Source organism: Megalops cyprinoides, chromosome 23 (genome assembly GCF_013368585.1).
Source record: "Megalops cyprinoides isolate fMegCyp1 chromosome 23, fMegCyp1.pri, whole genome shotgun sequence".
Lineage (NCBI taxonomy): Eukaryota > Metazoa > Chordata > Actinopteri > Elopiformes > Megalopidae > Megalops > Megalops cyprinoides.
In genome coordinates, this window is record NC_050605.1 from 10,975,152 (window position 1) to 11,216,529 (window position 241,378).

A 241,378-nucleotide genomic window follows, 5' to 3' on the forward strand; every position below is an offset into this window, starting at 1 on the left:
TTTTTCTTTCTCATGGGTAAACTCCACGGTTTCAAAACAGGCCTGTTCAAGGAAAAGGACACATTTCATTTTTTTCTAAATGAGAAAGAAAGACAAGAAACGTTCGTTAGTGGTTCCCTCAGGGTCCTTCCTGAAATGTCAAGGTTATGGCACTAAAGGACGAGGGTCTCCCTCCACTTGGGCCAGTAGTGAATTGCAGCTAGAAAGGGCTAAGACCGAGGACCTAACACAGTAGCTAAAGGACTTGCCTGCCTGTCAGTTTCATGAAATGTTCTTGGGGTACAATAAAAAAGGATTTAACTTAATTATCTCACAGCAATCGTGGTGCCTGCTTTGTGACTCCAGCAGTAATTATATTTCTTCTCTTCTTCGGTAGCTTAACTCACCTTCCACCTCTGAATATAACTATAGCTGAATATAACAGTTCTGCGATGATGTTGATTGAGCTTGAACAGACTACATGCCACCAGAGGTCTCTCTATAGAGTTAATGAATAATCTTCCCTACACTTTGACCACACTGCTTACCCCAGTGCACTCCTTGCTGACGGTTTGAGACGGTTAAAGAAAAAGAACCAATATCCCGTTCAGCGATGAAATTTCAGCTTCATGCAGAGACTCTGCACCATCTCCACTGCTTTCGGGAGGTTAATTGCATTTGTGCACCCGGTATTGTTCCACGGAATTGAATTGCTGAATTTCAACTGGAGCGGAAAAAAAAAAAAAAGAAAGACCAAGCTGCCCTCTGGGAGATGATCGGCTATCTGTTTCAATAAGCAGTGTGTTTGACAGGTCATCTAATCAAAGCATCTAAGTGGCGCAAAGTGGAGTTTATTTCTGCTCCGCATCCTTTTGCCGTGATCAGACCGAGACAGAGAGGCTCTTTGCATACTCGCCGGTTGGAATCATTAAGACCCCATTGATTTCCACTGGATTGCTTTGCAGTGTTGACTTCAAAGCCTGAGCAGGAGCATTTGAATGCCTTCTCGTTAAATGGATTCAGACTGTTTGTATTAATCACCAATTAGAGGAAGAATCATTAATGCCATGGATCGTTTTTTTTTTTTAATCTTGGCAAGCGGATATATTCTATGATGTCATTTAGGATGCTATGTTTTAAGTTTTTCTCAAAATGACATGGGGAATCATGCAGATGTCTTTTGTGCAGTACATGGATATTTAATGGCCAGATTGTACTTGTAATGGTACTTCTCACACTTAGTTTAAGTTTAAAGGCCTTCTGTTGTCCATTATTAAAGTTTACAGGTGTAATTGAGATATATCCACCTGAGAGCTGTGAGAATGATGTCATTGTTAATCGGGGTGCTAATCAAATTGAAATGATGATATACAACAATCAAAATTCATCCATATGAAATCTGTACACATGGTACCAACATCTTAGACAACATTGCATTACAGACCCAAGCCAGTTACCAAGGGTCACTCACTGAAAGTAAGTAATCATCGATCAACAGGCATCAGTGAACAAATGTAAGTGTGCATTAGGCTTTTGTTCACTCTTCAAAGATTGCCTTGGTGATACAGGCTCTGACAGTGAGAAAAAGCCTTTGTGCCATTTTCCTTTTCTACCGCTCTTTTCCCTTCTTTATCTCTTCCTCTCTCTCCGTCTCTCTCTCTGATTGCCATTCCCACCGACACCCCTCACCAGCTTTGACCTTGAATTTACAGCGCTATGATTGCACAATTGAGTTAATCTGCTGTAAATCAGGATTTCTGCAATGAGGTAGAAAGGGAAATCTCCTGTCGGAAACGTCTGTTCTCAGTTAAATCTCTGGTCAAAGCTAGCCTGGGTCTTGTGGACCTCTCCTAATGAAGAGTCTGATTGAGTGAAATGTGCGGATTAATCAATATGATGTTTCATTTATTTGAACCTCACTGGCAATGTCAGTGGAGACACTGTCATTTCTATGACACTCATGTGGAAAGTGAGAAGGCCTAAGAGTTTTTTTTTTCATCTCACTGTTGTGTTCTGTGATTGTTTTACCTCTTCACTGACAGCTAGCCATGCCTGATTTGATGCCTGCTGCCATAATGCTATAAAAACAAGGTATTTGGCCACGTTACCTCTCAGTGCTGATGACAACCCTGGAATCCTGATATGACCTTTTCACAGTCCTACAATACCAGGCTGCACTCACTGTGATACTAACGCTCTGTATGAATACATTGTACACTGTATAGGGCTGTAGCGAAGGGTGAGAGCAGTCATCCCACCCGGCCTCGAACCCGGGTCTACAGGGTACCAAACATGCGACTTTGACCGCAACACCAAAGAGCCAGGCTTGATGGTATGGCAGTCAGAGCTCATACTCAACCGTAGTGACGGCACTCCGTCACAAGGGCATCGTGTATTACTTCAGGAATGCCACATAACCACCCCCCCCCACCATGCTAAAAGGATGAGCCTACACAAGATTCGGACTTTGGATCAAAGGGATAATGCTAACCAGGTTCAAGCGTCTAGGAGTCGGGCTGTTTCTGTTTAGAGAGGTGTTTGCATGATTGGGATGACAAGGCTCTGAGGGAGATACTTGAGGGAAGGTCATATCTTTCCGCACAGAAACTTTCTGTCCACTTCTCAGGACCTGAAGTGACAGTACACAAACACTGTCTCTACCGTGTATAATGAGTATGTGCTTTCCTGTGTCCTTCCCCCTGGTGCATCCACTTCAGCTACCAACTTCTGCGGCTGACACTGCAGACATTTCCCTTTTTCCCTGAGCAGACACTCATCCCAGATTAGTTGGCAGGGGTATTGGCAGCTAGAAATAGAGGAGGTTTCTCTTTTTTGGAACTGCTGTGGATAAGTTTATAATAAATACATATTTTCTTAGCACTGTTATTTATATGTGTCAGCAGTAGGTGTAAATACAATCATACTCCCAAGGTATGATATCTCAAAGTCTTCTGACTGTCCTTAAATCAGCACTATAGTACTGAGCTTGATTGTGAATGATTATAGTGGCACTCCAAGCACAATCTTCCTGTCTTCCCTCCTTCCCATAAACTTCTTACCAGTCTCTACAATATTTAATCAGCAATACCTATTGTGATGGTGTTTTGCCTCCTGTTCACTCGAAGTGCTGAACTTACAGTCATGTTCCTTTGATATCAACAAATGAAAATCCCTGTCATTGGTTTTTCTGAGCCTCGAACACTCAAATGTAGCATCCCCCCTGGTGGTCCGCACATGGAACGGCACAGGGCAAGGGGGTCCAAGAACCGACTCTGGGTACAGAAATGTGCTCATGCTGTTACTGTGGCAGCCTGTGGAGGGGTCAACGGCGCATCAAGGTGGCAGCTACAGAGAAAAAGGTTAGGCTGAGATGTGGCGTGCGTCCCTGCTGCAGGGGGGACTCTCTCAGGGCCGTGGCTGTAGACAGGTAATTGGAATGGACAGGATCATTACGCGGCGGTCTGGGACTGCGCTCCCGTCTCTTAACTCGACGCGCCGTTAAGGGCGGCCGGGCGAAACGTTTTGTAATTTTTTCGGGGCCCGCGGATCGATTGTTGTCAAGCTCGCAGTCATGTCTGGAATAATGTGTTCTCTGTCAGCGGTAATGGGAGGCAGCAGCCGCTTAGAATCCCCTGGTGAGGCCGCGTGGAGCTCCCTCGGCCTCCTCGGGGATCGAAGGAAAAGGATGAGAGCCGACAGGTGGAAACAGGGGATTTCACTGGTGTCGGCGGCAGAGCCATTCCTGTGCTGGCTGGCGCCGGGCAGGCGTGTCATTCGGAACCTGAGTCTGAGAATGCCAGCTGATTCAAAGAGCCAGGGGACATAATAACTTGTCGTATTACCTGTAGTAAAATATGGCCGTGGATGGGAAGATGGGGAGCTATGTGTCATATAGGGGAGAACTGATGATCTGTGCATGGGCGACTGCCATGTTTCATTTCTGATGGGCAGCTTCTGTGTGTTCAGTGAGCTTGACTGATGTGTGCATGATGGTGAGCTATTTTAAAGATCTTGATGTCTTGAATTAGTGCCATCACTCACGGAGAAGCTGGAAAACATATTTCATTTCTGCCTTGAAGTGAACGTATCAGTTAATCAGTTAATTTGAAACCAATTAACATCAATGCTCTGCATCAGAAATCAAACACATGCTGTCCGCACTCCTGGTTTACGTGCTTGCCTGTCCAAGTAATTAAACCACAGAGAAACATGAAGGGAGTAGCTGATTGATTTTTTTTACCCTGTGTGGAAAATACTGAAATTCAAACAGAATATGGAGAAGCGTCAATTATGTCCATGCACGCACTTCAGATATGGTATGAATGTTAAAGGCCTCAGCGTTCACATGCAAATGTCCATTAATAGTTCTTCAACAAATGGATTTTTGCAGTGTTCAAAAAGACTTGATTTGAAATCAAATTAAGGAGAGAAACAAGACTGTAAATGATGGATCTTCAAGGATTTTTTTTTTGGTGATATATACTCTGGTGTTGAACTGCAGCTGCAGTGACCACAGAGTATCATGTATTTTTTATGACATGACATATGATATAACATTTTTGTCACATGTTTTCGAGCAGTTCTGGGGCTAGCTCTATAGATATGATAGCACACCTTAAAATTTGTTAACTTTGTTATTTTTCTCTTCTTCAGCAGGCTAATAGATCTTTAAATGCTTTGCTGTACATTAATGTAACATGCCATTTGCTTGGCTGCACCCAAACAAAAAAGTGTGAACGTATAGAAAAAAACAAACAGGAATACCTGGAATTTGTAAAGTACTGACAAATCGCTATTCATTTCATCTACTTCTTTAGGTAAATGTTGCCGCTTGGGAGGGACAAATTCTTCAAGCAATCGCATGGGATCCAATTAGCACCGCATAGATTCTGTGGTTTCATACATATTTTATGGCAAAGGATGAATGGGAGTAATTCTCCTTCAAAAGTCCATTTAGATTCAGTCCTGCAAGTGTTGTAAGGCACCTTTAGTATGTAATGTAACCCATTACAAGGTTAGATGGTGCTGGGTTGTAGTTTTCTAGCCATTATGCTGTCAGGAGCCATTCTTTGCGTAATGTCTGAATTACACGGGTGCTGTACTGGTATTTATTTCCCCATTACCAGCAAAGGGAAAATGGGCAAAACTCATGTCAGCAAAATGTTTATACCGTCTCATTATTCCCATAGTGGAAATGGGACGTGAAATAAACGCCATAAACATCCTTTTAGCATAGCTTTAATGTCACACGGGTCTACTCATGGTCAAAATGTGAAGATGCAATTTACCGTCAGTAATAAAGATGCATTAATATACTGGCCTAAATATGTTTGCATAACTGTTTTGTTGAGATCAAATTCTCAGCATTTATAATACTGTGTGTCTCTGGCTTACGTGCTGGGGCTTTAGTGAGAGATTTCATGCATGGCTTACTGAGCTGTTGAATTATTGGGAAGGATCTGTAACAGCATACATTAATTTTTAAAGTAAAGGTCAGTGTTTTAATTTTGATCATGTCAGTAAAAATGAGGGGACATAAGACATGAACTGTGAAGATAAGAGGAAAATGACAGGCAAAAAGGGTACCAACACCTACAATACCACACCGCGCTGCTTTGGTCATTGAATATATTTATCAAATTAATAAACCTGTCTCGGAGTGAACAGGACCTTGATGTATCATTGTGGCATTATGGACCATCATTCCCGTGAATCACATTAATGTGCTGCAGAGAATTTTGAATAAGGAGTGGAGCTATGGTGATACTTAAATTTAGTTGCCTTATTTGTATATCTGAAGTTATCCATTTTAAGACTATATTTTCTTTCTGTGCTCACCCAACACAAGATTGAAAATCTCTTAATTAACGAAAAATATAAAATAAAAAAATGTGTAAAAGTGTAAATACATAAATAGTGTAAATAAAAAATTAAACAGTTGCTTAAATTAGTCAATAACGTATTCCATTGTGGTTAGACTGAATCTGAGCCAAAGAAAGAAAGGAATGTCTAGAAAGGAACAAAGAGTTTTACAGACTTCTTGTAATGTCTCACTTGGTCATGGTCAGATATTTTACCTACTTTTTGGTTTTAATGATTAAGAATAGTTAAATGTATTTAATGGCTGAGGTCTAATTATTAGGGTCCTTTTTTGTTTTTTTCATGTTTTCTCTTAACCAGAAGTTCCAAGTCAGCAGCCAGTCAGCTTTAAAGGTTTTGACTTGTGGTGGACAGCACAACATTTCATGCCAAGCAGACCCCCATGCCGAAAAAATGACTGGCGCTCTACTAATTGGGCGGATCCACAGTTATCCTTTGCTGTCTAATTTGGAATGGGCAGATCACAAGGAATAAACCCAAAAGAAAATGCTGGGCGGCAAGAGAGCAGCTGTCATAGACAAGTTGCAGTGATCTTAGCTGATGTTTGTTGGACTCACTGTCTCACCCCCTCTGAAAAGAAAAAGAAAAAGCAGGCACTTTTAAATCATAGAAGTGTCATGTATAGGTTACAATTTTAGAGACAAGTTAATGAGTGAGACCTGTCTGTGGCAATTCCAACCCCTGCCTGAAGAAAATATGTATTGATATATGTACTTATCAATGCAATAAGGACAGACACACTACCCTACCTGGTCAATTTGAACAAATCCTTTGAGTTCTGCTCAAAGAGGCTGTAGCTTCTCTATTGCAGTAGTGTAAATCGGTTCCTCTCATCTTACAGACAGCTGTTTGTGGTGGGATGAAATCTGGATCTTCACTTAGTACCCTCAATGTTTTTGGAACATTGCAGCAAGCTACCACAATGTCCTGACATGGCTGTGAAAATGTTATGAATAAAATAGGAAGGGTTACAGAGACTCATTCGCAGGGATCTGAGCTCATACATGTAGTCATTGGAGACCACAGAAGAGGTTAACAGCCACTGTTGAGCTTATAGTGCCAGCCAATGGGCAGGTCTCAGTTCTGAACAGTTGCCAGGGTCAAAGTTCTTTGTTGCTTCGTCTAGTTTGATTAGCTTGCTTTGGGAAGGGATAAAAACTGAGTACAGATTGTATCAATGACCTGGAGTGTAACAATCTAATACAGATAATCAGGAAGTGTAACTCATATACTGTACCTCTGACTGAAAATGATCAGCTTTTAGCTTTTGTCTTGAATACAACACAGTGCTTCCTATAAAGCTCCACAGAGTGTGCAGAATTCGTGCTTTTTACGGTTATTTTTATTATAGTTATTTAAGGGCTCTGTGACTTGACCTGTTTGACCCATAAAGAATGGAGCATTTTAATGCAAGAAAAGCAAGGATAATTTATTGTCTCTGCTACATGACCTCAAGATGCTTTAGAAGAGAGTTATGCAGTCAGATATACAGTATATGTCTATTGAGTGCAGGGAAACAATATTAACATTGAGGGTAATGAAACCAAAGATGCAGGTGGGATAGTTTGGTGAAATTAAACTATAGAGATGAAAAAAGCACTCATACAAATTGGGACTGACAGGGAGAGGAATTTTGAAGTTCCTTGAAATACCCATCTGGTTCTTACACCCATGAATCTGGCTGCCATGAATTATCATCTCTATGGAAAATGCATTTAGTTTTATGGCAGTTGCGTCTGGACCTGGTGCTCTTTTCACAGTTCTGTGCACTTACAAAGTATTGTGTCTGGCCTTGAACGTGTTTAAGTGTGGAATTATTGCAGTGGACTCGTTTTCAATAAGTAACAACTGGTCTCACCTCTCTTGCTGTCTGGCAACACGACAAGGTACTGGCTTAGGCTTTTACCTTGGGGCTATTAAAATGGCATAGTAAGTACAAACATTTTGAACACAGATGGATCAATATAAATGTCTGGACTACCATTAGAAATAGACTGTATATCTGGACACATATCCTGGTTAACTGGCCTCAGGGACTTGTTTTGTTATATTTAAGTCTTTGTGGTTATTGTGGCTTTTGATGCCTTCAATTTTACTTGTAACATTTATTGTAGTCTTTGGCTACAGATATAGTGCTGTTAACACCTCTTCACTTTTAGTGAAATACAGGCATTAACCTTTACGATCTGACTTTGGTAAAGGAATATTACTCTTGGATTGCAGTGTTTGCACAATTTTTTTCACAGGTCATGAGATAATTTGGCAAAAATGTCAGTATTAGCTTTTCTAAGGTGGACCACAGTTCTGTAGTGTATGTTTCAAGGTTTTTTAAAGACTTTTCACCTTTGGAGGTCTCTGACCTGTTAAAGTCACATTTGACTTTTCCCATGTATAAAGGTTTCTTATATAGTATGATCTTATGGAGCGTTGTATTTTACCTTGAAAACACTACAACTTAGATTAATTAATTATGTAGATTAATTATTATGTATGTAATGTATCATGCCATATTAGCCTTGCATGTTACCATGGGTAAGAGCCAAAAAAAAAAAAATAATAATAACGATGTTCTGTAAGATGGAGGAGCTTCCAACAATAATAAGAATAAACATATTTTATTTTCAAATCAAATTAATTTAATCTGTGATGTAAAAATTGAATGTACTGGCAGGCTGCCAAAAGCTGCTTCGTGCTATCACCAAAAAAAGATAAAAATGTTACACATGAAACTGTATTAGGTGAGTCGAAATGAATGGAAGCAGTACAGAAAAGGATGCTTCACTACGTGCAATAATAGCATCCTTGACTCTGGCCTGCTTTTTGAACACAACTGCTTGTCTCTTTTGTTCTTGAAAAATCGTTGCGCCTCTTTCGTTCTCGGGCCTTGTTCAGATTCGAAAGAGTCCGAGGCCCATCTGATGTGTGGGCTCAGGCTGAAGATGCTCTCTACTCTTTGAGTCCCGGAGATAATCTTTTGCCTCAGCAGATCTCCCCTGTGTGTATGTGGCCTTGTTCCTATTATTCAATTTTGGTAAAAGCCCACTGTGGCTGCAGTGTATAGTGCGGGCATTAATATCAAGGATTCCAATCCTTGAAAAGATTTTCAGGGTTAAAGTAAATGCAGTCTCTCCCTTTCTGTCCAACAGAAAGTCTGATTGTGAAAATGTGCTGAAGGGTTTGGCCATAGATCGATTGGTAGGCAGGCCTGCACAAAAACCTGTCACCCTTTAGTTACATGTGGGTCTTGTGTGTCGGCATTGAACATCCAATAGGACTCAAAAGCTGAGAACTAAATAGATTTGTAATTTTCTTGTACGCCAGCTAGGAGCAGCACAAATGTCAAGGTGTCAAGTTCGTCCTGCAACCCTGGATTTGAAAGGTACTATTGACCAAGCAGTGGTCAATGAAATGAAATACCAGTGAGAATAAAACAAAACTAGCTACAAAAATGTATGTATCTTGGCGGTGTACATTCATGCATTTCACTTGTCTTGCTTTTTCATTTTAGTTCGTCCGCCCTTTCTGCTGCCTATGACTGACAGCATAGCCGGGACGTGTCATAGTTTATGCTGGAATTTGTCCTTTCCGTGACTTCGACATGTAATTTAAGATAGGTGATCATGCATGACAATTTAATTAGCTCGCTTATTAATCCAATTCACCCCTCATAGGAATTCTCTCGGAAGGACCCGCAGTCGTTATTGGTACATTATTGTGTCTGACTTTGAGGTGCATCCTGGTAATTGACTGATAGCTCTCCTGCCAGGATTGTCTATGGTACAGAATGCTTACCCAGACATAGCCCTGCCCAGAATCACTGAAGGCGTTCCATATAACGTGCCAGCAGGCATGGTTTGGTTATTAATTTTTCGCATCTCATTTAAACATGAGCTGTTGTCACACAAGCTGTTTTTGCTGTTTGTTCTCCACGTAACGTTTTATGTGTGACACAACCCACGTAACTGTAGTTCTTGGTCTTATATCGTAGTGAAATGGTATAATCTTTTTCCTTTGTTGAATGGATCTTGCATTTTATCCCAGAAACAAAGGAAAATGCTTTGGCTTGTCAAAGACATCTAGTTAATGCTCAGTAACAGGAGGGTTGGTGGTAGATGTTTCAAAAGGATGATTCCTTTTGGGTTTGCTGTCATTCAAATTGGCACACAGTATGGGGGAGGGGCAGAATGAGCCACAAAAAAAAGAAAAAAAAAAATCTGTAACCTAAGATAAGAGAGGTGCATTCCCATCTCACATTCCCAACCAGCAGGTAATTATTTTACCCAAACCCACTGGCTGCTCCAAGCCTGCCTCTGAGAATTCCTTTCAATTTCCCATTCCTAAGTCTGTTGGTGGAAGGGTGGAAAGCCTGCTGGCTAACTCTCGTAAATTGATGAAATTCATTATTGATTTGCAAAGCTTTCTGAATGACAGCTGGAGATGGGGTTATAGAGAAAGTCTTAAGGATAAAGTGTTTTTCTTGCTCATAATGTAAAGAACAGTTTTTGAAGACTTTCGGCACAAAATTGGATTTGATCCCAGCGCAGATTAAGGGTAATATGTAACTTGTAACTGACTGCCTGTTTTTTATTTACATTAATGAAGAGATGAATCTTTGGTGGTCACATTAGATATTTAGAATCCTATATTGAACATTGCAATATTCTTTCAGTTCTGTGTGAGGTCTTTCTATTGTTTTTTTCATTTTACAGATGGAAGTGGATATTTTCTCCTATTCGTGTGTTATGGTGGTATTGTACAGCGTAAATGGGATAAATGGAGCATGGGCATTTGATACTAAACCAAATAACACCTGAGGGCTGAGGTATTTCTTAATTGTTCCTTCTGTTAGCTGTGATTAAAATGCCATTATAAATGTCTAATGTTGTTATGTGTTTCACATAACTGCAACAAAGCTGGCTTTGCTTTAAGGTATGTAAGGGAACACTTTTCATGTAAAAGATATCTACTTGTGTGGTAGAATATTTATCAGTGAATCCTTTTGTGGTAGTATCTGCTAGTTTGTGTTTACTGGGGAGGGGCAGCGAGAAGAAGGGCTGTTTTCTTGTCATACGCCCATGAAAAATAACATGGAAAAGCCACGGAAAAATCTAAATACTTGGACTGTCAATAACATTGCACTGTTTAGTGTAGACAATTCATTCTGTGGTTCACCTTATGAAGTAAGTTCTGTTTGGTTCAATAAATGTAATTCTTAAACATTTAATTTAACATATTTATTGGAAACAGAGTGAACAGTTAATTTCCTTATACTGTGCTGCATTCAGTTGAAGTAAATGCAACCTGAACAGTTTTCAAAACCAAATGTAATTGCTCTACCAATTAAGCTGTTGAATGAAAAGGCTGCACATTATAAAAACATAGGAATAAAAATGGTAAATTGTGTATAGGAAACTATGGATCTAAATAGGATGCCTGCTAATCCTGATTTAAAAGCAACTTTGGTCAATATGCTGAGAATTATGGTAATATGTTTTGTAATATTGTTAAATAATTAGCATAAAATTACATGTATGAAAATGATAATAATAATAAAAATACATATTGTAGTATAGTGACAGCATTTGGATTAGGTGTTTGACATGGGCTTCTGGAACATATTTAATTCTGCATCTCACTTTTTGTCTGTTTGAACTTTAACTGCTCCTCCATAAACAATCAACGATTTACCTAGTGACACATTCATTCTTCCTGCTGAGCTTTCCCACACACATAATGCTGAACTCCTCCAGAATATGGCTTTGCTCATGGACTAGCCAAGCATTTAAATTCACTGCTCACCTCATGAATATTTTATTCTCTGTATAATATTACAGCTTTAATTACCTCCTATTCTGCGTACAGGCTGCACTGTCTGCCCTGTGCGAGGGTATTAAACTCCCCGTGTACTCATAATCCCAGGGACAGTGGGCTTTCACACAGAAAATGCAGAAGCACGTACTGCCCACCACAGCATACAGACACACTTTAAGAGACAGTGGGTTGTGCTTTGCTGTTATCTGTGGCAAACAATTTGAGCAAACCAACATTTTATCTTTTAAGTGGGTTACACATTTGAGCTGGCTAATGAGAAATGGTCTATTGGCATAAACATGTAGAAAAGTTTTTCATCCAGAAACAACTTTTTAGTTGTCTTTTTTATTTTTACCAGCATGTTATCTGCCATGCTTTTACAGCGGTTGAGGTGGAAATGACAAAATGAGGGGAAGAGAGGACGGGGATTGCAGGGACCAGCACATTAAAATCCCCCAGGCAGACACAACAAGAAAGACCCACCACTACCTGTTTTTAGCTGCCCTGTCTGGCAACACCTGTTCCAGGGCAGCAAGAGAGACATAACCATCGCATGCTGAATTCAATGTGATCCAAGCACAAGTCCCCATAATTTCCAATTTTTGTAGGACTCCTGCCCTGTTCTGAATCTTTTCTAATAAAGACACCTTCACCCATAAGTTGTAAAGCATGGAAATGTAGTGACTGGTACATTAACCTTCATTCACTTTGCACTTTGGCATTCTCAGCACGCGGTACATAATCCAGTCTGTCTTGGACTCTGATTCAATAACGTGACTCCAACCTCAGATATGTGACATTAAATGGTGTCGAAAGAGTTCTCACATGGATGTATGTACATAAAATGAGATCTGCGGTGCAATAGGGGTATTGTAATTGAACTTAATCATGATCTCAGTATTCCCATAATCCCTTTGGGGAGTAGGGGGAGTCTGCGTAGCCCAAGGATTGCTTAGTCGTACCTCTGTTGCCATCATTCATCACAAAGAAAGAGTGCTCATAACTGGGGATTTTTGACTGCTGTGTTGGGATTCACCAACTGGAAATGAGTTGCTACCTTAGTTTTTAGACAGTTGAGGCAACAAAATGGTGGTCATGCGTGTATATATGAATATCTGCGTGTGTGGGTGTGCCATGCCCATGACAACTCTTTGGACGTAAAAGAAAAGGGTAGTAATTTCTACACAGCCAACAATTTAAGATGGACATCAGTGTGGCATATTGGTGAGAGAGTACTGACCTTATTTGAATGTTTCAACTTTATATATTGACATGAATTGCTTCAGTGAATCCTGTACCAAGCTGTATAAATTGATATGTAAAAATGCAAGTTGTGCAAGTCACCTTGCATCAGGGCATCTGTTATGCAAATTAATAAATAAATAAATGGAACACATGTAAGCTCTCCCCCCCCCCCCCCCCCGAAATAGTGTTTTTGCAGCCTCAGCGCATGGGAATACGGGGGAAAATGGTATTTGATATGCAGGTGCTAAAAACAATATCTCAGGGCTGCACCGTGCAGAGAATGCTGATACAAGTGTGGCTGAGTTATGAGAGCAATTGAGCCGCAGCCAAAACAGGGCCTGCAAATCTGTCCTGATGGGCGTAATCATTGCTTCGGTACATTTTTGCATTCATATGAGCTTCACCTGTCTCTTAGCTTTGGAAAGTGGTTACACTCACCTACTCCTCCCATGGTGTCTTTTGTGTAACATGGCAACAAACAAAATACCAGGGAAAACTGCTATTTTAAAAGAGTGAAGAGGATTCCCAATCAATTTTAATCACTCCAAGCATTGATTAGTACTAATTTAGTGACAAGGGGATAACAAAATGAGTCCAGACTTGCTAATTCCCTTAATCTCTTAGATCACAATAGTTTAATAATTTGCTTAACAGATGCCCCTATCTAGGGCTACTTGCATAGCGTACCTTTTTTGCATGTTATCCATTTACACAGCTGCGAGTGCTATTCAGATTGAGTACAAAGATACAGCAATATGGTTTCACCCTGGGTTTGAATGTGGTGATCCAGCATGCAAGTGGAACACAATATTCTTGACAGGAGTGTTATATTCCAACACAATATCATATGCAGGGCCACCCCTGGTGTGCTCCCTCTGGATGAACAGCCATAGATAGACTCCCTTGATTTTCATTCTTCGTTTTCCATTGATCTAGGCCAATGTTGTAAATTTCCTGGCAGGCCACCCTCCAGTGAATGGCTTTCCACCTTTGTGATTCTCAGGCAAAGTGCTTGCATGACTTGAGTCCTCTTACCATCTGAAATCCCCTCATGCCCCCAGCCCCAGCTGCAATGAACACAAGGCATAATTGTGGTATTTTTAGATTATATATTCAGTATGTATTTGTTCTGAGTGGCTCCCAGAGAATGCATGCTCCTTAGAATGTACTCCTGCTTCCTCATAAATATCAATCATTGCATGTAGCAAAAATGGCTGCCAGAGCGTTAATAACTTTCTTCTCATTGAACCTTGTTAAAATGACATTTCTTGAGTGGTGTAATGAATGATAGTCATGAATACTGAAGCTGGAGATGAGTTTAGGCTTAGGCTCTGAAGACTGACTCAAAGAAGCATGTCCATAATCAAGCTCTGATTGAATTAGCGTCTGGTCAGCCAATCAAAATCTTGCATCATCGATGTATAATTGACATGGGGCTTGTGCTGTTAGCCTCTTCCACAAGCTTCCATAACCTAAACAGGCAAATAGTTCCTGAATCCCGCTTTTATAACACATGTAGTTTTCCTGTTTTCCTTGCTGTTGGGGAATATACCTAAAATAATACTATGCCATTTTGCTTCCTCTCAGTATGTGATTTTAAAAGGCATCTGGGAGTCTGAAGAACATAAACTCAAGCAGTCATGAACTTGATTGCAAATTTACTATGCTCAATTTTAATGTTTTCCAAATTTTCAAATACTTAACTCAGATGAACGGGTCGATGGACAGATGAATTAGTGCTTACAAAAGCGAAAGTCCCCTTTAATTGATGCTAGTAGGGTACAGAATGGATGCATTTTGAAAGAACATCCTCATGTGATTGTTAAGTGTGTGTGTTTTTTTTTTTTGTCTGGCACACTGACAACGCAAAACATTCACTTTAAGTGACAATAAATTGGCATGGCTGTTCCGATATCATTTTGCAAAGGGTGCGATTTTAAGTGCTCTTGTTGTTACAAGGTATTTTCCCCAAGATTTTTTAAATACAGTCATCCAGCGCTCTTGTGTGGCTCAACTTGTGGAGGAAAGTAAAATTGGTATGGAAATGGAAAAGTTGTTCGCCTAAGCGCTGAGATTTGAATTAAGATGCTCCTGCTGTTAGTTGAGAGGTAGGAACCTGCAGTGTAACAGATAATTGATTCCGGAAGGGAATAGAATATCTGCTGCAAAAACGGTTGTGTACCTTATATTTGGGGGAATTTGAAGGGTGAAAGCAATTTCAAACCAACCATCACTGACCCGTAGGATATTACCTTGGTTCACAAAATTTCAAGGTGTGAATTTCTGCTCTCGAAAACCAAAGTTATAGGCAAAATATCTTTAGAGTATTAATGTATGCTCCTCAAGTTTTACAATCAACTTCAAATCCAGCATATGTTGTTCTTTGCTTTTGGTCTGTCAATTTAAAGACAGGCCCAAGGACTGAGCTGTCACATGTGATTAATTGCTAATTATCCGTGAAGACACGCATAGTTTACTTTGGTTAATTATGTTAAAGCTCATGATGAAGGGGGTAACAATAATAATGACAATGTAAGCAAATGTATCTATACATATATAGCAACTTTATATCAAAACAAACTTGTATATATGCATATGACCATTAGCTCATGAGAGGGACTGATGCATATGCAGTTGTGGTTAGTTGTGTTCAGTATGTACTGTTGTATATGATACAATTTTTTTGAAATAGTATCCTGCAGTCTCTAGTCTCCACACCAATGCAATTGTAGAAGATGGATACTCGATATCTCTCACAAAAGAAAAAGGTTTGGCATTATTGGTGTCACTTTTGGTAATGAATTTCAGCAGGTGTTACACTGAATGTTTAATCCAATAAATGTGTAATGACTCTTTGTGCACAAGCCAGAAGTGATAATGCCTGCTTAATTTATGTGCATAATAAATTACCTACACTGTATTATTGTGAATCAGGAGACAATCGATATAACTTACAGCAACCGCGCCTGCAGATAAAAGATCGCAGGAGACGAAAAACCTCCCAGACATGGAGATTGTACCATTTTATAGCTAATAAATAAGACTGACGTCTAATGTTAGAGATCTTAACAAAAAAGCAATTTGCCTGTTTTAAAGCGTAACAGAAAAATTATTTTCTGGAACTGCAAAAAAAGCCCATTTAACTGGGGAGTGAAGCGAGATGGAAGGCTGGTTGCCTGTTCACAGCGTGCTCAATCAATCAATCAGATATGTTTTAACTAGCGCCCTTCACAACAGGAAATTTCGCCTGTCAAGCACAACACCGCGATGCGATTTCAAGACCTTAAATTCATTTTGGGTAAAGTGCTAAACGGAACAGAAAGATGCAATTTGTGTACAGTACAAAAGGTATTGGTGTTGCTGGTGATTCCACGAGAAGCCTTTGCTCTTTGTTCTGTGCTGCATGCATCTTCCGAGGAAGCTTTCGAGGAAGGGCTGAGATCTGCCCTCCCACTGTCTCCACAATGGGAGAGAGGAGGGAGGTGTTGGTCTGTGTGATGTTGGCGTGTGTGTGTGTGTGTAGACTCCCTCTGGGGATAGGCCTGTTCATTATTCTTCCTAAGAGGACCATTAAAATTTCATCAGTGCACTGAATATTCGGGCGGTGGTGGGGGTTGCCTTTACAGTACCTACCACTCTAGCTTGGGGTGGATTCTGTGGCGGAGGGTACCGGCAGGGATTGTGGGGCTGTGCTTGAATAATGTAAGTCACCCCCTCCGGGCGTGTCTTCCTAGATCTTGTCTCAGGGCTGTTTTCACCGGTGTGTGTGAAAGACAGTATCTGATATGATGGGTTAACAAGATGCAAGTGGATTTCTGCAGGAAACCTCTTATGTGGCACACAGCTGAAGACACCTGCTTTAGCACTGCTGTGTTTTACATGCAGAGCTGTGTGTGTGTGTGTGTGTGTGTGTGTGTGTGTGTGTGTGTGTGTGATCATTATAAACCAGTGCTGGATTAATTGACTGCGCCTGCAAGGTTGATGGCTCTCGATGAATAAAAAGCAAAGAGTGTTTTGAGGATTACGTTTGTTTTCTGTGAGCTCTTAATGGAATTGATTTGTCAAAAAAGTTCATTCATTATGTTTTCTCGGGGCAATTGTTAGGCAGATTTTATGCAAATTGGAGGAAAATGGAGAACTGTTTCCACTGATGCGAAACAGGGTCTGCACATAAAGTAGTCCGTGTGCAGGATGTGCTTGTTTGATATTTTCCCCCCAATTTTGCAGTAAGGGATCTGCAATTTTGAATATGTCTTTGCATGGTTTGGAGGGCAAACAGTTGGACGTGCTTTGTGCCTTATCTGCAGCACTGCAGAGCACATGGTGCTAACTGAAAAGAAAAGAAAGCGTTATTACTGTAGGTCCCGTAGCTTCAGTGTCTAATTGAGTGTGGGTCTAGTTTAGTGAGGGAACGTAATCAGACAAGTTCTCTGCCGGGCTGCCCTGAAACATGGGTAACTCTGATTGTGTACTGACACATGCAGATTCTCTGAATCTGTATTTGCTCATTGATACAGGGACTTTCTTCATCTTCGTTTATGATGCGAAGATGACTGATCATCTGTGTTCAGACATAAAGCTTCATGCACTGCTGCCAGTAAAAGTAAGGTTTTTTGTTGCTGTCCATGTTCATATTTTCACAGTATTTGGACATTATATCCATGCATTAGAAGCAGCTGTAATCTCAAATTATTTTTTTAAATAAATAAAAAAGGAAGAAAGGTACAGTACAATTTAGTGCTCACCAAATCACATGTACTGTACATGTATCTTTGCAATGAGCTGTGCCTGCAGACCCCATATGTAGAAATCGATGGGACAGAGATGGTGGGGGGGGGGGGGGGGGGGTACTGAGTGCAATATATCACATGCAATGCAGTAGAACTTCCTGGCCCTGACCCACCACCCTCTGAGCTGGGTCAGACCTGAGCAAACGAGCACAGATTCCCCAGGGATCACAGTCCAGGACAGGATTAGTTTAAACAGACAGAGGAGGCTTGCTCTGGGAGTTCCCAAGCACATACAGAGTAGCATCTCCATGCAGGCAAATAATCATCCCTTGATACCAGGGCATTGAGTCCTCTTAATAAGCCAGGCAGGCTCTATAGGTCTTTGTTGGTTGATCCTCAAGGTGGTTATCAATTAGAGGACTTCGGCGTTGTGTTACAAAGTGTTATGATAAACAGAGTACTTAATTAGGAAAAAGCTGTACGAATGCTAATGACCTTCTAATGGATTTAATTGCTCTGGTGGTGTTGTTCCTTTTGTTGTTCATGATAACACGTGCAATTGCTATAATGACCTGTAATCTGTGTAATAATCAAACAACCGGCCAGGAAATTCTCGGTTGACTGAATGTATGTGAGAGAGCACAGCATTAAGGACCCCAGCAAGAGCTTGACAGACATGCTTGGGTATGTACTTTATTAAATGGAGCCGGTAAGTAGACAGGTGTTGTACTCCAATCCATTTTAGCCCTACCCCTAAGCCCAGTAAACCTTTAACAAACCTTGACACGCACTGAGTTGTTGTAACATGGCATGGTCAGTTATTCATGTATCTTTTAACTGCTGTGTTGCATACATGTATAGACACATCCAGTTTGAACTGGGGATTCATTTCGCATTTCTCTCCAGCTGATTGCTGATGGGAATTAAACCAACTACGTAAGCAGCAGTTGAGACAACTGTGGAATAATTAAAAAAAGGACAGTAAATGCCACAGCGGTCATAAGATACTGTGGCTAATTTGAAGTAGTTGCCTTGCATTAGTATAATTGTGCTTCTCAGTATTGCGTGCACACCGTAGCTCAATAGCCAGCAGACATCACGGTGGCGGCAGGTTATGGTTGCGAGCTGTCGAGGGAGAACGTCTCTGATATTCACCTTGGAGCATGTGTTGAAATTGGTTTTTCACAGTTATTGAGCTTAGGAATATGTTTTATCTAACGGGACGGCGCCTTTTTGCTACCACCGTAGGCCACGGCATTTAAATTGGATGTAAATTGAAGTGGAATTCCTAGCCATACAAAAGACTGCTGCAGTTACGTCCGCGCGCATCTTCACAATGAACCGCGTGGATTCAAGATTCAAGAACTTTATTGTCATTGTGCAAGCACAACGAAATTGCAAGTGTGTCAGCCTCCAACAGTGCATTTATATTCAGGACGAGGCCTGCTCAAAGTGATGGGGGAGCATGGATTGCAACTGCGATGCGGTGGTCCTCTTTTGACCTTTGACCCCGCTGTCAGAGAGTCAGTCGTGTGGTGAGAATGGATTCCAAGGAATTAGGATCTGGTGGATCAATGCCATTACCCCCCTCCCCTTCCCCACCCATAAAATTTAGATTTCACAGGCTGATTCATTGTTTATCTCTCAGTCCTGACTTTAAACAGGCTTTTAAACTACCCAATTCATTCCTCATGTTAGCTGGTAATGAGATTCTCCTCTAATCCTGACACGATATTACAAGATTACAAGACACAAATACAATAGTGGTGAAGAATAGAGTGGCTTGTGTACGGCTATGATGTATGAAAGCATGGGAGTGTAATCTAAGTGTAATTGTGCCATTACGCTGTTACAGTGAGGATGAATGAAAGCGGATTTTAAACCTGTTGTCTCCACTCGGGCTGGAAGCTCGTGGAGAGCCGAGCGGATTGTGGGGCAGCGTGTCCGTATGCGCCGCCAGGGACAGCGTAGCTGTTTATCATGGTGACAGTGCAAACAAAAGGGGGATTCTGGCCTGATCTGCAGAAACCAACTGAGGTTGGGGGGGGGGGGGGGGGGGGGGGGGTTGAAACTAGGCTGCATTCCAAACCTCTGTCTGCACTCTTTTTAGAATGTACTGATCTTGAGATCGGTGTCAACAAGAAGAGAAGGGAGCTAAGTGATGCTGCCCTAGATATTGACAACTTTCTTAAATATTTATCTCAGATAAGCCAGTGCTCAACAGCCTGTTACTCAGCAAGGCTTTGAGTATTTGTTTATCATCTATAGTGTGGAAAGTTTTAAGATTTTTGAATTAGAGTGTGACCCACTGTACATGCTGTGGTGTAACAGTACACTTCCACAGTGTTACATTTTTTTATACTTTGCGCAGCTATATATAGCTTGCCTTAGCTTGCCATGGCTTTTGCAGTGGGAAAACTATATATAGCTACAAATTCAGCTAGCATCAGTTCTGATGCAATGTACTACCATAGTGTTACAAAAACAGTTAGCTTTGTTGCTACACTTGTCCTAGGTGCCTGTACAACCAGTCAGATGTAGAGTCCTTGTAAGACTGTGATTATGCGTCAACAGTGCATCAACCCTCCACAATTACGGCATGGCTGTGGATCTGCAGCAAAAAGAGATTTCCTGCGTTTTGTAAAGGTCACACTAAACAGGCGACTGCGCCCCACTTTCTCATTATGAGGGAGATGGAAAAACAACAGCTCTCGGTTCGGTTTGTTTAATTTAATGAGCCTCTACTTTAAGTCCTTCTCCTCCGGCTTGGTGATTACTGCGTTACAGTGCCACAGTGCTTACCTGCAGCCCTCAATATTTTCCCATCAGTTACCGTGACAACAGGGAACCGGGGGTCATTTTTGGCACAGAGCTTTTCTTCAGGCAAGACCAATCACTCCCTCATTAAGCAAAGACTCAAGGTTTTTTGGGCGCTTTACAAGGAGGCACAAGCCACATAATGGATGAAAATGAAGCTCAAAGTGTTACCATGTTATCACTGTGACCTTTTCTATTGACTAAGATAAATAATTTTCCCTCATTGCCACTACATTATATACAATATTGTGATCATTATTTTGTGGTGGTCTGTGTACTGAGAGAACTGGCTCTCCCCTGCTCTCCCTGGCTCTCTGCCTCTCCCTTCCACTTTTATCTCAAATTTTTAACCTCCATTTGTAAACTATTGTAAACCCTATTTTCTTTACCCTCTACAACTAAGAACCTCCCTGCAGCTTTAAACAGCAGTCCCAGCTCCTTCACACTCAACGGTGCAACACAAGCTATTTCTCACCTGAAGAACATAAGATCAAAAAGACACAACTTTACCCCAAAGCTAAAGTTTTTTTGAGAGAGTTGTTAAATTAGTTCTGCTGGGACTCAGATTGAACCTCTGCACAGTCCAGCCAGTACTGCGAGTACAGTCCAATTAAAATGAAGGCTTGATCCACACCAGATAGCAGGTGGAGTGACCTAAATAGGGTTGTGTTTTTATCTTCAAGCATAACCTACACCACACAGTCTGTCATATGGTTGTGTCAGGGCCTGTATTCCACTCTACTGCCTGTGCCTTATTATGCTCAGCATTGACTTATAATTTTTTTCAATATACTTGGTCCCACATGCTGTTGTCAGAGTCTGCCTTTTCGGAATATTGGGCAGTTAACTACATGTGGACCAACGGACGAACCGGCCATGTTTGTTTGTGCCGTAGTTTCTCTTGCCTCACTTCTGTCAGTCTGGCTCTGTGCGGTGAATCTGTTTCTGTTGTCTCTGCTCGAATTGCTCGCCATGGTTACCGTCTCTCACAGCTACTCAGTCTGATCTGGTCAGCAGGCATGTTTTCAGACACTAGGGGTGCAGAAGCAGAGTATAGGCGGTCCCTGCTTTGACACAGTTACCTCCTGGAAAGTAGAGGTCTACTAATATCACAGGGCCAATGCTGACTTTTTGTAGAACAGGCAGGCAGATGGCGGATATATCGTCTGATATTACATCCTGATGAAATCCTTCAAAATCTGTCTTCTGCTGGTCACTAAGAAATTAATAATGTAACTGCCATCAGCACCCCTTATATATTGTATATTGTTTTGCGTGGGAAACTCACCCCAGCCCCCAATCAAGTGACATCACTACTGGTGTCACAGTTCTAGTCCATGCTTTTCTCCTCTCTCCATAATTGGCGGTCTCGATATTAACCCATAAGCTATCTGTTAGAATGAATTACTTTACAGGCTACTGCACCAGTTTATTGTTCATGAAATTAAAGTTTTTTTTTGCATCTGTGAGACACTCCCTGCTCTTAGCATTGGTAACATGTTGATTTTTCATTGGCACAATGTTTTGTACCCGTTTAATCCCCACTGGGCACCTCCATGCTCCTGTGGCACTAAAATAAGAAACCAATCTCCTCCCTTCGTTGAATTTCAATCATTTCCACCTCACCTCCCTGCATCTGAGACAAATTTCCAACATGAACATGGTTTAGCCAGGTTTTAATCATGAAAAAATTTCTATTTCCAGTCTGAGGCAGTGGCAGAAACAGTTTTTAATAAGCTTTTTAGGGCTGTTAAAATGTGAAACTTGAGTGTAGCAACTTTTTTTTTCGATTCAGTCTTGCCGGATATGACATGATACTGCAGGATGACGGTTTCAAGAATATGACCTTGGAACTTGAATTAGGTTTATTTTTCTGATGTAATTGCTTGCATAGAAGAAACCCATGTAGGCCTATTGTAACTTCACATTTTTCTAATTAAACTTGTAATATGAATTTGCAGCAGACTTGGTTCAGCAAATTAGTTTCTTGTTCCAATTACACATTGAATAGTAGGTGACACTAGGTGACACTCGCTAAATGCTAGGCTAAAGGGTTAGTAAGTGGTTGGGACTTTGCATATGAGACATGGAACTTTGCCTTCTGTCAAATGCACCTGCATTGAAAGGAAACCTTTTCCCTTTTGTGATTGCAGATGTACATTATTTGCTTTTCATAAATTCTTGTATAGGGTGCCTTGCATAACCAGTACTCACACACAGTCTTCATTGGTACATCTGAGTCTTTACTGACGCAATGCAGATTAGTACCTTGCAAAATTATAATCCCTACCCTCCCATCCTTAATGATGATTTTGAGAAGATGCACATTAATGCTACTGACTGTCAAGCCAACCTGCCTTCAAAGTTACTTGATTTGTTTAGGCATCCTTATTCTCATCACATGAGGAGAACAGCATCAGTGCACAATAGGTGGGCCGGAGATGTCAGTTGTTGGACTTGTGATGAATCGAGCACCTCTCAACTGCACCTCCTTCAATGTGTCTTCTGAAAGAGGCAGGACAAACATTGTCTGCATCCCCTACTTTCTGCCAGAATCCCATTGCCATTTGCAGAAGGTTGCATGTTTTCCGTGCCGATGTGGAGTGTCTCATAGCTGACATATGCTGAAAACCCCTCAGAGAACAATGTTTGCCGTCCCCCCCCCGACTGTGCTGTCTGACAGTGGCTTCATTTGTTCATTCACACTGTCACAAAACAAAATCTGCATGTTTCGTCATCCTTCCTCTCCGTGTGCCCTTGTAAAAAATTCCTTTACTTGTTCCTATGAGGAAAAAAAACGTCCAGGGAACATGTATGGTAGGATGTTTTTGACATTCATACATCAGTCAGACCCAGGCACATGGTTTCTGCTTGGTAAGACAAGTTTAGATTGCCCAGGCTACATTATCTTTTTGACTTTTTCCAGAAAATCTGTTTATGTTCATGCTCAGATTAACTGTATATGCTAAACAATGTTTATTGTCATATGACAGGGGTGGCCACCCCTCTCCTGGAGAGCCACATGTCCTGCATGTTTTAGATCTCTCCCTGCTCCAACACAGCTGATTCAAATGATCAACTGGCTATGAACTCCTGAAGCTGCTGAATAACAAACTGATCGTTTGAATCAGCTGTGCTGGAGCAGGCTCTCCAGGAGAGGGTTGGCCACCCCTGTCATATGAGATCATTAATACACTATTTTCTGGTGGAGTTCCTAGGTACCTTTTGAATACAGGCTGTGCTTTGTAAAGAGAACTTTGTGGTTATCTGTTGTGAAACTTTGTGGAAATGCATTGCCATGCATAGCAGGTGTGATGCATGAGGCTTGTCTAGCCTGTCCTAGTCCATATATGGGGATGAATGAGATATTTTCTCTATGGCCTAGATAAGAATGTTTACCTGGCACAGGGGAAATGATCCACAATCGGAGGCTGGAACCATATAATATCAGTTGCCTTTATTATTAGAAAACATATCTATATAGCATCTGTGCCACGATTCCCCATGTGCCAGAGCATTTCCTTTTGTAATGTTCAAAGGAAGAATATTTAAATTGGCATCTATGTAATATTCATGAGATGTCAAATTTGTAAGTCTACGCTTTGGGAACCTCTCAAATGATATGCATTTTCATGCGAGAAGAGTGTTTCGTCGAGCGAGTCCCTTGAGGTCTGTAAGTTCTATATGTTGTTCCGAAAGAAACCTAAACAAACTGCCTAAAACCTAGAGGGAGTAGCCTGTAACATTTTGGTATTGTTACATTACATTGTTAAACCTCTTTAGTAAACTGCCTTACCCAGTGACTTATGTAACTTATATTTTATATGCATTCCATTACTATAGAAGGGTACTAACTGAAGCAGGTCAGCTGAAGTACCTTGCTTGAGAACACACCTGCAGGTTCCTGTCTTAATTTGAGTTTACCATTACAAGTCCATTACGATAGTCAGATGCAATGTGAGTTGGGGTTAGATGTCTGATAGCTGATGTCTTCACTTAGATCTGTTCAGCTGTTATCTTAACCCCATATCTTTAGTTGTCCTTACCTGACGCTTTTAAGGTAGATATCTGTAGCTGATATCTCTCATTCAGTACCTTAGCTGATGGCTTTCATTCAGTGTCTTTAGCGGATGTCCTCAGTTAGACAGTCTTGACAGCTTGACTCTTGTTCCTGCACCACATAATACCCCATAGTCGTGATTTGACTGTGTAATTGGACGCAGCGCTCATGATATGCAAAGCACTTGTCATTGGAGGGAAATAAAATTTTTCAATCCTTACTTGGGTAGGGAGACATGTGGCAGGTTGGCATTAGTGATTGAGGCACTTTTTCAATAGCTTGGTAGCCAGCCACTCTTGTGAGGCACTGAATAATTATATAGACAATAAAATAGACAATCCTGGTGAGTAGTGTAGTAGTGTTTTCATCACCTGGAGTGCAAATTGCTCTTATCCTGCTCACAGATGCAAATTCAGTTTTGTGCCCGGCTGCTGTAGGAATGGTGTTTGGTTTCTGATCAAATTTCTGAGAAAAAAACAAGCAAACATGTGCCTATTCCTAAACTGGCTGAAAGGCCACAGAGGGCCTCAGAGCAGCCAGTAGCCCTATGGTTATAAGTCCAAGCTGGTGAACCTGGGGCTCTTTCCCAGACTGTGGCTCTGAGTTTCAGTGTGACTCAGTCCTTCCCCCTACAATGTGCAGAAACACAGAAAACATGGGAGGGAAACAACCTCACACAGAGCAAATAAACTGCATGTTTATTCATCACTGAAAGAATGCAGAGTTGACGTGTTTGCTTTGATATGCAGATGCATGACACCACGGGGAATATGTATTTTCTAGAAAGTTAGATTTTCAATGTTTCTTTGTATATGTGTTGATAAAATTGTGTATCTAATTGCAGTTCTGCCTCGGGTATTGCCTATTGGTTCTGAAGTTTGCTCTTTTTTTTTTTTATTACAGACGTGAAGACCAAACTGGTGGATTGGATACAAATTTGGCCATCGGGTAAGTGGTGAAGAGGATTTCCTGGGTGGAAGTTTCTGGATGGTTTCCATATGGGGATGTTGTTTTGTTCATCCTGCTGATGATGATAGGATTTTGGTAGCCCCTGATGACCCCCCCTTTCGCCACTAGCTGTTCCATGGAGTCCTCGCGGTCCAACGAAGGTGCGTCTTGGGGACTTGGTTCGATGGGCTGTTTGTAGCCTCCCCTACCTTTCCCACCGAAATCTGGCGTTTATTTTCTGGAGTGTTTCTTCTCTGGTCGAGAGATGGATTTACCGGTGGAAGCAAGCAAGCATGCAAAGAAATCAACAAGCCACAAACTGGAAGACCAGAAGAAGGTAAGGCTGCCAGGATTCTGTTACATTTTACATTTTGTTTGGCTTGATAACATGTTCAAGGAGCTATCAACAGTAGAAAATTAATCGATAGAGCCCTTGAAGACTTGGTGCAATTAATGCATCCATCTCAAATTGAAGGCTATCATTGGTGTATGGCCTACTGCTTTACTGATAACAGCTTGCTTTAAAGATATTTTCAAATAATTATTGAATTGTATCAAATAAAAGGACCCAGGTACAGTGCTTATTTATGGTAAGTTTTCTTCTTTTATCCCAGCTTGTTCAGTATCTCCCCAGGACACAGAGACACATGAGAATACATATTTACTCAGTGGTGGAGCTATAAGCCTTTCATGTTAAACACTTTTAGAGGCACATCAAAAATTAATAGCCTCATAAATAAGATAAAACCGCAACAGAGAGTAATAAGATTACACCTTGGTCATCAACCTTTGTTTCTGACTTGTTGCCCTGGAACTACATGCTTGTGTCCTTGTGGAAAGTCCTGATCTGAAAATAACTTGGTCCTCATAATGCAGTGGCATTCAGTGGTACTGGATAAGACACCTGCAAAGTGACTTAATACAATGCAGTAATTCGCTCTGCTTTGCCTGGATCTCCTATGCTTGTGTCTTACACCTGTTCATTGGAACGCGCGTGTGTACAAGAGAGTGGGACAAGAGAGGTATTTAGGTGAAGACAGAAAGAGAGAAACGTGTTTGTGTGAGGGATGTATGTGAAAGAGACATGTTTGTGTATGTATGAGAGAGGTGTGCATAAGTGGGAGGGAGACTGAGTGAATGAGCTTTGTGGAAGGGGTGTGGTTGAGAGATGGAGAGAGAGAGAGGGAGAGAGAGAAGCAAGAGCAGCTGGTTGAGAGGATAGCGTCAGAGAATACCTGCTACCCTGCAGAGATTCCTGCTGTGTCGGAGGTCCTGGCTCATGTCCAGAAATTACTCCAAAAAGACATGCAGTCGATTCAAGCGGAATTATGCTAAGGTACGGTTGGGGAACCAGCCAGATTTGTCATTGATTCATTTCACTCATTAAAAAGTAATGCAGAGAGGATAGCAGAAATGGAAATTAAGCACATCTGAAGGCAAAAGGTTCAGAGTTCTTGTATTATCCATTTTAATGGGCTGTGTTGAGAAACATAACACGAGGAAGTCAATAAATGATTATTTGCCTCCAGATCCTATTTCTTACCATTTTGCATTCTCAATAAAGGTCATAGAAAAATCTTATAAATTAGTCCAATGAGAATGCTTTTTGAAAGGATCTGATTTCAATGAAAGGTGATGCTTTTGGTCTGACTGACTGAGGTACACAAAATAATGGCATAAAACTGTGATGTTTCGATGTGAAACATGACTGTTGATCCCCAGACATCAGAGTCAATGCTGATGTTTAAGAAACATAAAAGTAGCCTTCAGAGGAGTCTAACAACGCAACAGCAAAATGATGTTTCCTGCTTCAGGACAGCGCCAGACAAGTGAATAAAGAACCTTCTACACAAGGAACCAGGCCTCCCCCATGCATTGTATAACACAGCATGCACAGTACACCATAGTATAGGAATTTACAGTACCAGCCAAAAGTTTGGACACGCCTACTCATAGAAGGGTTTTTCTTTATTTTTGCTGTTTTCCACATTTCATAGTTTCAATGTAAAGACATCAAAACTATGAAATAACACAAATGGAATTATGCAGTGACCAAAAAAAGTGTTAAACAAATCAATACTATCTTATATTTTAGATGATTCAAAGTAGCCAAACAATATTTTTCAAAATTAAACATTTGGCATCACCTTCACTATTTATATTTGTCTAAGAAACAAATTTCAAACATTTAAGCATAAGTCTTTAGATAAAAAATGTCTTTGAATGCATGTTTCCCATTATCTTAATCAGGTGTGTCCAAACTTTTGACTGGTACTCTACATCATAACTCAACCTCCACATGACACAAGTACTGAATGAAAGACAAACCAAACACTAGGATGTGGTCTCAATGAGACAAGGGCAGTATTGATCGGATTGTTCTCTGCGGGACATTTGATACCGGCAGTTGGAGAGGTAATAAGCCAGGCTATGGTCACTTTGCTCTGAACTCAGGGTATAAGAGAAGCTAATGGGAGAAAAGTGATGTGAAATATTAATGGGAAAGAGGCTGAACCTTTGGCACTGTGCTTGTTGTTTGCAAGTTTGAAGTACTGTGCTGAGTCATTTCTAAAAATCTGTATTGCTGGTACTGTCTGCCTGAGACAGCAGCGATTTACAGGTATGATTTTGAAATATCTACAGATGGTTCCCGACTTACAATGATTCGACTTATGATTCTTCGACTTTACGATGGTGTGAAAGCAATACGCATTCAGTAGAAGCCATACTTTGAATTTTGAATTTTGATCTTTTCTGGGGCTAGCAATATGCAGTACAATACTCTCTCGCGATGCTGGGCAGTGGCAGCGAGCCGCAACTTCCAGTCAGCCACGCGATCACGAGGGTAAACAATACTCTGCAGTGTACTGTGTTACCAGCGTTTTTTTGATATTGTGTTCACTTTCAGTACAGTATTCAATACATTACATGAGATATTCAACACTTTATTATAAAATAAGCTTTGTGTTAGATGATTTTGTGCAACTGTAGGCTAATGTAAGTGTTCTGAGCACGTTTAAGGTAGGCTAGGCTAAGCTATGATGTTCAGTAGGTTAGATCTATTAAATGCATTTTCGACTTAAGATATTTTCAACTTACAGTGGGTTTATCGGGACGTAACCTCATCGTAAGTCGAGGAGGTGCTGTATAGATGTTTTGGGACGACTTGGAGTTCAAAACTAAGTTCAATAGTAGAGCTTGCCTGTGGGTTGCACCCTCTTGAGACCAGCAAGAACCACTTTGCAGTCAGTTACTGAAATCTGTTCTGACCTTGAATTTGGCTTTATTATGTTTCAGTGAGTCACAGATCATTCTGTAAAGGGTTCCAATAGCTGGATGTTTAATTTCACTACAGGTGAAAATGCAGTTGCAATTTTGGGCATAACTTTGGCAAAAAAGTAAACATCTTAACTCTTAGACTGGGCCACAGGGTGTCGGGGGGGGGTGGAATACCAGTCACAGCCTGCTGTTACTGCATGTCTCTTGTGCAGCACAGAGGGTGCATATTGGAAGTGGCACTGCCATTGTCAAAAGGAACATAAAGACGGGCCCTATAACTCTGCTGGGAGTCGGCAGCTATGAATATTTAATGGCTTGCTCTGTGCCAAGAGGAAGTGCAGCGCGTTCCAGGAGGGTCAGAGGTGGGTCACGGTGTCAGTAGGGCTTGTGATCACAGGGCACAGTCACACCGGCATTCTTTGTAGGCCCTGTAGGCTCTGTACGCTTTAGCATGAGGTAGGCAGTGCCGTCCCTTGAGGGCTGCAAACCGGCTCGGTTTCAAGGTCATTCTAACCCATTAAGAGCTGATTACCTGGAACATATTGCGCCTTGGAGTAATTAACCTGAATGATTGGTCCAATTAAGAGATTAAAGGGTTTGGATTAAAAACAAAGGACAGGGAACTCTGAGACCATACCAGCTCTAAATGATTGAATTGCAACACAGAGGGTTTTTTTTTTTTTTTTGAAGTCGTCATGCTCTTTTGCTTTTGATTGTTGTCTGCCAACATGGTCCTCTTGTGGTGGTGCTGTTGTCATAATGGGCAACCCAGCCTGACCCATACTGTATAGGCCTCACTTAGAACTTCTGCTTCTCAACAACATTATGTTCATATGTCCAAATGAACTGACAGACTTGTACACTTATAAACGGCAAATAAAATGTAATTTTGCTAGAGGTGGGAAAGTGTCCTTTCTGTCCACCTCAAGCCATTGTTAAGTTGGTATACAGCAAGGACCCCTTAAGGAAAGTTTATACAGGGAAAGGGTATATGGATGCATTAAAGAAGAGCTGGGGTTCAGTTTACAGGTATCTGATTCATTTTACATTCTAATATGTGAATTAGGAGAGAATAATCAAGCAAAATATATCCATTCCTTAAAACACTGAGTATGAATGTCTATGCTGAAGAGAACAGGTATTGTTCAGTGTGGGTATCTATGAATAATTCATTTATGACATAATGATCATACTGCAGCAATTATGCACCATGTAGCTCTTCTAAGTTGTCAAAGAGGCTACTCAGAAATCCTCAGGTTTGAGCCCAGTTTGAATCCAACTCATGCTCAAGCAGCGGACCTTAAAGCATTCAGCCCAGTCCCTCAGGTTTGACTGTGTCCAGTATATTTGACCAGTTGAATTGAGTATTTTTTTTTTCACACTGGTTTTAACACTGGTTAAGATGGGACATTACCTTTTAGCTTTATGTTAATTCTAGTTCCAGTCATGAGGCATCAGAGAGTTGCAAAGCACCTTCACAATCAGAAGAAAAGCTGCGCTACTGACTCAGTGTCAATGGATGTAATGGATAAAATTATCGGCTTAAAATATCACCAGTTTCTTCTGCAACAGTTATGTACAAAGAGCACCTCTACTCATAATTCACTGCTCTCTCTCAACGGGTGCATTGGAGTTTTATAAAGTTGTGGTCTAGTAGCTCTCTGCAAAATTAGATTAAAATAGTGTGATGTAATATTTTTTCATATGTTCGCTGCTTTTGTAAGCTGAATTTTCCAATGTACACAATTAACCTTCATCTTTTGATTTCAGGATCAGCAGAAACTCTTTAAAACTATAATTTTATAATGTACTTCATCTGCCTCATTTGCAGGTTCCCATTCAGCCAACAGCCCCTTCATAAAAGTTCATTAGGTAAACCAATTAATGCTGAGAGACACCAGACTTCCCCTCTCATTGTACACACCTGCTCCCGATTAGTTCACCCTCCGCAGGAAGTGATTTTCAACTAACGCACCCGTCCTGTTCCCCAGTCTATCAGGACAGCTTTGGATGAGGACCTGTTAGCCCAGCACCTGCTGGCAGTTCAGACCAAGCCGAGCAGGTGAAATATGCCACAAAAGAGCCAGGGAAAGAGAATTTGTCAGGCATTTACTTTGTGCATGGTCCTGATTGAGGAAATGTGTGAGAGCCATGCTAATCCAAAATTGTAAACATGCCACTTGCTGTTAGGACAAGCTTAGATAAATTCTTCCTTTGAATACTGGCCTTAGTTCAGTTTTAGCTCTCCTCATGAAATGCCTTTGATCAGGAGCAGGGCTAGTTAAGCTAAACCAAGACCAGTTGATTAGGGCAGAAATACCTGTAGCATTAAGCAAACTGTGTCAATCTTTCTTAGGTATAGTCTTGCTGTTGTTCTGCAGCTGTCCTGCAAAACCTCTATAGAGGAACTGTTAAATTTTAAGTGAAAGGAGCTAATTATTTCTGATTAGCTCTCTCTAATTAGTACAGCTTCTTTGCCTGTTTCAGCCCATAGACATTCTGCTTGATCCAGGTAACAACCTTTTGACTATTGACTACTAACCTTTTTGACCTTTTGACAACCTTTTGACTATCATTGAACACACAATGTGTGTGTTCAATGAGTTTTCCTTTCAGCCCCATACTGTCTTTATAATCTTTTTTTAAAGGGAGGGACACAATCTGGGAAATTTGCTGATGGAGACTCAGAATCCTGATGTAAGATATCTCAGAATTAGCTGGTAAATTCTGGAACGATGAGGGAAAGTAAGCATGGTTATTTAGGGAAGGGATTTGTGTTAGTTGGTCTGGCTGAAAATCCATGTATATTATGATGAATCACTAATGTAGTCAATGCTTCAGCAGAAAAATCTCTTGCTCCCCTACATAGACTATGCACCTTCATAGACTTCACCTTCATATATATATATATATATATATATATATATATATATATATATACATATATATATATATATATATATATATATATAATATCCATTCATTAATTCATTCACTCATTCATTTCTGGGATCTTAAACTGGATCATCAGTCATATCTCACCCCAGCTCCCTGTGCTACTTGTGAACACATGTCCGCCTTAAGAGATGAAATTCGTTCTGCTGCTGGGTTGAATTTTTCCTTTTTGTTCTGCTAATGCTGAGCTATACATTTATTCATTTTGCAGCTGTAGTCACGTCATGCCTATAAGGAATATGTCTTAAATCTCAGAATGGTCACGGTTCCAGAGACAGTTTCTGATGAATTGCCCTGTCAATAGGAAGTATTTAGGAACCTTCGGTGAAACATTTCTTCTCAACAGAGTATGCTCCACTGACGTAGGTGTCACTGTGTCATGGAGACAGCGGTGCCCTGAACCAGTACTATGGCACGAAAATGAATTCCCATTATTTGACTGAACAGCAAATAAATGAATTGTAAAAAGGCATTCATATCCAGTGTAGCACATGATTGCAATATAAATGGTAATCGTCTGGTGTCCTAGAGACACATTTTTCTGCAGTGCTAAAAGTGCAGAGGAGCATGAGGCCAAATCATCTTATTTGAGAACATGGATCAATAAACAATGGGATGAGCATTCGTGTGATGAAGCAAGCATTGTGCAAATATGCTTAAACGTATGCACAATGTAGCAGCAATGGTGTAGCAAAGGATTGTCAGAACATTCAAACTAAACGACTCGGTTGACATTCAATTGGTGAAAGGGAGGGCTAGTAAAAGTCCCTCAGACCTTTTTAGCGGAACATTTGTTTTGTTGGTGTTCCTGGACGACACTTACGAGTGTGTGAGGATCTGAAATTGAATATCACAGTAAATTCACTTTGTCTTTCCACTACATATGACCCAACGTTGATGGAATTTTTCATTCTAAACTGTGGTGACCAAAAAGAATTATCACTGCCAAAGTTGTTTTTGTTTGAATTCGGACACATCAAGAGCAGCACTCTGCCCGATTTTCCGCAAGCACTACGTGTAATGAATTCAACAGCATCTGAATGATAATTGTCAGCTGGATTTGTAAATATAAATAGCAATACATCAGCAGAGATTAGTTTTTTTTTTAGGCTCCTGCTCTTCTTTAACTTAGCGCAGTGACAGTGGAGGGAGCTGGATTACCCCGGCTGCGCTGCTCCTGAGTCAGCACTCCGCCAGCACGTCGGCATCCTTTTAATATCAAGCAGGGGGATTATGGGACTGGCGGCACACTTGGAGTCAGCAGCATCACAGACGGTCAGAGGAGGACACTGTAATGCACCTGCGTGTGAAGAAAACACAGTGTGTTTAGGCATCCTGGGCTGTGAAGGAATGCTTTTGAGGTGAAGGTGCAATCGGGTAGGGTGTGCCTTTGAGGTGCTCAGGTCGGTATGCTGGGATTACCTGCGACACCTGTACAGCAGTTAGCAGTGAAGCTGCGACAGTAATGCGGTGCGAAGCGGTTTTGAGGTAACGTTGCTGCTTCCGTCGGACCATTTGAATGTTACTTTTTTGATGCTGTCTAACATGAAAAGGGAAGGAAGGGAGAGAACACAGGAGATGATGTTGGGTTTCCACTTGGGGGGAGGGGCGCACACACTGAGTCAGAGGCTATCTTATCTCCAGCGTAGTTTACATGAAGGAATCTCAATTCATTTCTTTACCTTTAGGATCCTTTAGAATTTAGAGATTTTGCTATTCGTGCATTTTGTCGGGTCAACATTACTGAACTACAGTTTTGAATCACCTTACATTTTCAATCTCAGTTGTTCACTGCAAATGCACATGATGAGAGATTTCAGAGGGACATTCACAAAGTCACCACAGTTTATAATCCAGGCCCTTCGAGATTCCTTCGCTATGGGTGTAGTGTTGTTGTGCACTGTCTGATGGGGGGGAATTCATGCCTCAGGTGAGAGTAAGACACAGTTGAAGCCTCCGGCTTCGAGCTCGTCCGTTTGTTTTCAGTCGATTGGGATAATATAGACCCTGTGGCATCTATGGTATGTTGTCCCCATTTTTTACACATTAAGTCTGTGTTTACCCACAACCCCTTTAGAGTCTGAAAGTGTTTTGTTTGCTTTTCCACTTACAACTGGCTGGATAGACAAGCACACTACCCTCTAACTGACAATGGCATTTTCTCTGTTAGTCTGAACTGAGGCTCTCCTCCTTTGTTAGATACATCCAGTACTCATTTTAAGAATATATATGTGATGTTTGTAGTATTTCTGGACCCTGGTAATGCCCTCATTTCTCTTTTATTGCACATAAGGGAGTTGTGTAAATAATTTCTCCAGTAACAAATTAATTGGGTCTTAAATGCCCTTAAACTCTGCCCTCACTGAGAATTCCTCAAAGCAGTGCGGAGAGTCTTTTTTCAGGTTATTTAGCTTGTTTTGAATCCAGTGTGCTTCATGTTCATAGGAGAGGCCTGCACTTAGGTCTCTGAGGGCTCCGTAAATTGTCAGGAACTTTTTTTCAGCAGAAAGCTGAAGGAGTTGTTGGGCTGGGAGTCAGGGTGGAAGGCTTGAAATCAGCGCTGTCCTTAGGGGGTAGGCTGATGAAGCGTAACTGACATAAACATGAATGTGAAGCCAGAGCATATTGCGCCGGCGGTTTCTTGCTTCTCCCGGCCTGCCACGTTGTAGATCTAGAGGCTTATCCTTTGCTCTCGTTTCAGTGATCCATCTTGCAGCTGAGTTTTTAAAGCGTTACCGAGAAGAACGGTCGCCTTTGTTTGGGTGCTTGTTAGTCTTAGACAGTGTGGGTTACTGACTGTGTGCTTTTGAACTTTCTGTTGCTACAGTGACAGTATTGTTGATGATCATACAGTAGATGCTGATGATTGATGGTAGATTATATCATAATGTTGTGGATACCGCTGTCTTTTGTTTCGGTTTGTTTTGTATCTAAGTGCCAGATTAGTATTGCAGTGTGTTTTGTCATTAACTCTGAGCTAGGAAAGAAAGAAAACAAAGACAAAACTTCGCTGTAACGCTCATATGTTACAAGGCCTACCGTAAGGTCTAACCTTTTTTCTTTTGATTAGCGCAATAAATGAGCCCTGCAAAAACAAACAAATAACAGTGATCCTTTGCACTTCTGTTGAGAGCCTGTAGATTAGGCAACCTGATGGAAAGCCGAAAGGAAACCTCTTTTGGTACAAGTGATGATCCAGTCATCACAGCTGAGTGATGCATGACAATGATTTTGTGGTGTGCAGTGTACGCCTTGTGGCTTGCTTTCAGCAGCTGTGTGCAGTTACCTTGATATGTTTGTGCATATGCCTGACATGCATTGTTATCGGTCTGTCATGTGGGTCTTCCCATCCTGCTAGTGGTGTATGTCATTCACAGCCATTAGCAAACCCATTCGCTTTTTTGTAGCAGGCTTGACCCGCTCATCAGAGGGAAAACGTGGAAAGAAGTGGGCCAACAGCGAACCAAATGTGTTTTTAATTTACTTTTTCATAATCATTGATTCTATACGTGATCATGCAATACCAAGGCATGAGAAATTACCCGTAAGCTTTGTGCCTGCCGAGAAACCATTCAGTGAAAGGCAGAGCTCATCTGCATCTCACCTCTCCTTCACAGCGGAATTTAACACCTCCGTTTGAAAAGGGCAGAGGAGCACTCTGAAGCAGGCTGTCTCTGTGCAAGACGGCAATTTGATGAGGAAGATTAGTTCTCGTGTAAACAGGGTCAGGTCTCACCGTGGAGAAAAATGGACTTTAAATGCCATCGTCTTTCAGGAGACGGCTTGTTTAGATGTATTGTGTAAAGATAAGGAATCCTTGGTTTGCAGACCGCATACCGGAATGCAAGCGAAAGAGAGTGTGAGTGTTGTGTGATCTGTGTACATTCTGTGGCGGTGTATCCCACTGCCATGGGAGGGCATGTTAGATAAGTGGTCATTTTCAACAGTGAGACTTGTCCGTTATCGAGCTGGCAGCATTGGCAGGACAGACCGCAGCGTGAGAAGATGCCAGCCGAAAATTGGTTCTATTAAATAAAGTGAGATCTTGGATTAAGTGGACTCAATATGATGCAGTTGTTTTTCGGAAGTATTTTACACACTGTGCTATACAGTGACCTTGGCCTGTAGATAACTTTTTATGGTGGGGTCAAAACATGTTTGGATTGATTACATACTCAAGGACTCATGATAACAGCAGCAGCAGTGTCTCTTGCTCCTTGTAATCCAGTCTTGGGAGTTTTAGCACCCTGTCAATGAGCACCCTGACAGCAGCCTGACACCCAAAGCAACAGTGATTAAATTTACCTTTCAGTGGGACTAAGAGCTGAGCCGAAATTAAGACCAGAAACTGTACTAAAGGGAAGGCTGTCAATTTTATATTAATATAATACTAATATCTTAGTTGAATAAATACATGCTTCAGTTCTTTTTTGCATATCACTTCAGCATCTCAATTTGCAGCCCTTACTGTGAAGGGCACACTATTTGAAGAGCTTTGCTGGCATTGAATCAAAGGTAATTCCATTTAAGATTTGCCCCTGCATCAACCTTCGAGATGGATTTAGTGGCAGTAAGTCAACTGTGTTTAGGCGACATAACGCTGGCACCATGTGGCTATTAGCTTTGGCAGCTCTGTGACAGGCCCCTGAATCTCGTTTGCATTCCGGGGAGAAACTTCAAATCTAGAAGAGGTATTTGTGTCAGTGGTACAGGTTGAGAATGCAATCATGTGGCGATTTTTTCAGCCGTTTTCATTCACGCTTTCAACGTCAGCATTTTTATTACAAAAGACCTTGTGATTACACTGTTCTCCAGTGTGGTAGGTGTAGCATCAGAAACCTGCCTGTGCGTGTTGGATGAACAGGTTTTGCGCTTGATGAAAACGTTGATGTTTTTCGCTTCCATATGTGCCGTGTTTGACAGCCTCTCAGATGAATGATACAGCAGGTGACAGTTATATTAACCTGTTCAGTCAATGGTAAGTGAAGCAAACAGACTGATTTGAAAGCACTGTGTCCACTGAATTCTTAGCTGTCCTACTGGATTATCACGCTCTTTATTTCATGCAGAAAGCTTGTTTATAACTGGTAGTAATTAGTGCCTACATTATTGATTTAATCAGGGTAGCCTCTGATAACGTCTAAGAAACTTAGTCTCCTAATACATCAGTAATGTCAACTTAGGTTGTATGTGTATGTGATTGATCTGATCTTACATTTTCTGGACAACTGCAATATGTATTTGTAAATTAACTGAAGACCCTGCTTGCAGAGATTGCTATGAAGAATTCATTAGTACATGCGGGAATCTGTGAATCAAAGTGGGTAAAGATTTAGTGCAAATGTGTAGTGCAGAATGGGGCTGAGTACTAAGTCTTGGTGGAGAGAGAGCTTGAGAAGATGGAGCTGTTGAAGATGATCAGCCATGACTGGCTGGAGAGGTAGGAAGCAAATCAACCCAGGACACTGCCTCAGATTCCCATTACTGCCAGGGTGCACAGGAGGACCTTTGATCCTAAATGGAACAAACAAATGCAGCTTGGAACAGACAGACCATAGCAGAGGAATGGAAGAGAGTTGTGGACTATGGGAGCTGAGAGGAGAACAATCTCTGTGCAGTGTCCAGCCCTTAAACTAGGCTGTTTAGATCTGTGGAAGAATAACATTTGGACTGTTGTTACAAAAAGACGACTTTACATACAGCATGTGTGAATAGAGTGAAAAGAGAAGAAGGAGGCGGGACTCATACTAAGGGCCGAGTGTGTTATTTCCCAGAGAAGTTTTTATGTGAGTCTGCTTGAAAACAGCAGGGAAACTGCTAGAAGTACAGCAGGTATTACAGAGGGAGGATGAGGAAGTAAAGCTGATCGCTTGTGTGTGTGTGTGTGTGTGTCGGGGGGGGGGAGCGGTGTGGAGGAGGTTGTGGTGAGAGAACATATGGACTGATTGTGAGGAAGCAGAAGCTGAGAGACATTAGAGTGTGTAGTGAGGCTGGTAGGCTGTTCTGCTGGGTACCCGAAAAACCTACGCATGTCAGCAACTTTGTCCTTGAAACGCACTGCAAAGTCACCTGCATTGAGAGGAAGGGGGTGGAGGAGGGAGGAGAAGATATAGAAGTGTTTGCGAGGGTCAGTAGCTGTGGCTTGGCATTTTTCTCGGGAAGAAAGATGTTTTAGGCTTATCTCCGATGTGGAAAGATGGAAAGGAGTCATGGTAATTGGGGGACTCTCAGCACCCTGTTCGCATACTGCTAAGGGAAGCATGTTTCAGTGGCACTTAATCAAGAACATGACAGGTAAGGGTTCAGCGCTTAGCTTTGTTTTGGGTCTAGTGCTGCAATAATTTATCTGAGTTGCTCTGATGGTCTCTAAAGTGAGTGTGTGTGTCAGAGAGAGCGAGAGTGTGTGCAGACATATCTGTGTGTGCATAAGGCTGAGAGACAAGGCTTTATAAGTATCAAAGCTGAGAACCTGCCACTGTGCTCAGGCACTGAGGAGACTTGTGCTGTGACTCCCTACAGCAGTTCTGATTCTCTACACCTTGTGTACTCTGCCTGTGAATTATAAGATATTTTTGGCAGATATTTTGCTGAATCTCTAGCCAAACTGCAAATGCGTATGTATTCTGTGCGAGAGAGTGGGAGTTGTACTCTATCACTTGTATAACCTTGTATGGATTATTTACGCCCTGAATTAGAACTGAGAAGAGCGAGTGTCAGAGAGTGATGATGTGAGATAAAATGTGTGAACAAGGGTAAGGGTGATGTGACAGGGACCTGCTGTGTGGAAAATATTCCAATTGCAGAATCTGAAATCAGCAACCAGTGGAACCTCTGGCAAGTTTCTTTTTGTCCTTCTTGGTGGTTTTTGGCCACATTTACAGTTCATTTTTAGGCCTTGCACTTGTTGGCCTGTTATATCAACACTTACTAGATGTGGCCGATCCATAAAATGGCTCTTTTCTGCCAGGGGTTTTATAGCTAAGGGTCAGGCACAGCAAGGAGAAATCTGTTCTGGGCCCAACTGGCCAAAAAACAGTGACTGACACGCCAGATAGGAGAGGAATCCTTCTCCCTCATTTATCCCCTCCAATCCAAGGAGTGGTGCTGAATACTCCCGTCCCAGAATCCCCTGCCACCACCCCCATCCCACACGCGCTATCCGCTCCCTCCCCATTTATCAGCCTGACAGACGTCCGCACCGTGAGTATGATCATTAATTCAGCGTATGTGATGAATAATTTCAAATGGGGGAAGCCAACGCTCCATGGCATTACCGTCCTGCCCGTGTGCGTGTTTGTGTGCATCTGTGCGTGTGTGTGTGTGTGTGTGTGTGTGTGTGTGTGTGTGTGTGTGTCATATGGCTTCATTGTAAGTGCAAAACAATGCTACAGTGCTAAACTTTAACATGGATGTCACTTGTCTGCGCAGCCCTGCATATTTCACACGCTGCGATTTATTTGTTAGATTCATCTGGATCAACCTCTCTCTGGGGTTTCCAACGACATGGCTAAGCTTGCCTGTTTTTGTTTGTTCATACTAAAAAGTCGCATAGACCCTGAGCAATGGAAATGACACAGGTTTGTTTGCCAGATACTGTGGGTACTATGTAGTACTGAATCTGCCACAAAGTAAAACTGCGTCTGCCAGAACATAGGTTAGCCTCCTTGTCCCTGTGATGGCTGTGGTTCACTTTTACAGTGCTGTGACTTGGAGACCCCCATACCTGATCACTCTCAAGCTTCCATGTGCTTCCTGGTCACTGCTCCTGTGCTCTCTCGTATACAGAGGCGTTAGCATAGACTGTATTCTCAGATATTTATACCATTTCTGTGGGACTCCAGCTTGCAACTCATTACGGCACAGTGCAGCATTTAAATATGAATAACTTCAAATAAATGTGTTTCATTTAACCTGATAAATGTAAAGAATTTAAATTGCCTGTGATTAAACTCTTCCTTAAGTATGTTGATAATAATTGCTAGCATGGAATTTTGAATCTGCATGCTAAAGAAGTGAACATTTAATATTGTTGCAATTATGATGTCGCAGCCTTTTAATATGATATGTAGCCACAGTAATAGAATATTTAGTATGGCTCAGCTGCATCCATTTAATTTTTTTTTTTTTTTTTTGTGAAATGAACCCTGCTTGCTAACTTAGCTTGCAGAGCTGTTTCAGATTGGTGTATTGTGCCACATGAAATGTTAATCCCTCAGTTGGTGCAGGAGCCGGAAACACGCTGAGAGTTCACAGCGTCACGTTCACTTGTAGCACGACTGCAGGTGGAGCCCTCCCAGAGTGCCCTGATCATTAATTCAGCAGCCCTCTGCCACCAGTTGCCTTTCTCTTGGCAGACAGATCAGACAGCAGGGTGATAGAGGAGATACGGAGGAGGGTGATTGTCAGAGCTTGCTGAAAACAAGCTGAAATTTGAAGCTATTACTATGTAACATTTAATGTGCTCAAGAATTCTGTAATGATTTGTGTTGCAGCAGTGTGCTTGCTGTTTAATTCCAAATAACAATGATAAAAAGCACCAAAACAGGAGGCCATGTCCTGTGGGCAGATGCTAATTGAATATAATCTCGCAATTCTGTGTAGTTCAGATTATGGCTTTTCTCATAATGGTTGTTGTCATATCAGCCTGTGATGTTTGCAATTATGATATGATGACTTGTGAATTGAAAAAAAAAAAAAGCGCTTTCTCATTTGAGAGGCCAAAAATAATCAATCAGAACAGCTCTACTTTAATATGAATGTATTGTGAAGAAAAAACAAGCAAATAAAAGAAATAAATCCTTCAGTTTATGCTTCCATTTTCAGTACACAATTTATTTATCTGACAAACCTTGTGTTTGATAGTGAAGCGAGAGACTCATCATATGACTAATGCAATGCTGTAAGTACTAATACATTAATTTCGCTAATTTGATCAAGCTAGCCAATTAACTGCCTTAGATAGGTACAGGATGTCTTTGGTGTATAGTAAGACTTTTAAATGTAGAATTTGGGAAAAAAATGTAATCAATTGCATCAAGTGATTTAATGGCCACATTTTACTCAGCCATCCCTGCTTAAAAGAACATAATTTAAGAAATTAATGTAATTGTGCAAAGCTACTCTATACCTTGTTTTTTTTTCCCTATTGCAAAGGTTAATGTACTTGTTACTCCCTGTCAAGTTTGTTGGGCTGGCCTATCTATCTGCAATCACTTTTCCTGTTGTATGAAAAGATACAACAGTGTAGGGTTGGTCAGCCAGGGCGTGTAACCACTCTCAAGCACCCCACAATCCATTAGGCAACTGGAAAAATCTCTGACGAGTACACCATTTCACTGTGGTTCACTGTGTGACTTGCAAAAAATAGCAGTTGTGTGTCAGAGAATTTGACTCATCTTGACTCGGTGCTCATGAGCCGAACGTAGAATTGGTGGTTCCAAAAAAAAAGGAGAAAAACACCCAGTTGCTTAAAGGGGACATTGCCAAAAAGACATTGTAAATGATAGTGACTGTGTATAAGCAGTCAACACAACATCAACTGTAAGCATGTGCCATTATCATTGCAGCTGTCTAAAAGCTTAGCTGTCAATCACTGAATCAACCCAACTGTATATTACTGACTGGATCATCAGTAAATCATCACACAGAGAAACCATCGTTGATGTTCAATAGGAAGTGGTGGTTTTTTTTTTTTCTTAGAATGTAGGAAAACTGATTGGTTGTTGAAAAGGGCCTCTCTAAAATGCATCCTCCCTTGACACACTTTTAGAAAATGCTGAACTGCATATTATGTATTTTGGTGCAGAAATCTCTTTCATGCCAGCTCTCTCCCAATTTGCAGTGAATAACTGTTTGCTCCAATTAAGCAGAATCTGTACCTTAGACAGTTCCAACATCTGGCTGTGTTTTAATAATTTGCTCAGCACTTTGCACTGGCTTTTGAAGAAACCCAACCAAGCTTAATTACACAGTGAATGCAGATGGGACCTCAATAATAGCACGGAATCTCAGTGTTTTGTTGAGGTTACGCACATAGCATCTCTTAATTAGTGGTTTTTATTTGTTATGTTTTTTTGAAAATCATTTTGTACAACTTCAAAGAGACAGAAAATTAAGGGCATAAAGTATTTATGAGCAAATAATTACTGCAAGACCTAGTAAACCCAGGTTATGAAAAAAGTAGGTAGCTCAGACAAGCAGTATGTAAACAAAGAAAGAAGAAAGAACAAAGCTGCATGCGCAAAAACAAATATTTATCAGAGAGATAACATGACTTAAAGTTTCAAAGCCTGAACAACACTCAAGGGCGTAAAACAGACCCCAGTAAAATGTCTCTGCATTCACTCCAATGCTTGCAGTGCTTTTAGACACCAATCCTTCCTCAGGCCACAGTGGGGTGTTGTGGGTAGTGAATGAATTAAGTACATAAAGGTGGTGACTGACAAGTATGAACCCCTGTAGGCAGGGATATTCAACAGAGATAAGGTGCATTATACAGATAAGCTGTTCATGCTTTGACACTTTGCGCCTTTTTAATCCTTAATAGATCTGTTATTTTGCTCTCACTGCAGTTGTTTTATTTAATGACCTGTGCAATCTACTTCACACCTATGGCAAATATGCATAAGTAATCACAGTAGCATGTATACATAAGAAAACAAAATTGCAACTCTCATTTCTGCATATAATCAGAAATTATAATTGTCTGTTTGTACATGGAGTGAATTTAAAGGTACATAAACAGGAAATTCAATATGGTTTCCATTCTATAACCTTTTTGGAGTACAATGTCCATTAACTGAGAACCACAGCTGTGTGGACCTGTGAGCTGTACAGCGTAGCTGTAAAATACCAAAAAGCTGAATAATATGTAATTACTGCTCTTCCTGGGAAGCAGAGGCGGATATAAGCAGGAATTCCTCAGGTGGAACCCATGGGAATTTAACATGTCCTAGCGGATGAATTTTCTATCCATTTGTTGCGTCGCAAACACTGTTTTTCACCATTTTGATTGGCTCCCAAACGACAGCCATTATTTTTTTCTCTCCCTTGCTGTGGCTGCGCTTGTTAATGGGGGAAAAACACATCGATTATGTGACCTGCCTTGTCATCAGGGAAATTGGCTGGCTCATTGGCATCTCTGGAGCTATTTACTCAGAGCTTCCAAATCCTCCCCGTACATCACAGCGCCATCGACTCCACCTCATTAGAAACACCTGTTTAACGTACTCGCCTGGCCGCCGTCTATTCGGATAATCGAAAATGCGTCATTTTGAGGAAAGTCTGGGAGCGCTGGCGAGATGCACAGCATTGTGCTGTAGTGGTTCATAATGGAGAGTGTGCAGGGTCTAGGTCAGTGCACATGAAAGCAAAGTACGTGCGTAAGGATTAAAGTAACCCTGTGATGATTGTGCTAACACAGTAATGCTGGACCATGGGGTGATTTCTGTGCCATTAGATTTCACTAGATTGTAGTCTAGTGAAGCTGTTCCTGGAAGCAGAGTAGGAAAGGTCCATGCAGCTATATCTAAAGTATTATCACCAGGCCTCTCTGACTCACTGGCTCTCAACTCAAAAAGCAGCCAACCATGGTCGGCTGTCATGATGAATAACAGCTAGAGGTCACATGAAAATGTTAATGTTGAGTGACACAAAGTTAAACAAACACAACAACTGGTAGAATACAAACAGGGATCACACAGCCAAATATTCTGTTGTCAGTTTCAATAAAGTGGGTTGATGACGCTGCATTCACTAAGGGCCATCTCAGAATGGTGCTGTCCCCCCCGATTACCTCTTTGCTTTGATTAAAGTCACATCACCTACTGTTTATTACCATTTTGCACTGGTTAATGTTGTTATAACCTTTCATAGAATGACTGCTGTCCCTGCCATGGACAGGGGTTTCATCCACGAAAGCCATTTTGCAATGTGTACATGGTCCCTGCCCTGTGCCTGTCTCATGTGACCGTGGCATGTGGACCAATGAGAGCTGGGTCTTGGGTAAGACCAGAGAGAGCAGGAAAACCACAGAAGACATCTCTGCTGCACACCTGGATGTCTCTCCGTCACACTAGTGTCTGAAAATGACTGTTGATCCCTTCATAATCCCTCACAATTACCACACTCTTCAAAGCACTGGCAAAGGACATTATTCTTCCTGTGCCCCCCTGTGTGGTGTTAAATCTTTGATTGAACACTGTTTCACCGCTAACGCCCTTGTTAGCTTTTTAGCATATCTCCATCCTTGCATATTCCACTATGTTTAGCTCTCGATATCTTGGAGCAAAAAAATTAAGATGGCCCCTTGTACTTGAAAATTTCATTTTCATAAAGAGAAATGACAAATGTTTCAGTAAGTTATTGAAATATGATTTGGTTTCAGTGTTTTTTGACATTCCCTTTGCTGATTTTTGGCTTTCTCCACCACATCCAATGACCTCTTGTTTTGACATTGTAATCTGCATCTATAAATGATTAACAGCTGTGATGCAGTTTTTAATGTGCTTATTTTATATCTGAGAACAGCCTGACCTCCTCTAATAGCTCACAATTAATCTGTAGGTGCTTTACATGGTAGCCAGTGCCACATGAATGATTTGATGATTTTTTTTTCCCCTGCATAATTTATTCATTAGTGCATTTAAAACAAGTCTAATCTCTCGGGCCATCTCAGAGTCTCAGTATGGATAAGAGATAATGTGCTGTTAATCTCATTATTGCACAATCTGCGGACTGCTAAAGTCTTTGAATACCAATATTATGGTGTGTGCAGTGGAATTTTGGTTTCAACAGAAATTGATTAAACTTCACAGAAGACTGGGAAAATTGGGACATTACAGCAATGTCCATGTTTTAGCTGTACAAAGAAAACAAACAAGTAGCCATATCACCACAGGCTGCATTCAGGATAAAGGAACTAATCAACAATAGTTAATAAGTAAATTTTATCTATTAAATTTTACAAAGTGAAAATTGTCGTTTTTAAAACATGTTTCTTATATGGTTATTTTCTTGTGATTTTCATGTTTTGAATCATCTTGCTTAAGGCAGTTTACAGTTAGGTATATGTAGTTTAAATACGTTTGCAATAGGTAAACAGTCTTATTACTGTAATTGCAATTGATCTATTTTGTTAATGGAAGGCAGTTTTAAATCCTCTAAGCCATTTTTACAAGGACAAAGCTACTTCTTGAATCACAACTGGTTGGTTAACCATCACAGGAGGAAGTCTGTGTGACTTAGAGTAACCTTAGCTGATGAAAGCTCATCAACATTAAAAATTGATGAAAAATCATTCTCACATTTTCATTTTATGTCTGCACGTGACTTGCAAAAGTGCTCATGTTCCAGATCCGCTATTAATGCTGGGCAGCTAAAGACATGAAACCGAGAGAGCTGTACAACATTCAGCGGTTAAAGGCATTGGAATGAAGCCTGCTTGCATAACAAATCTAAGAGGAGGAAATCACAGCAGTGCTCCTATCTCTCATACCTATGTTGGGAACTTGGCAATTTGCTCTTACGGGCAGAACCCAATTAAAGGTGTTGTGTGACCCTCACTGTTGAACTTTGGAGAACCCTTGGATGACACATGCTCCCTCTCTTCCAAGTTTATTGTATGACAAAGGGTGTGAGCCATAATTTCATGACTCGGCTGAAATCACAGTTGCAGCTGTAGGGATTTTTTTAAGCAATCGGTCCTAGAGGGACCCGCTAAAGTGAAATTCAGTGAAAGTTGTGCAATATCTCTTGTTGTGGACTTTTACAGTGACCTCAGACACACCCATATGTCTGTAAGGTTAGGAGTATTGTCTGCATGTAAAACTTGGAGTTGTCACTTCTTAATTTGTAACTTCAGCAGTGGGGAATTATCTGCTTTTAGATGAAAATAATGTTTCAGGAGTTTGGATTTTAGGTCAGGCTCGGTATTATGTGAACTGCTACAAATCACAAAATGACACCTTGATGAGGAGAGCATTACAGCTTAATAGAAAATTCATAAGCGAATTGTTGCGCTGTGCTGACTTAGCTTTTATGAATCCTTTTATGTAAAAAATGAAAATCTTGTCCTGTATTACTCTGTCAGACTTCCTAAATCACTGCAATTGATTCTGAATGCAGTATAAACCAAAATGCTCTGTGGATTTTTACTTAAGGTAAAAATCAACTGCAGTTTACAGATGCATACCTGGAAAGACTTATTTTTATATAGACAACGGTGCTTTTTGCAAAGCTTTTCATGTCGTTATATAAGACAAGTCCGTTTCAGAGTGAATTCTACTTCATAACTGTCGATAGGCACGTCTTTCCCGACTCCATCTTCTCTGTTGCTGTGGCAACTCCTGTTCAGTTTTTGCGAGCTGCCAAATGTCAATGTAAGAGCATATGTCAGGGTATTGTTGAAAAGGCCAGGCGGCCAGCATGGCCTCGGTCGCAGAGAGCGAGGAGGTTAGTCTGATCAAACGCAGAAGTGAAGGCTCTTTCCAGCACCCCTGTCATCGTTCGGCAGGGAGAGGCTTATGTGAAGTGTACCACGTTGCATGTGAAATGAGGAAATGCGCCGGATTGGAGTAACCTTTGCCTAGAGGCACATCACATATGAATGAAGGACAGTAATCATGTCTAATGACAGTGATTGGGATGTTTTGATTATCAGCCTCATCTGCAAACTGTAGGAAATGACTTGCTGGACAGACAGATTGTGCAGAGCAAAGGGTTGAAGGAGTGGCACAGTTTATGGGTTATACCTCACAAGCGAGCAAGGACTTTATTTACTTTTCATGAACTGGGAAACATCTGTAAACTACAAACAGGTCTTTTTGGGATAGGGCAGATCTATTGATAAAGCACTGTGGTAAAATGTGAGAAAGGAGTGACAATAATGTAAGAGGCTGTCCCTGTTTCATGACAGGCTAGTTCATGACATTTATTAGAATGTATACAAATGCTACTGTTAACTTTACGGCATAAAATCCTGATTTACAGTGAGAGACAGGCTGGTGGGTGGGAACCATGAGTGAGGGAAAGGGCGAACGAACAGCAACTAAAGTTTGAGAAGTTGATTCTGCTAACACAAGCTACCTCAAGAATAGACATTCAAGTCCTGTTTTTTTTTTTTTTTTCATTTTGTGCCACAAATATTTTGAAGAGTGGAGGTGTCATTTTCTCTTTGCAGCCCCAAGAAATGACACTGAGTGCATCATTATGGGGAGACACTATCCAGTGTAGCCATTCGAAATTTGTGCATCGTCCACAAAAATCCCTCGTATGAAGTATACTGTCTGATGTTCAGCACCGTGCAAAATTTGCTTTCTGGCAAAAGAGGATGATGGCAATTGTAATACCATTTTTTCTTGGAGCAGACTAGCCTTTGCACCTTCTACATTAATAACTATTTCACTCTAGCTATGCTTCTGTGATGGCTGGTAGACCTGTAAATAAAGTCACAAACAAGTTTGGGGATGGCAAAGCACTTTAGTATTGCTTATGCAAAACTTTTTTCTAGCTGTGTTTGCCCTAATTCTTAGTTGCTGAAATTTACTAATTGGTTGGGTTAATTTTTGGCACTTCTCTATAGGATTGAGTTCTTTGGCTTTGGAGGTCATGATGTATGAAAATGGAATTAAAACAAAACTAAAAGAGTAACTCCATTAACAAGTAACCATTTTTTCGGTTCAGTAGGGTCACTATCCATGACAAGGATGATGAATTACATACCAGTGTTAAACATTTGTGTCTGTAAGATGATGTACTAAGTTAATGGTTGAATATTCAATACATACCTTCCCTCTGTTCACTGTTCATGTATGTAATTCACTTAGGGTAAGAACATCTGCTAAATGCCAATGCCAAATGCCAATGTTCATCACTGCTTGGAGCAAAGTGTGGCAAGATTTCATTGTATTACATGTAGTGCATACACTCAGTTCATGCTAGGCTGTATATTCAACTCTCTGCAAATTAAACCATCAGAATCTGGAGCACTTTCCTCACTAATGCGATGATTAATATGTTTATTAATCATGTTATCATGCCATGGATTAAGATGAATACTTAAACACTTTGTGTTTTTTCATTTAACCTTAGTAGAATTGCACCATAATGAGATCCCAGATCCTGCTGCTGGTGGGTTCCTCTCCTCATTGTATTTAATCCAATATTTATCTTTCTGTTCCATGGATATGAAATGACTAATTTTCAACCATTCTGTAAGGATACCAAATCCATTCATAAAAATGTTCAGGGAAATTGTGCTAATGATAATTCTTAATGCTCAGCTTTTTTTCTTTCTCTCTCTCTCTCTCTCTCTCTCCTTTGGAATCAATTAGCAGTATAACTAATCAGGGATTAGATGTTTAAATGTCTTTCCCTCCCTGTCTTGCCTTGGGGACTGTGGGGAGGGTGGTCATGCGGTAGCTCCTTAGCAGTTTCTGTGAACTCTGTGCCACCTCCTGTCATGCAGTCCACTGACAAGCGTGTGGTTGGGGGAGTGGAGGGAATGCCAGCTAAAAACCATAGAAATAAATTGTCTGTCAGCTGGGGCAATGTGCTCTCCATGAATCGAGGCAATAAGGAATGCGAAATTGCGAATTCGCTGCTGTACAAAGCCTCCTCTCAATTAGACATCTGAAGTTTTAAATGTACCACATGTTAAAAGGCAGTATGCACACCCTTAGGATTTACTGTGTATTTTTTGCAAATACATTTTTTCTTTTGCAGATAGGTAGCATGTGGATAATCTATGATGAGCAACGGCTTGGACTGAATGCTGACAAATAAAAGGAAAATGCTGACAGATAATAAAAAACTTTTTCCTGACTTTTTCTTACTTTCTTACTTGCTTTTTGGCCTGTCATTGCCTTTTGATGGTCAATACATTTCTACACTAACAACCACATTATGAGTCATGGTGTGTTCACTGTCATGAATCTACTGCACACCTCACTCTCTTCTTATGAAGCCACCCAGTGTCCTTCCTATTTCCACTCAGCAATAATGTGCTATCTCCACCTCTAATGTTTTTTTTTGGGTTGCAAATTACAAATAGTTTTCGTTATTAGGTAAATAATGAACAGTGTCACATTTTGAAGGGGAACCTTAATGACGGGACTCTGCTTTCCGGAAGAGTTCATATTTTGAGCACCACTCAGCTGCTCTCGTGTTTGATTATTAGTAGCTCTGTTTGCAAAATTGCATTTTTAGATGGGTGAATTCAGCTTTTACCCACTCCCTATATCTGACACTAATGGCCTCAAAACTTAGGTAAATATGTTTCAATTTAGTGTTAAAAATAACAAACATTTTCCATATAGGTATTATATATGACATACTGTGTGCAGATTTGTATTAAATATGACCTACTGCGTACAAATGTGTATTACACTTGACACATTGCATGTAGGTGTGTGCTCTATATACATGATCTTATTGTATGGATGTGTATTAAATATGATGTATTGCATGCATTTGTGTATTATGCATTGACCTGTTGTGTGGAGATGTGTATTAAATTTGACATGGTGTCTGCAAGAGTGTGTTACGGGCCTGTGTAACATGCTCAGTCTGGATATGAACTGTATCTGCTCTGGGGTATTGTGCTCTGAGGCTGCAGAAGACATTCCTGTGCCCGCAGAGGAGAGGTGTTAATCCCTGTTTGGAAAAGGTCACAATCTGCACGGCCATTTGCAGGTCTGGATGTGTCAACACGTCTTCACCTACTGCTCACAATTTCACACCAGCCAGTTGCCGTGCCAGTCTCGCCCACGGCTTTAATTCTGCCAGCGAGAATGCGCTCGGTAGGAGTGTGAATCAGACTCTGGTAGGTCGGGATAAAGCTCTGCAGTGTGTCACTTGAAGCATGGACTAAGCTGGCATGTGGTCGTTGCTCGGTGCTGAAATAGCACTTAAGTTTATGACAGACATAAGGTTGTGAAGTGATTATGTTGACTGGGAGGTTCAATGTGTGAACTTTTTCGTTGTGGCATAACTAGAAGGCAGAAGTAAATCTTCTGTATGCAGGTGAATGCAAGTATGTGGCTGAACTGATTTAGCTACATATAGCTACATGCATGCATACATATATACTACATACATATATAATTACACGTTTACACAGTTACACATTTGTTACATGATAGTTACACTGTAATTACACAGAAATTCTCTTTGAAGATAAACATTTTTCTTCTTTTCCATTTCTCATGGAAATCTTTATGCACCATAGTGTCAATAAACAGACAAAATTTAATAGTTGTGCTAATTGCTCTCTCTAGTAATTAAATCTAAGGCTCAGCATACATACTTTGAACCTGTTCAGTGTGAAGATAAAATGGGCACTGGGTTAACAGCATTCAGTACCAACTAAATGAGTAAATGGCTTTGTGGGAGAATAGGATTATTTCTTGGCTTCTCATGCGTGCATGCATAGCAGGTTCATTCTTTTCGAGTTGGGTCTTGTGTATTTCTTTAGCCTGACAGAAAACCTAAACCCAGTTGTTTTGGAAGGGTTTTTTTTACAAAGGATTTGTTTAAAAGGATATGATTAAGATTCACGATGATTTAATTGGAAAATGCCTCATTATTTTTCTGGTCCTGATTTAGTCAGGCAGAGAGAATTAATTGCATTTGGTATCAGCATTCTGTCAAAAAAAAAACAATGTCTCAGTATCTGAACACAGTAGTTTTGATCTTTATCTGTATAATTGCAAATATAAACACGCAGCATGACCTGTGAGAAAATAATGTGCTATGATAGAATGTACCAGAATAACGACAGAGATATAGTAGCAGCTAGAAGCAGTGTCTTTTGCTCAGCAGAAGTACAGTTACATCTTACGCTAAAGGTTCACAAACCTGTTTGCGTGAATCCTTATTCACATCTATTGGTGTGTTACTCGTTGTTATGCTGATGCTGTTATTATACCTAATGATTGTTTGAAGCCATGCTATTTGGTCAGTGCTTGCAAGGGGTTAATATTTGAATATGTTTTTGTTCTTACTCAAAGGTGTACAAGTACTTCGTACGCTTTGAAATGCCTTTCATGACAAACATACAGCAGATGAAGAAAAACAAAAAAAAGTATTAAGTAAACTCTGTCAAAGATGTGATTTCACACAATGCCAGGAGCTTTCCCATTTACCTGAGGGGTACTTGCACCCCGTGGAGTGAGTGGTTTCCATCCCATAGTCTCGCACTCTTGTGGCTCTGTGTGCTGGCTTGCCCTTTGTCTTTTTCAGCCCATCCATGGTCCATTCTGCTTATTATGCAAGCGAGGCATGGTGCTGCCTGACCCTGGGCCAAGGAGGTGAACAAGGAGCACAGACTCAGACACTTGCTGGCCTTTCACACATTTACTGAGGAAAGCCACCTGGTGCTGAGTGGAGTAGTGTAAGCAGGGAATTCATGGCAGATTTGGTGCATTAATATCAAGCAATGACTGGGGTCATGGAAAATACTTTCCCCTGGAGAAGAAAAGCTGTTGGCACGAGCACTTTCCAGAATTTGGTATATGCATATAATATGACCCCACATTGGACTGTCAGTTAATATCTGAACTGTTTGCTATGCGGTGCACACCCTCCTCTTTGGGTTGTGGATTTATTAGGTTTATGGGAGATATTAAGCAAATAAGCATGACTGACTACTACTTTTCAAGGAGGCACATGCTAGAGCCCATGGATACTCTGCAAGAAAAAGAAGCTGAGGGCCCCAAAAATTGTGTCAAAACTGGTTAGGGATCTTGGCTCGTAAACCATAAGTTGCAGATCCAGATCTTTGGTAGGGGATAGCTTTGGTACCCAATGGTGTGGTCCTCAATATTTAAGATATGACAACTGTCTTGAATTAAGGTGTCTTCAGAGCAAATAAGTCACTGTAACACTGACACCCCTGGCAGTCCCTCAGTGTCTCCTCACCCAAAAGATTTTTGCCCTCTGTCTATCCATGTCACCAAGCTCTTTGGTGCATAAGAAGAATATTCTACAGTTATGTTATTCTGAAAGGGCTTACATTAGTGATTTTCCTAGAGCAGTGAGAACATGAAGCTGTTTTTGAGTAACCATGTAAGATATCATCGAACAAGACAGGTAAAAATAAAATAAAATAAAGCTCTTTGAAACACAGACATCCACAAAGGCAATCGGCAGCTCTGTGATGTTCTACACAAAGAAACACTATGTGGATTTGCTTTGGGACTCAAAGTAGTATCCACTACAGAGCACAAGAACCAAATGTTTTTTAAACCATAAACCAATGATGAAATGAAATTTTATAGCCATATTTTATTCAAGCATTGTTTAGGCTGCATTGTGCCATAGTGGTTAGGGAAATGGGCTTGTCAGCAGGTGGTTGTCGATTTGAAGTCTAAATATGGCCCTGCTGGAACTTCACCTGAATTGCTGATCTGATAGATGTTGCAGCATATGAGTAGTCATGGACAAGTCCCTGTGCTGCTAGATCATTGAAAAACAATATGAATTTTTTGAATAATTGCCATTGATTCTTATCATAAAACACAGAAAATGAAAGTTTCACACTGTGTTAGTGAATTATCTATAAGAACAAAATCTGTTTGTGTGTGTGTGTGTGTGTGGTTTTTTTTTTTGTCTAGGGTAATTATAAACTTTCCCGAGCTTCACACTGAAGTGGGCTTCACAGCTATTGAAATGCTGTCCGCATTTCCGTGGCAGACAGTGGAAGGGAACATCTGGGCACTTCTCATAGAGCGAGCCAGATAATATCACGCCGTTTTCTCTCGTCGCGCCATATGCGCCTCCATTTATTTACCGGCCGCGCTGCGTTTACCACACAAAGCGCAAGCCACGGCCAGCGGCACTGCTCTTTCTGAAGGTCGGCTGGCGAGCCTTCGTGTTTCGTCCGGCCCTGTCTGCGGGCCAGTTGTGCCCCGTTGCCGGCTGTGTTGTGCTGACCTTTTGAGTGGTGCTATTTCCTGTGGATGACAGACTGATATCTCGCTGGCTGGCCCCCTCTGTGTATTATTTTGCATGCGCCGTGCTGGGAGTGTCGGTCTGCCGCGTTCTCGCCGACGTTGTGTGAGAACATGACATCTCCGGGGAAGGCAACTCTAATGATTGCCGTGCGTTTCCCCATGAGTGGAAGAAGACAGGGGAGCAACCAGTAAATAAGCTGTGGGAAGCATTTCAGACTTTTTCATTGTTTCAAATGTCAGATGTTGGTGTTGACAGCCTCGCATGGAGCGGCCCACAGACAGAAGCAGCTCAACTTGCCATTCACCAGATTTAAGCTCCTTCGTTTTTTTTGTTGAAGAATCTGTTGCAATACAATGCCGGTCCCTAGGCAGGCTTACCTGAATGCCAAGAATGCCATTGAACAGTAAGCTGTCAAGGAATCCCCTGAAAAGGATTGCGTGTTTTTCACCTGTGGAGCAGTTTCAAAGACACATGACGCACCCACCGAGCATGACTGGCAGGCTCTGATTACACCTCTTCCTCTGGTGCTGAAATCCTCAGCCGCCAGTTAAAATCCCACTTTTCATTAGGGTGTGCCGCCTGGAATCCATCAAGCTTGTCCAGTAAGTCTCCAGTGAGGTCTCCTTTTCATGTTCATACAGACACAGACACACACACACACACACACACACACACACACACACACTCTCTCACTCTCTCACTCTGTATAGTCCATGACCGTGACTGTAGAAAAGAGACTGGGTTACATATTTTTTTTGTCACAGTAGGTGTATGAGTTAACTTCAGGGTCTGTGTGAGGATACTAAAGATGATGGTCTGCATTACCTTGAGGGCATCAGCTTATGGATATGAAATCACCTAAGACAAAGTGTGAACATCCAGGCATCCTTTGCGCTGTTGCTTGCATGTCTCACTCAGCAAATATGAAACTTGAAATATGAAGCACACACAATGCCATAGAAACGATCCTCTAATTTCATCCAAACATTTACAGGTAGTATCTGAGCAGGTTTTGCTGTATGTTCAGTATTGGGAATTTCAATATTGGGAACTGTTCTTGTAATCCTAGCTGGTCTATTTTCAACCTTTGTATCTCTGTTAATGTGATTGTGTTTGTGTTGTGATAAATGGACAGAACAGGATAGTCATGTGATGAATGAAAAGACCAGATTAATCAAATACCCATCCTACTTCCTTTTGATCAGACCCCTAAGGACACAGGCCACAAAGCCTCAGACAGAGAAAAGGTTGGTTGTCTGTCCTCAATTTAGCTCCTCAATAAGAGCTTTATTAGAAAAGCGGACATAAGCTGTTGAAGCTATTTTTTCTCAGTGATTCACTGGCAGATTGACAATGGAGGTGAACTGCTTCAAGCTCTGACCTTTCTTATGGCATTATCCTATTGATCACTCATTTCAGAGAGCTTGGCTGTGTCGCATTGCTGAGCCGCTCAGGCAGAATTGGCTTTCCCTCATGTGCCGGCAGGGTTGTGCTGCCACTATGGGTGTATTTCACCCATAGTAACTGTACATTCACTTTATACTTCATCTTGGCTAAATTGTATCTCTCTAAAGGGAAACGTACAGTTGCAGAGTGGAGGAGCATCTGTTATGTTGAGCATTTGCTTAGTAAACACTCTTCTCCAAGGTTACTTACACGGCTCGCATTTTGTGTATTATCCGTTTATCCAGCAGGATACTCTGCTGTAGCAAATCAGGTTCAAGTATCTGTCTCAAGGGTGCAACAGAAGAGGACCCACCTGGGACTCAAACATGCAACCTCCTGGTATGACATCTGTTTATGCGCACATTTATTTCCTGGGATTTGCCATCGCAAGGACTCCTGCCTGCGTTAATCTGTGAGAGTGCAGCTGCGAGTTCTCCCAGAAATCCGCCCATGCCTATATCATTAAAGCCTTTATGTTCTCGCTGAGACCATACAATCTGAAACCCGTGGGGGAGGTGGTTACACACGCCCTATGCAGCTGAATTGCAAGAAATAAAGCTGCATTTAAATAAACTGTTTTTCCTCAAGTGAAGAACACCTGCCCTGAACCACTTACAATGTAAATGGCATAGTCATTACTGTCATGTCCTTGTTATCATTCTGTGAGCTGTTTAAGATTCGGATTACATTACTTTGGGGCGAGATCGGCTTTCCCATAGTGCTGCCCACAAATTTTAATAATGAGGAAGTATGAGTTTAACATAATAAACCCAGAGACTTCACCTCCTTCCTCTCCCAGTTTTCTTCCGTTATGTGACAGTGCAGCAAGTTGGCCAGGGAGCTGTTTTTGATGTGCTTGATCGAATTGCCTGTGATTAAAGTTAAACAGTTTAATCACAGGCAGTTCTAGTTCAGCAGAAGCACTGTGGCTTAAGCAATTTGGAATCAGGGCTTACAACCAAAAAGCAGCAGGTTCCAGTATTGGGTGGTGTAAGGAAAATGCAAAACCTGCTTCAGTGTTCTTAGATGGTCACCTAATACAATCAAAACTAACTCAATTATCAAGGGGGGTTAGAGACAAAGGGAGTTGATTGGCATGCCTTGATGTTGACAATGACCATTTGGTTGCCTTCCACACCACACCCTTTGTTCCTGTATGAGGTGCGATACCCCATCCCTTCCCGTGAGCAGGATGAAGGAGGAGACTCTGTGGAGCCTTGAAACCCTTACATACGTAAATGTCCATTTGTTTCTCTGCCATCCAATCAGGAACAGGAACCTGTATTTTATTTCAGCATTTCATTTCAGGTTTTGGGTATAAAAGCTTGTACCCATACAACGTCATTTTGTAACTGATCTGCCTTGCTTTTACCCGGTATGCTTCATACTGTAATTAAATACTAGTTTTTGCTTTGTTATTACAGTGCTATTAACCTAAGTTTTGGAACTACGAGTCTTACGTCACAAGAAAGAAAAATCCCTACAGTGGGGCACTGTCGTTGTAACCTAAGAACAACATACTCAAGATTGTTTGAGTAAATATCCAGAGTGTGATATGAGAGACACTCTACAGAAGGGGTGCTTGTTAATAAAAAGATTAGTGTAATGCAGTGTAATGTAATTATTCTCTAAGGATGAATCCTTTGTGTGATTTATGAAGCATTTGAGCATAAGCATGCATCAGATAGAAGAGGAAATGCATTGAAATCTGCCCCTGACTCTGTTCTTTGCTGTAACCATGAAGCATCAAGGTCCTGTTGTGACCTCATAAGGGTCATGTGACTGCATCCTTCAGCACATTTATTCCTTTCCAGCTCTTCTTATAATGTTCCTTGATAGCCTTGTGTAGCATTAGAGGGGCTGAGAGTGGGAAGGTGTATTTAAGGAAATGAACCCTGCCCCAGGAGGTCATGAGTTTTAATGGTCCGATGGTTCTGTCTTGGCTTTTACATTTGAGCAAGTAACAGGAGTTATGGGAGCTTGAGTATATGAGTTGCAGCATATATGCACAGTGCAAGATTACTGTAAGGTGAACAGAGATTTTAAATGAGTCCTGATGTACTTAACTGCATTGGTGGTACAGTATTGCTTGTTATAACACTTGTTATGCGCTGTTCGTTGAGCAGGCTGTGGTTCAGTGTAGAACCAGTGTCTGTTCCATTACCATTTTGCTGCTATTTCCTCTCTGCCACCCCATTTAACTCCAAACCGATTTATTACAGCATTGTTCATTTCAAGGCCCACTGCTACAGCAAAACCCCGCTATCTGTGTCTAATTTGGTGTGTCATTTGACCAGGAATCTGCAGTCATTTCTCACGAAATATGCAGGAACCATTTTTGGTTCTGGAAAATGTGCAAAAAATTTGGACAATGAGCCCCCAGAGGAATGGTTTTATCGGACAGACGAAGGACACATGAAACATTTTTAAATCTTTACAAACCATATGCAAGGTTCGTAAAACCTAGCCAGCCCTAGGTGCCTTTTAACTAGTTCTGTACAATTGCAATCATCTTTTTCATGTCATACCTTTACAGAGGTTTTGTCAATACAAATTATACCAAGCAGATTAACTTTATAAAATCCTTTACTATTCCTAATTCTGAAAGTGATTACTGTTAATGTGAAAATATTTTGAAGCAAATGTCAAAGCTGTCAAACATACGAGGGTTGTCTTAGCAATAACTCCCCCACTCCCTGTCATCATCTCATTTCATAGACTGACAGGCAGAACTGGCTGACTGTCGATTTGTACGTTCATACGTCTGTAGATATATAATGGGGCAGGAAGCTGAGCTCAGTGGTTTGAGTGTGATAAAAACTCAGAGAGGCAGAGCTGAATGGAAAAGACAGTGCCCTATTCCTGAATCCTCGAAAACTTATTCAGGGCGAGGCTCGCTCGAGAAAAGACTGGCCACCGGTGCTGTCTCCAAGGCCAAAGGGAGCTTCCCATAAGTCCTGCTGCATTCAGATGGCATGGAGATGTGGCACAAGGAGCATGGAATGGTTATTTGCTGAAAGTAACCCTGCGCGAAGTATCTCTCCCTCCCATACTCCATTGTGTGAGGAGATCATTCTTATTAATGTCTTTTTTCCTCCGTAGCCCAGATAAAAAAGACTAGAGGTATGGTGTGGAAGGTCCACTCGCTCTAAAGTTAGTGTCTGAAGACTTCTGGAACAAATATCTCCCAAGTCCACAAAGTCAACAATAAATTAGTACAGATTGTTTTTTTTTAAATTAGATTTTTAGTTGGGTTAGGTACTCTTTATCCTGGGCAACTTGCACTACTTACATTACACATGTTAGCCACAGCCAGCCATTTATTTCAAGCAGTTCTGATGAGGGAGTGTGTATGAGAATTCAAGAGCAGTGCTCCATCAAGGAATTCTGAGTTGCTCAGGTTAGTCTTTTCCTCTGACGGTCGTTGTATTGTGTAAACATGAGTCAATGTGTAATATGATCATAAGTGACTGATCGCTGCTGAACAAAGCAGCTATAGAAAATGTTTCTTCATAAAAATCAGCTCACAGAGACTGACGCTTACCTTATAGGTCACCGTATGCTGGTTTCCTTGCGACAAATTTGCTACACTGTATAATAATTTCCTTTTCGCTGAACTCAAGCCAGTGACATGTAGATGCGTATGGCTGCAGTTTGTGGGACTGCTCCAGTCCCTGATGGCTCCTGGTGGGAGATCTTTCCATTATCTGATTTCTGCTGGTCCTGCAGGAATCACTGCGCTGACCTGTGCTTGAACTGCCACGAAAATCAATAGGCGTGAACCGCCCACATCCCTGTCCACCCAAGTTTGCTCTCTGTGTTCTAGTTCATTAACTGCTCTAACATGTTCTGTGCTCGCACGCTGAAGCTGTGTTTCTCTCCATTCCAGGCCGTTCTAGGCTTGCTGTGACACCCAGTTTTTACAGCTTGGTTGCATTTAGTGGACAGTGGGCTGAAAGTGTGGTGTCCTGTGAATATTGCCATCTTAATTTGTCCGGGAGAAAAAAAAAAAAGTCCCTCAGTGCAGTTCATTAGCTGGAACGATGGTATCAGGGTTTAATGTACCTCTGCCAACAGAGTCGTGCTCTGTTCAGTAATTAACCTTGTCACGAGTTATATTAAAGGCTTGTTCTATCTGAAGCCAAAGGATTATGGTGATAAGGTCTGTCAGCATGCTGTGTGGGTGTTTTTCTGTGTATGTGTGTCTAAAAAATAAATGTATATATATATAAATACAGGCTTTTTCTGAAACAAGTTGGGTGTCTGCTCCATTGTATTGTTAAACATTCCAACATCTGTTTTTGACAGTTAAGATGCGTGGATATACTTTAGTCAACACCTGGAGCCCAAACCTCATTCTGCTCTTGAAGGAACAACATGCCTTGATCAATAGAGTTGCTGTAGCCCTCAGTTGAGTAAGTGTGGAAGTGCAAAAGAGTATTACAATATACCATTGCTGAAAACCAAAACACCCTAAAAAACATTGTGTGGCTGAATTTAAGGAGATTGTGGGAGTTCTTTATGACTAGAATAGCTGGGCATGAAAGTTCACTAACAGCCAACTAAGGAATGCCCATTTTGCTTTCAAATTTTTTAAACATTCACACAAAAAAGTTTAAATGCAAGTTCAGTAGAATCAGCAAACTGTGATCTTTCAGGACTGGGAGTGAGTGGCAAGGTGCTACAGGCTCATGATAAGTTGTCATGGCCAACTTGTCCAATGCACATTTTCAGGCATGAAGTTGAATTCACTATTATAATTTGTGGTGAATTATCGGAATATTATGTTTGTCTATCATCACTAAAGAAACAATAAATTCCCCCTGAAATATCATAGATCACTGTGCATGCATGCATCATTTACCCTTGGATATCATTTGTTACTCGTTTGCCAAAAGGACATAAATTGACATGCTTTGTAGGGCTCAGCAACTAGGCCATGACGGTGCATTCAGGTGCTAAAACAAGAGCCCTTTGACTAGTGTAGTTTCACACAGTGAAACAGAAGCAAACACGCAAACACCCAGTTGGAATCACACCTCCATGCTATGCAGGTGAAACCCCTTTGGCAAAAGGCAAAAGTTGTGCGAAAACCTGTGGAATCTTGCTTCAGGGAAGTGGTTTGCCAGCATTTGGCTCCAAGCCCACAGGCTACAAACCAATTTCCTTCATAATGGAGCCTTTTGACCGCTTTTTTAGGTCTTTTTTTTGGTCATACTTTCACTCCTCTTCCTGGTGGATGGGAGTGTGGGACAGGGATCTTGCTGCTGGGGACTGAAGCAGCCTGTGTTTTATGATGGGCCCTGAGGTGACGTCTCTCTCTCTCCGTCTTGCTCTTTTGAACCCTCACACTCCTCAGTCTTGACGATTCATTGCCTTGCTTCGGAAGCGCCCTGGGTGATTAAGTCATAGTTAAACAGACAATAAATACTCCAAGAGCCCAATATTTACAACATTACTCTTTTTTTAATAAGAGTTAGGTTGTAAACATTTGACATTTTGCACTTATCAGCTCTGCTTACCTGTTTGTCATTATTCATGACTGTGACTGATTTTCAGTCTAAATGTTATTTAAAAGTTTAAACATTTAAATGTGATTTAAACATTCAGTCATTCACTGTTGCTTTGCTTGATTCTCACAAAACATTATTCATTTATTTGTGGTACCACCAAACCCATGTTGTCATGGAAAGTGTACTTTCTGTGAAAGTGAAACTCATTATTAGATTATTAAATTGAGGATACATTGGACTAAGGCCAAGGTCTGCTTGTACAGTATGTTATTGTGTCATTGCTTTTTGCACATCCCTTATCAACCTCATACAGTCATGTTGCTCACTGTTCTCCTCAGAACCAGCACTACAGTACGGACTAATAGTTTTTGTAGCTTCTGCATGAATCTGAGGTGTAATCTGTTTAAAGTGGCCAGAGGTTTGTCCTGTAGTGTGCTCGATGAATGATTCAGCAGGGTCTAATTGCAGCTGTGGTAATTTCTCATGAATGATTAAAACCAATTCAGCTTTACAAAGATCCCCGTGAAATACTGCACCGGGGGGACTGTCCACGGTAACTGCAGAACAGCAGCATGTTAAACATCATTTGTACAGGCAATTTCTGTTGAAGGCACTTGTCTTTGGATTTCAGCGCCATACATAAATGCCTTCATGACATTGGAGACCTTAATGGAAAAGTCAAGTCTTGGCTTAAACAATGTCACAACTTCTTAAGTCTTAACCAGAGCAACTTGTGTGTTATCCATTTTATAAAGCCAAGTTTTAGCTAAAGCTAATTAGGGTTAAGTACCTTGGTTACAAGGTCCTTCTCCTTACCACTACATTGCACTGCTGTGATTAAATGATTAATGATCAATGATCAAATATGATATACAGTATTTGTTGAACATGTCATGTTTGTCATGCCACTGTCACTAGATACTTGCACTTGGATAAAAGTGTCTGCTAATGATGAAGATGTAAATGTTAAAATATAATCTGAAAATTGTATTATAACTATTACATATTTCAACAATTTTATGTTGCAATAATGTTATGAATGTGTGTATTTATGATACTTTACGACATTGAATCGAATTGGCATTTAAAAGCCTGTCTTGGTGCCACAAATTAAAGTTTTTTTTGCATTTTATATGATGCATTTGGCACTTTTTTTTTTTTTTTTTTTTTTTTAAAAAAAGCATCCTCAAATGTTTTTATTAAAGTATTTTCTCCGATCAAAAAAAACAGTTTTCATCCCTGAGAAGCACTCCCTCCCCTCCATTCTACTACACCAAAGTTTCCATAACATGTTCATTCACAGCCTTTGTTCTGCCTGTCTGTCTCTCCAAGCCATACCCTGCCTGGTCTGCTTCAAGTCTGGGTCAGACAGAAACAGGTACTATATCTGTGTGGGCTCTTCAGCTATTGGTATGTATATACAGAGCAATGCTATGCTGAAACAACAGATGCTAGAGCTGAAAAAAAAAGCTAGCAGTGTGCCTGTTTGTGTTCACCCTAACATATACCCAGAAAAGAGGGCCATATTGCTTCAAACATTACAAAACTGTCATTAGTTTCATTAGTTATTTCTTAACTGTAATTAATTTCATTAGTTTTTTGTTCCTTTTTGGCTGTTTTGGTTAAATATTAAATATTTATTGTTTAAGAAAAAATTCCAATCTATATTTCTGACTTCCACAATATAGGGAATGGCAGGTGTTGAAGCAGAAACCATCCCCTGTTATAATTTGGTACAGAACAGTCCATAACTAGGGGTGCAGTCAGACTGCCTTGGAGTCTGGCTGTTATGATTCATTCTTTCAGACACACCTAGTTGTCACACTTTATGATTTGTGTGAGTTTTCTTTGAAATATTAAAATCATTTTGTAACATGAGGTTAGCGTGATTTTCTCAGCTGAAAGGTAATGTTGTTCAGCAATTCCCCAAATGGTACCCCTGCAAGTCCTTGAAGTTCTTTACAATTTCATTTCAAACATCTTCACATGCTTTGTAGTTCGACCGCACTTAAACCTCAAGTATTTTCATGACATTTTGGGAATTCTGCCACAGTGCGGAGTCAAAATTTACAATTAATGCATTCCTCTGTGCAGGCTCTTCAAGGCCACTGACTGCACTTGTGCATGATTTAAACATGTGCAGAGTTCGGTCCCGGAAAAGCTAAGGTTCCTACTGGCACCATCCAAGCACAACAGCTCAAAAAAAAAGTGTTTACTTATCAGTGTGGTGTTACATTATTTATTTGCCTAGCGGGTACCCTTATCCATACTTACATAGTGCACTGTTCTTATTATCTGTTAAAACAGGTGGATATTTATTGAAGCATTTCAGCTGAAGCATTCCTCTGCTGTGCCCCACCCAGGGATTTGACCTGCATCCCTCTAGACTCAGCTCCCAGCTGCCACAACACGGTGTTATCGTGTGATAGCACCTCCCCATTTTAATCATAAACACTCCTTGCTCAGCACACAACACCTTGTAATGTGCGTGAATCATGCACAGCATCACCTTCCTCATAAGCAGAGGACCCTGGATGCTGGGTTTATTCCATTTGTCCAAATTATTATTATTTTTTTATTGATGGAACTCTTAATAGGCTTTTTCATACTAGCACCGGGCTGCAAATCACTGAAGCTTTAGGTATGGCAGTGCAGGGACACGGGCAATGAATAGGACCATATGGTGTTTAATAAGACAATATGAAAATATTATCTGAGCCATAATAGCTGTGTGAAGAGGAGTGGGAATGAATGAAGAGGCAACCCAGGCCAGCGTTTTTTTTTTTTTTTTCCTACCACGCTGCAGTAATTGTCTGAAATCTGCAGCTGCACCATGTGAAATGATCTGCCGTTTTCCATTTGCTGGTTGTTGGGCTTAAATAGAGGAGCACTTATCTTGGTGTGTTTCATCATGGTCAATGTGCGTGTTGGTCCAGCATAGATTTTATGTTGTACCCATGTCATGTGAACAGCCCTTTACAGTAGGGAGTGTATGAAGTAGTTTGAGCCTTATGATGACATCACAGTAGAGTGATTAATCATTATACCATCACGCTATGACAATGGAGGCCAAGATAAAAATGGAGATCAGTGAGTCCAGCTCCTGGTTTGATGATGAAACTTAATGTCATCACAGACTGAGGATGACACTGAAAAACCAAATTCATATGAGTTGGTTCAGTCAAAATTCTATAGGGGAATGTAAGTATTGCCAGGGAGCCATTCATCCAGTGCAGTGATAATGAAGACACATGGGGCCTGAGGGCCTTCTGAGGCAAGTATTTCAGATGTTTTAACTGTGTATTGAATAGATTTACTACCACTCCACACCAACAGGGGTAACTGTAATCACAAGTGTGTCTTAATTAGGATTTTGGTTCACCACAGAGTCCACCTTTGCAACCCTTCCCTCTCTAGAGACACGGCTCATGATGCTCTGTAGATATGGTATCCCAGAACCATTAAAATTAGACCTAATCTCAATGCAGGGAAATTTTTGACATTTTTGTTTTGGTCCTTAGTTTATTATGCAGAGGTATTCCCTGCATTATAATACCATTATGAGACAAAGTCAGCTATTAATATAATTTGGTCAACCCAACCAAATGCAACTGAAGCAGTCACTCTTGGCCTCTGTAACATCTTTCAGTTGGCTACTATCCATTTCTTGTTTACAAAAAAGTATTCCTCTGAGAGTTCTAGCTCTTATGTTTTTTGTTAGTTGTTTAGGAGAGGTAACACATTCCTGTGGCTTATTGGCTCAACACTGTAAATCTGTTGCTAGGAATATCTAGAATAAACACTACATGGGATTGTAGTTATTCAGTTATTCAGTAATGATATAAATTTATAATCTGTAATAATGGCTCCTTTGCAACTCTTCAGTTAGTTTTGAATGCAGAGATATGTACACCCTTTGACTGACATGGTAACACCATTCCTGTCACTAACCAAGCAGTCACCTGTCTACAGTACATAATAAGAGCTCTTCAAGATGGATTTGTGATTTGGACCCCATATTGCGTTTGGATCCACTTGATGATACCTGAAATGTGACATAGAGAGACAGGTCTGTCATCCTGCCATAGCAGATCTTGGGAAATATGGGAACTGAAATGACAAGACAGTGCTCAATGCAGGAGGCCATCTTGTCAAGACAGATAAACCAAAGGAAATGATGGAAACATAGAACCTTCGTCCTGTGCGTGGCTGCTGCCGGGCAGTACCTTGACTGTCTGAAGTATTTGAAATTTCTGGCATGGGATGTGTCCTTGCGATCGTTTATAGCCATCGAGGCCCTTGCAGCCAAACCAATTCAGCCTTTCTCATACCTCATCCCTCAGATAATGGCTGCAATGAAAATCCAGGGGAAATATTTTAACCGGAGAGCTATTTGAGGCCCTGAACACCAACCAAGTCAAATAATGCTTTGGAAAAACAATAGGGACAATTATCTGGGTCTTAGCTGACGGTTCATGGGTAATAAGCACCGTTTAGTTGGTGGCAAAGAGGCAGGATATTTATGTACTTATGAACATGCATCTAAAACAGTGCTAGTGTGATAAATTGAACAAACAAATTTAAATAACGGTTCTGAACTCAGAACAGAATGTGTTTAAATACAGCACCCACTTCAAACGCATTAGCACCTCTTCTAATGCTGTCTGGCTTTTTCACAGATTTGAAAAGGATGGCAGCCTCCATCTCTGTCATTTGTCTTTAATGGCCTCAGGCCAAAGCTCAGGCAGATCACGTGAATGGAGCTGAGTGGAAATTCACGGCTCTGTACAGCTTGAAAGTACTTCATTACTCCCAGTCTCTGAGGCTCTTGATTAAGAGTGCAGAAGGAAATGTAAGGTTTCTAACGTGTTTGTCGAAACAATGAAGCTGTCATTCCCAGTGGAAGCGCTCCTCTGTAGCGTTGGGAGGTGTTTGTACAGTGTGCTACTCTTTTGAAAAGCTTTCAGCTTAGCTTGTCAGGGTAAATATAAGGGAGCAAAATGGACTGGTGACCTGAGATGAGGTGAACTTTGACCTCGGTCACTAATATCATCGCTTGTGTGAACTTAAACTATCACTGCACAAGAACAGGGCCTTATACACGATAAGTGTGTCTGTGTGTTGTTGTGTGCATGCGCCTGCCGGTGTGTGTGTGTGTGTGTGTGTGTGTGTGTATATCTTATATTGATGTGTATTTCTATTGTATGTGTGCATTTGTGCCTCTGTGTGGTCACGTGTGTTTGATTTATGTTGTGCATGTATACGGGTATGCGTTTATTCAAGTCATGTGTGCCTTGGCTGAAGGGGAGCTCAGTGATGGCTGCAATCAGGATCACATGCTCCAACCTATTCAACACCAACAACCCGACATGCAAAGCAACAGTTCAGGGCTAGTGTTCTAGTGCTGTGGCAGTCGCATCTGCTCTTAATGTCAGCTGTCAAGGAGCCAATCTGTTTGAATCAGGCCCCCTGTAGTGATTCACTGGGGGGGGCAGCTTGACTTACTGGGGGCTGATGTATAGTGTGAGCTGGTCCCTGGGGAGCGGATGGTGTCCACGTGGCCACATGTGATCTCCGTCAGGGACATGCTCAGTCAGGTATCTGCTGGCCCAATGTCCCTGCTGTGTATCGGACAGAAATAACTGCACTGGAGTGGCACTAATGAGGAAATAAGCATAGGTGTCTTACCAGGATTCGCTGAATCTGTGGGGTTCGCACTCTGATGTCCTGCTGATGCTGTGTGGCTTCCACTGCTTCCTGCAATGGAGAGCGTGCATTTAATTTATGCTGTAGTTGTTTTCTTTACAGCTATGAATGCGCTGTAGCTACAGTAGCTACCTGTAGTCTAGGCCTCATTAATATTCTGCTGAAATCTGGAGTTGTTGCTTGGCAGATCTGGTACACTCTGGAGAATTTTTTCATTTATTCATTCAGAGCTGAGCTCTGCTCAGCAGCACCATCCATCTAAATCTACCCCAGCTCTAGCGCTGCACCTCCACCGTGGAACGGTGTTCATTATCGGGGTACTGATAACAGTATCTCTCCTAACTCTGCTCAGAGACCAGATGCAGATGCCCTTTGGTTGGTAAGGCCTTTTACTAGGCCAGTTCATCCCTGTCTTTTGTGGGGTAAAAAATCTTAAAAAAGCAAATGGCCTTTAGCCTGGTTTATTTGTCCTGTGCCCAGCACTGTCCCTGTGACAGTTTTGACCTTCAGACACTTTGATGAATGCTGTTTCCAGAGGGTGCACATAATAGACCTCCACTGTCTGCATCTTGCTGTGAATGCAGCGGGAAGCAAAATTGATTTTGTCCCTAAATTGAGGTCTGGTTGATGGAGAAAGAAAATAACAGAGGTATGGTTAAAAACAGAGATATGGAGCGAGCTGTCAGACTAGAGCACCTGTGCCCCCCACCTAGAGCCCCCCCCCCTCCACCATCCAGCAGAAACAGCTGTGTGGTTATTATTGTAAAGTGGTCTTTTTTCTTCCTCCCTAGTTTCAAATCTGATGGAAGTGTTCATTTGAAAAGGTGTAGCTTCGAGTCTACTGGAAGACTCAATTTTTCTCCATCCAGAAACAGTTTACATGATTAAGAGCTAATATCTATGGTGTTTTACTGCTTCCATCAGGATTAAGTCTCAGACGGGCAGCTGGAGCTATTAAGAGTAGATTTTTTTTCCCCTTGACTGTTACAGACTGGACAATGCCATCTATTGGTGAGTTATGGCAATGCATGTTGTTGTGCTAAGGACATGAATGCATAGAGATGGCCAAAGCAAGCCTCCAGCTTTGAACTTATTTAGGTGCAAGTGCATATGTATTTATTTTCATAGATGCAGCCCTTCAGGGTAAGACTGGAAAGGAGAGTTTTTCCTCTCAGTTTTGCCACCAGGTGGTTTGAAATGAAATGTAAGTTTTGAGTTGGGGTGGTTTGTTTAAAAGTGCACCTGAGTATGCGTATGTCCCTGTGTAAATCCTCCACATGTGTCTTATTTTAATTTAAGGTCAATGCATGATCTTCAGAAGCTGGAACTCATGCATGGAGTGTAGAAAAAGGTGGCATATTTCAGTAGCAGGTTAATTAAAATGGACTAGGTGTGGAAACTGCTCATGACATTGTCGTTAGATTTGGCCTTCCATTGCTGAAGGCCTCATTACACGCCACCAGAAGGCTTGTGGGGGTGTGTGTGTGAGAGAGAGAGAGAGAGAGAGAGAGAGAGAGAGAGAGAGAGAGAGAGAGAGAGAGAGAGAGAGAGAGAGAGAGAGAGAGAGATCGCGAAGGAGTTGGCCTTTCCTTCCTGGATGTGGTGTGAGAAGTTCATTATGAAAAGCTCCCCCTCAGCAGTCATTGATCTCTTCTGATGCTAATGTAGATTTCTTGCACTGACTCAGTTGGGTTATAGAAGCAACTGATATTCCAGTTCATTTATTCTTTGCTAATTTAAACAAGTAAATGACTTACATTAGCATTTTTTCCCCAAGGAGCGAGAGAAACATAACTGAACTACAGCCATTTAAATTTACTATGTGCCAGTCAATTTGGGGATTTGGTTCTGCTTATTGTGTAATAACCCTGCTATCTTAAAAGAAAATTATAACAGCGGAGATTTGGTGAAATGATATTTAATAGATCTCCTTTAACCAGGTTACTAAGAATGCAACAAGGTACTGTATGAATAAAATGCTACAATACTGTGTCTATGAAGAAGTGGCTTAAAATGGTTCTGGAAATTCCGTGTGAATTCAACTGAATTTTCTAGACCATTTCATTGCTTGGATTTTGATGGCCTCGGGTTTTGGGTTTTGATCAACCTGCATATTTTCCACTTTGTAAAAGAATGAGGCTCTGTTGTTGGTGACATTCACATTAAAACTAGAAGTGCCGACCTGCTGAGCTGGTTTGTCTTCCAATCACAGCTTTGCACCAGCCATGCATTTTTTTCAAACAGCAGTGCCTTCTGTGTCCTCTGAGATCACCTGGGGGTGTCACGCTTCAACGGACACATAATAGCCCTGTCTTTTCGTCGTATTGCATCATTCTTGAGTGACACTGCATTTCGAAGTGTGGAGGGATTTGAGGGAGAATGTTGCATTGTGATCTTTCAGGCCTGCTCTGAGTGGGAGGAATGAACTGGGGTCAGCGGTGTCAGGGAGGGTTGATGGTAGTTTGTCTGAGTCCTCTCTCTGCGTCTGTCTTTTTCTTTCTTTTCTTCTCTCTATGCCTGTCTCTTGGCTGTGTTCCTTCCTCCGTTCTGGTCACTGTCAGACAGGGGTCACCTAGGTTTGTGGTGGATCGGATCCAAACCCTAACTGGGAGCCTCCACTGATTTATTTAGAAACAAAAGAGCTTGATGCACGCACACACACATGCACACACACACACATATATACACAAACACAGTGATTTTTCAACTCTGTGTGACAGTAGTACAGAGTGAACCTTCCTTGTGCTTTCTTAACTTTAAGACAGAGTCTGAACTTTCATGTTTTCACTTGAAGGTCAGTTGGGGGTGTTCTCTCAACAGTTTACAAGTTCATAATTATTTTGGAGTTTTATAATTAATTTCAGTAAGCATTTGAAAGTGAATTCTAGGAAAAGTGTTCATTTGGCTATGCCAGTGGTCCTCACAGTGCTTTGTTTGTTAAAGTGCTGTTTGTCTATACAAATGCTTTCCATGGCTTTTTTCTATCATATAATCACCCTATGTTCCTTTTTTAATGTACTGTCTCATTTCTGTTCAGATCATTGAAGGTGAGAACGTCTTCTTCATGGGTATTTCTTTAGTTTATGTTGTATTACTAGTTTATACTGCACAGACGATGCATTCAGACAGGCATGTTACCACTACTGTGACAATCTGCTGTGGTAAGACCTGTTTTATTGCCAACTTTTTTTTTTTTCTTTCAGATAAGATGTGAACTTGAGGTGTGAATAAAACTGAATAAACCTTCTGTGGCTAGAAGATTATATAAGTAAGAGAATGATCAATATCAAGAAAAAGTGAGGTTTAACGGGAATGAGAGGAAATAGGTACCAGCCAGCATTTCAAGCAGTCCTTTTCTAATTTGTGTACCTTTTTGCACAGGTGGAAAAAGGTCTGGAAAAAGCCAATCTCCTGTCCTAATAATCCTGACCGTTATAGATGATCTGGTGAAAATGAATCATACCAAAGCAGACCCATTCCAACAGCGGCCAAAGATCTGATAGCCATCTCCCTCGCCCATATCCAAGGATAGAATGCCTGCGGCGTTTTCCCCAGTGTGGAAACCCACTTACTTTTATTATCTCGAGAAGTTTAACGGCTGGCGTTCGCAAAGTGCTCCGATTGTCTCGTGTCCGCTTCTCGGAACCCGAGCGTGTTTAACCTGGCTGGGTTCCAGGCCGTGTTCACGGTGGGCACAATCGCCCCGTTGACGTGTGCTGGTTTGACCCGTTCCGCGGGTTCACTGGGAAGCACAGGTCAAGCAGGAGCGCCGGTCCTATTTACCCATCTCTCACAGGAGGAGATCAACCCCTGAAAGACAAACATAACTCCCTCATTCCTCTCCTGTCTCAACCTTGGAGTCCACACATTTTTGGTTAGGGTGTTAGCAGGCACAAATGAATGATGTGTTCTGTGCAGGCCTTTACTAATGTTGCCATTTGTTTGCATTTGTGGTGCAACACCTTTGGACTCTGTGGGGGTGAGTCTGTCGTGACTTGAATTGGGTTGCATTTATTTCACATCCACAGCTTGTTTGTGTGAGGAAAAGCTCATGGAAAGAAAAATCACTTTTAAATTTTCAATAAAAAGGTGTGCATATTTCAGATTAGGTTGACCAAATTAAAAGTGGAATATATTCCGCGCTAATAACACGAAAACACATAGCTTATGCGGAACTGGCAATACACAGTCAAAATATATTCCACTGTTTTATATATTTATATATAACCTCAATTGTTTTATACTTCACCATATATTTTAACTTATAGTCCTCTGTTTTTTTCCACAAGGAAGTCTTCCCAGCAGGGTCATCATGACCTTGTTCTTGTGGATAAATGTCAAAACTGGTGGTGAGTTGGATGATTTTACCCTTCCATTATGCATCATAAATCGCATCAGGACGAGAAGGGCTGTAAATCAACTTTGCTCTGAAACATGGGCTCTGCTGCTTTTTTAGGTTGTAGTTAATTATTGCTCTTTAAAATAAAACAGGGACTATCTATCAGTGTCCTTTTTAAGCAAAGGCTATTATGTATGGTGAACCATAGCATTAGGAGCGGACGTGAAGTAACAAGTACTTTTATGAATGTCCTAGTGACGAATAAAGTTTGCTAGTTTTTAACATTTTTTGGCAGAGGTTCCTGGTAATGTGCCAGACCTGTATGTCCCCAGGTGCTATAACTCAGTCCTGTGTAGATGGTAGGGTATACAACATGTATAATATGCTCCTGTGAAGTGGTGTTTATCTAACGTAATTCATAGCGCTTCAGACCTCCGCCGGCTCCTTCTGGTGTCAGAGGGCGGATTGCGCACCAGCATGTTGGAATGTGGGTCAGGGCAGTTGTGAAGTCTAAATCTGAAACATTAGTTCTGTTGATTGCAGGCAGAAAAGGTCATAAAACTACTGTCTTTTATACGCCACAAGAGTCCGGTCACCAAAATGTCAATGTTACCTAGTGTCCTTAAATGTCCATGAAGCTGTTGTCGTAGGACATTCTGTTCAGTAGATTGTTAGTTCATCTTAAAGATGGAATTATTGTAACAAACAAAAGTCACAAATTACTATAAGATGCCAAAAAGTTCAAAGCCTGACATAAAGTGACTGAAATTAGGAGTGTTTTTGATATTCTTTGGTTTGTTTTCAGAAAGCATTTTACATATTTTACTCTTGGGTACAAGTTTATCTGAGTTATATGAAGTGCACTCACTGAAACATTTGGATCCTACAAACTATCATGCAAGCATAACAGATCTCAGTTCCTCTACTTAAAAATAGAAATGAATTTGCCAATAAATCTGATTGTAATTCATAGTACCATTCAGGTTTGGGGATAAGAATTATTTAAACATGTATGGAAATATCAAATATTAATTTTCTTTGTTAGAATTATAAGTTGAATTAATCTTTGGCTAAGCGTTGTTATCATGCTGTGTAGTTCATTAAATTGGAGTTAATATGGGAAGGGAGTCCATTCTTGCATGTTTCTTTGGACATGATTGAACATGATAAAAATCTGTACAGAGGTACTGCATAATTAAATTTATTCATAATTTTTCCATTTAAATTGCTGGCTAATTATTATTGCATTCATTAGTGCCACTTTTTAAAAATCATCAGTTGTAGCTCCTGCCATTTCTGCAGAAGCAATAAACCTTACCAAACTGTTTTGTGATTGTTGAAAATTTGAATTGTGTCATGACTTCAAGGCACCAGCATTTTTTTGGTCTCAATATTAGTTAAACTTTTTCTACTGTACTGCAATGATTTCCCTCAGTAGACCCTTCTCATCTGTTCATGTTCCCCACATCCTCAGTTATATCCAATATTTCCTTGTGGCTTCTGGAAGAGATGGGAGTTCTAATAGTAGATATTTGCCTGCTTTGCCCGCCTTCTCCTGCCTCTTGTGAGTGGGGCCTTGTCTCATTGGCCGTCTCAGGAGTCATAAGCATGAGGTAGGCATGGATGAACCTCTGCCGCCTGGGTCAGGAAGGGAGGTCCACTTTGCACATCTTACTCTCTCCCCAAGGTACTTCCTACAGTGATCAGTGATCAGCAAGGGAGTGCTTCACATGACGTGCTGAGCATTGGGGAGGTCAGTAGAGAGTAATGGGGCACAACTGTAGAAGACATCTCGAAATATCGCCTCCTGCCTTATGAACTGTATTACCCTGAACTAATAGGAACTGTATTGTAACACAATTCAAAATACAATAGGAAAAGTAATAAATGTTACCTCAACCAGTTATCCTAAAAAATAAGGGTAGCACACTTGTCAGAGATCACATTATTAGAACTAAAGTTCAAATTAATTCTGAGCCACAGTAGATTTCCTGTGTTTGTTGAAAGTTTAGTCATGCTTTGTGTTGTATTTGGAACAACCGACTTGATTTAGCTTTTGGGTGACACATTCGTCTTTTGTTTTGACACTCCCCTCTCACCTGCTCGAAATTAATTTTCCTGGCTGTTCTGCTTCACAAATCAAATATCCCCCCTGCTTGCTCTGGAGATCGAAAATATGCAAATCTTCCATAGACCTGTCCTCTGAATGCCCGCAGCATGCGGCCTTTTCTCCTGACAGGATTCCACCCAGTGAAAAGCTCATAAGCTCATAAGCCAGATGATCCAGATTTGCTGATATTAAAGCCTCATCATATTTGTCCGCCATTATGTGTCTATTATTACGCGATTGTAGTGCCTGTCGTCCGCTTTTTGTCAATATGTTGAGGCCATAAGGGGGCGTTGTAGAGGGTCTGGGAGGGGACCCTCCCTCAACTCAGCTGTGGCTGCTGTGTTGTATTGAACTATTTCGACCGTGTCTTTGTGCCAGGAGATCTACCAAACATGGATGGGTGGGGTTCAGTACTTGGTCACTGCTTTTTGCTCCTGGTTAGATTTCATCAGCATGGCCATCTTAAATGCAGCTGTGGTCAGATTGCTTTAACATAACTGTGGTAAAGCCCGTATCTATATTTGAAAGGATGAGGTTACAGAAATCCATGCCGCGTAAAAACAGCTCCATGATCTGTCAATATTTTTGTCTCAATTTGTTATTTGTGTCGCAAATCATTTTGCCCATGCCTGCCTGCCACTATACAGTACCAGCTAAATCAACAACTTTATTTCTTTGGTTATCATGTATGATGGCTATCCAAGTCTTGACAGGAATGGCAGAACACTTCTATCATCATGTTAGACTGTCCGCCAGCCCTGTTCTTACTAGAAGCAACAGGGGATGTTTCACAAATGCACATCTGAATAGCTTGTAATTTGACTTGTGGTTTGCAGTTGAAGTTGCCCGTCTCAGTTGGTTGCAGTGGATAGGAAAGAGGTGCCCCACATGAGAACAGAAACAATGGTTCTTTTCTCTGTCTAGAATAAACAATTACAGCAGCTTTGTGTCTTTGTGTTTTCATAGCTTGAGGGATAAAGATTTACGCACAGCGTTTGGGATTCTTGCGCAAAGCTGTGGATGTTGTCTGAGATTTATATAGAGACAAAAGGTCTATATAATTGCTGGAGCGCTTTTGGCACCGCCATGGATGTCTTAATTTCTAGGAACTCTTCAGAGGGTTTTTTTTTTCCATTAATGAACCAAAAGGACCAAACTAGGTCCTAGCAGAACCGGTCTGGGGTGTGTATGTTCAGTCTTTCTAGCTGCAGAGATGTTATGCCAGATAACAAAACTTTTTACCCAGTTTAATCCACCTGCGGCAGCCCTCACCAAATTCTAATATTGAAGTCAGCACAACTTAAGCAGAACAGAGACTGTATGGGGTTCACCCAAATTGCAATGTCTCCTTTTCCATTTTGCATGGCCAAAACGTATTAAAGTAAGCAAATCTTACCAGTAGAATAAGCAGATTTTTAGCTACATGCACATCAAGTTCAAACATCAAGCACTACAGAGGTGGTTATGTTGCTCATGGATATTGTCATTTGCATTTTAGGGTATTACTGTCTGGGTGACTCTTGTACACACAAAGCTTCTGCTGTTCCTGTTGTCTGCTTCTCTCTCTCTGTGTCTCTCTCTTGGTCTCTCTTTCTCTTTCTATCTCTCTGACTCTGTCCTCCTCTTTCTCTGTCTCTTTCTGTCCTTCTCTTTCTGTCTCTCACTCTCTCTGTCCCTCTCTTTTTTTGTCTATCTCTGACTCTCTCTGTCGTCCCCCCCCCCCCCCCCCCCCCCCCCCCTCTCTCTCTCTCTCTCTCTGAATAATGGGCAACAGACCCTAAGATGACTGCATTACATAACACTCTTCTCAGCGCGGCTTTATGGAAGAAGTTGGCCCCCGGGGCTCCAGACACTCAATTCCATCTTTGAACGCTTTACTCACTCTTCCTCCCACTGCTCTTAGGCAATCAATACCGCAGCCGCCTGTCCTATCGACTCACGTCAAGGATCATCGCAAATTACAGACGCGGCGCTGAATGTGAGATTCGCCCCAACAAATCCCTGGGCCTGTTGTGTTCTTGTTAGGCGGGGGGGGGGGGACAAATGATAGATAGTTATTTTAGACCCTAATCCCTTCAAAAAAACCCTCCTGAGTTTGTTTCTGTCAGGATAGTGGTGGAAGCTCTGGACACAAAGTGCTGCTTTCCATGGACCGTGAGGTCAGGAGCCAGGAAGGAATGTAATAAAATATAATGATGAGATGGGCTTATCTGATTTAGAATCACCCTGGACCCTATGCAGCTGCTGGGGATTACAGACCGGGTTTTATTCCTTGTGAACAGTCTCACAGAGAAACATATAGGGATCTAGAGGGCTTATATATGACTTATATCATTTGAGAAAATACCCTCGTTATTTCACGCACAAGGAGCATGCCATGAAAACAAAGTGGGAAAGAAAATGAAAACAGGCTTTTGCTGACATTTTTAAAAGCAGTACTTCACAAGAGGTTGCCAGGTGTTTGGGTAGGTGGGATGGCATGGATGAATTCCCTGGTGAGGCGGTGCTGCTTTGCCCTTAGATAAGGTAACTATACCACAATTGCCTCAGTAAAATTCCCAGCTGTATAAATGGATAAAATTGGAGAGTATGACTGTCACTCTGGATAAGATTGTCTGCTAAATGACAATAATGTAAAATAACGTAGGATTTAGATGGGTGGACTTATTAGTAACTTATTATTAACTTTTTTTTTTAAATTTATTGATCCATCAGTATGATATCACTGCATGACAAGGATAAGTGATACTGTACAGTCTGTACATAGTCAAGGAATGACCTCAGCCAGTTGCCTCATGTAGAGGATGATTCACCTATATCTCTGATTTCTTTAGTTACTTTGGACTGTAGAAAACAGGATGGTACATTTGTGAATGGTGGTTTGTGACTCATGTTTTCTTCTTAGTCCTCCACTCTTTGTTGCTGGTGATCTCTAACCCCTTTCTGTGTTTATTTGATTACAAAGAGGGGTTTCTGTGCCACTATTGGGTAAATATTCAGTGTTATTCAGTGCCATTTGTATGATTATATAATTCAAATAATTATACAGAGGAAAAAGTGTTGTGACAATATCAACAAGCAGAGCTTTGTCATAGAAATCTTTGATTGGAATGGTACAACGATATTCTGCTAATCAGAAATCACCTTCTTTTGACAGTTAAGTGTGTGGCCACCTTTGGCCTGTTTTTATTTACAGTTGTTATTAGGTCTGATAATATGGTATATCTGTAAGAATGCAGCAGGACGCCTGTGTGTTTTCTCTCTATAAATGTCCCCAGCATCCTTGATATGATTCTCCTTGAAACCCAGCTGATAGAGGGGGTTAATGGAGGTCATTGACCTGCTCCTGCCGATGCAGCTGGTTCATCTGTTTGTGCGTTCACCCAAAGAAAGGACTCCTAGGTCCAGACTCATTATCGCCAGTGTGCACTTTATGCTTAACCTTGAATAAGAAAATAAGGGAAATGTTTTTTTTTACACAATATTTTCATTTGCTTCAGTGAATGCTGAACTCACAAAATGTTGTTGTCTAAATAATGGAAAAATGACTGAATCTAGGTCGTGGCCTCAAACAGACCATGCACTTCTCTGTGTAGTTTTTTTTTGCCCAACGTCCACTCTGTATTAGGTCTGAGGCATTAGGCCTCCGCCACGAGCTACAGAGATCAGAGCAGTGACATCTAAGCCAACACAACCATCAGCTACAGAGAGCAGAGCAAGTGTTCTCTGCACCAACACCACCAGCTACAGAGATCAGAGTAGTGCCATTTAAACCACCACCACCAGCTCCCAAGATCAGAGCAATGTCCTACAGTCCAACATCACCAGTGACAGAGATCAGAGCATTGTCCACCATGTTGACACCACCAGCAACAGAGGTCAGAGCAGTGTGCTGTATGGAAACGCCACCAGCTGTAGTGATCACATGTCTTTCACTGGAAATATCTGCATATACATGCCTTTAATTTAAGTGAGTGAAAATAGCCTGTCCATACTTATGACTCCTGACTTAAATGCAAAATGAGCAGACAAAGGTCATATGATGTAATCACCTCTTAATAGGATAGCATCCTGAGGTTATAAGGTCTTCCAGATGTGCAGTTTTTAAGACCACCATATTCACACCCATTTGGAATACTTGGAATAAACCACTGCCCTCACATATCATCACACAGGATTATTAAAGTAACTTAATATCTTCACTCTCCGTCTATGACTTAGCAGAGGCCTCAAGCTCTGACTGTAATTCACAGTGGAGACCACCTGGTATTCATGTGTTACCGTACTTAACTGTTTTCAAGCTCTCCTATGCTAATATCAAGGTGTGGATGGAGACATCTTAGCAAGTAATATCCATAATTAATAAAGTTTTATCATAAATGTTCTGTGGTGGTATAAGAATTTGTGAAAGTGGTTAATTAATACCACAGAACAAATAGTATCCAACACAGTATACATTTATGCAAGATATCAGGTGTTTGCTCTTTTAGTTTAGGCCCTATCATGTTTGTTCAGTACAATTACCACCCCACACCTATCCCTTACCCCTACTGGTGCTATTTCTGGACCAAGCATTACCATAATTCACTGTGGAGACCAGGCAACGTGCCGATCCCTAAATACATGTGGAACGATGAATAATGGACATTGTGTATGGGACAGGAACAGGAAATGTTGCCGGTCTGCTCATGTTGGTGGGCTCCGTTTTAAATACGGGCTTCTGTGTAGATGTTCCTTCCCTCTCTCAGGCAGCCTACATAAATAAAACCGATACGTGAGAAATTAATTTTGTGATGACAATTTAACAGTATTAATATTTGCTTTGGGCTCTGTGTTTGTGGTGGCATTAATTCAGGTCAGTACTATGTTCGAGCAGTATATTCCAAGTACAGTAGTTACTGTGCAGGATAGAGCAAATATTGCCTTGCTGACACCTAAGCATTTCGTTAAATGGCAGCGTCAAGTTGTGGTTAGATTTTGTTGTTATGAATTGCAACAAGGCCTTAATGTCATTATTTTCGGTGTTCCTCAATGCGGACCATATTTCATTTTCAGTAATTGCTGAACATTGCTTAGTTGTTATAATAAATGCACACTCTTGGGAGAACTCTTGCTGACTGTGTAGTAGCAAGATGGACGATAGCAGGAAAGGGATTGGTAATTTTCCATGGTGTCTGTCTGTAAGGATTAGTGCAAAGCAAATACTTTGACAACACTGCCACACTTTAAAAGCATTTTATTGGACATATTTAGCTAAGACCTGTATTCAGTCTGACAGTGAAGATTTTCCTGAACACTGAGTTATGGTCTCAAGCAACGTGCTTTATTCCTTTTTTTGCACCACGTTATTTGGCAAGTGCAGAAATGAAAGATAAATGTGCATTAAAGAAGAAACAGAAATGCTTGCTCAAATGCATGCATTGCACTAACTCCAAAACAAAGGAGAACACGTCTCCTTTCAGGACAACAGCATAAGGAAGATTTTACACCACCTGCAAACCAACCATAGACAGACAGATCAGAGCTACTGTATTATACAGCTGCACATAATGAATACTCCCAGAGCAATCATGGGAAATGAGATGAATAAATAAGGAGCTGGTGATTGATTTGTCATCATCACAGCACTCGCGGAGAATTATGTTTGTCTCGAGATGCTGAGTATGACCCACCCTCCCCCAGCAACGCCGTACGCAATATGCACAGGAATCTAACACCGCTGCTGCATAATTTCTGGGTCAGGGCTTGACGGCTTGGATGGTTTGGAGGTGTTGCTCTCTCAGTGGAATTCCTGGGCATATTCAAGAGGCAGGAGTCCTCCCGAGAACAGTGATTAATTTAGAGACGTGCGCGGAGCAACCGTGACGATGTGAATGGTGTGCTTGCATTCCGTGGGTGAACCCATGTGTTAAATTATTCCTCCGAATGCATGATGTATTATTTTGTGAGTTTGACATAGGAACAAATGGGATGGATACATACTACACAAATTGTTGGTGGTATTGGAAGTCATGCTGTCATTGTCTCCTGTACTAAATGCAATATTCAGGAAGATGTGAAACGTCGGCGTGCATACAATTCTGTATCTTTCAACCTGTCTGTCTGCCTTTGCACTCCTCTGTTTATTATAGTACCATCTATCTCCGTCTCTCTCGCACACACACGCACACACATGCACACACGCACACACACACACACACACACACACACACACTCATGCACACACACAAAGTAACAGAAGTCCTTTTGTCGCACTTCCTCAGACTTCACTGGGTAGAACACAAGGCTGTGTGATACACCAACTCTGATTGATCATCCAGGATCCAATCCAACATCTGTAAACTATCCGGGAAGAGGATCGCTCATTTCTTATGTTGGGCACAGCCAGGGACATTCATTTATACCAAGGTGTATGCTCCCTTGGCAACGTGCTAATATGAGAGGAGGGGCCTCTTCCCGTTGCCGGCTGCAGCCTCCATGCACAGCCTGAAACCTAAACCCTGCTGCCAGGGAGACGATGCCATAATGGTGCATGCAGTTTACTGCGATCAGGCTGTGTAATCCCTTTAGAGGGAGGAATGGAGAGACTCCGGGACAGAAAGGGGAATGCTAGCGGCGTGTCGCCAGCTAATGTGGCGTGCAGGAGCACCAGCAGGCCACAGACTTCAGAGCTCACCCTCTTTAAAGGCTTCCCACCATGAGCTGCTGCAGAAAATCTTGATTGCAATATTTGTGTATACATATTACATTACATTACATTATTGGCATTAAGCAGATGCTCTTACATGGTTACATTTTTTTTACATGTTACCCTTTTACAGCTGGGTATTTACTGAGGCAATTGTGGGTTAAGTACCCTGCCCAAGGGTATAACAGCAGTGCTGAGTCCTGCTCCTTACATGTTAAGCTACACTGCCGCTTTCTGGAAAAATGTTTGTTTAATTGTTCGATAGCTTAATGTATGCAAGTGAATGGGAGCATATTACAGCATGGTGTCAAGGTGACTTGAAAATTGGTTGTGGGTACTTGCAAATTAACCCTGTGTTGTGTTTCCTCCTTCACTTGGACTGTAATTGCCTCCTGCAGTAACATACACATAAACACAGCACTTGAGGGAGAGAAGGAGTAAAGAGAAGTGGAAAAGTAGATTGGGGGAGGAAACTACATCGAGTGAAAGAATATGGCTACGTGGGGATAAAGAGAGAGAGAGTGTGTTCGTGACCATAATGACCGATATATGATACTGTGCAAGCTTTCATTAGCTTGTAATGGATATTTGGGTCGTCTTCCAGACGTGACCCCGAGGTTAGCATAAATGCAGGCTTAATGGTGTCTCTGCATCTGATCCCGAAACATCAAGTTCAAAAGACTTAAGTCAACCAGATGGTGGCCTGAATCATACATGTTTCAAATATGTGGAGAATTCAGTTGTTCAAACACCATGTAAATGCCCTAAACATTCCCAAGCTGAGGTATCTTCCAATATGGTATTGACTTAACTTTGGTCAGAAAGGATGAATGGACAATGGATTCTTCAACGTTGTTTTAGAGATGTGTACATTTCCTGATCTATTTTGCTGGTGCCTGTTGCGATCTTTTTGCGATCATGCGTTCATAATCAGTAGGATCTTGCTTTGAGGCCTTTCCTGCTCCTGCTGAAGTCTCTACAGATTCATACAGTAATTCACTGTCCATTTCTGTTCCTTTTATCTGCTTCTTGTTTGCGATGTTGAAACGCAAATGAGTTATATCCTGTCATGAAAATGAATCTATTATTTCTCTTTTTGGTGGAATTACTTATTTACACACATCTTTTGAACGCCAAAGTACTTTTGTTGTGAGTCTATACAGGTGGACATAACATTTCAGATATGGGGGCAGTGGTGAACCCATCAATGCTGTTCATAATTCCATTTTTTGCATTCCTTACATATAATGTATAAATGGTGTTTGCTGAAATTAAGGGCATGTTTTGTGAATGGAAAAAATGTGTTGTTTCTATTTGCGACTAAAACTCAGCTTCTTTTACCTGTTGTGATTTTAACACTGATTTCCTCAAATCATTTTGTGGCAGAGTTCATGTTTTATGCTTTTATGTCTTTGAGTCAGAGGAATGCTAATCTTTGTAATGACTGAAATGCACCGTGTCAGGATGTAGTTACACCAGTGCGAGGTCACCAGTTTCAGTCCTGTGCTTTAAGGAATTGACGTTGTGCCAAGGTGGTTGCAGAAACATCTTTATTTGAGTATTTTTTCCCTAGCATTGGTGAAACAGGAGAGTGAAGTGAAATTATGCAGTTTGTTGGGTGCATACGATAACGTGCTGCGGACCTTTCGCGTCGTTGTTCTGCATTTTTCCTACCCTCTCTGACATAGGGATGTTGTTTATTTTGTGGGCGGCCATGCTTGTTTTGCGAGCGCACAAGTGGCGCACACAGGCAGCTGTGGAGAAAAAAACGTGCTCAACCCCTTTGATCCAACCAAATCGTGGAGTAACCTGCCACCGCGTTTACACAACACCTGACAAGGGGAACAAAAGGAAGCCGGTAAAAGACAGACCAAACGTCTGGCTGCTTTAATCGCGATGTCAGGAAAAAGATTAACGTTATTACAGTGCGCGCTGCGGCTGTCTGTGTGGCTGCGAGTTCCCTCACGCTGAGCCCGCATTTGTAAAAGCTGCGAGTACCTTGTGCGTGAAAGGCCACTACATCTTGGACGTCTGTAATGGGAACAAGCAAGTGGACGCTGTCACTCTTCTGCAGAAATGGCGAACTGCGCGCCCAGGTCGTTTGCTCTACATCAATTTAAGGATGGCTCTTTTGCTATGTTTGCGAAACTCATCAAGTGATGACCACAGAGGTGTTGCCGTCATTAAAAGCTCAAGTGTCCCCTACGCAGAAGCTATACAAAGAGTGACAGATGGGAAGATGGCAAGCAGCTGATCCCATTTTCGTTGCTGTTACATTATCACTGCCGAGGAAGGTGTGCTGCTGCTCCAAAAACAGGACAGAAAAAGTACCTAATTACAATTTTGTCAGTACATATCAAGGTGTATAAATAGTTTCTAAATAGAATCTAAATGCATTGTATAAACCTTGAGTTTCTGCATTTCAATCACTTTTTGAAAAAGGTGCCTGCAACGCAAAATAATGTAATGCTATGATAAATCTATCCTGATCCTCACTCATTTTTCCTGTCTCTGTTGCTTTCATTCATGCATTTTTCTGTTCCTTCCTTCTAACCAAACCTTACTGCATCCCATAATGCACCATTTTGGATGGTAATGTTACCACAACATATAATTTAATACTGTTATGGTAAATCGGCATTGTGTCCTCAGGCACTGACTAGTTTAGTCTCTTTGTCATTTAATGCTGTGGGTTAATCTTGTAAATTTAGCTGATCCTACATCAGTTAATTGAGGTAATTGAGGTATAGCTTTGTTGCTGAAAAGGTAGTAATGGGAACATGGGGTCATAATGAACTTTTGACATCCTTTCCCCACATTGTAGGAGTAAGTTGTCCCATGTGCCTGCTGTTAGTAACTGAATGCTGTCTGCAATACACAAATGTTACCTGGAACCTGGGAATGTAGCAACACAGGTTTCTGAAATGTTATGCATGGGAAATTAAAGTGATTAATGCAATACCCCTGTAGAATAAGCCTGTTTATCTTTAAGGGAAACTGGTCAATCTTGGATTTTATATTCCACTATGATCTCCAGAGATGCAAATTCAGAGAATCACAGCCTAATGGCACATATTAGACGAGGCTGGAATTCAAACACTGGAGCTTAAATTTTTTGGGGGGAAAAAAATCACATTTTTTGTCAGCCGCATTTTGTTGGGAAATTGTTCACATCTGTGTGTATCCAAATCCATCACCAAACTCTTGGAGGTCTTGGAAGTCAGCTTCTGGCCTTGAAACCCTGGCATGGGATAACAGCAGGGAATGAGTTAGTAAAGAGGGGCATTCAATTTAACTGCTGCAATTATCAGGAAGATAGAAGAATAACAGAATAACAAAGAATAACACAAGAACAATGAAATGTTTAGCTGGGCTATTCGAAATCACAAACCCAATGTCCCTTGCGGGGCAGATGTAAAAATTCTTGTAACATTCATCCAAACACTTTCATTCCCTGGCTTTCACTTTCTCACAGAACCATCCTTGGGGTCTTTGGTCTTTTAGCCTTAGGTTCTTCAGGACTGTATCCTTTTCTATGTGACACGAGAGCCTACTTTCATTGTATGTGAAGTAAGTATATCCTCTTACATGGCCGCTTCAGAATACCCTGAAAATTGGCACAACAGATATTGAAGGGCTGTACATCAGAGGTAGAGAAGTTCAGTGCTTTTCTTCATTTCAGCTGCTTAAATTCGGTTAAACGCTTCCCTTTTAACATTATGCTGGTTCTTTATTTTCCTCATTAAATCTTTATCTTAGGTTGCTGGCTCCAGGACTTTAGAAGAAATGTGCTGGATGTTCTGATAAAATTCCATTGCTTGTTTATTGCATGGTATTTTGCATTTCCCCAGGGTTTATTGAAGAACAAAATGTTTGATATTGTGTTCAATTTAATTGCATCCTTTTTAGGCATTACAGTGAGCTAATTTGCCTTTGAGAACACGTTTAATGCCTGTGTGCATACAGACTCACAATCACAGACCCTTTCACACTGAATATTTAGTATTAAGCACTATTGAAGATGTTTTGTGTAATTACTGTCTCATTCCATTTCTTCTCATCACAATTACATTCAATTTTAAGGATAAGAACTTGCTGAGGCATCTAATCCTTCCCCAAGGCAAAGTTTCTGCCTGTCTGAGTTATACTGATGGGAAAATGTCACTAAACGTGGTATTCTTTGGCAGACCTCCAAAATGAGTCCATTTTGTTTAGCGTTGCGTTTTATTTTGGACATGCATTGGACCACACATGGCTCTCCTTTCACAGCTTTTGTAAGTTTCCAAGGACAGTAACCAGCATGCTCAAAAGACTCGCTATGTGGCCATTCCCAGATTTGGTTGCAGGGGACCACTTGAGCAATTCACTCATTGTGAAACTGATAAAAAATGAAATAATTCAAAGCTTGTACCAGATCTGTGCAATCACCATGGCTAAAGCATGGCCAAATCCACCCACAGATGGGGCTCTCCCTTACCGGGGTGTTAGAACAATTAGACCACGCACACCCAAACACACACGCACACTCACACGCCTCAGCTGGTGCGATCGTGCTCTTCACAATGAACCATCTTTGCATGTTTTCACAACCAGCTCTTGATTTTTATTCAGGGTTCACTGAGTCAAAGTACTGTTCACAGATGCTGTTACTGTCAAGGACTGGAACCCACAACCTTCTTTTGATGAGTTCAGCTGCTGTAACTTCTTTGCCCAGTGACATTAGCTTTGGGCCACACACGCTGAGGTCACCAGTGCATGAGGGCCACACTTTCTGAAATTGCTGCATTAATCTTGTTCAGGTTCCAGCAGTTTCACAGTTTATACCTCAGGATGAATTCAATACATCATGTTTTCAAAAGAGCCTGGAAGTGTAGTCTTTGTCACTTGATTCAGTGATGACAAGTTATACCTTCAGTCCTCTGAATTGGCAAATGCAATGATTTCATGTGATTGCATGGCTTTTAGTTGAAGTTTTGCCAAATTAATACAATTTGAAAAACATATATTGAGGTACAGGGTATCAACTTTGGCACGTAGAAGAGCCACACACCTTTATTGGTACAGTATTCATGCATTAATGACACATTGGCTGTAATTTCAGGGTGTTAAAGTGTCTCTTTGCAATTCACCCCAGCATCATTTGTCTTCCTGTCAGTATCAGGTGAGGGTGATGGAGTGCAGCACTGCGACAGCATGTGGGGAAAGACTGGGCATGAAAAGAAGCGTTATGACAATGTTTCACTTGCAGCAAGCTGTACGCAACGGGGAAGAGTGTCCACGGATACCTATGCATCGCCCTCGACAACTGGCCCAAGATCCTGAATCCACTGCAGGTGTCCTCATGTGACACACATCCTTGTGCATCCAGTCATTATTTTGTCAGCCTGGCTTTGTTTAAATGGATGGCACAGGGAGAGGGGGCAGTGAGATCAGGCTTTGTTTTTTTCTTCTAAAAGAAGGGTGAACAGTAAACATCTAAAAACCCAATTGGTCGTCTCTGCCAAGCTCAGCATACCTATGAAATACTGATGAGCTGGTCTTGGTTGGTCGCTGGGTGGTTGGCTGTCATTGGCCAGGCTAGTTACTCGATGTGTTTGGTCAGCCAAAGATGGCTATCCCCCCCCCCCCCGTCTTTCTACACCTGCCTCTCCTCCCCACAGACTGCAGCACACCTTTGCCAAGCGGATATAAGGCTAGTCATCCATTTCAATGACACTCACTTATGGAGTGGGAACCCCTGGGGGTTAGTAGGGAGGAAAGACGAGGAGGCAGGGGGGAGGTAGACAGGGAGGGAGGGGAGAGAGGGGGGGAAAGGGAGGGCGACAGATGGCGGGAGTGCAAGGGAGATTGGGGATTGAGTGTCAGTTGGCTGGTGGCTGCAGGAGCCGCTAGGAACAGAAGTGCCGGCTGTGGGGTTATTATACTGCTCTGTGCTTATTGCCGTGATCTGTGCTTTGGGAAGCATAACGTGACAGTTTCAAGGATATCCTCGAGTTCCACTGGCATGATATACCACTGCCTCAGAAGTGCCGCGCCGCTCTTCTAGGAGTGCTGTACGCCTGCTTTAGCAGTGTGGAGGGGGGGTTCCCTCAGGTGTGCCCGCTGGCGGATGATCCTCTGTCAGGATGAGGTGGCTGGACACGGTGCGCTCGCTGTTCTCTGGGGGCAGCCGCAGTGCCCCCGCCACGCCCGCTGCCAGTCCCAGCATGCACCGCAAGGTGGACATGTCGGCCAAGCAGGTAAGGCCATCTGAAAGGGTGAGACAAGGAAGCTGCAGGGGGTCGGGCAAGGAGGCCATAGAGAGGATGTGGGAGGTTTTATAACCAGATCTTTTCAAAATTTAAAAATAATAAGTAAAAACCTGGACATTATATGTGGAGTAGGACTGACTAACATCTCATCTTAGCATCTGACCATCTTTCCTTGAAAGGTTTGTCACATAGCCAACATTTCTCATTCATTTTGCAAATGGTTTAATATGATGAAATATAGTTAATTGGAGTTATTTTCCCTGTTTTGTGCCTACACTTCAATCTTTTATTATATTGTAATTGTTGATGTACACAGATCTGCAGTCATGATCTTGGTGTCACATTGCAGCTCTATAAGCTTTAAAGCTAAAATGATTGAGCTGGTCCAGCTGGGTGGAGGAAGCTGATTTTCAGCTCCGGTATGTTCTGGATTACCCCCAGCCTAGGCATGTCCAACAATTGTGTAAATTTTTTGTCATCACAAAGAGAACTGTGGTGTCTTGGCAGAATGGCATTTTTTCCACATTTCATGGTATGTGAAAATTACATGTGCTGGTGTTTTGTAGAACTATTTAGACAGCTGAATCGAAAGCTTGCTCAGCGACCTCACAACGAACTAGCAATGACAATACAACTCTAACTTTTGGAAAGAGAGTTTTCCAGATATAACATTCATGTATTCCACAGTGAAAACTGGGTTGATGGCTGGGGTTTGCTCAAGAGCTGTTTCAGTGGTGCTAACACAATTGCATGGATCACAAAAGGTACAAGTATATGCCACAGAAAAGGCCCAGAAAAGCTAGCTTTGGAACACATCAGAGGTTCTGTCACCATATGAGGAAAAATGGTGGCTTTGCTGTCTGCTGGAGGTTTTCCAGAGCTGGACCAGCTTAGTCATCTTGATATCAAAATATTAAGATATCATGGGGAGGAGTGGAGGCCAAGCCAGTGTTCCCCGCAATTTCACATGGAATTTATCGCAGACTAGTGGGTAGCATGATACTGTAGAACAGTAAGGATATGGGCCTCTGCCTGGGCCACCATGCGCTGGCAGAGGTGTCGGGATCAGTTTCAGTGGAGAGCGTTGAGGGAGCACTGGATACAGGCCGCTGTGATATGGTGCTCTACCAGCTCATTAATATTAATACTGCTGGTGTGGACCATTCCTGTAGAGCTTGGGGGCATGAAAGCAATTACACGCCTCTCTCTCTCGCGTACAGAACCCTCCTGCTGCCTGGGGAACTCTGGGAGGTGGGGGGCAGGGGGGGTGTGACTGGACCAGCTGCAATCCTGTGGGCACACACAGACTAGGCTGGCCCGGGCTGTTTCTCTGAGTACGGAGGCATATCCATGCATATGTAATAAATGGTGTTTATCAGTGCTCGTGGTCATGTTCGAGGTCTATTAACTGCATAAATAGATTTTATTCTCATGTCCTGTGGGAAGTATCTGATAACATGATGAGAATGCAAGATGTCTTTGAAAAAATACAATACAGAAAAAAAAACATGCCAACTAGGACTCAGACAGAGGTACAGTACAGTCTTTGGGCACTGTAGTAGAGAAATGTGAACCTGGACTGTTTGAAATATCATGGTATGCATGCCATCACTTCCTGGACGTTACAATCATGTTTAATTAAGGTGGAGATTCCAACATGGCTCCTAGTCATCTACAATATGAGAGTGAGTGAGTGTGAGCGTGTGCGTGTGTGTGTGTGTGTATGTGTATGTTTAGTGGTGCCTGTGGAAAGTGTGTATGTGAATGTGGTGCAGAGGTTCAAGTTCAACCGATTTTTAATCCCTTGAATTTTTCTGCAAACCAGGAACTGACTCTGATTGGAAATGGAGATTGAAAAGACACATCAGGTGGTTTTAGCAGATTCAACCCTGGGAAAGTATTCAGTTGGTTGTGCCATTGTATAACCCCACTATGGGCTTGTGAGCTTGTGGGCTTATACTTTCAAATACATACAAATACATACATGTATTTGATCCACCTCTGATTATTAATAAGGACATACGCCAAATGATATGTGTCTATTGTCAAGCAATTTTCGAAAAATACTTGTATAACATTCATTACGCTGTGCCCCTTAAACAAAACCAGACCAACATGAGGACAAGGTAAAAAGATCTTTAAAAAAAAAAAAGGGAAAAAAGATATTTAAAGACCCAGGCGATTGCTGCCCTTGACTGAATGAGTTTGATATCTTTAACAGCTGTGAGAAAGAGAACAGAACCAGGAACAAAAGAGACCTGCTTTTCTTGCAATACCTTTGTCAGCTGCGTTTCTCGGGCTCCGTCCCCTATCTCTGATACCTTCAAGAAGTGCAAGTCATGACATTGCACTATTTTCGCAGCTGGGTCTCTTCTGTTGCAATCACAGGAAACGGAGCAGCGAAGGCAGAGAGCAGCTTTTGACTCCTCCGGGTGACACCCCCGCGCGTCTCTGCAACAGCGACCCTGCGTCTCCATCACAGTCACCAGCCCGCCTAGGGCTCCCAGATTCAATTTAGCTTCTGCATAAAAGAAAGTGTTTCCCATTCATTAACATCTCATTCAAAGCTGAAAGTGCTGACTTGTCATACTCATAAACGTCTATACCTATCTCTGGATAGGTTTTGGAATAAACAGGGTGCACTGTGCAATGCAGGGCCATTTATTGGTTTTGAAAAAAGCACCTATGTAAGGTGGATTTATGAGAAAATGAAACCAAGGCAGCTGGACGTGCCCTGCCTTTAAAAGTCACCCTTTAAAATGGCCGTTGACTTAGTGTGTTGGTGCATTTTGCTCACCTCCTTTAAGAGACTTCATTTTGAAAAACCTATTTGCTATTCCTAGGAAAGTTAATTCAATTTAATTTCAGGCCTGATGTATGTTAAAGTATAGTTGTGATTTATTTACTGAAGAGAACAGCACCTGCCTGCAATAGGAAGTTTCATGTTGGTGCAAACATTTTGTGCCAAAGAAAGCTTCAGAAACAGCAGTACCATGGTTCTTTTCTTGTAAGCAAGAATCTGAGAGGGGGTTTATAATACAGCATACAGTACTCAGCATGTTGAAAAAAAGCTATAAGCCTGCTTCAGCATTTTTTGTGACAAAACTTGTCCCTTGGCATTTTGGGTAATTATCCAAATTACCCAGAACTAATTTTAATAGTCTCTTTACAGATCTGGTTCCTTTTGCTAATGACTGTCATTAGTCTGGAATATTTCCTTTTATTGAACAAGACTAATTAAGTGCATCATCGTCTGACACACAGATACAGCCACTGTACCTGAACCCCTGGTGCTTACCAAAACACTATTAGAGTAAATTCCTTCCTAAGATGATAGATTGTAGTTCTTGCCTAACTGTTTCTCTAATATTTACTGGTCATTTCATAACAATACGGTATTGGGAAATTCAGATCTGAGCATTGTCTAGTTCAAATATGACTGTTCTATGCATACTTGATTTGATTGCTGCCCTGAAGCTGGGTTCTTTGTGTGCTTCTGACTAATTTTTTTTCTAATGCAGCACCCCTGTATCTTACATGAACCAGACAGATTCTGTCAGTACTGATCCCTCAGGGGTGATGACTGTACTCCTTCCAGGAAGTGTTAATCTTTGTTATATATGGCAGTGTGTATGTGAGATTCTAGCATCCATTAATGCTGTGGTTTTCTTATCTTATGGCCCAAGCCCTCTGTAGCCTTGCATAAACACAAGCCCTGGAGAAGATCTCTTTAAGTAGTAGTGATGCCATGTAAGGCCAGCAGAAATGGCTAAGTGGATGCAGTGAGAATCACTAGAGTACCGCCTTTGCAGTTCTCCACTGCCCCCCCCCTCCCCCACCACCCCCGGTGCCTGCACCGGTGGGGGGTATTTAGGGGTCCAGAGCTGGCTTTTGTTTCCCCCTCATCACCATTGCTCTGTGGCCAGGCAAATAGTCATGTGCTCCAGATCTAAGATGGCCTATCCCATGCGGCCTCGTAACTGAGGTATTTTAATATAGAATGACTCCCTTCCTTGAATGTGAGATAAACCAGACTTGTTTGTTCATTTCAGTGTCAAATTGTTATTGAGGGTAATATGAGTCCAAGAAGGGGGGTAAACCAAATAGGATGCCTTTCTGTTTTCCACATGGAAGGCAACTCATTTCTGACTTTCTTATGCCGGAGTAAATAACTGAGTTGGGAACGCTCTGACTCAGTGCTGTTGGACAGGGGACAACCATAAAATTAAGCAAAGAATATTAAAAGGCTATAGTGTGAAGCATTCAGACATTCGGTGAAATAGACTTCAAATAAGAAGCTGTACAAGGACATGATTCTACCGCATTGATTCACTGGTATCTGGCAGATGCATCAAGACTCCACAAACCGCATTATTAGATTATTTGTTCCCCCTGGTTGCATGATGTCAGCGACAGTGACACACAACGTGCTCATAATGCTTTCACAATGCTGAGAGAACATTATGCGGTGGCTGAGATTCTCCCGTGGCAGTTCAGCGGGTGCTGTCTCTCTCCTTAAACCTCACTGGCCCTGTAGGGTTTTTCTCCTTGAGCCTTCATTTCCTCCTATCTCACATGATTCACTGTTCAGGCATCACCACATGTCAAGCAGGAGAATGGGTTTCGGGGTAGGCTGATTCAAGAGTGCACAGTGAAGACAAATCATTGACTTCGTTGATATTACTGATAACCGAAAACATATTACCCAGTGAGCTTCAGGTCCTGATGTGCCGCTACAAATTTGAGGAAAAAGCTGTCGGTCTCACCGAGTAACCCTGATTTAACCGGTTACTGGGGAAAGGGAGAAGAGTAGTTGTGATAAAGTTTATTGATAGGCACTCTTCCAAGGGTTAAATACACTGTGTGGTTTATTCTACCCACAATGCCTGTGAAGTGTATGCGATCAAAGGCTTTCCTGTTATGAGATCCATATGGGCCTGTGATTAGTTTATGAGTATTTATTGAGAATTAAATATGGAAAGTTACAGGGAAAAAAAAGATTTGCACAAAAGGCAAAGTGGACCGTGTAGTTAAACTTGAGAACAAAGTTGATTTTTTTTTTCCCCAGGAAAAGTAATTCTTGGAACAGGGAAATCCAAGGACAAAACAATTCTGTGATTTAGTATTTTTGTAAGTACGCGGTTTAATAGTTTTCTCAGTCTGTGAATTACAACAGAATCACAATCACTACTGAAATGAAGCCCCAGGTTTGAATCAGAGGACTTCTCCACTTTGTTGTCCTGCTGGCCAGGAGCAGAACTCTGGTAGTGGTGGCCTTGCTGTTGATGAAGGTCGAAGGGCTGCCAGGAGCACGTGGCTGGTGGAGTCCTCTTCTCTTTCTCAACTTGGAAACGAAACCAGACACATTTTGCTACCAGTTTCTTGCAGCGCTGAACATGCTAAAGAGGAGGGACAGGACTTTATCAGGATAAGAATGAATCCCACACTGATGCCTTTCGTCTCCTCTAATGAGAGTAAACACTTCTCTCTCTTGCTTCCCAGCCATATCTGTATTGCGTGGAAAACGGCTGAAATCTTCTCTCAGTTGCTTTTAGTGAAGCCTTGCCACAGCAAAACAGAGCCTGTCTAATCAGCTTTTTCTGGAGGTGGGTTAACTTTTGCTGGAACCAAAGCTGGCTGACCCTGCACGGAGCAATTGTTTTTCCATTGCATTACCCACAACCAGAGTTATGGTGCATGATGTCACGCTGTGTGCTAGCATCTGCCCAGATCAGGATGACTGCCGGGACACTCTCTGCAGATGGAGGTTGACTTTTTTGTTGTCACACACAGACTCTGTTATACCCACTGTCTATCTGGTTGTTTGTTGTGATCAGTGATGGTGGCTTTCTCCTGTCGCCTTCTCTTGTTTAGTCCGAGGTTTTAGTGTCAACAATGACAGTAGCAACTTACAGTCGTGCCACTGTTTGCCAACTCTGCCCACGTTGCTTGCTTGTAAGTAGGCCAGCACCAGTAGCACTAGCAGGCCGAGTGAACACAGGTCAGCATGACAAAGCAGATTATGTAAAACCACCTGGAACCCAGACTGAGTCAGCCACCCCGGTGATGGAGATGGTCCTGTAGTCAGCTCTGTGGTGGAGAAGTGCAGTGATGCAGCATTTCTGTGTCACCCCAAGTCACAGTTTTATGGGACTGGCTGCAAAATGGCATCCCACGGCTGTGACAGTTTAAGTCATACGACCATAACCAATAATGGCCTTGTAAGTCACTCAGGGTCAGAGCAGCTGCCAAATAAATACATGAATAAATAATAAACTCTGCCTGGCGTCTCCAGTATGGATTACGCTCAGCAAGATGGCCGCCCAAGAACATGCCACGTAACCATAGCTGCTATTTCTGACCTCATAGGTAAACTGGGCCAAAAATCATTACAAAGTTCTCTGTTGGTGTCTACATGTGAGCATCCATTTATTTATAGATGATTCTCATGTACCTTATTTATGTGTTTTTATTTATTCATTCATTTATGTCATGTGTGCTTTGCTCAGGGTTTGGCGATCTTGTCATGTATTTAAAACTTGAGGTCGTCTGATCACCTGCCAGTGAATCTTTCCTACTTTATGAGTCATCCCACAGCTTTTTTGTTTTATAATTATCATTTTTTTCTTGTTGTTTATTTGTAGACTGATATATGTGGTGTTTTTATTCCTTTTGCAGAAGATGTAGAATGTTAATGCAGCAATCTTTCTGAAACATTTATGGCCGGACTTGGACCATAAATGTCAAATTTTCACATTTCAAATTAAAACTTGACATTTGTAGTCCAGAATGGAATTGATCTTTGTTCAGCAGACACTCTTATCCAGAGTGACTTACATTTTTTTTTTATTATAGTCACAGTGGGGCAGTCCTGGTTTTTGTTGTGAGCATTGGGACTTGGCCCAGGCCACAGTGAGATGTGGAGAACTCCTGTGGCTTTACCTGCAGTGATGCTACAACTGTCTCAGCTCTCTCTGATTTTGAGGCACATCTCCCAACCAGCTACCTAAACTATATTGTTTGTACACTCAGTCTTTCCAATTCTTCAGAGGAGTGGAACTGTAGACATTTTTCATAGGTGTTTTTTTTTTCATACTTTCTCTTCTTTCTCATTCTCTTGTTCCCTCTCCCTTACCTCTTTCCTCCTCTTCTTTTTAAATTTCACTTTGCACTTCTTATTCCTATTCACCTCTTTTCTTTGTACCAGTAGGTTGCTTTGAAAGGACATACCAAGCTTTTATAAACCTCCATTAGAAGGGCCAGTGACATGTCGCTATCGCTAAAAGCTTTTCCTCGGATTCACTGATTCAATGTATTGAATTTTTCCAGGCACCTTGAACCTTGAACCTTAAAAATTAATTTTTTTGCTTCAAATTATTTGTGTTTTTCAAACGCCTTGTGGTCTCCCTCCACTGGCTACTTGTAACGGATCTAGGCCCTTTCAAAAAGATAGTATTAGCCTGCTGGGTGGCAAGAGAAATGGCTCCTGCATTCTTGTGAATGCTCATCAGATGGTACACACTGGTAACTTGACTGTGCTCTGTAGCTTCGGCTTGCCTGGCTGTCCCTCACCTATATGGTTGCGTGTCCCATAGTGGTGAGAGGTGTGGGGCCACTGGCTTATTTAGTCATTTTTGTATTGTTTCTACTGTTTGTTGTTTTGGTGTGTTGCACTTTTGAATACCTGCATTTACTGTAGAACATTGTTGTAGCGTACATGTATTGAATGTAATACTTACCACAACACTGCGTGAGGGATCAGCACATGTTCACATGTGGTTGGTTGTATTCACTGTGTTCTGTTGTTCCTGAAAATTTATTGCATGAACTTTGTATTCCAACCCAGTCTGGATAAGAGTTTAATGTCTAGCTCTTTTATATTTTTAAAATCATTACAGCCCTTCTGTAATATCTGGCCATATCATTCACTCTCAGCTGAACACAGAAAGCCCCAGTATCTGAAAGATGACATATATTAACTTGGCTTATAAATTACACAAGACACATGACATATTACCCCAGTGTTTATTCTATGAATAATTGGTGTCTGTGTGTCAGCCTAAATGTACATGAGAATTTATTTGCTTTGCATTCTGACCAGATAAGTCAGAACTACTGCAAATGCAAAGACTAATGAGTTGCATAGCAGCACAGCTTTTTTTCTTTTTTTTGAAGCCAGCTAAATAAAAGGCCACCATACTATTTTACCAGTGTTTGCCATAACTTTGTTGAAGTCATGAATAGTTAATCTGATCAATACAAATGATGGAATGTTTTAGAAACTCTCATTCCGTGTTACTGAGACAGTTGTAGATAGGCTAACTGTCCTCTCTGAAGTGCTTTGTAAATACTAACCCTTCATTAAGTTTTCTGAAATGTAGAGATTCGGATTCCTGATCTGGCATTCACTTAATGATGAAAAACAGACTGCAAGCACAAGCATTTCTGCACTCAGCAACTTATACAGTTCATGAATGTAACTCCCAAAACCTTTAGCCTTATTATATTAAATTGATATAAAGTAATTTAATAACAAAATATGTAAATGTATGCTTTTTAAAATAACAGGAGAAATACATTATGTAGTATATTCTTATATAGAGAAAATCCTGTCACTTTTAAGTATGTAACTTTTTGTAATGCTGTGTAATAGTATTTAAATTTTATTTTATTTTATGGTTTAGTTGACAATATATGTATAGAATTACACATATAAAATTGAAAACAAAATTCCATATTTAATTAGATGCAAAACATTTTTGATGTTTTTATTCCTTAAAATATATATGGTATTGTAATACATAGCACATTTTCATAATAATGATGTGAAATAATATAAATATCAAAGTTATGGACAAATAGCTTGGCAGAACACAGCTTGATGTGGTGATCCCTGAGTTCAAAACAGTCACGGGAAACCAGATCCCTTATAAATTTGAAAGCAGGCATGTTAGTTCTCCCAAGTTGTTGGGAACTGCCATACTGACAAATGACAGCAGCAGTGTTTCAATGTAGCATCTGAATCTGTGGTATGAAAAATTAAGAAGAGAGCGAAAATGAAAAATTTCAACCTATTGAATGAGTTGAGACACTTTCCTGTCCTGCCAGTCATAACAATGCTTTGGACATGAATGAAGTGGCAGGACCAGTTGCCTTGCCAAATGCAATAAGGCAGAATTGAATGTTTTGTGTAATCACTATAGGCTCATCATTAAAAAAAAAAAAAAAAAAAAAAGTTATCATTTCCCAAACTTTGCCAAGCTTAAACTACTACATTCAGGTGAGCAAGACACAAGTCGTGCCGTTTGTGTCATTCAGACAGACTGTGCTGTCTGTTTGATTTACCTCTGGAACAGTGAGCTACTAAAAGCATTTTTTTAATTCAGTGTTTGATTTAAACAAATGTAAATTGCCCAGTCCTGTGAAGTGTGCAAGAATTGTTGTGAAATTTCCTGTCATCAACATGTGTTTTCGTGGGTGTGAATGCGTGTCGATGGGATTGTGCTTGTTGACGGTCACCTCTTTAATTCAAGTTGAATGCTAGATCCCCTGCGGCCTATAAAAGCATTTGGCTTGATAAAGTATGAGTTTTAGCCAAAGATTCAGTATCTGCTTTGTCAGCCCTTGGAATCACAGGAGAATCTTTCAAGAGATCGATTGCTTTTCAAAAAGCCTGCCACAAACGCACCCCTAAAGCCAACTTGAGCACACACACTGTGATGAACAGCACTGCTGGAGAACAATGCTGACGTCTTCCCCCCCCTCTCCTCAGCCACAAGAAATCTTTCTCATTGTTCTCAGAGCATTCTCGTTTTCTCGTTTTGCAGCAAAAAGCAGGTCATGGTCAGGCGTTTAGCTTTTTGAGTGAAATGCCATCGATTCCACTGATTATTCATCTGTGTAGGAAATCAGCATACATCCAAAAGTCTGCCAGCTTTAGTTCCAGCTTTTCCACCTGGTAACTTTGCAAGGCGTGGTCCCTGCAGAACAAAAGGTCAGTGCAGTTATTTTGGAGTAGGTCAGTCCACCATAAATGTGTTTTTGTGTAGATTATTCACTTACATTTCCATATTATGATTGAAAATGATTTATATACATGTAGAAACACGATCACCATAACATACAGTTGACTACTAAGGCAGTAGAGTGTGTGGATATCAGGATATGTCATCTTACTCCAGAGCTTTCAGCACAGTATCTTACCACTTGATTGATTAGGACTAATTTGCCAAATCCATTAGTAAACTCTCTGCTTCTGTTTAAGGTCTGTTTGGACTATTTGTAATGCTAGGAAGCACTGCAGATTGACCCAGCATGTGTCTCTGATCACACAGAGTTATGGATCACAAAGCCCTTGTCATAAACACAGGCCTGGACATCAAAGAGAGTCCAGCTTTTTTTTTTTTTTATCATTGGGGCTCCAAAAGCAAATGCTATTAAAGTTTCTGTGTTCCTTGTCAAACAAAGCCAAGAGTCTCTTTAATGATGCAGCTATATGACTGCAGTCTGATATGCCCTTGTGCTGAATCTGTCTGAATGAGAGAGACAGAAGCCATGAGTAAACGTTCACACCATGTAAAGCCAGTATCCCGGGAGGGAACTGAGTGCCCTTCAGATTCCAACAGCAGCCTTGCCCAGAGTACATCTTCATTGTTTTGACTCAGACCAGAAAGCACGGGCTGTTACTGTCCAGTGTTCTGGCTGCAGTAGGTTATCCATTTTTATGGAGGCGGTGCCCTTTGTCAGTTAAGTCACTAAACATTAGCCTCTCAAAATACCCCTCTGGCTTTATTTTGCTTCCACCATCGTAACTGTGACTTAATTATCTTTGTCTTTTTGGTGAAGACCAGTAAAGTACATATTTCTGGTATCTTACTTCCAGCAACATGACAGAGGGGACACTTCACTCTTTTTACTTCTAATTTTCTAATATTAGAACTAATCAGTATTACTGTACTACATTTATGTGTGTGTTCTGTAGACCCTCAGCATTAGTATCAGGACTTTTTTTCACCTCATGCACATAATGGTGCAGAAGGTAATATGAAGAAAAAAAAAAAGCAAAGTAAGAATTAAACTGCTGCTTCTCTTCTGCACTCCTGTGTTTCTCAATCTGTCCCTGTCAGTTCTTAAAAGGAAAAGAGATTTCATTTGTGTCACACAGGATGTGTGCAAGACGGCCTCCCTTGGCCAGAGGGTATCCAGCTAAACCAGCGCCTTAGTATACAAAGGCAGACACATAGAGTGTAGGTGCTGTTGTAAGGCCACAGGAAATAATCTTCAACGTCACAGCTCCTGGGAGTAGAACCTGCAGACTGCAGTCCTCTGTGAGCCTGTGCTGTTGCCTGGAAACCTGAGAGAGCAAGCAGAGGGGATAAAGAATTAAGGACACTGACCAAAATGGTTCAGTGGGTTGGAGGCGTCAGTCCTAAATGGGATGTTCTGTTCCCCTTGACAGGTACCTCACTTTTCTGTGAGGGAATGCGGCCATGGGAAAGTGTTTGCTTGGGCATACCATGCCTTTCTAGATCAGCCTTGTTAGTACCATTGAGAACCATTAATTAGATTTGAAGCATTGATTGCCTGCTGGAATGAACAAACCACTTGTTCTTCAGTCCTTGGGTGCAATTTGAAGTAAGGTTGGTTGCCAAAAATGACTACATAGACAGCAGCCTATGTAAGTGCCCTTCTTTTATCCCGGGCTCCAGCCTGTAATCTAATGGCATTTGCAGGTGAAATATAAAAGCGGGTATGGCAGACCATGAAAGAAAGGGGTCTGTAAGCCAAGGTTCTAACTGGTATTTGGTTATGTGCAGCAGGCACAGGTGGATTCATTCATAGATGCCTACAGGATGTGTGCCAGGGGGTAAAGCAGAAGGTGGGTGTTCATGAAGCTGGGGCAAGTTCTGTGATGACTGATGTCAGATGTATAGAGCACATCCTGAGATGTGCTTGAAAAATAAAGCTGAAAATGAAGAAATAAATTGTAAAATGTGTGAGATGTTGCAAACGGGTTCTGATTGAATTGCCTGAAGCTGGTATTGATGAAGGGAGTTTTTTTTTTTCCCCCACACAGTGTGAGGAGTGGAAGGGTTCTGACTCTACCTGACTGTATAGCTTTGGTGGAAGTCTTTTAAGCATCAAAATCATGGCATGTAGATCCAAATAAGATCAAATTGTGATGCTCAACCATGTCTTTGTGACTGAAGGCTCAAACCATTGTGTATGCTCACTACACATAGAAAGGAAAACTTGCTGTGGCGTCTTTGGTCAGCGTTAGAAATGGACCAATGTCCCTCAGCAGCATTTGCTTTCAGTATTCCCTAGCAACAGAGCACTGACTAACCCCAATGTATGGTGTTAGGGTAGATTTTATTGTCAGCATAACAGCTCAATATATTCCTTTGACTTCTAATGCAAAAGCCACAAGTATATAATTTAATACCCCATGAAATTCAGTCGTGAAAGCACATGGACTAAAGAGGCAACATAATCATACAGCATTTAGTTAATAAGCATAGAGAAGACATAACCGTGGTGACCTGTCATAACTCCTTAGAAACAAGCTCACCAGTCATGTGCATGGAATGAAATATGAAATCAATTTTCCAAGGCATTAATATCTGGCACTGTTAGCCATGCGATGGGTATTTTTGTAGACGTCAACAAACAACTCGTGTGAATCCACTCTTCAGCTCACACATTAAGTCACTGGGAATCATAGACCAGCAGTTATTCTGCAGATTATTTCATAGTTCATCCTGACTAACCATGTTTTACCAGTGAATGCTTTTATAAAGTGTTTGCCATCAAAATTTGAATTTTTAAATCCATTGGCTACATCTGTTGAATTAAACAACTTGATGGCAAAATTTAACCACTACAGTTAATACTGAAGTACAGTAGATATACAGCCGTTGTCATTTAACTGTGACATTTAAGGTTTGTGCAGCATTTTTTTTTTAATTTCAGACACCCCCAAACTCAAAATGTTGTGTCAGTGATTAAAAAGTAGCTTGGGTCAAGTTCATTATTCAACTTTTTGGAGAATTCCCAGTGTGGATAAAATGGGCTCCAGTCTATGACAACTTCAGCAGTGAAGCAAGCAAGTGAACAAGTAACTGTGTGGAAGAGAATTTTCCCATTATTCCCTAATATCTCATAATATCTGGTTTTCAAGCATCTCCTGAGCTTCTATTAAGAGCAAGAGTGCTCCATCAGAGTGGCTTGAATGTGACACTTTAGCCTAAGGTTGACTGATCAGCAGACTTCAGTGTTGCCGAACTGCATCTTACCATGATCCTGGATCCTCTCATTCCTGCAACAGATGAGCAAGTAGTAGCTGTGAGTCTTTTAGCTTTGAGACGGCCAGTTATTGTCCACTAATTACCACCTGGTTTCTGTGCAATGGCTTGTCTGCTGCGATGGCACCTCTCTGACACAGATTAGCCAGGTCAGTTATACCTGGATCAGATTTCTGATTCATATATCTCCCATTCTCTTGGCGGTGTTAGATTTCAGGCAACACCTGTTGCAGACACAGCACGATCACACCTGGTGAGCAGTCCAGGGACTGGTCATGCACGGCAAGGTCAGTTTACTTTTCTTCAGTCCCAAACCTTTGCCATCATGGCTTGATGTTGTTTTGCTAGTATTCTGATCTAGTTACAGGCCTTGACTGTTCTCAGTATTTTGTTGACCCCCTTCCTCCAGGGCTGGGTTGATGGCTCACCTCTCCCCATCACACTGTTTAAGGCTACAATTGATACGTCTGTGTGTACTGTCCATCCCTGGCTCTGCTGTTTAGTCTGGAAGGGAAGGCCGCCACCTCCCAGCGTGAGCCTTATCAGGAACAGCTGTGCAAACCAGGAAATAGAGCGAACAAGGTTTCTTCCAAAAAGTGCGGGTAAATGGGGGAAGACCATGACAAATTTCAAAAGCACGGACTGCGTTTACAGATCGGGTCATTTTATGCCGGTTTTACGGCCTGGAACGGAGCCTCTCTTTCATAATTTGTGCTGCATCTTTTCGCTGAAGTTGGCTATGAAAACAGTCTCGCAAAGCTTGCATTTCAAACGGCGCCCCACAGAGTGATGGGTTAAAATTCAACTGTTTGATTGGGACCATATGTGGGGGTGGCTTTGGGGGGGGGGGGTTATCCGAGATTGTCAGCCCGAGAAGCACGAGCTGCAAGATTATGAATGATGTCGGGAAACAGGAAAATGAGCATTGTCTTCAGTCAAGCCGTGCCAAGAAACACAGGGGATTTCCTTATACGAAGCAGGATGCACCTTGCGTTTGCCATGGTGCTGCTGTGTGTACATTTTCTCTCAAAATGCATGTGGCCTGGAACACAGTTCAGTGATAATGGAGAGAGAACAGTTTTCCAGTTCCCCAGCTCTGTTAAGGAACATTTTCCAATTTAATGCTGGTGTTTAACAAAGCAGGGGATGACAGCGCTCGCTAAATGAAAGGATTCTTTCAGTCTGTTAATAAAATTAGAAAAAAATCTGAGCTTTCGTGGTTTGAGATGCGGTAGCACATAGCCTCATTACAACACTAAATACACACATGCTTTGTTTTTCTTTCTTTCTTCGTTTTCTGTTTTGTTTCACAGCTGCTACCATGTGGAGGTAGGGCTGTGCTGAATATGCCAAATGTTAACTGGTACATAGAAATACACAGCGATGCAATATGTATATGTTTTATTCATGTGTGATTTAGTTCTTGTCTTGGTGGGGTTGGCAAAAGTGACTACTTTCACCAGCTAGTATTACTTCCACTGCATAATCAAAATCGTCAGAGTCATTATTACCTTTTACCTATTACCATTATCTTTATCATCTTTATCACTATTATCATAATCATCATCAGTTCTGTCAGGGACAAAATAATACATTGTTAATGAGATCACTTTCTGTGACCTAACAGCATCAAAGGATGGGAGCATGCCACTGAAATCTTGACCGTTCTCTAAATGTAAAAATTTATTTTTTTTTGTACTGTAGACTGCATACAGCAGTTTATGCTAGATTAAACAATCTAGACCATTATATGTAACCGTGACATTTCTGTAAATGGTAGTGGCCCGGAGACTGTGTTGACTGAGTTGGTTTTGGAATCTTGTCTGTGTTTCAAGAGGAGACTTCAGTGCTCTGTGTTATTTGAGCAAGATCCATTAAGACAGCAGCCAGAAAAGCTCATTGTTAGGTTCAGCCCCTGTAGTACATGGTAATCAACTTAGCAAACAGGGAGGCGGGAAATTTATCTAAAACATAACAGTTGAGTCAGAACACATTGGTTAAATACTAATGGGAACCTCTGTGCTGTGTTTGTTGCAAATTTTCTGGCTAATTTAAATCCTGAATCTCTGCCGGTGCAAGAGAACTCCAGTTTAAGAGGATCTGCCACAGGTATTTAATTGATGCCATTATCTGAACAGGAAGTGGCCTCACCTGATGTTACATGTGTAAATCCGTTTGATTGAATGGTAGCTGTAAAATATGGAGGAATATGATCCTCCATAGCTGCAAAGTGCCCAGTCGTGAGATGTAGGCCAGCCTTCAGCGATGTGCATGTGGTTGGACGGTTGAATACTTTTGGTCCGTTCTATGACACGTGCCACCCTGTAGCTGTGGATTAGCCACAGTCAGTAGCTGCCTGAACTTTTCCACTTCATTTGAGGAATGTGGCTTGGTAAACAACGTTAAATATCTGCAGCCGCGTGGTCATGAGGCCAAGTGCAAGGTTTGGGGGGGGGGGGCGTTGACATCGTTGGAGCCACTTCGACCAGGCATGACGAGTTGCTCAGACGAAACGTGTCCGCTGGACTGTACATGAATGTCCATGCAGGGTCTTCATTTCAGAGGCTGCAGAATGCACTAAACTCCTCCTTTTTGCTGTTATCAGCTAATGGGGAAGCTAACTGAAAAGAAGCTTTGTTAAAGCCCGAGTCAATATTTCAAGTTTTAGTTTATCGTCAGGTTTATGTGCTTGAGAACTGTCCAACAAGCCTGTTCCTGGGATTTTAACAAGCTGAGGTAAGCAAACTCATTCTTATTCCTGATGCTGCTACTGCGCAAAGGATCTGTTTCCAATAATCTAGCCTTGCAAGCTGCAGGTTTTCAAAATGGGTAGTGCTGAACTGTGTAGCTGAATTGGTAGCCAACTCAACAGTTTGTACATTTTTACCCACTTAGGATAGTGAGGAGACTGAACAAATTGAACTCGCTCTACTGCTGTTGACTGTAGAAAAAAAAGTACAAAAAAGAATGCATTTCTCATCTGGGATACACTAATGTCAAAAATATCATCTTTTAATGATTAGTGTGGTCATCAAAGCTTTCAGCTTTTCCATCATATGGGAGAAGAATCTTCACAGAGCACAAGTCAGAGTCACATGAAGTCCATCTCTAAATAGGATTTGCCAGTGCAATTCTGAGGGAGGACAGCCTCTCTCACCCCATTACCAGCTTGCTTGCATGTGTGATGCCACTAGGTGGTGCTGTTTAGACATTTCCACCTCCATTTGATTGAAATGTGAAATGTATACAATTTAAGTGGCCATAGATATGAGTGTCTACTAAGAAAATAAACAAAGTAATGTGCATTGAAAAGGGGAAGGTGTCACCCAGTACATCATGAATCATGTCTTGCAGAGAGGAATGTGTTTAAGGTATTTAGGCTAACCTGACACACAGGGGGGAAAAACGGCAAGAAAAAAAATGCATGCTATGCATAACTCCAGTGGAGAGAGAGAACTAGTGTTGACCCAGCTGAACTAATGGGCTTGCAAGCCCTAGGTCTTGTCCTCAGCCATACCCAGAAAGTGAGCGGTTGTCCGAGTCTGGTTCCAATCAGCCCGTGAAACATGCTCGCGTATGGTCCCGTCACTGTAGGATCGCACCGCAAGATGTTAAAATGTTCCGGTTTGGTGTTGTTCAACAGTCTTCCCTTTTCGCACACCCTCCCCAGCCCCAAATCAAACCAGATGAAGGCTTTCATGTTTCACAGTAGGGTAGAAACTGCTAAAAAAACTACAGTTGTAAGGGGCTTATGGCCCAGTGAATTACTCCAGCTACATTTACAAAAAGTAAGGTTGAAAGAAACGTTGCCTCTGAGAATGAGAATTAATGACTCCTTTTCTTCGCTGTGTTGTGAAAAATGGCACTTCCTCTGCTAAGTGTACCTTGGCCATACACAGGTTTCCAGAAGACTTGGAGAACAGGATTTAACATGGTGAAATAGGATTCTGTTAACACCATGGGTTATTTGATAGACCGGGAATCCAGAGACGTTCTGCCGCCACCCTCAGAGACGTTCTCCTCTGCTCTGTCCCTGCCTTGTAAACATTTTCCACAGGCTATGTAGCAGGAGCGAGGGAGAGGAAAAAATTAAAACACGCGCGGTTCCTTTTCCCTGCGCCTGTAGTGATTAGGATAAATAAATAAATAAAACAAACCCGAGACGGGATTGATTCTAAGCCAAAAGCTTTTCCAGCAGTTGTTTGTTTTGGCCACTACATTTACCGGCCCCTTCCACAAACACTTTTTTAGACCAAAAAATAACTGTGTTTTTACTCTCTTTTTTTCCAAGAGCAGGACTGCTCTAGCTGCAGCCAGGAAGAGTAGTCTATTTTCAGTGATCACTGTTGTGATGCACGAGTGCTGTTTTGACAGTTGGAGCCAGAGTTTGTTTTTGAAGTCGCCCCGTCTGAGAGAGCGGAGAGCCTGACGGACAGTGTGTGTGTGTGAGAGAGAGGGAGAGAGAGAGAGCGCGAGCGCGTGTTCTGCTCTAATCATAGGTAACGTGTGGAGTGGCAGTTACCTTCCAGAGGGGTTTCCGCCCCCCAGGTCTGTTTGGTTTTATAGTGGAACTCTGTCAGAGAGGGAGGAGGACCGAGAGAGTGCAACAGGGAGGTCTGCTCAGTTTCTTGCGAGTCAAGCTCTCTGTAGGCTGCAGAATGACTGTGACTGCCCTCCCCTTAAGGATTTCTCTCTGAGCCGCACTTTTTCTTCTCTCCCACCCTGCCAGACGGTGGGAGACACTGAGCTCTTGTTTCTCCTCTCCTGTGGGAACAGGGAGACAGTGCTCCTGATTTTTTTTTTTTCCCCCCCTTCTCGCTCCCCTCCGTTTTGTTTGCCTTGCCCAAGAGCATGCCGGTGGTGGGTTTGTCCTCTAAGCTAAGGCAGCCCGCCGTCGGCTCGCGACCCTTCCACGGCACTCTCTCCATCCAAAACCTGGACCGGACCGTGGTGTCCCCAGCATGCATGCCCGGGGCTGTGGACCTGAGGGGGCCGAGCCCTTCCGCGCTCTCCTGTCCGCTGTCCCTCGAGTCGCCCTGCGGGTACCAGGAGCAGGGGGTGCCCTTGGGGCGGAGCAAAGAGTCGGAGGATAGCAAGGTCGGCAAGGTCAGTGCCGGGGGCAGGCTGCTGCCTTGGGTCTCTTTACCTTTGAACCCTCTGTGCGGGCATGTGCCGCGAAACCACCAGCAGTGCATTGATTAACACCACAGGTGTTTGTGCAGTGTGTAGCTTCAGGTTTGAAGTTGTTAACATAAGCATGCTTGTTACTGTCAAGTTTAAAAGTGGGCTACATTTCTCTGGGCTTGTTTTGGTTTAGACTATATTCCAGGAAAACAGAAAAAACACTCAGCTTACATATGTAATTACAGCAGATGTCTTAAAGGATTTTTAATGTTTTACTACTGTATAAACCAGAGCTTTGACTGCTCCACTACTAATGCTTATGATAATAAAATTTGGATCTTAGATTCTTCCAGCACTCCATGGTCCAGCAAATCTGTGTTTGATTGAAAGCCTTGTAGTCCTTAGTGTATGCATGCACTAATATGCTTAACTGTGGGTGAACAGTGGTGTAGTGTTTTGCTGAAGCTACAAAAATTGTGATCAGTGAAACGAACTGTGAAGTCCGATTGAAAACCAGAGCATAGCAATCGTTACCACGCTTCTGAAAAGTTCAAATGACACATGCTTGGTGCTGTGATACACCACACTTCTTTTAAGAAATGTGTGTGTCATTTTGCAGAAAGCTGGGCTGCCCGGAGAGCAGACGAGAGGATAGAGGTTTAAGAAAAAGATGCGATTTCTGAAATTTCCCTGAGGGACCATTTTTTTCATCTTACAGTGCCATGTGTTTCTGCTTGACGAAACGATTGGGTAACAGCTGTGGTGGTTGGCTCAGTCACCTTTAACTCAGAGGAGAGTTCACAACCTTTTTTTTTTTTTAAAGTAACTAGGCCTAGGATAAGGGCTACTTTTTACACCTCAGTGATGTCAGTTACCATGCCGGCTTTTACGGTGCAGATTAGAGGCCTGTACCTTGCCTTTGATTTCAGCGGTGACCCTGACTACACTGTACCTCTTCCTGCTCTGCTCCCACGGTGCTGCTGAACATTGTCCCTGAGAAACGTCCTGCCTGTTCTAGTCGTCTCCCTCCTGACTTTAGTTGCGATCCAGTGCTCTGGGGCTCATTCAGTCCCGAGGAAAGGCAGGCCAGCGCAGTATGCTTTTTCAACTCTCAGGTGAAGCATGCTGCTCTGCTGTGCTTGATTAACTTCTAAAAATGTAAGGTAAGGCAATGAAAAGAAGTTACATCTGTGTGGCTACTTGTGCAAACTATTTTTCAGTTACTTATGCAGGTGGACCTTCATGCTTATCTTGGTTATTTGGGCCAATATTTCAGTTATTTGGACCAGCGTTATGTTTTTTGACCAGAAACTAAATCTGGATGTCTATCAACAGAGATTAAGTGCTAATTGAGTGGGATGGATTAGCCGATATCCCAGTGCATTATACTAATACATTACTTGTGACTGGGCTGTTTACACTCATCATGATCCTTAACAAACATGGGTCACCACATGATACGCCTTCATGGTAACTTAATAAGAAAGGCATGTAATGAGGAGCTGGGAACACTCTGTGGATTGGTAAACCCATGCTAATTTCACACACTGTTCAATAAGGCACAGAAAGAGGAAGTAGCAAAGGGAATCGGTTAGACCATTCTCCTGGAAACACTTACGGTTGGGCTTTTTTTTTTTTTTTTTTACACATTATGAGTAAATGTTCTCAGGATTTACCTCTTTGGGATGTTTATGGTGAGAAATGGTCTCCGTTTCCGTTAAATAACCCTCTCCCCAGTTCAGTAAAACGCTGCGGCAGTGGGGCCCTTGGAAGGAGGGAAGCTTTGCTAAGTAATTTATGTGCCTGTTGTCAGTGTGGGAGTTGTTTTTTTGCAGTCGTCCTGAGTAGCACCTGCATCCTTCTTAGTGTTCACACTCCGTCATCCCGCCGCTGGCTGTCAGAGGAGCTGTGTCCTTTGAGAGTAGACCAGTCCAATGCTTCTTCACTGTGATCGGTAACACATTGGTACAAAACTAAAGGGTATTGGAGGTAATGCATGTTTTAATGGAGTGCCTGCAGTTGAAAACAAAACATTTCTGGAACTACTATCAAATGAATCCATGACAAAAAGAGAGGAGAAGTAGAGATGAACGGATGGCTATTTTTAGTGTTGGTGATCGACTCACGGTTTGAGCGATCAAAGCTAATAGCAATGGTGACACACTATGTTTGTTGCGAGCAGTGGTTCCTTGACTGCAGTATGCCATCATCATGTGTTAAGCAACCAAGCAGCGTCCATGTATTGGAAGATCCCTGTTCCTTGAAACACAGCACAAATCTGTCACCATGTTTTTTTGTGTAGCCTTGTATAAAACACACACCCAGCATGTTGTGCCAGTGTGAATTTAAACAGCAGCCTTTTGTCTGGTGCTGGTCGATGTGTCTGGCTAAGTGACAGGGCTAGTGGTGGTGCGCAGGGACGGGGGTACTGTCTGATGTCACATTCTCCCTGAACCCCTGGAGCGAGCTATGGAGGCAACCCTCTGGCGGCCAAAGCAAGGCATAGAATGACGCCTTGCAATGCAGATCCCCTGAATGGGAATAAAAGCAGCTGGTTGAGCTGACGCACTCTGCCTCCACGCTGTCCTCTTTAGTGGGGGACTTGGCGATGCATGCGGAGATTACCGAAAGCCCCACTTTTTCCCAACAGTGGGACTCCTCATGCGCCTCTGTGTGGTTGATTTAGCGCATTGGGTATCTGATGTTATGACAGTGTCTCTGCAGCCCAGAGATAAGATTTCTGCCCAGCACCAGCCAGTCACAGATAACCTGTATTACACGCCATCTGTCTATGCGTTCACCCTCCCTCCCTTTTAATTGCACATCTACTACAGTGACAAGATTCTCTGGGCTCTGCTTTAACCTTTTCCTTCCATTATTAGCATGAACCTCAATCTGCTAATCGAAAACAGAAGCCATGTTGTTCTGCTTCTCCTGCTGCTCATATTGGAGGCCAAATTTCGCTGCGGTGAAACGTTATTGCTTTCGGATCTCGATCTTGTTAACTGTGCATCTCATTGGTGTTTATTGAAGCCATGGACAATCAGCCGCAAATTTCTGCCTAAGTGAAATATCCTGTTGTGCTTATGACCTACATCCTGTTGATCAGTGCTGATTTAACCCATAAAAGTCAGTAAAATGGAGGTGTAGACATTTTCCTTCTTTTATTGATGTTTGATGTAAGACTGCGTCCGGTATTGATTTGTTATTGATTTGATCCATTCGGAGAACCAGCCGCGGCGCTGAGAAGAGCATAAGCGCTTAATGGGACCTGTGGAGTCACAGACTGTGCGTGTGGAGAATGTAAACACGGGCCTTCGGCCGGCGGCGCAGAGCCTGACGGATGAGCAGCTGGAAGCTGAGAAAAGTCTGGGACGTGCCAGCTCCTCCCAGTAGAGAGATGGGTGGTCCGGCCAGGGAGACTCCTTATCTGGAAGAACGAGGGGAGACCTGGAGAGCGATGCTGAGCTCCCAAAGCATGTGAATGTGTACCGGGTGTTGCAGGGGTCCTGGGCTCTGTTTCCCTTGACTGTGGAGGAGGGGGTTTTCCCCTTGGAGAGTTGGGCCTTCAGACACACTGGTTCCATGTCATCTGCAAGAACATGACCTGTTTTCCAGCAAGTGTTGACAGATGGACAGATGGGAGGAGTGAACAACCGGCTGAAGGCAGAAGGAGACACTATCCCCCACGGACTAAGGCCTAGTTCATGGTTACTTCCCTGGATATCTGCTCACAATACAGCTGCTCTTTTTCCTTTCTGTTTTGTATTTTCCTGGTGTTTGTGTTGCCTGCTGCTGCGAAGAAGCAGAGATGTTTACGAAAAATTACTCAGTTAAATATAGCAGGTGATGCAGAGTCAGGCTTCACTTAAAACAGGAAGAAAAATAGGATCGACAACAGGCTATAATGTAACATAGTGGATTTGGGAAACATCCTGTTTGCACCAAGGGAACAATTCAAGAGTGAGCAGACTATCTTCTTGGCAGAGTCAGATCAGTTGAAAAATGACAACATCCCAAACACTCAATAAGTTCTGTTTTTCTGACACGCATTCTGATGAGCTGTACAGAAGTCATTTATAATACCCTGACCTCACTTTGGCCCCTGTCTGTAATGGTGAAATGTTTACCTGCAACATTTGGACAGTGTGCCAGCCGCCTTCACTGCTTTTCACTTGTTTTGGCAGTGTGGTTTAGTAATAACAGACAGGGCATGTACCCTCATCTGTACCACTGGCCTCTGACTCAGTTCCCAGGTGGAGCACTGCTGTTGTACCCTTGGGCAAGGTACTTAAATCAAATTGCCTCAATAAATATCCACCTGTATAAGTGGAGGACATCTAAAAACATTGTAATCTTGTAAGTCACTGGATATCAGACCGCTCTAAGTGAATGCAATGAAATGTAATGTTTCTCTGCAACCACAGCCAAATTATCTTCATTTTGTGTATCAAAGGGAAAGAGATGAAATGATACTGTAGCTACTGGATGCTCTGTTGATGTACTGAAGCGTACCACCCTGCTGTCCCTTGCGTGAGAGTCTGCAGTCGCACACGGGGAAGAGAATTAGAAAAATCAGGTTCCTCAGGGGTTTATGTTAGTTCAAAGGTATAGCAATTAAATGATCCGAGAACAGCACGCAGCTTTCCCCACCACTTGTTTGTTATTTAATGCCATAAGAACAAAAGAACAAAAGAGGACTTGAAAACAACATGGAGAACCCATGGCCCAGTCTCATTAGACTGCGAGCACAAAAAGTAGAGGAGGTGCTTGTGCGTGCGCGTGTGTGTGCTCTTGTGGTGCTTTGGCGTAATTCTAATCATACACGTGTGTCCGTCCCTTCTCTTAGTCATCTCTCTTTCAGTCCTTCCCTCTCTCTTTTGCACTTCGTCCATACTCCTTTGCTCTATTTTTCTCTGTCTTTCTTCTCACTCCTCCCTTTTTTACTTTACCCACACTCCTTCATCCCTTACTGCCTGTCTTCTTCCCTCTCTCATTCTCTCCTTTGTCTATCTTTATCCCCCTCTGTCTCTCTCTATCCGTCCTCTTTCCTTTCCCCCTCTCCCTCTTCCTTTGACTTAGACTTTGTCTTCTCTTTCATTCTCCTGCTCTCCCCTCCTTTGAAGATTGGTTTATGAAACAGGCAGGCGAGTCCAGCACCTGGCCCACTCTGTTACCTTCCCTGATTACCCACACACTGCTGCCATTCCCTGGACCCTGGCCCGACTTTCTTCCTGTCCTGCGCCAGTATTTCTGATTTGGGAAAGGGAACATCTGTGAGACCACAACACAGGCCTCACGGGTAATTACGGACCCGGGGAACTGCGAGCTGTCATCCCGGCGCACTGTGGAAGTAGACCAGAATGAGGATGGGGGCGGGGGGTGTGAGTCAGGAGAGATCGGCGTTAGTCAGGCTGGTGAGTCAGGTTTTACACAGCACAGACCAGCTCAGTCATGGGATTTACTGTCCCCTGGGCTCCAGGGTAAACAGTTTTCATAGCACGCTGGAGGATACTGTAGACACGCGGAGAGAGCACTACCCCTTGGGGGGATGATACGCCTCCTTCTCTGTTCTCTTTCGACCGAACCAAGAGCAAGACGGGGGTCATTAATTTTTGCAGACGCTTCAGCCTCGGCTGAGTTTTCCAGCTTAAACCACACTTACAGTGGGGCTGTGTCTCATATCATGTTATTGGCCCCTTGTCCCAAGTGCATTGTGGGACCATTTGATCTGTATTATCCAACTGGTCATGGTAAATAGACTGTGAAAGTGTGCGTTGCACTGGGGGCTGTTTTCCATCATGTATGCACTGGCGTTCAGGTGACTGGGTTAACAGTGGGTTTAGTAGAAGATTGGGGGACTCCAGATGCGCAGGTGAAGCGAGTGATCAGGTGAGCACCTGTGAATGATCAAGCTCACATCAGCTAAATGGAATGTAGTACCTGGTAGCTGTAGAGAGATTGAAAATATTATTTCCCGGATAGGAGCAAACTGCATATAATTTTTGGAGTTTTGGAGAAGTTTCAAGTGCTTTGTTCAGTGGTACAATCTTGTACAGCAATTCAAACTAAGCCCACGTACCCAGAATGGCACATACAGTGGTAGATTCACAGATGTCATGAGTTCTTGCTCTGAATTCAGCCTGTAATTAGCTAGGCTGCATTGGAACAGACTCACAACATATGGTCAAAGTCCTTTATGGGGGGGTCTACCACATAAGTATGTAATGGTGTTCCTTCAGCTTGCATACATACGGGAGATTACACAAATACATGAACAGAGCTGGATATTTACTGAAGCAGTCTGGATTAAGTGCCTTGTGCGAATGTACAACAACACTGGCCCACCCAGGACTCAGTACTGTATGATGATCTACTCTGACACCCTGCTTTTGTTGGGGGAATCCCATTTCACCTTTGTGCAGATTCCCCCCCTCATTACTCTGCCATTAAGTAGTAGGGATTAACACTGTGATTGAACAGCGTCTGCAGAACACGGTCTGCAGCTATAGACTTTGTCTCTGTGGACTGGGGCAGAACTGCACAGCGCTCTGGACCTGTTCCACAAAAAAGCCATACTCTGCGCTGTAGCACGTTCAGGGAGACCACAGAGGCAGATGCTGTGGGTCTGGCCTGCCATCGCAGTCGGTTGATGTGTACAGGCATTTGCCTATTTATCAGCGGCTCATGTCTGTTCCCACGCGAGAGCTCGGCGTTTTTCACAGAACGGCTTAATTTCGGCAAATGTTTTATGGGACAGCCCCAGTTTTCCTCATTTCCTCTTCGCTTTGATCGCCATGTAGGAATAAAACTTGAATTGAGGTTCATTGACCAGACTTGTTTTGGCCGCGCATGAAATCATTTCTGCTTCATGTCAGATGTGTTCCCACGACAAAGGAAGTTATCCTCCGTTCTATAAATAAATAAATCGTTTCACCTCACGTTCCTGATGCAGTGTACCGAACGACCTGCCCCGGGAAAACTTTTCTGAAGTGTTCCAATGCACAGATATCTCTTACCTCTAAGTATCCTCATGTGCAGAATGGGCTCTCTTCAGGCCAGTTGCCAAACCAAGGGTGAAGCACAACAGTCCTTGACAATCAGTAATCCTGCAAGCAAATATGCTTTCATAATCCCATAAAGAAGGAAACAGTTACACTGTCCTGAAATCGAAATCTCATTGCATTTGTTAGAGCAGCAGGACGGCGCTTCGCAGTGGGTACAATGCTTTGTCTGTGGCAGCGTGCATTTGCCAGCAGCAGCTGTTTTGGGAAATGAATTGCATGCTGGATGTCTCTCTTGCCCTCCTTGGGTGCAGTGGTGTATTGTTTCCATTTTTTTCAGAGTCCGGCTTAAGAGATGGTGGCTGGCTTTGTGCTGTGGAGTTGAAACTCTTGGTTCAATGTACAAGAGGAGGTGGGTTTGGTTAGATTTGCTGACTGAAACAGTTAGGCATTTGATTTTTGATGTACCTGTCAACTCTCTGTAGGGTGTGACACGTGGATATCTAAAAGATCAGTAACTCTAAACGTGTGTGCATTTTTTTTTTTGGGGGGGGGGGGGGGGGGTGTAATAAAGTGAGGAAAGCAGCACAACACTTCATAAAACAAAGATGTGGATCAGATAATTGAACTGATACAGGAAGGATAAAGGTTTGAAGCATTAATGGGACTACACTACAAAAGGGAAAGGGAGGAAAGGTGGGACTCAGGCACAGATCTTGGCAGAGTCTTGGTGAGATTAACTTAATGTTTCGGTAATCTAAATTTAATCATTTCGAATTAAGCTTCACACAGAAGTGAGGCCAAGAATGAAAAACACTTGTTACACACACACACACACACACACACACACACACACGCATACACACACAAGTGTTAACACTATGGACAATATTCTGTAAAATTGAGGTTGGTTTTTGTTCGCATTGATAGATGCACTCACTGAATACAGTATCTGATTGCAAAGCAAATATGGACACTATTTGTTGTTTTAAGTTGTTTTCTGATGAACAATACCATGACCTTTTTGTTGTTCACTTCTAATGTTGAAGTTGCTGCTGCTGATACATTGAAGGCATTTTTGCTTACAGTGTCTATACAAACCAGGCAGTTTTTTTCAAGTCTGTTAGCCACTGAGGGTGTTCATGTGTCTTCATGCTCTAGTGAAGCTAATGTGAATGCTAGTTGTGGCTGCATAGTAGAAATCTCCACAAATCTTTTCACCCCTGAAAAAAACGACCCCTTTGCTTGTCACTTTGCACATTCTGCTATGCCACTTGTGCAACTGTCCACTGTGCAGCTGCAGCTAGCATTCCTCTGTGCTGCAGTAGAGGACAACGTCACACAAACAGGCATTTCTCTACCTGTGTCCAGCGGGACTCACAGAATGATCACGGTTATCACTCCAATTTGTAACCTAACTGTAAGTTTAAACTCTATTCAGAGCAGAAGGGGGAGATTAGCCGCTGCATGAACGGGCTCATTGTTTCACATGGCTGAAAGTGACTGGCAGTGGCCTGTATTCTTGACTTTGAGCAGAACATGCTGTTAGCGTCTGTGTATCGGGGGGCAGGGATCCTGGCGAAAGGGCTGCTGGAGGGGAACTGGTACGTATCAGCATTTTCCCTTGTCCAGGGATCAACTCTTGCAGATATTAATTTCCTTTCCTGGGAAGGGCCATTATTCTTGGGATGAGAGTTGCAGGATTTTGGGTAAAGATCTTTGGCAGGTGTTCAGGAAAGATCAACCATTGTAACTGTGTGTGTGTGTGTGTGTGTGTGTATTTCACAATAACTGATGATCAGTGCTAAAGGGACTATAGTGATACGGACTATGGGAAACACCACTCCTGCCTGGACTCCAAGTCTTTGCTTTGGTCCATGTGGAAGATGTAAACCAACTGTGGCCAACACACTAGCAATGTCGCAGCATTTATGAGAGGAAATTATTTGCAGACTGGGTTCTGATCTGTTAGGCTCCAAATTGTTCTGATTGCATTTACCACTTCCATATAATCTTTTTTTCCCCTCTCGATTTCCATGGTTTAGCTAAAGGTCATTTTTCTCTCAAAGACTCTTGCATAAATCTAAAACTCCTGCATGATAAAGCAGACCGTTATGATTGACCGCAGTGGATTTAATGATCAGAGGAATCTGTTACAGTCCTGAGAAAATATATCCGCACCCACATAGTAAAACATGTTTATGGTCCAAATAAATCGCAGATGCGACCTTTCATTCACGCCTGACTGTCTGACAAAGTCGGAAATGTTACATCTTCTTATTAATGTCAAATTATTTGTCAGCTTCAATGTGAATGTGAACTTTTTATGTTGAGAGAAATAAAATGTGTAAATGATGAAGTAAAAATAAACCCATATCTGTACCAAAGTGTCAGCCTGATAGCCCATATCACCCTAAACAGTTACAGTCCAGTATTCAAAGCTCTATTCCGGAGATGTGCTAGTAGCAGAGAGGGGTCCGGCTGTTAAACCCTCACTCTCTAACTTTGATTTCTCCTAGGGGGAGACTGCAGGTTTAGGCTGCACCCCCTCCCACGCCAGTCCCCTGTCGAGTCCTGACATCCGGCTGGTCCACCTATGGTATCAAAATCACACACTCTTGAGTTTTGGCTGCAGAAATCCTCCCAAAGCTCAGTCAGTTACTTCCTTCATTACAGTAACCCACGGATGGGGAGCACCGAATGGTTTATACAATGTTGTCTGCTAGGAGAAGGTGACATCCACAGAGGAAATGTTGGGGGGGCAGAGTTTCCACCTCCAAACGACAGGGGATGCTTTGAGCCCCGTGTTTTACAGAATGCTTGGCCCGGGCTCTGGCCACTGAAGCCTGACCGTATGGACAATGATCACACAACACTCAGCATTTTGCTAGGGTGGCTGGTGGAGCTTGCTTCCTGGAGGGCCATGTGGATGCTGGTTTTTGTTCTGTCCAGCTCCTCTGACTTAATCCAATCAGCCCATCGGGCATATTCATTTCCACCCACACATTTCCAGGAATGCCTTGCAGTGAAATGTCGCTTGTGTTTTATATCATCTTAAATGTGATTTATCATCCACAAAAATGTCAAAAAAGAGACAGTGTAGTGATTGGTCCATGTTAGCATTTGAGAACAGAGTTTAAATCAAAACCAGTGTGCACAGCATCCCTCCAGGACTGGAGTTTAACACTTCTGCTTTAGACAGCAGAGGACTGTGACCAGAGAGGAATTCACCTCAGGAGCTTCAGCAAAGATGGTGGTCTAGGGGGTGGCAGTGTAGTGTAGTGGGTAAGTAGCAGGGCTTGTTGCTGGTTCGATTCCCCGCTGGGGCACTACCACTGTACCCTTGGGCACGGTACTTAACCCAGAATTGCCTGAGTAAATATCCAGTTGTATAAATGGATAACATCAAAAAGCTATGTATGTCACTCTGGATAAGAGCATCTGCTAAATGTGAATGATGTATTGTAATGTAGTCTGGGTCAGTCTAGATTAACAGCTCATGTGGCTCAGTCTGATCTCTGTGTTCTCGATTAAAAGCCAAACATTGAGCATACATTTGCAGAATAAGCTATCATTTTTCTCATGATGCACCTTTTCTTCATTGGTTTCTTTTCATCCAGTTTTCAAGTCTTTGTATATTATCCATGTTAGCCTCATCCAATAGAGGAAAGGCTGCTCTTTCTGTCTTGGTGATCTGCAGGCATTGCATGCAGTTTGACCTGGCTAACTGGGCTTTACAATCACAAACTATGCCTTTTGTTTAACTGTAGCCAAGGGTTATGCATCAGACCTTGGGAATGCAAGGATCAAGATTCGCTCTGAAACGCTACATATTCCTGGGAGTTTGTGAAATCGAGGATTTTAAGTGGATGTGTAATCCTGCATGTTAGCTGTGTGCATCCAGCTCACCAATCAGAGGAGTTTATGAAGCTTTATAAAGGCTAAAGATCAATGTACCAAAGGTGGTTACTGGCTTCCGAAGGCCGGATATTTATGTAGCTGGCCAAACGCAGTCCCCACATTATCAAGGCACGGATATTTCATCTGTTCTTCGGCGCAGACATCACCTTAAATAAATGAATCAGTCTCTGCGGAACTTGGCTCATTAGGGGGAGAGTAAACAGCAGAGGGGGTGAAAAACAAAAACTTCCGATTTAGCCTGAGGTTTGCACAACAACAGGAAGGAGCTTCAGTCAGACTCATTCATAAGGACACTCAGTCAATTCTTAGTTCCCCGTGATAACTTGGCACTCTTCTCTGGCTAAGGGTCGCTGTCTCTGCTAAGTGGCTTTTTTTAGGTGAAGGCTCCCGTTGACTTCCTGTGTCCGCTGAGGCATGGCCAGCTGCTTACCCATCGCCTGGAAGCCAGAGTAGACCGCGAGAGAGGGAGAGAGGCTGGGGTGAAAGTCAAGGCTGATCAGCTGTGACTGAACTCAGACACTGCAGTCTCAGCATGCAGACACAGCAGGTCAACATTAGGCCACCCTCACATTTTGCCTTGTTTTGTCTTGTGGCCCCTGTCATGCAAGTGCCACTTCACTGGAAAATGCTGAGATATGTTTTTGTTATTTTTGTTATCATCATTGTCATTATTATCCATGTCTTATATTTATGTCTATTTTCTTTCTTTTGTTTTTACACTTGCTAGAATCCAGGGTAACTGTCAGTGTAGTTTGTAAGACAGTACAGCTGGAGTGCACTAAATCATGGTACCTATCATAAGGGTACTGTGGGTGGATTAAGGGCAAAATTCCCACCCACGGATCAGAGATCCCATTGAGTTAGGCACGTGTGGAAATGGGGTGCATTTACTAAACAGCAGTATCGGCCTCATCCAGCATGCTGACATCCCCTCCATCCTTTACATTTACATTACATTCACATTTATTCATTTAGCAGATGCTTTTATCCAAAGCAACTTACAAGTGAGGCAGAGTACCACACAATCAAATAGCCATATAAGGAGTCAGCAATATTAGAAGCACTACATTTCCAAGTTTCAACAGTTGGCCAGACAAGATACAAGCTGACTAGCAGAGATACAAGTGCATGGAACCATAGATTTGAATATTTTAAGGAAAATAAAGATTAAGACAGAAGACATTTACACTGACAGACCTGGATCCGTTTATGATCTGGCAGGAGGATAGGACATACTTGAAGTGGTATTGGCATGGAACAGAGGGTCTAATTACACTTGCAACTGCAGATGAAATATTTCACGTGCTTGTTAAATTAGCTGGATGAACTTTGAGTTACACAACCATTACTGTACTTAAACATAGGCCGTCAATGGTATTGATATTATAACCTGAGCAAACATGTACAATTTACAACATTTACCTCAGAATCGGGGGCAAGTTTGCTGATCGTCTCCGAGATGTGGAATTGTGCCTTGTTTGTATTAGGTTGGCAGGTGCTGCATTACGCCCAGTCTTAAGTAGTCTTGGCAGAATTTTCCCTGTGTGCATGTCTTCACTTTAAATCTCATTAGCACTCTTGCAGAAGCTGCTCATACTGTAGGTATATTTTTTCGGCTTAATGTCTGATTTAATATTAAACAAGTCACCTTTACCCTCGGGTAAATAAAACCAGTGAGTGTTCTGATTGCTTTAGCAGTATTCCTGTCTTTTTATCATCACATTTGGCACTTAATCTAAACCTCCTCCACCAAGCTTGAACATATATCACAGAGAGAGCAGAGTGAATTATCATCTTCTAGCTCCAGTTTCACTCCTCACTTTCTCAGACTCAATATGATTCACCTCATATGTGACCAGAGGGCTGGTTTAATCCTACTTAAATTCCAGGATAATATTCAGACGTGCGAATCCTGCTAAATTAACAAATTATTTTTAAAATCATCCTACCACTGGCCCTCCATGCTGTCTTAGCCATTGTTGCTCTTATTATTTTCTATATATCCCCGCCAGCAGTTGTGTGGTTGTGCAATTACAGTAAAGCCCTCTCAAAATACACCCCAGGAGACAGTTTGCCCATTTCTCTAGATGTTGGCTAAAAAGTCAGATTTCACCAGGACACATTTCTGGTCATCTCTTACGCAGTCTGTCTGGCTTTCTAAATGTTTGGAATCTTCAAATGGCTCAGACAGCCATAAAAGGCAATGGGTGGCCAGTTATGTTCTTGATTGCCTAAAGCATTAAATCAAGTTGAGCAGTTCCTTTCAGATTGAAAGGTCAACTGTCAGAGATTCCCTGTCCTCTCTCCTCAGATCACCCCAACAGCTGTGCATCTAGTAGGAGGTGAATTGGAATGTGTAGTAATCCGTGCTTTCAATACTTTTCTGTGTAAGCCTGCATAAATGACTAGAATTACTCTGAAAAATAAATAATACCACCGTGTTGTTCAAGTCTGTGCCCAGTCTGAGTAACCACATAATAGACAGAGTCATTGGTGGTTTCTTTGTGACATTATTTGGATGGCAGATGACATTATCCGTGGATGATTATTATACATGGGTTGTGACTTGTCCGTATGCTAAGTACACATACTTTTTGATCGAAATGAATTGGGTTAGTCTCCAGTGCTCATACAACAACTGCTGCTATCAGAAAAAAAACAAATAAACAAATAAAGCATGTTCAATAGTGTTTTGTGCTGCTATACCCAGAAGGTTGCAGGTTTGAATCCAGGCTTGGACACTGCTCTTGTGCATTTTGGCAAGGTTGTTAGCCTGAATTACTCCAGCAGAAGGACATCATTTGATGATGTGTAAACCTCAAGTTATGCTGGTGGCTCAACATAAGGATGTCTGGTAAGTAACGCAGAATAACGAGCGTATTAACAGATCTCTCACATTTTTGCCAGACTTTAAACTGTGGGAGGGAGCAATCTTTTTTTACTCAAGGGGAGGACTGTAGCCAGAGGCGGACATGTGGCAGGAAACGCACAAACCTGGTGTAGTAGAAATTAAAGCCTGTAAAGCTTGGCAGCTCTTCCATTGATTCACCTGTGTACACCATGGAAACCTCAAAAGTCACTGGCTTACCATAAGCCTGCTCCCACAATGCACCTGCCACTGGCTCTGTGATGTCATCACCATTCTTCATCAGCAGGCTGTGTAGATTTGATGTGACCAGTTTAACATACCTGTATTTAAGCAGTCATACCTAACACAGGCACCTGTACAGTGCAATGCTGATTTACTGTGTACACTTGAGGGAGTGTATAACTGTGCATATCAGAGGACGTGCAATGGCAAGGCATTTACTGATTCTCACGCTGACTAGTCGTTTTTCTCTTTTTTTCTCGTTTTTCTCAAAACAGCACATTTCCTTAGCCATGGTATGTATAAAAGGACTATGGAAATTCTCTCACTATGCCAACATACTGATAGTGATCCCAAGGCAGAACAGATAACCTCTGTGATTACTTAATCATTCATTTACAAATGATTTATAACATAGACATATCATACTTATAAACCTATGTGATATTGTGAAGGTATTAATATGTTACTGTGGATTGACCGAGGCAGCTAAATGTCTCATACAGCCTAAGAATTTTTTTATTGTTTTTTTTTTCTTCATTCATGGGTGAATATTATTTGTGACTTCATTCCATTAGCACTCCATTAGACATTGCCTGTCTTATCTCAATGAGTGGTAAAGCAAATTGATTACTCCTTGGCTTAGTGCAATCGATCACTGATTCGTAGAACTCCTCTCTAATTGTAGCACAAGGTCAGCCTTGTATTGAGACTTGCTCTCTGATTAAAAGGATGGAGTGATTTCAATGGGAACCAAAAATAAACAAAGTGGAAACTTTTTATGGATGTTGACCCCTAATACAAGCTTGGCCAATGTTTTTAAAGCTATTTTTGTACATTGGGCTGCATTTTGGGATCAGAACTTAAAGGACCTTGCCAAATTCAAACTGTATGTACTGGTTACAAGCCTAATAATGATCATACAAAAAGAATATCTCCTGATGGAGCAGGAAGGAACATTGTAATTGTGTATGTAGAGACCTGTGTCTGTTGTTGTCCAGGATTTCAGTAGCTGAAGTCTCATTGGTGTACACTGTATAGGGTTGGCAGCCTGCCAATCAGATTGCTTGCCATGATGCGGGAGATCTGATAATTTAACACAGTAGAGGAACATGTGGAGTGATTACACAGGTCTTAAATAAGATACATTTGTGGTTTGTTATACAGAGATTGGTTTGTCTAAATTCAGCGTAGTGGTGGTCTAACATCATAGCTTCCTCGCCTTGTCCAGGTTAGTGCTGGTCATGGATGTACGAAATGAAAGTGTGACTTCCTTTTCAGAGGGACACGATGAGGCATGGCTAAATTGCAGCAGCGCAGTTAGACCTTGGGTTCAGCAGCCAGAGATAATGGTGCTTTGATCTGTCCACCCGGAGCCAGATGCAGCGGGTCGGCCTGACTCGGCTCTGCCGTGAAGACGACGACATGCCCCGTCACACGTGTTTGTTATGCTGTAGTGTCTTGTGCAGGCTGAGAGGGAGAGCAGACAGAGATGAAGAAGCATTTTATGTCCCCATTTTCATTCTTTAATATTATCGGCTCTAATCAGATCAAAGTTTAGACGCCTAATCTTTTTCATGGGCAGGAATGAGAGAGTGTTTGTACAAGACTGCTGGGGGAAAGGAACAGACTTAAGTATTGTTTCTTGCCCATTCTTTTGCTTAACACAGTGGCCTGTCCAGTCTTGGATCCACTTGATGCCTTTGTAGTGTATAGTGATTACTTTTGGAATGTTTCTTACTGAATATCATTTGGTCAGAACTATAGTGGCTAATACAGTACTGATTACTTCCAAACAGTTTCAGAGAGCTAGTAATGTTGAACAAGCAACAAAAAAATATTCATGCAGAAGTCTTAAGCAGACAAAAAGATCATATCGAACTGTTCAACATAGAGATTTGCTTGCATTAGCATTTTAATGACAGTCAATCATGTATGTAATTAAATTTTATTTAGCTGAAAGCATTGTTAGTCCATGATTCCACTGTTGGTGTTATTTCTGTGTTGCCACAAGATCTACTGTAGTTGTCAACTGTTTGAGGAAGGAAGATGCGATATCCAGAGGATATTTTCTGTGGATGTTGTTGAGTCATAGGGGAACAGTATAGGGGGAACTTGACACGGAAGTCAATCCCTCAATTGCCTAGAGGACAGATCTGGGGGCCTGCTAATCTAGTAACACGCTATACAGATTTTTATCTGCTTCTTTGTTTTTGATTAGTCATGTCTCCTCTTGTTGAGATAAGAGCCGCTGTAATAACACTTGATAAGGCTTTAAGGGGAAAATCTCTGAAAGGATGTCTGCTGGGGAGTTGAAGTGTCAAGACGTTTTTATTATTTCAGAAAAGCCATAAAGCCAATGCAGGTGCATAGATTTAACTGTGGACTGAAGTGGATGAGTGACTGTGCTTATTTATTTTCTGTGTAGTAGGTGCTTGTAAGCGGAAGGTTTTCAACCGTTTGCCATGCTTGTCTCCAGTGGAACTGTGACAGCTGTATGCCATACGCTGTTATCATATGATTTAGCTCACTGTACCAGTATGTGAGTGGAACAATGACAGTGGAGGGGAGTGATGCGAGGGCTCCAAATGGCGAAGTCGAAGCCGAGTGTGTTTCGCAGCCATGGCTATCAACAGGATCTCCCTGTGCCAGTCTCTGCAGTCGATAGGCTCTCGCCGCCAGAGCTTTCTCTGTGCCTGTGCGGAGAATATGCTAGGAAGGCTTGCAGAATACGAGATAAGTAAAGTGCAGCTGTCTGAATAAAAAATCAGCAGATGAAAAAAATAAAAACTGACTCCAGCTTTCTGCTTCTGAAGAAAAACAAGAAACTGCACTGAAAAAGCAGAGGGGTGTCAGCGTAGTGAGGGGATGATGGGAAACCACACCACAGGTGCTGGGAATCTCAGGGAGCCCTCTGCCACTGCCGCTGCCCCCCCTCCCCTGAAGACACAGTGTATCTTTTTCACTTCGGGGGCGGGCAGGAGGTCAGCTCCTGCACTTGTGGTGATGATATCACATGAGATCACACTTCATGTGCTGGCTCGTGGTCAGGCCGCTGACGGAAAGCTTAAAAGCTTGCCTTGCGGCTACAGCCCTCCCATCAGCCACTCTGCCTGCTTTTTCCCAGCCCTAACAGACAACCTGACAGTCATACCTGCCCATTTGCCAGTTTTTTTTTTTTATTGTTTTTACAGAAGGACCCTCTGTGATTCAGGTATAAGAATGGGCTTAAGGTGGGCTAAGCTTTCCTCATGGAACCGGAGTATCCTTCCCCAATGGAAGGACACAGGGCCTAAACCTGGAGGACTCTGTTTCAGGCTGCAGATGTATCATTTACAACGCCTAACCAAGGACAGCGCTTTAAATTGGATGAAATTTCACACAATGTACTGCAAAAAGGGAGTTAAGATACACTGTCCAAGGAATTTTTTATTTGAGTCTATCTATTAAGGGGAAAAAAGTGTTGTAAGAGATTATATTGTCCTTTTGGGACTTTATTGTTGCTTGCATTAATTAGTGGAATTTTTACATCAAATACTCCTGTTAAGTTGCTCTTTGTGTGCCCCACCGAGCACCTTTATTTGTTGTCTGATTGATAAACGATTTTGGAAATCAAAGCTAAAATAAATATATATTTGAGAATGACCTTTCAATAGTGACAGCTGAAACTTAACTGGGTAACAGAACATATTTGTTTCTCTCAAATAGGGAAAATATATTGGAAATCATGAAAGAATACACATACGTGCACACATTCATTAAATTTCGCTACTAACAGAGCCTGTACTTATACCACATACACAAACTATACCCATATTGACAAATGCTTTTTTACCTGAGCTACATAATGAATTGAAAAAAAAAAAATCTTGATATTAGCTTAGATGTAACATTTTGACAGCATTAGATAAAAGTATAAGGCCACTTGTTCCTGTGTCAGGTTTTAGTGGGTGAGCCCACTGGCACTCGGGCACTCAAATCCCCATTGAGAACCTTTGGGGTGAAATTGCATCCGATATACATGAGCAGAACCCTGGGAGCCTGTGAGAGCTCTGGGCTGCTGTAAATGCTGTAAGGCAGTGCACTACTCACAGCTCATCACCTGCTTATTAGAGCACATGCACTACGCAAGCCTCTCGGGGCAGGAGCGTCTGCTAAATGACTAAATGTAATGCAAAATGGAACCACAGCAGAGGTGCATCCAGACCTTGTTTAAAATCCCGTGAAGGAGGGGTGAAGTTTGTGTTTTGTCTTAAGGGCATTTTGACTGAATGGTTTGTCATTGCTGTATGTGTGGATTTTGGATGTTTGTAGGGTTTGTGTGTGTTTGCACATTTTCTGTAGTTATGTTGCCGTGAAGGTATTCTCCGTTGTGATTGCATTTTATTGCCTGTTCCGTTCTGTCAGTTTTACTGTTGAATCCTTCTGCACCTCTGCGCTTGACTGATGTGAACTTAGCCTATGTCTTTGAGCTTGTCCCCTGGCTTCTCTGTTGCCCAAACCAGTGATTCATGACTTCGTTTTTTTTTTGGTATTCCAGCTTGACAGCGTTTAGGATTAACTCCCATATCAATTCCCCTGTTGAGGCAATAACGCTACCCAGTCACCCTGATTTCCACTTGCGTTGAAAAATTGCAGAGCGATAGCAGCAGTATGCATTGGAATTTAAGACAATTACGGAGTCCAAATATTTGCTCCACTGAGCTGAGTCAGCAAGAGGTTATTTGTCTAGATCAGAACAGTGCTCCTTTGTAAAAGCCGTGTTTCACAGGTGAATCCTGTCAATAGGCCACAGCCAGATGAAAGACTCTGTAAGGACGTTAAACATTGCAGGGGAATTGAAAATCCGATATTAAATTAAATTAAACATATTGTATCACGAACCAAAGCAACTCTGCACCTCCACCCTTCTTGTGTCCATGAGTGTATCTTAAGGTCCTAAATCATCCACATGCACATAGTACCAAAGGATTTCCCACTCTCCTCTTTTTACTAGGAGACCCTGGGAAACCGTTTGGCTTTTTTAAGGGCTTGTATTTCTGCTCCTCCTATCAGGTGTTAAGAGATTCTGGGATGTGCACAGTCCTGGAGCAAGCCCAGGTTTTACATCAGGCTGTGTCAGTGGCCACACACCTGCTTCCCTCATTAGCCCTCAGCAGTGTCTCCAATAATTTGAGGGCAGGATGCATGCAGGGTAACCTGGCATGAGATAACCTACCCATAAGCAGTGCATCTTTGCAGATGCGGGAGATAACTGCAGCGTAAATGGCACCCACGGTAGTTCTGTTAGAACGCAAAACCCAGGAAAGGCTTGGCTGGCCATATCAAGCACTTGTAAGTTAGCCTGGTAAGGGCCTTTGCCTGAGTGCTTGCTTGGTGTATCCAGTTATCCAATATAGTTTTCCAGTAATCCAACATTTTTGCTGGGGCTTTTCACATAGAAATTGACCCTTTCCAGGACTTGCCAAATGAGCTTCAAGCTGCAGCTAGATAAACACGTGAAGTAATAATATTAAGGTGAAACTCTTGTTATTTTTCAGAAAACAGCCTCAAGTGGCTTTGAACGGACGGGCATATCCTGAGGCACATCATCCTGTTAGTACAGCCGGGCTTAAACTCTGCCAAGCATTGTGCTGGAGTGACTTTGCACCTTCTGTGAGTGTGAGAGGCATATGGCTCATCATGCTGTCATCCCTATAAGCTATCTCTGGAATGAGTAAGTGTAAATTCAGTGTGGCAATGGGTCTTTGCCTGCCTCAGCAGCCTTTGCAACTGCAAGGATCTGGCCGGCCTACTAATAGCACGCCAGTTTCAATTGGAGAGGCTGTTATTCAGGTCCCTTTGCAGCCAGGCAAATGGTGTACTGCCCTGCTACAGTGCATGATTCCTCTCTCCACACTTTAAGTTTGATAAGCGTGAGCAGGTTGACTGTTCTGCTCTGACAGTTATTTGGGCAAGGGAGCTCATTTATTTGGTAACCTCCCCAAAACAGACAGAGAGCCCAGTGTTACCGTTGTGGTTTTTAGGTCTGTCCGCAGTCAAGGTGAAAATAAGAAATGTCACTCCGAGGCAGGTGAATTACATGCTCGTTACCGCGGGGGGGGGGGGGGGGGGGGGCGAAGTTGCACCATTTCGTTTCCATCCTGTCCGAGTTTCTCTTTCTCTCCTGATTGCCTCAGACAGCAGGAGGAGCCAGCTCCAGGGATTCATTTGCCGAATGGTGAGTCATTCAGTGGCAACGCAGCCCCAGGCAGAACGGTAATAAAGCTACACTAGTCTGTCAGTGGGATTACCGGAGACACAGTCTGGTAAATTGTGTTCGGGGCCAATCAGAAAGATCTGAATTTGCAGTCAGTGTTACTTCCAGTTTCAGAGAAATCATCATCTGTATGCCGTTGGGAGTTGAAAGGTAATAAGCTAATGTCATATGCTGTTCACAGGACAACTGTAGGATGTATAAATGCACAAACAAGTTACGTCTGTGGACACAGCTCATGGGGTTGCCTTTATTGCTTACATTTTCTCTTTACATGTATTTTTAAATGACTTGCTCACTGCTGCATGTCATACTCATCTCTCCAGATGTGAAGAAATGTTATTTACAATGTGGTAAATATCTCTAGTAAACCATCTTCAGTTGTGCTGTGAACTATATCATTACGCCTTGTAATAATGAGTGACTAGTTCATAATCATAATTGCTCCTGAGGTTGCAGCTGTTGCATCAAAAATATTTTGGTGTCAGTATTGATTAGAGAAATGGGTCCATGTTAAATAGGTTTGCAGTATAACAGGAACCTCTTTCACCTGTTTAATCACAGCAATGTGTATGGCATTCAGGCATTAGCAGGAGCATGGAATTTGTGCTCGTGTCTCAGTTGAAATCATTTTCTTCATGGACTACGTCCAGGTTTTTTTTTTTTTTTCTGGGTTCTACTTTTCAGACGGGACCCGCCCATGCCAGTGAGTTAAATTTCCTGCGCTCATTTCAGCAGAGGGGATGCCGGCGTTTCACGGCCCACATGTGTGAAATTTATCCCAGTTGTGCCGTCTCCTCTGACCACACAGAGTGATCTGGAGTGCCGATCTGTGATCTCCGCAGTCAGGTCTCCCTCATCCAGCTCGGTCTGTTTTATCAATCAGAACCCTTCTCGGGCCGTACCAGTGTTTTGTCCACCTTTTTGCTCCATCCCTCTCTTTCAGTCACAGGTTTTGTCATTACTTTACTCAGCTGACTCCTGTGACTCCTCCTTGAATTGTTCCACGACCTATGGGAGATTGAAAAATAAACTCAAACATACATTTATTGAAAATAAACAGGGATTCTTACAGTAATCGCTGGTGTTGCATGAGCTGGTTTTTAGATCAGATGTATATTTGATTTCCCCCAGTGATATGAACATGATGAAGGCCTTTCCAAGTAAGACAGATGGGAGTTGAGAATAGTTCTCTGCTAGAAGCATTATTTCTGCTCCTGAGCTGCTAAGTTTGATTATTTCACTCTGGCATGAAGCGCATTTGTATTTGAGATGAACCGAACAGCTTCAACAATCACTGTCACTGTCGTCAGATTTTAAAGCATGCTCTGATTCAAATAACCCCTTGAAATCTCCTTCCTTGCTTGGCCCCATAAGCCAGTCTCTAAAAGCAAAAGTTTCTTGCAGTCCCTCAGAAAGTTTCTTTCAAAATTCCTTCAAGGAGAGATGCAAACATGTGACCCGTTCCTTTGCACAGGCAACTGGGGTGCAGTCAGAAAAATCTCTGGCACAAAAGCTTTAATAATCCCAAGGTAGACCCAGATTTTTACAATGAGGAAAGACAATCGATCTGCACTGACACTTGGAAAACTTGGGGGTGTGATTTCTGAACCAACAGGGTAATGAATTCTGAAGGTGCTTAGGGACGTCTGTCTTGGCTTTCTGTTGATGTGGCATGAGTCCTGTCAAGTTTGAAGTCCAAGCGGACACACACACACAAAAAAAAACATTTTAAAACTCAAATCTCATGAGTGTTCCAAAGAATATTGTGTGAAGTCGTTTAGGCTTAGTGAGGAAACAATAATGGATGGAAGTAGTATTTGCCTTCAAAATGGCTTCCTTAAACCAAATACATTTTGGATTTGCATTCAGTGCTGGTCAACAAGCTAAGAATGCAGTGTTCTTCTGAAATGAACCAAATTGCTGAGATCTTTGATCACAGTAATACTGATGCTTATGTAGTTTCTCTAACTGCTCATAATTAGCTTTTAATTGAAAATTTAAAATTCATGTCAGCATTAAAGCATACATCAAAGGAGCTATGATCTTTGATCAAGAATTTTTTCCTCAATTTATGCATATATTGTTTTTCAAAACTAAAATAATTTATGCAAGCACATTCCGCAAAGGTCATGAAGTTTAAATGCCTGATTAATTGCAGTAAATGTTTTTTCAGCATTTCTTAGGTCCAAAAAGGCCTTTTTTTCATATGCAGACTTACTTATGGTGAAAACAGCCTCTCAGTAATGCAGGCATTATGTGTTAGAACCAGGCAAATTGTGTATGAATACACTGTGTAGAACCACATACAAGCACCAGCTCACAAGTGGTAATGAACGGTAAGTCCATTTGCTAGGATTTTCTATCTCTGTAGCAATCACTTCTCTTTTTACCGGTGTACTAAGGAGACAACCGGATAGCAATCAGTGCCACATTACTCTGCTCCAGTTTTAAAGGGCATCCACGGCAGCACACATGGGGAAATTAGTGGTTCACTTTTGTCCCCATGTAACACTTGCTATAATAACTGTAACAACTGGACATACTTTTACTGTTTGATATGGGACTGAAATGTATTTAAAATTTTCCTGATAAGTATTTCAAAGTGAGTCCCAGAGAATGCCCCCCGAGTGGCTCTTACTGACCTTACTCCGTGACAGGTTTATAAATCTTTGCTACATAGAAACTCTTTCCCAGAGTTTACTTTTCACTTAAAATATCCTTGAATTCTTTGGAGGACTAACAACTCCAATGCAGTGGGGTCAGGGTCTTGGTCTAGTTGGGCTTGCACAACCACATCTGGACAAGGGCTGTTTATAACACTGTCAGTCAACATGGCCAAACCAACTGTCATTCCTACCTTCAGACTTGGGGAGGATACACCAATGTAAAGAGTCCATCAGAGACATGTCATCAACAGGATTGTTTACCATGAGAGAGGCCTGGTCATCCACTCCCACTGTCTGTAGTAAGTCTGCAGAAGATATATCGTAATTCCAACTTAATAAACTTTTCAGGAAATGTGGAATATGTGGAACTATTGACACATTCCAAAACAGACCTTTTAAATGTGACATAATGGGGGCCCTAGGTTTCAAAACCGATAAATCAACATCAAAGAAAGAACTGGCCACTACTGTTTTCAACCAACTAGGCACAGAGTGAACAGAGATCTCTTTCTTGATGTTGACACATCTCTGAAAGCTTTCATTTGTCAGTCTTCACAAAACTTTTTGATAGGGATAGGTCTTTTAATGTGCTGAAATGATGCCTTTATGGGCATTTGGTAGCAGCATATTAAAGCACTGGTGTGTTATGGTGGTTTGGGCCCCGGGCAAAGTCCTACCATGTATTTGTTCTAGCCATTCACTAAACAAGGTGATTTCACTAGTTAGCTCCTCTACCTGGCTGAAGAGTTGTGCTAATTAAATTCAGCTGGTGTAGTGCATGGGTGGAACACATACGTGGCAGGACTTTTACTTTCTGAAGCTGGGGGTTTTTCCACCTCTGGCCCTGGGCTTGTCAGATTTGCATTGATGTTTATATTCCTGAGAACGGTATCTCACCCAGTATTTTATGGCAGGCTGTATAAATGGAAAATAAGTGTGTGTGTGTGTGTGTGTGTGTGTGTGTGTGTGTGTGTGTGTGTGTGTGTGTGTGTCTGAGTTATGTAACGCCAGGTTCAGATCCATCACTTTTCTATTTGGGTCCATGTGCTTCCATGTCTACATGGTGATTTTGTTGCTGGTTTGTCTGAGACTGATATGGTGTTGTGCCACAGTGCCCACTGCAATCACAGCTGAATCCATAGCGAATGAGCCAAGAGGAAGTCCTTGACAAGAGGGACATATAAAAGGGAAGCTCTTCCTTCCTGTCACATTTTTTCAGTGGGCAAGGGGATTCATGAGTCACCTTTGGCCGAGGTCTCTGACTCATCAGTTTGGGTCATATGGTACAGAAAGAGCAGGAAACGGTGATACACAGGCTTGGAATTAATCGACGGGTAGCCCAGCTCAACATGTATGAAATTGTTTTTAAAAGAATAACAAACACATGGAAGATACATCACTCTTAACCTGATGACTCACAATGCATCATCCATGACAAAAATGCTCTTAAGACAGATGTTTTACATGTATCATTTGGTTTGGATAAGGCAAAATATGCAACTTAATTATGCTAAAACCTGTTTGTGTCAGTCATTGATTTTTACCAGCAAATCAGTCAAAGATTAGAATTTTTTAATTTTGTTAATAAGAGACCAGTGCAACTATCTTGCTGTTAAACCTTTAACTAAGTGTATCAGAAATTTTGGCAAAAGTGTATTTATGGAAGTTGGTGTGCAACGAGAAGATTGCAGGGTTTATTTCCAGGCAGGGTACTGCTGTTACACCCCACAGAGAGATCTGTTACCTGAACTACTTCAGTACCAGCTGTATAAGTGGATATCATTTAAAATGGTGGAATGTAAAGAGTGAAATATGCAAGTCACCCCTGATAGGAGAATCTTTAATAATGACATGGTGTAATCTTTAATAATACAACAATATATACCTGTTGCTCAACGTAAAGACATAATCTCGTGTAAAGCTTCCTCTCCACATGGAAATAAGTCTGGGGTAAGTGCCAGCAGCATACGCGAGAGAAAATGTAGAACTAGGCTATGAAGTGCTTACTCCAGCCAGCATGCTGGGTTGAAGATAAGACTTGCAAATATATGTTAGTGATGAGCCGTAAGGCTATATCCATCTTTTCCAGTGTACGATTTTGCCGCAAGGGAGAATAAACCCGCTCACTCTGAGTTCTGGGGTAGAGAGGAGTGACAGGGAGGACCCAGGAAGGACACTGAATGATTTTTAAGTTCGTGAGAACATCCAGGATGTATAGACAAGAATAAATACTTAAATATTACCCCTAAAGTGAACTTTCAAAGACCAACAGTAGGTGCCCTTTAAATATGATAAGTGGCCATTCAAAAATACAAAATTATCATAATAGTAATAATAATTGTATCAACATGATGAGGGTTGATTGCTTACTTGTTAGGGCAGATATCTCTTATATTTGATTAAAAAACAGGCATTGAAACATTTATTTCACTGCTTTCCTTTTAAGGTATTTAATACGGATAAGTACAAAATGGAGAAAAGCTTAGAGTTCTTGGAAAATGGCACATTATTTTTAACATTTTGATACAGATGAGGTGTTAGTTTTGTTACTTTGTGAGTAATAGATGCTGCCCTCTGCTGCTGTAGGGTCAAACACTTGATTCAGGTCCTGAGGGAATGTTCCTCCTTCTGGCCAATCAGTGCTCTTGTGTTCCTGATAATGTGTTCAGTGCTGTTGATTCTGACTGTGTCTGATACTGTGGTGCTGTGGTGCCGTGGGCCAGGCTACTTATCCATATACCCAAGGGAAATGTCAGAGATATAGCTGTATATGGGTTTTGAGTATGAATAAGCCTACGCTCCAGCAAAAGTCTGAGTGCTGCTGTATGACCTGGAGGCTTAGAGCATGTACACCTCCCATCCTGCGACAACACTTACAACAACAAAATACCCATCAGAAAGAGGTCAAAGGTGAACTGGCAGAGCAAGACTCTACTTTGGCTCTATATACAGTAGCCTGGGGTTAAGGCCATGTTATATTCATAAAATATGGTTTGGAGAGCACAGGAAATATGTTTCTGAATGGCTTGAACTTAGAAATTTAGTTTCAATCAAAGTTGAATGGCATGGATGTTTGCTAGATGTTTTAGCTATTATTTAAAGTGACAATGATTTAGATAACTCTAAAATTACTTTCAGGTTATGGATGACTAAGCACTTTCTCAATGCAGTCTGTTCTCTGGTGAAGAAAAATATTCAAAAATTCCACGGCTGGAGTTACATCCAACAGCTCCCTCTGCTGGACATGGGTGGCACTTGCCCGAGTTGTCACTGCGTGCAGACATACTGTGGCAGCAGAGGTGAAGCTTCAAATAACCCAGCCTTTAAACACATTTGCACAAATAATTCTCAGCACAGAGGGGAAGGTAAATATTGAAGTGGTGAAGAATTGTTTCATTATATGTGGTGTCATGCCTACGCAGAGCGGCTTCATTAACGGATTCAAATTACAGGTAGAAGGGGGATTTTTGAGAGACATTGCACAGAGGTATATTACCCCGTGCCCTGCCAGCTCGATGTAATTGATTCTAAACCAAATAAAAAAGCCCTCACTCATTAAGCATTAACCAAAGGCCTCTGTCTATATGAAACAGGAAAGAATATTGAATGTTGGTGAGATATTGAAATTGGTAGTGTGCGTCTTTAATTCACTGAGCTATGCCAAAATTGCACTCTTGGGGAGAGTCGCACAAGATTCAATCGAGGAGGCAGAATCTGCTCTTTCACCTGCCCTGGGATTGCTCATGTCTCTGTCATGTCAGGGGAAAGGGATGGAGGTGATGCTATGCATGCTGGGAAGCATGAGGGGTCATGCTGAGAAGGCTGTCTAACTGCCATCCTGACTATGTTGAGACCCTCTGTCCTGTCCTATTGAAACAGTGACCTGTGCCCTGCAGAAAGGGTGACCTAAAGAGATTGTGTGGCACTGCTGCGTCTGATGGAGGGAAAAACAGGGGAAGTGAGAGAGAGCAGGAGAGAGGGGCACAAAAAGAAGAGAACAGGACAGAGAACAATGTAGAGATCATGAGCAAGAGATCAGAACAGGAGAGGCACAGAGACATATGTAAGAGAGCAAAGTAAGAGAACGAGGGAGAGAAGCAGAGGAAATGAGAGCACGGGGCACCCGAGCGGCGGGCGAACGAGGGAGATTGGGGGAAGAAAAACGAGAGAGAGAATAAAACAGACAGAAGACGAGGACGAGGCAGAGGGAGAAACCGCTTGGATCCCTCGAGGAAATCGGTGACAGGAACAGTGATCGTGCAGATGAGCGGCGACAGGCTGTCTCCGGGGTGCCGGGGCCTGTGATGTTGGTGACAGAGGTACGGAGGAACAGACTCGTGTCACCTGGCTCCTGCCGCTCCGCTTCAGTCATGTTGTCTGTGTCTCCCGAAACACGCAGCGATTCACGCTGATTTAATCTGGGCTGGGTGAATGTGCGCGGCTCCTACAGTGGGAATACAGTTTTGAGTACAAACACACTTGTGTATTAGGTACTGCTACCTTAAAAGACCTCTACCTTGTTTTAGTTTCAGACTGTAATAACAGGAAAGCTGGCGCAAGGACAGCAAAGGCGGAGCTAGAATGAAACAACTGCTTCATTGCTATACAGTAGAGTTGGGTTTCTAGCCGCAATAACAGAAGCAATATCAGGGGTGATACTTGAGTTTGGATGTACCTGGACACTTTGGGTTTGGTCTTCTCTGGTTTTCAGTGCCATGTGTATGGATTGGATTCCCAAAGCAAGTAACACCGCTTTATTTACCGTAAACTTTACCATGTACACATTGTCTGCTCTTCAGACTGTTTGATTGTTGTGTGTCAGTGCATGGGCTGTTGTATGTGGGGATGTGTGAATGGGTGTGTGAGTGTTCATGTGCGGGTGTGTGGGCGTGATGGTGGGTGTGTGTCCGTGGGTGTCTGTGGGGCTGAATGTGTGTGTGTGTGTGTGTGTGTGTGTGTCTGTGCGTGTGTGTGTGAGTGAGTGTGTGGGTAGGTGCGTTTCCCTGGATATTGTTTGCGAGGGTGTGGTTGCGAGGGCTGGTGGTGGATGTTGGAAAGATTCCAGGCGGTGGCATAGGTTGATAAGCACTTACCGACCTCAAGTGCACCGAGGCTTTGAATGACCTCTTTTAAATGGATGAGAATCGGGCCTTAAATTTTATCAGGGCACCTGAGTAATTACAGCAAGGAAGGGAGCAAACATTGATGTCACATCTTAAAAGCACTGTGAGTGATATATATGAATTTAGAGGCCCTGCTGACCCCATTGGATGAAAAGGGGAGAATCTGGCTCAAATACACAGCCATTTGACTGTGGACTCCCTAGATTCTGGGACCTGATTAAAGACACTGGCACTCTTTGGTGGATACTCAGTGCCAAGTTCATGGATTAGCTTATTAGGGGATAATTTCAGAACATCTGGGGGAAAAATGGGTAATGCATGTTTTATAGGATGGGCCTTTTTCCTGGTGGCTGTGTGTGTGGCGGTCAGGGACGTGTGCTTTGCAGGAGCCAATCTCAATAGTGCACGCAGAGGCTCGCCAGGGCCTAGTGGGCCTTTTGGAAGCGCAGGCCACTAATTGCGTGTTTGCTGTTTATATGATGAGCCTTTACAATTCGTCTGCAGGGACGTTCACACGTTTGCGAAGAAAAGCTTATGTTACAGCTAGCTGAGTGTTGGGAAGCCTTAAAGGGCACCTGCGGTTAGCAAGCGAATACATCCTTGAAAATGAACCCTCATGGAAAGTTCTGGACAGACCAAGCCCAAGGTATAGATGCCTGGTGCATCTAACCAGACACACCAAACAACACTTTGTCTGGTTGTAATGGAGTGTCCCCACCTCGGCTAGTTCAGCGCTAGCAACTTTGTGTACAGCATTCCAGGAGCACAATCATAGGTTCACACTCTTTTTGGAGATGGGAATAATGATTTTTGCTCTCCTAAAGCCCTCAGATAAGCAGGGTTGTTTTGAGGCTCGCTCAGTTTTTCTAACTCAGGATGTTATCGGATTAGTTCCTCCTTTCCAATTAGCCGATCCCCCATACTTTCAGACCCCATTGACTCATGTCTGTTTGTTTGCCTGAGAAAATGAGGTTGTGAGATAAGAATCAGTCTGACAAGTGCTTCCAAAGGATCAGCTGAAGTATACATATGTATTATTTGAGTGTGACTTAAAGTGTTTTGTAAACCGCAGTGAAACTAAACCATAATCTCAATTTCATGCCTAGATAAACATGCAGGCTTAATGTTTTTTTTTATGACATCAACAATGTACCAAGCGGAGAAGAAACTTCTCAGTGTCTCCGTTGCTCTATTGCTGCTGATAAAGTGGCGATATAACCAGGGTTAAGTTGGCATGGAAGCCCAATGACAAACGGGCTCTAAGAAATGATCTAAACACAAGTGATATAACTGGGTTCATCTGTAATTGGTCTCGCTGCACCACACCAGACTCCAAGTTCGTATGATCAAGTGCGGTAGAGCTCCAAGCCAATGCAAGCCTGAAAACTCGCAGGAAGACGTGATGTCAGCTGTCTGAAGCAAGGGCCACACTCATAAACGTTTAAGTCACTGTTGTGTGCAGATGTGTAGTCACATGACCTGACTTCACCTCCAGAGTGGCTGCAGCGCAGCATGAGTGAGAGACCAAAGATCACGTATGAGGCCGTCATGGAGAACACTCTGTAACTGTTATGGTCTGTTTTGATTTGAGACTTTTGCTGTAGTTCTCTTTGATTTCTCCTGTTTACTTTGTTCAGCATGGCATGGGCAAGGGAGGTGCAGCGCAAATCCAAGCTCCAGGCAGGCGATTTAGGAGTTTAGTTTATATCACAGGCTTGCACAATGGATCAGATATCAAAGGTGTCAGTTACAGTTGTATTTTTTATATATGCAGTAACCCTTTCCTGTCTTGCCCTCATGTATATTTTACTGTTTACTATTATAGTGCTGCCAGTTGGCAGCATGGAGACAGACTACTGCTCTGTGTGAATCCAAGGTTTCTGCACCAGCTGTGGGAAGAGAACTGTAACAGTTTAGGCCAGCTGTTTGCTGTACAGGTGATTTCACTAGTCTAGGCGTTGAGACTGGTTTGAGTGTGATTCAGCCTACAAGAATCTTGGCAGTAGAGTGAAAGGATATATAGTTTACCATGAAATAGCAAAACTGCTCTGTGGAGCACATTGCTGGTCTTATATTAAAACATAGGGCTGTTGCATAGTATAGTTAATATGGATTCCAAGTACAAGTGGAACCCTCCAGCACAGTACATTGTCTTGGCTGTATCATTAGCTAACAATAACTGGAAGTCTACAGTGGGGCAACATGATTATCTTTGTTCCCCAAGGGGTAGGGGTGGTTTACATTGGCAGCGCCCTCTATATTAATCCTTCCATTTTACTATGGTGCATTTTGGGACTTGTAGTGTGAAACATTGTCTGCAGGCAAGTGCCCTGGAGGATTGCATTTATTATAATTATTTATTATTTAGCACTCAGAGGCTGTCATGAAGTTAGCCTAATACGCAGTTGCTGGTTTTATATATTCATATATATGTTTTATATATACATATATTTACACACACACACACACACACACACACACACACACACACACACACACACATATATATGTATATATGTGTGTGTCTATTCCATTATTCCAAAATTATTATATTATTATAATAATTGTTATTCTATTCCAAAATTAGGATATGCCAGGTCTGTTTGAGTTTGAGTTTTTTCTTTCTCCTCTCTTAGCACTACTAGTCATAACATAAGGGACCTGAAATCTGTGGGTCAAACAAACTTTATATGTATTTTCAGTATGCATTCCATCTATAGGAGCAGTTTTAATGGCACAGAATTGCCTCCAGCTCTGCAGGGATACATGATTCATCAGTGCAAATCATCAGCATACCAGTCACTAATATTTAAACAGTTCATAAGTGGATTTTCATTTCAACATTCGATCAGAGGCCACCATCAGCAGAAAATGAGTGGGTTCTCATTATGGATTATAATTGGTATTATGATTATTATTAGGTCATTAATTTTTACAAGTAGACTTTTTCTTTCTTTCTTTGTCCAGGAATCTGGAGTCTATATTTCCAGCATATTTTGTTGAAACATAGTTTTTCTTTTGGAAAGTTGCTGACAACAAAATTTATGATATTTTAATGGAATACTGTCAGCAAAGCAGATCTGTTTTTGTTTGATTTTCGCTGATTGGCACTGGATTAAATTGAGGACAGTCATGTGAACTCTAACATGAATGCCCTTCGCTGATGTCATTGAAGTCGGGACTTGCTTGAGGATGTAACCAATGGCCCCAGCTCAATGAATGCGGGGCAGCCAAGGGCCAGCGTGAATGCAGAGCGAATATAATGACAGCTATACCTCTTCCACTTCCTGTGAGGGCACAGAGATGTATCCTGTCCCCACGGAAATGACCCACAGGCTCTTGCCCCAGCAGAACGTTCTGTTGGGCTTGCTGACTGACAGAAAGCGCAGACAAATGCTGCACTGCTCTAAACTGAAAATCCCGGGCCCGTCTGCCAAATGGTGGAATTATTGCCACATGTCATTTGTTTCTGTTTGGTCTTATGTGGTCGAAGGAAGAGCCATATTATTGAATGAAGCTTCTGGTGAAACGCAAAAACAATCAATTCAACAGAGGTTCGGACTGATATTACACAGGGGTAGCAGAATGAGTGGTCTCATATATTCAGTGCTTTGTATCAGTAAAAATCATGTTTATTTGGCTAAATTTCCATGCATCAGCCCTTTGTTCACGTACGTCCGTAACTTCAGCTTTGTGCGTGTTATTACAGTGGGCGCTCACTGTAAACAATGTGTGTGGTCTTTACTTTCTTTTCTGCAATGTTTGTTGAAGCAGAATGCTGGTAATTCTTAAATGATTATATTTTGCAGGACCTTCAGAAGAGATTAATTCAGCCTTAGATATTTTTAATTATGATGCTCCAAATAAGGATGCTCCCAGTTCCGTGTTTTTCTGTATGTACTTTCTTGCTTGTTAACGGCATTTTCTTGGGTGACTGACCTGCTGAGGTTAAACTGTAATTGTGTCTCTGCCCTTTGCCTCATTAATACAGTAAGCACAACAAAAGCAGGGCTATCGTTTTGTCTCTGGCCCGGCTCTTAACCTCCCGGTACAGTGTTGCAGACAGGCAGCTGTGCTTCTTTTCCCATTGCCAGAATCTCATCCCTCAACTTTCCTCAGTAGCTAACACCTCCCAATGGAAGTGAGGAGCTACTGCATGCTGTTCCCGGCACTCGCACAGCCATAGACACCACAATGTGATCAGCCTCTCAAGCAGTTCATCTGCTTTCTGCGAGGAACGGTCTCATTGCTGCAAAACGGACCGTGTTTCTTTTTTTTTTTTTTGGACCCAAATGCTCAAGTGCAGGACTGCCCTCATGCACGCGGCAGGTAAATTGATGGTTCGTTTTAATGTAGCATACTGTTCTGGGAAACTGGGGAGGGAGAGGGGCGTTGTATATTTTTCGGAGGGGTTTTTTTTTTTGGGGGGGGGGGGGGGGTGTTCCAGATCGATTCATACGACTGAGGGAACATCTTTGAAGGATGTGGCTTGTGCATCTGATGCTTCGCCGAACAGCAGGGCAACTTTGAAACATCTGTCGCCGGACGGAGGCAACTGAGTCACAGCTAGCAGGGAGGAAAGGAAATAATGGGTCTGCAAAAAGAGAGGCATGATGTTTTATAGTGAGAAATTCACAGCTTGGCTTCTTAAAGAGACCATATTCATTTTGTGTGTGTGTGTGTGTTTGTGTGTGTGTGTACGTGTGTTTTTACGTGTGTGTGTGTTTGGGGGGGGGGGGGGGGTTTGCTAAAAAATGCAGTCCTGCAGATGAGTGATAAGGGTTTCTTTTAGCTCTCTGTGAAAGACGTGACTGGTAGGGAAGTGCCTTTGAATCATCAGGGTCAGATAGGTTCGTGGTTGATTCCATAAGTGTTCGTAAGTGAATCTTCAAAGAGAAACTGTTTGTAACTCTGTGTACGCTGGTAAAAAAAGATGCACTGGCAAAGCTTATTTTCAGGAATGTAGTCTGGGCTTGTTTTAGTTATATGGAGATAAATGTCACTGTTTGTTTGTAGTTATCTTTCTGGCACGGGCATATACCTGCTAGACCTTGATCTGATATCCTTCCTTTTATGTCCTTGAACATATCTCATTTAAATGACCAGTCCACTCCCTCATCTCTGAACCATATTGAACCATTATAACTATTGAGTTCTGCACATTCTCTACACAGTTTGACAGACAGAACATCAAACATATTCAATATTCAATTATTCATCCTGCCATTATTTGTGCACTGGACTATGAACATGTTTTGTGGTGCACGCAATATTATTTTAAAGAAGCATTTTGTTACTTATAAACATATCAATAAAGTTTCGTAGAGGGGGAAAAGGTAGTCAAGTATTTGGAGAGAAATGATGGATGTGACTAGTTTATTTCTGTGAACAATAGCTTGACTAACAATGTTTCATTCAGTTTAAGTGATTTCAAATTGAGTCTCTATACACGGGGCGTTCACATTGATAGGCTTTTCAATTACAGTCCATCCTGCCTGAATAAGTTACATCACCTCTCTCTGCTAGGTAATTGTCAAGAAGGAGGCTGAATGGGTCCCTTTTCCCAGAAACCTGCTGGCATATTCTCTCCCCTGAATGTGTCATTGCGGCACTGTTAATAACCTCGCCTTTTTTAGAAAGGGGAACAGACTGCTGCAGAGTTATTGAGGACTACAGTGAGAGGTGGTGTTTCTTGATGGTTAGGGAAATGGACTTGTAACCAAATAGTTTGTTAGGTTAGTTTGATAGGTTTGAATCCTGAGGCAGTGGGCGGGGCGGGGCAGGGCAGCTGGGTTGGGGCATCGCTGTGCTAGCCTATTGGAAGACACCGAATACAGTAAATGACTCGGTGTGTAAATGGATATGTAAGACTGCTACACGTTATTGACAAAGCTGGGGACGAAACCGTGGTGGTTACAATTCTCAATGCTTTGAAGAGCTGCAGATATGTTTTTACAAAGAGAAAGAAATGAACTTCATTGGGGAAGACTGTATCTTTGAGAAGGAAGGGGAATATGTGTGTTTGTTGAATTTACTTGACATAATAAAGTTTAAATTGCAGGAAAAATATTGGTATAGTCCTAACCATTTACATGAGACCTCTGTAGATATCTCTGTCAAGCATTCTTTTGTAACCTTCTTTTCCTTTTCAGGTGAAATTTTTTTACCTGAGCTGGCTTCAGTTGAAGTACAGTTGTGTACCTCCTGACTTGACCAGTCCAGCAGGATGGTGGTCAGAGTCACCCTGGCTAATGCTGCCACATTAATAAGTGGATTATGTAATAGGAATCTACCATACCTGTTGCTATGTAGGATTTGAAATGCTGGATGTCATGCTGTTTGGATTAAGATGAATATTGCACAAAGACAAGGGATGGGGCTTTGAACACGATGTCCAGCATTGTTAAGCGGTCCGAGAACAGACCCCTGAGGCATGCCTTTGCAAGGGACTGGAAAAAATAACAGCTAAGTTTCGAAAATGAAGTCAACATCAACATGAAAGGGATCAACATCCCCACATCCCCCTCTTTTTTTGGGAACAGTATTCAAGGCACTGTACTTCACAGAAACCGCAGTGCTGATCAAGTTTGCTGGCTCACGACTGCCCCCCGGTTCCCTCTGTCTTTTGTCTGGCCGATTGGGAAGCAGCTCCTTTCAATTAGTCTTCAGTTGGACTGCTTACTTTAGGGACACAATGCTGGGCTGTATGAGAACACCCTGGATGGATTGTCTGAATGATTCATCCCTTCTCTATTGAGGTCCTCTCTTTAGGAGCAGTTCTGATACAGCTGTTGTATCACTAATCGATAAAGCATAATATTGTTACTGACAGAAGGTGTCAGATTTGACAACAAGCTTTACTTATCTATTGTATTTATATACAATACAGTAATGCTGTATGCCCTATATTTAGGATTAAATATCTTATCCTATTCTTTGCTCTAACAAATCATTTTATGCATGATTTATAAGTTTTTTTTTTTTTTATTGATGTTTCACAAAGCTACTTTCTTCTTCTGTATTTCTCAACAGCAAATACTTGTACTGTATGTTTGTGTCTTCAAATACCTGAATACTCCTTACAGTTGTCTCTTATTTCTGAGTTATCACTAGAATCTTCCTATAAACAATCTCAGACATTTACATAGCATATGAACAACCGTTGGATGTATTATGTGTTGTGTGATGTTTTGTGTTGCAAACCTTTAGTGCTTCTCAAGTTGGGTCCATCTTAGTTGAATGACACTGAAGAAGGCCATATATTATATTGTTTGTTCAGATTAGGCGCTGACCCCGGGGTTATAACAAATATGACTCATGCTTCATAGCCCTAAGCCTCCACGACTAGACTCTTTGGGTTTCCACACAGGGCAATTTAAGATTCATTCAGTCATTCCTCTCTCTCCACTACGGAGACTGGCATTCCTCTTCCCATTGTCTGCTTCCTTCCCTTTGTAGATCTACACTGATTGGGCCAATCACTACCTGGCTAAGTCCGGCTGCCCCCGGCTTATTAAAGACCTGACCCAGGACATCGCGGATGGAGTGCTGCTGGCAGAAATCATCCAGATCATAGGTGAGAATGTGCGCATTGCTCATATGTTCAGATGTATCGTGCACACGCTCTCTCACTAACCAACACACACTCGCACGTGCATGCAAACATACACAGAGGTCTGTCTGCAACACACAGAGCACCTTAATGTGTCTGTCTGCATGACAAACATGCTATATACATGCACTGAAAACTGAAGCTTTAGCTCCACTTCTAATTCAGTCTCAAGCAAAAGAAATCTACTGTATAGCCCCTGGCGCATAAAGCCGCATTGTAAACTATTTATGCCCTATTAAAGCATGTGTGTCCCATGTGTGCTTTTCAGCAAGCCCAGAGTGGCCTATGTTATTTGTTCTCTCTCTCCACCCTCACCCCCCCTCAACTGTCTTGCAGCTTATTCCTGGCTCTCAAACAGACAGCAGCCGAGGATCCAGTGTCCGTAATGGTTTTGCGGACCAGTGTTTTTTTTTTCTCCCTCCAGCTTCCCTTGTGCTGGGCGATTACGTTTCTGAGGGTGTTATTTCTCAGCGCTGTGCAGCACCGTGCTGCGTTACACCCAGAGGGCGCTGCTCGGGGGCTGCCGGTGGCGGCAGAGTTATTGGATACTCTGCAGTTCAGTTGGGTCTTTGTCCGGACTCTTAACGGTGTGCCGTTCTCTTTCAGCGAATGAAAAGGTGGAGGATATCAATGGCTGCCCCAGGAGTCAGTCTCAAATGGTGAGTCCTGAAATTTGACAGTTTGCTTTTTTGCTTATTGAGAATGATTGAATCTTCCTCATTTTTACTAACTCTTTGTATCTTCACATATTACTGCACAACACCTTCATAAGCACTATATAAACTTTCATAAACACTTATGTTGCACAGGAGATACTGTCGTAGGTTTGCTACATTGCCATTCATGTCCCACGTGGCCTTAACAGCATATTCTAGATTGATCTTTTACTCCCCCCTTGACATTCTGTTACTTTCAGTTTGTGTAAGTCTTTATGAATGTTTACATTGCATGATGTAGTGAGTATGATAACATTGTGTAAGTATTGCACAGGACTTTTAGAAGGTTACTTTGATTAAAAATAGTGGAGGGCATGTATTAACATAAGCACCACTTTTTTACATAGAGCTTTATGACATTGTCAGACCAAAGTTTATTGGAATACTCCATTTGTAGTTGCTGACTGTGCCACATTATAAATTAACCTCATATATAAATTTAAGTTGTATTATGTGGAACTTTGACATGTTGCAACATAAGTGTCCCAAAGTGCCTTGACATAAATACATAATAAATAGACAGGCTTTTGTGTGGCATGCAATTGTTCCACAAATGCAGCATTAGAATGCATATGCTCTTTGTATGATTAATAGTGAATAGATTTTTAGGTGAGTAAAAAGTCAAGTGCGCTTGTTCAATGGCCTGATTTAACGTAAACAAAACTAATGGCCCACTAGTGCTTCAGTTCATTCACTGACTGTGCTCCCCTCCCGCTGCCCACTCTTGGCTTGAAGTAATTAATTCACTTAACCTCTTTAGATATAGTCCTGCAATGTGGGAGCATTTGGGGGGTTCTTTTGAGGTGATTCACTGATTTTTCCATAGCAGTTGTAATTAAAAAGGGCTTAGCAGTTGCTCATATGCAGTGGGGCTTTGATCCAAAACCTTCCGTTTGGAGAGTCCCGCCTCTCCAGGCATAGAGGGCAGCTTTCCCATGGCTGATTTCTCTTTCAGAACACAACAGCAGGGCATGGGGCAGGCTGCCCCTCACTAAGCGTAGACAGCACTGGGACTAGGCCACGGGGACTCACCAGTAACTAAAGGCTCTCCTCCAGAAGCCATGTGAATCTGACGGCTAACCTCTGTCTTTAAAGGGGGTGATTCTGTGTCTCAGTGTACTGGTTTGGTCTGCACCTGCCTCACAGCCAAGGTCAGGCCAGCCCCCACATGGGGAAGAGAAACTTCAGTTTGAGGAAGCTACGTCGTTTTGAGCAGGCGAAACAAGAGGGCGTGAGACTTTGCTTGTATTGACAGTTTTGGGGCTTTTGTAGTACAGAGCTGTTCCTAGGCATGATTCCTTGTATTGGGATCACTTTGTTGTAAGTTTTAGAGCCCATTGGACAGTCGGTGGAGGCAACAGGTCCAAGGTATGGATGCACCGGGGGTGGGGTTGATGTGGGAGGTATGTGCATGCATGCGTGTGTGGGTGTAAGAAAGAGATAGCATGAGGGCTAGAATAGTCTTTGATCTGACTATGAGAGCCATCAGCTGAAGTTAGGGAAGTGAAAATGAAATTGTGTTACGATAGTAACTGGTGTGTGAAACACACAGACCCAGGTGCAGATGAAAAGCTGTGGTGCTGAACATTTCTGATAGGAATGAAAGTTTCAGGGCCTTGAACACTCCTGCCATGATTCTGATTCTGCTTCTAAAAATGTATTGATTGGAAAGATTACAACCATTAATCATCATTTGCTGAATGCCTTCAATGTTGCATTGTGTCCAGTGTGTCACTCATCGTATTATACCACCCATTATATGGATATTGCACCTCAAAAGCATGTCAGTACTAGCTGAATAGTACTAAATTAGCCATTTTATTTCATCATTTGAACATTTCTCAATACCTGTGTCTCTTTTTTGTAAAGGTGGTCTGAAGCACCACTTCCTCTTGCAGCACTAAAGCCATGCTTGATGAAGGGCAAGAGTAATAAACTCTAGCTCATTGATTCGAGCTCTCTCGGGAGGGTCCATTAAACCAGCTCTGACTGAGAGGAATCTAGTAAATATTCAGCTCTCAGAATGGGTGATTATGCCCTGCTCAGTGTTTTCTTGAGCATTGCAGATCGGTAGTTTGTTCCCACTGGTGGCTGGCACACGGTCGCACGAGGGGTAAAATAGTATATGTGTGACGGATGCCTGTGATTCTTGCAGCATTCCAAGCGGTTGCATTCCGAACGTGCATTCCCACGTGGCTGTTGTGAATGGAGTCTTTGGTCGAGCAGTACTGTTTTCTCACACATGTATATCTCTGCGCCCAAAACTGATCAATGACAGGTACTTTTCGAACTGATTGCTTGTTCAATAATACTCAATAATAATCAATAAATGAACGGCAGTCAAAGTGAAGTATAATGGTTATAACTGTGTGATTACAGTATCTTACAATATAATCTTACAATTATCATGTAGCAGTAGATTAGGATCCATCAGTTGTTTGACCATTCCACTCTGTCTGTGTATGGTTGAAGGCCCGGATTATCTGAGTTAATATCTGTTGCATTATAGTATCTTGGTTACGAAGACCTAATGCTTTTGTGAAGTGGTAATGTTTTTGATGAGAGTTGATCAATATTCACAGTGCATGCTAGACCAGTATCCAGTCTAACCACAATTTTGTCCTTAACTCCAAGTAACACTAAAATAACGCATATGGCTTATATTTTTCCCCATCTCTAACACAATAACAGGGCATATGGACAGGTTGTAAAAACATGCCTTTTGACTCATGGACACTCTGAGAGAAAGCCAGGCTGGAAATGTTGCGTTTTCAGCGGGCCAGCTTCCCTCACAGCGCCCTTCATGGGAGGCCTAACAGACTCAAGTGTTTGGAGCACTTGTAGAGCTGGGGCCATCATCTGGAGTCCATCTGTTTGCGGCTCTCGAGCTGTCCGACGAGTGATAAGCAGTGCTGTCGCTGAGTTTACCTCTTCGGCTTCCTCTGCTTTTACCGTTGTGGTGTATCACCGTTCCCAGTCTGATGCTTCTTGCGAAAAATTAAGATAAAAAAGGAGGAGTCTGCAACAGCGCTGCTCGAGCTGTGTCAGCTCATTTGAGGGCCCGCCACTTAAAAGGCTCCCTAAGGGACTGCTAACCTTTGATCTGTTTCTGCGTGCCCCTCTGAGCATGCCTGAAGATGGCTCGTTCTTCTGCATAAAAGTTTTATAATAAAGCGCAGCTCCTCGAAACAATATTAATGGGTTGATTTGTGTTGCTCTGCATTTTGTTTCTGGTTGGGACCCTGCCTCGGAGCGAAACTGATTTCTCTTTCTTCCACGATTTCCATGACCTGGATGGAGAGCTTCCTCCTGTTCACAGAACCTAATGCAGTGGCGTTGCTTGGGAAAAAAGACTGTTAATGTTAAACCTCGGAGCAATAGCTGTTGTTGTTTAAACTCTTACCTGTACATCCTTACCTTTCTCAAGCTTGAGCCACAGCTTGCAAAACCTTCACTCATAGCTTTAATGCAAACATTTTCAAAATGCATAAAGCTAGACTGTAGATGAGGAGATAAATGTGTATATAGCATTTGAAGGGCTGGGTTTATTATCAGAATGCATATGCCATAGATTTGAATCCCTTGAGCAAGAAGCTTAACCTGAATTGCTTCGGTAAACAAGCTGCTGTATAAATGTCAAATGCAACCTCAACACTGTCCTCAAAAAGGATTCATGCATGGTCTGTTCTACATTCATGCCAACATAGTAATGTATTGCACTGAAATTTGAGCAGACAATGTTTGTACGGGGATAATGGATCACAGGGTGCAATGAGTATACATGGTGACTGTTGAATTGATAAATTATAGGCATTGTTGCTGAAAACATTTAGGAAAATTGACATCCCCAGAAAATTTCAAACATTGTCAAAAACTGTCCTGACATGTTTGGGATTCGTGTCTGTGTTTTATGGTGGCTTGGGGAAAAAAAAGTTGTCTCTCCCTTTTATAGTGTTTTGCTAGAGGAGTTGCCATCAAAGCCTTTGCTGTTGTTTCTTGCATATATTTTGAAACAAAGAAGCTCTTTATTTTCCATCACCCCAAGAGAAAATTGTTTTCGAAGACACATATTGTAGTAATTGAATGTTTAAAAGCCACTTTGATATAAACAAGCTATTATTTCCTCCAACAAAGAGCTTATTGGTTATGAAATAGGAGCAAATTTACATCCACAAATACCTTCGAGCTTCCACAAGCATACTGTACATTCCAACATAATCATTTTTGACATTACTTGTCATTACAGCAGTGTGACATAGTGGTAAGGAGCAGGGCTTGTAACTGAAAGGTTGCAGGTTTGATCCCCCACTGCTGCTGTACCCTTGGAACATAAGAACATCTCCTAAATGATGATAATGTAATGTAATGTGATTACATTTACTTAGCAGACAGTCTTATCCAGGAAGACTTCCAGCACGAGAACAGAAGTGAATCCAATCAAGTTGAATGACCAACAGTGTCACACCAGGCTAACAAGACTCCCAGACCAGTGAGTGTGAGCATAACACTGTTCAAGCCCTACCGCAAGTTAACTTGTGCTAACCTGACTAGACAGTCTAGAAACTAAAGGAAGCCAAGTACACTCACTACCATACATCAGTCACTCGATCACAGAATCCAAAATGCATTGTGATACTATGCATAAAATAAAGTGTAGACAATCACAAAGGATCCGACAAGAAGTGATGGTTAGGAAAGATCCAAATCAGTTCAAGCAAAATAGCTAAAAATGCTAGAATACTGGGAACGCAGTATTACATAACCTGAATTGTGTGGGGCCATGATTAAGAGTATTACTTGGCATTAATAAGAAAGTAAGCTCTTTCACAAGATTTCATCATACTGAGTTCAGTCGCATTCAAAGGATCGTGTGTAAAATACCCCGGCTCTGTTTGGGTCTTATTCTCTCCTAGGTTCCCCCTTATTCTTATCAACAAGGAACACAACATGAATTACCCTGTATGATTTATTTGTTGTCCATTTTGCCCACTTTTATACACTGAGAGAATAATTGGCCTTCTGAAACTTCACAGCAGTTTTGAAAAATCAATAATCATACCAATATGACATCGCAATACACCTAAAGTAGGGGGAGGGAGAGAGATGGGGCATAGGACTAATAGAAGGAAAGAGTGAGAGAAGGAACAAATGGAGAAAAATATGAGATGTCTGCAGGTAATGGTTGATTTGGAGAGGGAAGTCCTTGTAGTGTTAGTGTGGTGCACTGTGCTCCGCCTTGTTTCAAAGGGAAGAAAGAGAGAGAGAGAGAGAGCGCTCTTTGGAAAATTCCACTCTGGTGCATCAGTGAGACGAGGAAGTGAGGGATGCCACAGCAGGTCGGCGTCAGCAGCGTCCTCGTAACCATGGATACGGGCAGGTGGATGAAAACGGTCTCAGGAGCTGAAGTCAATGCATCACTGCAGTGCACACACGCAATCCTGCAATCCATAGGCATTGTTCCTGTGTTTTGAATGAATACCTGTGTTGACCTGTCTATTGTATGAAGTCAGTTTTCATTAGTATCAGGTAGTAGTAGAAGTAGTAGCAGGTTTCTTTTTTTTTTTTTTGGTTGGCACCAAGCCAACAAAGACCTTTCTAAATACTGTACATCTCTTAGTTTATTGATTATGACAATGTTATATGTATTTATGTTTTAAGACTGCAGTGCATTATCTGTATGCTTTCTGGTCTTTAAGTATGTCAGTATGCATTGTGTGCATTTCTTTGCCTTCAAGTTGTATACCCATAGCTTTTCCAATATTGTTTGTAGTAGTGGGCAGCCCCATAAGAATCAAAGCATTGTAATTAATATGTAGTATGTTTGAAGGAAGTGTGTACTCTTTTTGCAGGCCAGTAAAATTGACCACAAATTCACCCTGACTGTAGTTATTGCACATTTACATACTAGTGTGAGAATTTTATTTTTTAATACTCCCTGGAACAACTTATAAAGTATTAACTTGGAGTTGGATGTACCGAGCATACACACACACACAAGCCAGAGGCTGATTTATAGGTACTTAGAATGTCCAAATTTTCTTGTGTTTTACTTTCCCATAGAACTGTCCTTGGTCCCCTTTAATGCCATGCCCGATTCACCTACAAACAGAAAATGTCCTTGCATAAATCAGATGGAAGTCAGTAATGGGCTCTGCTTAGTGGTGATATTACCCTACCAGTCAGTCACCTGCAGATTGTAGGCCTCGTCACTGTGTTTTGGCAGCCAATTAACAGGTCCTGCAACCCAAGCCAAAGAGGAAGTGCACTGAAGTTCGTGCCCCGTTGAAACTTCTCACCAGCCTCAGCTGCTCCTGGTTTAAATGAAAAAAGAGGGTCGTAAAAGCGTTTAGCGTCTGGACTTCAAAGCCCCGCTGTGGTCAGCCCGGGCCTCAAAAGCACGATTAAAGCTGGTCGGTGTTGGCATTTCGAAAGATGCAAGGCTTCCATGTAATTGATTTGGTTGCTAATTAGAACTAAACATCTGCAACACTTTGTGGGCCATCTGAGTGGATTCATCTGTTGTTTATCTCCCCTCTCTTGGGCGCTCGGTTGTACTGACCTCGGTCCAGCTGACAAGTAAGAGTTTCTCAGTGTCTTGCTTTGACTTTCTGGCAGAGCGTTGATGGTACAGCCTTGCGGAAATGTTGTAAGAACATTTGAGCAAGTCAATCACAGGAACTTTGAGATGCTGTGGTAGACATTGGGTGCTTACACACTGGATGCTGTCTTTCAATAAAGAAAGCAGCCATGAGGCGAGAGATCCTCAAGACAAGTGGAGAGGTTGAACAGCCAATGTTATGCATTTTCATGGAATATAGATGCAACGGATTCGGTTTGTGCTGTTCAGTTGGAAGGTCCTCTTGTGAAATGTGATGAAGGATTATGGGGAATTTTATGGGAATTTACAGACTATGAAAGAATGTAAACGCCTATTTAAATATTTGTAGTAGCCAAATGTATGTGGTATAACATGAAATATTTGTTAACACATCTGTAGCTAAGACAAATGGTACATATTTGTTCTTCAGATTGATGTATATGAGATGCAAAGACTAGGTTTGGAATGATAGTAGTGGGAATTTGTAATAATTGTCTTTATCTTCAGACCACCAAGATTTGTTGTTTTTCATACTTTGTCAGAGGGCCTCTGGGTATTTTCACTATGGCACATTTGCCAAATTAATAGGTTTTGGAGCCAGTGCACATATCAAGCTGCAGAAATGTAGTCTGTACGAGAACTTAATGCTGCTAACTCAGCCGATATGATTTAATCATGATTACGACTTAAATCAAAATTAATTTCAGCAACTGGATTTCCACTGTTAATAAGCACTTACAATAACTAGCCTTAATGGCTTCATTTTCCTTCATGATTGCAGAATTAGTAGCACAATCACAATACAATCCCATCAATCCATAAAGATGCTGGGCCATGAAATTAGTCTGGTGGCCCAAATAGCCCAATAAAGCTATACATGAATACTCTTCTTTTCATTCAGTTGTTTCATCAATTATTATTGACTTCACCCTAATGAAAAGGCAAACAGATGTTGAATTGTCTGTCATATGAAGTGTAGTGTCATTAGTAGCAGGATACAAGATTTATTTTTTGTTTGATTGTTTTGGTTGCCACCAAGCCGACAAAGACATTTCAAAATACTGTACCTCTCTTAGAACATTGTTATAATCAATAGGCTATGTATTTGTGACTGGACTATTACAATGTGATATATGTTTAAATAGCAGTATATTTGTAAGGTCTCTGTATATACCATGTTATGCCAAAGAATAATGAAACAAAATCAGTCAAAATAGCTATATTTCGAATATATATAACATTTTTGCTCTGTCCTACAATCATACAGTGGTCGAACATGGTGGTTTTGAAAAATTTTAAAGTTTTGGAAAATTGTGAAAAATGTGAAGTGTGTGCATTACCATAATTCAGAAGATTGTAAATGACAGGGGTGTGTAGAGGGTGTAGTATTTAGTTTTGTGGGATGTTATAGTCATTTGCCATTTTAGGTTATAATTCACATTTGGGGTTTTCATGGTTATCTTCCTTTACATTCAGAAGCTGATGCAATAGAACAGATTTCATTACATATTAGGTATGGGATTTCAGAGCTGTGCATTCTCCTATGTAGTAAAATGCAGATCTTTTTTTCTATTATTGTAAATGTGTGCCAAAATTTCCGGATATTACTGCAGTAAATATTTGAGTATATTTATTAAAAAATGTCGTTAAAACATAAGCCCAAAGAGTGGTGCAGATGGGACACGGGTTTGTTTGATTATGTTTCATCTGTGTTTATGTTGCACTAATGTATTGATATAATCGCATATGCCTGTGCGCTATTTGAGATCAGCACGACATTTGTTTGTCTCATTTTTTCCTTTTTGGAACCAAATGGCTGAAAATTTGAATCTCTCTGGCTGAAAGAGAGGTTCAGTATTGCCTCAGTATGTAAAAGTATATAGGGTTAGCAAGTGTATGTATGTGAGAGTGTGGGAGTTTGAGGAAGTTTATGAAGGGGATCATTTAACGGTTCGGTTTGTTGTACATGTGCTTGCACATGTAGGCTGAATCGCATGTGAAGCAAAGTGTAGTAGGTCACTTAAAAAACTCCTTTTACTGTGGGGGTTACTGTGCACACAGTTAAGGGGCAGATATATGAGTGTGTTCCCTCTGGACTGGGTCCCATACTGTTTGTCTAAGCAGAGTAAATACCTATTTATCTCTGACCCACTTTAAGTTGAAGCATTTGCCCACACTCAGTGGTCTACACGTCAAGGCTTAAGTTGTACTCTTTTGGAGAATGTACTCGGAAAACCCTTTGCAATGTTTATTTAAAACGGAGTGGCCCGGAAGTGGAAATAAGAGTTAATCAAAAAGTGTCAAAAAGCAAGTGTGTGTCCTGTGAAGTGGAAGGCTGAATCCTTTGGTGGGGGAATCACATCATCATTGTCAGGGGGGTACGGGCACTCAAGCCAGGCTGTAATAACATGGCAGAAATGTTTGATCAGGAGCGGGAAGTAAAAAAAAATAAAAAATAAAAAAAGGAAACCTGAGTGATGTGGTGCCAGTTTCAATTTGGACCAAGACCAGCAGCGGAGTCCTAAGAAATGGTCTGCACCAATCAGGCGTGAGCCAAACGCAGATTAATGAGAACCCCGCCATCTCTGTCTCGGCCCATATGGGGTCAGATCGTCCGTGGGGCTGGCCAAAGGCTCCGAGCGAACTTGTTGCAGTGCGTGCTGAGGGCGAGTCCATTACGATCTGTCACTGGCGCTGGACGGCTGCCTGGTCTGAACCAGCCGACTGCAACGAGATGTTCAGTGCAGCACAGTCCAGTTCAGCTGCCATGGCACGAAAGCCCTCCTAAGCCAAATGGCTGAAAGCACTCAATATTCACATGCAGCGCTGGCTAACTGCCAGCCTCATTCTGTCAAAGGCTGAAACTGTCCCACTCTAGACTATCTGACCACTTGGGAGACTTGTCACCAAGGTGGGAATAGATTCGTTGGGGTGGTGTGTCCATACGTGGGGTCATGTTGGGTTCATACAGAAAGAAGAATGGCTGCTTTGTGGGCAGCAGTCATCTCTGTTAAACACGAATTCACGGTGTCAGTACATCTGAGTTCTTCTGCGGCCTGCCTGTTGAACGCTGAGCTCTTCCTTCACTCTTTTTCTTTTCCCAGATTGAGAATGTGGACGCTTGCCTCAGTTTTCTGGAAGCCAGAGGAGTGAACGTACAGGGCCTGTCCTCAGAAGGTAAGACAGGATTTTGACTGAATTCAGATTTAATATTATGTGTCAGCCCTCCAAAATTGCTCTCTCATTGTAATTGCATTTGAGCAGCAGCTGCCAAGGATTTCATCATTGACTGCAAATAATAAATAAGTCTGCATTTGGTGCACTCTCAGCATATATCGGCTACCTTTTGTCATTGAATTGATCTCCATATTAACAAAAGCTGAAATATGATTATCCTCAAACTTTTGGGTAGGCTGCCGACAAGCAGACTTACAGTACAGCACACTAGCTCCCTGTGATGAAATGACAGATCCCTTTGTCAGCAGAGAGAAGAGCAGAAATAGCAATGCTTAGTGTTCTGAACGTCACAGCAGAATTAGACGCTACTGTATAATCATTTCCTTTTTCCTTTCTGTGCTGCTCCATCAGCAAGATACACAGTCCTGTTCATGTAACAAGAGTAAAGTGTAAACAGCACTGCCAGTTAGAAACTGTCTCACCTGTCCCTGGTGGTCACCTTGGATGGCTTAGGATTTAACCTCTCTCCACACTGCAGTTAAGCTTACCCTTGTTGCACACAAGCTTACCCTTGTTATCTCACAGTTTGAATATAGCTCTAGCTGTGCATGAACTAACTAAATTAGCCCCTGCCATATTGCATCCCCTTAAAAAAAGCAAAGCAAACGAGGGTCTCTAAATATAAATAAATTTATAATAAATATAAATAAATATATAGTGTGACCTTAAAGTTTTGAATCTGTTGGTTTTCCATGCTGTGCTTTATGAAGACGGCTTTATGGTAATGTTCTGGGGAGTGTGTGCTTCTTTAAGAACTGTAAGAAATAAACTGAGTCGAATCAGCTCATGAGTCCTACACTAAAGACACACTCACTGTGTCATTAAAGGGCTCTAGGGTAACACTCTGGGCATGTTCTGAACAGGGGGCTGGTTAGAGGTCTCTGCGGTCACTGATAACTGCTGCACCCATTTGTGATGTAAAACACATCTCACAGGGTCGCAGAGTGCACACCCTCTATCAGCAGCCTATCTAACACCTCTGGATAAGTGTAACACAGTCAATGATATACCTGACTTCCATTCGGAACTGTGATATTGGGATACTCTCAGTGATGTCCACTTTGTGGCAAAAGTAAAAAAAAAAAAAAGTGTTTTTTTTTTTTGTTTAGCAATAAAACATGTTTCACACATGTAGTCTAAGATTATATACGGTAGTCAGTGTATATACGCTACTTACAAATGTTCTAGCAGCAGAGTAGACACAAATGACTGAAAAGACTAATGTGACTTCCAACTTGCAATCAAGGGAAGTGAAATAGAGTCCGTCCTTTATGTCAGAGCGCCGCTTGAGTTATGGCTGTGTTGTCTCATTTCCCCCTTTGCTCTCGGCTGTTTGTGATGAGATCCATTGTAAATGAAAGAGGATGTGGAAAAAAGAGCCGTTGTGTTAACCCACTTTACTTTCACTGCACTCTGTCACCTTTTAAAAGTTCTTCTTTTTAAAGATGTGAGGTCTAGTTTGTTGAAACCAATTTGTTTAGGTCATAAATGGTTTTCTGTGTGCCAGAGTTGTGTCCATATTGAACTTGTAACTGCTGTAACCCTTAAATGCTTTGTGACTCATGAAAGACGCAAAAAACAGAAGGTCAGATGAAAGCACTGTTTACACTCACCAGTTACTGAAACAACACAGTTTACATTATGAATAAACCTCAGTTAAAATGGTCTTCATAAGCAGGTTTTCCAGCATATGAAAGTGAATTCCACAGTATCCAACCTTGATGGATGTAACAGTCACACACTATATCAGTGTCCCCCACAAAGGTGACTTATAAGTGTTTGCTATGTAGAATTCAAAAGCTCTCCCTGGGCTTCTCAGCGCACATATGTGCTGCTTAAAGTATTTAGATATTACAACTATGTTGATCATTCAGTAAAGTGTTCTGAGGCACTGACACATAACATATAATGCTGACATCATTTCTGATGCATTATTGTGCAGTATAGTTTATTATTGGGAATATTAATGGGCATCTAGGTCTGTTGTGGACCTCAATAGGGAGGCTAGTCTTAAGTGTACTTCCCTCTGTTGGAGAACAAAGTATTTCTCTGTGTAATTCACACCTGTTAAAGTATTAATTTAACAGCCTAATGACCAGTATTAAGTGAGAGTAGAATCAATCTGAATTTAAGTTCGAACAGCCCTTGCAGCCCTTTGTTAATGTCAGTGAAATTTCAGGAGAAAACGAGTGACATGTTAATAAACATAGCAGTTTGCCTTGTCAGTGAATTACTTAAGGTTAGACATACATAAATAGTTGTGTTTTACCTTGTTTTGACTTATCTGGTGAAAGCCACAGAGCAACTTTGGACATCCCACACATCTGCTGCGCAGTGCTGTCCATGGTTATACAGCACACTTTCTAATGTGTTTACTGAATCAAAATATTTCTGCTTTGTGTCAAAGGCACGTTGCACTTCTCTGAGGAAAACAGCAATTTGGGACTTAAATAATGTGCACTATAAATTACAGCAGCCAAGAATTAGAATTTGAAGATTAATCATCCAAACTTTTGCAATCTGCAAGCAACATTCTACGAATCAAAACTTACTTTTACTGCTGCATCAGCCATTGAAGGTGCAATGTGCACATTATTAAAAATGTTTTGATATGAAACCAATTTCACAAATGGATGGCTTATTGGTCCACTGATTGTTGCTGCACTGAAGATCAATGCACTTTGAGCAAAACCAATTTTTTCATATTTCTTCACATCCCTAATCTTTCATATCTCTCTGTCTTGCAGCTTGGCAGTATTGAATCAGTTCAACTTAATATGCGCCGGTGTAAAATGGCATCTCTTTTATATTCTCACCCCTCATATGCCATACTCAGTATAGTAAACAAATAATATTATTGTTATTTATTGCATCAATATCACTCCAGTTTGGGCATTTACACTTTTGCAATAAGTTTTGATCTGAACAATCCAAAAAAGTCATATCAAAGTCATACAAATAACAGGGGTACTGGCTGCGTAACAGAGTTTGTGTCAATTCCACTTAAGTCCACTCACATTAGACAGTGAGTTCAGATTCAGTTCATGAATTGTAAACCAGTCATCGTTTTCTGTGAGGATTTTTGAATTGAGGAATTGAATTTCAGTTCATTTACTGAATTGACTGAATTAAAGTGCAATTGGCTCTGACATTGTTCAGGTTAAGAACTCAACCATGCAATTGTGACAAAATTCTCTTCTTCAATAAGGGACGTGGATATACTGTGAGGGGCCTAGTATGTATTTCATTTTTGATTAGTAAAAAAAAATAATTTACATAAGACTGTAAGTAAGTAAAGTCTGAGCTTTTATTTGATTGTTTCTTGAGGTTGCCTTGCACATGTGGTGTTGTAAGAAACACTTTATAATTTATTCTACACATATACAGCATAAGAGTTGAACTTGAAGAATTTGTGCACTTCATAGACATCAAATGTAAATACCATGAATTATGTAATGAAATGAAAGGTCAGGATCAGTCAGATCAGTCCTGCTTAACTGCGCAAGGCCCGTCTTTGTTTCAATTCGCTCACCTAGTAATGTTGCATACTCACGTGATGTGGTGAGTTGAGTGTTATCCTTTCTTCGACAGAAATTTGGAATGGGAATCTGAAGACCATTCTTGGGCTCTTCTTCAGCCTGTCCCGGTACAAGCAGCAGCAGCAGCAGCAGCAGCAATACTACCAGTCCCTCGTGGAGCTCCAGCAGCAGGTCACACATCAGGCCAACGGGGCGGCGCCAGGGAGCCACCAAAAGACGCAAGATATGCAGTCCAGGTAGCTGCCCCGGCCTGTCATCCATCACCGTCTCCGGGAGGCGTGTACTAATCCACACTGCAATGGTGCAACTCTGCAGCCACTGAGGGAAACATTTTGTACTGAATCTGAAAGCATTAATTGAAGTTGGGTTCATTTATACTGGCAGTGATGTCCTGTATATGTTGGCAGTGATGCTTTACGTCCAGCTTCCTCACGTTTCTATACAGCGTTTGACAGCAAACTGGCGCATGACTCATTTTCTATGAAAAGAAATTTTGGAATCCACAGGAACAATCCAAGGGAATATATTACTATACGTTTCACCAAGCTGGCAGATTGTGTATCAGTGTAAACAGACATTAAATCTCTCAGGGATTCACATCCTGCAGTGTAGCTAGACTTTCCATCTTAACAGATATCTAATAAAAGAGAACTAGGATACCAGACATTGGCAGCGTTCCTGGGGCGGTGTCATGTTACGGGCTGGCGGAGTCCGTCACTGGCCTCTGTGTGCCAGCGGGATGCTGCTGACCCCTCATTACTGCCAGGGCCCAGACAGGACAGTATTGCATCAGGGTCTAAAGTGTAGCTCCACTGGAGGACGCACAGCTGCCCCATTCCTCCCAGAGCCCTAAGGAATTCTCTTAAAGTCAGCAGTGACAGGTGGTGCCAGGGCCTCCACTAGGCAGAACGGGAGTACAAGGCTGGTGGGATATTTCAAATATGTCATATAGGTATCCACACTTGGACGTAGCAGAGGGACGTCGGGGGGTAGAATGAGGAGTTTGTCACAGGATTTGGGGACAGGTTATGGATGGCAACCTCCATAAGGTCTTGCTCTAGAGTGCTTCCTAAAGCAGTACTATAGTTTTCATGATTTTAGTGAGAGGTCAACCAAGACCACTCAAGAGAACTCTGACTCTGCTAAAAATGTCATCATATTGTAGGGAAATAAAATGTTTTGAATTATATGGGTTTCCAAATTTGTCATCAGACATCAGATTTGCATGCCATTGAGCGATGCAAAAGCGAAGACATGTGAGATCATGCCATTGTCACAAAACCATAGTGCATGAATGGCAGTGATTGAATCATGGACAAATTATCACATTGATGGCTGGTTTTGGTTAACCAGAGAGAATGTAAATGATCATGCTACTGTTTAAATTATGGAACACAGACCACCATCCTGTCTATCTGCAATGTATAGTCATGGTTGCAAATGGTGTAATCACACTCCATCCTGAGGAAAAAAGTGTCACATACCGTACCTCTACAATGATTTTATAGCAGCATTCAGTACCAATCTGTTGCATGATACATTTGTAGTGGGTGAGGCAACACTGGGCATTAGCTATCATAACCTCCAACACCACAGATATAAGGTGAATACAAATTAAGTCTAACTGGTTCAGTATCATACCTCCGCCTAAGTTGTGTTTAAAACCCCAAATGTGAAAAAGTACCACAGTCTGGGCTCTTGAAGAATGAGGCGTGTGGCTTTTTATAAAGCTGCCACCCACCGGCCTACAGTTACAGGGCCTGGCCTTTCTTTAGCCAGCACCTGCTGGGGTCCGGTGCAGCCCGTGAGGAGAGGGGTTGTCCATTAGTGGCCAGACGCCAGGGAGCCACTATGGTCTAGAGAGGTAGAAGTCGCACAGCTCACCCGTTTAACTCACCATGTCCCGTGGCGAACAGCTTGACCCCGCTCTCTCGCGCTCCGGCCAGCCAGCCTCCAGACTGGGCGAGACAAGAAGCCGCCCGTCCTATGGGAAATGGCATTCAGCGGCCAAGCCAGGCTCTTCTAGGTACTGCACCTAAGGCTTTGTGTTGTGTTGGGCTTGTGCATGGGAAGCTGGGGGTCTTCTTTGCTGTGGCATTTGTTTGTTTTGCCTCCTCCCTCTGTATTATCATGAAGAGATAGTTTGTGTTTCACAAAATGAAGGTAACACCAGAAATCAAACAAATTATTTAACTAATCTGAAAAATCTAAAATGCTTTGAAAGGCATGAAAGGTAGTTTATAAATGTGATTTATTGGTGTGATGTCATTGGTTGAAGCAAAACAGGTTAAGGACCTGTCATTGGTTCAAAATGTTTTTCAAAAGTGAAACATTATTGGTTGAATGTATAAGTGTATTACTCTCTGTGAGGTACAGTAAATCTGGTCTGACATGCAGTCCACACCAGTCTGAGGCAAAAAATGAAAATTTTCCCAGTAAATCTAATTATCTGCTCTTAATGGCAAATTGAGATTCTTATCTACACATACTCTCTTACAATACCGTGTCTGTTGCCTTATTAAGCCTTGAATATAGGTCATGTTCCATGTTGAGCCACAGACATGGCAATTTGTACAGGAATGCAGAACCTGTTGATTCCCTGCTGTGGGCGCACTGCTGATCATCCCCTAGAGGTATAAGTGAGATCACTTAGACTACTTTGTTGTTTATTTCTACCATTTCAGAGTCAGACTGACATATGCCATCCAGCATAGGGTGCAGCCCGATGTTCCCCATTGTTGTGTGAGATAGTCCCCCTGCATCAAGCTGCTTGTGACTGTATTATTATGTTGTTTAAACAGGTAAAGCTGCCTGTTCCGTGGTCCCAACAGTAAACGGTATTTTTGAGTTTAAACGCAGCAGACATCAGGCTCATCGACCTGTCAGATAGCATTGGTTTTGGTGCGGTTCCCTGGAGCCAGATAGTTGACCTGTGTGAACCAAGGCCATGCAGGCAATGATATCATCAGATGATGCAGGCGTTCGCTGCAGGACGCTATTTTAGTACAGTGAGATCAACATAAAAGGCGTGCGCTTGAGCTTTTTCTTTGTTTTGGCTCCCGATCACAGGTCATCAATGTTGTCTTTTTGCTCTCCTCTGCAACAGAGCCTTATTTCCTCAACCATAGATACACATCACATCTGATGTATTTATCATGTTAGCTAAACTGAATAGCATAACCTTTATAGTAGGCTTTATAGTATCATTGCTTTTAAGTAATGTCTATAGCAGTTTGAGCATCTGTTCATTAATTTCCCTGAGCTTATAATTGTACACTGTATGGTTTTCTGAGCAGAATTATTTTCTAACATGCTGCAGAAAGGGTGATAGTGTGTGCACTGGGGGAAGACCGTAGAGTAAAGCGATCTCATTTGCCATATTGTGTTAGGAAACACACTTTAAATGAAAAACACTCACAATGTGCATTTCTCTGGTCATTGAGAGTAGCTTTGTTGTCCAGATCACTTTTTGGAGATTGTCTTTAGTGACAAATATTCAGACCGATAACCTGTGATCTGAACCTGAAGCCAGATGCCTGGGAGAACATCCCGTGTCCCCTTGTGGGATGGGCTCGTCGCTGTGGCAACAGTGATTTTTGCCCCTGTGGATTTGGTCTACAAGAACACTGTGCAGCATGCGGATGTGACGCTTTCAGATGAGGCAAAGTCAAACCCTCAACCTGCCCTGGAAGAGGTGTGAAAAGGAGGGCAGGGGCTCATCTTAAACTGAGCAGCTAAACCCTTAAACCCAAGTGCAGGAAGTGTTCTGGGGGAGTGATGGCTGTCATTTATCATCCTGAAGCTGCTGTCTTCTCAGTGAGAGAGTGGGCTTTTCAGTGCAGTTCTGCTTAGAGGTATTTGAAGAGGAAAGGCGGGGGTGACGTTGCTGAATTTTTTCCAGTGCACGGGCTTATTTTCACCCTAGCACACTAAAGATTGTGTGGAACCTTGAATATGAGGTCTCTTCTGTGTGTCCAACCCCCCTTGCTCATTTGCAAGCAGCAGGCAAAATGTGAATAATGAATTTCTCAGTGGTCAGTTACCATCCATAATTACTTTTGCACTTGCTCACAATTAATTTAAGCAAGTACTAATTACCCGTGGAAAGAAAAAGGGCCATTTCAACTGAAACTCATTATAGTTTGGGTTATTCAACCTAGAACTATCATGGGCCATTGCTTTATCATGCTAATTTATCTGGGGTTTTTATATCTTTTCAACTGTGCCAAAAAATATTGAAACTCTGTCTGCCGTTGTGTTAAAATATGCATGAAACGAATTGAAAATATGTTCATAAAATTTGACATCCTTGTCTTACAAGTGAAAAAGTTGTCCTTTGCATATAGTATGTATATCATTTGCTTTAAGTTTGCCGAACTCATAACATATTACTGTCACTAAAAGTATATTGTCCAATGCCTAAGCTTAATTTTTTGTCTGTGGGTCTTTTGCAATCCACAAGAGAGACTTCATAGAATATTGAATGACAATTATAAGCTTATATTATGATATATTCTGTATTTGCTGTGCTAAATAAGTATGCATTACATTCTGGTTTAAATTTTAAGAGAAATTTTAATATTTGTCTTTATGTCTTGCATTTGGTGTTGGTGTGGGTCTGTTCCTCCTATTCCACTAGTATGTGGTGGATATATGTTGCCAGTATAATTCCCCCCTTTTTCCAACTATTAGGAAATAACCCCCGGGGTCGACTTGCACACTTCCCGTAGTATATTGAAATAATTGGTTTCAAAGCAGGGGACACAGATGTCCAGGTCCTGTACCCGTGAAATGTGTATTTCCTATGAATGGACTTTAAAATAGCCATGCTGGAAGCAGACACTGGCTTTTAATGTCAAGCCAAGGGGGCCATGGAGAAGGAAGCAGGAGGATGTGTCGGATGTGGACTGGCATTTAGTTGATTCAATCATGTCTGAGCAGGGGCTGCATAAATCACTTGTGTAAGAAAAGTAATATCAAAGAAGCCTTATGGCAGTGATTCAAGAGTACAGTTCGTACATATGATTGCAGTCAAGTGAAGATGTACTGACAGAAACGCGCAATGCGGTTCAGCTGAGTCTGGTTGTCCAGTTGGTCGGTAAATGACTTTGTGTCTCCCAGCCCCTCCTGAGCTAAGAAAGAGAGTTAGTTCAGACAAACGAACAGATTGTTGCTCGCCCTTGAACGGAAGCCCAGCTTCCTCAGCTCTGAAGTGTCCTTGCCCGTTTACCACTCTGTCTCCCTTACCTCCCACCCTCCGTCTCTCCATACTTCCGACCCAGCAGGATGTGTGAGTGTTTTTGCCCGTGGGCGGCCGGGGTTTAGGGGGCCAGGTGATCGCTCACGCAGATGGGGCCGTCGGAGCTTTCTGCGACTCCCAGCCTCCCGCCCACGGGCTCCGCACAAACAAACAAAGCGGGATCTGTGAGCGTTTTTGCTGACGGGTTCTTCCTCACTGCCATTACCGGGCTGAATGAGCTGAGAGCCCCTGCAGAGGAGCTTGCTTCGGCTTTCCCAGCTGCTGTGGCGGACTCCGCTGGGAGATCGGGGGGGGGCGTGACAGTGCGACCGCAGGGGCCGCACGCTCCTGAGGCTCGGTGGCCCTTCCGTGCCAGCGGCAGATGTGCAGAGCGAGGCCGGGAGCCGGCCTTGGGGGGGGGGGGCGCCGGGGGACGGAGGTGCGGGGGCCGACGATCCGCGTGGATCCCTGCCATTGCCTCGGCCCCCCGCGGGACGTCCCGGCACAGGCCGCCTTCGCACGTGCGGCCGCTAACGCCGGCCATACATCATCGAGCGCTCTGTGTTTCAGCTGAGGCTTGTCAGCGGGAAATACTGCTCACATACGGCGGCAGGGAATAAATCACCTCTGTGGTCCTCCCGAAATTCAGGGGGAGGTCGGAAGGGGAAGTGGACCTTCATAAGTCTTTATAATGTAATTCAGAGGAGACCATATGATAGTTTCAGTACCACTAACTGTAATTTACGTGTATTTACAGTTTTTGCAGTGATTGTGATTGTTGGTGCAAATTGCTTTCCTTGGTATGTGTTGGATACCCTTAATGTAGGATAGCTGAAAGAATTAAGCAACTGTCACAGTTCAGCTACTGATATACAACTAAATGATTTAAAGATGCTGGGGGGAAATCCCCTCTCACCACACAGACACACACACATGCACACATTTGTACACGCACACACACACACACACACGCACACACAACTCAAAAGTGTAAATAATCTTTTCAGCTACTACAGCTCAGCAAAACACCACCGTCCACTTGCTTTGAAAGGTCTGTCTGTGGATCATATGTGGATAGCACTCTTTGTTATGTAATCCTAAAACTGTCATGCAGCACACCACTACTATTACAGTTAGCATTTTTTTTTTCTAGCATCCTTATTATATCATAATTACCAATGCAGTTTGCTTTGTTTGAAATATCAGCTACCACTGGATCAGATTGACAGAAGCTGCATGAAATGAAGAAGTCATAGGGCTAGAAGCAATATCACAGTTGTTGGCTCTTTCTGCCATTGCATTTGGCAGCTGGGAGGAAGTGTCGCTTCGGGGATCTCTTTCTGGCCAGAGACAGTTGACCTTTCAGTGAGCGCAACAACTTTATTGATATTGAGCCGTACCTAAAGTGGATGTTTCTGCTGTTTTATGGACCCCCCTGGGGCCGGTTTGGAGCTAAGGAAACGGTACATGCCATTCTGAGTGGGAGAGACTGTGGTCAGCTAATGTCGAGGGGAGGTACATTCTGTATGGAAATGCATTCTGGGGTTAATACTAAAAACCCCTGAGCTTTTACAGTTTCATTGCTTCAGTAGGGGTTCATGGCCAGGGATCCTTTGGTCCCAGAGTGTGGCTGTTTGCTATCAGACTGAAGACAGGAAGGGCTGCCTCATTAATGAACACCACAACCAATCTGTAAATCCTGTCATTTCCCAAGAGAAGGGATTCATGTGGGGCTGAGCCAGAATCAAATATGGGGTCCTCATGTAAACTGCTACTCATTTATCCTCACTGGTTGTGGAGGTTATTGCTGGTGACCGTAAGGTTGTGAAGAAACAGGTTCGTTCCTATTCTCAGGCAGCAAAATAGGACAATAGAATCCTTTTACTGAGAAGAAAATGAATTCATGAGCAGTTGTACTCTTTTATTTGGTATAGTCACAAGATTTGGGGTAGAGATGGTGTGAAAACGATAGCCTGAGATAACCTGAGGTACACTTTATAGAGTATTTAGCATACTCTGTAAAGTAAGAAGGATTTAAAGCTTTCTGGGTTTCATCACAAAGCTGGAACGGCTGTTCAAAGTCGAGAACTGTACATGTTTTTCAAGCAATTTGTACTGAACACCTGGCTTTGACAGTCTTTTATTTATTGTGTTATGATAACTGTTAAAGACGTCCATACCAGTAAATGTCAGCATTGTTTTCTTTCTTTCTTTCTCCCTCTAAATTCTGTAAAGAGTAGTGTCCAACTAGGCCAGAACTGTGGGCCCCACTGTAATTCTCTCAAGATGACTGCGAATGAGAAACCGATTGTAAACTGTCACTTCGGTCGAAAGAATTCTATGTTCCTCCTCGGGGTTATGGGCCTGCTGAGAGTTGCATTTTTTTACTCTCGCTTAGGGCACTTCAAACACGTCAAAGGAGCGTTTTGGGACATTTGAGAGGTACTGAGTTGTTCAAAGTAAACAGCCCGTTAAAACCTCTGATACATGTTATACATGTGCTGTTAACAGATCGTCTCTGTCACGTGAGCCCTATTAGCGTATTCAAGGCACGTGATTAGTCCTTTTCGATATTTGATTTTTGCCATATTTTTTTTTCTCAACTCTCGGGCCTCCTGAAATAAAACTGGTGTCCTTTATTACATTAGTGTGTCTCAAGGATGTCACAGTGAGAGAGATTCAATAAAGCTGTTAGCCTCATTCCTTGGTCCTGCTCTCTGTTCTCTCCCCCAGTCTCACAGCGCGATACGCAGCCCCTGCGGGTCACAGTGGAGTAGGAGTCGCTCAGAAGAAAAACACAAGGTAAGTTTTGACACGCTTCCGCCGCTCACTTAAGTTCAGGTGCTCGGCTGTGCCGGCATTATGTAGTTAATGGGAGCGGGGCTCGTAACCTGGAGATTGCGGGTTCAGATCCTGTTTGGGACATTGCTGCTGCACCCCTGAGCAAGGTCCTTAACCTGTTTTGCTTCAATAACAACCCAGCTGTATAAGCAGCCACGCAGTGTGTAAGCTATGCATGTTTCCCCTGGTCAAGTCTGTCTGCTTAGCAAACAAATAATGTGAGGTTTATATGTACTTTAGCACATGGGGCAAGAGTGTGGGCGTTGCTGTTGTTCCTCTTCATTTAGGGGATGAGGAACAAGGACCATCAATTGGAGGTGGTGGTAAAGGTTGTTAAGGTTGATTTAATTTCAGGAGCAGTTTTTTCGGGTCACACGGTTGGTCATTTGATTTCTTTGTCACACATATGTAATGAAGGGTTTTCTGGTTTAAGATGGCTATGAATCTTCGCCATGCATTTCTGCCCATCAGTGGTGTCCTTGCAAGATTTATGGACAGATGTGTACCTGTAACTCAGCTGAAAAAACCCTTCTCCACATGGTGCTGGAGCTGGATGTCATTGCTGATGGCATTTGTTTCTGAAGTCAAAAATGTGTAGAAGTCTTAGAGCATTTGTTTTTTTTTCCCCTATTTGTGGTTCAGATCAACCATAGGGTCAAACCCTTTCACACAAACCATCACCAGATTATCTCAAGTGTCCACTTTGTGCCAAACCCTGGGGAGATATTCTGATCACCAGAATTTGCCTGACACAGTAAAAATTAAATTTATTGTTTTGTTCTTAAAATGTCAGGCTATATCCTTTCATTTTCCCTTGATGTTAAAAGTGTTTTAAATGAAAACCCATCAAGGAAAAAGCCAATTAAAACTGTCAATGAAACTTCAAACTGTCACACAGTGGCCCACTTTCAGCTGCGGTAAGTCACCCTTTAATTAACTCAGCGTGGCAATAGTCATTTTTAAGAAAGACATTTCCAAATGAGCACAGTGCATTATAATTAGTTCAGATTTGACAACAACAAAAGTTTCTGTAAGTTTATTCTAAAGTCTGTGCCTCTACTCACTCTCCCATAATCCATCTGCCGCCTCTTCCAGCTCTCTCTCTCTCTCTCTCTCTCTCTCTCTCTCTCACCATTCTTTCACTCTTTATACAGCTCACCTATGAGTAATAACTGGGACTGAGCACATAGTTGAGAGTCACCCCAGGGTTAATGCCAGGCTGGCAGGGTAGAATGGTCGTTCAGCATGTGGCTGTGGGTTAGAGTCAGATGGAGTAGGGAGCTGCAGGGGGTGTGGCCAGGTCAGGCCACAGGGCAGCCACGCCTATAAAACAGCTCATGAACGAGTCCTCTGAGGCTCATAGCGCTTGGCCTGGGGAGTGGGCTCGTATTAGCCATCCCATGCTGTTAATGAAATTAGGTGTGGAGGAGTGGTATTCCACAGCAGAGTGACCTGAGCAAGATGCTCTGAGCGTGCTTGTGTAATGCTTACATATAACCATAGCTTATCCTGTTTACAGAAGCTAGGTTGAAAATGTGTTTTGGAATTGTTTATAAAATTGGACGGTTGCCATACTTTCTTTCTCAAAGTATTTAATTTGGTAATGCTCTTCTCATGGACACTGTAAATATTTTTCTATTTTCATAGCACAGCCGTTGTCACTTTAAATGGCTTGTTATAAGCTGTGTCACTGTCAAATTGCTATTTCTGTCATCTTTGAGTCGCACAGCAAGTCACGGAATAACAGTTATTCTGCTCAAACATAAACCATACTGAGAAAAAATTTAGCAGCTATTCGAGTTCAGCATTTTCACAGCAGGGGGCAGCGTTTGACAGGGGGTGACTCAGCCCCTGCATGTTTGCAATGCTAATTGAATGTTGGGGCTTTTTGTAATGGCTCTGACTGTGGAACAGATGCGTGCACTGACCCGTCGAAAGACCGTTTCGGTGGTGAGCTGAGCGTCTTGTCAAAGCGCGCTCGTGTATAACTGTCCGAGACGCAGCATCCTCACTGAGGTGTAGAAGTCAGAGCATATGGTCGAGCTGTCTGCTGAGTTAAATACTCCCAGGACCTCCACACAGGCCATAGGTGCCTTATATAACCTATCTTGATATTATCAACTTTGCCCTGTCCCCCATATTTCAATGAGCCTGTCAGGCTGGAGGTTTACAAGTGTGTCCATCCACAGGAGGCATGGAGACCTGAAGTAATGTTTAAAAATATTTGTGTTTAATTATTTTCCCCTCATTATTCTTTGACAACAATTTAAGAATATTTATGGAGACCAGCTGGTTGATGAGACTCATTGTGCATGTGGCCTTTTCCTCACTGACAGGAAAACTGGCATCTATAGGATTTATGAGAGCTCGGTTACAACACATACTAGAGTTAGTTCTTTATGGATAATATGCTGAAAATCCAGAGGTTTCTCTTGTCGTTTTTTTTCTGCTGCCCTTCATGCAGTTATCCTGTCCTAAAATTAATATGCTAATTCTCACTCTAATTGAATGGGGGGAGTACAAATTGCAAAGCTGCCGCCACCTTCAGCTTCAAGCCAAAGGCAAAAGAACACACGAAATAATAATGCTTATACAGTACTTGACTTTGGCTAAATGTTGGAAAGGAGTCCACCTATGTCAGAGCTGATCACCTCACCAAAATGTATGTGTAAAAGGAAGCATTGTTGTTGAGATGTAATAATTCATTTTCACTGTGATGTATGGGCAAAATTGAAGGAATACTAGCCATTCATCATTGCGGTCATGTTGTATTAATGCCAGTATAGTGCAGCAGCCCTAAAAAGTACAGGTTTTAGGCTTTAGGGTAACTTCATGCTTTGCCATTCTTTCCAATACCTTATAGAGCATAGCCTTTTCTAGACATTATTAACATTGCTCAATATTATATTAATAATGAATAATAGCACTGTATTGATGAACAGAATTTAATGCAATGCATTTATTTTGATAAGGGGAAGATATTGGAAGGAATGGCTGGCAATAATCTGAATGAACAGATGAGCCTTACCTAGATCATCATTCTAGTCCATCTCTGGCATATCCATAGACCATGCAGAGATAGAGAGAAATAGCTGCTGTCCTTGTGTAAACCCCAGAACTATGAGTGAAAAACAGCGTTGAGGAGATGGCCTTTGGCATGCTGGATCAAGTGGGTAAGTGGGGAATTAAAAGGCACAGAGAGGTGTTCTTTGAGAGAGTAAAGCCCAGGGAAAGAGTTCAGTTGGACATACCAGTTCTCTTCCTTTTGAGAACTGTTGACTTTGCCAATCTACCAAATCAATCCCTAACTACTAACTACTGTTGCTAGAAGTTGGTTGAAGCCAGGATTATGTTGCAGGTAGTTAACAACATAGTCAAGGAGGACTATAATTTCGTTGCTGTTGTCCCACACCTTGTGTGATTCGATACTCTCATGACATCAAAAATAGGGTTAATGTTACTGTAAGTATACATTTCTCTGAGGTTTGTGTTATGCATATTTGGTATAGGGATAGGTATATTCACCAGGTTCTGCTGATTCTGATCTATGGTGCTGGTGAAGTATGTCCCAAAATGAATGTTCACACAATCAACATTCTAGACTACACATGGTTTCCGATATTGGTTCTGGAGGTATAGTGATTTGGATCATGGCCTTGGTTTGGAGTGTTTCCAGGAAAATGTCACTATCCATTGATAGTATTTCAAATGTTAGGTTGACCACAGCAGTCACATACAGTCAGTGGTCCACTGAAGTCCCACCATACTGCATAAAGAACTGACAAATATTTTCACGTTGTCAGTTGTGTGCTGTATGTACCATCTTTCCTGCAGATTTACGTCACTCATTTTGTACTCATTCTTTGTGTGTTGCTCTGGTTAAGAGCGTCTGCCAGTTGCCCAATTGTCAGTGACACAAAACATCAAGGCACAACTGCTTTGCACTCAAGAGTTAAATTCATGATTCTTAGGCCTTTGGTAGTAACCAAAACAATGTTCCATATGGATAAAAATGCCCAGGATCTCAAACTTTGTCGAGTTTGGTCTTTGTAAGTGTATGAGACCACAGTACAATTCCAAATCAGGGCCTATGATACCCTATTTATAGTTGACAGTCCCTTCTAATTAGAGGTCTTTAAATGTGTCTTTTAAAAGCACACAACAAAAATAAATTTTACTTTCCTGGAAAGATAATGATGCCTAATCATTTTGTTCTTACTTGTGAACTACAGCAGAACTGTCTGTGTTATTGGATGGCATAATTGTACATGAATTGTGTAATTTGTAGGTATGTACATGTAGAAAAAAAATGTGATAACCTACACAAACCTATTTTTTTTCTTAATCCAAAAAATCACAAGTAGCAACATTTTATCTTATATGATGGACATAAAGGGAACATTAGCTCTCTCAGCTCAACACAAATGTGTCCCATGATGCTGAAATAGGTTAGCCAAAAAAAAAAAGAACAGCTTATAAAATTTTTCCCAGACTTTCCCTGCGCTTTGAGATTTCCCACCATCAACACTGGCATGGAGGAGCCAACAGGGCCCATCTGGTAGTGAGTGCAGTTGTGATCAGTTGGCGACAGAATGTTTTCCATTGCGCTGAAGGGACACTCACCAAAACTGACATACCCGTCTGTTAAAACTCTGCATAAAGGAAGGACCTAATGGAGCAGAAACTAGCAGCATGTGCTTTGTCTTCAATGAATAAATCGTCTCTGCAGCCAAATCTGTGAATTTTAGTAATATTTCTTGCAGCAATTCACATTTGACAAAAGATTTTATAGATGTTTATATGTTCATGATATATTTTATATGCTTTTACATAATATTATTATATATATCTATGTGTTTAGCAGACATAATTACCCGGGGTGACTCTGCTCATATTTGTACACACATTCGTATTTGCAGTTCATTACAGTTGTGTGTACTGAAGCAATTCTGGTTGTGTCTCAAGTGTACAGCAGCGGTGTCCCAAACCAAAGTCAAACCTGAAATCTTTTAGCTACTGCTATGCTACATTAATGTTCGGTGTACAGGAAATTACTTTTCATATGATGACAGCAATTTCATTGTGAAAAAAGTTTTCTTCACTTATTTGGGGTGCATTTAGTCTGTGTCATTCTGATACAATTCATTTCACCGTTTTCCTGTGTCACAGTGTGTCATTGAGGCCGATGGCACCTATGTGATTTAAACAAAAGAGACTCAGTTGCATTGTGGTTAGCGCTTTGTCATGTTTTTTTTTTTGTGTGTGACATTGTAGGATTGTTTTCACATTGGGGTAACATCTATGTGATGTTTTGAGAGCAACAACTGTGAGAATCATCCCTTGCCAACATTACACGTTTCCCATGACTGTAAAGCGACAGTGCACAGTATCGGGCTAATGGGTTGAAACTAATGTTTACACTTCTATGTTTGGTATATGTTGGGCAGAGCTTGTTCTGCTGGTGTTAGTGATGTGTACAGTACAGTCTTTCAGCAGTCAGCATGCCCCTAATGGGATAATGCTGTTTGCCTCTTGCTTCTGTGACTTGTGACCGACCCAGCGGGGGTGTTTGAAGTAAACATTCACATCAGTCAGTTTGCCCATAGATGCAGAAGTACTGCTTTCTGACACCCTGTTTGTATGTGTGTGTGTGTGTTGTGTGTATGTGTCTCACAGGCTACCGGGACCCTCCAGGGTGTCTGCTGCGGGCAGCGGATCTACCAAGGTCCAAGGGGCCTCGAACCTGAACCGACGGAGTCAGAGCTTTAACAGTATGGACAAAAGCAAACCTCTCCAGTACGCAAGCGGGAATGATAGAGGTGAGGAGAGGAGAGCCTGTCCTCAGGGGATGCAGTGTTACCTCTCACTGTTGAAATGACACTGTGCTGCAACTGCTGGGAGCCAAAAAAAATCTTGACTGCATAATCCATGCTATCCACAAGATGGTGCTGTGTAAAACATAAAACCGAATCATCTCTGAATCTCCAGATGCCAGCCACACGTAACCATAACACAATGATGTTAACCAGTTTTCTTTATACTCTTTTGATCTGAGATACCCCACAAATAAAGCTTAGCTTTGATCTCAGTTGGATGATGGCCTTGGATTAATCCTCATATACAGCCAAAATGGGTGTTTCTCAGTTGCTGGGTAAACAACACCTCCCTCCCCCTCATCCCAAACTCGCACACACACATTTGCAGCTGGAAGTCAGCTGAAAGATCCTCATGTTCAAGGAGAATGGCCATTTTGTGGCTGTCATCTCATCTGTAATTCACATAGGCATATATTTTAGCTGCGTCCTTGTTAACATGCCTGTTAAGATAGTATACTGATCATTTGTATCACCTATAAGTCTGACATCGAATTGCACTCTCACAACCCCAGCAGAGAGTAGTTATTGGAGGGTTTGATTTAATGAAAATAATGAGAAATAATGAATTCTTACTTCTAAGAAATAGCACTGAAAGTTTGCCAGCAGAGCTGAACTTTTTGTAAGGACACTGGGAATTGGATGATAGATTTCAGACTCTTTTTAAACTGATTGTGGCAGTGCAGGTCAGCTTGAAGCCAGAGACACAATACTGCTGGAAATTTGACTCTTAAACAAAGAGCAAGAGAGGGAAGCTACAATGGATTGTGAAATTTCCATTCTCTCCTAACAGGGCAATTTTCTAGCTCATCTCATGATAACAAGAGCTTCTAATCACCTGTGGAAATTATTTAATTACTGCAGTAGCATATAAATGATGTTCTTATTCATTTTAAGTAATATGCCAATGAATTTTAAAAGATTCTGTGTGCTTCCATCCCCAACATAATGGCTGTATGAGGACAAAGAATTGATGCTTCAGGTAGCACATATACAAATCAACGCAGGTAGCAGTTCAGCAGCCCTGAAATGAAACCTGAGTTGCTTAATAGTTTCAGCGTTACAGAGTACATTCTGGTCTGTAACTTCCGTTTGGTGACACATGCAGCTGGTGGTCTCATTCAACTCAGTCTTTTAACTGTGTTCGATGTGAGGTGTAACTGCATCTCTGTGTCTCAAGTGGCATAAATGTGTGATGCAGTGTGACAAGTAAAACTATGATACACCTATTGCTTTGACTGTGGATATGCTACACTGTATTACTGCACTGAAGGGGAAAAAGAAATTATGTGGCCCACGCCCTGTGTGGAGGGCACACTACATAAGGAATTAAAACATCCAGCTCTGATGCAAATTAGGGGTAAAGCCCTTTGCTGCAGCTTTGTGACTGGAAGCAGGTGTTTTGCGTACTGTGGTAAGGCAAGCGGTTGCACAAAGTCCTGACATTTCTATGCCAGGTCTGACAGCGAGCAGGGAGAGGACACAGCACAGCGAAAATGACATTCTGCTCAGCGCTGATAAAGTGAGTGGAGTGAAAAGGTGGTTGTCACCATGGAAACCCAACGTCGGTTTCTGCACGTGCAGCTGGCTGGTCAGTGTAGCCAAAACCACACACATACACACGAGCAAACATGCGCACAAACACACACATGCACAAGTCTACTGTTACAACAGAAACTAATAAATAGGAGACTGTCTGGTCTTCATTCCCTCTAAACTGACCAGCACTGACTGTTGAGTTTTTTGGTGCTAGTAGATTTTGCAAAGGCAAATCATATTGAACTCTTCAAAGTCTGACACCGAGTCAGTAAGTACAATATTGTAGTGAACTAACATTAACCAGTTAGTTTTCCATGATGGTTACTTTAGCTTGCTTCTTGATTTGCTTTAGTTTAGAAATTAGATTAGTGATCCATGTCATCTGTTTATATTCCTGATGTGATATGACCCTTCTTCCCTTTGACTACAGTGGAATTCTTGTAGGAGAGGATGGAGAAATCTGTTCTGTCTTTTAAAAGACTCAAAAGTGTGTTTAACTGACCAAAATGGTATGCTTATTGTACTAACATCCACTAACATCTGTCGGCCATTTCATTTCAAGCTCTAAGGATGATCTGATGCGTGTTACAGCCACTGCAGTCACACAGCAAAGCTAATGGAATGGCATGTACTGTAATTCATATGAGCAAACGTATACGTTTTCATTGCTTGAATAATGAAGTTCATTTCTAAAGGGGATATTTAGGAATGTCTGTGGAGTTCAGCATTCCTGGTGTGATACTGTAACAGGGTTATTATCATCTGCCGCAGCAGTAGTAATGGTTTTAATCATAGCCCATGTTGTCATGTTGTTGATTCAGTGTGGTAAACAGATCTGGTACCAAACAGACCATATAGTGTGATCATAGCACATCCTGGCTGTCACTCCAAATTACTGTGATATAATTATGTGGCTGCACTGACACCGCAAGTACAGTACTGCATAGCTTGCTAAAATGCTGTCATAGCATTGAAACTAAAACAAAGGAAAGCCAGTACCAGCTAAGTACCAGATAAGCTATTTAAATAAGCATAAACATGGAAAGCACTTTGTTGGACAAGCATTTGAAAATCTGAATTATGAGGCTGTTTTTTTTTTGTGTGCTTGTTGCGATCGTCTGAGCGCCTTGCCATGCTTTCAGTTTCCTTTAACTTTTAATTCCCTCAGAAACTGCGCAGAGGCCCCAATTAGAAGTACATGTTAAATGATAATTGTACACTAAACTGCTGGTGGTTTGTTTTAGAGAACAGCCTTAGGTGTCCTGTAACGCTGTAGAAGTGCAGCGGTGTGGACGGAGGCCTGTGAGTTCAGACACATGATTGATGAGGCTGGCAACGCCCACTGCAGGGGGAACGCAGGGCCTTTCAGATGGTCAGAGATGCTGTGGAGCTGCTGTCCGTACAGCCGTGCATCAAAAGGGGGCGAGAGATGCTTGTGTCAGCGCAGAGCTTTGATCTGACAGCGCTCCCCCTCTCTCCTCCGCGACCCCACTTTCCGGGGGGGGTGGGGGGGGGGGGGGGGGGGTTCATATTGGCTGGAGCCAGCCTGCAGAGCCCCCCATTCCCCTCCGAAACGCCCCGCTTCCTCTGTACCCACAGACCTGCTGCGGAAACGCATGTTCTCTCGCTTTGAAGTGTTATAGAGGTGCGGAGATGTCAGATGAACAGAATGGGCTTGGAAGTGTAACTGAGGATTAGAGACCACGGAGGTAAAGGGAATGGGCTTGGAGCTCAAGCTATGGAGCACAGATTACAGAGGTAAATAAAGCAGGCAAAAATGGGCTCCCCCCCAGTTGTTCGTGAAGCGTTGACATTTAGAGATGGCATCAGTGGCTGCTCCATTTTCCGCCTGAGTGAATCCCAGTGTTTCTAGCATCGCCTTGTGCAGAGCAACTGTGGAGCAAGGATTAGGATAGCACAGTCTGTTCAGCCGCCATGCCAACCCCCCCCCCCCAAAACCAACTGAGCTTGGTGGCTGAACAAGGATGAGCTCAAACCTCAGATCACTTGAATGGGAGTAAATGCATATAGACATTTACTCCTAGGTTTGCAATGGCTGTGAAACCTGGATGGCAGTGATTTCACCTGTGAAACTCACTTGTGTCCATTTCCTGCAGTAGCAGACGAAGCAGAACCAATCAGATGGTTAAATCCCGTTGTTGTGCTTTGTTTTATTTGCATTCAAAATCGAATGAGCATGCAAACGCTCCACGTAAGGAACTGTAGGTCTGTGGATCAAATAGGAGTTACCTGGACTAATTGTATTTCTGTGTTGTACAAGCAACTGCAATCCACAGATGTAATATGTCAGGAGTCTGCTATGTGTGCAACGTTATCAGGTTAAATTAAGATGACTGTCGCTATTAATGATGTCATTGTGTTTTATTGGCTTGAATGAAGCAGCATCTGGCATGTCCCTTTCACAGTATGGGCCTTGAAGCCCAGTTTAGCTCAGTAGCTCATATCAAACCGGAGCTTTTAATAAGGATCTGTTGACACGAGCAAGAGCTGTCTGTCACTCTGTCCATTTTTGTCTGCGGTAGGGGGGTGGGGAGGAGCAGACGTGACCTCATTCAGACCTGTGTTTGTGCCAGGTTTTGATTTGGAGAGCAGGAGGGAGAGCTCCACAGTGCCTGCAAATTAAGTTTCCCACAGAAGTTTAGTTCTCAGTCTTCTGAAACCTTGTAAGTTAAGGTGAGTGACAGTGTGGCCACTGGCATTGTGGAAGGTGGTTAAAGTTCCCTGATGGGACAGTGCTTCTGGGCACCTGAACTGTGCTGGGTGTGATCTTAAGCAACATGGTATGCTGGTTAGGGGACAAGTTAGGGAATAGTAGGGCTGCAGTTTTGAATCCAGGGTCGTGCACTGTACTCTTGAAGAAGCTACTGAGCATGAATTTCCTTTATAAATGCTCACTTGTATATACAGTACATCATATGCAAAATGTAAGCTGTGCAATCACCACAGATAAGGTGTCCACTGGTGAACAGTGTAACGCAAATTGAAGTAGTGTATATTCTAATCTTTACTACTATGCTCTCTTTCCCTCCAGAACTGGCAAAGGGCATCCCTCAGCCTGGCAGCATGAACGGCAGTGCCCCCTCTCCCCTCAGTCCCGCCGGGCAGCAGCTGGCCTCTGCCATCCCCTCCCCCACCGCCGGAAAGTCTTGGCGCAGCAAGTCCGTGAGCATGAAGCACAGCGCCACCCTGTCTGCGCTGTCCGCCAAGCCACCCAGCCCGGCCACCTCCCCCACGCCCCCACCCACGCCTGCCCCCACCCCAGGCCCCGCCTCTGACCGGGTCAAGGCCCCGTCGGCGGAGGCGCAGAAGGCCGGCGGCGCAGGGCAGAGGTCCATGCTGGAGAGGTTCCGCTTCATCAACACCCGCGGGAACGCCAGGCCGCACGCCTCCTCCGGCTCGGGGTCGGGGGCGGAGCTGAGGGAGGAGGAGGAGGAAGAGGAGGAGACGCTGTCGGAGTATGGCGATGAAGGGGGGCCGCCGATGGGTACAGGCGGCAGCAAGCAGCATGCGGGTATCACCGCTCCCAAGAGCTCCGGCAAGGCCACCGCCAACAAATCCCCACCCCAGACCAAAGACAAAGAGGACAAGGGCAAGAGCAAAGGCAAGGCTGGCACCCCCGGCAAGGAGGAGAAGGACCCATCATCTGAGTCTGCCAAGAAGACCTCCAAAATCGGCAGCCTCATCCCTAAGGGTGGTAAGTCCTCAGCGCTGAAGAAGGAGGGCGCCGCCCAGACCTCCAGCGGGATCCCCAAACCCGGGACCAAGCCGTCCCTGCCCTCCTCCTCCTCGGGAGGGAAGCTTGCGGCCGGCACAGGTGGCGAGAGGGCCAAGCTGGCCAAAGGGACCCAGGCCTACTACGCGCCGCGATCACTTGGGGGGCCCGAGGGCCGGAGGACCAGCATGGTGTCCTCCACCAGCACATCGGCGCTTTTGGGCACCACGGTGATGGCGGGGGGGCTGCAGGGAGGGAACGGGGCTGTGCAGCTCCCCCAGCAGCAGCTCAGCCATCCCAACACCGCCACCGTCGCCCCCTTCATGTACCGGTGAGTACCCGGCAGACATGGGATGGTGGGGTCTGCAGCTGTATGATTGGGAAGAATGAGTGTCAGTTTCTGACTGCTGGAATCCGGTTGATTCCCAGTTCCAGATTAGTTTGGTTATGCATAGGAGGCAGTGTAATTAGAGTGAATGGCACTGATTAGATGGTATTGGTGGTAGGTACACAGTGGTAAGGAACTGACTGACATCCTTATATACAGGGTTTAGTGAGTCCTGTGCTCCACCAGGCAAATGTATTAACACTGCAACCTGGTGTTTTTTGGGATCTCAATAAGTCAAGCTCTTCTCAAATAAAAAAAAAAACCTTGCATTCAGGGGATTTGCTTGGTAATTTGAACTCAGGATGGCAGTGACGTGGCAGCGGAACCAGGATCCGCTTTGATTGAAGCCTGTTCATGCTGCATCCTGCAAAGCTCTCGCCATGAGGTCTCTTACATCGTCAGTCAAAGGAGGAGCGGCAAGTGACATGGTTCTATTTTAGTCAGCGAAAAAATGAAACGTTCACGAGAACAAATACTCTCCCTTAGGGCACCAAGCATCCTCAGACTAAAGTGCTTATTCATCAGGACTCTGTAATATCTGTGCATTTCAGGATGTGAGTGATGAAAACAGGATGGTTTTTGATGCAAAAGCAATTACTCCTCATAGAATGAAAACATCCTCTGCGTGTGGTGCTCAGAAATGCCCTGTGATTCCAGCGTGGCTCCTGGGGTTATATTTGTGATAATGACTGCTTTTAAAAATGGCTGCTTTTTTTTTAGTAGCAATGTTTGACAAGGCACGCTTCCACATTTGGGATTTATTTGCATAACTCTAACAGTGGAAATGGAGTAGAAGCAGTTGGAGAGGATAGGGGCGTGGCAGAGGTCTCTGTCAGTTAGAGATTTGAGAAAGAGGATTTGTGAACCCATTAATGGGCGGAGCTCCCTTGTAGTCCCAGTCACTGACTTTGATGAACCATAGAAGATGAACCACAGAAGATGCGATTGGCTCAAATCAGTGAGTCATTGATATCACCTGATCGGACCATCCATTCCGGTGGCTCTTTCCTTCTTGAGCCTGTTACACTTTCAGTGACTTCTTCATCTTTCTCTGTGGGTAATCCTGCTGCATTGGTTTGACTCCTCAGCACAAGTCCCAGTGAGACAGCCTGCCTTTGGACGTCTGTGGTCTGGCTAATGCAAATCTCACGATTAGGTTGGTTGGCTTATCAGTTGGATACGGGGACGCCCACTGATCAGCTGCCTCTCTGACTGCGTGCGCTACTTTCCAATCTATGTCCTGCCGTGCGCCAACGAAAGCGAGAGAAATGAATCACCGGCCAAGTGCGCAAACTCTTATTTTTAGTCTCTGAAACAGACGCGTAAATCTCAATTACAGAAATGCCACCGTTCAGACGTCTCGTTTTCCATGTGTTATCAAAGGAGCGTGTGAAGTCATTTGGCCGGTGACGTTCGAAACGGGGGAGCCGGGCCGACAAACGGTTCTTGCCGTCACCGGCAATCTGTCAGCGGACCTTAAAAAAAGAACAGCCATTTCTGTGTGTTCTGAATCCCATTGAAAGAATCCCGAAGAAAGAAGACTTTTCCACACAAGAGTCATCACACACTGCTATGGCTATGTTACTCTGGAGTGTGGCTTAATCCATCTGCTTGTGAGATCCCCTCATCAATGGGTGTATCTATTATCTTTGGCCATGGGTTCACATATTTATAGGCACTTTTGATTGCTACAAATTACATGCAGTCATTTGGCAAGCACCCTTCTTCAGAGTGGCTTACAAACAAAATGTACATAACTGCATATAATACGGCCACATGAAAAACAGACATGCAGAAAAGGAATCAGTCTGTAAAATGGTGCTACAGTAACCAGTGCCATACTGAATATATGACTCTCCCACTCAACAAGTGTGGAAGGCACTTGTGTAAAAAGCAGTTAGGAGCAGCATGTTAATAACATGCATTTATAACTGTAACACTCGTGTTATCGTGTCTGTCGCGGTGAGCGTATGTGCCCCACCCTCAGCGGCTTTTGCCCAGTTACTCTCACAGCCGAGGTGTCGTCAGCTCAGGGTCTGAGGAGTGAAAGGTTTCCGGAGAAGGCGTGTCGGAGCGTGTCATCCCCCTGTGGGGCGATTAGATCTCGCCACATCTCCGCGGCGCCTCTGAGCGGATTGCGCTCAAATCCTCCCGCAGCCGAGGGCGACGCTACTTGACATTACATCGCGAGCCCCGTGTCCTCCCGGGGGCAGCCGCTAATCCTCGGCCGTGCGGAAACCCGCCAGCGCCTTCACGAGGGAAGCGGCCTTCTGCTGCTCCGCAATTTACTGTCGTTTCAGTGCCAATTAGGCTTCTGTCTCCCAGACCTGTCAGTCAAGCTGAGCTCTCTGGCGCTTTGTACTCTTCTCCTGTCAGTGTGCAGTTATGGAGGTGATTGCACCTGGCTTTTGTTTACCACCCATACAACCAGTAAGGCGTATGCTTTGTGTCATATACTAGTGGTCTGGTTCGGCCTGATTTTCCTGCTGTTGTCTGGGTATTTTCAAAGACTCTAATTTGTCTTTACAGGCATACATCCTTCTCATTTGCATTCCTTTTCCCATAACCAAAATAAATACATTTTTTAAGTTTTTCCTTTTATACGTCTGAAATTATATACATGAACCTGTTAAAATTGACAGTGTGTTGAAAAAATGCCTTCGTAATTAGTCCTGGTCCCGACGCATTTACCATTGAGTGTTTCTGCTAGTTGGAGATCTGTAGCATGTATAGGGACAGCAATGGACAGTGGACCTCTGGGGTTGCTGGAAAAGGCCCCGGGTCAGTTTGGTGTTCCCACAGAAATTCAGCTTGAATGCGAACACTTCACCTACACCGGAACGTGGCCAGTGAGAGGAAGGCAATAGATCAAGGTTCTGCGGAGCAGAAACGCGGTAGCCCGGCGAGATGTTATCAGCCGACTGAACTAAGCAGACTGTTATCACTCGCTCTCCAGTGCGCGCTGTGGTCTGATGTGGTGAGAGAGGGTTTTATCTGGCCTTATGCAGGTGGCTGGGGAGAGCTTTGATGTGGAAGCATGGATTCAGTGCCAGCGGGCAGGAGGCATCCATCTGTCTCCTGCCCTCTGAGGTTGACTGACACAAGCATGGAGCTGTGCTGTGGTTTTTTGTGATTCTTAGATTTATTTTTGAAACGATGTAAGAGCAATGGGGGTTTGGATGAGCAAAAGCTGTGACAGTGGGTCTGTGCTTGCAACCGCACATGCTTATGCATACATGCGCACACACACGCACACATGCATGCATGCACGCACACAGCATTCTGCTGAGACGTTCCTCCAAAATGCATCTCCAAAAAATGTAAAATATTTAAGGGATCAAATAGTAGAATAAGTCCAGTCGGTTTTGTGGGGTATACGAGATCTTTACATGAAACTGACATCGATCAATACAACTCCACAGCCATGTTTTATTGACCCATCAAGTTTCTGATTGGTGCTGGCAGATGGAAAAATGCTGATCAACTAGAATATGCAGGATCCAAACTCTTAGTTGTCAGTAGTAGTAGCTAGCACACCCTACAGTCATAGGTTATTTGTTGTACTAGATTTTATGATATGAAGGTACATGAGGTGAGTCTACCCCACACACACTATTACAGCCATTTGAGATTGAAAAGGATAGGAAAGTGATGAAAAGCCCCCTATATATTCAACACATTAGTGTATTCACACACACTTTCTCAACATGTGAAAGAGGGATCCTCACTGAGCTCTTGCCCAGCCCTTTTGAAGCCAGATCTCTACATCCTGCCAAAGACAGACATAAACACTCTGGGTGTGACGCTGTTTCAGGACCTGCTCGGAGAACGACTGCACCACCGTGGCCCCCGCCGACCCCTGCCTCAGCCCCACCAAGACCGACCTGGCCTACGGCAAGACCGCCAAGCAGTGCCTGGAGGAGATCTCAGGTAGGTGCCCGGAGCTGGCGGGTGGGGGTGGGTATTGGGTCCTGCTCTTGCCTCCAAGCCAGGCCCACCGCTATGGGGGTGCTTAGGGGTGCATTTCACCCCCGGATGGACCTCAGTGTACCCCCAGTTGTCTCCGTGTATCCCGATGTCTACATAGTATTTGTGACTTTTGTGCGCTCCCATGGATTGCAGTTGCACCACGCTGTATTTTCTCCTGGCGCCAAACCTGCTCCAAGCACCCGTGGGGATTTGCGCCGAGGGCACGGTCAGGGAAAGGGAAAGGTCAGGAGTGTGAGGAGGGCCCCGGGAGCCCTAGTGTCTCTGTTTGCGGGACCGTCTGCCTCCTGCTTTCAGCCCCGTGCCACAGCCACAGTGGGCTGCGCATGGGTATGTGCCCAAAGGCTGCTGGGCGGTGTGACAGCCGGCTGTGTCTGTGGGACGCGGCAATTAGTTGTTAATGAGCTGCATGACATGGACTCTTCAAAGAGTTCACCGCAGGACCGATCACAAAGGGTGCGCCCCATGTAGGCTTTCTTGGAAGCTATTTTTGTTGTATTCACATCAAGCCTTGCGCCATGAATAGAAGCACCGTGGCAGACGTGGAGTACCACATTACCTAAAAATGTGAATTACCTGTTATATAGCTTTTTGTATTGTTAGACTGATTTGAAATAACTCATAGGCAAAATTTTACAGCTGCCTTGTAAAGAGATTATTTTCCTTGTTAGGCATTAGCTTTGAACTCCTCTATTTAGCTTTGGCCCATCTTTATCCAAGTAAAGGAATTTCTGTCTAGCAAGGCTATTTCTTTTTGGCAAGTGTTTGGCATGTTTTCATTATACTACAGATTGTTATCTATCTACAGTATTGTAGCTAACGTTCTAAACACCACCCACTTAGTGAAATGTATAAAAAGAGAAATTGGTTAACAACTACATAACTGTTTAAATGAATGCAACCTCAGATGATTATGTGAGTCACCTTGAATTGATTCAACGTTCCACAGATCTCCATAACTTCCTAGCGATGCCTGACGATGCAGGTCTTCTCCCAGTGCTCTCTTACGGCTGAAGCACATTCCTAATTATACCCCATGTGCTGATTCTCCTCCAAAGTGCGCGCTCAGCAGCTCACAGTTCAGTGGGGGTAGACTGCAGGTCTCTCACCTCCCATCTGCATTGCATCCTGGGTATGGTCTTGGCACGGCCACCGAAAAAGTTTCCCTGAGGTTCATTTCCCGATGCTTAGTGACTTCTCCTGGAAAAGACCAATGACTTCAAGATCCAGTTATATATAAACGTATATTATAGAATCATACTTGGTATGGTAAAAAAATACTGATATTTTGTCCATGAGGTGACAGGTAAATGAGATTACTTTTGGTGTAATGAAGCGTAGACACTGATGCGTTAACACTGATGCATTTTGTCACAGCAATGCAAGTGATTTTGATGTGTTTTGTGGTAATTGTGTTGAGAGACATGTACATTGAGCTTCACTGTGCAGTGTGTATGTTATTTTGGGAGTTTTGAGCCATGACAGGCATATTTTTATCAGCAATCAGAGTTTCACAGCGAGTGTCCATCAGATTATTTAAATCTCATAATTTCAAACAGTAGACAAATGATGTGGAGCATTGTGATGAGAAATGAAAAGCTTTCTTTGGCATGAGCTTTATACAGTATGTAATTAAACTGTCACAAAAACCAAACCAAGATGGCAGATTTTCCCTAAATTACCCAAACAATGGGAACAGTTTCTTTCAAGTTCCACACATGCTACTTAAACTGACAGACTTTTACTGTGCAAATTTGACTTGGAATGAAGATGTCTGGAATGTTCCGGATTTACATTGCAAAGTTATGATTACACAAAAAAAAGCACAAAACAAAACAAAACAAAAAAACGGGGGTCATTCGGTAGCAGTCACAGCAAGGGAGGATTTTTAGCTTGGAACCTGGAGCCTGGGCGGGTGTCTGCCGGAGAATGATGAATCCTGCGTGCTGAGACTGCTTTGTCACACGAAAGAAGTTTGCAGTTGTTGAACAGGATTTCTGTACTGTGGTGTGAGGTATCTGGAGGGTCAAAACCTCTGTGTTTTGGGGTGCATCTGATGTGCGAGCGTGGCATTTCCACTCCCCCCATTTTCGCTTTGGGTGTTTGTGTTTTGAGTTTAGGTGGCAATATAGCATACTGGAAAGGAGCAGAGCTTGTAACTGGAAGGTTGCTGGTTTTATTCGCTGCTGGGGCACTGCTGTTGTACCCTTGGGCAAGGTACTTAACCCACAATTGCCTCAGTGAATATCAAGCTGTATAAATGGATAACATCTTACAAACTGTAACCTATGTAAGTTGCTCTGGATAAGAGCATCTGCTAAATGAAAATAATGTAATGAGTTTGCATCTGTCGACTTTTGAAAGCTGTCTTTATTAGAGTGCATCCCATCCACACTTCCCAACCTGTGTCACTGTGGAAGAGTGTGCCTTAAGTGTCAGAGATAGGTTGGCCCAGCTGTGAAATGCTGTTCATAGATACACCAATTTCCCAGAGAGGGAACCCATCAGCTTTATCTATTACATTTCCATCTTATTAACCAGCACAGGTCCAGAGCACAGCTGTTGAGGGATATCTGAATATGTGCTGTATAGCTACGCTGGCTTCAAAGCCTTTTGATAAGATAGGCATCGAGAAGAGGCAGTGGTAATCAAAAGAGAGTATAGCATTGTATTTTCTCTCTTTCCATTTCTTTCTTTCTCTCTCTCTCTTTCTCTCTCTCTCTCTCTCTCTCTCTCTCTCTCTCTTTCACACACACACACAAACACACACACACACAGAGTGCTTTCCTGGAACACCTGGGTGTTAATGAATCGCAGGGAGGTGTTATTCCTGTAGTAGCAGGCAGCCCCTGATCCTGAAGATGTGCTGGTATGGTGGCCAGCGGCAGGAGCAGCAGCAGCAGCAGCAGCAGCACTAGCAGGGGGAGTAACTGCCGCAATGGAGAGACGGAGGGCGGGAAATGCAGGTGGAATACTGAAAGGACCAAGCGGACCCCAAACTCCTGGGTCTGGCTCTTGTGTCTCCAAGCCCCCGATGTGAGTGCTACAGCAAGGAGAGGTGCCTGCTTCGCTGAGGCGATAATTAACAGGCGAAGAGAGGAACAGAGAGGGAGGAAGGGAGGGGTAGAGAAGGATGCAGAGAGAGAAAGAGAGTGAGAGAAAGGGGAGAGAATAGGAAAGGAGGAAACAGGGAGAGAGAGCGAGCTTAGAGGGAGGCTGCAAGAGAGGGAAAGAGAGTGTGAGAGAAGCAAGAGGGAGAGAGAGAGAGAGAGAGAGAGCATGTGATAACGTCGCGCTCATCCACTCCCTCTCACCACTCCTTGGGAAAAAAAAGGCAGAAGAGAATCACAGGCTGCAGTTTGGTGGCTGGAAGAGCACGGCGGCTGGAAGATTTTCCCTGTCTTGCCCGCGCGTGGAGCGGCGTCCACAACATGAGACCTGCAGGATGCCTCCTGTTCACGGCTCAACCCACCGCACCTAGAGGGCAGATGTGCGCCCAGATTAGGGGTGCCTGCAGCTGTGCGGAATAAGGTCCGTGCCGAAGCAGCCACCGTGCGGACTGAGAGGATGTGAACAGGTGGACGGGTGCAGCCAGAGCAGAGAGCGACCAAGAGAGAGAGAGAGAGAGAGAGAGGAGGAGAGAGGGGATGAAGAGGGGAGCAGAGTTCTCTGTCTTTCAGGGCAACAGCCCTTCCAGGAGAGTCCCCCCGCCCCCCGACAACCTAAACCTCCGCAAGCAGAAGTCCCTCACCAACCTTGCCCTGCAGGGTGATGGTGAGAAGAGGGTGTACGCCCTGGAGCCGAGTGGGCCCCGGCTGAAGTGGGGCAGCCCCAAAAAGGAGGCGGCCAAGGAGGAAGGGCCACGGAAGGGGTCCAGGGTCCGGTCCCTGTCCCTGTCCCTCTCCAGGGTGCTGTCCCGGTCCGAGCACTCGCTCCCCCTCGGGGGGACGGGCACGAGAGGGGAGGTGGCCCGGATGTCTCTGAGATGCCAGGGGGGTGAGGTTATCGCTCCCGATAGAGACCGCGAGCAGGCGATGGACAGGGAGGAGGGTTGTGGGAGGGCGAATTACGAGGCTCGGGTTGCGGCCCCCAGCACAGGGTTCTGGGGAGAAGAAGAGGACGAGGAAGTGGTCGAGTGCGGCCGCGAGGACGCCGCTCATTTGGACCAGGAGGTCATCCTCTCCATGCTAGGGGACCTCCAGCAGGCCCTGTACACCCACCCTCTCAGTAAGTACCACCCTCCACACAGTTCCCACCTAGTCCACTGATACTCACAGTAATACTGGTGAGAAGCCGATTAACACTGTGAGTCTTAAAAGTGCTTTTGCCAAGGATGTACAGTTCCCATTACTGTTTTTATTGTTGGTCATTACTACAATTTTTAACTTTTGTTATTTACTATCTCTTTTCTTATTTGCAAAGTTACTATCAGAAAGCCCATGCTGTGGGACCAGCGAACTGCATGCTGTGAGGATCAGTGTCTTTTATTTGTATAGCCAGTGCGGCTGATAGCAGAGAATGCAGCTGTATAGATGATTATGCCGTACTAGAAGAGAGTCTCTCTTTCTCTCTCTCTCTCACACGAAGAATCACTGTGTGAGTGCTCGCTGTGCTAGTAGCCACAGGGAATAGGTCTAATATACTCTAGTTTTGGAGCGCCGTTATAAATGTGGGATGTTAAAGGGAAGATTGACTCGGCTTGTTTGTGAGATGATCCGTTCGTGTTGAAGTCTGCTACAGCCGCCTCTGCCGGTGTAAGACCTGCAGGGGGGTGGGGTCGCACAGCGTGAGCGATCGCCGCCCGCTCTTCAGGAACGGCAGCCAGGCATTCAGCATGTGCATTATCAAGCCTGCAGAGAGAGGGGCGTGAGGCAGCTCTACCCACGTCTTAAGCAGAGCCGTTGGGATGCAGTATGTGCAGAACCTGTAGCTTCCATTGGTGTTCATTGTGAATGTTATATGGTGGCATCTCTGCTCTCTCTAAATTAATGATGTATATCCTGTGACAGTGACAATTTCTCATGTTAGATTTTATAAGTATAGAATATTAGTAGTAATTACAACAAATAAAATTGTAACAGTAGACATAATAATGTATGATGATGATGATTATTATTATTAATAATATTAGTATTATTTTACAAATAGAGCTTAATAATTACGACATAAAAATGGCCTTTTTTGGTAATATCCATGTGATAATCATATTTCAATGTATGAATCAATCAATCAATCAGTCATGGCTGAATGGATGAATTTATTAATTAAAATATAGTTTATGTTGTAACAGACTTTCAAATATGAATGTTTGTTGCTAGCAAATAACCACTTTGTTTGTATCAAAACTTCATTTCTAAGATGCTATTAGGGACAGCCTCTGTCCGTGTGATGGCAGTTTAGTGATACTGAGATCAGTACTGATGGGTGGTATCTCCAGTCGAGGAAGATGCTCGTTGCTTCGTTGAAGGCAGGGGGTGTGATCCAGTCTGTCAGTGTAGCAGTATAGCTCTATACGATGGTTTGTACAAAGCAAGGCTTGTGACCAGCCCGGTTTGTTCTGTCCTACCCTTGACCGAAATACTACATCTGAACTGCCTTAGTAAATATCCAGTATAAGGAAGCGGTATATATATGTGCATGATTTGTAAGTCATGCCGGATGAAGGCATCTGCCGAGCTGTAGATAAATAACTAAGTAAAAGGCAGTGGGTGTGTGCGCGAGTGCCAGCGTTTCGTGGGTGTCGGGCAGACTCTGCTGACGTGGTCTGCCGCGGCCGCGTGCCTGTATCTGTTTATCATGGCTGTGTACCGGGCTCTCTGTCTGACGGGGGCGCCTGGTGGCGCAGATGTGGCCCCGCACTGCACCCGTGCCACCCTCGGGTGTGCCAGAACAGCTGTGATCCCTCAAATGTGTCCCAGCCGACACTCACATTATAGCATGTGTAAAGCTGGTTGTACCTAGATATGCATTTTGTATATAAGGAGATGGTACCTGTGGTTGGAAATAACATTACATTATTGGCATTTAGCGTATTATTATTATAATCTTATATAATATTAACATATTATGCTTCTATCTAGAGCGACTTACATCGGTTACAGTTTTTACATGCTATCCATTTAATTTATACTGCTGGATATTTACTGAGGTAATTTTGGGTTAAGTACCTTAAGTACAACAGCAGTGCACCAGCAGGGAATCGAATAGGCTACCTTTCGGTTACAAGTCCTGCTCCTTACCACTATACTACACTGCCGCCAAAGTCAATGACAAAGCAAGTCAATGACCTGAGCACACGCTTTCCCTGGAGAAAGCAAATTAAGGTCTCAAAACTCTCTTACATCAGGCATTCTCTTTTGGCATGATATTTTTCCCATTGATATGAGGTCCGTATCTGGACTGCAAGTCCAGTTCTGTCTCGATAGCACAGCTGTGTATTGAGAAAATTGAATCAGTCAGCAGGGTTTGCCACAGGAATGAGTCTCACAGGTCCCATGGACCCATTTACACTGTAAGAGACTGTTGTACATGTGATCTTTTTTTAATGACTTGATCTTTTTTAATGAACAGGAAAGCGTGTGAAAGGCGGTGTGCCCATTTTAATATGTTCCACAGTGATGCTCCCCCTGAAATGGTTGTGTGATTAACTTGTGCTTCTCCTGAGACTCATATATCAGGTCAGGGCGCTTATAGGGAGTTATTTCAGATGAACCTGACTGACATACTGTCTCTTAATATCCCAGTCCCAATTTTATCTGATTTATTTAAACCAACTCTCACAATTTATGTAAACTGACAAGAAAGGAAGAGGGGAAGAAATAAAAAAAAGACTGGCATCTCTGAACAGGGATTGTTTGCATGGTCTGCTTTTGAAAGCTGTTGAAAGAGCTTTGTTTCTGTAGTTCACTGGTATTTGTGTCAAGAAAGAAGAAAAAAAAAACTGTAAAAAAAAAAAAAAAACTGCTCAAACAAGCCTCCGTGTCCCAGCATGATTTGGATCCATGCTCTGTGATGTCAGCTCTATGTTAAGCACCATTCGATGTAGCCGGCGTAAGCTGCAATGATAGTTCCAAGGGGATGTCCTGGGTGCAGAATATGAGCGGGTCTGTTACTCCTTGTGAGTGCTGAAACATAGCCTGCTCCTGCCATTTACATCACTTGTCTGCTGGAATGGGCGTAATGCTCTCTCCTCTAAATAGGCACTGGAGTGTTATGTAGTGTTTATGAGCTGGTAGCAGCGAAGAAGCTTGAGTGCTCAGCAGTATGTGCCAGTGCAATGAATATGCACCAAATGGCTTTTAAGGTGTAGCCTACCTTCAGCTTTTATCACAGCTGTGAATGCAAGTTTTGTGTGGTTTGATTTCTGCATGCTGTTTTCAAACATCATTTCAGCCACATCCTTCTGTCCTTGTTTTTTTGCAGATGTTTGTGCTACAGGTGTCAGGTAGTAGTAATCGGAACTGATGCTATTGTTTATTTACTTACCCAACAGGACTACTGTAATTAGCATTTAGCTACTTTATCATGATAGGTATTTGGTGGAAGAGTTTAGGGTAAGCACACAGGGTAAGTACTGCTTATATTCCCAAGTGATCCGTCTGGCTTGAATTCTTGCCTCTCTGTGGTCTGAAAGAAGTGGGGAATGCCACTGAACAGCGCACCTTTTAGACATTAGACACGGCATCGTGCGTTACACCAGACACCCTGATCTGTGCTTTCCAGGAGAGGATCCGGAGGCGAGGCGTATGCGGACGGTGAGGAACATCGCCGACCTGCGGCAGAACCTGGAGGAGACCATGTCGAGCCTGCGAGGCACACAGATCAGTCACAGGTGAGTGAGCAGTCTGTCCGCACACCGTGGATTAGGGGACAGAGGTGTGACTGTGAGGACGCTGCCCCTTACGCTCATGAATTCATTTGTACCCCCTTTTAAATTCAGTTTACCTATTCATACTATGGCATGACCTCTGCATGCATTTCTCCTTTTATAATACGTTATAGACTACTGTGTGTTGATAAGTACTTTACTTTGATCAAACCATCCTCTGGTCTCAATCAATGATGGTCCTCCAGGCACGGTTGCCCGTAACACTTTCGATCTCCTTGACGCTGTCAAGTACTATGCAATAAATTAGCTATACTTGTTTCAGCATGTGCCATGTTATAAACTGTGATTGCATTCAGTCTCATTAAGGTCATACCAGTGTGCAATCATTACATCATCAGCAATGGAATTAAAGCACATCAGTGCTGGGCAGTTTTGAATGATTGGCTGACGAAGGCTCAGATTTCACTTGGAATTATAAGAATGTTTATTGGATACACATATACAGAGAAAAACAATAATGCTTCATGGATCATTATTATTATTATTATTAGTGCTAGTAGGTCTAGTAGGAGTAATAGTAATAGGACACAATATGTTTTACATCTGTTTAGAGTTCATAATTTATAACAGTAACTTCTTGCAGTGCCTCTTTATAACATGTCAACACTTTTCTTACACCCATAAATAAAAGCAGGCTTTCTATTGTTGCAAATATTATTAAATAGTCTTAAATGTTGCAAATATGAATGTTCTTACAGACAGCCCAAGACAAAGGACTATCCCTTTTCACATTTCCCATTTCCTGTGTGATGGTCTCGGGCTGACGGTGACATGTCAGCGCGGCCTTTAGTGGAATGTGTGATTTCTAACAGGGCCGGGTTTGCTTCTCGCAATGTCACCTCCGCGGCATCGCACCACCGCGCAATTTCACCTCACACCTTAAACACGATTCAGTCGCCCGCTGCTAGTGGGGTATTTACCCGAACTGGCATTTCTGCTGATGTCTTCTTCCCGACCACGGGGGGACGAAATTGCTATTGATTGATGTGCGGAAATCATTGTCACAAAATGGAACCGGCGCAATCTTCAAAGGCACCTTGATTCCACAGAACATAAAAACCATTGAAATCTGCCAAAGGTGTCTGAGTGGACAAGTGGGATTTGGCCACACGTGACACCACTTTAAACCTGATGGCTTTGCCTGTAGAGTGTGTGTGTTCCATATTTACAATTTCACGTACGTGGGAATAAATTATTCATGGCCTGTTGAGAGGATTGTTGACTGAACTGTGTCCGCACTGTTAGGTTTGTGGAAACGGGAATGCCTGTTTTGTCTTTCTATTTTTCTCACAGATGTGGTTGTGCAGGGCTGCACCGGCAAGGCCACTGTAGGAAATTGAATGGGTGTTGTTTCATCTTGGCTGTTGATTTTTGTAATTGCCAAGGGGGCAAAATCTCTTCCTTTCTATTTTCCTAGTGATGAAATGTGCAGTTATTGTGCAGTACATTCCCCTACTGCAGGTTGCCAGGAGACAGCCTGTGTGTAAGCAAACAGATGTAAGAAATCTAAGAGAACTGTCACTTGCCATTTGGACTGGTATTAGATACTGGCAGTACCCATAATATCTCAGAGTAGCTGCTATCGCTGGACAAAACACAAAGAATACTTGGCAGTTTAAAAGACATCATGGGTTAGTCAAGCAGAAGATAAGTCAGGAGAGAGTTTTGATACATCACAGATTTATAGACCGGCCTTGTAAGGGCCATTAAATTAGTCAGTGCTTGACACATCTTACAACAATGTGTGGGTTTCATTTTTAATTGTGCTATTTTCTGTTATTACTCTTTCTGCAAAACTTTAATGTTCATTTAAAGCTCCAGCTCAATATGTGTTCAAAGGCAGTTGTAAAGAATTCACATATTGTAACCTTGCTATGGAAGCCGCCCTGGAAAAGAAATCTGCAATTAATAAAAATCAATACTACCATTACTGCCACTACCACTACTAAAAGTAATAATGAGAATTATAAGAAGAAACTTCTGTTGCTTTTGAATAGCCCTGGGTACCCAGTGATGTGGGCTTTTAACACTTGCACATGGCTTATGTGTCGATCAGCCTGTAGTGCCAGTGATTGCCACAGGGGGCAGTGTTGTCACCTTGAGCTCCAGGAGTTCACACCCTGCTTCAGAGCAGGAGAGCTGGCACAATCTGTCGCTCTCTCACACACAAAGGCACCACGGAGAGATCCACATGCGCATTCGCAGTGGAGGGCTGCATACACGATTGCCCAGGCGTTCCCGCTGTTAAGCACTGAAACCCACTGTTCTGATGCATTCGCAGTGCCCGCACCACATTAGAAAGAGCAGTGACTCATACTGTATGAAAATGCTGATGCCAGGTCCCAGATCGCTTGAATTGATTCTCAGCTTTTTTTCACCTGGGCACCGGTAATGGCTTCCTAAACAACCCCACAGCTACGAATAATGGATTTTTGGATGCTGCAATGCATTTACCTCTGTTTGATTGTATGTGTAGGAGGGAGGGGGAAAGAACTCTTCATTCTGTCATAGCTGACCCAGGAGCCCTGTTTTTCATTAAAGCTAATCCACAGCTCTCTAATAAATTTAGGACTCTGACTGTGCTTTTATTCCACCTTCATTCTTCTCAGTCACATGTGAAATCAGATGGCCATTCTTCATGCCAGTCAGTTATGAAATATCAGTTATCAGCGACTTTAATACCATTCTCTGCTATGTGTCCCTAATGTGTCTCTGTATACATATTCTAGCATGTATCCCTACTGAAATGTTCAGCCAGTGTTAGTTTTGTCCACTGCCTTGTGACAGCGTGTTAGTCACAGTGTTCCCGAAAGAGAGAGATGTGTTGATGCTAGCAAGATGTGAGGGTGACAGGGTCATACGACGGTCGCTCTGACTTGTCCTTTTCATCACCCCCTGTGAAGCTCTGGAGAATGGCTTTGGAGCTGTGCTACTGTCTGTCTGTACTGAGCGTCTATGGTCCATTCTGCGCTCACTGTATTTCCCTTCGGTCCCTGTCGGAACTTCAAATGTTGAAAGAATATGCTTTGTTTCATATTATGGTGTTCTAAACAGCACTGATGCTTCAAGGGTGTTGCACTTATAAATGATTAAAAAAGGCCAAATAGCTCAGTGTGCCTGGAACACCAGGCTGAAGTCGATGATGGATAATAAACATTGTGCTAGACCCCAAGGGATGTTGCCCATCATTTAGCGTATAGTTATCATTTAAAATCTTTTATCTTATTCAAACTGATTGAGATCCAGGCCACAGCTTCACTGCAGCGGACATTTAACATTCTGTTTGCGAAGTTCTTACTTCAGATATCCCAATTATAATGCATAAAATAACTTTTCATTAGTGCAATTCTACCTTTAAAGGGCACCCAATTATATTGCTCCCAGTACTTTCCAACAAACTGTGTCACCTTCACAGCTGAAATCGGTAGTCCTTGTGTGTTGATAGATAACAGGTGGCTTTAATTGGTTATTTCTAAATTGCTCCACAGCTTACTTCCAGTAAATTAGACACATCGCTAAGCATTTGGAATGAGTATATGAGTAGAGTGAAAGCAATTTGTAAAACCTAAAGATTTCTTTCCTTTAAAAACAGCTCCAATGCTCTAAACCTTTTAACAATAAAGATGTAAACAGAATCAGATAGGCCTGAGAAATGACATACGCTTGAGTGGAACACCCATATTGCCAATGCAAGCTGTTATCCCGAAGCAATGAATGTCTGTACTGACCTTTACAAGTGACTGGCACTCCAAAATTCAGTCCAGGTTTATAATTCAAGATTTACAATGTGCATGAATGTCCACTAGAGGGAGCTTACACAAGTTGCCTTCCCATAAGTGTGGATATGTACACGTATGCACGCGTGTCAGTGTTTGAGGCTGACTAGAGACACAGACTTTCCACCAGCTGCCTCTGTGCTTCATTCCTTCCTTTAGGAGGTACAGGGTTTGGCCCTCTATTCTCTCTACACTGCGATTTGGAAGTTTGGATATAGCACAGCACGTCAAAAAGGGTGGACTGTAAAACAAGAGTCCAGATAATAAACACAGAAGTTTTCACCCAGCTCACTTTCAGATGACTTTGCCAAAATTATTGATCTGTCTGCCTAACCATCACTGCCTTGTACACAGAGCTGTATACACTGAAGACAGCAGTCGGGTATATATTTGGGAGGTTAGTCGAGTCTAAAATAGAGCATCAGTTGGTGGACAAAATGGCTCATAATAACACATCATTCTCCAGGGCTATATTCTCCATGTCAGCGATGGCTCATATTCCGTCAGCAGTGCAGACAGTTGTGATGAAGCTATTGATGTTTAAATCCCTTTCTGTCAACACCTTGGAGTGCAGGGCTAGCCTGATGTTCCTGCTGTCTCCTCTGTTCTCCCAGCACCTTGGAGACAACCTTCGACAGCACGGTGACCACGGAGGTGAACGGCCGAGCTCTCCCCGGCCTGGCCGGCCGGTCTGCGCCCATGTCCTGGCGCCTGGGCCAGTCCTCCAGCCCCCGTCTGCAGGCCGGCGATGCCCCCTCCCTGCCTGGAAGCTACCCCCAAGCCGGGCGATCGGGCGGGGGCGGCGGGGCAGGCCGATACACGCACGCCGACCCCTCCCGCTTCGTGTACAACGCGCCCCTGCGGCGGGCAGCGGCGGGGGTGGGGCCAAGGGGGGCGGAGCTGGGGGAGAAGGGCGGCGCAGAGGGTGGCCCCGAGGCGGAGGTTGGCGGGTACATGAGTGACGGGGACATCCTGGGAAAGAACGTGAGGGCGGATGACATCAACAGTGGGTAAGAGATATATTTTGGGCAGTGGTATAAAGTATTAGTTAAGGAACTGAGCATTTAACCCAAGGACTGCAGGTTCAATTTTCAGGTGAGGCAGTGCTGGTGTAGCCTTGAGCCAGGTACTCAACCTGAATTGCATCAGTATGTATGCAGATGTGTAAATGAATGATATGTGGAAAGTAAGCTTTGTAAATCACAATGGGTAGGGATATCTGCTAAGCAAATAGATAATGTAAAAGTAATCATGTCTTACTGGAAACACGTTTATTGCAAATGGAGAGAAATCTCAGGCCTTGGAAAGAATCATTCATTCACCCATTGAGGTAGCATTCTTTTTTGTGTCTATCCAGATTGCTGTAAACGGATTGTCTGTTGGTTTTTCTCTCTCCCTTTCCCTCTCATAGTACTGCGTCACACACAGTGAATATGACTTAACATTATATTATGGACACATGTACAATGCATGGGTAAACGGAAGTATGTATTCCCTCACACGTGCAGGTTAAAAAATTTTGCCAGAACACATGCTAAAGCGGCTTTTTATTACATTAGAAGGTTCACATCCAGAGTGCTTTGTTTCTCATATTGTGACACAAGATGCCAAGGAAAGATATTCCGGGGAGAGAAAGTCAAATGAAACGCTTTGTGTCAGCGTGAACGGTCAAGCGCAATCTCCGCTGAATCCGCTCCCCATTCCATCTCCAAGGTCTCTGACTGAAAAGGCAAACGGTCTCTCAATCTGTATTCTGGACGCATTCTGGTGCTGTCACATTTCTCAGTAAGACTGAATCGCCAGGGCTCTGTTACGCTTCGCTGAATTGTGCATGTACACTGCGCCTGACCTCCCTGCCCTAAGTTTGATGAATTCCTTGAAACTCCTCGAAGAAAGATGTACCGTATACTACGGAGTATAAGGGCACTTCTGCATTAGTGTCTATGTTTAAACTTGCTGGCGTATAAGTCAATCAATGTGATTGATCACCCCTCCTGTTGAAATACTAATCATGAATCATTTTGCAGTTACCCTAAACTATGCCATGCATCTGCTTTTCTTAGTTTCTGTATTTATGTGTTATGCATATTTCTCCAAACGTTTAATGATTTTAATTCGGTTCAAATGAGTGAGGGAGCAAAACCTTCTAATTAGATGCAACATTTTTACTACAGGGAAAATACTTGGCTTAGTTAACAGTACTTTATGTCAAAAAATGTCCCACAGATATTGAAGTTTTGTTGTTTACTATGCATAAAAACCATAGCTTATGTTTTGTACTACTCTGAAAGTATATTTATTGTGCCCTACCAGGAAAAAAAGCCCACTTTGAATAAGACTCATTGAATAACTCCAGGGGCAGAATTCCATGTTTTAATTAACTAGCACCTTGGGAGAATAGCAGGGCATTAATTTATTATCCTAATTAGCTTTAATCTCATCTACTCCCTGCTTGCTCATCCATGTCTCATTACCGTCCTCCCACCCGAAATCTGAGAAGTTGTACTATAAGATTGATGGTTCTTTCAGAGAGCCCGCCTCACCCCTGGTAGTGGTTGTTTTAGCCAATGAAGAAGGAAGCATCTTGTTAGCGTTTGGCTCCTGTTCTGCAGGTACCTGACGGACGGAGGCCTTGGCCTCTACTCCCGGAACGTGGGCCGCGCCCCCGACCTGGCGGCCTCACGCGAAGTCATCCAGAGAGGGGTCAGTGAGCCACAAGGGGGCGCAGACAGGTAAGAACCGGGGTCCAACTCGTTGCTTTTGCAACTTGTCCCTTAGTATGTGTGTAGCTACGCAGTCAGTGATGAACAGTGTAGGAGTGATTGCTTGCTGAGAACTTTCACATTTGCATTTATTCATTTGGCAGACGCTTTTATCCAAAGCGACTTACAAGTGAGGTAGAGTACAACACAAGCAAAAAACCATAAGGAGTCACCTTCTGAGTGTGTGACATGCATTTTGTTCCATTTTGTATTTAGTAGTCATCTTATCTTGCTCTTATCTGGAGCAATTTACAAAGCAGGAGTGCAAAGTAGCAGGAACAATTGTACCTACAGTACGGAATCGTATTCATTAATCACTTCATAACAGCATTGGAGGTTCTTTCCTCTTACAGCAGTGATATTAGCATAAAGAAATGATGCAGCGATATTTCTGAGAGAAGATATTTCCTTCGCTCCCATTTTAAGATGGGAATGCTATGGGGAAAGAAATATATTGAGATTCTGGCTTGTGATTCAGGGTGAAACCCTTGTGCATGATGCTTGAGGAATCTTGCATATTGAATTCATTGCTCTGATGGCTAGATTCTCAGATATGTTCAAATAGAGTAGCAGAATCTATACTTCAGAATACAGAATGGCAAAAATATATAGTCTTCAAAAGAAAATCTTCCTTAGTTTTTCTCGATTTACTGATTCATTTCTGGTGGTTTCATGTTTTTTATGGGAAGGTTTTTTTTTTCAGTTTTCACATTAATTTCTGCATATTCATAGAATTTTTCGTAAATAACGATGTGTCACCCAATGTTGTTAGCCCGACTCAGTAGATTATGTATGATCTTATAACAATGTGCCTTGAAAGTTAGCCACTGTTACATTATTATACAAATCAAGACTGTAGCAACAGTCACTAATATGATCAATCATTGGAGCTGTGGGAAACGTATACATTCCACAAATGTTTTGAGGGTTGTTTAGCGGTAATATAAGTGGTGTTTGCTTGTAGCCACATATAACTGGTGCCTCCCTTGCAACCTCATGAGCTATGATGCACTTGTAATGTCAGTGGTGCATACATCTGCACAATAGTGTCCTCTGTTTGAATGACACTTTTTGTACTTTTTTTCATGTAGATGGGCTGTATATGCTTTACTTATTCCACTCCTTTTAGAGTGCAGTCACTATTCATTACATCACACCAGAACCAAAAACGTTTTGATTGGTTCATAAGTGATCATGTGGTGGAAGTTTGCATATGATTTGTGTCTTTGTTTACAAATCTAATATGGCAAGTGTCTGTTTCATCTACTTCTCTTTCACGCCTATCATTCAAATCTCATGTTCTGATGTATCACTTAGAAAAAAAAGGTTGAGAAATTTGTTTTGATTTGTTTAGGATAACTGCTGCCATTCTGCTGCCCTAGGGATATAAGATACAGTTTCTATATTGAACTGCAGTTCCCAATGTGAAAACCTGTTCAGAATTGTACTGTCATTCCTGGTATTGTGGGGCTCGCTTAAGGCAGGTCCATTGTTTTCTTGAAAAGTATGTCCACCAAAACCTGCAAATGGAGGAATTATAGTCAAAGCCCTGCTTTGTAACTGGTCTGCATGGTGTATCTAGACCAGAGTGATACAGCTAGGGAGCAGTATAACCCAGCACAGCCAATTCTAAATGCTCTGAACTGTTGGCTTATTAAATAGAATAGAGTTACAAATAGCTCTGTACATTTTACCTGTTAATTCAAATAAAGTAACACATTATTCTTGTGGAAATTAATGGAGAAAGTGAAACTGCAGGTGTATGTTAGCAAAGTACCTGTGTCTTCTTTTGCTGTGAATTTATTGGAGGATCACAAATGTAACCTGTCTTCCGCGTATGGTGTGTACTTTCTGTCCAGAAAGTGTCTCTTGCAAAATTTGTGTATCGTCTCTGCGAGAGGGCTAGCAATCACAATGTCTCTGACTCACTGTTTTACTGTAGCCCCAGTATCCGCATTCTGAGTGCAAACCAGTGGGCATTCCAGTGCTTGCTTGATATATGCAAATGGACTTGTTAGGAATCCGACTGTCCTGTTTGTGAGATAATAGAGCCAAGTGTAGTCGTTATTGAAAGTCTCCACTTCTGTCGTCCTACAGTGGACAGGGTGGAAACAAGGATGATTCTGTTCTACTCTACGGCCCCGGTTCTGTGCCCGATCATTAGCCCTAATAGAAAAGGTAAACACTCTGTCCCTCTTCTGCCGGCCGCTGGCAGCAGAGGGGCCTTTGGAAAATGAAGAAAAGGCTTTATAGATGAAAGGCTCCGTGGGGAGTCGTTACATCTCGTGGTTATATCCACCCAGCGGGTTCCTTGGCAGCCATTCAGGGCAGTTTTATTTGTGTCGGAAAAACAGTTGAGCTAATCTGCCCTGAAGTGGCATACAGTGTGGAATCAGGAGGGATGATAAAGCGTAAAGCATAATAAAGGTTTTATGTGTTCTACCACGTACATCTGTGCAGGATTTCTGCCAATAACGGATGCACCTGTTCAACATGCTGTTTGAACATCGGGCTTGGTAGGACCCTTCGATATCACATGGCAATGGGTGACTGAACCCCCAGAGTCAACCTGTTGTGGATTATTTTAGCATTGTAGAATTTGGATTTGTGGAAGAACTATTGCACATGATGCATAATTTAAGATCTGTGGCTCAAGTCTTTCTCCTGAAACAACTCCCAAGAGATTCCTCTCTGGAGTTAATGTCGAATCCTTAGATTCCCTGTAAGAGTTCTTAAACAGCCAATCCATGGCATTTCAACATTTACAATTATGAGACTTTGTTTAGTCTCACACTCAAATTCATACTGAATTTGTCAGGCACATACACATAGTAATAACACATTGCATACAAAAGGCAGTGGCTTAGCAAATTGGCTAATCACAATGCAAATGACCCTGCAGTGTATCTACATGGAATAAATTGTCCCAATTGTTGTTTGACATCTGCTAAATAGTCAACCCAGCTCTGTTCCCTTACAAACATAAAAACGTACATGTTGTGTCAGCTGCACTATGCAGAAAGAGTTGTCAGTTTTTGTATAGCACTAGAAGCAGGGATTCAGCAAGTGAAGCAAACCTCATTTAATTTTGCCCAAGGTCCAAACGGCAGAGTGGTTGTCCACGGGCTGTCTGTTTATGAAATCATTTCAATTCATTATTGCCCTTTCAGAGGAGAATTGGATCCTGGCAAGGTCTCAGCATGTGCTGGCCTTTAGCACTCTGTGATGAATGGGAAATTAATGGCTTGAGTGCATGTTTGTTTCAAGACTGTTGTGCTGGATCACATCTAACACCCCATTCAACCCAGAGAGATAATACAGAGTAACAAATTGGGGAAATAACACGTTTCTTCTCGCGTCAGAATTAAATGGTACTTTATCACCCTTTCCCTCGTTTCATCGGCCAGACTAAATTAGGTCTTGTTTGCTGTTTTTACTCTACAGCTGGCACATTTTCAAGATTGCATCATTTAATGAAAAGAATGGCTGCACAGCCTAAGTAGTTAAATTACTGGTTATTATGATAAAAATCTAACAAATGAGCTACCCTTTTTGTGTGTGTGTGTGTTTTTTTAATTAACAGAAGGTGAACAATTAACCAATCCAACAAAACAGCCTGTTACCAGACATCAGCCCCAAGCTAAATCATTGTGAACCGCTTCCTAAATCGCTCGGCTCGTTCATCATTAAACAAAGCAAGTGGCATTGTGGGTGAAAATGCGGCGGTCACTATAAATACACCCCCTCCATGCAGTATAGATGAGCCCGCTCGCGGAATTCGCATGCCGTGTATGGGAAAGCTCGCCGAGGCATGAGCATGTGTGCGTGTGCGTTTCCCAGCAGGCCCATGAATTAGTAAAGACCCGCGTTAAGGCATCGGGCCGGCGAGCTCCCCGGGTGGGGGTCCGGGACGGGAACTGTCTCTGGCTGTACAGGTTTCCATTGAAAGAGGGGCCTCGGGGGAATTGAAGCAGAAGAAGCTCGCTGGCAGAGGACTGTCGCTCTGAAGAAGGTTTGGGACTGACGCAGGCTCGCACCCGGGCCTCCTCGGTCTCTGCTGTCGTCAGCTGCGGTGAGATTTGGAGGCTGAGAGGCAAACCTCGCTGGTGCCTTTTTTGTCAAGCTGCTGTCAAAGTCAGTTTTTATTTAGGTTCAGGGTTTTTTTTTTTAAATGCCTGACAGTTAAGGCCTGAATGAAAGGAAAAGATGCACCTCACAAGAGTCATTTCTTTTATTGTTTTTTTTACTCCTGGTTTGGCCCAAAACCAGTATAGCTGTGTTATTTTATTGTTTTTCTTTGTGATTGTTTCATTGCCTGTGTTCCCTGTCAGAAAAGAGTGGGTGCTGTTTGCCATCCATTAATTATCTCTTAGTTTACTATAGAGCTCAGAATTTTATTTGTGTTGCTTTGAAGATGTGGTCTTGCTGCCATATCCATAAAGTAATTTTGCAGACTCTTTGGCCAAATCATACTAATTAGTGAAAATCTCTTCCACAGAGTAAAATCCCAGTCTCAATCTCTGTGATACCGTTAATAGCTGTCTGCATGATATTGCCATTTCTGCTTGCAGGAATTAAGCAGTTCAATAAATACATGTACTTATCCAGTATATTCCAATGATACCTTTTACCCCCTCATATGTCTTTAATTATATATCTTGACATTATGAAACCTTTCCATTGTCCCTGCAATAAGCATATAGAGGTGTACAGTGATAGGATTTCACATATATTTATATATGTATATACAACAAATTACATCCAATCCATTATCCAGAGTGAGCAAACATTACTGTATTCCATAATGTCTGCTGTGTATGTTGAAAATAATGTATAACAGAGTAATTTGGTTGCTGAGAAGGTCATGGCTTTGAATTGGTACCTTCATTGTCTCAGTGGGTGAGGCTGGCACAGTTTGGGTGTGCCATGCCCCTGCTTGGTGCCCATCTGCGGTCAAGTGAAAAGGGCCTCGGGTTGATCCACTTCGCCACCTCCATAATGCCCCTTCCCGGGACCGCGTGTGACCGGATGTCCCTCTCAGCGGTCGTGGTTTTCACTGGCCTCCTCCGTAGCGCCCTCATGTGAGATCTCTTCTAGTGCCTGTTTGGCACTAGAAGAGGCGAAGAGGCGAAAGACGGTTAACGCGATCAGGGGGAGCCCAGCGTCCAGGCGATTAGTCCTCCTCACACATGAGATTGGCTTCATCAGAAAACCCTTTGATGGAGCACGGAAAGAGGGTGTAGGGGTGGAGGCTGGGATGGGGTGTCAGATGCACTCTTCACATGCCGATAAATAGCCCCTGCTGATTCAGTCAAGGTCATCAAGTGATTTTGTCAGTGATTAATTTCGAACCCAAATGGAGGCCGAGTCAGAATAGTTTTGCAGCCTTCTGACATAGGTATGTGCCCATTTTTCAAACTTATACATATTTTACATTTCTGATCATTCTGACTGAACTTTTACCCTGGGGGTAATTCATTCCGGAGGCTAAATTATCCTGGGAGCTGCTTCCAAGATGACACATGGATAAAAGTGTAATTATAGCCAGACTGGGAATGTCGTGACAGACCCTCTCTTGAGGTAGAAGGTTGTCAGAATTTTGTCTGTGAAAATTGACCTGCCCAGGAGTTTCCTGCTCACAACCTTATCAGAAAAACCTGCCACCTCACTGAGCATCCTTAATGACCTCCGTACTATGCTATCACCTTCAGGCTCACTTACGACCAGCCAAAGTGTGCCCTGTGCCTGTGTTCCGGAAGGACGGCCATCTCCTGTCAGAGGAAACTGAAATTAGCCTCAGCGCTAGCAGGGTGGAAATACAAGCAGAGAGAGTATAACGATGCACCTTAATTGTGTCCCGAAAATAGCGGAGGCAACTCATTACAGTACAAAAAAGAGTTTATTTACCCACTGAGGCAAATTGCTCGAACTTTTTGGCATGTTATTAAGCCATGGAAAAGCACTGATTAACTGGTGTTGGTGCTTTTGCTGTAGTGCCCTACTTTTAAGATGTATGAAAGACATTTTAAATTGAATGCCTTAATGTCTTTATCCCAGGTGCTGGAAGACAAACTGTGGAGAGCTATAGTGGTGCCGCAATTACTTGAAATCCCACAGGCAATTATGTCCAGGTTTAATTGCACATTGCACTGTACTTGCGGTAGCACACCAAGGAAGTGCTCTTTTGTGTGCCACATGAAATTTAGATTTGTTCATTTTAGCAACTTCTGAACTATTTCACCAAAATAAATGAGATGTCATTACATTTCTGCTGCAATTTAAATGCAAAACACATTTCATTTAAATGTAAAAAGTGGTTGTTATTGTCAAAGAATGACCTCTTTGGAGTGCGTAGGATTATAGGAGGTCAAGGGAAGCATTATTCATTTTTTATATTTACATTTTTTGTTGTGTCTTGTTCTAATCTTACCAGTTGTTTGAGTGCTGGCCTTCTCTACATGGGAAACTTTTAAGAATACACTTTTATGAATTGCAGATTGATTCAGGAGAAAGTCTGCATTGCAAACACACTGAAATGCAATGCATACAAATTGGCTGGTCCCCTCAGAAGGGGAGAAACAGGGAAGCTGTGGTCCTTGAATCTGCCTGCTTCAACACATCAAGCGTTTGGATGCTGTCTCTTGGGAGACTGTTGCTCTCGGGAACCAGGAACACAATAAACAATATTAATTGGACAAAAGTGTCATTTTTGCCTCTCTCATCTTAAATCCGAAGTCTGTGTGTGTGCAAAGACGTGATTCGTCCCCTTCCTGTATGATAAGGCTAATGGTGTAGTGGGATCAGATGTTTCTGGAAAGTTGAGTAAAGCACGAGGATTGATTACATTGCTGTTTCTTTCCTTTGGGGTTCCACAATCATAGCGTTGGCCTGCACTGCGCGATTTGGGGTGGAGAAAGATGCTTCCTGCATCCTAAAGAGATTAATACCTCATAGAGATGTGGTCCATAATCACTCACAGGATTCTCAACTCATAATGTCATCAATTATGTGCTCTGAGAGTTATTGAATGCTTTGACAGTGACAGTTTGTTTTCTTATTAGTGATGGCACATCTGATTAAAGTGGGATTACATTGCATATCACTATATATTAATTGTGTTAAATGATGCATTTTATTACAAAATCACACCTAAGCTTTTTATTGATGAATGAGAGACTTTTATGTAAATCTTGAAAACATGTTGTAAAGAACATGTGATTCTATTCTGAGTAAATCCTCACAGACATGCAAAATAATGACATATACATGACTGATTCAACCACAACTCCTCAAAGAGTGGTATGACTGCCCCAGCTGTCTGACAAATAATATATGAGTGATGCTATGTGACATCATCGTCATCATAGCTCAGCGAGTCGAATGTAGGACACGAGAGAAAAAGTAAGCAAACTACCAGAAGAAATCAGTCCCTACAGTATAGCTGGCACTCAAAGCTCACAGCGGTGACACTGCCATCACAGGATAAAGGAGATGAAATGAGACTGGATATGATTTATAATTTTGACTCCTCTGTAAACTCTGCTCCTGACATCTCCTGAAAAATAGGAGCAGAAGGATGGAGACACTTTATCAGTCTCCAGGTTCAGACAGTCTGCCATCCCCTTTCGGCTCTGCACAGCATGAAGTAGCACAGAACATGGGCTGTTTTTCCCTTCGCTTCCGTGATGCACACGGGGGGGAGATGAGAGGACTTTGGCAGAAGGTGGTACGAGTCGTTCTGGGGTCAAGGCCGCAATCTGCCTCAGAGACCTTCTGCTCAGGTGGTGCCAGCTTATGTGCCCCAAATGGTGGCGCACAGCCGGGTGACCCCCAAGATGCCAGTTTGCCATGGTGTTCAGGGTCAACGGCAAGCATTTTGTGGACTCAAGCCCACTCCGTTCAAAGACTGAGCAGCGTTCGCCAAAGGCCGCTGTTTGGTTCTTGTTCATGACGTGTAAAGTGGTTTGCCCCTGGTTTGACCGCTGCTTAAAGATTGCGGACATTCCTTGTTTTTCCTCTCAGTGAGGATGTGGTGATTATGTGAGCCGTCGTCTGCTCATTTTGCATGTCACATGACCAGTGGCTGCTTCTGCAGCAACACTTTTAAGAAGTTGATGTTGGCCGTTTCTCTGACTGTCTGTACTAGCTGGCAGAGCTTTCCCCAGCGCACTGGCCAAGCCAAGGCCACAAGCCGATCCGGGCCAAGCCCAGTGGAGCTGCAGTGTTCTTCTCTCTTTTCAGGAATGCATTGATACTTTTGTGTTTTCACATTAATACTTTTGTGTTGGATACTGAAACAATACCATCTTAGGGCTTTTGTTTTTAGAATGTGTTGTTGAAATTCAATCACTATCCTCCATTCATTTGGAGTAGTAAGGGACATGTGTTTTAATTCTGTAAGGTGACTCTGTGTTGTGTTTTTCAATGGGTGCGTGCTACAGGCTTTATTGCCCCTGTTTATTTGCAATGTAGTGAGCTATGCTCTAATGCACTGTAATTTGGCCTTACAAGGCCATCTGCGAAATGTCTATACGCACATTTTGAGCTCTGCACGCCACCCTCATTCTCGCATTCACTTTGATGTTAATAAATTTAGCAGCACCAGCCAGTGTATTTCCTTATATGTAGGATTTGTTGGCACTTTGTTTCAAACCCTCCTTTTCCTCCGCTTGTATAACGTGTGAATAAATGCGCTCCTCGGCAGTCAGACACAGCCTCACGCATAATGCATGAGCTCCTCTCTCTTTGCTCTCTGCCAGTCTTCTCCCGGCACTCACAGAGCAGACTCAGGCTTACTTCTCTCTCCCCCAGCATCCTCCTGCCATATGCCCTGCAGACGGCAGGGGGTCAGGCAGGTGGGGTTCAAAACATTTTAATCCGCCTCATTTAACCCACGGGTGCCCGACGGTGGTTTTGGTTTGCTTTGGCTGTCTCCAGCTGGTCGCAACCAAGGGAGGCGGGGGGGGTGAGTGTGGCGCTCTCTGCCAACGCAGCTGCATCTGCAGCCGACTGCCCAGTCAGGCAGGCGGGCTGTACTCCTTGCTTCAGCGGGAGCCGAGAGCAGGCGACAGTCGGAAGGAACACTGGATCCACCCTTCAGGTGAGTCCAAGTCCATCTGTGATACCGGTGCTCATGAATGATTTTGCCTTGGATGCGTGGGTTGCTTCAGTTTTATGGGTTCTTCCTCTTGGTGACTGTTCTAGATGATAGTTTAGTTTAAGTCCTTTGAGCAGGCGGCACTCTGGTCTGATATGTGACAGTGGGAACATCGGGGTTCGAAAGCATCAGGCTGGATTACAACCTTGTACAATTAGTCTGAGCTTTGTTGTGCCATTATAGCATGCTGATACATTTCACCATGGTAAGAGAGTTTTGAACATAATTTTTGCAGAAGGCTTCATGCTGGTGAAATGAACACTTTATAAATATGCACAAAATTCTCAGAAAAATAAATGTTATAAGGGTTGGCATTTTGAAAGAGGCTATTTAGTGGAGCTGTGCTCCCTGCCTTGCAGAAAATTCTGCTGAACTATAATGTGTGTGTTGAATAATGTACATGCAGAGTATTAATATCCTAAATTAAATATGCTTTGTTTCTATGGCAAACGAGGAAGTTAAAAGTCTGGTTTCTGGGCTGATGTATAAGCTGATAGAGACATGTTAAAATGACATGTCATTGAAAAAGAAATGAATTTAATTAACAAGAGGCAGGAATTGAAGAAAGGTGAGATCTCCATTTATTGATATCTTCAAGCTTTGAAAGTGCCTGTGTGTGTATATTTGTGTGTGTGTGTGTGTGTGTGTGTGTGTGTGTGTGTGTGTGTGTGTGTGTGTGTGTGTGTGTGTGGGATTCATGCATTGTTTGTGTTTTGCTTTAAAAGATGGTGCCAGGCTCTACATTTTGCATGAACAGGTTTTCACTTTGCTCCTAGCAGGGAAATGTGTGCCATCTCGATGAAGTCTGGAAGGATGGATGAACGTATAGAGAGATAGATAGATTACAGCAACAATACTACTACTACTAATAATAATAATAATAACAATAATGGCCTCAGTGGCCTTTTTTTCACCGATTAGGCCTCTACTCATTAGAACTTAAAGTGTATGTGATGTAGACCTGCTTTTTTAGCCAGTCACTTTATAATTGTCTTTACATCTATTATGTAACATGTATATGTATGTATAAGCTTCAAATCAAATATAAGGTTTGCAAAACGGCAAAAAAGTGGGTGAACATTATGCTCATTGAAAGTACTCAGTTTACACACTGGCTAAATGAGCGTGGCCTTTTTCTATTACCTTGTGGTTTTTGAGCACCGTCCAGTTTGATTAAGTGACAGAGCTGGGTCAGTTGGTTTTCTCATTGTCATCGTTTCTGTACAAATCATAAAATGCCAGTGTGACTTTGATCTGTTAAATGCAATTAGTTTAACTCTGTCAGGTAGCAGCTTAACATTGACATGCTGCTCTCTTAATTAATTGCCCTTCTTAGTTTGTAATTATAATGCAGTTACATCGTTTTCAATTACAGGATAATTAACACAGTGTAATTAACGTAATGGTTACTATTTAGAATTACAGATGCAGTCAGTACCCACAGGTATTCCAGTTGGGGGAAAAAGCAGCTAAACCTTTTAACTGATTGAATCAAGTACAATTAACAACCAAAAAAGGCACACAGCCAAGACAATTGTGAATATAGGAAAGAACAATAAATCCACTGGATGCTAGATTTGTCCCATTTTCTCCCAGTTACGCTTTTCTAACCATGACCAATGGGAGTTACAGACAGAGAGACATAATTCTAATCTCATTATCCAGTTGTTAACAGCAGTGCTTTGTGTTTAAAAGATAACCAGGGGTAGAAAGAGAGAACAGCATAAAAGCCGGGAGATGGGAATCATTCATGGTTTTCAGTAGGGTTTAAAAATAACGGGCTCTTGAGAGTCCCTCCCTTTCAGACTTTCCTATAGTTATGCTAATGAATAAATGATACTGGAGACCGCATGCTGGGATGAGATGGTGATGCACTGGTTTCCTTGTTAGCGGAAAGAACATTGTCATTTTCAAAGCTGTCGTGTAGGTAATGATGTCTGGGCTGTTCCTTTAGAAACTGACATTCATTACCTTTACTACTTGTTAAGTAGGGCTAGCAGTACTTGAGATGGTTCTGGTCTTGTTTGGTGCTGGTATTGTGACCATAGAACCCTGCTTCTTAGTGTTTGGTCCAGTTTGCATGGAAGTCTGGCCCATTATGATCATGTCATTGAGATATTAAGAGTAATAGGACTAGGAGTCTGTAAGAGACAAGAAATGATAATTTTGAAACATAATGATTATCTTCAGACAGTGCTAAAACAGTCAAAATTGTCCAGCAATTTATTGCTGCGTTTTAGCTTGAATGGATACACTTATGTTTTATTGTTCTGGAAGTCACTCTGGATAAGAGCATCTGCTAAATGCATGTAATGTAATGCAATGTGTTCTAAGCGAAGTGGTGAAGAGCCTTGTGAACCAGGTTCTGGTCTACAGCTTATGCCAGACAGTGGAGTCTGAACCAGTACCTCAGAGAATGCTATAAATAGGTAAATATTAAATATCAGTCATCACGGAATGGCCCACCATATATCTGTAGCATAAACTAATGGAGTTCATGCACTTCTAACATCACAGACGTCATCGAGACTCCTTCAGTTTTCTAGATACTGTAGCTCATTGGGGCAAACTCATGCAAAGAGGGGAATTGGATACAACAGCAGCCTTACACACAGTGGTGCACTGTGTGTCTGCTGGGAATCTTTTTTTTTAACTTACGTATTGTATAAAAATACAATGGAGCTGACTCTCTATAGCTGTGTCAAGCCACTTCATTTTTGTCTCACTGGTTTCTGAGATCGGACTCGGATCGGAGGCTGATGTGTTAAATTTGCCATGAAGCAGAGTCGGCTTTGCAAAGGAGCCATCTGTCTTCCCCTGCTTGGTACTCAAATTCAGTTATTAACTGAAATTGAATTGTGAGTGAACGTAGCATCCCCAAGCAGCTGGGTTGTGGAATTATTCTACAGTCTTGCTGTTTACAGCATTTTACTGTGACTAAATTGTAACAGTGTGTAACTTCTATGTGTCTGTGTCTTGTTACTGAGCAATTATTGCAGAATGCCAGTTCAGAATTCATTTAATTAAATGTTGAACATTTAAGTATTGAACTAGATAGCCTTCACTCTATTCTTAACCATAATATAGCCCTAATTTTAAATGTAATCCAAATGCATCCCTAACATTTATGTAATTACACCAGTGTGGATTTAATTATTCTTTACATCAAATGTTTTCAGATAAACAGTAGGCACGTGTGTTATAAAGCTGTATTAACAGTGTACTTAGTTCCCACTTAATAGAGAGCAGGACAGTATATTTCACTGTGGGTGACGGGTGCTCAGTGCAGAGCTCAGAATAATGTTCAGTGTAGCTGCATCCTCCTTTCTGTGGTAATCTGAAAGCTGTTGACCAGATGCCTGTCCAGAAGATAAGTGAATCGAGCACCCGCAGGGACCTTCTTAGTTTGTCACACGGCGGTTCACCTGGGCCGTCACAGCTACATCCCCAGCTAACCCTCCACATCTTCTGTATACGACCCGAAGAAGTGCGGTTTCCATGGCGATACCTCATTTGTCTCTCTGCCCCCATTATTTCGGGAGGTTTTAAAATGAGGGATGTGTAGCAGGTAGGGGAGAGTGAATGCAACCCTGGGGAACCGAGGAGGTGCGAAATGTCAAAGTGATACAACAGAAGGGTACATCATCCTTGGCGTGCAAGGCTCTGCCCAATTGGTTCTTGATTCTGAGGAAGAGCAATGTCAGCTGGGAAATTTACTCAGCCACTGTGAATTCAGAAGATGCAAATCTTCCAGCGGTAAAGACTTCTTTGTTGAATGTGGAAGGAATTGTCACTAGAGACAGACTGGGTTTTGAGAGTATTGATTTAGAAGGAAATCACAGAGAGAGAATTACATCTGCATTGATCACACTCTATTCACTTTCAAAAATGATTTTATCTTTTTTTTTTGAACTGGGAAATACAAGTACATAAGAGCACTTTCTGTGAAAGAAGTCAACTGTGTGCTTGATGTTTAACTTGCTGCCAGCCTGCTGAACTCTATAAACTGCAGTGATCGATTCGACTGTAACCCCTTCAACCCTTTCTGCGTTAAAAAAAAAGGAAATGGAAGAATGGAAGAATTTAGCTGTTAAATTATATATGTGGTCCTGTTATGTGATCAGATCATTTACCTCACACATCATAATGAGATGGCCTACTTTCTGGTAATAGCATCCCGGGCAGAGAAAATGAAATGGCAAAATGACAAAGCACATTGCTAATGGGAAAGAATATATTTAGAAACCAACTTTCTTGGTTTTCACTTTCCAACTGTTGCCAGCATCAGTGAGATGTAGTTGATCAAATTTTACTGAGGAGGAGGACTTGAGATTCCTTTAATGGTTGAAAATTAGGTGGCAGCTGTGATACTCCTAACTTCTGTTCTCATAGAAGCAGAATTAAAGGATGTTTTGCCACAAAAGTATTGTGTAACTAGCTACAGTACAATTGTTTTCATTACCACTGTAAATTAGTGTCATTATTTCATAGCCTGAGTTTTGTGATACTGTTGCAGATATTTGGACTGCAGCATCTTACCATATGACATAAACATGTTTTAACTATAGAGATAGTGAGAAAATATATTGCAGCAATATATTGTGCAATGACTCTACTGCCTAGAGTTCAAAGAAATTCGAACTAATGCATTGAGGGCCTTTGAAAACAGAGATAATATGTGCATTTTATGATCTATGAACTTCAGAGCTGTAAAGCTTTAAAGCTGATGTAGCAGCCATTCTAGTACTGGTTGTCTAAACACTGCCTCTGTGAGGGAGATGGGTGTCCTGAAATTAATGGTCATTCTGTTTTTTTTTTATAGAAAGGTTGATAATGATAATCTTTTTTGTGATTTTTTTGTCCTATATGAAGGGACTCTTCTGTCAATCAAAGCACACAGTACCAACAATACTGCTCTGTAGTGACACTGAATTGTGAATTTTTCTCTCTGAGTTTTGACCGTCATGTAGGCATGAATTTTGTAAAATAAGCCTGATAAACCTGCCATCCAGTCCATCTGGTTCCCTATATAATAATTGTGGTTTGTAATGGGGAAAAAGTGTTTATTTTTTAACATTGAGCCTGTCATTTAGATTTGTACTTGTTTTTTGTGGTTTGCATTTTGCCAACCTTGTGGACATCTATCTGACCCTTTATATTGAGAAAAGTGCTAAATGAATGCTATTTGATTGGCTGATTCATGAATTGATTGGTATAGACACTATCTACTGCAAGTTGCCTTGGATTAAGCATCTGTTAATAAATCTGTTTTATTTTTATCCTTTAACTTAGCTGTAACCGCTTAAGGAAATTGAAGGTTATTGATAGATGTTGTGTGTAGTCATGACCTTGCCATGAAGTGTCGTCATGCGCTTGAGGTTTGTCAGCAGCATGAACGGTTACTTACAGATGAAGATAAAGTTGTCCAGAAGAGAACAAGTTAAATAGGCCTGATGACACTGATGTTCTGTCTCCTCTTTGAGACAGAAGACGGTAGGCGGTAATACCCTAGCTTTTGGGTTTGTGCTTCCATTATCCACACTGCTGGCATAGTCAGGGAGAGGTACAGGGTCAGATAGATGGACAGATTATTCCTCCAAGACACTATTTGATGTCCCACAGATGTTAATTGAGTGTGAGCTGATACTGAACTGGCAATTCCCTTTTGCAATTTTCTCCCTCTCTCTTTTTCCATTTTGTGCTTTCTCTCTCTCTCTTGCACTTCTCTTCTCCCCATCTCTCAATTCCTCTCCCTCTCTGTTAGCATGTGTCACCATGGCAACGAGGAGTGCAGGTATTCATATGTGTGTGCGTGTGCATGCATATTAACTGCCAATATCATTAGTATGAAGATTGATTTGAGTGGTCTGATTAGTCAGAGTTGGAGTGTAAATTGCGGCCCTTGAAAATGCAAGCCTCCGTGGCTCCAGTAATTAAACAGACAAGGGGGGAAATGACTAAATAATTAATTTTTCCTTCATGTTGGGTTTTCAGGAACCCATTGGAATGACAAGGTCAAACCCATCAGCACCATCACTTCGGTCTCAGTAAAACAAATGAGTTTTATTCAGTTCAGCATTATGTGAAAAATGAGTGTGAATTGCTGTACGTGAGCTATGCTATGCTATGCTCTGGACAACCTACCCAGAAGTGAGTCAGGGCCTAATGAGGATTTAATTGAGTGAATAGATGATAAATACCAGAGGCTTGAATTTCTAAAAGGTTGGCGACTTGTAATCAATCTCTGATGATGAAATCCCAGTTTTAGATGTGTGCTGCTGGAACAATCTGAGCAGAGTGAAATGAAGTGATACAGTATGTTTTTCCTCGTTCCCTAAAAGCCTGAATCTGTTTGATTGGAGGGGTCTGTTTATCACAGACTTGGCATGGGGTTTTTGGCTTCAGCAGGTATTGACAGAGACATGGACAGCTGTATCAGCAGGACAGCCTTGGTACTCTGCCGTGGACCCGAGTAGGGTGTGGAGTGTGGGGGTGGGGTGGAGACAGGCTGAGTGGAGAACAAAGTGGGAACAGGGTGTGGAGAATGGGGGGTCAAGGTGTTGGGCAGGCTGAGTTGGGGGGCAGAGTGTGGTGAGATGGGGGTATGAGGGACCAGGTATGCCGAATGCTTTATACAAAAGGACTTCTTTATTCCAGTGCAGAAGAATCACTGCCATGCCTCTCGCTCTCCCTTACAATCTCTCTTTCTGTACAACTGCCTCTTAGTCACTGTCTTCCTTTCTCTCCCTTTCCTCTCTCTCCGCCTTTCTCTCTCAACACTCTCTCTCTCTCCATCTGCCCTCTCACTCTGTGTCCCCTTGTTTCTCTCCCTCTCGCTCAGCATTTCTCTCACTCTCTTCTCTGTCTCCCTCCCTCTCACTCTCTCTCTCTCCCTTTGTCTTTATTACACCCCTCTCTCCAATTTGTAGCTGAAGTACATCTTTGTGTACCTGTAAGGTGTTTTTTTTTCCAGCCCAATATATGATAAATAAGGTGACAGAATTGTCCTCTCTCCCACAGTTGGGATGACAGTAGCTCTGTCAGCAGTGGCCTCAGTGACACCCTGGACAACGTCAGCACAGATGACCTGAACACCCCCTGCTACTCAACCTCGCACCGCAAGAGTAAAAACCAGGTACGACCCGCAGGCACGCTGATTCAAGCTCCTGTACACGTGCGTGTGCTTGCACATGTGTGTGTCAGTCTGTCTGCCTTTCTGTCTCAGTAGAACAATTTGGGTCAAAATCAATATTGCCAGTATTCTACTTTTGTTTTCCATGTAATGGCATACAGCAATCAGAAAGTTCACCATAACTCTGCCAATGCCTTTAAAAAATACATATTATATTATGTGCAAAAAATGGAGGTGTAATGGAAGCATTGAGGGGAAAAAATGTACTCTTTTTAACAAGTGCAGTTTCAAATGTGGCACCATATTAAAGTTCAACAGCACGAGCATGGTTGGGTTCTATGACTGCTGAATGAGAGACTTTGCATGAGTCAGCCTTGACATTCATTGCTCTTCCATTACTGACAACTGTCAAGACTTCAATTTTCAGCAACCCCTAATTTAAATTCCACTGTGTGATGACTGAAAAAATGCTCTGCTGCCATCTGGGTTCATAACGGAATGTCTGCATGCATTAAAAACATATACAGAGGGATAATATCATGCTGTCTCCTCCTTTTTAAAAAGCGATGAAAGATAAAAGATAGAAGATTTGACTGTGGGAATAAGACCGGCTACAGTGGGGAAACAGACCTCCATAAGGTGTGCAGGGAACCTGTTAAAAATAGCCCAGCTGTGCTGGCTGCGCTCTGATGCAGCAGTGTACAGGGCTGCTGTCTCTATAGAGGCACACAGCTCTGTCTGTGTTATGATACAGCAGTGTTAGAGCCACATTTAGACCACACTAGGTGTACACCGCCATTATGTCATCTCATGTCATGTACTGATCAGCGGGGTCGTAGGTGTGTACGTCACTTGCATAGTAAGTGAGTTAGCAGCTTATTCTTCAACAGACAGGTGAATAAAAGGTGATTGTAATTCGTACTAGTGAACCCATTGTTAGATTATTTTTGTATGACCATGTTACTAGGTAGCTGGCTGGCTCTGTGCTATTTTCCAATTAAACACTATCAGATCTTATTCTTAAATTTAATTGGTTTCGCTAGCCATGTGTGAAATTCCAAGATATGCAAATTGGATCACCTGGACCCTTGGTGCACTTGTGCAGTCACAAAACAGCCCTACCAGCTGGACTGCTCCTCCCTCCATGTGAAGTCATGCTGATTTACTTCATGTATGAGCCCCATTCTCCCACCTGCCCATGAGTCTGTAGGGCTTTGCCCGGGTGCATTAGCCATCCAAACCTGAGAAGAACATAATCGCAAACTGGAGAAAAGGCCAAGTGGCTTGCCTCCTGCACCGTGCATCGCTGCATCTTGTGCTCATGAAAAGTTACAGGGTCTGGGTTGTTCTGCACTTTTTCGCCTGAGGTGGAAGCACAGCAGTCTGCATGGGGAGGCCACTCACACTGCGTGCCTCAGGGGTCATATAAGTCAGTCAAGTCAGTCCTACACCCTACTGTAGGACAGCCATGTGTAACACTACACATTTCAATCCCAGCACCGCTGTCTCTGCTGTGACATCTACAGTGGTTGTGGCATTGGTGGTTCATGGACTGTATGTGTTAGTGTTGTTTGACCTGTATGAATCTTAGTGATGTTTGTTTGGGTGTTGACTTGATGTGCTATATATCTTTGTATATAATGGATATCAGTGTGTGTGTGTGTGTGTGTGTGTGTGTGTATACATGTGTGTGCTTGCATGTTGACTAATGCACAGTATTTTAACTCTTTATTCAACAGCCCAAAACAGATGTACACCAGCACCCACCCCCAGACCACGATGTCAGCAGCTGGGATGGAGTGGATGATATGAGGAAGGGGGACGAGGGGCTGGACGGCATTATGGACCCAAGCTCAAAGTGGAAGCCTTCCTCCTCGCCAGGGCAGTACGACGAGCCCGACAGGACCGGGCAGAGGACAGGCCTACCCCAGACTGGCTCCTGGAGGAGGGGCATGACCACAGCCACTAGGGCCAAAGGCTCTGCAGGGACCCTCAAAACCCCCGGTACATGTCTGCTCCCCTATTGCACCCTGCATTAAACATGGGATGATATTTGGTTGAACACACCACACATGATGCACTTGGTGTTTACTAAACTCTTAGCTTTAAATCTAGGGAGAGACTTTCATTTTTTGCCCTACACATAACTCAAATAAGCAGGCATCTTAGCATGTTATTAAGCATTCATTAAAATCTCATTCCAGTAAACTTTTTTATTCACCTCAAGCTCTGATCTCACAATGCCAAATTATATCAAGATGGTCAAATCTTGATATTATCAATTATTTTTCAGAGGAATACCTTAGGAGCTGTTCAAGATAAATTTGTTTAGGTGAAGTGAATAGGTTTTAACTGAACTACAGTGGGGATATGGTCAGATGTGCACAGACAGTTTGGCATACTCAGCAAATGTGTAGTGTTCAGTTGGGATTTGAACAGCTTTTTTCATTATGCTGAACACTCTGAAAAGGGGGTCTGTGTTGGCACAGAAATTTTTGGCACAATCACTGTGAACCCTGCTGGTGATGATTAATAGATGAGTCAAATTATTCCCAAACAAGCATTAATGTATTGCTTGCCCTGGCACGGCAAGGGCTAAATAATGCAGCACCTTAAGGCAAGTTGTTGGCCAGCTGCTGTAACGGAACACTCTGCTCTGATAGGTAAAACGGACGACGCTAAGGTTTCCGAAAAAGACAGAGTCCCGTCTAAAAGCTCCGGGATCCAGCGCTCTCCCTCTGATGCCGGGAAGAGCAGTGGGGATGAGGGGAAGAAGCCGCCCTCTGGCATCGTGCGGCCACCAGCCGCCACGGCCACGGCCACCTTCGGCTTCAAGAAGATGGCGGGCCCAGCCGGAGCCCTGATAACAGCCAGCAGCTCGGTCCCCAAGTCCCCCAGTGGCGGGAAGGGGACGGCGGGCGGGCGCAAGACCAGCCTGGACCTGGACGGCTCCCAACCGCAGGATGATGGAGCGCTCCTGGACTGCAGCGGCTCCAGGGCTCCCCCGCAGTACCGCTCCCTCCCCCGGCCAGCCAAGTCATCCTCCAGCGGCATGCTGGGAAGGGGGGGCGGGCATCGATCCAGCTCCAGCAGCGTGGACTCCAACGTCAGCGCCAAGTCGGCCGGCAGCGGCGGGGGCGCAGCTGGCGCCAAGCGGAGGGACGCGGGGAAGATGGGGTCCGGCCGCTCCAGCCCGGTCACCGTCAACCAGACGGACAAGGAGAAGGTGGCTGGGTCCGATCTGGAGGGGGCGTGCCACTCCACCTCGCCAAAGGCCAGCCCCACTTCTTCCGGCCAATCCGGGCTCAGGCAACCCGGGTCCAAGTATCCTGACATTGCTTCCCCCACCTTCCGCAGGTCAGACCCACAGTGCACTTGGTTTCTCTTACATATATCATGTGCCCTCCATCTGTGTCTTCTCATTTTGTGTGGTGACTACATTCGAAAAGCCTGTAGATATGTGATGCTCATATATATGAAGGCTGTCGCTTTGGCAGAGCATCTGTGAATAATGGTGTTCTGCTGTAAACGAATCACTGAAGCATTCAGATGCTGTACTCTTGCTGTCTCACCCTTTCTACCTCAGTTGTCTCAGACAGCACAATTTTTGTTGGTCTCATTAGCTTTATCCAAGAAGAAAATAATGGAAACATTTCAGATCAAGGTGTTAAGTGTATAAATGGAAACATCAGTTAGTCATTTTATTATGTGCATTTTCATATTTCAGTAAAATATTTGCTTAGGATCAAGGGAACCAAATATGACAGCGCCACCTTGTGTGTTGTTGAGGTTATCACATTTAAAAACCCATTTCTCTGGACAAAAGGGCAATTGCAGGGAGCTTTAGAAGCTGGTAAATTGTCATTCAGGTCAGGAAACCTGATTGGATGAACTTGATTGAAGTTGACAGGGAGAAAGCTGTTCAATGCACAAATACCCAACTCATTAGGTTCTGAAGTGTTGAATGTCTTGCGCTACCAGTATTGAGGCTGTCAAGCTGTTGTATCTTCTCAGTGCATATAGATTGGAGAATCACTCATTAAGTTGGTTCCCATCCTTCCTATCTACAATTGATATGACATTTCCTTTGTGGCAGGTGTGTTGTGGTAGAAACACCTGGTATCTATACAGATTGCAGACCAGCTACAGCCCAGTCTCAAACCTGAGCTGCTCATTTCATTGACTGATTTTAAATGGAAGTTAATTCCAACATCATCTCTGAAAGCTGTTCTTGCTTCAGGCTGTAAATTTTATAATTTTACATATGTGTCACTAAACCAGGTTTGATTCCTGTTTATGTTATAATACCCATGTTTTACACATATCTTTCTACTGTTGTTACATGCTTGTAATTGTACTGCCTCTTAGCTGGGTTTTCCTTGTAAAATAAATTCTATATCTCAGTGGGACCTTTCTAGTAAAATAAAGGTTAAATAAATTAAAATAAATTTAAATAAATCAATAAATAAATATACAGACATGAGGGTAATATCAATATAGTGCACATCAGCTTGGCCCAGATATAGTCTAGTTGCAAAGGGCTTTGAGTAACAGATTTAGACACGTGACAAGTATGTTTGATTCCTGCACATTTTTTCCACAGTTACTAACCACTGAACTCATGTTGTTGTTGAAGATTTATTAGAATTTATTTAAGTTAATAATTTTATTGTTCAAAATGAGCAGGCCTGTTGTTTCAGTTTTTCTGGAACAGAAAAACTTCTGGTACAGTGTCTGGAGCAGAACCTATCTCTTATGCAGTGCATTCAAATATTTCCTCTTTAGTACCAGCAGAATTACCATGCATTTTTAATGCACTCCCCATTATTGTCATTAAAATGTAGTTATATAAAGTGTTGAATAAGATTCAGAATCTAATATTTTTGATCCTATTCTTCCTCAACCCACATCCTCAGAAGAACCAAAATGGCTGGTTTTAGTTATGGCTGATGAGAGGTAATGAGGCAGGTGTTTGTTATCATGGAAGCAGAGACTCTGATTGACTGTCAAGCCTTGTCTCTCTGCAAAACCTCTTACATTACAAAAGAGGCAAAATGGTAGGGGCTGGAAACCATCGTAGCAGGGTGTCTGTGATCAACCACGTTGCCTTGTCTGTGTGTTCTCAGGTTGTTCGGCACGAAAGCCAACAGCAAGGCCAGCTCCCCTGGCACGCCCGATTCGGGCAAGTGCCCCTCCGCACTGAGCAGCCCCCATGGCACGCTGGCACGGCAGCCCAGCCTGGACTCGCCCTCCTCGGGGACGGGCAGCCTGGGCAGCGCCGGCGGGCAGAGCGGGGGCACCAGCCCCCTCTACGGCAGGGCCTCGGAGCTAGGTGTGGGCGACGCCCCGGGCGCCTGCCAGTCTCCCGGCTCCAGCCCCGCCTCGGGCCTCTCCGTCACCTCCGGGGGCAGGCCCTGGCCGGCCAGCCTGAGCGGGTCCTCAGCGGGCAGCAAGGACACGCTGAGCTGCCAGAGCATGACCAGCCTACACACCAGCTCCGAGTCCATCGACCTGGCCGTCGGCCACCATGGCTCCCTCACCGGCCTGGCCTCTGGGCCCAAGGTGACGAGGACGGGCAGCGTCAAGTCCACACTGTCGGAGGGGTAAGTCACAGTGGCACAGCCCGCATTGAACACTTAGGTGATACTCTGCTTAGGTACACTACTACAGTGTGCACATATGTAAAGTGTTGAATATTTTTGATATTACACGCTCTTTACTTGCATGTTATTCCTGGGTTTAAGGTGTCCCTACAACCAGGACTTCCACTGCTGTTGTGCCATAATTTGTAATGGATTTTGACAACAATTAATGTTAGCATATATTCATGTAATCATGTATTTTTTCACTTCATGTAAATGTATGACATGCCCTTACATTCTTGTGTGACACATATTCATTTATAAGATCATGAAATACAGCAATTCATCATTGTATGCGGAAGGATAATTATGTGACATTTTTATTACATGATTACTGACAATGTTGGAATTGGGTAATTGGTTAATGCTTAGGTTACAGGGGTGAGGCATTCTCTGAGTTGATAATATGAACTTGAATACATGCTGTGGTACAATACCTCTTCATGAAGGTGGAGCGTTGACCTCAATTCTTTTTCTTTATCCCTGAAACATGATATCTGACATGGACCTTGTGCATGTATTGAAATCTGCTTTGCAGTCAAGATAGCAACAATGCCAATAATCCTCTCTGCTTTTTGTCTTTATTTCAACAGCATGCCTTTGGACAGGAACACTCTCCCCAAGAAAGGACTAAGGTACAGTTGTTGTCATGTATAATATCTGTTTACTAGTTTGCTAGTTCTCTTGATTAAATTGAACATTTACTTTAGTTTTCTCTCTCCCCTATGAGAAAAGTATATACAAGTACATGAATTATCTCTCTTGCAAGTGAGTTATTTACATAATATAACACAACAACCGCCATCACTCAATAAAGATTAAATACATCCAGACTCAGCTTCATTCAACTTTTAAGAACTTCAACACCTGCTCAACTTCAACAATGTAAGCTCTCTTGTAGATGCAGGCATTAGTTTAAAATGAGCGAAATCCAATTGAGCAGTTAATTGATTTCCCCAAAGTAGATGTGGTTTGGCCCTTTCACAGAGGATGATCTGGCCACTTATCCTTGTGCCTCTAAAAGACTCAACAAGTGTCCATTAGATAACAATGACTGTGCAGTCTTCAGCGCACAGAGTGGGTCTTTATCTTTTTATCTATTTTTCTGCATCAGCCATGGTGATGAGGACCATTTTTCTTTCAGATCACACTCTGTTGAGCTCTCCCTCTCTAATGACCGCCATTTTTTCCAGGCCCCCGGGTGAAACGGGGTCAAACTGAGGCTTCAATTGACAAAAGCAGAGAGGTCTTTTGTCATCCATCTCTGACAGTGGTGCAGCATTGCAGCCACTTGCTAGGCACATTGCTTTTCAGTGCTTCTGCAGTCCAGGGCAGGAGGAAAACGCTAAGACTGCTTTGTGGTCATAACAGACAGTCCGCCTCCCGCAGATGGCTGTGTGCATGTTTGGATGTAGAGCTTGTCACAGCGTTAGCCTTTTTGACATGGCAGACAGTGTTTTAAAATAATAATAATAACAGCAATTCTCTATAATGATTTATACGGCACTATAAGGATAGATTGATATTGACCTGTCCACAACAATACCAGTTCCAAAAGACACACACAAAAGAGTGCAAGAAATATGTATTGTTTTTGTCAGTAACATTGAAGCACTTTCCCTAATCCCCTTTAATGGGCTGACTAGTCCATGGTGGATTTGAATTGCTGTGCTATTTTGCATTTGGAGGTGACAAAATCCAAAGTAGCAAGTCGGAATCGGAGCAGCAAAATATTGTCATGTCGTTTATGGATCAGCAACGCAAAAAACTGCAAATTTGGTCAGCATTTGGTCAGTATGTTATCAAAATGAGACGATATCACACTTTACGTGGTAGAAGTAATCACTAAGCAATTGTGCCGAGGAAATTACAAGGCAGTAAAGTCACCCCCTGAATACAATGGTGAATTGTTGTAATGATGACATTGTTAAATTGCCTCAAATGGTGTCTAACACACATCTACATAAAAATACGGTCAGATGACAAGCAGTTGAAGACTGAACTTGGCTCTGTCTTGGCATGCCTGGTGAGATGGGCTTTCAAAGAGATGGACTTTTCAAAAGCCAGGCTTCAAATGAGCTTGACCTCAATTATCTGTCAAAGAATTAAATATCACTGCTGCGAAGGCAATATGATAAGGTTGCCTCACACTAAGAGTCATTGATATGCTGGGTGTGTGAGTGTGTGTGTGTGTATGTGTGTGTATGTGTTTCTGTGTGTGGGGATGTGTGACTGTTCATATGTGTGTGGGTGTGTGTGTATGTGTGTGTGTGTGCGTATGTGTTTGTGTGTGTGGGGATGTGTGACCGTGCGTATGTGTGTGGGTGTGTGTGTGTATGTGTGTGTGTGTTTCTGTGTGTGGGGATATGTGACCGTGCGTGTGTGTATATGTGTGTGTGTGTGAGAGACCATGTGTGCATGCATCTGTGTGCGTCCTGGTGTTTATTTGTGTCAGTACGATTGTAGGTGCATCTGTCCTGCGTATATATTATATTCTCCTCACTGTCAATTTCTGCCCTTCAGGTACCCCCCCTCATCCCGACAGACATCCCAGGAGGAGGGGAAGGAGTGGCTGCGCTCTCACTCCACAGGTGGGCTGCAGGACACAGGGAGCCAGTCCCCCCTGTCCCCCTCCGGGACGTCCAGCACCAGCCCTTGCAAATACCACTACTCCAACCTGGGTGAGCAACTCTACAACAGATCACTTAACAAAGCAGCTGAAATATCTACCCTGATAACACAAAGTTCTCTCAAGACCTCCGCTCCACCATCTTTGAGTCTGACACAACATGATCTTAATATCCTACCACCCTAATATAACAAAGTGTAGTTTCTGCTACTGAACTGTGAACTCTTGGAATTGCTGACTCAATACAACAGGGCTTATACACTACAATAACCAAGCACAATATTCGTATAGGTCTGCCATTGTAACCTGTTTGAGGAAAACGGGAACAAAAAAGATCACTTCAGTTGCTGTTAACTCCCAAACAAATGTATGATTTATTTAATATGTATTGAATGACACCATATTTTTTCTAATTGTCAATTCTCAGTGGTGGTGGTCCTGCATGTCAGTACTATGCCAAGCTTCAGTATATCCCTCTGTGCTGTAAGTAGATAGGCTGGACTCTAAAAGTGATCAGCATTCCGCTTTTGACTGCTCTTTCTCTCATGCCTCTGCCCGATCCCCTCGGTTCTGCTCCCACAGTGAGTCCCACTGGCATGTCCCAGTTCGGCCGCGCTGGGCCCAGCATGAGTCGGTCCAACAGTATCCCAGCCCAGGACTCGTCCCTGGACTTGTACGGGGAGGCTCACGCACTGGGGGGCAGTGCCACCTCGCTGGAGGACCGCCCACGGGCCATGAGTCGTTCCGGGTCCTTACGGGACAGTATGGAGGAAGGTAGGATCACACCACTTCCGCCCATAACAAACTATACAAGTAGCGAAGCTAGGGCCAGTTAATTTGAGGGACTGTAGTTCTTGGAGTGAATTGTGAACTCTGGGTAAGCAGTTGGAATCATACCATAAATTTGTTTGAAAGGAACTGGAATCAGAGGTGATGTAAACATATGGATGTGAATTGGAATTATGAAAATATTACACTGCGATGCATTTGAAAGGCCTTGGAAAATGGATAGGATTCAAACCCTGCAAAATGGCATTGAAGCACAGTCATCTGTTTTGCACTCTTCATTTTAACCCGATAATGCCAAGTCATGCCAACTGTAAAGAAACTCCTCTCTGACAGAGAATAATCTGTGTTTGATGGTCCTAAATGTGGCCATGCAGGGAAGGCTTTGCCTTTGAAATATAAGAAGAGTCCTGGAGATCAGTCATTGATCCAGTGCTGACTGGAACAATCACCTCTGGAAACACCTACTGCTTACATGACGTGTCCTGTTTATTACGGTGTTCCACTAAATTAGCAAGAAAATTTGTTTGAAACTATTGGTTACCTTGAATCGCATGCTTAGTAAATGTTGTTCTTAAACCAATGCTATTTGCTATGGACTGTATGTCTTCTCTCTTTCCGTAGTGCATGGATCTTCACTGTCATTAGTCTCCAGCACTTCCTCTCTGTATTCTGCGGTGAGTTACATTTTCTAAACCAGCATCTTTTTAAACTAAGGGGAAGCTAAACCAGCTTAAAGTATTGACGTCGACAGTATTTATAATTATGAAACAATACTATTATCTTCTCACGCTAATGCAAATGATGTCAATTTTAAATATAGGAACTGAATGTGGGCAGTTGTTCTTTAAATTATGGATATATGACTGTGCATTAATTTGAATGGATGTGGGCATATTTTACCTCAGCGGAAATTTATCAGTGCCACAACACATTTCAGTCAGCAGAGTCTAAATTTTATAGAAGCGAATTTACTATTTACAGCTGAAGTGATGTATGTGGTTATAAGATGTGCGCAGGTATCCTATTTCCACAAATGTCCACCCTTCCAGCTGTCACAGTAAATGAAATGACAGATTAGTTTTGGAGGGACTTTTGCCATATTTAGATGTAAAGGCTTCAGTTTTTAGATGCATCTCTTTTTACTTAATCAGTGCAATGTTAAGATCCCATCATCCTTAGGCAGACCGTAATAATTTTACTGATCGCACCTTAAATTTAGAGATTTTTAAGAGATTAGAGATTTAGAAATTAGAGATTTTTATACATGATACAAATGCTTTTGTTTCTTTATCTGTGAGACAGTTTAGGCAGGTTTAAGAAGTGCATTCAAACATAATGACACATTTGCAATGATGTCAGTGGTTTAGTGGTTTTTGTACCTACCAACTATTAAAATATGATTACGATTTCTTATAACATTCTATAAACTGTATTTATTGCATCATTGGTCAGGATTTAGTTGCTCTAAGAGGGACCCCAATCTTTCTATCATGGTTTCTGTAATCTAAATGGCATGAGAAGTATGTCTTCCTATTAGTGTTCAGGATAAATGGAACACCAGTGAGAGCATGATGTTCACTGCAAACAGAATAGCCAGTTGTCTCTCCTTTTGTCTGTTCTTTATGCATGTACTGTAGAAATGAATAGCCGCTCCCACTTTGTCTTAGACAGTCTTATACTAAGCAGTGCAAGATGCTTATGAAATAAGTGCAGCTGGCTGAATTCAGAAGTGGGCTAGTTCTGCATTTGGTCTTATCTGAACTATTGTGTACCCCCTTTATTCATGAGATACCCAGGTCAATACTTGCATTGGTTCTTCAGCTTTACTCCAGGATATGTGTTGAGAACTGATACATGGTTCCTGAGGGCTGTTATTAGCTATGTGTTTGGTCCATTGGGGACATGTTACTTAAGTAACATACATGCAATATATTTTACTGACAATTTCCCTTTGACAAGTTTGTCTTTTCTCTCACACAGGCAGAAGAGAAGGCACATTCAGAGGTATGAATGATTTTATTAATAAAATATTTACAATTGTTTAAGATACAAACCAATAAAAGCATACAACTAAGGTAGCTCTCAGTGTCAATAACCAATCAGATCATTGTATGATTAATAAAGCCACTTGGCAAAAGATGATTTATAACCGAGATCTGAATGTTCCTGGTAATAGCTGTTTAATCATATGTTGCAATGCTTTTATGAATATACCTGGAATAAAATCTATTAGAGACATTTGCTCATGAATATGTAATTTTATTATGCATCAATGTATAAATGATAAACACAAATCAAATCCAAGAATAATGACAACTGAACAGATATGTTTGTTTGCAACAATCCCTCAAACTCTGGTCTTGCTATTTGGAATTGGCATGCAGCATAGAGCTAACTGTATCATTCTCTTTTCAGTCAAGGGACAAACTGTCCTAAATACCACGTTAATCTACAATTTGAATTCAAACTTCACTAGTGTCTTTTGCTTTTGTTTTGTAATGTTTAATAATGTTTTTCATAAATCTTCTGAGTGTTTATTTGAGATCTCTCAAGCAGGATCATTTGTTGTAAAAATGACCAAGGTTTGTTCAGTTAGAAAGTTAGGAGCAAGAGAAAGGATTTGATTGCACACTGAGAATTTACCAGTCTGTTTTATATGAACCACTGACTTTGTTTGGGCTTTCTCCAATTAAGTATTCTCCCTTGGGTTGATTTTTAAATGCTTATTGAATTTTTCCTGGAACAGTATATGTATTAATGTTTGAGAAAACAGCCCTAGAGGCCAATAAAATGAACCTCTTGTTAAGGGAGTCTGTGTATTACCTGTATTGTTGTTGCATTTCTGGCTGCAGGACAGATTTAAAACATTGCCATTGCAGATTGTTCTGTGCCCACAGCAAATCAGGAAACTGCGGCGAGAGCTGGACGCCTCCCAGGAAAAGGTGGCGACCTTGACATCTCAGCTGGCTGCCAATGTAAGTGACAATGACATACACTCAAATAAATACATAAATTAATAAAAATAATAAAAAAATGACCTAAGTATAGCTGCAACCTAATGGCATCTTTTTGTGCATTAATGTAAACAATAGATCAATAAAAATCATTTACATTCAATTTTTACAGATGAATGTAAATGATTTTTTTTCAATTAAATAATAAGCATTAACACATATTGCTTATTGCTGGTCATGAACGTTAAACGTGCATGAATGCCCCTAATTTAAAGTTTTGAATAAGGACTTGAAGGTTGGAAAGACCCCCAAAATGAAACCTTGTGTTTGATGTCACAGTATTGCACCCAGCAGGACAGGAATACAGATAGGTCTAATCCAGGCTGATTCAACACGGCGTTAATTGCTATGTGCTAATCAAACCAGCACAAATAGTCGGGGCTGCGGAGAGGTTTTGAAGCTGTGTTTGGGAATGGCAGTGTATCTCCTGCTTTACGACGATGCAGAGAACTTTTCTGTTCGTTGCCTTGATGCGCATGGAGCTCCTGATCAAAGTGAGGCTCCGACAGTCTTTATCAGAGTCCTGCTTTAATGGCTGGGTGACGCAGGCAAGAACACACAGCAGCGAGAAACAGGGATCCGCGCGGCCCTGACAAGCAACTGCGAGCACCTTTTTGATTTTTTTTTTTTGTTTTTTTTTGCTTTGTTTATTAGAACAGAACGGGTGCAGCCCTCTCGGAACAGATTGCCTTCTACAAAGTAAAGCTTTCTGAGAGTTTGTAGGGTACCTGAAGGTTCTCAGGATCCCTGAGGAAGACGAAGTTATACTCTCACTCTCTTATATTTAGCAATGTCAGCGGTGAGGAGTCTACACGGCTCTAGTGTGGAGGCGAGCAAAAGTGTGTAATATCACACCAATGGAACTGCAGCACTGTAGCGATTGTCACAAATTACTGTCAAAGAAGGTTAAAACAGTATATATATACGATATGTTTTTCCCTTCTCTCCACTGCCAAAGTCTATTAGCACCCCATATGTTCTATCAAAGAGATAACTCATCGCTGCTCCGCCCCATACATTTGTGAGGGTACACTGGGCACCCCAGATCAGATCTCTGATCAGGGAGCCCATATAATAATGCACCTGAGACCTGCCCTTGCCATTTCAGTGGCTGTAATGGTTGTTAGTATGCCAAGGACTGCCACAGAAACGTGTAGCATTCTTTCTGGGTTAGAGCTGTATCTCAGAGTATAGTTCTGTGAGAAAGTAAAAAGTAAAACGTAAAATCCAATGAAATCATTTGGTTGGACACGCCAAGCATGCATAAACCAGCCAAGAGCCATTGAGCTGACGTGTGCCAGGTATGACTGTGAAACACCCAGGGTTTGATGTTGAAATTATTACTGCTTGCCTCCACATATCTCATAGACATACATGTTAAATTATAAATTATATTATAGCATTCCAGTTGCACTGTTGTATAGTATTTTAAATGACACAAAATGTGCGTTATGATTATTAAAGGACGCTGGCAGAATGCAAAACAACATCTTATTCTTAAGATAACATGCTGTACTGACCCGTTAGATAGGGCTGTTTGAATTTCTAGACTGACCATATTGATTTGTGCTCCATGAATGTTTTGATTAAACATGAGTTAAGGGTGGTATTCTAAAACTGACTTTTTGAAAGGGCATGCAGTGAATGTTTGTTCTCAGCTGGAGGAATACGGGTTATGCTGCATGAATAACAATCATTCTTTGTATAGTGGTAATTGGTTGAGTTCATTGTAATATGACTTAATTAGACATTTATTACTTCCAGTCATTTTGTGGCCTAATACTGTATTTCCTCTTGGTGAGTATGAGTGTTTATCACAGCTGCATAAGTCGGCTTTTGATTTGTGCCCTTTATTGATAAGGACGAAATCACACCAATGAAAAATAATCACCATTGCAGTGCATTAGCATAGGTTGAGCTGGCCCCTCTATGTACCTATAAACATGTAAAGGTGAAGGCAGTTTGTCCAAACGTCGTGTTTATGTACATATATTCACCTGCGATTCCTCAAGTGCTTTAACTTTCCTTTTGGTTTGTTCTAAGTTTTATGTTTTTCCTTTTTACGATAATATCCTGCCATGCTCACATCTTGGCCAAAGGAAAAACATGGGCAAAAATAACTTTGCAGAACAGAACCAGCAGCAATGTTACTGAGATTCTGAGAGTTCTGGTGGTTTCACGCTCCCATTCCAGCCTGTTGTTTGCAAGACATCTACAGCAGAGCTCACATGCAACATTAACCATGCGTTGTGTGACAGCCCAGAGAAGAGAGGAACGCCTTTATGTTACGGTTTCACATTAATTCCCTGTCATGTATTTACGAAGTGACAGGAAGCATCATTGGGCTGTGTGAATCTTAGCTGGAACATGAAACATACCTGCTGCAATACGCAGAACCATTTGAGTGTGAAAAGCCGATGTTGTGACAGACAGGGGGAGTCGGATCTTTTGCATTTAATCTGGTTAGCAGAAATGCTATTTAATAGAGCAGAGTTGTATGCCACCCAGGTTGCGGCTCTGACGCTCCCCGCCTCTCGGCTCTCCGCCACCCTTATTTCAGCAGCCTTATCTGCTGGCGCGGCGCCTGATTGAGTCAAGTCAGTGGATTTCTCTGTGGTTCACTGGCAGGGAGCGCTGGGTGACGAGGCGTGGCCCAGTATGGCAGATGTTAGGGAGAAACAGAACCGGTGCAGCAGAATAAAGTATTCTGATCTGCTGATATATCAAGTTAGGTGGAGGTATTTTAAATTGCAGTGGAACTCAGTCTGACCCAAATGATCTGGAATGTGTGTACTCTTTCTATGTTTTGGGAAATAGCTAGTTGCTTCTGCCTGAAAACATAATGTGAATATAGCTTTCCACTGAAAATGTTTTTGCTCGCAGTTTTGCTTGCATGTATAAAATTGCTGCATGAAAATATGTGTGGTTTGCATACCATGTCAGTTTGACTTTTTGACACCGATTATGTTGAACCAAATTTTCCTGCTTACGGCTTGCAGACGGTCACGGTTGCAGTCTGTCATTCTTAGCTGGGCGCACTTTTTGTTCATGGGCAGTACTCTTAGCCACTGATCCGTATGTCTTGTGGATGGGCAGATAATCCAAACCAGATGTTATATTGACACGTCCAGATACTAGAGAAAATTAGTGGATCTACACAGAGCCTGTTAAAGACTTTAAGTGTCATCATTTAAAGTTGACTATTATTTATGTGCGTTAATATTGAATGAAAATCAGATATCTTTTGCTTGCTGTTCACATTAAGACTAGGGTATTATATATGTGTTGCTCATATATGATATAACAGAAGAGACTGACTTCTGTGAGTAGGCTCCATTGTGTTTTCAACAAAGTACAAGTCATCAAGTGAAAGTCAAATATCAGGTTTGTTTACATGGTTAGAACAACCTTTTGGCAGTTTCACAAGACTATTTTGCTGAGCTGTCCTTGCTTGCCATAGCACATTGTGTTTTGTTCACATAATGTTGCGACAAATTAGAACATCAGAAAAAGCTGAGCCAGTTCCCAGCATTATGCTGCAGTAGCGGCATCCTCAAAAGTGACTTCACAGTCCTGCAGGAATATGTTCCTTCTATGTTTCACCTTGTGACCTTTCAAGCTTGTGGTAACTCACAATTCATACCCACTTCAAAGACCTCATGTGGTAACAGGTATTATTACTATGTTATTATAATGTAATGCAGTAATACAAGCACAGGTTGTGATCTGGCCCATTTAGAGTGTTTGGGCCCAGTGTGGAAATAAACATGCTCTAGCACTAACTTGACAACCCTAAACGTACCTTGTAACACCTTATATAACATAATGCTTAAGCTTGGTTTAAGTTAGAAGGGTGTATCTTAGAGCACTCATCTGTAATTTCTAAGGGGGAAATAAAGCACATCTCAGATCACAAATAGCAGGGGAGCATTTTACTGTTCTTGCTCTGAAATAATTCATTGTTTAATCCTACAATCAAGGTTTAAACAGTTGTGTTTTCTGCTTTTATTGTGCTGTTTCATGCGGCTTGTTGTTTAGTATAGGGATAACAAAAGTATCACACTTTTACATGTAGTTATTTCAGAGAGAATTCAAGTTTAATAATGTAATATATGTATAAACGTGCAGCTCTGTCTGAGTAGGTCAGGAAGTGTTGAAATAAAAAAAGAGAGTGTTTCTGGTCACATTTTTGACCCTGTGTACCAACATTCACATTGTTTTTGACCCTGTGTACCAACACCCATGGCAGGGTGTGGATGACATGAATGTTTTCCCTTTTTGGCTAGGTGTATTCACTGTATTACCAGCTTATTTTACATTCCCCCTTTTTTGCAGGCCCACCTTGTGGCTGCCTTCGAGAAAAGCCTGGGAAACATGACCTGTCGTCTGCAAAGTCTGACAATGACTGCTGAGCAAAAGGTACTCCATGCCCATTTTTAAAAACGCTTTCCATTGCATTACATTATTGGCATTTAGCAGAAGCTCTTATCCAGAGAAGCATACATAGGTTAGTTTTTTACGATGTTACCCATTTATACAGCTGGATATTTACTGAGGCAATTGTGGGTTAAAAACCGGCAACCTTTCGTTCAAAAGTCCTGCTCCTTAATCACTATGCCACACTGTCGCTTTCCAAATCTGCTGCCTTTATTTCAGACAGGTTGGAATGTGCATGCATCTGATCCAGTGTCAACAAGTGGATAGAATGTACATCCACATATTTTCTAGTCTGAGAAAAATAAAGACATGGGTCAAAAGTTTTCAAACATATATGACAACAAGAGGCAGTTATTCTTCCAATTTGTTGATAGTAGTACTGGAAGGTTGGTATAAGAAAACTCCAACAGAAGAGCGCAGAGCTGTTGTGTCTGTCATGCTAGACCCAAAGTGTAGTTTGTTTCACTGTGTGCTTGCACAGATAACCCAGTAGAATTGATGAGCTGGTGGTCTCTCTTTGCTGCAAAGTAAACAAATGTGCTCTTGATGCCTGTATTGTCAGGAGTCGGAGTTGGCTGAGCTCAGGGAGACCATTGAAGCACTGAAAGCACAGAACTCTGATGCTCAGACGGCAATCCAAGTGGCACTCAACGGCCCTGAGCATGTGCACAGAGGTACTGCAGACTGTTCAGACCAACAGATCGTTTTATTTTCCTCTTTGCGTGCAACACATACTGTCCTCTGATCAGTGTAGACACCTCATGTGACACATTAGGGTCAATTGAGAATGAGTGCCCATCAGATGAGATTAAAAATCAATGTCAGAGTGGCCATTTGATTGTATGCAGTATTCATGACTGCCAGAATATTTTGCTTTAAATCAGAAATGTCCCCCAGTTTGTTTGTGAAAAATAGCAACAATGTCAGAGACTTTTCTTGTTACTAAATACTCCTAACTCAATGTTCTTTATTTTTGTACTCTGTGATAGTCTCAGACATGGCCCAAAGCATGGTGTATGTTTCTGATTCAAATAAAATGATCTCAGATCTGGTTATGTACTCAAAAAGATGAGTAGAAACAGGGCTTGCTGATCCGAGATGCCTGGCGATCAGCAGTCACTCAGCGGTCACTGAGCAAAAGCTTTGCCTCCCTCTGTTCTCAGACCTGTTTATTGGAAAGCAGCAGTTCTCTGATAGCATGTCCAGCCTCAACATCGCCACCAGCCATGCTGGCAGCAGCCAGGATGCAGAGGCTAAGAAGAAAAAGAAGAAGAGCTGGGTGAGGGGAAATGTGATTGGAGGAGACATGGGGGGAGGCGGGGCAGGGTGGGGTGGTGCGGATGTGTCTTCAGTTTCTTCCCCCAATGGGTCCTCTTCTATCTATATGCAAAACCTGCCCTGGCCACTGTTTACCTGTTTTTCTGAAAAATTCATGAATTTTTATGTTTGTCATTTGGAATTCTGGCCCTCCACACACCCTCCCACATCGTCCATCATCTGTCGGGGAAAATGTAAAAAGTCTCCGGGTGAGCAGGGTGAATTCAAAGCAGTGCACAAACTCTCAGCCTGTCTTTACAGAGAGAGGGGGAAAGAAAGATAGACAGACATGGTATTAGTATGAGATGCAGAGTTAAGAAAGCCTGGGGAAAAGTCATTGTGAGAAGTGGCTGAGGAAGCAATCTCATTCTAGAGTTTTCAGCCCTCTGTGTTGGTCTTGACAAAGCATAACAGCTTACCTGAGCCTATTCGCCCCTCAAAGTCTCCTTTGTCTATCCAAACCCACCGTTGTTATGGTGGTAGTCTCTTACATGGCTAATATTGCAGCAGGTATTTCCAGAGATGACTCACCTTGGATAATACTCCTTTAGAACCACCCACAATCACTGTGCTGTGTTTTAAGAACTCACATGAAATCCCGTGCTTTCACATTAAATGGAAGTCCATATAATCTTGGCCTCATAAAAACCTTGCAAAGACACAAGGATCCCTGCTATAAAAAACCTTCCTTTAGTGCTATGCTTTTTGTATCTCATTCATCTTATATTATACTTATGTGTGTGCTATATTTGTTTAAAATCTAGAGGTAAAATGTATTCCATTAACTCTGATACATCTAATGCAACCATAAAATTACTTCCCCATGAAGATAGGACTGTGTATTATTATTATTATTTCTGTGCTGCATTATTATTTTTGCCATAGTCAATTTGCTCCAGCACATATTCTATCCTTTAATTCAAATTCATTGTAAACATTTTGCTCTGTGAGCTCAGAATCTTTGCTCTAAAGTAGCTATTGTGTTATCATTTACCCATGTCTGTTTACTTGGTTACAGAAAGCATTGTAATGCCCTCTGTATTCCTCCCCACCACCCCCAAACCTTAACATCCTCATAGTGTTAAAGCCTCTGTGTCAGCTTGTAATTGCAAATCTGTTTTTCCTGCACCAATTCATTATTCATCAAGGCAAATTGTGTCTCCCTGCTCCTGCCTCCTGAAATGTTTGCAGCGTATTGCTTAGAGGTTACAGGAATGCCTGCTACTATTATTATTACTTTAATTATTCACTTCCTTGGCAAACACAATCAGCCCCTCAAGCATTTCAAGCAAAAACTTTCTCTCCTTCAGTCTGTTCATTCGTCCTCTGATACAAGCAAACCCTCTGCCGGTATCTTATATATATCATACATTATTAAAGGTATCAATCAATATAAGTCTTGCCAATTACCTTCAGACTGAAATGATTTAATTAGACTGATCCTGAACAGAGTTTATCCAGTGAGTCACCTGTGATGGAAAGGCAGCAGTTGCAGTGAATCATGTCCGTTCTTATCTGATACAGTGTTGTCTGCTTTGATTTCATAGTGTGTATTAATAAAGGCTATACAGGACAGGTCTATGCTTATGAAAAGATTTCCCCTGTACTCCTTGTCCTCATTACTCAACCCCAATTAATTTAACTTCAGCCCCAATGGCTTTAATATTGAATACATGTGAGTAAAGATACTTCCCTTTTACTGACCTCAGGCTCGTTGTTGGAGAGCCTGCAGGAAGTGATGCCTTAGTGGGTGTGGTGACTGATGTATCCATCTCTCCTGCAGTTGCGGAGCTCCTTCAAGCAGGCCTTCGGCAAGAAGAAGCCCAACAAGCCGCCGTCGCCCCATTCGGACATCGAGGAGCAGACAGACTCTTCCCAGCCCTCCTCACCGAAACTGCAGCACAATGCAATGCAGGGGAGTCTGTCCTCCCTCAGACCCTCAACCTCCAGCTCAGAGTGAGTCCAGCGCACCCCTATGGACACTCAAACACACACAGATCCACACAGGCATGCCCATACACACACACACACACACATACACACACACACACACACACACACACACACACACACACACACACACACACACACACTGAGGAACCCACAGAAAAACATACACATGCATACACATATGAAGGTGCATACACGTAACAAATACACCTCAGTATACAGAAACCTTCATAATCTTGCCGTTGTTTTACTCATCTTGGTTTTGTTTCGATGATTACATATCTGCATGATTCACCTTCTCCCTTGGTTCTGTATGTCCATCTGTCTTTCTGTAGAAAACATTTTTACAATAGTATGTCCTCTTCCATTTGGACCCCTAAGAGAAGGCCAAACGGTTGCGTGGTCTACAAGCACAGATCTCGGTAACGGAGGGTGTGCAGCATGCTCCGAGCAAGCTGGAGTGTGGTGTGCTTTCGCCCGCCCGTCTCTCCATATCATCACAATCCATTGTGCCTTACCATTCCCCATACTCCACCCTGACAGTGAAACATTAACAGGAACCAAGAGCAAACCTCTAAAGCCGCTAAATGGCTCTGCACAAGGCAGACACGATACCCACAGCTGGTAGGAATTGCCCTGCCTCGTGTCGCTGAAACGGGACACATAAGCCCTCTTTACGTGCAATAAGCTAAAGGGCTTGGAAGTTCTCCCTTTCGCTAATTGGAGCCATTCTCTTGGTCAGAAAGCCATTTGCCAGCGGTGAAAAGTGTGTAGGCTGTTTTTTTTTTTTTGCTTCTGCTCTGCATGGGTTCAGTAAAGAGTCTGTTTCTTTGGATGGTGCTTTTGACAGGATTAGAGAGCACAGGCAGCTGTGCTTGTCTGCACCCAATACTGCAGATAATACTCTTTGGAGTGGATTTTAGTCAGTTTGCCGAGGATGCATGACACACATGTTTGCACGTTTGTCCTTGTTTTAACCTTTTTCCCTGTAATAAATGTATAATGAAGTTTAAAATGCAAGGGTTTTGCTGTATGTCCAGCTGTGTATAATACAGATGTTTAAATATAAATGACTGCCGCCTTTACACACAACTTTACGCACATGCATGTTAATGTGGGAATATGTTTGAATAGCCTTTTTTAACATGTTCTTAAATACTAATAATAAAAACAGTTTTGTTGTATGTGTTGTTTTATGTGTTCAACCTTTCTTAATCTTTCAATGCTATAATTTGTGTTTCCGTTTGTTAGAGAATATGTGTATAACTCCACTCTCATACAGGCAGGATCTTTGTGTGTGTGTGTGTGTGTGTGTGTGTGTTTGTCTGTTTGTCTGTTTGTGTGTGTATGTGTTTGTGTGTATGTTTGTCTTTGTCTGTTTGTGTGTGTATGTGTTTGTGTGTGTGTGTGTGTGTGTGTGTGTGTGTGTGTGTGTGTGTATTACCCCATTTCTGTCATACAAGCTGTGTGTGTAAATGTGACTGTGTGTTTGCGTCCATGTGTGCTTGTGAGTATATGTATGTGTGTTTATTTAACCCCATCTCTCTCATACAGACTGTGTGTATAAACGCATATGAATGTGTGTGCGTGCATGTATGCGTGTGTTTGACCCTGTCTCTCTCATACAGGCTGTGTGAGTGTACGGAGTCCGAGACGGAGATCATCCTGCAGCTCAAGAGCGAGCTGAGAGAGAAGGAGCTGAAGCTGACGGACATCCGCCTGGAGGCCCTGAGCTCCGCCCACCACCTGGACCAGATCCGCGAGGCCATGAACCGCATGCAGGTGCGTGGCTCCCTGTCACCAGACGACACCCCGTCTGTGCTGCTGTCCCTTCTTTTTAGCATTAAAGACAACTGTAATTTACAAAGCTTCTGCTTTCTGTAGTTTTAAGCATTGTTCATGGTAGTCATGGAAAAAATGAGTATGTTTAAATTCTTGTCAGTAATTATCTTCTGTTGTGGAATATCTGAGAAAATGAATATGTTCAATTTTTTGTCGGTGAATATTGTATGCCTGTATCTTTTTCTGTTGAGGAATATTGCAGCAAATTCCCTCACCACAGCAGTGCCACAGTTTTGTATCACGATTGCATTTACAGAAGAGATTCAGGTTAACTGTCTTACTCAGGGGCACAATAGCACAAGGGGGATCTGAACCTTCAACTGTCTGGTCACAAGTGCAGTTCCCTGGCAAGTACACCACACTGTTGCCTTTGCAAAGGGCTGCTTCCTGCAGTGCCCCTCCCCACCCCCCTGCCCAGAACAGTGTGTTGTTCTGTATCAGGACCTCATATCTTAAATGCAGCTCGAGTTGCTGCAGTGGTAATAGTATACTGCCAGCTGAACCCAGGATAAGATTATCAGACGACTGCTTATGTGTGGATTTTAATTCAGCTGCAAATATGTTCACATGCACTGAGTTGCATTTTGGTCGGCTTGAACTCAAGTTGTGACATCTGCATTTTCTGCATTTTATTAGTTTTGCGTTATTCGACTCAGTACCTAAAGCTAGCTGTCAGCTGGAAATATGCAGCTCACTAAGCGACCCAGATTTTATGAAAAATGAATATATTTTGCCTTTCTGCAATTGTATGAATGTTTCATTATATTACATTATTCAACAGTACAAGGTATATTTTCTAACATATTTCATTACACACAATTAATTTGACTCCTTATTTAAAATGCAGGTAACCCTCTAAAATCACTTAATATTTGTGATTTTTCCATAAAGCTCCTTTTAAACTTGCTTTAGTTCTGAAGCAACAGGGAGATGCAGCTTATTGCAGTTCCTCACTAGAAGTCCAAAGGGAACTCTCCATCGATGCGCCCAGTCAAAGTAGGGCACATTTCCAGGCTGGTCATAATATGAGTTTTTGTTTTCAATAAAAGGGATGATGGATTCCAAACTCGTAAGTCAATGAAGCGGTAATGTTGCGGAGGGTCAAACCCCCATGGTGGTGCTTTTTCTCTGGGTCTGATAAACCATCAAACAGCAGTCACTATTTCAGAGAGCTAGAGAGTGAGCTTCCTCTGCTAGCAGGGAACTCTAGCTCCAAATGCATGTTTGTTCCAACATCTTTGCATCTGTCAGGTATGAAAACAGCCACTCAATCAATCAGTGCATCTCAGACAGACAGTTTTTGTGTGGGAGGATTGCAGGTAGTTCATATCATGTATTAGAAATGTACAGAATGGGTTAGTAACACCTATATTTAATCACTTGCATATGATATGACTATCTGAGTAGATTTATCCGAACGTATTCATAAAAGTCTACTGATAAAATTACATACATGGAAGTGGCAATAATTTATATCTGATACAATATGTTTTACGTTTAAAAATGTGCTAGGATAAGTACTACTTATGGAATACATTGAGTTTTTTTAGTTCGCCAATTTATGCGTGGTAAAAAGTAAACAATACAGTTGAAAGGATTAATGTATTATCAGTTGTGTTAGTTGTGCTATAATGGAAAGAGCTGTGTGAGCAATACCATGGTGGAGAGTATTGAATTCCTGATTAAAAGACCTCCGCTGACTTCCCCAGTCCTCACATGTAGCTCAAACAGACTGGAGTAGAGCTATTTCATCTTAGGCACTGAGCTGGAATGGCACCTCTCAAACCTCAAAGATTACAGAACTCCTGTTGAGCACAAAGCAGACTCAATCACAAGTTCCTACAATAGCAAAGTGCCACCTATACAGAACTTTAAAGAAAGGACATATACACTGCGGTGTAACCACTGGGCATGCTTGTCACCTAGAAGTCAACTGAGAGAGATTAGGGAACATCAGAAGCCATTGATGGAAAACCAGAGTTAACACAAATACAACAAAGGAACTGAGGACTCCCTTGTTGAATTTCTATCTAATCTAACCAAGCTTGCTGTCACTCAGGCTTAAAGACCCAAAGAGATTCCTGGGAAGGTTAAAAAAAAAAGTCTTTAGTTTTCCACACGGACTGTATAATAAAGATATAGAATCTGTACATTTCTCTGAGTGAAGGAAACTTCTGTGATGCCTGAGGAATCAGATTCATTTTATAGGCTTATTATGGACGCCTGTTGGGACTGTGTTTCAGATTCGCCACAGGGAAGTCTTTTGGAATGTCACAGTGGCATCTCTTTTGTATCCTTGTCCCCAGAATGAGATTGAGCTGCTGAAGGCAGAGAACGATAGGCTGAAGTCCACTGGAGGCACCACCCCCGCCGCCACCCCCGCCAAGATGACCCGCCCGCCCTCGGAAACCTCCAGCACCTCCTCCACCTCCTCCCGCCACTCTCTGGGCCTGTCACTCAACAACCTCAACATCACTGACACCATCATGTCAGGTAAGGATAGAGCTCCCCCTCAACTACCCACTCAGGCTCATCCCATTCAAACCAGTATCACTCTGTAGTCACAGATTAGGAGCAAACTGTATAGAAGGACCATTATCTACAAATACCAGCTCGTGACCTTACTATTACAGTTTAACTTGATAGAACAATGACAAATGAGACTCATGTTAAGTGAAAATGAAACCCACTGGGCAAATTTGGATGGCTGTATGAAACATAAGTCATATTATATTTTTGATTGATCAGTATTTGGTTTTCTCTCTCCCCTATGAGAAAAGTATATACAAGTACATGAATTATCTCTCTTGCACGTGAGTTATTTACATAATATAACACAACAACCGCCATCACTCAATAAAGATTAAATACATCCAGACTCAGCTTAAATCATATGAGCCCTGGGTTTACTGTTAAAATGGTATTATTTCCTGACACTGTGGCACAATTTTACTTATTATGCAATAACAATAATATTAATAAACTAGTCATTGACATAGTTTATTTGCTGTTTTGAAATCAGTCAAACTAAAATAATTGCTGCTGCTGTACTGAACCAGAGCCAAGATTGTCTTGCCTTTCCAACTACCAATTGATTATTGAGATGGATTGCCTAGATACAGTGTTCATTATATCACATTATTGCTATTTAGCAGACACTCTTATCCAGAGCAACTTACATAAGTTACAATTTATACATGTTATCCATTTATACAGCTGAACATCTCCAGAGGCAATTGTGGGTTAAATACCTTGCCCGGGGTACAGCAGCAATGCCTCAGTGGGGAATTGAACCAGCTATGAGCCCTGCTCCTTACCACTATGCTACACTGCCACCCAAAGCATATGCATTTTCTAACCAGAACCTGCCTAAAACTTTATCCTGATGTACTGTATATTAACTGAGGGCAATTCGGAATGAAAATACATCATGCCTTCTTTGTCCTGCAAGAGGCATGTGCACAGACACACACACACACACACACACACACACACACACACACACACACACACACACACAAACACACAGAGTTTTCACTGGGCCGAGGAATAGAGTGCGTCATACCCATTTCCTAATTAGAAAGCAGTAAGCTGTGCTCTCGCGGGGCCCGTGCTGAGTGATGGAGGGAGACACCAGGCGCACTAGCATGCATGAAACACCAGGGCCGTTATCACAGTGGCCCAGTCGGAATGGAGAACACCTTATCGCCACCTGGGATGCCTCTCTGCTTGCATATGCAAACCTCCATCTCAGTCTCAGAGGATGTTCTTAAGTAGAAATAAATGGCATAATTAAGAAAAATCCCCCCACTGCATATTTAATTTGAGTCATCACACATCATTTTTTATGCATTCATTCCCCATTTAATGTTTTGTCATTGTGAGCAATTGTACAGTGTTTTTTTCCCTCAGCTGTAGTTACTGTGGTGCCACCTGTGGTCAAAAGCAGCCTCTGAGTCCGATTTCTGCATCTCAAATTTGTTGTCCCTGCAGATATCCTCCTAGACGATGGCAGCGAGGGTAACCTGCGGAAAGAAGGCCGGAGCGTCAGAATAGTGGTCGCAGTCAACAACAGCTCCAATGTGACCAAGGTGACTGAGTACAGAATACTAATGAGGATGGCATTTGGTAGATTGCAATGAAACTGCCTAAATAATAAATTGTCAATACCACTCTAATAGGCACTGGATTATTACATAGAAAGTACATATATATGTTGTTTATTACACATGTACACCTTATCTGACACACGGTAGTTTGAAAGAATGATTTGGTGAATCCCCTTTGTGGACTTAGGGTATGAGATGTCAGGAGTATCTCATTGGATCCATCGGCATCAGCGGGAAGACGAAGTGGGACATGCTGGATGGGGTGATACGCCGATTGTTCAAGGTAAAGACCCTTTTTTTTATTTCAAGCGTTTTTTTTCAGTGTAGCATTTCAACCACATTCCAGGTACAGATTGCCAAATATCCCTTTTAAAGAGAAAAGAAACTCTTAAACTTACTGAGCTATTGTGTGTTACCATGAACAACAAATGATATGATCTCTTGAGACCTCTATCTAACTGCCTAACGCTTAATGAAGGCATTGCCTCTTAGGAAAGCAGTGTAGAACAGGGCTTAGTGAACTGGACTTCTAAGATAGAGATAGCAGGTTCATTTGGACTGGTAAACAGCTCTTTTGCCATTCAGCTAGGATGCTATATAGTGTAAACAGATAGATATGTGAAACAGATGTATTCTTTGAAGGTGTAAAAACGTAAAATTACATTGGTGTAATATTGCAAGCACCAACAATTCAGTTATATGACCTTCATGATTATGTTAAATCCACACTGTGTAACTTAGGACGATTGTCTTACTTAAGACAATAAGGGTGGGGGTTTGTCTCACTTAAGACAGTAAGGGTGGGGGATTGTCTCACTTAAGACAATAAGGGTGGGGGTTTGTCTCACTTAAACAATAAGGGTGGGGGTTTGTCTCACTTAAGACAGTAAGGGTGGGGGTGTGCGCCTGCCATTAAATGAAAAAACATGGTGAGTTTTAAGGTTTATTCCGCAGTGTCCATCAGCAGGCGTAATGACCAAACTATCAAGGTTTGCTGTAATGTACAGCTGGTCTAGACAGTCGGAGCACTGCAGACGTGATAATGCTGGTGTGCTGTGAAGCTGCTGGCTCCCAGGGCTGCTGTGTGAGTGCGAGTGTTCTGCTCATGCGTGCGCTTGGGTCTCGGTGCCAGGAGTACGTGTTCCGAGTGGACCCTCTGACCAGCCTGGGCCTGACCTCAGACAGCATCGCCAGCTACAGGATCAGCGACATCGTGCGGGCCCACGGCTCCGAGGTGCCGCAGCTGCTGCCCTGTGGGTACCTGGTGGGAGACAACAACGTCATCACTGTCAACCTCAAAGGTAATTGTGCAGCCTCCCATTTGTAACAAACACAGCACAGGAAAAGTAGGGTGAAGGATGGTGTATTGATTAAGGAACTGGACCCATTAAATGAGTTGCAGACTCAAGTCCCAGGTGGGTTACAGATGTTACACTGTATCCTTAGTCAATGTAGAACATCAGTAAATACTCAGCTGTATAAATCAATGGTATTTAAGATATAAGCTGTGTAAGTTGCTGTGGATACGAGTAACTGTTATGAAAAATGTACAGCACAATGTAAAAAGATAAGAAGCTAACGAGAGGTCGTAAGCATGCTTCATATAATGTAATGTATCATATGGATTCTTTTATTTCCCGTAGGACTTTGGGAAATGGCGACATAGCCGTAGACTTAAAAGGTGGAAAAAATATTGTTTTTAGTCTGTTTAAACGTGCGATCAAACTCGGTGTGGATAGTTGGTGAGCATTTGTGTTGTTCTTGTCTTTTCTATTTTGACTTCTGAAGTACACACAACAGAGTGTACTCGGCATAACAGATCAAGCTAAGTACACATGTAAATCCACTCAATGTGTTTACCATGACATCTGTAATCTAGGGCAATTGTTTTGGAATTTGTTATGTTATCAGACTGTATTTGAAATTAGTCTTAATTTTGTTCCCTGGAGATTTTCTGGGCACATGCACATGTGCATTCACACACACACACTTGCACACACGCACACACACTCATCCTCTCTCAAGAGGTAGAGACAGTTACGTAATGGTGATTTATGCATGCAGGATCAATGAAACATATTACCTCAGTGCTAATTCATTGCGTTTGGGCACAGTTGGCTGGTGCATAATGCATTGCGCTTGAAGGCAATTACTTATGCTTGAGTGAGATTAACTGCCACTTACCACCAACACCCCTGTTGCCAGATCGTTACAGGAGTTAGAGCCTGTTGACCTCTGACCTAGGCAATACAACAATATATAGAGTTCACCAGGAGTCACTTGGAGCAAAATTGTGCTTTCTGAACCATATGCTAGTCATTTGTAGTCATTTGCTTTGTGCTTTGTGCTTTGTGAGTTTTATTCAGCCATAGAACTGTGGCTGAATGGCTGTTGACATGGCTTCTCTCCTAGGTGCTGTGGAGAACAGCATAGACAGCCTGGTGTTCGACATACTGACCCCTAAACCCATCGTCCAGCGGTACCTGAACCTCCTGACGGAGCACCGCAGGATCATCCTGTCCGGGCCCAGCGGGACGGGGAAGTCCTTCTTGGCCAGCAAACTGGCTGAGTACATCGTCACCAAGTCTGGCAGGGAGGTTGCCGATGGCGACGTGGCTAGCTTCAGTGTGGACCACAAGTCCAGCAAGGTAGAGACCGTCTTTTTCAAATACTTATTTAGCAGACACTCTTATCCAGAGTGACTTACATAGGTTGCAGTGTTTTACGTGTTACCCATTTATACAGCTGGATATTTACTGAGGCTGTTCTAGGTTAGGTACCTTGCCCAAGGGTACAGCAGCAGTGCGCCAGTGGGTAATCAAACCGGCAACCTTTTGGTTACAAGTCCTGAACCATACCACTATGCTACCACTATGCCACCCAAATAAGATGGGCAGTCTTTTAGCAGGACAAATAAATTATAACATTTACACAGCCATGTGTTTTCTGAAGCAATTGCAAGGGTTGCAAAGCAGCTGCAAGGCCATTTCCTTAAGCACTACAGCACATAGCAATAATAATAGACATTTGTATGTACACCACTCACAATCACTTATTACCGTTTACATTCAAGAAGCCTCTTACATTTAATGGTTTTTTTGACACTGTAATTATTGCACCACTGTAAATGATCTCTTTAGATGGTATTTCTATGTCATTACTAACACAATAGATGATTTACATAGGATGCACAGCATTTATCTGTTTATGGAAGAATTGCATACAGTATCTGCAGACATTACTTTGTATATGTGGTTTTGTAAGATATGCATTGCATATAGATAGGCACTGCATATAAAGACTAAGATAGGCACTGCATATAGAGACTAATTTAAGTTATTATTTAGCAAAGAAAGCACAAAAACGGATGTCTCTCCATATCATATGTAAAATTCAGATTGAAACCTCACATTGTAAACTTTCATACAAGCATTAGTATTGCATGTCCGATCTTTACAACGAAGTGTACATGTGTGTCTGTGTGCTTGTGATTCTGCAGGACTTACGGCAATACCTGTCCTGCTTGGTTGAGCAGTGTAGCTCAGACTCAGAAGAGAGTGAGACAGAGCTCCCTCTAGTGGTCATCCTGGACAATCTCCACCACATCGGATCTCTCGGCGATGTCTTCAATGGGTTCCTGAACTGTAAATACAATAAATGGTGAGTGCAGCAATCTGAAAAGAGGCAACGAACACATTTCTCTATAAATGCAATGGCTAGGATATTAGTTACATCACCATTTTTGCATGCTAGGTTCTTCACATTTTATCAAAATGCTGTTTATTCCGGATTTTGTTGATGTAGAATTTATGATTTACAGTTTCTCTGAAAGTCATCATGGATAAAGGCATTTGTTACTGCACATGGTAGTGCTACTAACAACACCAGCTAAATCCAACAAAAACAGCCATCTTACTGTTTTGTTGCTGTTCTGTGGTAATCCTGACAGCCAGTCCATCCACATTGATTCTAAATCACAGCTAGACTCCGGGCTTCATGTAGTCTGATATTCTCTCTAAACCAGGTGTATGAATTCTCATGACATCAGCTTCTATTAAAGACCGTGCATTTTAATGAAAGTCTCAGCAGAATGTAAATGTGATAAATGAGATGTGAGACGTGAAAGAGAAGGAAGGAAATGCCTCTGCCCTGTGCCTGATCCGTTTGCCCTCCATTTCCTGTTTTCTCCCCTGCCTCAGCCCGTATGTCATCGGAACCATGAACCAAGGGGTGTCATCCTCACCCAACCTGGAGCTCCACCACAATTTCAGGTAAGCTGCATATTCCATTACTTAAATTAAATTTAGGTGCACCTGTGTCTTTGTGTAGGCTGCACAAGGAAACACGTTCAGAATAATGACATTCTGGAATTGCATGTCAGCCAACATCTTCAGTGTTGCAGCAGATGAAGGATTTTGATTGCCTTATCTATTCTTTGGCTTTGAAATATGTGAACAAACATTTCTCTTGCACGTTTGTTCCTTTATATACAATACAAAAATGCCAGTTTACCAATGTTTTCAGTTGGATAACTTTTTTATATTCGTTGTTGCTTTTGAATGATTCTGATTTGAGGGATTAACATCGTTTTGCCAGTGCCAGTGATTGCAGTATACTACCATCATTTTGTGTATCAGTGGACTATCCATTTGTTTTAATGTATTGGGATACCTTTGCCTTAAAATGGCACAAATTGCTTTTCAGTTCTTATTTAACAGGGAACGGGCTTAGTGGAATATACTCAGCACATACAAAATGGTGGCTTTTACATGGCTGATGTAGATGCCCTTGCTTCATTCAGACATTTTCCTCCTTTTTCCCCCTTAGATTCACCATGGTGCATTTTTACACTGCTCAATATGCCAATCACCACTTTTTCACATGGTGTCTTTTATGATTCTCTTGGATAAAGATTAAAACAAAAACAATAAAACGCACCCACTTGAGAGCATTGATTTACTCAGCTAATTGACTGTACTAATTACCTTAAATGATGAGTTATAATAGAGGTTACTTTTGTAAGCTAATGGCATGCTTAATTTGCATAGAGGGAGCACTGTTCCCTGAATTGCGTCTGGAACATGCAGCATCAATATATGTCTCTTGATGATTTCCCACAGCAAAATGTGGACTACAAAAGAAATAATTTAATATTGTGCCTATTGCTTTTGGATTCAGTTCCAGCAAGGCAAATGTCCTTCTGCCTCAATGGCGAGATATTAACAATAAAGCCAAAGAGTGAAAATACAATCTGACATGCCAAACATAGAGTATTAGACTACTACACTATTGTGCTATTGAAAATGTCTTTTGGTGCTAAGTTGCATTTCTTAGTTATATTAAGAAGCGAGTTTGTGTCTCTTTTTGGTGAGGGTGTTATTGACATTTATTGTGAAAACTTTGATTTGTGCTTCCAGAAGACACTGGACTAGACATCATTTTGTGGTTTCTAACAGGAAATCTCGTGATATTGATATTTCCTTTTTGACTGCATATCATCTGTTGTGACTGGCCCACGCTGATGGCCCTGACGTTGCCGTGCTGTGCCCCTCGGCGCCCGCCTGCAGGTGGGTGCTGTGCGCCAACCACACGGAGCCGGTGAAGGGCTTCCTGAGCCGCTACCTGCGCAGAAAACTGATCGAGACGGAGATCGGCAAGAGCGTGCGCAACAACGAGCTGGTCAAGATCGTGGACTGGATCCCCAAGGCCTGGCAGCACCTCAACAGCTTTCTGGAGGCTCACAGCTCGTCCGATGTCACCCTTGGTCAGCCCCAGAGTCCGGACCTCCAGCTAGAGTCACATGACCGTTGCTTCACAGCTGCATGGCCCCTGCATCCGGGGCAGTGTAGATTATGTGTTACACATGTAGGGTTTCATAGGAACAATTCAAGAACTTTTGTCAAAGGAGCAACAAAGCCTACTGCTTAATCTCCTACTCCATACGACTGCTCCATGTTAATTTTTACATTTTCCCTGGGTGTTGTTTTCTCAGAGTATTACTCTTTATTCCTCTATGATCTAGGGGTGTGCAGATGAGCTAGTATGTGTAGTCTTACTTAGAATCAGATAGTAAATCACATTTGTAGTTACAGTTATACATTCTTAGTTGATTGGGGGGGTCTAATGTAGGTGAATCTGTGAGTAATCTCTTGATTGACAGTATTTAAGTGCAATTGCTTGTTGCACTTGTGAAGTTGAGCTGCCAATGATATGAATTCTGTGCTTGTCTCAGTAATCCACCACCTATGCTTGTAGACGATCCTAAGTGAAAGTAATGTACGTGAAGGTAAAGTGTGCAAAGGAACACTGCTTCAACACCCTGGCATGATGTTTCCACAGGTCCCCGACTCTTCCTGTCCTGCCCCATGGATGTTGACAGCTCCCGTGTGTGGTTCACTGATCTGTGGAACTACTCCTTGGTCCCGTACTTGCTGGAGGCAGTGAGGGAGGGGCTCCAGGTAGGCACGAAAAAAACAGGCACCTTGCTTTTCTCATCCCTGGCAACACAGTTGTGTTTGATTCAGCCAGATGAATCGTACTGTAGCTCTGGACCACTCAGAAGGGAGAATGCATTGCTTGTGCAGAGAAAAGAAACACAGCCACATCTGTCTGTACCTGTCAGTATTAGGATAGAGCTCCAGTGATTCCATTTATTTCTGGCAGTGCAACCAATTATCAGAACAGAATAAGAGCCACGGAGCCGTGTAGTTGCTTGACGAGTGAAGGCTTGTTCTAATTCTGTCTCTCAGCTGTATGGTAAGAGGGCTATGTGGGAGGACCCAACCAAGTGGGTAATTGACACCTACCCCTGGAGCCCCGCCTCCTCCCAGTCTGACGGACAGTCCCTGCTCCAGCTGCGGCCCGAGGACGTGGGCTACGATGGCAGCAGCGCTGCCAAAGAGGGGGCGGCCTCCAAACAGGTTTCCCAGAGCAACACCGAGGGGGACCCACTGGTGAGACAGAGGCTTCACATATAAAAACTGTCTGTCACTACTTTTGATGAAGCTCCATGTATTTGATACAGATAGCGGAATATTCACAATAGCAAAAAGAATTTGAACTAGAATTTATATGAATCTCCTCTTGCTGTTTTTAGCAAAGTTATCACAAACTGTAATATATCAATTTAAAGAAAAACAATATATTTTAAAGCCAAATAAATATAAGTAAAAAAAATCAGAGGATTCCAGGGCCCATAGTAAATTGGACATTATTACATTAACATTATTGGCATTTAGCAGATACTCTTATCCAGAGCAACTTACAGTGGGTATTCACTGTATGTATGTTTTATTCATACATCTGGATAATTACTGAGGTAATTGTGGGTTAAGTATCTTGCCTGAGGGTACAGCAGCAGTGCCCCAGTGGGAATTGAACCGGCAACCTTTCGGTTATGAGTGCTCCTTACCACTATGCTACACTGATGCCCCAGTGGACCTTTAAGGTGGTAATGATACACTTGCTAGGTACAGACTATGATAACGCAAAAAAACATACAAAAAAACCACCCAAAACTATTGTTTCACAGATCTGCTCACATGTACTTTAGTGCTCGCTTACAAGTGTGTCAATATGTGAGCCCACCGAGATCAAAATTAAGATCGTTGGGAAAAGCTGGGCACAGGCTGAATTGCATATGAGGAGCATGGTCTTCCACAAGCCCTCGCTCAGTGTATTTATTCCACACAGAGAGAGGTGATTTATCTGGAATTAAGAAGGTGCCATACTTGGCCAGCCCCCCCCTTCTGCAAGATTTAAACCTCGAGCAGTCTGTCGATTTTGGCTCGCCTCGCCTTCGTGCTGCCAGCAGGAATGCAGGATCCATGAAAGCTCTCCCTCCCAACCCCCGCCCCGCATACCCCTCCCCACCCCCTGCTGTGTTTCTCTCCATTGCAGATGAACATGCTGATGAGGCTGCAGGAGGCCGCCAACTATTCCAGCGCACAGAGCTGTGACAGTGACAGCGCCAGTCACCACGACGACCTGCTGGACTCCTCGCTGGAGTCCACGCTCTAGAGGAGGCGCGGGTCGGGCCCCTTTCCCGAAGAATGGGGAACCGAGCCCATTTTGGCTGGTGGGGTGGGGCGTGGTGTGGTGTGGTGTGGTGGGGAGGGGGGCAGGAAGCTTGCCACCTCTTCGCTTCCGAGCCTTCACATGACACAGGATACGGACTGTTGCAGGCAGACAGGGTGCTTCCTGTTAGGTGAGGAGAAATTAGGGCGCAGTTTAAAAATTGGAGCCAGAGGTCACAGAACTTTGATCCATTTTCACACATGTGGAGAATAAAAAAATAGCCTTCCGTTTCTCCACTGGAAGTGGTGCTCCGCATTGGGTGCCAAAATGTAGGCTGCACGTCCAATCAAATCAAATTCTGTTGAGGTATGTATCCAAATGAAACTGGAATTTTCATTTTTCGTTTTTGTTTTGTATT

The 241,378-nt window shown here is 42.5% G+C and overlaps 1 protein-coding gene across 1 annotated transcript; it reads left to right on the top strand.

Moving 5' to 3' along the window:
* The first annotated feature begins 102,864 nt into the window (after window positions 1–102,864).
* On the top strand, window positions 102,865–240,963 carry LOC118770332 (neuron navigator 3-like). Its single transcript, XM_036517935.1, has 40 exons — window positions 102,865–103,110; window positions 138,657–138,774; window positions 139,417–139,469; window positions 149,229–149,301; window positions 152,953–153,136; window positions 160,873–160,941; window positions 166,657–166,799; window positions 171,445–172,456; window positions 176,328–176,443; window positions 184,223–184,331; window positions 188,779–189,174; window positions 190,777–190,896; window positions 207,104–207,218; window positions 208,955–209,219; window positions 209,879–210,572; window positions 212,342–212,818; window positions 213,451–213,492; window positions 215,381–215,538; window positions 216,069–216,260; window positions 216,897–216,949; window positions 218,256–218,279; window positions 219,173–219,250; window positions 223,625–223,708; window positions 224,289–224,400; window positions 224,890–225,017; window positions 226,776–226,778; window positions 226,827–226,999; window positions 227,347–227,415; window positions 228,622–228,775; window positions 231,142–231,328; window positions 232,829–232,926; window positions 233,132–233,227; window positions 234,077–234,245; window positions 235,357–235,592; window positions 236,444–236,604; window positions 237,144–237,215; window positions 238,512–238,708; window positions 239,284–239,402; window positions 239,694–239,897; window positions 240,844–240,963. The coding sequence occupies exons 1-40, from the start codon at window positions 102,865–102,867 to the stop codon at window positions 240,961–240,963; spliced, it is 7,119 nt and encodes a 2,372-aa protein (XP_036373828.1).
* The last annotated feature ends 415 nt before the right edge of the window (window positions 240,964–241,378 follow it).

Coding starts and splice junctions, on each gene's coding strand:
- LOC118770332 (XM_036517935.1), top strand. CDS start 102,865: ATGCCGGTGGTGGGTTTGTCCTCTAAGCTAAGGCAGCCCGCCGTCGGC. Junction 172,457..176,327: donor GTCGCCCCCTTCATGTACCG/GTGAGTACCCGG, acceptor ACGCTGTTTCAG/GACCTGCTCGGAGAACGACT. Junction 231,329..232,828: donor CACTGACACCATCATGTCAG/GTAAGGATAGAG, acceptor TTGTCCCTGCAG/ATATCCTCCTAGACGATGGC.